The sequence below is a fragment of the Tauraco erythrolophus genome, chromosome 2 (assembly GCF_009769465.1).
Source record: "Tauraco erythrolophus isolate bTauEry1 chromosome 2, bTauEry1.pri, whole genome shotgun sequence".
NCBI classification, from domain to species: Eukaryota; Metazoa; Chordata; class Aves; order Musophagiformes; family Musophagidae; genus Tauraco; species Tauraco erythrolophus.
In genome coordinates this window covers 103,880,466-104,168,823 of record NC_141466.1, presented here as the reverse complement: position 1 = coordinate 104,168,823, position 288,358 = coordinate 103,880,466, and the positions used below count along the sequence as shown (strand labels likewise).

At 40.9% G+C, this 288,358-nt stretch overlaps 2 protein-coding genes across 3 annotated transcripts; both read right to left on the bottom strand.

Moving 5' to 3' along the window:
- Positions 1-96,823: 96,823 nt before the first annotated feature.
- Positions 96,824-99,158, bottom strand: ZFP36L2 (ZFP36 like 2 zinc finger CCCH-type). Its single transcript, XM_086628908.1, is given in 3 exon segments — positions 96,824-97,576; positions 97,578-98,255; positions 98,945-99,158. Coding segments are annotated over 3 exon segments (1,482 nt in total). The 5' UTR covers positions 98,996-99,158.
- Positions 99,159-104,005: 4,847 nt separating this feature from the next.
- On the bottom strand, positions 104,006-284,184 carry THADA (THADA armadillo repeat containing). Of its 2 annotated transcripts, XM_086628885.1 has the most exons (37): positions 284,109-284,184; positions 282,600-282,694; positions 282,045-282,175; positions 281,168-281,316; positions 280,977-281,009; positions 280,098-280,146; positions 278,971-279,161; positions 278,217-278,311; positions 277,696-277,916; positions 275,237-275,928; positions 274,436-274,587; positions 274,129-274,284; positions 272,840-272,962; positions 271,797-271,920; positions 270,229-270,377; positions 267,774-267,984; positions 266,263-266,398; positions 265,759-265,895; positions 265,204-265,362; positions 263,857-264,014; positions 258,543-258,652; positions 249,122-249,254; positions 244,319-244,432; positions 243,061-243,183; positions 242,276-242,367; positions 221,336-221,425; positions 219,819-219,950; positions 203,086-203,254; positions 171,829-171,944; positions 156,939-157,024; positions 141,794-142,206; positions 141,357-141,478; positions 139,893-139,965; positions 136,350-136,494; positions 133,048-133,179; positions 105,534-105,700; positions 104,006-104,344 (listed from the first exon to the last, which is right to left on the bottom strand). In XM_086628885.1, the coding sequence occupies exons 1-37, from the start codon at positions 284,182-284,184 to the stop codon at positions 104,006-104,008; spliced, it is 5,793 nt and encodes a 1,930-aa protein (XP_086485011.1). The 2 variants fall into 2 exon arrangements, with proteins under 2 accessions (XP_086485011.1, XP_086485021.1); XM_086628895.1 differs by lacking the exons at positions 104,006-104,344; positions 105,534-105,700; positions 133,048-133,179; ... (15 more) ...; positions 265,204-265,362; positions 265,759-265,895 and adding an exon at positions 271,644-271,651 and having other exon boundaries at positions 266,259-266,398; positions 270,229-270,372; positions 274,436-274,606; positions 275,229-275,928.
- Positions 284,185-288,358: the final 4,174 nt, after the last annotated feature.

Genomic DNA, 288,358 nt, shown 5'->3' with positions numbered 1-288,358 from the left:
AAAAGCGCGTGTTAAGCACCAAGTATTTTATTCGGTGTGATCGGCCTAGTTACATAACAGAGGTCCAGCCTGGGAGAGGAGCGAACTTTGGATCCCGATTCGCTTCGTTGTCAGCAGGTGCTGCGCTGTGTTGTGACCTGTTCCAGCCACACCTATAATCACACAGCGAGCTACAGGTGACTCCCGAGATTGCCTTTTATCTTTAATCGCTTCCTGTTCGCACTTCATTCTGCCAACACCTCCCGTCAGGATTATTGCTGTTTATTTCCCATGAATATCTAAGAATATCATTCGTCCCGGCAATAAAGGTTTCCATGCAGTGAGGCATGCTTCAGAAGTGACCTGCAGTATTTCCTAAAAGGCTGCTTGACTGACTTGTTGGTTGGGAAAGTAAACAGGAAGACCTACATTGTCTGCCATAAAAAGCAACAGCGTTAGGCAGGCAGAGAGCACTGAAGCAGTTATTCCAGCATAGTTCTCTCGAAACGTGAAGTCTCATATGCAGATTAAATCATCTACTAGTAGTACTAGTACTATGGGTCTGATCTTGAAAGTTCTAGTCACGTTGAATCGTTTCCTCTGACAAATACTTGGATGAGACACAGTTGCAGATTTTAGATAAACGGCATTGGTCACTAACCACTCAGATCCAAGATTTCTAAGAGATGCTGGTTTTATGATCCTGACCGCACAGTACAACTACTGAGTCATACCACAGTCTCTTAGAAGTCCACATCTCCCTCTCCCAGCTACACATAACGATACCTAAGCGGTCAGCCTAACCACTTTAAATGTAGACCTAAAAAGTGTAGTAACTCACTTTTCTCTCATGAGGACCTGCAGGTGTCAGCAGCAATAAGTCCCGCCATCCTTTCTACATCCCATCATGCAACCAACACAATAGATGGCCATCAGTAACCTTCTAGAAGGTCTGACAAACACTTTAAAATACCAGAATCTGTTTGGGAAGCCACTTGGCAAACTCACGTCAGGGTATTTACACATCTGAAAACAAACAGTTTTTTACTGCAGAGAGAAATAATACAGAAGTGAGGGCACATCAAATTAAACTATTGGAAGGTTACTCTGAAACAAAGAGAAACAGGAATGTTTCTCACACTAGTTGTATTTCAGCTGTGGAGCACATTGCCACAGGATACTGCAGACGACAGGGTTAAAAGGAGTCCAAAAGCAACTGCGCAAAGGCATGTAAGAGAGATCCATCAAGGGCTACTAACCTTGAGGATACCACTTCTGCCTCCAGAATGCAACACTACTGAAAAACGGGAGGTTACACTACAAAAGCATCACTAAGTCTGTCCTGCTCTTTTAGCTCATTACTGACCACCTTCAGAGGCAGGACAACAGGAGCTGTTCTTATACTGTTATTATGTTCCCTATTAGGCAAAGATTTCCAAGTAGAGCTCAGCTTTCCACCATTCTTCGTATGCCTCCCATCTCTGCTGGAGCCGATACAACCGTGATAACCTCAGTTTGGATATGTTGCCCCTGCGAAGGACTGTCAACAAATAGCAGTGAAACGATGGACACTGAACACACTAGAGCTTGCAAGTCTCAGTGTTCAGCCCCTGCTCAAGATCTCCATTGGCCCCACAGAGTCTGGCCAGTAAGAATTATTCTGCATCTTTCATTTCACACACTCTTGCTCTCATTCTCTCTCAAGTCACAGTCTTGCTTCTGACCAGACTCATCGCCTCCCCAGCCTGACAAAAGTAACACTTCAGTCTTACAGCGATCGTGGGCACTTCTCAGTACTGCTCTTTTCTCCTTCTGTTTAAAAATGTCCTGCTTTATGTTCACTGTAAGCTGGAGTGTTATTTCCTGCTGCGTGGAGCATCCCCCTACTAACGTAACACACTTTCATAATTTAGACTTCTCTGCCTGAGTCAACTGAAAACTACTGAGAACGTCAAGTATCTCAAAACTAACTATTGCCAGAAATAGTCACACTGCTTTCAGGCAATCTTACTTCTCACAGGCACCCCTTGAACGCAGAATCTAAAGCAAGTTTTAAGTCTTTATCAGATACTAAGTATGGAGAACAGATAACACTGGTTTCTGCATAACTCAATAATGAGTTGCAATTATACCTTTAAGAGGCTTTCGAAGGGCCAGTCCTCTCCCTATGACATTTGTGTATAAACTGGCTACATTCTGCCTTATCCCTTGCAAAAACATACTTGGCATTTACTTCCTCAATAACTCCATCTTCCTAAGGTCCTTCCACTTTGAGATGAGGATCAGCATTTCACATGTGCAAGAAATAAGGAGAGCTACATGAAGGATCAAAAGCGAGTCCCGTCCCATTGAGTTGGTTGATTCACCACAGTCCTCAGGGACCTTCAGGCTCCACACTACCCAATTTAATATCTTTTTTGTGCTTGGCATTATCGATCCTCCTACGTCTTCACTTATAAATTATGGTAACTTCCCCTGTGGGTGAAAAACCAAGCATCCTCAGCTCTTCCTTCTCAAGCGAAATCTTAGACAGCAGTTAGGAGGCAACTTCACAGTTTTAAGTAAAACAATACTGATTTTTATAATGAGTCTAACCACAGCCTAAAGACAGCAGATCACCTATTTACCCTTGCTTCATGAGTGACATGTTGGCATTCTCTTTATCACTACACCATGAACAAAAGACACAAAAAAGTTTGCCATATCCTGTAAATCACAAAATGTTGTTCTCCAGTCAAACCATTTGTCTAGTTGAGGAGCTGCTGCCTACAGCTACTTTGTGCACAAGAAAGAGGTATCAGGCTTTTCTAGTACTTGGAGAAGGAGAAAAATGACAGCCGGCTACTTTAGGAAAGCATCACTCGTTAATCACTGAGTGGTGGTTGTTCTCGATTGCTATTGAAGCAAACAGCTATCTACAAACCAAGTACAGAGAACCACGATGAATCAGAGTATGCCAAACACTTATTCTTTAACGTAAGTCAGCCAGCCAGCAGGACTCTAAACGAGCCATTTTTCGTAAACTTCCGTCTAGGAATGATTTTACAAAACAGTGGGAACCCACTAAAGCTTGGACCTTTGCCTAACAACTCACAGTGTAAGATACCCACAGAGATTTTTAAAGATTACAGGTATTTTGATCTGTAAGAAAATATACTTCCAGCAACAATATTGTCAACTTTTGCCTGGCCGGCTGGTCCAATGTTTTCGTAGACACATTTGACTTCCTCAGTGTACTCCCTACCTCATCTCGTGCAACAAGAGCTTGAAAACCCAAAATGTTTGACAGTTTATTGTACCTTACGTCACCAAGATATACAAACACCTCTTTTAAATAGTGCCCTGGGAACAGAACAAAATCAATCTTTTCCATACAGACATGTGCTTCTTTAGATCTTCCTCTCAAGCAGCGTAGCTCTTGTGTCTTCTTCCTACAATACGCAGAAGGAAACAACTCAAGCTAGAGGCAACACTGCCAAGCATATGTCTTTTTGTTTTGAGTGAATCCTTCCAGCAGGCTTTTATATGCTCTGGAAAATGGATGCTGCTATAACTTTAAAGCTGCTGTTGACCGCAGCGGTACTTTCTGAACCTAGTCCAGTGTAGGTCACTAAGAGTCAGTGCTAGAACAAGCACTTCTTAGCCATTAGCAATTGCATCATCACATCACTTCCCAGCATAGTGTCTTATCACCGATCATCTAGGGAAAGAGATTTTTGTTAATTTGCCAGATGGAGCTTAGGAGAGCAAGTTCCTTCTGGAATACCTGAAGAAGAGAAAAGCTAGTGTGGCCTTCTTTCTAATTTTTATTTCTACTGAAAAGTAAAGCGATCGGTGGTAGATTTACAAGATCCTCAGGGTTATCCACAAAACCAGAGAACCCCAAATAAGCAAATGCCTAAAATAAAACAAAACCCAGTAACAAACGTATTGTTTTCTCTTGCTTCTAACACAATACATCCCACTAAGCCCCTAAAACCAATACTGAATGTATTGAATTGTGATCATGCTGAACACAAGATTACCAGAGCCAGAAAATGTCTTGGACTTGAATCAACAATTGTTTTCCATTTTGAAAACTTCACAATGAACATGGCTGGAGACTTGGCTTCCACTCACTGAATGAAACCCAACATCAGTCCTGGGTTCCCCAAGTCCCAAAACTGAGGTGCCCCAGATGCTGCAAAAGTCAGTGCAACCAAGAACCACCACTGAATTTACTTTTTTTTGCTGTCATAATGCCCAAAGCCTTTAGTCCTGAGCCAGGGCCTCCACTGCATCAAGCAATGTGCAAACAATCTTGAAGTAGTCCCTACACCAAAGAAAGACCTGACAATACAAGTTTTAGCAGGCTCCATCGGCTACATAAAGCAAGGAAGGGGGGCAGGAGGGGGACCTGGTAACTCAAACGCAAGCACGCATTGGCACAATGAGCATTAGTCATGGCTTACCATCAACTAATCTCAAAACAAAATATTTTCCAGTAACAGTTCTCACTTTTACCAACAAAGACATAACAGAGCTTTTTTGTGTGTGTTCTCTGGTCTCTAAGTACTGAACCATCTACAGATAGATAACCCTTCTCTTTTTCGCTAGCACCACACCAGCTTGCTGCATCTTGTGCACTTGGGGGGGAGGGAGGCAGGAAAGCAGCATCAGCAAAAAAAGTAAGCCATGGCAAGCCACTCAGTTAGATGCAGGCTTTTCACAATGAAAGGGTTTCCTCTTTTTCGCCCCTAAGAGTGAGAAAACTCCAAACCTTGGTCTTATAAGGAGGTGTCAATGTGGTCCTTTACGTAAAAGCTGCATTTAAGAGGGAAAACTCACAGTTCTCAAAAGCACATGGCTTTTTCCTCCTGTGTGCTTTGTTCTGAGCCTGCTGCTGTATGTGTATTCACTGAACCAGTTTCTATTAATAAGATTTGGTGTTCTGCATGATAGCTCAGAGAGAGTGGGTGATCTTCTATGCGCTCTTTATTTTTACTAAATTTGAAGGGTCCTAAGCATATATGCTTATGCTCTCAAGTGTCCTGCTGGGTTGGAAAGGCAAGTCAAGCCACCGATGATGGTACAAGATGCAGTCTGGCTCCAGACGGGGGGGCTGTAAACACGCCATGAGGGCTCTTCTCCTGGTGGGACATGAGCTTGGGAGCTCCGCTTTGCTCAGCTGAGGACCATCCCATGTTGTCAAGCGGCCCTATTGCTATGGGATTCCATCCATCGCTTTTTGTTTTCACCTTGGGCTTGGAACTGCAGAAAGGGGTTGCCCTTTAGCCACCGTAGTATAGGAGTAGTTTGGTTTACACCTCTGGAATTCCCAGATCCTGAAGGAGACTTCAAAAACACAGGAGAGGCTGGACTCACCTTGCAAAGCAGCACTGCCACAAACACACACAAGCCTATATTCTGTATTAAATTAGAAAGTGCTTTCTCCATTTCTCCCTAAGCAGAGCAATGCTAGGTGAGCCAAGCAAAGTAAGTGGATTCCTGTGCCCTAAAAGCACACAAACAGACATGAATCCTTTTTCTGTTCAGAGCAAGGCATTGTTTATGAGCTAATTATATATTCACACATGGTCACAGTGAGAAAAACACTCATTCTCCCCTTGACACGATACTATAGTTCTCTAAGCTTCCTCAATGTAGTGCGCTCAGGGTAAATTCCCCATTTGGTCTGCCAAATTGTAATTCCCAACAAATGAGCCCTAGAGAGACAGAACACCAGTTTATTGAGCTAACTAGCTGCTTTTGGCTTTCTTCTCATTTCTCCCCTATAACACAGACACTTTTATCTTGGGGCAGTCTCCTCCTGGGCATGCCTCCAGCTAGCCTTAACGCCTGCTGCACATGAGCACTGTCTACGCAATAGCATCATTGCTTTAGAAACGTACCAAAGGCAGGAAAACAGTTTCTCTCTCCCCGACCCCCTTTTTTTTTTTAATAAGATTTTTTCCATGTGGTTAGAGAAATAACATCTGGAATTACTGAAGGCTGCCAAAAGGAGAGAATGAAAACAATGAGTTGAGTCACACTCGACCCTGCCAACTTCTTATAATTTAGACTTTCTTGAGGCAGTTTGAAAAGAAAAAAATATGGAAAATGTTTTAGTTTGCTTTTTATAATGCAACTTTTCTTTCTTTTTTTATCTGCTGATGTAAGCTGCAGAGTCAGCCAAGACATAACACCATGGCATGGGCATTCATCCTCGCAGTGCTCTGATATCACAATCTTTCTATAATTCAGCTATACATATGCAACAGCAGATTGAGGTTTCTCTTTCTGAGCAGAGTCCCACTGAGCTAGTGAAATTTTCCCCAGGAGCAGATATGAAGCTGCACTGGACCTTTCTATTCCGTCCCATGAGGCAGAGAATTTGAAAGTTTCCTAAATGCCCCTTCATTTTTCCTACCCATCAACAGTACTGATATGCTTTGGTAAATTTTAAAATGGTTACATACTGTTGCAATGCAGTCTCTCTAAAAGATCCGCTCCCAGATGATTGCCCTAACCCTAATCAAGGACATCACATTTCTCTGTCTAGTCTAGGAGAGGCCTTCAAGCATTTCCATGATCTGAATTTTTCACCTCTTCACCCTGAACCGGTCTGCCATGCAAGTGCACGGTTGGTATGCCCACTGGAGCTGGCGATGGCAATGCCCGTACACATAAGGAGAGCAGTTAAACCATCTAACGAAATAAGAAACTCAGATGATAGGAGCCACAATCAAAATATTCCATGAAAAAGTCACAAATAGGAACTAAGCCAGGCACAGCCTGAGGAGTTTTCCATGGGATTTAAATGCAAACGTATGCACATCAGGTGGAAAAAAGTAAAGTTGGAGGCTGCGTGCTGTTTGCTGGAGCCTTGCATGTATGAGAGAGAAGACCAGCAAAGCGCGGTAATCAATAGACAGCAAAGAAGGATTTGTAGCAAGGCTTTGGGAAAAAACTAAGAGGGACCTCTGGAGAACAGGTTTAGCTAGAAAGCCAAGAAATTTCCTCCTGCTGATTGATACAGAACATACTCAGGGATTTATAGGTATTGTTTGTAAACTGTCTGAATTCAAGACATGCTCAACTTCATCATCCATTTTTTCCTCCTTAAAGAAATCACTCAAAAGACTTAACTGTAGCTAACTGCTAGGATGAGCAGGATTGCACAGTTCCTATCTAAGCAAAGTATGTGAAATTATTATCAATCCCACACAGCATCATCTGGCAACGGAGAAAAGTTGATGTACAGTCATGCTGTATGACCACCTGAGATGCTACACTCTACTCATGAGGGCAACTATGGTATAAACTCTTTTACAAGAGTGGTTTCACTGCTATTTCAAAAAGCCCTTAGAAACAGCCGTATTAGTGTTTATACTATCACCCTTGTCTAACATTATCTTACTCCCATCGTTACCATTACTCTGGCAGGAGGAGCAGGCGACGCTCACAGCAGCTTTTGCAGCAGTGTCCCAGCGTGATAATTCCACTCTGGCTTCAGCAGCCCATTACCAGCTTGGGCGGAAGGCATCTACTCCCCTCCTCCTTGCGTTTCAGAAAAGTTGCCATTTCATCAGGCTATGACAAACCGCTTTCTGCACAGCTATCGTAGCTCCTTTCCCTCAGTGCAAAGCTACTGGAAATTCTTATCGAGCTTGCCCACTCCATTGTTCCACGCTATCACGTGTTATCGGAGGAGTCACTGCACAGTTAGCACGTTGGCTTTTTTCTTTCCGCTAAGTCACTTGGCAACAGCTCCAGGAGCTCTCCTTGCCTCAAAGGCTTTAAACAATCCTACCAAGATGGCTGAGCAGCTAGAGATGCGTTAACACAACTCCCTCACGTGGATAGACCTTTGTTCCAGGATAAGGGAGGATAAGACCTACTGTTTAGTTTAAAAGCCTTCATAAATAGTAAGCTAAAATAAACCCATCTAGTTTAATACCAAAACAGGAGTGTCTACAAAACGTGGCTACACTGATTTAATTTTACTGGTTTAAATTTGCTCCTTATCTTATACCAAGAGCTTTCCCATTTAGACAAAGCGTAAGCCTGCTAAACAGTAGTTAACCACCCACTATTTTGTACTTATTAACTTACTGTCATTTAACATAAAATGTTTAGGCAAACCATGAGAGAGATCAGAATTTTGATCCTCGTATTAAAAAGAAAAGGGCTCCAGGCGTTAGATTGTGAAATACGATTTCCCAGGATATATTAAATTCTGGTTTAATGTTCTTTTTGATATCACAGAAAGTCAAACCTCATTTCATAAGAGGGCACTCAAGATGCTTTGCATACAGCATGCTTTCCCTTGATAAAGTCTCTGTGCTGCCGCAAACTTGGAATTTGATCAGAACCTCTGGAGCACCCGGCAGTGGGAGTGGAGGAGAGCAAAGCCCACACCGTGAGCCTCATCTCACAGAAGTTCCTCAGATAGTTTGACAGCAAACACAAACAAGAGGAATGAGCCAAGAAGCTCGGCAGAAAGCTTGAATTAGACTTGAATTATGCTGCAGGACAGACTGCAGATGCAGAACGCCTAGCTGGTACAGCAACGCCAAGGACAGCACACATCACGTGTATCCGCACATTGACTAGATTTCTGCAAGAGTCACAGCAGAATGAAAAACAGAAGTGTGCGTTTAGGACCATCGGTAACCGAAAGGGAACCGAGGCCTGAACTTTTTCACATGGCAACTGCCAGTCTAACTATAGAAGAACTGTTGAGAAAAACTTACATGACCTAACCCTGCTTGCAGCATACGTGCTGTGCCTCAGAGATTCTCACAGAGTTTGAGGGAAGTTCCCCTCCGTCCCCACCATCTTGCATAATTCTTTCGTATGTTCCTTCAGCTTTTGCATACTTCAACATGAAACAGTGAGTTGAAACACAAAAGCACAATTGTTTACAAGAAAACCTACCATGACTGATATCATTAGAGGAAATCAGCAGGAGGCTGCATAGGGAAGGGAAGTTTGGAATGAAATAGAAAGAGCACTCTGATAATCTGGGGATGGACAATTTACTGCAAGACACCACCAACCACTCTCAAATCCTTCTCCTCTGCTTGGGCACATAATTCTCCAGAAGCAGAAGATTCCTGCAATTAATGGGTAATATCCTGAGGTCAACAGAGCAGGTTTTTACCCAACAACTTTAAAGCGAAGGCCTGCTACTGGCAATCTTTCTTTTAAATTTATTACTTTGATTATGCCACATTCTGGACCTACTCCCTGTATAGGCAGCTTCTGAACATGCAGGCTGACACAGCCACGTGTAGCATATTAAGCTCCCTCACAGGGCCATCCATCCTCCTCTGATTCCAATCGCTGAATAACATCATTTCGAAGCTGTGGGGGCAGCCAAGCAAAGGATGAGATGATCAAGAGCCTTTAACCATTCTCCCATTCTCCTCAAGTCCCGAGCATCCTCTCTGGCCTCTGGCACACACTGCCACGCTACCTGTGCATTAGCAAGACGTTGCTGGCACAAAGCAGTAAGCTGCTCTCCTGTGAATATCTGTTATTCTTTGGCAGGGAACCTCACCGTTATGCAACTAGGTCTTGATCTAACGTGGTGACTGCGGTTGAGTATTTTCTGTGCTGCTCCCAAACAGTATGCTTGCAGCAGACTAAAGTGAATTTTCAGGACATTAACAGCAGATCATGACTAATGTCATAAAAGAAGGTTTCCATAGCAAACTGTATGAAGAAAATAAGTGATAATGCCAGGGCAAGGCTTGCCTGGAGGCTAACAATAGTAATGGTTTACTGCACAGCACTCTAGAAGTGGTCCACGCGTTGTTTGGAGTCACAAGTAGTGGCTTTGAGCAACTAATTAGCAAAATATCCCTGTATCTTGTAGATCAGTTTATATACTTATAGAAAACTCACAGGTAACAGATAAAAAGCAATAATAAGTGATTATTTATATTTTATTAACATCAATTGTTATTTAATGAACTTCATTATGTTTCATAACTGATTAAGACTCTTCCATATTTATCCTTGCAAAATAAATTGCAAGTCTCATCTCCAAAGAAATTTTATCCCCTTCCTTCACCCTCCTACACAGTAGATGCTTTGTAAATTGTGATTACCTTTTATCATACAGTTCTTTTGTTTGTTATATCTCATTTTGATGAATATCTTGCTGATGTGAAATTTGATACTGTTTTTAAAAAAGACAAAACACATGCAGTGTCAGAAATTTACTTATATTTAAGAATTGTTCAGTTGCTTCTTCCCATTTCATGCTTCCCATTGCTCTTCCCCAAGACTCTCTCTAATTTAGGAGGGAAAGGGAAAGGAAAATGGAATATTTATGAATATCATCAGATTCACTATTCTCTGCAAGCATATATTTAGTCTGAAAGACTGCACGAGACAGTCTGAATGTCTCCGTGTCTTGGTTTTAGCCATCCCCACCATAGAAAAAATAAGTGGGTTTTCCAGAGAAAAACCATCATTGCCAATTAGAGTAGGACCATAGTTTTGTCAACAAGATAAACTACTCCGACCTAAGTTGTGCTGATCTATGAAATCACAGCCTACCTGAAGGTCTTTGTCAGTGGAACTACAAAAGCGGCCCAAGTTTCCATGTACAGAAAAAGGCTACATTAGCTGCAGCAGTCATTTCTAGGTTTTAAAAATCTTGGTTTAGTCAATATATCTGCAAAGTCTTTCAATTCAGAAACCACTTAGACAACAGAAAAAAACAAATATTTCAGTAGTGGGCAGCAATACTTACTATTTTATTGATAACTCTTCAAACTTAAAAAAAAAAGAGCATGCTTTTTTTTCTGTGTGCGCAGGTATGACTTAGCTTTGACATAATTCTATTATCTTCCCTTCTTAAATAATAATGCAAATAAATAGACATCTAAATAAACAGTAAACTTCTGTAATTTACGTTAGCACAAAGTATTGATGATATTAATCTGTAATGCAACTCCTTTCTTGGCAAATTAATACATTTAGTTATGGAATAACACGCTCATATATGTTAGGAGCTAAAATAATGGCTTATTTTTTGAAGTATTTAAGGCCACATTGCAATGCGTTCCAAAGAAATTAGTGTTGAAGGAAATGAAATTGAGCTTTAAAACAGAAAAAACTTTAGGGAATGCAGAGCTCAAATCCACTGTCATTTAAGTTATTCATTTGAATAAGTGATTTAACTATACACATTCCTCAAACACAGAAACTATTAAGAGAAATTAAAGCATATATGTCTTTGGGTTTGTGACTAAAGCAAAAGAGTTAAAGAGGAATGATGTCCAAATTCTGTCATTTTACTTGTTCCTGAGAATATATTCTTTTATTTACAATTACTCAGTTTAGCACAGTAATTCTTACTTAAGAGTTAAACATCAGGAAAAAATTAGACCTCTTTAGAAATAAACAATTAATAGGCTTATAATGCACTTGCTCTGTTGATGCATGTCCTCCTGAGTGCATTAGCAAAGGATATCAAATTATGAGAGAAACTAAATAACAAATAATTATTTAACAGAGTTAAGTGAAAACATTTGAACAAATCATAAAGCATTTAGTTCAAGTTTTGTTTCAGAGAGAGTAATAACGCAATGCAAGATAAAAAAAAAATATTTGAAACATATTCTACCTGACTTCATGTAAGAAACATCTCGCAGGCTTTACAAGCCATTGGAGTTACTGTTTGTCAGGGCCTTCACACTGAAGAACAAGTGTTTTGTCATGAACTTGAGTACAAATCTCATTTTGGTTACCCAGTTCTAGTAATTCTCATGTTATTCCAGGAGTTTCTTAAAACCTTCCATCCAGATGATGAGGTGAGCTACTCAGCTTTCATTTGGGGGGTGGTGGATGGATTGTTTCTCAACAAAAACATCTCTAGCCTATGTGATTGTGGCAAATAATTGAAAAACATCAGCAAGAGTGTACCCACACAGCTTCAAATATAAGAAAATATATAAAAAATAACTGTTGTGGGTTTTTTTTTGGGGGGGTTGCTATTTAATTATGTGGGTGTGTTTGATGATACAAGGACGTAGGGAAAAGAAACATGAGAAATATAAGTAATGTTAGAGAATTTTCTGTGGGTAGAATAAAGCTATAAACTGGAATCCCTCAAGTCTCATGAAGTGAAGCAAACTGCAGCTTACCTCACCCTCAGCCTGATGCTGCAGCCTGGAGATATAATAGGCAGCAGCATCCTATATCAGCCTGGCCCTGCTCCATGACTAGGCCATCCAGCCTTTTTCATTCTTTTGCCTAAATTCTTTTCACTCTCTCCAGCAGACGGCTCAGCTACAAGACATTAAAACAAAAGAGCAGGGATTATTATATTAATCCTCATCAAACAGACTTTTTTTGCTTCTAAAGCTACACATGTGCCCACGTTGAACATATAATACTATGCAATAGTTTCATCTCCATCAACCAGTACGTTGCCTTCATCTATTTGGAGTACAGAAGAGGCTGTATTTAAAAAAAAAAAAAAAAGAAAAAAAACCCAACAACACCACCACACCACAAACAACCAAACCCAAACCCAAACCACCAACAAGGAGGGGCAGAACCTCCTGAGATTGTATTGTATAGATCTCTATTGTATGAGATATATTTTTTTAGACAAAATTGCATACCTCTGTTGCATCTAGAACGATTATGGAGCTTTTCCCAAGATATTAAAAATAATTCAGCAATTATCTCTGAATCAGAGTTAGCGTTCTGTAATTCTTACTGAAAGGTAACTCTGCATCACCAAGGTGACAACATGCAACGATATCAGTTTGTGCACTGTCAAGTGTCCAATGTGCAGTGTCAGTAGCTGCTTTCACAATAATGGAAATAAGAATAGCTGTCATTAATCACTGAAATCAAAGCTCACAAACACCTTAAATGCATGTCAGTTTAAGATTCAAGTCAGATTTTGCTGGACTACAGCTTCCTCCTATATCCAGTGGTCAACACGGTTGTCCTGGCTGACAAGAAGTTTGAAATGTTTTGTAAGACTGATGAAAAAAGTGTCCGTGAGAGTTAAAACAGATTAGTGAGGAACTGCGAGGTGATGAATGGAGCCTGTCCCTGCAAGCCTTCCAGGTTATCTTCATCTTCCTGCCACTGGGAACTGACTCACAGGTGTTTTAGGAAGAAGCAGCTGCCTACTTTGTGATATTTCAGCTTTTGCCTCCAGGTTGAGAAGGGTTTACCGGATAAGATACACAACAGAGAGGAGACAGTCTGCTGGAGATATCAAACTGCATTTGCTACATCCAAGGTAGAGCTGGTCTAGCAAGTGAGCAGAAAGGTTTCCACATTTCAAGCTCAAAAGAAGGCCAGTCCCATCCCATTGACAAAGGGCAGAGACTCTGAAAGGGGAAAAGCATTTAAAGTAAATTAACGCCATTAGTGAATTTAGAGCTGCTGAAAGCTGCATTACATGGGCGGACATTTCTAGAGACCACATCCTCCAGCTGCAGGGCAGGACAAACAGGAGGAGGCATCACTCAGCTTCCCTCTCCGCAGGTCCCTGGGCAGAGGCGGAGGGTGGGAATGTGCACGTAGAGAAATCCTGACCAGCACTGAGCAGGGCCTTCATGTTAAGTAGTCATGCCTCATATCACCCCTGCCTTGCTCCACATCAAGCCCTTCAGCCCTTCCTCCTGTGAGTAAGAGATGCACAAGGAAATTGCACACCAATTGAGAATACTTGCTTAGTGCAATTTGAATCAATGAATTTGAATTTAAATGTAATTGAAAGCAATGATCAAGAAATCAATGCAACAAACTCAACTCTGGGAGTTGTATGGACTTCTAATAAATAACAGCGTCATCAGTAGAGTCATGGCAGCATTTATGTAAGCAATGTCACAATTTTTGATGGAGTTTTCCTCCTCACAAGCATTAAAACAGACTCATAGCATATCTGTTAGTTAGAAGATAAGCTCAGCAGATAGGAATCTCTGAGACTTTATCTCACCTTGCCCCACATTAATTAATATGGTATCATCCTGTCTTCTAAGAATCACCAATGATTTATAAAGTAAGTAAAAATTCTAACTATTCATATCTGACGTATGGTGAACCTGAGGTATGTGGCAGTTAACTGGGAAGAAAGAAAACCAAAAGTCAAGTTTTCTGAGACAGTACTGAACTCTTGATATCCGCACCCATAGTCCCTCCACTGAATCTATAAAGTTTGCTAGTTATATGGTTTTGCAGTTTTACTGTAACCTTTGCCCTAGGAAGATTACTTATCTGCAAGTCAATAGCAACACAAATTTTTATGAAGCAGGAGACAAAAACGTGAGTAAACTTCCCCCCTGCCCCCACAACACGCAACTTCAAACTCCAAAGTCACATTAAGTCCAGAACCACACTAAACCCCCCCTCCCAGAAGCGTGCAAGCAAAGAAGAAAGAGCTGAATGAGCGGAAAAGGGGCGTTGCTCGGTTCAAAGAGTCACCGAATCTATTTACAAAGGAGGCCGAGAGGTCGGAGCGGGGCCGGCGCAGCCGTCCAGAATTACCCCGGCCAGAAACAGACGCTGCATCGCTTTGCACTGCGCAAACCTTGTTCTATCAGTGAAACTATAGTAACTACATGACCACTGGGGATTAGCCTGACCCTGGGTCATAAAACTTGATCGCGGTAGATTAGCAAAAGATCAGGCCAGTGCTGGAGAGCGGCCTTTTTTTTTTTTTTTTTCCTTTCTTTCTTTCAAAGAAAGAGCATCACAAGCAAGACGCTAATTCTGCTTCGGATCAGAAGTAAAACACACACATGACAAAACAAATGGGTGCTTACAAATATTTTGTCATATTAGATTAAGTTATAGCGCACAGACTAAACAGAGAAATCCAAAATACAGGGTCTTGTGTTTGGGATATCCTTGGAGCTTTTATACAAAGAAAGAGAGAAGTTTATACTTTGGCATTGCACGGCGCACAGTCATCTCATACCTGCTGCCTAACACAAACACAGCTCGCTGTGCGACAGCAATGTATCTGTCAGTGCAAGAACCCATTGGTTTAACTGTCAAAAATCCTTCTTGCCCACCGATTTGATTGTGCCATCCTCCTGCTTGTGGTGCTTCTTGTCCTTTCCCGACAAACGACAGCCTGCCCACCCTTCCTGGAGGCTCAGTTTTGGGCCCATCTGCCCTTATTTCCACTCTGATTCCCTATTTTTCTCCCATTTTTCCTCTCATTTTAGCTCCGCACATCTTGCAGAGACCCTGTCTAATAGGTAAAGCAGCCTCCCACCTGCCGCCTACCAAGATCTCCTGCCAATACCACTCCTTTTGGTGACGCTTTCTTACGCCGATCTCCTCATCAAAACCATTCCCACACCTCCCTACCTATTGTTAACACTATGCACCAGGTTGGTCTGAGTCAAGGGGAAGCCGGATGGGGCAGAGAGCTGGAGGAGGCAGTGATAGTGACGCTCTAATGGGGTCTGGCAGGGAGCCAGCCCAGCCGGGCAGCAGGCACAGGGAACAAGAGGTGCCCGGGCACCGGGTTCAGCTGGGTGTGCGACAAAACGGCTCCTGGAAGCTGAAAGGTAGCAGGGTTACATCTGTCAGGCAGAAGAAACTGGAGGACATTGCTGACATTTGATGTCAGCTGGATGGTTTTGGTGTTTGTTTGTTTTGGGTTTTTTTTTTAGGCTACAAATTATAAGAAAGGTACTAGCTAGTCTGATGGCTTCCCTGTAGGGTTCTGGCTCAAAAAAAACACCCCGTACTTGGCTTTTAGAAGAAACCTCATGAATTTAGGAAAGGGATCGCACAAGTGCAACATGCTTGCTGAGGCAGGAGTGCCTAGACTTGTTAACCCAAGAGGTCCTTTCCAGTTCTGTGTGTCTTTGTTTTCCAGGAAGTAAAGGGTGAGGAGTAAAGGAGCTTGTTGGACTGGTATAATTTTCACAAGGTAGAAGAAGGAGGAGAGAGCAAAGCAGTGCCTGAGCTTCAGGGCTTTTCTGGAGAAGGAAGTTTCAACCTTTTCTTCTCCTCTTTTGAAATACATAATGGCCTAGCTTTCTGTTCCTGCTTATCCTGCCAAACAGTATGCACCAAACTCCTGAAAAAACCCTTTGCTCTAAGATCTCTTCTATTCTTAGGACCAGTGAAAGATGAAGAAGAGGATGGGGGAGTTCAGTGGAGCCAGCACATCCAAGGAGATAAACTGGGCAGTCACCCAGGCTGGCAGAACTGGAGGGGCAGCATTTCTGGGATGCTTTCTGCAGAGCTGCTGACTGGTCAGCATGGCTTACTATGCAAATGTAGGGGGGGAACAGCAACAAAAATTGATTTTGCCAGAACCGCAAAATAATTAGGACAATTCCTGCCCTGCAGAAAAGGTATCTAGGAGAAGTTAATTGCGTCAGCAGAGGGCTGAAAGCCTGCACTAACTGTACTCAGAACAGCATCAGCAAGAAGAGCAGAGCTACAGAAAGAGCTCCTCTTATTTCCAAAACCTAACACCCAGAATACCCCTTCCTACCTCACCTCCATCCCCTCAGTGCCTCCTCCAGGAGAGGAGGTCCGATCCTCTCCTCTCTCAGATCCTCATCAGCCCAAGTTGTGGTCCCACTCTTCCTCACAGAAAAACACTCTCCGTGCCGATGGCACAGGAAGGGACATTCATGGGCAGCCAAGAGGCCTCTGGGACTGCAGCCCTGATGAGGCTCTCGAGCATCCCCTAGAGAAGAAATAACCCAGAATACATGGGTTTAATAGCTTCCCATGGGAGGCCTGGTGAAGTCTCAACATCTCTTGTCAGCATCCAGCAAGGACATGTGACTGCAGCGTACAACCCTTCCTTGATAAAAAATTCCCACAGAGCAGCTGCACCAAAACTTTTGTCACACCACCATACATCTTTCTCCTTGCCTACTCTGGCAGCACCTACTTCAGTCCTCAGCATCCTCTCTGGTCCCATGCTGCTGCCACCCTTGCTCAGCCAGGTGTGTCAGTGGCAGCAGCACGCATGGGAGACGATGCCCTGCAAGTCAGGGTGGTGACAGCACTGAGCACTGGTTCCAGCACTTCTCATAGCTCTGACATCGTGGCCCAATGCACTGGTGCCTGGGATGGCACAGGCAGTTATGTTAGCAGAGGTGATTTCAAACCTCTACCTGCCAGCAGCACCCAACGCAGCCACCACGACTGAGTTGGGTCCTAAGGGCACTGCTTGAAACCTCTTCACCTCTGTTCATAGCAACATAAGCCAAAAATATCATTCAATCTGCTACTGTCCCCCTTGCCCTAAAGCTCCCTGGATGGCTTTGACTTTCACAGGGCAGACACCAAGCCTGGCCCCCCTCGCTGCACTCACCCCCCTGACACTGACTGCCTCCCCAGCGCAGCCAGCATAAAATACAACCAGAGAGAAACCCAGGCAGGAAAGGTATTTGTTTCAGAGTCAATCCCTGAAGTAGTCCAAAACGCTGCTTTACAGAGGAGCCTCACTTCTGTATAAAGAGAAAAAAGGGAGAATAATTGACATTATTGCATGTTTTAGATAAGGAGGAGAGCTAAACTCTGAGTGAGACACAAGTGGGAAAGGCTATTCCAGCTGGAGGGCAATGCCCCACGCTGGGGTCTGTGCTGCTGACTGCCTCCCATTACTCCACCGCCGTTCCCACACCCCAATGGAGGCACTCGGCACAGTCCAGCCCAAATCTCCTCTAGCAAACTGCTCCCACCTTGCAGAGCTACGCCTGCCCTGAGCGTCTGGAAACAGGTCTTCCTTTTCCTCTAGCCTCTGCTGCCCACAGTTCCAGGCCCTGAAGGCTCATCACCCGTGGTGGGGATTAGTTGAGCTGGGCTCTCACCTCAAGGGTACCGTACCCATGTGTGCACCTCTGCAGAAATGGCTAATATTCACTTGACCGTGCAGTCTTTGGTACCTGATAACTTAAAATAAAAAAATTTCTCTTCCTGATGTCTGTGGTTGAGAAACGTTTGTGCCAAGTGCCATTCATCTGGTAGTTATAGCTACATGTATGTTTATATTTGACTTGCACTTGACTTAATACCACATGAACTGGTGAGAGTAAAAGGACATTGATCTCCGCCTGCCTTACTGCTTTACTTCACAACAAAGGTGTAGGCACAAGAGGTGGGTTCACCACAGAATATTCATGGATTGCAGTTTGAGCAGGAAGAGTTTGTAAACATCAGAAGAAACAGCAAAAAAAAAAAAAATTGTTATATTGAGAAACAGTAACATGTCATTAAAAGACAGTTTACTTTTCAGACATGTACAGTGCTCCACATTGTTCCCATGCTTTTCAAAGGAAATGATTAGTGTTATTAGCACAGCAGTCCTCTTTTACAAAAGCAACTCTAGCCAAGGTTAATGTTTAAGAAGGAATTAAATATTAACTCAAGGAAAGCATAGAAGTTGTAATGGTTTCAGACCATACATCAGACACGCAAAAAATACTGCTGTGAAAGCAAAAAATAAAAGGCAAGTTTGGTTCCCAAAGCTTAAAAAAAACCCAAAAAAACCCAAAACAACAAAAAACAGTTCTCCTGCCTCATTGCCTTCATGTTCCCTGAGATAGAAGGACAACATTGCCTCTCTGCTTTTCACCTCAGGACAGGTAATTTTCCTCCTGCATTTGGTTTAGCAATGACTCCTTAACAATAGAAGGTGGATCACAGTGACTTAACCTGCTGAGGAGGGCTGCAATTTGATTCCCAGTCTGAGATTTGCAGGTAAGATAAAGTGCAAAGGTGACTAAACACCACAACAAGCAAGGTCTAGCCCCATGGCTTTGCCTAGAAGGGAAAACGGATTATTATTATTATAGCAGCAAATCTACCAAGATCTGTTCCTTTTCTCCTGTTCCAGCTCTACTACATGAAAATCCTTGCAGCTGTCTGAAGAAGGTTTTAGAGTGGCAAAATAACTTGTTATATTAGTCCACAACATGCATTCTGCCCTGTTCTACAACAATCCCTTGTTCTCTTTCCCATCTTTGCATTCTCACTGCAAACTTATGAGCTGAGAACAAAGCCATAAATATTAACTGACTGCACCACTGTAAATGCACTTTTTTATATTGCATGTTGTGCTGAACTTCCAGAATCATACTCTCATTAATATGAATGTTTGGTCCTAGACTTTTAATAGGGCTATATCTGCACTATACTTTTCATCTTCAAAGCATTTTAAAGATATTAACTAATTAATTCACTCACACCCCTTTGGGGGAAGCAAATTATCTTCTTGTTGTTCTTACGTTTTTACAGATAGAGAAACTGAGGCAGGGAAGTAACTTATTCAATGCCTCAGAGGGAAGGAGTGAGAGAAAGCTGTCAGGACTTGCTGCCTCCTTGTCCTAAAACCAAGCTACTACTGTAGCTCATCTGCACCTCATCACTTGCCACTGTAGCGAGTGTGCCTGTCTTCCACACTCACGTAATTTTACAGCAACTCTTCAGCACGTGATCTTTAATAAATTGCAAACACCAGAGAAGTAGCTCTCTATTCACAAAAGGAAAAAAAAAAAAAAAACCCAAACAAAACAAACAAAAACACCCAAACCACAACTCAAAGAAAAGGACAAAATAGCTTCATGTAGAAAGTGACAAATCACTGGGGCCAAATCAGCCTCACGGGCTGCTTATTTCAGTCTGGAAAGAGACTTGCAAGTACCGGCAATTACACGAGCAGTGTGTGCCCTTAATGAGCAAGTGGATGAAAACTCCCCTTCTCCAGGGGAGCAAAGCAGTATGAAATGAAATCTCAATTCTGAAAGTATTTATGCACAGGAATGGCTATACATGTGGGCTGTCTGTGGAACTCAAAAGGACTACTAACGTCTACAAACAGAAATCCTTCACGTTCCAGGTTGAAGGATGGAGGGAAAAGCTTCCATGGTTTTTGGTTGCTCACTAAACGTGTGCCTCTGTGAAGCTCAAAGTTCTTGAAAGTCTCCTCTGAAAGGCCTGTCCCTCTTCCACCACTAAATCCACATCACACTTTTCAAGTTTCTTCTATCCCTTGTCTTATAAGGGAAATTAGCAAAATGGTATGGAATAGTTTCTGTTCTACACTTCGTTATCTGGAAGCCAGTACGCGTTGCATCTCGAGAGATGAAGAACTAACTTGGCCCTTAAAAGCTAGTCTTCTAAGAGTCAGAGGCTAAATAAATAATGATATTTATAGGGAACCACCCATACAGAACCTGGAAAGCTAAGTCTAAACAGACGCTACAGAGCACCAAAACACCATTATTTCTCAGGCAGTTGTTGTAGGCTGCAGCAGTAGGCACCAAAGTCCAAGCACAACTTGACACCAAATTTCAGAGGGGGATGTTCGTATGTTTTCTCTGAGTGTTTTCTTCAGACAAGAACACCTTTCCATCTATTTTCTTTCCTTGCTGCAGCTTTTCTAAGAGAACCTTAGCAACCTAAAACGCTTATGTAGTCTCACCACTCGAATGGTTGTGGAACGTCAAGAATGCATTATGACTGATTGATTCCTCTTTGCGAAGTAAATTGCCCAAACTCAGCACAACCACAGTGGAGTCTACCAATGAAAACTGCAGAGTCTGGTGCACCGCGTTACCTGGAAGCATCATTGCTCTGTCCATGACGGTCATGAAAACAATTCAACTGATTTCTCAAAACCCAAAACGTAATTTACAACAATGAGGCAATTTGTATGGCTTCAGGTGAAAAGGTCTCCAAGGCCTTTCAGAAATGCTGTGTATTTCTTTATCTTTTTCCCTTGGCTTCATTGCATCATGTTTTACAACTCCTCATCAGGTATTGGCTAATCGGGGTTATTACGACGAGAATATGATATCACTAGCGTTTTAATCCATTGCTTCACTATATCTTTCTTAAATATTTTCTGCCCTCAACAAACTGATCCAGCTGCTTTCAGATGATGCTATCTTGGACTTGTTGCTCATTTTGATAACTCTGGGAGATAAGTGCGACTCCTCCCCTGCGTCCATCCCTTCTTTCACCTCTGTCTGCGTCGAGCAGCTTGTTCCACAGTTCCTTCCAGCTGCTGCCCACACACTGGCCCATATCTGGGTTGGCTTGCTCTATCAGGTCAAGGATCTCATGATCTTGCTCAATTGCACAATTTCTTGCTACAAACTCTTTTTACACAACGCTGTTAATCATATACTCATCAGTCTCTTTTATAGTAGTGTACGCTTTATTTGAAACACTGTGCTAAAAGACTTGTAAGGTTACTATCAGAAGTTTTTGTGACACGTTTTCTTGCAGTTGATGGTAATTTCTCACTCAAAAACTTTCACTCCTTTTCTGCAGCTCGGCAGATCAGAAGACGTGCAGCTAGGCTCACCAAGATAGGAGCATGCGGGTATTCGGAGCAGTTTGACAGCAGCATCTGCAAGACCATATTGACCACTGCAGCTGAGGTTTGGGACAGGCACATTGGGCTGTTTCTCAAGGCCATTCCCACCTACAGGGGAAGTGCCAGGCTGAGGCAGGAAACGGACTTCCTGGTAGAGGCTTTTTCAGCATCTCTTTATAGAAAGCACAAAGTTGCCCAGTTCAGAGTAGGCATTTCTGTCATTAAAGTTCACAAGGCTTAATTCCAAAATTTCCTCAAGTGCTTACATTTCCAATAGTCATTCTGTTTATGTCACAATAGACCATCTCCATATAGATCAATGTAGCATTATAGTGGGCAAAGGCAGCTGTCAAAATAGAAACATATGAAGATTTAAAAGCCTCAGGATGCAAATGGTTTGACATCCCTGTACCCAAAATTCACATCTCATACAAAAAACCCCCACACTTATTTCAGCATGATTGACTTTTAGCTCTGTTAATTAGAGTGGTGTGACATAAAAGGGCTTTTGCCCTTTTAAAAGAACCTCTCAAGAAGTTTCTCACTGGCATCACATTTGACATAATTTCCAGAGAGAACAGATGGGTCACATTTACACAAGCGATGGCTGTGCCACTGTCTATGGGTGGCATAGGCAAGTATATCAAGTGCAGCATGTCTGGAAAATATCCCTATGTCACATGTTTGTATCCAGATTTCCAAGTGGCTGCGAAGAGGTAGGGAATAAATACTCTCAGGGAGAATTTAAGAACTGGTAAGAGCTTAAAACAATCCAGGAGGTAACTACCAATTCACTGTGGACATCTACTGTAGAACTTGCACTACTGGGGTCAGGACATCGCAACTCGGAAATGGCATCCTAAATACAGCATTGCAGACAACCACTGTTGTCTTACTTCCATTCTGCTATGGAGTTACTTCCCTGACTGCTCCCAACAGGTTGATAAGTTTGAGGTTTTAATTTGACACAGCTTCCACTCTTCTGTCCCTGTATCAGTCCACAAATGTTTCATCAGTAACAGACCTTGTATGTTAATGTATCTTATTGGCAGCACTAATAATCTTCATTTTAGCTTCGATCTTAAATGCCATCCTCAACCATCTCTGTTTACTTGCTGATGCCCAGACTGTGGTAAGGTAGGTGTTTTCTGCATCCACTTACCAGTACCCTCAATACTCAGTGCCAAAGATGGCTGCTTCTCATTTTTGCCACTCAGATAGTGGTTCCTCAATTGCATATGCTTTGCAGCACACTCCAAGGTGCTCAGCTTTGCAAATCACAACTTGGCTGGATTTTCCCTGATGACTGTATGCCAATTCCCAGCATAGTCTTTGTGAGGAGGGGGGAAGGTAATGTTGCCAGTCGCAGTTTCTCTATAGCTTACATTTTTTCCTCCTCGTACAGCAATTACTCTGTGGGGCAAGAACTATAGTGGCTGAATTCTTTAATCTCTTTCCAGGTGCAGAGTGCCTGGAAGAAATCTCAGACCTTCAAAAACATGTTGATAATCTTTCAGCAGCTTTGTTGTAGGGATACCACAATATGTGTCTGCTCAAAGTAGATTTCTATAGTTCCTTGTGTCTCTATTATATGAATCACTTGTTTGTCCCATTCTGCATGTCACTAGGGTTATGAATTTACTAGTATTGGTGACTAGCAGTAACTTTGGCATTGTCAGTACTAACTGCATCTTCATCTTGTGAAGCTCCTCTCGGTGCCTTCCCAAAGTTTTACATTGGCATAGTGGAATGAGGACGATCCATAACGGAAGATTTTAATATTTGCAGTGCTTGATTGCATTTGCACATTCTTCCCTTTAGTAGGGCAATGCCTTCACTGATAACACACCCGCTACATGGCATACAGTTTCCTGTCTGCATGCAGCTGCCTGTACTGGTGTTAGATTGAGGTTTACAACTGTTTCACCTTATTATTCTAGAGTTGGAGCACTGTTATGTATAGGCATTATTATATTTTTATTTTTTGGAGTCTACATATGCTTACAAACTTTGACATAACGATATCATCTGCTACAATCAATGCAGGTGGCACTGTACTGAAATATTTTTCAATACAGCAGGATTTTCTTCTCCCCAGAACGTCCTTCTCATTTGTTCATCTTTTCCTGCTTTCTTCTATGCATTTGTTCCTGCACAAAACTTAGTTTATTTTTACGCTTTTTCTTCTCTCTGTTTACACTCTGTGTTTGATGTGAGCTCCCTTGCTATCTTGGAACATAGCTGTCATATTTGACAAGCTTATTTCTAGCTTTCTGAGCAGGCCTGTTCAAAACAACATAATTTCTATCACAGGTAAGGTATAGTTTAACTTTTGAGATTTGATGTTCACACAAGTCATCCATTTTGTACCACTGGTATTAACCAAGCACTTCTCAGCAACAGCTGATGAAAACTTTTTGCATGTGATACTTCCTGCATATTCTACAGTTTGAAGAAATTTCTGGAGTGTTGCTAGAATTTTACAGGGGCTCCAAGCTGCTGCTCCTCATGCATTTTGGAACCTATGGCAGCTATAACTCATCAACAGTTCAACAGGATCTGTCCCTTTCTGTCTTTTTTGGTATCCTTAGAGCAATATCACAGTCGTCTTGTTTTGTATTGCTGGCATTTGGGTTCTTTGCTTGTATGCATTATAAATATTCTTAGGTTTCTGATTTCATGTACTCACAGGAGGCCACTTATTTCTGACACCAAGTTCAACATTGAAGTGTTAAGAGATAGGCAAAAAGTCAAAGCTGTCCAACGTTCCTTGCTTTCTCTGCATGAACTGTCTTTTGTCATCAGATGTTTCCTGAAAGCCACATTGTCTAAATTTCTAGACATTACCCTACATTCAATGGTCCAAGTGGTCACATGGACAACAGAAATCTACCCTAGCAGTTCTCCGAACATCAAACAAACATCAAACTATCTACCCTAGCACGCTTCAGAGGTGGTCAGTTGGAGAAATAATTTTAATGCTAGGAGTGCTAAATATTCATGACAGAATTTCAAAATTTCTGCTGACAAAGTCTCTCGGTACAGACTCTTACTGTAACAACCCATATAGGAGTATCAAAAATGTGGAAGACTAAAAGATACAACCCACAGTAGACAAATTTTACATAGCTCCTTTCAGTGATAATACAGGATGTGTTTTCTCTGCCTTGGGTTATTTGACAGTTTTATACGTAAAGGCTATAGTCTTACTGTGAAATGCAATTTGAGTTCCTGAGTGCATAGGACCATGTGTGAGGGGCAGCTATATATTTATATTCTGAGCCTGGTCTGGAAAGACCAATAGCATCATCAAGGAGCCATCCTCACAACCACAGTATGTATTTCTGTATTCGTGTTTCACTTAATCTAACAGCAGATCTGTTTATCTGCCTGGAGTAGATAAGGAAGCAAAACCATTTGAGTAGAAAATGACTATAAACCACAAGAGAACATACTGTAAGAGTTATTGATAGCAACCCCAAACTTTTAGAGTGTATTCCAAGAGTTGCATACATACCAGGCCATACATAGGTTCAATGTTACTTCTACCTGTGCCAGCAGAAGTAACAGACAAAAAGGAAGAGACATGCAAAGTTCAAAGTCTACGCTATCTGATAAGGCCTGTCAGAACGAAAACCAGGGGGTACTGCCAGAATTAAATTATTTCCTCAGGACAAATCATGCATTCAGAATCAAGCAACGTAGGCTGAACAGATAAAGCCCATTTGTATAACATAATAATGGATAGGCATATATTTCACCAAAATAGTAAATATATATGCTCTCTACAAACACAGGGCAAAACCACAGACACGGCAGACAACACATCCTCCTCTCTGCTGAGACTTGAACAGCAAGACACAAAGTTTAAAAAAAAAAGCTAAAAAGCAACTGACTGATAGATATGCATATACTCTCTGAAAACTCTACACCTCTGAAAAAAAAAATAGTCAAAGCTGTCTCCCCTCTTGTAAAAAGGGATTACGCTTGCTCCAACATGAAACTACCTTCAAAGACTACCCAAGAATTTTTAAAATACCGAGGCATGAAAAAAAAAACAACATATAGCCCTCCCCAAACTAGAAAAAGAATTTTTTTCAGGTAAACGAGAGTTAGTCAAAACAAATAATTCAAGCAGAGACAGAGCGTGTCATATATGAGATGAGACAAATTTTAAGGGACTACCATATTTAATATGCAAACGGGCTTCACTAATTACACCGAATTTTCCTATCTTGATGGAGACAAAAGAGGTGCTGTAACAGACATCCCTACAGGAGGGCTTTATGAGCAAACAGGGCTGCATGTAGGAACTTGGAGTGCTCATTTCAGAAAATGTCCAATAAGGATGGGAGTCTTCCCAGGTGAACTATCTCTGCTCAGGAGCGTGGAGTAGTTATTGAGACAGTGCTACCAGCCCTTGAGCCCGACCGACCAGCGCTCGGCCATTAACCGAACCAGGCAGGAGCCTTTGCTGCCAGACCAGCACCGACACCCGCTCTGCTTTGGGACAACCGCATACGCTCCAGACTCTGCTCCTGCTTTACTGGTACAGAGAGGTTTTATTTCCAGTAAGCAACGGTGTGGGACAGGCAGATTTCACCTGTTTTTTACCCTTCATCTCTCCGCAAGCAGCTGAGCTTAATGGTCCGTGCTTCCCTCTACTCTGCAGTAAGAGTTTAAAGAATTATTTCATATTCAACTCACAAAAACATCTTTCCAGTGACAGGTGATGAAGCTCTCCTATTTTAAAACATATAGGTACTGCTCTTCCCAGCTACATGCCTACTGGAGAAAATAATACAGCAGGGGAAAGGAGAAGTATTTACAGGTATTTGTTCAAGAAAACTCTGGAAATTCACAGTGTTCAAGGTTTCTTTTTCATGAGCTTACTGCAAACATCCACAGCAATTTAGTTCCATCTTCAAGAAGGTTCACAAACATGGATAACACTGCAGGTTCTTGTGCAAACATATATCTGTTAATGAAGATATGCTAAAAGACTGGCACAACTACTTGCATTGAGAGAATTTGCAGAGCTAATGTAAAAGCTTCTTGTGGTTTGGGAATTCCCAAGGCAGGTATCAAAAAACGAAAAAAAAAAATAAAATAGTACTGCATACTGCAAGATACCAATTGAGCTAAAGCAAATAAAAAATATTAAAATTATGTAAAAGTACCCTCCAGACTCAGCTATGCTCCCTCTAACCATTCACTGAGCAAGATGAAAAGTTGGTTAAAAAAATTAAAATGAAATATCAAAGAATGTTTGCATAATATTTGTAAACAGAAAGGATATATCTGCCAAACACATTTTTTACTGCAGCTAGTTCGCTGTTCTTAGCCAAATTTTTCATACTTCTGTCTACAAGAGCCTCTGCTTATTGTTTTTTTCGGCTCAGCTTCGCACTGGATTAGGATTTGTTCCAGGTAAATGGAGACGAGGGCTGGGCTAATGGCACGGGGTCAGCCGATGCAGGATGGCACCACAGATACGGCCTTCTGCACTTCACTCCAGCGTCTGTGTATTCTGCTTTTATTGACTTTTCACAAAATGTCACTGTAACACTACACAACCAAGAGCAAAAAGGACAAAGGACAGACGGCAGAGATCGCTGCTGCCTACCCAGACCTTGGCAGATGTTCTAGGAGACCAGGAACCCTTCGTCCTCCGTGCTGGGGAGAAGGGGCAGCCACATGTGCCACTGGCAAAGCTTTGCAAACGCTCACCCCCACATCCGTCGTGGTGGGCTGGCTCCCCTTCTATACCGCAGCTCCTCACCTCACTCTTCCTCTTCTCGCAGATCCAGGTGACGAGGATGATCTAATTGCAGGCATTTTTGTGTGGTTCACGCACTGCCACCACCACCACCACGCAGACTGCCGAGCAGCACAGCCCAGGGAGCAGTGAAGTCTGGAAGGAGAGCAGGAGGAGAGGAGAGGACGGCTGGGAAGTGCTTTCACCCAGGTCTACTGCTGAGGCCAACACGTTGTGCAACCTCATCCTGCAAGGTTAAGGCAGCTCAGGGTTCCTGGAGAAATTATCTTTTGTTGCCAAGACGCGCTTCTAGTAGGGACAGGGACTTTCTATTTCCTGGGGACAAAAAAAACACGCTAAAACTATTGCTTGCTTATGACCTGCTGTCCATTGTAGTTACTTTAATAGAAGCACCAAATTTCTACCAACCATTCAAAAGTAAAGTCAGGGCCAAAAGCAAGCATTGTATCACTTGAAATCAGGGGTCTTTTTCTTTAATATAAAAAAAAAACCCAACAACACAACAACAAACAACACATCAACTAACAACTTGGTGGTTTTTATTTGCCTTTAGATTAAACCAAAAGCTGGCCATGTTTGTTTAACCTTGGGCTTTGGTGGACTGACGTGCCTGAACAGACCTGAACACTGCCAGGGCTGCACATGCTGAAGCAACAGGAAAAGAAGAGCAGAAAGACGTAGCCAAGATCAGGCAGCTTCCAAGTTCTAACCATGACCACAACAGACATCCCGTTTGAAGGAGAAGCACGTACAAAGCAAAGAGCAGCCGAGTTGATGCCGGATTCCTTGCCAGCAACACGAGGAAAAAGGATGGTGGGGGAAGGATGGAGACAAAGGGGTTACAGGGAAAGCTCCAAGGATAATTCATGTTGTTCTTCAGCTGGCAAAGAAACACAAACGTGTACACCTACAGTGATTTCTGCTGTTAATCGCACATCCAGACAAAGCGGGTTCCAAATACCAAGGATTTGAAACAATGGTCAACAAAACCAATTTTCTTATAATCTTTAGAGACAGTTAGACAGTTATGCCTGCTTTCCCTAAGAGTCTAGTAGTGAAAATATTTGCAAAAGCCAAGAACAATCCTAAACACAGAACCGTAAAAATAGGAATCCAGGCTTGGGATGGAGCTATGTATGCTGCAGGAGTTACCATTGCCGGCCCCTGCTCTGGGAGCAAGACAGGTACACAGGGAAAATGCCTGTTCTCCAAATCTTCTGGCTTGTGCCTACACAGTTGATAAGGTTGGTCTGGAGGTAGTCAGACCCGATGACAAGGTTAATGACACTGATAGCTGCTGTTGAAACAGCACCAGCAGGAACTATTTTAGCAGAAAACGCAGGTGGGAGAGAAAAGGAGTTCAGCTGAAGGAGCCCTTCACCCCGTCAAAATGAGCCCCTTTGAGCTTGGCTGAGCTGAACTCAAAATATTGTTTCTCCTACTCAACTAGAAGTGTGTAAACATTTAAGCCAGATGGGACACCATTTTTCTTTCTTTTAACTCCCAGCCATGTGCATACATGCACCTCCGACCCTGGGTTATACAGATAACAGGTAAGACTCTCCTAGTTAGTTACCTGCCAAAAAAAGAAACCAGCACTGTTTACTGTGACCTGAGCTTGGGATTTCTCATAGCTAAACAGACAACTGTCTTTCCTGCTTCCCTTCAGCTTTTAACCATACTGGATTTTACCAGGTAGAAAAATGTTTATATTTAAAGGCGGGAAATAAAACTCATTAGACAAATCCAAGCAGCAACATCTGTCCCCAGCAAGCGCAGCCCATCTGGTTGGAAAGCATAGAGACGGGACAGGACCCCGGCTGTACCGGAGCGGAGAGTTTGCCAAACCATGCGCGGCGAGTTGCGCATGAGATACAAACGCCTCCATCGTGCTGGGTCCCCGGGGCTGCGGCTGCTGCCCCCAGCTCACGCATGCCCCACGCCCTGCCAGGACCTCCCCCATGCACGACAGGCATCGCCAGCGCCCATGGATACACACTGAGGATGATTCACTCCTAAAGCCGAAAGCATCGCACAATTAAACAAGCAAGCCCATTTAACTCGTCAGTACAATGCCAGCTTGTGAAACAGGACTCGGGCAGAACGAGCACTAACCTGAACACTCAGCCAGCCATGCTGCGCTGGCCCAATTACTTTTGTGTGCCACCTTCTCGCCCTTAATTTTGCCTCTCTGGAAGGTGCCCGTGCTGCATCTATCACTAGGTTGAGCCAGGCACATCCTGTCTGCATCGCAAAACCAAACCAGATCTGAAAAGGGTTAAGGAGACAAGTAAATTCTTCTACCACTGTTAAAATATCAACACTCTTTATACGGCTTTAGGCTGGAGCTACAATGTGAAAATAGCTTTATTTTTACTAGTCTGCATTTATAAGCAGCAAAATTCTTAATATATATTATACCTTTTATCAAAAGGGGGTAATTGTATTCAATAAGTTTTAAAAAATGCATATGTATAAGCTCATTCTTTTAAATACTATTTTAGATAGATAGACTGGACTTTATTAACTAGCATTAATTAAGCATACCAGCTGACGTATTAAAAAAAAAATTGTGTTTTCATAGTCTAAACATGACCTGCAGGAGAACATGTTTTTAATATGCTTTCTGATGATGGTTAAGCCCTGGCTGAGGTCAAATCTGCTTAAGACAAAAGATTGCTCCAGGAACTCGGGGAAGTTCTGCTCTACCACCAAAGCTGTTCGTCACTGCAGAGGAGGTGGGTCGCTGCATTTGGGTTTTGATCTCTCTCTTGTAACAATGCTGTAGTTACAAAGGCGGCTCAGCAGGTTCTTCTAATATCACAACCCATTCCTACTACCTGCCCACTTTTTTAGCAAGCTTTTCATATGCTAAGTGACAACACATCAGATATAATCATCCTACCAGTGTATCCCTGCATCTTCCTTTACAACAGGCATCGTCATAAAACATTGTCCTTGTGAGGAGCAGGAATGCTGGGCTCAGCGGACTGTGCTATCGGACTTTCTTTTTCGCTTTTATTTCTAAAACATGTGCTTTGCTTCTCGTCAAAACCGAGATCTCAATGCCCAATGAGCCTAGGTGCGTTTTTGATGCTTATTTCTCATGCTAATTTGCGGACAGGTCAGCAGCAGCCACTCATACAGACACAGGTCGTTTCCCTGCCCGTGGCCGGCAGTCTCCACGCTATTCCTCATTGCAGCAATAAAAGCATGTGTTAATGTCTCCAGGTAGCTGCTAAACCTGCATCTCTTAGCAAGGGCTCTGATTCACGCAGGGAAAGGGCTTACCCTGCAACTTCTGCAGTAGTTCCCCAGGTCTCCCTCCCACACCTGTACTGCAGATTTTCAACCTTCCTGCCAGGACAGCTCTGCGGCTCATGAAACAACAGCTGATCTGCCACAGTTCGCAGCCCAGCATATGACAGCAAACCATTACTGACAAAGGTGCAGCGCTACAGTCCTGGCCCCAAGCTAAGCTGTCCCCATTTCTCCATGACCCCTCCAGTATGTGCCGCTTCTTCCCGGAGACTGGTTACAAAGGGTTACTGCAGCTAAAACCTCCTAACTTGGAAGATACAAACATCACAACTGCAAAACATCATATTTATGTTCTTTTAACTAAGGAAACAAGACACAAACGTCTCTTGAATCAGATCACCTGGACACCTAAATCTCTGAGGGCAGAACACTGTGTGCTGTGGAAGTGATACAGTGGTGTATGAATTCTCAGTCTTTGCTGACCGCAAGCAGTTAACCAAAATTGTTTCCATTAAGTGGAAAAATTGATGACAGAATTTGTTCTATCATTGATGCAATAATGTTTCTGTACCAAAAAAAAAAAAGTTAAAGTCTGACCTTTTTTTAAACAAAGACTTGAGAGATAGTTGCTTTGCCAAGCTTCGAGCCTCGTGCATTGAGTACTTAACCCAAAAACTTTTCTCATTTTTTCTTCCTCTAGGGCCATTTAAGCAGGCTTCAATAGCTATGCCTGGCTGGCATTTATTGTTTCTCTTTGGCTCAGCTTCCCCAAGCAAAAACCCCACACAGCTCTACCCCTACCCCCTATCCAAGCCCTCCTTGGTTGTTCCTACATGTATTTTAAATGAAAGGTGGATGTTACTTATCTGACTAGAACCCAGTCTAGAAGAACATGATGCTTTTCATCCTGCTTTCCTTTTCTGGCTCCCAAAGTCAGTCTCCCCACCTGCTTTGCCCTGGCTGTATGGAAGCGCAGCATATTCTAGCAACTCTTTGGGACAATCAGAGTGAGCCCCACAGGACCATGGGGTTAAAACATCTAAATGCCAGTAACACAGGTGGATGGTCCCTGCTAGCTCCTTTCAAGCTTTGAAGAGTCCAGACATTGAGCAGAAAAGCAAGTTTGCCGTCCTATATCATGGGAAAGATCTGCAACCAGTTGGGATGATTCTCTTCTCTTGGTTTTCAAAAGGCAAACCGAGATCAAGAAAGTCACAAGGAAAGAGGAGCTCAGGTTTTTCCTGCAGAAACCCAGTGACAGACTTTGCTGGTCGCCACGCTGGTCTCACCAAAATACTCCGACAGTCTGGTTACGTATGTCCACTACTGGGTGCCCTGGGGATCCTGCCACCCAAATGCCTGGTTCAGCATCAGGTACTGCTGTAGGTATCATTACACAAGATTTTCTCGACTTTCTTCGTAGACTTTTCCTTTCAGGTTACTCTTGCTCAGCTACCCTCTCCTTATAATTGACTTGAGTAACCTAACTACTTTTTCCCCTTTTGTGGGAAAACTCAGCATTTCTATAAAAAAAAAAAATGAACACCAATAATTAACAAATCCATTCTGAAAACAAGCAAAAGCTAAACAGAAATTGAAATTCCCAGAGAATCAAAATTAATCAAAATTTCAAAACCAAATAACGTCAACGACAAAACTGAAGTAATTTCAACCTTCAAAGGTAGACTGTAATGTTATGGAAATGGTTTTCAATCACTCCTTCTAAACAAGGTTTATTTGAAATTAACACCTTTTTGCAAAGGACTGAATGAATCAGCATTTTCCATTGGAAAAACCTTTCACCTGAAGATTTCCAGCTCGTTCTACGGCTTTCACTGAGCCTGACTTTCTCGCCTTTCCTGTACCATGTTTATTTTAGCATTGTTACATCATATTGCATCTCATTCTCGCAGTTCTCATTTCTGTTTCTTCCCAGCTTGACAAGACCAATATTTAAATAAGACTTAGCCATATGAAAGTGAAGGACTACCAAAAGCAGTAGACAGTGAGGCACAGGGCTCGACACATTCCCCAGTTACATGGGCGTAAATCCCATAAGAAGAGAGGAATGTTACAACTGTCATACTTAAATCATTCACATTCTGCTGCTGACCGAACAAGCAGTTTGATTATTTTACTAAAAACTCCTTCCCATTGAATTAAATGGAATTAAATACTCTCCAATTTGTCACAGGAATTGAAGAGTACTTTTTATTTATATTACAATAAGAAGCAGCTAGAACATCATTTGATACCATATAGCTGTTGTACAAATTAAAATGTAGGTAGACTAAAGCACTACGGTACGCTAGAGGAAGGAGAAGGGGAAAAGTAAAGCAGGAAGGGATGAAAGAGGAGTGATGGTGATCTAGAAAAAGAAGCAGGTCTTGTGTATGATGGGCCAGTACCTTCTCCACATAATTATGGATGTTCTTAATCATCTGCTTTCATGCAGATCAGCTTCTGTTTCTTCCTAGGATCCTGCTAAGACCTTGAGGTGTGTTGATTCCTTGTGGCAATAAGATCTCCAGCTTTGTTATGTGTTGTAATTTGGAATCAACAGTAGTCAGTACCGAGCAAGCTAAGGTCAAATTCAGCTCTGCCAAATGTCATTAAGTCAGAAGTATCAGGCAGGAGCAAGAGAGAAGGACGATCCTGGAGACCATTTTCTTCAAACGTACTGCCGCTTAGGTAAGAAAGGGAATTTCTGTGGCAGGCAGAATATAGTAATGGTCCCTATAATAATTACACAGCAAGATTTTTGGCCCAATACGTAAAATAAGAAAGCAGCAACGTGACCTCTGTCTTACAGAAATTCTGATCTAGATCCATGATTTCACAAGGTGCTTTTTAACAGCAGCTCCCTGTTTTATAAAGTCTACTAAAACCCGTAGTTCTTCATAACCCACCTAAGGCTCACATAGGGCAGCACAGACCAGCAGCACGGTGGCTTTCGGCTGGAGGATACCTTTCTAGCAAAATCCTGCAGCCGTCCATATTGTGCTCAATACACTCCAATACCCAATTAACAACCCAAATGAATAAGTACGTATAAAATTACTGCACGTAACATTTGAAAGCAACAAAAACATGGTAAGTAGTAGCAAAGACTGATCAGTCTTCTAACCTGTTCTCTAACAGCGTCCATAGTAAATTCATCTGTAGACCGTGATGCTAAAGCAGTCTTATGTTTAGGAACATTGTAAAAAAAAATGGAGGTCCCTTGTGTTCCCAAATCTAACGAGACTATTACTGGCCAAGTGCAAGTCTGGAGAGGCTTGACATCGATAGCTGTAAGAGGATCAACATCACACATCAAAAAAATTAAAATGTTTTATAATTTCCATTTACCAACAAGGAACATGAATAGTCATAGAGGTCATATAGATCTGTAATTTGGTAGAAAAAGACAGTGTCTGTAAGCTGAAACAAAAATAATATTCAGACCAAAAGAGGGTAACAAGTTCTGAACTGAAAAAAAAAGTACCAGTAAAATAGCTTAGCTTGGAATTGGATAGCACTCCATCACATGAGTTCCCTTATGAAGGCTGATGTCTTTATAATTGTTGAAGGTGTAATTCTCCTCTTATAGAAACAGCCAAGGCCCTTTGGTCTGTGTAACAAAGCAGTTCACAGCAAGATGTGGGTATGGCCCGTGATACCCCTATTTATTCATCATGGTATCAGGGCTAGCACTCCTAGAGGTCTCCTCCTTGCCAGAGGCTCTTTAACAATTACAAGTTTTCCCTATTTAAATGTGATATTTCAGTCAAAATAACAAAACCAACAAAAAAAAACCCACCCCAACAACCAGCATTTTCCAGAAGCAAGAAAGGGAAAAAAACCCAGCTGATGAGTATTAAACAGAATAGTTTTCAAAAAGTCTGTTTTGATAAAACCACAATTTCTTCTTAAAATTCAATTAACGTTAAGGAAAGCTCCACAGGAAAAAGTATTTAAAATTTAATTGAGGAAACTTCAGAAACGTCATTTAAAATCCCATGATATGACCTTTCATGTTTCTTATTCCTATACTATTGCCTACAATGAGCACAGAATAGCTGAATTACTCGGGGAGGTGTTTTTTGTTAATTTGTCAGAAATCCTGTTATGACTTCAATTCATCTGTTGATTGAAATATCATTTCTATTCTAAGTCAAAACATCACACGTGTTTGGCACTAAAACACCCTGACACTATTTTGAGTATCTAACAGTCAAAAATTCAGAAATTAAAACTTTGGGAAAATGATGATGAGTGAGGAACTCTTGAAAATGGTAATTTTCATTTCAACTGCAGGGCAGGAGTGGCAATTGCAAATTTCAAAGTGACATGATTCTTCACAAAGCTGATGCTATAGGCTTGACTGGCTCTGCATGACAGGTTTCGGTTGTTGATTTGGGGGTTTATTAAAATTTTTAGGAAAAGCTGCCTATTAGAGAGAAAAATAACATAATTTTCTACTTGATTGGGCTTGAAGACAGATTTGCTTCAGTAATGGCCAGTCCATCCCCACTTAGACTCAGGAAGATTGTTCAGATTCTGCCTTCTACAGAAAAATCAACTGCATCTGTGCCAACTCTTTCAGGTCCTATAGCTGCGAATCAGCAAGAGAAACAGTGCCCGGCCAAAGGACTCCCTTCTTATTTTGCACTCTGTGAACCAATCAAAGACCTTTTGTTGAAATCATGTCGAGTGAACGGGCAGACTCAGAAAATTCAGACGCATCTCTTGTGTATGCCCAGGAATGCAAAGCTGGTTACTGCCCGACCATAACCACAACCACATAAACACAACTTTCCATTTGAGGGTATGCATGTGCTCCGCTCTCCCGTTTTACCTTACTGTGCATGTTGGCAAGATGCTGGGGAGACATAATTGCAGATAAAAGCACCAGCCTCCCTATTAAACAGGGCCTTGCTACAATGAAGTATTGCTGATTACATAGAGGTGGGAAGTGCACAAAGGCTGCTGAGAGGTGAGATGAAAAAATCCGAGTATGTGTGAGTATGGAGAGAACACAAAGGTGGGTCATCCTCATCAGCATTTATTTTAGTTTTCTGCACCCCAAACTTACTGAAGGGCATGAAATAAGTACAGTTTCTTTAATCTATACTATCGCAGAGGATGGTCCTCCCAGTACGTGGATTGCCACAGAAGCAGTGAGAACCTCAGACTTCTGTACTACGTATATTACGTCTAATTACACACAAAAATGGGGTGAGCAACAAAAAAACACATAGGGGTTTTTGTAACCTTCTGGAATATTAAAACATAGACACTTTGTTAATTATGGCTATGTAAGGGGACTTTTTCTCTGTGTGTCTGCACGCACACCTTCCCTTAAATCTCCTACAGACATGTTTATAGAAGGAAGGATAAATATTTTTCCATAGCTTCATGGAAAATTACTATGAGAAACCTTGGAGGAACACAGCTGTGGGGTCCTTCATTACCTCAGCACAACCAGAGCCTTCCTCACACTGAAATTTCATCGTGCTTTGCTGGGTGTGGGCTCTCAGTAGTAAACTCAACCCTTCTGAAACACCACACCAAAAGGATTGATATTTTTCAATCCAGTTAGTATTTTAGGAGGAGCATTACTTTCTGACCCAACAGACTGTGTATTCTTTCCCAAATGTATACCCAATGAGAAAAAGGGTCGGAGAGATGCCATCTCTCAGATAAGACCCAAGCTAGTACCTAAACACAGAGTCCTTCTACATCCTCTTTTAACTCCAGAAACCTAACAACATCCTAGAAATTCACTTCCCTGTGCTCCATGCTCTGAGTTCAAGCAGATATTTTTGTCTTACACCTTATCCCAAACTGCAAAAACACCACCTTCCTCCTCAAAGGTGGCTGCAAATCCACTAAAGGTGCTGGGGATTGTCTGCAATGGAGGGCTCTTTAAAGAAATTTTAAAAAATAATCCTGTAAACAAAGCTATGCAGTAAGAAAAAACACACACACCCAGACTGGACATTTTTCACTGCCTCTGATCCCTCAGATGAGGCTGACTAAGATTGGCATGAAGCAAGCTGTAGAAATAAGGAAACAGGAAAAAATAAAACAAAATCAGGATAAGAAAATATTTATTATTAAGGGCTTGCTGCCTACTGAACAGTTGCTAACACAGATAAAAAACACCCTTCACACTAAATAACACTCGAGCCACTGTTTCTTCATACTGTCTGTCAGTGCACAGGTCCAAACAGCTGACTGAATAATTAAGAGGATAGCGGGGTTTATATATTAAAAATTTTATAGTGTGAATATTTTCATTCTGTATAAATATTGGTTTAAACAGAAAACCGGAAGCTTAAATATACAAGACAGGCCAGTGTTTTTAGGAGTGAATAAGACCTTGATATCTACCTGTAGCCTTCTTTAACATCTTTGTATGTGTTCACTGATACATCAGCCCTCCCTCAGTGAAATATTGCATTTTAACTCTGAATCGTATTTCCAGTTCAGTAATCTTCCCGTTCTGAGCTGTCCTATTGACAGTGACCTGCTGAATTTAAGAGATGGATGCTAAACAAACAAATAATTTTTTTTTTCCCCCCCCACAGCTGGAGAACTGGACAACCTGAAACTCTCTTTCGTGGTGCATTTGACACACCTAAGGGATGCCATCCAGAGGGTCCTGGACGAGCTCGAGAAGTGAACCTCATGATGTCAACAAGGTCAAGTGCAAGGTCCTGCACATGGATTGGGGCAACCTTCAGTATCAATGCAGACTGGTGGATGAAGGGACTGAGAGCAGCCCTGAGGAGAAGAACTTGGGGATACTGGTGGATGAAAAACTGGACATGAGCCAACAATGTTTGCTTGCAGCCCAGAAAGCCAACCGTATCCTGGGCTGCATCAAAAGAAGTGTGGCCAGCAGGTCGAGGGAGGTGATTTTGCCCTTCTACTCTGCTCTGGTGAGACCCCATCTGGAATACTGCATTCAGCTCTGGAGTCCCCAACACAAGAAAGACATGGAGCTGCTGGAGCGGGTCCAGAGGAGGGCCACAAAGATGATCCAAGGGCTGGAGCATCTCTCCTATGAAGACAGGCTGAGTTGGGCCCGTTCAGCCTGGAGAAAGCTCCAGGGAGACCTTATTACAGCCTTCCAGCACTTTATAACAGGGCTTATAAGAAAGATGGGGACAGACTTGTTAACAGGGCCTGTAGTGATAGGACAAGGGTTAATGGTTTTAAAGTAAAAGAGGGTAGATTCGGACTAGATACCAGAAAGAAGTTTTTTTACAATGAGGGTGGTGAAAAACTGAAACAGATTTGCCCAGAGATGTTGTAGATGCCCTATCCCTGGAAACATTCAAAATCAGGTTGGATGGGGCTCTGAGCAACCTGATCTAGTTGACAATGTTCCTGCTTGTTGCAGGAGGACTGGACTAGATGACTTTTAAAGGTCCTTTCCAACTCACACCATTCTATGATTCTTTCTCCTCCTGGGTGACTGCCTAAATTTCCTATGAACTCTAAGTTAAATATGTGCAAGGTCAGAGGAAAGAAGTTGATGATACTCTGTATAAACTGATTTTTTTTTTTCCTTTGGGAGTTTCAAGATGCTCAGTTTCAAAAGCCTCTTCTTGAAAATGAAGTTTATAATTACTCCTTTCATTCCTTCGCTTTTTATCTTCTTAAAAGAGAGATATGAAAAAATAATAAATCAGAAATGTAAAACCACAAAAAATTATCTGTATTGTTTTTTCAATTCAATCATTAAAAGCTTTCTAAAAAAGTAAGCATACTTTTGTAAAAACAAATGTTCTGATTTTTTTTTTAAAAAATCATTTATGAAAAGAAAAAACTTCCACTGACTAAAATTAATTGCAATGAAAGGAAGCAGGGCTGGCCAATTGCCCTCCCATCCACCACCCGAATTCCAAGATATCTGTGGAAAAAACATCTTGGCCCTAAAAGGCACAATCCATTAAGTCAATAAGGTTCGGCTGACTTTGCCGGAGCTTGGACAGATCCTACACGAGAAAAGGACAGTAATTAAGCACACAGCTGGTCAGATACGTCTCCCCAAACACAGCCAAGTTCAGTGATTTGGTTTATCCATTCAAAGCGATGCACTTGATACGTCAGCCCAAGAGTAGCTGTACAGCAAGCTGCTGCCTTTCTGGCCTTGCCATCCCGTAACTTCTCGACATCCCCTCGTTGCTCCAGACCTTCCCCGGGGATGTGTGAAGGGACCAACAGCCATCTCCTCACAACACCCATCCCGGTACCCAATGCCACCCGTGCCACACAGACCCTACACTCTCTCCCCTACTCCCAGCAGCAGCTGTGCAAACCTTCCTCCTCCTCCTCTTCTTCCCACCCCCATGGTAAGCAACTCTCAGTGTGCTCGACTCTCACAGCCTGACTTAGCGGAAAGCAGCAGAGATGCTCGCGGCAGTGGCAGGTGCAGGGACCCCCCCCAGTCCCTGGTTTTCCCCTCCCAGGCAGTTCTTCTGGCTCTGCCCCAGGTCAGCAGCGCATCAGACATGATGGAAGTTCTGGTGCCGGCCAGACGAGGCCATCGGATCTAACCGCCAAGCATGCGGATGCTGGCACATCACTGGCAAAGGAGGCCCTCGGTTGCACTGAGCCAGCAGACACAGCTGTGAGCTGCTGCCTCCTCCTCTTCCTCCTCACCCACTGAATTTCCTCGGCTTTGGGTGCTCTAAGCCTGGGTCGCGGTGCTTCGTGCTACCGTTCCCTCTTTTCCCTTCCTTCGTGCATAAATAGCAGGCAGCATTAAAATAAGATTGTCTGAGAGGAGGGGAAAAAAGTTTTCTCTAGAGGCTCCCATTTCAGGCCTGTAATTGAGAAAGGCAAATACATATTACATTACTGTGATTAGTATTGAGTGAAACAAGCTCCCATCCTCTGTTTCATCTAAGTCTTTTCATGGAAGACTGAGTTAAGCTGTTTTCTGCCTGCAGAATAGGCTCGGGCAGGTTTTTTTTTTTTTTCTTCTATACGCAACTGGTCAGTCCACACCTTAACAGGAGGTCAAATTAATACATTAAAAGGAAAAAAAAAAAAGAAAATAACGGTGTCACTACTTATCTTTGCAGCAGAGCTGTGCTGAGCGCTGCTGAGCACTGTAAGGCAGAAAGATAGAAATCCTGCCCATTTTCCCGGCAGAGCCTGGGTTAGAGGAGCTCTCCCGGCACAGGCGCTGGGTTGCCTCGAGCACTTTGATGATCGGGAGCTATAGCTACGGTAACTAAGCAAGTGTTTAAGGCCTGGACTCTGCTAACAAGCTCATTGCCGTAATTTATTACCAGCAGAGTCCTATTATAGGCATCAATGGCAGAAGCTGTTGCTTGTTTGAGGCCCCCGTTCTTCTCTGTTAAATGATGGGGGTGCAAAAAAAACACCCCACAAAACACAAACAACCCAGAACAATCCAAACACCACGTCTTCCATTTTCTATAAGTATTGACATATATTCACACACCAAGCACTCACAAACCAGTGGTTTAAAACATCACCCATGTTCTGGTTCCCCTTCCTTCCCCCTGTTTGTTACTGCCCTCACAGCAGAGCTGGGAAACCAAGTACGCCTTCGTGCCTGCCGTGCTTCCAGATCTGGCAGCCCAGCTTAAACCCATCTTCTTCTACAGACAGTCAAGGCCCACTACGTAAACTGAGCATTAAATTTGGATATGTTTATGGGGACCTCTCTGACCATTTGGCTGCCTGTTTTATTGCCCTTTACGTATGCAAAGGCGAGTCCAGCCCCCATATCTCCTTCAGTAAAACATCCAGGAAGGTCTGTGAGCAGATCCTCTAATTCTCCTTGTCCTACAAGCAGGATTTTTTTCCACAAATGCCTTAAAATTCAAGGAACAGCTTTCTACCCTCTCTGGTCTGCGGGATGTGAAGTAGCTCAAAATTATCTACAGGAATTTATTTATTTACTGGCAAAAATAGCCATCTGAACTGGCAATCTTTGCCAACTTTTTTTTTTTTTTAAGATTTTGAAAGTCTTGTTTTCCTAACTGAAGAAAAAAAAATACTCAATATCTGCATTAGTCACTGAGCATAAGATTTTTGTCTGCCAGGATTTTTTTTTTTTTTTCCTTCTTCTCAGTGGCTAAGGAAAAAATATACAGAAAAAACCTATAAGAAGTATTCCATAAGAATAAGAGATAATTAGCAAGTTTTAATTTGTGGATAGAAGTAGACTTCTTCCTGGCATCGCAGATGTGCAGCTCAGTCGATGCTCTGTGGCATTCAGAGAAGGGGAAAACGTTGAGCATGCCACAGACTTTGCTGTTTAATTAGGCTGTGGTTACCACCACACTGGAGCTTGGTCTAACAGCTCCTGTTGACTAAAAAGGGGCAATCCTCCCTTCTCGCCACTCCTGCCACCTCTTTGCACGGGTTCCCCTGCTTACCCATCTCCCAGATCCAGCTCAGCTTGCTAAAACCAGAGAGGAAAAAACAAAAATAAAAAAAATCAATAAAGCACACTACCAAGCCAACCCAAACTTAGCCCCTCAAAAGCTAACATTTTTTTCTGCTCAGCAAGTGAGCTGAACCAACACATCAGACAAGTGCAAGAAAAGGGCAGGACCACAACAGTGGGGTGGGAGGTAGAGGGGGAACATCCCTTTCAGTGGTGAGAAGCTGCTGGTTGACAGCTGCATTACCGCTGAGGAACCCTCTGCACAACCTGCAACTCATCCAGAAGCAGTCAAGATGCACGCGTTCATCCTATTCCACCTTCAGCTTCACCAGCCTGCAATCTTCAGCAGAAAAGCAGCAAGAGCGAGCTGGAACGGCAACTTCTTCCACTCCTCCATGACGTTTCTCAGCGTACTCTTTGACCCGGCTGTACCCAGGGACGTGTGTCAGGCTTGCTCAATCCAGCACATCGACAGAGCGATCCCAGGCTGCAGACACGTACTGCGAGTTATCATTTCTGTGCAACTTACAGGTATTTAGAGAAAGTCTTCGCGGGTTGGGGGTGGAGAGGGGAAGACCACACGCAGTTGGCTCCTTGCAATGTTTTTACCACTGTTTGGCAGAGGAAGAGGTTATGGTTGTGTGGTATACCCGTCGCACGGGGCCAAACGGCAGCAACAGGAACAGCAAGCGACACTCACAATTCAAGGCGGGCTCACCAAGGGAAGCCCTTGCATAGGAGGACCGGGACAAACATCTGCAAGAAGCCCCAAGTCAGAAACACTACTGCCAGCACCTTCTCAGGGTGGAGCTTCTCCTGCTTTCGGGGGGAAGGGGGGGGGGGGGGGGGGGGGAGGGGGGGGGGGCAGGAAGTCAGCCTCAGTGCTGGGTGAAACTAAAAAGCTACCAGGAACAGACCCACCAGTGAGGGAAAAGGATGCCTAACTTATTTTTTTTTAAATCTTAAAAGACAGGTACTTGGCCCCAAAGCAGACTTCAGGACCATTGTTAAGCACCACATCCCTGGGATCACAGCACAAACAGCATCCAGCACCCTAGTCTGTAGCTGCCACGCAGCTCTGGCTGGTTGTGGCACTCTCTATAGCAAGTAAGTGCAGGTGGGCATTTTCCAGGTGCCATTTCTCTCAGTATCAATGAAGCATGCCCTGAAGTCACCCAACTACCCCTTTTCCTTCAAAAGTTGCCCTGGACTTCATCTTTTTTGTTAACACATAGCCAATGAAACCTTCTCTGATCCATAAAATAAAGGGGTGGTCGAAGCACCACACCGAAATAGGAAATGCAAGGTCAGAGACTTCAGTCCTCCATCTCCTCCTCCCAGGGACATACCGCAGTGTCCAGGCTGGAGCATGTTTGAAGGGAGAGAAGAAATTTCTGTATCTTTCCTTCCTAGTTAAGCCATTGTGCCTTGCATAAGACAACATTCACTGAGGCAGGGAAAGGGAGCAAGACTGAGCCATGCTGTCTGCCCTCATGGCCAAGGTACACAGGGAGAAGGGGTTTGGTCCCCTTTCCAAGTTATCCTGCAGAAGCATCCTCAGGATCAGAAGCAGGACCCAAAGTCTTTGCCCCTAGAAATCAGATTAGATGAGAAATTAGGGCAAACACTATGGACATTGAACAGTTTCATAAAGAGGGCATTGCCCCTTATCTTTCCAGCTATGTTCTAGAAGCAGCAGTCACCAAAGCTCTGTGTGCAGAGCTGTGGCACGTTGTGGGCAGGGCCACCCACCACAGGGGCCAGGCACTGAGCTGTTTCACCCCACCGAGACCAAGGAATGTCTGGGCAGAAACACACGTGCAGAGGAGAGCTCTTAGCGCCTGGGGAGCCAAGAAGTTTAGGCATGAGGTAAGCAGAAGTTTTCGTAATTACAATTTTAGCTCCCATCCAGAGCTTCTTCTAGCTCTGGCTCAGTCTCCCTAGAGCTGCCTCACCAGTGATGTTTTCCCCAGGTATCTTTTGCACATCCAGGAAACTGACTGTGTTACCGCTCAGCAAAACACAACATATTCCAATACCCTAGCAGCTGGCTCAAGGACATAATCTATGGGACTGGTTGCTTATGGCCCAGTTTGCAGTCAGCTTCCCAGAAACATTTGCATGCTCGGGTGAAGTTGAGTACAACAATTAACTTTCAGTTCCAAACAATCAGAAACATTTAGTCAGAGGTAAGCATAATGAAAGACAAAAGAAGTTCCAGGACAGTCAGCAAAACCAGTATGAATTTCTGAAATATCATGTATTTAATATTCTCCATAATGATTTAATCAAATACATGAAACAAGAGAGAGCATATTCATCATTAGGAGAAAAAACCAACCCTAACTCTCGTTTAACTATAGCCAATACTTCATAGCTCAGAAGCACTTTCTGGATTGTCATTATCTGGTTAGAAAATATTTTCCTAACTATAGCTTATTTCCCATTTCACTGAAGTCCTTTACCTTCTAAATAACCCTTCTGGATTTCAGAAGGGAAAATAAGGGATAACTGACCAAGATTAAAGGTCTGAAGCCTTTTGCTCATTGAAATCTGCCTTCCATTTTCCCAGGAATAAGCAAACTCAGAGTTAAATTTCCAAGCACTGGTCCTTCCTGACAGCAAAAAGAAGCCATTTGCCAGGCTGCCCTTGGAACACCAGCAACACCACCATGACCAAACATTTGGGAAGGAAATTGGCCCATCTATAAAAGATTTGGCCAGGACACAGAGAGCTCAGCTTTGCAAAGGGCCCCTTCTCCTCCTCTTTACGATAGCAGCAAGGTGCGAAGCAGATACATGGGAATTCACAGCTCCGTGATGTTGAGAACAGCGATGGTTCTCACACCTACCAGATCTGATGTTAACATTACATGCATCTATTACCAGATTTTAGACTGTATTTAGACTGCATGGTAGTAACATGGAAGTCATAATAGTAAAACAGAGAGGAAACTGCTCTTAAATTTTCTGAAGCTGTTTGGAACATAAGCCCCATCGTGCTGTTACAGAAAAATACCATACTGAACAACTTCACCACACTGTGGTGAAAATTGCATTCTCTAGTGCAATATAAGAGCCAAATGTCTTGTATCAGAGTAGCAATTAGGAAACTTTTCTATTGGTTTGACAGTAGTATTAAGTCTGGGGCTCCCACGATACAAAAAATGTGACTTTTTGAAATACAGTTGTTGAAATTTTTCCCTAAAAGACACAAAAGGAACAGATTTTCATCTGCCATAAGTGTAGCTCCTGTATAAAGCTACACCAACTTATACAAATTAAGAATACATCCCAGTGTCTCCAGATCTGTCCAGATTAGCAAAGTACACCATTTTCAGAGGGGAATTAAATGATATTACCACAGAAGTGAGGAAATTCTCTTGCAACGCAACCAACAACTTTTCTAACAATTAAAACGTTGCAAATTTTCTGCTTTGTTCCTTTTCAAACTAAAAACATCACTTGACGTTTTTGCTGTCACAAACATCCTGCTTTAGATGTGTTTTACTGCACTGCCATTCTGTCTCTTTATTGCCTCTTTCTTTGAAGGGATGAGCCCTGTGCTTAATGAAGCCCCGTTAGATTGCCATTGACTGCAGTGGAATTTAGACCAGATCTTTTTCAGCCTAGATTACTCACTAGCCTCTTGAGAGTCCTCAGATCTTGTACCAAATTCACATAAATTGGATGAAATTGCAGATATCTTAGTTAAGTACAAAGGCAGGTTATGTGGAGACTGTCTACGTACATGTGAGAACTTAAGTAATAGCGATACTCAAATCTAGCATTCATGAAAACTTTTAAAGAAGACTATGATGATAACATATGTCCAACACACCATGAATTCCATTGCTTAATTTCACCATGATCTGGCCCTCTCTTTCTGTTGGACTTTGCCAGAGCCTCTTTGGTGAAGCAGTCGCTGGCTAGCATCATTAAGCCAATGGGTGCAACAACAATCTCCAATTCAGGGTCAGTGTGAAAAAAACCAAACCTGTTTAAACTACTTTATGAGATAGATAACCAAAACTATAGAAGCCACTGCCCAAAACACAGGCCACATGCAGGGCTGGCGCAGGAGCAGAGCTATGCTGTCTCAGGGGGTTTCTAAGGGTTTAAGAGTTATTGCTTGGGGCTGCATGCATGTAAGAGATAAGCAGCAAAAAAGAAAAAAATACCACAGGAGTACAGAAAGAAGGCAGTAAAAATGTATCAGATACAGCTGGAGAGGCACTTGCCCAGGAATACAGAGATGGAAATGATGCTTCTGCTAGGAAGCAGGCAGGAACCATGAGAAAAGTAATTTTCCCTGACCATAGTGGGGCTCACACAGCAGGAGAAACTGGACTTTATGTACATCCTCTAGGAAAACAATCAGACCTCAAAGATACTTGACTAAGTCATCAACAGACACAACCCACAGAAGCGCCAATATTAGCTAAACAGAAAGCACAACAACTTTTTTTCCTTCTCTCTTTTTTTTAAAATCAGCTTTGTTACTCTACTAACCATGAACTTTGGTTGAGAAAGATCAGAGTCCAAGCCGGCACAGACAGTTGGGTTAGATCTTTGTTGGCAGCCTCACAGCTATCTTTATTCTCCAGACTCTTGAAAAGCACTTCCAAAAGTCCACATGGTTGTGTTTGTCCATCACCACAGACCAGCCTGACACACATGGGTCTGGGCACCAGTGCCTAATTCTTCTGTAGATTGAATTAGAAAAAGCCTTCCTCATGGAAAGATACTTTTAATGAGATTCCTTTGTATAAGCCAGCACCTACAGGGAAACAATAGACAAGGTACCACAAACAGGACCATCAGCCAGAAAGAGACTTCACTAAGAATCTTAGTGATGATACGCCAGAAATAGTCTCCAGAATTAGGGCAAAGTGGTTCTTGCCAGGAGCAGAGGTTCCTGTGAGAAGTACTGTTTCGGCAACATCCAGAATAACAATTTGCAAGTTCAGGGCAGGTTCATTTTCACAAGGATCCAGAGAAAGTGAGAAGCCACGGACAGGAGTCAGGCTTACCCAGAGCCATACATGGTCTCTGGTGTGCCCTTTGCTCACCTGCACCCATATGTGCTGCCTTTCAACTCCTTCTCATTCTCCTCTTGACATCTTGTTGCTTCAGTTCCCATTTTATAAAACAGAAAGCCTAGCTTTACTATTTGGGCTCCCCACCTCAGACCATAACCATAGCCTGCCTTCATTCTAAGCCATGTTCTCCCCTTTGCTATCAAAGGGGACACTACCTGAAGCAGTGAGACAAGTTACTTCTGAGAACAAAAAGCAATTGTCTCTTACCAATAATGAACTCCAGTAACTCCAGTCAGCCAGTGCTAGTGTTGAAGTTGGTAACAAAGCAAAGCTTAGACCAGCACTCTCTAAGCATGCATATTAAGCATGTGTTTAAGCATTCAGCTAAAACAGAGACAGAGGTGCCATGGTATCATCTAAGGAAGCTTTTTTTTTTTTTTTTCTCCCTCTTTTTAGCCTTTGGAAAAAGCATAGTCATAGCTAGATCTCGTATGTTGCACAACAACTAAAGTTTTCATAGAGAATTCCAGAGTAAATTGTTAGCAGACTGTACTGCCACAAAGCTTGTCAGCATTTCTTTCCCCCCTTTTTTTTTTTTAATTTGTTTTAAATTTGTGTTCCATCATCATCTTGTTTTGTAATTTTTGTCATAGACTCTGATCATCTTGTGACCCTCTGATTTGAGAAAAAGCAAAAAAAAAGTTATTTATAAAGTAAACAGGATTTTCCCCCTTTACTATTCCAGGAAACAGAAATTCTTCCCAAACCCATAATTAAAGAAAAGTCAGAAAGAGTTCAGATTTTATGAGTAAAGCAAATAAGCTGTTACAATATTAAAAACATTGTAGAATTCAGCTTATGAAGTTCTAGATCTTTTGTAGAATAGAAGCCACTGACTGATAGTGTTTCCTTCTCATGAAAAAGTATTTTACTCAAAGCATTTCAAATAGCTTTTAAGTACATTTACAATTAAAGGTATAGAATACAAGTCTTTCGTGCTTGACTTTACTCTTCCCCCTGCTATCTCTAGTCATCTTATCTGAAGGTAGATGCCTTTTTCTTGATGACTTTGGTTCTTGTCCATTTGAAGCAGAGACGTAGTCACCCCTCTTTGGGCTGTACCGACTCCTCACATGACAACATCTCGTTTTCTGATTTTCCTGTTTGCGGATCAATGCCCAAGCGAGGTCTTCTAAGGAAAATTGGGAGGCAGACTGAGAGCCAGCAGAGGGAGCATCACAATAGCTCCCATGTGGGATCATTTCTCCAAGAAGAATCTAGAGACTTCAGCTAGTCTCAAGACCCTATTGTGTTAAGAAATATACATGCCTACAGTAAGCACGCTTACATTGTTTTACTACATTTTCCATGCTAGCAATGGATTTTTTTGCAAAGGTCATTGGATCCAAGCCAGTCACCACTGGTAATATAAATCATGTATTCTTCATGTTGAATCATAAGGGGTGGGGTAAGGGGGAAGAGAGAGATTTACAGCTTTCTTCTTTTTCTTGTTTCCAATGAATATGGCTATTTCTCTTTATAACATCAATATTCTTGGTTCTTCTACAATGCTTGACATTCAGCAATCTCAAAATACATTAGAAAGGAAACACTACTGTCCTAGAAGCAATCAAAGCCCAGAAAAGCAAATAGATGCGCATGTAGCCATTTGTATACACCAGGAGGAAGACAAGTAATTTCAAAAAACAAATGCTTGACATGTCCCCAGACACCTGAAAACAGCTCTTGCCCTGCAGTACAACTCAGGATGCTCTAGGGAGAAATCCAGTCCCCCACCAACTAGGAATTTGATTTCAGTAGAGTTGCTGTTTCATAACAAAGGGAACTCCTCTTCCTGTACATCTCTCAGCTGCCTCGGTAACAAGCTTTTTTTCCCTGTGGTTCCATCTATTATCTATTTTTTTGAGCTTCATCTATCCATGGAGGTTTACAGGTACTAACTCCCAATCAATTTCCCTCCCTTTGGGGGAAATCGACGGCTCTAACTCCAAGACCGAGTTTGCCACTGAGAGAAAATTGTCCCCAAGAAGTATTGCCATGAAGGAGCCCAGCCCGCAATGGGACGCAGAATGGTGATTCCACCACCCATTCAACAAGCTGAAAGGCCAGCTCTTATACATCCATCAAAGTCCATTTTAATTGGGAGCCTAAAGCTATTTTACTCATCAGTAATAAAGGAGCAATTAAGTTTGCAGCCAAAAATGAATTAATGAGATACTGCAAACAAGCTAATTAACTCCTTCATGGGTATTCAGATAGAAACCACACAAAAAACCCACAGGGTACACTAATTACTTCAGGGGTCTGACTAAAATGAAACAAAAAAAATAGAAAACCACAACATTTAGTGCAAAGGCTAAAAGTCTGTCATTAAGCCGTCTCCTCTCATGTACAGCAAACATAGGAAGCCGTACATGACACTGTGCACATGGAAACGCCTGCCATCCTCTGTACAAGGGATCAAGAACAGCATTAAATTTGGTAATGCTAAAATTGGACCTATTTACTCCGTTTCCTTTGGCAGAAGCTCTGGGTGGCACTTGCCTCACCGTTAAGCAGAAGAGTTTGGCAAAAGAGTTGGTCTGTTTAAACACGATCTAAGGGAAAGTAGAGCTTCTGCACGGACAGCCAGCAAAAGGCACAGAGAGGTATGTGACGTTGTGCAGTGCCTGGCCAAGGTTGACTTACGTGGCACAGTTTGAGGAAAAACAAGAGGGTCTCTGTGTATACGTTAAGGAGGTTAAACTGTAATCCTTGCCAATTTACATTAACTGCACAATATTTCATTGCCACTTGCTCAGGATTCCTTAAAATCATTGGGCTCGATTCGCTCATCCCGGTGCTTTGTCTTTGGTCATTTATGGCTATGGGAAGGACAGGGAAAATTCTCCTATTCAGGTGGAGAAGAGTCTTACTGAGGCTTTTTTTACTCTAGTACAAACATTATGCTTGAAATTTAGAGAAGCAGAGAAATAGACCCTTTCCACAAAGTCTACATGGTGGTAAAATACAGCTGCTTTTCAAATCTCAAAACCTGGGCTATTTTTAAGGAAAAAGCCAAAAGTTCCCAGTGCTCACAGTGGAATCTCAGTCTGCAGAATTGAACAACCAATCCAGGAAAGCCATTTCAACATCGAGTTTCAGAGAGGTTATTGTAAACAAAGAGTGAGCCCACGGAACAATGTGATTCTTGATCCCCATTTAAGTAGTAGGAACACAGAGAAGCCTCAGAAGTGGAGACATCTGTATTTATGTAGAGTGTTTTCCCTGCCTCTTTGTACTCCAATAAATTGAAAACGGTGAAATGGAATCTCTTTTTTGTGTAGATTAGCCCTTGCATCTTAAAGCTCCCCAGCTACAACAATGCTACCACTAAAACATGAGAAGGACGCTTTCTGAAAGCTGTAGAAGCATTACAATATTTGTTTATAATTAATATCTTGGTAATTAAGCCTGACCTCATGGCAGTTCACAGCAGCCACTACCAGCTTTATTAGAGTTTGTCTGAAGTTAGAGGAATGAGATCAGAATCAGGCCCTGAGGACAGCATTTATATATGACAGCTCATTCAGAACTTGACCTCACAAGTCTTTTTCTTTACTTGAATCCGGTCTGCAGAGAGGCTTTTGCTTCTCATTCATATACACACACAATTTTTACTTTTTCCTGTTAAGGCAAGCTAGGGCTAGAGGCCATCACACAAAGCCAGGCGTAACAAGCAACCGGACAATGAGTTCTTATTGACAGGATTACAAAAAAATGATTGGTTTGTGTGGGGTGTTTTTTTTCCTCTCTGTACATGCTTAGCTGAACAAAAGTTACCAAGCCTATGAAAGATTATTTTACAATAAATAGTTTGGGCTTCATCTTGTCAAGATGATGGCTAAGTCTTTTATCTGCCTGTCTGCACAAGTGTTATCCATAGGCTGAGAGAAAGCATTTGTCAACTAACTTGTTCTAGCATCACAAAAATATTTATTGCATGCAACGTGCTTTTCTACAGGAAATACGTTAATGCTTATTGTGGTCACCAAACCAATGTATATAACACTAAGTAGGTTGCACTTAGGAACAAAGATACACAATTTTTAATGCTGCAGCAAAAAGACTTCATTCCTAGCTCAAAATTATTCTGCTTGTATGTATTTATTTTTCTTTCTAGTTTCTTTTAGCTGATTTAAGAGGGACGTTTGTGAAGTGACCAGCACACCCGAAGCTTATATATATTTTGAATACTGGACTCTCATCCTAGTTTGCACATGTGTGTTACAGCTATAACTCTTCACTGTCCCAGTGAGTAGGTTTGCTGCAGTTTGCCCTGAGGAAGATAAGGCAGAGCACAATCTATGCATCCTGGAGGTCTTGAAGCTGTTGAAATGTATATGCTATCTCTTGAAAAAAACAAGGCTCCAAACTGATCTTCAGCTATATCAAAACACAAAGTAAGCAAGGCAAAGTAACTATTGAGAAAAATAAAAACAGAAGTCAAAGTTTCTTGTTCAATGTTACAAAAAAAGTGACTCTCTGGCTTACATAAAGAGAATGTATGATTATCATTCATTTATCAAGTCGCAAGTCCATCTAATGGTAGTGTCAAACTTATTACTACTTTCCTTGGAAGGGGGACAGAAGATTAAGAAGTTTTTCCTTCTGCTGAGAGAAATATCCATGTGGCTTCCATCTCTGCCACTCCAGGAGGTGCAGTTATAAAAATATAACATCACAGTTGCACTAAACACAGCTTAGTGGAAAAACTGGAAGTGGAAGAACTAGATTCAAGGGCACCTGGATTTTATTCCGGTTTGGTCACTGACTTCAGCAGAATGAAGTGACTGCCTCTTTGTCTGCTCCCCTCCTCCTCCCTCCAGTAAATAAATTATAGTCATAACTTATTATAAATAGCGTTTACACCGCAGGGATATTACACCAACCTGCAAGCCTACTGTCAGGTCTAACTAACATTTAAAGCACACAGTGAGCAGGGCAAAGAACTGTTAACAGTCGTAAAGTGCTGGGTTTTGAGCTGTACGGATATGGCAGTGCTTTGGTCTCAGTTTTATATTATACAGCCACACTCTTCTGCTCTTATCAAAATGTGGTATATAACTGTCAGCTCTGAGGAGTTCCTGTGCACAAGCTCTTGCCAAGTTTATGCCACATTCCCCGCAAAGCATTTTCTCCTAGGCTTTTGCTCTGCAAACGTTGGATGGTGTTGACTTGGACAAAGAAAGCGTTGAGGATTATTAAAATTCTGCAAAAACACTTGCTTTCCTGGCAGCTCCTTTGGGCTGAACGTTAGTTGCTTTCCCTGAAATCAGCAAAGATGTTCTTCTGAAATTAGTCCCTTCTACTTATCTGATTAATAAATATACAAATTTTCAGATGAGTCTGTGTTTCACTTAAAACAAAAATAAAATCTAAAAACTACACAGGAGGTACAGAGTGTGCTTATCAGCAATTAGGGAGAATAGGCCTGCTTTTCTTTCAAAGACGTAGTATTTCAGTAATAACACAACATAGCTACTGGAAAAGATCTAATCTTAGCCTATTATCTACAGCAGACCTTCCCAGCATAAAAAAAAACACAACAAAACCAAAACAAAAACAAACCCCAAAACAAAAACCCACCAAATTTAAACTAGTAACAGAGACCAAAGCCTAGGAAGTTTAAGATTTTTTTTCTTTTCTAAAGATAGGGTTTTTTTTTTAAAAAAAAAGGCCACATAACTGTTTTTTTTTCCCCCCTATGGAAAAATAGAAAAGTTTTCAACAAAACGATTCTTCCAACAGATTAAACATCCTCTTAATTTTTGTTGCTATACATTAGGCTGTAAGAATAAGGACCTGTGCCTGTTATTTCAGCTGTTTCTAGGGATAAGCTTCTGGAGAGGGAGAATAACACATTTGCACCAAAGTTATCACGTCAAAACTTTGTTAGCCTGGCTTATTCAGCATTTTCTTTTCCTACATTCTCTCACTTTATCTGCCATCATAAAAAAAAACACATTTCAGCACCATCCAAGAGAGATCTGTTATTTTTCATGGCGCAGGACCTTCGGTTCTGACAGCTCCTCAGAGTATTTTTCACGTGTTGCAGCAGAGACCTGCTCGTCAACGATCCTGCCCTGCACTCCCTCAGCAGTCTCTTGCTTATAGCAGCTTAATCTCTCTCCCTCTCTCCTACAGTAAAGGTTTATTTACATTGACTGCCTGACACGATTTAGACTGGATTAAACCACTGTGCAACCGCATCTCAAATTGACTTACACCCCTACACGCTCCCACTCCTTCCACGGCTGGCACGCTCCTGACCATACATAGCGTTGCGTCAAGCAGCCTCGCTAGCAGAAAGGTAATTCTCAAAATAATAAAAAAAGCAGACAGCTTTCAGCTGGCCTAGTGAGCTAAATCAGCTCTACACACGGTCCTGGGGCAAAAGCAGGGTGGGAAGGAGTGACAGGGGGGAAGAGCCATGTCAGCCCTGAGTTAGATCAGCTCAAAATGAGATGGCTCCCTATCCCCAGGTTATTTTGAAAATGGGACTATGAATTTAAGTGCCATTGTCAGGAGTGGCCAGGGGCACTGACACAAACCAGGTGCTTCCAGCTAATGAATTACATTGCCAGATCATCCATGGAGGCAGTCTGCCTTCATGCTCTTCACCCACAGAAAGTACAAGGTAACCTGAGCTATCCTAACCTTCAGGGTTCAGGCTTAACCTTGAGATCTAAATGGCACAGGTTTAACCCTTCAAACCCTGTAAGGTAACTGGAGATACCTCCCGTTTGCTAATAGCATGCAAAGAGATCAGCTAATTTGGTGGCCTGTCACATAAATGCATAATGCATCTCAGATTTAAGGAATAGTGATTAAGTCTTCTCAATAGGTGACTGAGACCCATCCTTTGGAGTCCCCCTGGGGGGCTGCAGAGCAGAGACACTATACTGATATAACAGGAGTAGGACTGAGTGAGAGAGGTAACCCAGAGACAAAACAATCTAACTGAACTTACTTCTGTTTTTTTTTTTAAAGCAGAATTCAATCCTTAATAAGTACATAAATTTACTTAGAATTATCCCTTAAAGAAAAAAAAAAAAGATTGAGCCATTCCAAGCAATTCCCTGTGAAAATATATAAAACTCTCTATCTACATGTTCCCAAGCAAGCCATTATAAGAAGCAGCTGAACTATTTTAATCAACAAAAGCAGCAGTAGAAAAAGCAGCAGAGGAATAACAGGTTTCACTTGTCATTCTAAACAAGCCTCTCCAGAGTTTGTTACACTAAACCTGAAATACATTTTTTTTCAAAACCATTTTGTGATGTCACTGAAGAAACAGTTGCAGTTCAACATGACACTAGAAAGTCAGGCAGACACATATTGCTCATGTGCTCTATCAGAGTACCACATTCATTTCACTTATATGCTCCAGAGAAGAAAGGAAAAAGCCCTATTAAGATTATGCAAGCCAGTACATTGCACCATCCTTTAGTTTTAGTGACTTTAAAGAAATCCATCCATACTTGAGCTCAAGGTGTCAGAGCTGCCCTTTTCAACAGTTCCATCACTGCAGTTTGCAGCAAGGGAAAAAAACACATCTGAAAAAAAAAAACAACAAAAAAATCCATATAGCAGCCAATAGATGTGGGGGAAGAAAAAGAGGGAGAGATGTGAAAAAGAAAAAAAGGAAAACATATCCCAGAGAACATTACATCAGTTCTCCTCCCAGCTTTAAATAAAAAACACACGTGCCATCACTCACAGCTCTGTGGTTAGTGGAAAATATGACTACAACTTCCATGGTGTGTGGGTTGTATAAAAAAAAAAGACCTTTCTTTGGCACAGCTGAATTTGGCTACTGATGGAAGGAAAAAGGGTGGCATATTTGTACAAAATCCTTGTGTTTTGGCAGGGAGGGTAGTCCTGGGTGAGCCAGCTAGCTATGTTTTGTTCTTCAGCAGAAGCATACACACCGTTTCACTTCAGTACAGAGGATGACAGAAAGAGCACAGCATAAAGCATGAAATGGTGTGTTTCCACCCCTACGTAAACAACAATTTAACTAGATTATCAATGAAAAAGCAAACCTTATAAAATAAATTATTTATGTCAAAAAAATACTCCAGCTTTGACTGCCAGAGCAAGGATAGGTTTCTTCTATCTGGGTTTATGCTCCAAAGATGAGTCAGTAAACATCCCTCAGACTGTTAAGATGCAGGCAAGTTGTTCAAAACCAGAGTCAAAAGACAAAGCAGCATTCAAAACTTCAGCAAAGCCCAAGTATTACCAGTTCATCAAGGACTAGATTTTGTGTGTGCAAGAAGAGCAAACATACAGGATGAAAGACATCTAGATGATTTTTCTGGGCTTCTGAAGAGCTCTACACCATCTGATGCTGTGCAATTAGTCACCATCTCAGCTTAAGTTAGACGTCCATAAAAAGAGTATTTTCAGAAAGGTCCAGGGTTACCATTCAAAAGTCATTACCTAGCTACTTTGAGAAAGACTTAAAAAAATAAAAATCTCAAGATTCAAAAAGTAAGATATAGTGATTTTTCTTACTTGTCTTCATAGAATCAGGGAGTAGTTTGAGTTGGAAGGGACCTTAAAGATCATATAGTTCCAACCCCCCTGCCATGGGCAGGGCTACCCTCCACTACACCAGGTTGCTCAAAGCCTCATCCAACCTGGCCTTGAACACTTCCAAGGATGGGGCAGCCACAACGCCTTTGGGCAACCTGTTCCTCCCTCGCCAGCCTCATTGTAAAAAATTTCTTCCTTAGATTTCAATTAAATCTACCCTTTTTCAGTTTAAAGCCATTACCTCTTGTGCTATCACTACACACCCTTGTAAAAAGTCCCTCTCCAGCTTTTCTGTAGTCTCCCTTTAGGTACTGGAAAGCTGCTAGAAGGTCTCCCCAGAGCCTTCTCTTTTCCAGGCTGAACAGCCCGAACTCTCTCAGCCTGTCTTCATAGGAGAGGTACTCCAGCCCTTGGATCATCTTCGTGGCCCTCCTCTGGACTCATTCTGACAGGTCCATGTCCTTCTTGTGTTGGGGGACCCAGAGTTGAATGCAGTACTCTAGGTGGGGTCTCCCAGGCTACCTGTCCTTGCTTCCAACCTCAGGAGGCCTCCTTTTTGTGTTTGAATTGGTCCAGGAGCTCCTTGTTCATCCATGCATGCCTCCTGGCATTTTTACCCGACTTCCACTTTGTTGAGATGCACTGCTCCTGAGCTTGGAGGAAGTGAGCTTTGAATATTAACCAGCTTTATTGGGCCCCTCTTCCCTCTAGGGCTTTATCTCATGGTACTCTACCAAGCAGATCTCTGAAGTGGCCCAAGTCTTCTCCTGAAGTCCAGGGCAGTGAGCTTGCTAAGCATCTTCCTCACTGTCATAAGGACCTTGAACTCCACCATTTCATGGTCACTGCAGCCAAGGCTGCTCTTGAGCTTCACATTCTCCACCAGCCTCTCTTTGTTGGCGAGAACAAGGTCCAGCAGAGCACCTGTCCTCATTGGTTTCTCTATCACTTGGAAAAGGAGGTTACCATCAATGCATTCTAGGAACCTCCTGGATTGCTTATGCCCTGCTGTATTGTCCCTCCAACAGATACCAGAGTGGTTGAAGAAGTCCCCCATAAGGACCAGGGCTCATGAACATGAGACTGCTCCTATTTGTCTATAGAGGGCCTCATCCACTTGGTCTTCCTGGGCAGGTGGCCTGTAGCAGACCCCCACTATAATGCCGCCTGTCCCTGCTCTCCCTTTAATCCTAACCCATAAGCTCTCAGTTGGCTCCTCATCCATCCCCAGGCAGAGCTACATGCACTCCAGCTGGTCTTTGACATGGTGAGTGACACCACCTCCTCCTCCTCATCTCCCCCACGTTTCCTTCCTAAAGGACCTATATCCTTCCATTTCAACACTGCAGTCATAGGATTCATCCCATCACGTCTCCATGATGCCAATAAGATCATAGCCCTGCAGGCGCACACAGATCTCCAACTCCTCTTGTTTATTCCCCATGCTACATGCATTCGCATAGAGGCATTTAAGTTGGGCCCCAATGGAGTTGACTTCCTGGCTGGAATTCCTTTCTGCTGCTCTTCAAGTGCTCTCAGCTTGTCTCAACCAAGCTTGATATTATCTCCCTCCCCTTCAAAACTAGTTTGAAGTCCTGTCAACAAGCCCCACTAGCTGATGTGCACAGATCCTTGTCCCCCTTTGAGAAAGGTGAATCCCATCTGGTGCCAGCAAGCCTGGTGCTGCGTAGACCATGCTGTTATTGAAAAACCCCAAACTGGGGCAGTGACACCACCCATGGAGCCACGTATTAACATTAATAGACTAGCCACATCTGTTTCTTCCAATGTCACTGACCTCAACTAGACAGAGAGAAGAAAAAACCCACCAAAGATACACCTGTGCTCCAGATTCCCTTACCAACTGTCCCAGGGCCCTGAAGTCTCTCTTGATAGCCCTTGGACTACACATTGCAGCTTCATCACCACCCACACAGAAGAGCAGTAATGAGTAATAGTCCGAGGGCTGTACCAGGCTAGGAAGTTTCCTAGCAGTGTCCTTAAGGCCCCAGGGAGGCAGCAGACTTTCCCTAAGAGGAGGGTCTGTCTGGCTTATTGGATCCTATGTTCCCCTCGGAAGGGAGTCACCTACAACTATAACCCATCTTTTCTTCCTCGAGGAGGTGATGCTGATACAGGCCTTTCTGACCCTGGCAACACCTCTGGTGTAGATGGACCATCACCAACATCATCCATTGATTGGCTTTCTACATCCAGAGCCTCATATTCTTGTACAGGTTTAGGGCTCACATTTCTGCCTTTTCCAAAGTCAACAAAAGGTGAATTTTTCCAAGTTTCCAGGACATCTTTTCAAGAAAAGCACCAGATAGCAAGAAAAGGCAGTAAATTTGGCAGCCCTGGGACTCCCTGACTCCAGTTTGCAAGTACTGTACACTATCACTGTTCTTGTAGGTTCCTAGGGGTCCTCTACGTCAGGAGTTCAAGCCCAGCTCTGACACATGAATGATGTAATACCCACTAGCAGCAGCAGCTTTTCTGGCCTCAGCTCACCACAGGCTGAGTCATGGTGGCCCACAGAGCATCCCACACTTGTGTTCCCAACATGGGAACTGCATGACACAGAGGAGAAGGACAGGAAGCAGCTGGCTGCTGTGGAAGGGTACTAGGGTGGACTTTTCCCAGGAGATGCTCTCTCCTGGTGTGCCATGGCCAACCTGCCAGGCTACCTATATGCATGACTGGGGAGGATGGGGGACCAGGTCTCAACTGGCCTTCTTCCAGTAGTGACCCTCCATCTCTGCAGCTGCACTTTGTTTTTTTTCATTTTTTTTTTTTTTCAGGGCACAAATTAGGTGATGTAAGCACGCAGCAAGAGCTGCGGCCTATGATTATCATTTTTCCTTGGTGAATGGGTAGCAATGAAGTCTAATTTAAAAGAACAGCAAAGGCAATGAAGAGTGAGGCACAATGAATCCACCGCTCAATCTCCAACCTCACAACACGCTGTGCGCTCAAAAACCAGTGGAGAGATCACACCAAAGTGACCTCTGCAAAAGGTGCCTCAAGACAAGTCAGCAGCTGCAATGGTCAAAGCTAGATGCAGGTATTATCTTCAGTCCAAGGCAATTCCTAAATTAATCACTTCACCTAAATACTGATTGTCAGATGAGAGAATGAACACTGTGTTAAACACCAGCAAAGCATCAGTAATAAAATGCTGCAGCTGCTTGCCTACTGTCCATCTACACAAGTGGCGGTGAAAATGTTTAACTACGTTAGATCTATGAGTGAATTTGTCCTGGTGACAAATTCTGGATTTGAGAAAATGGTGGTGCAGGAAAGCCTCATTTAGCTTTTATTTGTGTAAACCTAAGACGTCAATCTATTTCACACAATTCTATCGCTGCTTCTTAGTATCCAAGGACATCATACAACAGCAGACAAGAAATATATGCATGTTTAAAACAAGTTTTTAAAAATGTTGTTGTAATAATCCCCAAAAACTTAGCAAAACTGTAAAACCACACGAAATGCCAGATCACACACTCCTTTTGAGTTGTGTATTTTTTAGTATCTGCAAATATGATCAGATTTAAAGTCAAGAAGACCCATTAATTACAACTGAACACATAATCTGAATCTGCTTTTAAAAAAAACTAGTGAAACATACAAAGTTCCAAAAGACAAGGAGATTTTTCTATTTTTTTCTTTCCAAAAAAAACTTGCCAAAAGAAAAAAAAAAAGAACCCTTCACTTGAGGCATTCACCATTGGACACTAAACCTTTGATGAGCGTCAAGAGGGCAATTATCTCTAAAATAAAGACTTTTGTATATCATGGGTCCCACATTCTAAATCCAGTCTGAGAAGCAGGAGGAAAAAACGATTCAGACGTCAACAGTGAATTGGCCAAAGGTCTCTGCGTTACAGATATACCACTGTTACATTTTACATGGCATTAGGAAGCGTGGCAGTCATTTGACCTACCAAACAGCAAGCACTTTTGATGCAAAGCCTAATTGTCACTTATACTTCGTCACGCCATTTAGTTTCAATGATTTCCTGAACTCTTCAAGGAACTATGCTAATGTTCCAATTTTACTTTTGTCAGTATCAATGTGATCCTCGTTAAAACGAAGCTGTCAAAATTGTTTTGATGCCACTTGCCTTGACAACATCTGCCTGCTTTCCCCTGTTGTCACCTTGACTGTGGGAAACAAGATTAAAAAAATCCTCAAAGACCTCATGGCTACGTGTTATCTGTAAGAGATATTATGCAGTGATGGGAATGGAGATTTAAAGCCTATCCTTCAACAGTACAGTTCTTTAATGAGGATGAATAATATGTTATTCCATAAAAAGTCCTACAAGCTCTAATCCAGATTTCCTCCATCTCTGTGCTGACTGTAAGAATCAGAAGTAATTATTGGGGTAAAAGTTTACGAATCATTCTTATTCACCTTGTTTTAGGGACCCAGAGTATTTCAGTTTTCATTCTGCTTCTCGTTTTCCCCAATTAGTTTTGGGAAATAAAAAATTGACCTCACAAACTACCACCAACTGCAGTAGAGGTTAACCCGCACAGATGCAAATTGTTGAGTGCTGGACGCAGTCAGTCAGTGTACTATGAGCGCAGCAATCTCAGTGACAGACACAGCCCATGGAGAGGGATAACAGCTTCAGCTGCTCCAGCTAAATCCATTAGCAAACACAAGTTGGGGTCCTAAGAATGGGCAACTGGGAATAAGGTTTTAGGTGTAGTTTGCTTTTTCAGTAATGACATTCACTACTATTTATAAGCTTCTACAATCTCTTAAATTTACACAGCTCAAAGCAATTTAAAGAACAACATGAAATTTCTCTAGATCTCTTAAGTGAAATCAGAATTCATTACTTTTACAATACTTAATTAATATAACTAAGTAATTAAGTCCATGCAACAGGAAAGCTTGCACAGAATCACTGCAAGCTTTCCTCATTGTAACACCCATGAACTCCAACTTGGACATAGGGAGATTAAGAAATTGGGTGAGCTATATGCTCAGTCCCCTAGTTTCTGTGTTAAGTGTCAAACATGGAAGACTGTGCTAAAGTGCAAAAAAAAAAGAAAGAAAGAAAAAAGCATTTACTGCTCAGCTAACAAAGTTTTAAGCATGTTTCAGTCACTCATGGTTTCAATTTGAAGTCACTTTGTCTTACTGCGAAACAATACTGGCTTTGAAACAACCCCCTGCTCTGCAAGTATTCAACAGATGTTAAATTTACAACGAAGGAGAGTCTAAACAGTGCTGCTCTAATAAATTGGGCAGAAAGTTTGGGTTAAATGGTTAAGTCATCTAAAAAAAGAGTTTCAAGTCAGTATATAAACTTCCATTTTCAAAGGAAATTAACTGCAACTGCCTTTTGTTAAAATGTATTTGCATAAGTGTTACCTGACAGATTTTTCTGAGTTTCAATGGCCTTCTCCAAAGCTGGGTATACCAGTATCCAGCCTGATACACTTGGCCAGCTTTTTTTTTTTTAATGGGTCTGAAGGTGGTACTTCTTTCCTATTCAAGTCCCAGCTTCTGTATTTTTGTTATTGTTTGAAAATCTTGGCTTTCATTTAAGACGTAGGCAACATTAATATATTCATTTATTTAAGACTTCCAAATAAGACCAGAAAATTCCAAAAGGTATGAACAGGCCAGACAAAGACACCACCCATGCCGAACTACCAAGTTTTATAATACAGCTTCATGATTTCTGAATGGATGAAATGAGCGACACCAACCACTACAATCAGAAGTCAACCCTAATCCTCAACTCGGTAACAGCGCAATACCAAACATTTGTGAATCACAAGCCAGGACCCAGCAGAAATCTTTTCTCCGTGTTTCACATGTCCCCAAAATCTTCATTTATATCATACATGATCACAATATGCATATGGTTCTGATTTTATCACCTCCTACAATACTTTTTTCCCAACAAAATTAAATCTCTATGCAAGTTGAACAAATCATTCTTGAACAAAACTAAAGAGGATTCTCATAATGACAATGTACAGTTATATTATTTTATATATAGGCATACATCTTGAGCGATCTCACTAGTGGCCCGGCCCTACAGTGGCTGAGATCTCACATGGGAACAGTCCAGGGAGAGGGTTACCCAGTTTGTGGGAGATGCCAGAGGTTAGATTTAAAATTCGGTGGCTTCTGCCTCGGGCTCACTCAGCAATGCAGAAGAGCCTCAAGACTCTCAGCAGTACGTGTTAACTCTGATATCAGTTTGGACAAGTCTTACAGGGAGCAGCACAGGGTTCTAGTGACATGCTTACATTGTGGAAATCCACCTGATCGTAGGGTTTTTATGGTCCTAGTATTCTGTTGCATTGGTATGTGGATTATCCCAGAGAAAGTTTGCTCGCATTCAGTAGGAGGAAACCTCTTGTTACTGTTAAAACCTTAGTGTTTTGCCCCCTACCTATACAGAGTTCCAAGTGAAATCCTTCTGCCTTCAGGTGGCCTTAAGGGTGAACACTTCTGGAAGAACAGGCTACTATTAAAATATAAAGGGAGATGAACATGTGTCTACATGTCACCCAGTCATACAAACACTTCACAGACTTTACAGACAATATGGCCTATAAGTTAAGGTCTCTCAAGGCTTGGCATCATAAAACTCTACCAATTAACAGCTTTGCTAAATTTTTGTTTAGGCAGAAATGCTCCATACCAGGTATCTGTCTTTGGTTGATATTTCTGTTTTTAAGAGAAAACTTCAATATAACAGCTTAGCTCTTGCTGAAAATGCGATTAACGAAAAAGTCATAATCTCTTTCCTCAGCCTATCATAATTCCTATAGCCTTTTTCTTCATATAGTCCTAGACATCTACCAGCTCTGAAGTAAAGAAATGAAACCTGCCTTTGCCTCTTCTTTGGTAGTTCAATCAACTAAAGAAAACAGAACAAATTAAATTCACAGAAGCCAGCCTGAACTATCCTGCACAGTCATTAATAGCATATCCTGATTTCCTGCGTGAACAATTTGTCACTACAGCGTGCTTTACAAAGCTGCTGAACATTCGCAGTAACAACTAATGTCAACAGGTAGCGGGCCCTGACAATATCCTGGGATTACAAAACGCTGACGCAGCACAACTTTGGCAATACATCGGATCTACCCAACCAGTACAATTCATCCTTTTCTTTGCTTTCCCCGTGTTAATCTCTTTTCCAAGCAGGTGACCATGGGCCCCTTGCCACAGGCACATCTAATCCAGTGACAGACATGAGGCTGAGATGTAGCAATAGCCTTACTGGGGTTAAGTTCTGTTACCAGTTATGCATCAGCACGGCCAGTTCTTGCAAATAGGTAGCACAGATCTAAGGCAGCAAAACCCTTGCTGCAGAGGTTGTTATCTCAGGTGAGAGAGAGAGAGAGCAGGTAGGTCAATCACCCAACTTAGAGGTGCTACAATGGGTACGTAGCCCATACTTTACCCTCTGCTTGAGATTATCACCCCTGTAGCGGAAGCAAAGCAAAGAACAAGACCTGGCTTCCACCACTCCAATTCATAGTCAACGTTACCTACCCCAGTAGGATTCACTGCCTCCAGCTGCCTATACCATCCTGCCACCCAACGTAGCTGCTTGGTAGCAGGCACAGCAGAAAGGGGAGCGTATTCACCTTCCACCGTCACAGGTCACAGATTAGCATCTTTATTCAAACTGCTGGGAGCAGCTAAAATTTGGCCACATGCCTCCTTCTTGCCACCTCTACTAGAGGGCAGCAAGCCACAGTAGAGGAGCAGTTCAGACTGCCAACAGCAATACTGGTGGTGCCCTTTCTTATCTAGACAGCAATTTTGTACCTGCCTGGGGCAGTGGAAAAACCTTGCCCTGGCCCTGCAGATATGCCCTGTAACAAGGTGATATACTGTAGTGGTGACACTAATTATTTTAGCTGCTCTGAGCAAAAGTGTAAACTTTTGCAATGGCCTGTAGTGACAAGGAGATTATTTTGCTACCAAAGCAATAGCAGCCAGAAGTAACCATGAAACGTAGCCATCCTACTCCCTAGGAAGGGAAACATGCCACAAAAAGCGCACATATATTGGGTATATATAGGGGTTATAGACACTGGTCCATCAGTATTGCTCCCTGGCATTTCTTAACTCTTTCTTCTCAGTGTCATCCTGCCGATTAGAACACATTTGTCACAAGAAGCTAACAAACAGAAAAATAAGCCCTTTGAAAATGCTCTCAGAATTAATTTATCTGCGCCTTTTTTCAAAAAGGAGTAAAGCTGAGATTTTGCTCAAGTTAGATTTGCTTGTATCAAGGCCAGGTCAGACATTAAGTCAGTACTTGCTCCTTCTGCGGTGCCTTGGCTGAGCCCAAAGCTCACCTTCGATATCAGGGCCGCTCACTATGGAGCGGCTAGGCAGAAGGCAGCGGGCAAGCAGGAGCCTGCAAGTTTTCAGCAGAGTTCCTGGGAAGGCAGGGGACCTCGTTAATTTTGAGCGAGTTATCCACCTTTAGGACCAGGGTGCAGTTTTTTAATTTAAATTATATTTTTATACTGTATATTTAATATTTTTTATAGTAACATATTTATGTGTGCATATATATATATATATCTGCTTGGGAGAAATTTTCTTGCTTAAGTTATCCAGAATAATTTTTACATCATTAACTCAAGATCCAGTTTCTTCTCTTTGAGGATCCTAGTAGCAAAACCCTTTTTTTAAAAAAAAACAAAACAAAACCAAACCACAAACTCACACATACAAACATACTCACTCATACCCCCTCCCGAAGCATTGGGCAGGCTGGCCAGCAGCTGTAACCTCTCCAGCTAACACAAATGTACCTAGAAAAGTATTTGCATCTGCTCCTTTACACCTGATCTAGGCTACACCAACTCTGCACAAGCATGACATGCTAACATAAAGGGCAGTGGAAGATGCATATTTTAGACTCTTGACTCTGGGGATATCCTCCCATCCCGTCGCAATGCCGCGTGCAAAACTTTCCTCTCATACTGCTAAAATACCATCTCCTCAGATCTCACTCAATTGCCTGCCTTTACTAAGAACCATACATTTTTGTTCAAGCACAAAGCTCCACCTTTTAACTTAATAGACAAAATAGGGGAGTACTAACCCTAACTTCTCACCACTTCTTGATGGACTGTCACACCCCTTCCCCTACTCGCCATCTGTATTTGGTCTATTTTGACCATTTCTGGTGCACAGAAGTAAACGACCCCTAAATCCATAAAGCAACATATTTATCACCAATTCTGTACACATACGTTGTCCTTTCATCGAGCCCACAAAATCCTTTTCCTTGAGAGAAAGCAGTAACCACCCTCAGCCAACGCTACTCTGCTCGCACATCAGCCAACAGCACAAGTGAGGCATCCAGCAGGAACACGGCCCAGGAGCTTCTGCCTTGAAGTCACGCTTATGGCAAGGCTTCCCAAACACTGACGAGCCTACGAATTTTAAATGCACTTGAACTCTCCAGTGAAGCAGTTACAGTTCACTGTGGCCTTATAGAAGCATGTTGTTGATCAGGTATATATTGGTACAAAGATGCAACTTGGTAAAACTGCTGCTGTACTCTGGAGAAAAAAATCCAACAAATAACCGAACCCCTGGTTGAAGGTAACGCTCTCACAGGAAGGAAAGCACCTTTTACGAAGAGGACTATGCAGAGTATAACCAATATCATTCACAGTCAAGACAGGCATGGGGGATGACCAAGAGAGCACACATGGACAGTAAGCAACACACCACCTACATACTCATACCCAAGACTTTGCTGCAGACTGGCACAGGTACAAAGCAAACAGACTTGCTGTTATGTACACAACACATGCGACAACATCAAGGTGCCCCTGCCCAGGTGAGTTTAAAAAACAAAACCAAAAACAACCAACCTCACTTTCTTATTTGTCTGAAAACACTAGCCTGACCATGGAGCGGAAGAAGGCAGGGGCGTGTGCTCAGAGTTCTCCAGCTGCACCGGGCTGGCATGGGAGCTCTCCCTGCGAGGGGAACACGAAAGCAGGACTTGCCACTGTCACCCTGCATGGTGCCTGTGCCCACAGCTCAGCAGGCAGCCCTGCAGCAGTAGAGCTGGGCTGGGGGCAAGGGTCAGCTACAGTATGTAACTGTGTACAGGCACGTACCCGGAACACATGAGGCAAAGGAACTGCACAAGAGTACCTTTGCTTTGTAGCTTTCACTGATGATGAGACACTTGTGATAGGAGGGACATACAAGACTTCTTCATAGTCTTCAGGAGGAGACAGAAATAGCCCTTGGGGGAAAAAATTAATTAAAAAAAACAGCATCCAAATAAAAATCTATTCTACCCGACACATTCAATGTCTTTAATACAAATTGCTTTCTGATGGATGAGACTGATAGATAAGGAAACAAAGGGAGAAGTTTTAGATGTATAAAATGCAAATGTCTTGGCTATGAAATAGGCACAGAAAGCCTTGTCTTCCATTTTTCTGTGTACTTTCAGATTTACAGTGGGGGCCACTACATAAACGTAGTATTTTTGCATACTTTGGCTGATTTAGTTCCAATCTTCACTCCTGTATGAAATGCACTTGTAAGCGAACCATGTTTGATTTCTAGGGAACGTAGACTTCTCTACTAGTTCAATTTTCTAAACATTTCTCATTGGTTAATGCAGGTTTAAAGGGATCCCAGGAAGGTTCCTTGTCCAACATCCCTGCTCAAAGCAATCTTAGCTTCAAGGTCAGACCAAGTTGCTCAATTTTTTTCTAGTCTAGTCTTTACAGCCTTCAAGGACAGAGACTGGACAGCCACCCTGGGCACCTGCTTCACTGTCTGTTTCTCCTCATGTCCAGTCTGAACCTCTTGTTTCAATTTATGCCCATTGTTGCTCACCCTGTCACCACACAGTGCTGTGCACAGCCTGGCTCCATCCCCTCAATGACCTCCCCCTGAGGCACTGCACCGCTGGTGTTCATCCACCCACAAAGCTACCTCTTCTCCAGACTAAGCAAGCCTAAATCCCCCAGCCTGTCCTCACAGGGCAAGCAGTGGTGGCCTCTGCTGAAATCACCCTGGTTTCCTGTACCAGGGAGCCCAAACTGGGATGCAGTTCTGGGATGTGATCTAGCAAGTGATGGATAGCAGACGACTACTTCCCTTGATCTACTGATTACGTGCCTGGTGACAAAGCACAGGATGCTGTTGGCCTCCTCTGCTGCCAGGGTGCACTCCTGGCTCACATGCCCCCTCACACCCCCAGGGTCCTTCCCACAGAGCTGTTCCCCCCAGCCCCTCCATCCCATGCCCTATATACCTGCCAAGGGCTCTTCCTTCCCATGAACAGGACTTTGGGTTTGTCCTTGCTGAAATTAAGGTTCCTGTAGGCACATTGCTCCATCCCGCTCAGGTCCTTCTGAATGGCAGGCCCGCCCTCAAGTGCACTGTCTGGTCCTACCAGTGTGGCATCATCCTCAAATACAATGACAGTGTACTTTGTCACCTGCTTCAGGTCATTAATAAAGATGTTAAAGAGGACAGGCCTCAAGGCAGACCCTTGCTGTGTTGCAGTTGTCACTGGCATCCTGGCAGAGTATGACCCATTTAACCACCATCCTCTGAGCCTCATGATCCAACCAGACAGTTACCCATCTAGATGTCCACTCCTGCTTGGATACAAGAACACTGCAAGACAGGGTTGTAAGCCTTGCTAATGTTGGCATTAATGACTATTTTCCCCTCATCCACAAATCCAGTCATTTCAAAGAAATGAATCAGGTTGATCAGTCATGATTTACCACTGGTACATCCAGACCAACAGGTCCCAGCTGCCTTCTCAGTGTGCCCAGAAGTTTGCTTTAAAAACTGGAGGACCACTGCAGCCCCATCTGAGTAGAAGTCCCCGCAGTGTCAAGGCAGCTACTCTGGCCAGTGCTGGATAGGATGCCCAGAGGAGCTGCTGATGAGCCCCACAGAGTGTCTGGCAGCATTCTGCACCCTTTCCCTGTGTCCTTCTATGTAAACATCTACGTAAACTACTATTACTGAGAGCTACACCCATACTCTGGCCTGAGCACTAGTGAAGCAGGTACATGACCCTCCCTAATCAGGAGTCAGCCTTTCCCAGCAGTACCTCCAGCCAGAGATACTAGACCAACTCAAAGCAGAGCTGGGCACTGCAACACCAACAGGGAACAACAGCACCCCAGCCCCACGCGCAGCCCCTGCCTTGCTTGCTGCCCAAACGCACTGTAACCTTAAGGAGCACTCAGTACCAAAAGTTTACTCAGTTCTGAAAACCTGTCATCTGTTGCAGACAGAGCTGCCACCTGCACCGGGACCCACTCCCCCTAGAACAGAGGGCATAGATCTGCAGGGAACGGCTCTGTACCACCCCACTGTCTGAGCAAAGGGCAGCCATCAGCTGCTGCGGGAACAGCCTATTCCAAGTGGCCTTTTGATCCTTTTCTGGGCTATTTTGTGATCCCAGGCACATCCCAGGGGGCACTGCAAACACCAATCTGCCTAAATCAAGCCTAAATCTTCCCTTTGAAGTCTACAGTCCCGTACTGTGTTACGGGAGACTCATTCCCAACACGACTATTACCATTCCAAAACAATATTTTCCATTTCCAAAGAGAGGTCTTGGGGACCACCAAGACCTCACTAAAACCAAGACCTGTAGTGGAGAGACTGCCATCTTTCTCTATGTACAATGCTTCTCAGAACACTGGTCCAGGATGGGGTGGCCAACATCCACAGTAAGGCAAACACTCAGGACTTAGCAAGGAGAAGTCTATCAGACATGGTCCATTCATGCTGCTAGGCAGGAAGACAGGGTGAAAAGGGAGAGGGGGAAAAGGGTTCATCACCTGGCTGTGACAAGCTGAATAAAAATAATACAAAGAGGAAAAAAAGTTGTAATTGCCCTGGGACTTAGTGAACAAGCAGTTGATTTGGAGTCTGGGAGTTGATGCCAACACAACAGCTGGCCTTCAGAAGGGATTTACTAGCATAGCAACTTGTAATTAACACAAGGTCATCACTAAAAATTACCAGGCCAATTTGCTGTTAAATAGCTTCCTCCAGGGGATTCGTCCCTGTTGGAGTACGAGCTACTGCATTGTGTCTGTGAAGACAAACAGTGCAGGCAAGAGCCACGTTTCCCTGGGGAGGCAAGGTCACCATATAGGGCTCCCCGTACCCCCCTCAACATCTATTCCTGCCCAGGCCCTTCTCTCCCCTCACTGCCCTGCAGATCAAAGTGGCCTGCTCCCTCGCAGGCTGATGTGCTACAATACCCCCAGCATCCGAGTCTGTCGGAGGTCTGTGTCAAGGCTGACAGCAATGAAGCAACACTTGTAGAATAAAATCATGCAACAGCCTTTGGGCTGGCTCCACCTGCATCCACTTGCCCATGCATCACAGTCATATAGAGAGATGGAGACCATAACAGCTGTATCCCTTACACAGTGCCTTCTGCAAGGCACTTCCCCACAGCAGATCAAGGTCTTCCCAAACAAACTGGTCCATAAGTCACTTTATCCTAGAAACCTTCCTCTGGGGTAAAGTCCATCTAAATTGAAGTCTCAAGCAGTGGGTGGAGGCAAGTGTTTATTTCTCAGGCAGCAGTTTCTCCACTTCCTTCAGACACAAATTTCTGTGCCTAATTTTACACAGAGGGCTGGGATGGCATGTCTAAGTGAGTGCTACCACTTTTCACACTTGTCCCTGCTCTTCCTTTGGGAGAACATGCCTTGCTCTCCTCATCCTGGAGGTTTGCCTAAGCCTTCCCAAGCTCACCACTGGTTTCAATGCACAGACTAAAACATCTGATTTGTTGCTTATTCTCTAAAATTCAGAGGAACTTCTTCATGAAGTGAGCCAGCAAAAACACTCCTTTATCTGCTCCAAGAACAGACGCAGCTCGTGCTGATAAGTCCCCTTTGCCTTTCACTGTCATTCTTCCATGCTTCACTCAATGAGATTTCCAGCTCTCACTGTGGCAATAAGCAGCTTTCATAACATGGTAACTGTAGAGGCCATTCCTAGTACCAGGAAGTACATGGATGCCGAGCTACTTGATCGCTATTCCCTTGTGCTACATCAATACAGAGACAGGATAAAAGCTTCCATAGGCGGTTGCTAGATGACTTCTGCTCCTGCTGGAAGACGTGGCAGGACCAGTACCTGCTGCTCAGCCTGACCAAGCTGTCTACCTGATGGCAGAAGGGCAACAGAGAGAAGACAGCAGGGCACTGTGGAGACAACTGGAGGGGTCTCATCCCACCATCTAGGGGTAACTCCTATCTCCAGGCTCCTACCAGGACTTTTGCAATAGGAAGGAGCACATTAAGACAGCTGTAAAGTTATAAAGCTAAGGAAAACCAAGAGGGGAAATACCAGATGAGAGGAAATCCAGAGCCCACCCAATAATGCCATATGCTAGTAGTAATTGGCCTAGTAATCTTCTTCTCAGCCTTCCCTCAGCATCTACCAGTACAACCACATATCAAGATACAGGCTTCTTACCTCTGTACACCCTTATGCACAACAGAACAAACAACAGATAATTTTATATCACTTAAATACCAGCTTCACTCGTGTTTTATCTGACTTCTTCCCCTGTGCTTCACTTCAAGGTATTCAAAAAAGAAACAGGATTAGCAGTTCAAAAGATAAACAAGTCTTTTATGGTAAAATAATTAATGTATAAATTGGGGTAGACATGAGGAACTGGACTACTCAAGACCAAATCCTGCCTTGTACCTTTTCCTAAGCAAGTCAGTGGACTTGCCAAGGCCTTTGACTCTAGGGCAGCAGAGTTATCTATTTTCCAGTTTTGCAACATACTTCACTTTAGGGGTAAATAAGCTCCTTTTCAGTCTTCATTCAACATGAAAAACACCTCACAGTGATCTTGCTAAACAGTTTTTCACAGGGCAAGCAAATAAGTGATTCTTTTTATCCTTTCTGCAAGTTTCATATTCTTGAATCTCTTACAAGTCTGGGAAGGTGGAACTCATTCGTAAATAAGGTCCTGGGAAACACACATGGCCACGGCTTGGCAGGACCACAGTCCTGAATGAGCTCTTTCATTTTCAGTGTTTGGTGACTTGGGTTAAAAAGCAAATGGTAGGTTTGATAGAATATTTCAAACATGGAGCAACTAGAGTACTACAGTTACCTTTACCTAAAAGAGACTCGTATAATAACACTAACAACAACAACTGATTTGGCAAAGTATTCCTCTCCATACCTCCTAAAGTAAGTGTTCTTGAAGCACTTGTGCTAAGAGCAGTGGTATAATTTAGCCTGGCTAAGTGCAAAGATGAAAACAAGTGGGGGAAGAAAAAAAAAAAATGTTTGTAGCAGATTAAGCAGAACAGAATTCACACATGAAGCTGCAAGTGGAATGGTTCATTTCTGATTTCATTTTCAGATTTCTCTGTAAATTACTGTACAGCATCGCTGCTGTGCCAAAACTGATTCACCTACTCATGATCTGCACCAAACCTACACAAGTTCTTAGATGTATGACCTTTTTATAACGAGCCGCCTGTACTTTCAGAGATATCAGGCTACTTTTGGGTGTTTGGCTGCAAGTATTCAGCTGTAGCATTGGAGTCTGTATTTGGGAAAATTAATAAGCAAGAAAAATATAAGGTGATAAAAATACTTCAGACTGCAAATAAAGCTGTCTGAGCTTATCTTGTGAACATGCTGACAGTAAGCTCACAGAAGGAAGTGGCCAATTCAGGAGGGTTTGGGGCACAACACATCCCAAAAACCACTCATCCCCCCCCAACCCCCAGTGCCAAACGCCTGATAAAAGACTTGCAAATGCAAACTGGTGATTCCCATCCTTCAAGGAACATCTTGGAGCATCATTTGGAGATCAGAGACTCACTAATTTAATGATGGATAAAATAAAATCTGACCTTAAAGAACCTGGAAGTGATGCTCACACACTAAAAGCTGTAAGTCAACCCATCTGCCCTGTAATCTGAAAAGAAAGAAACACTATTTCCTGAAAATTATTAGCACAAGCTGCAGCATGAAGTTGTTAAAAATATCAGCATCAAGTTACTGATTGGTTTGGAGATTCCATTCCTTCTAGTATCATGTTATATACTCAGAGAATAATTTTATCCTAGCCTCAACTGTATTTCTACATTTTTTAAATTATTATTGCATGGTATATTCCAGGTCAGCTGTTTAAACCGTCATATATCTAACCGAAGCTTAAACAGGAAATAAAAGAAAAAAAAAGCGAGGTGAATTTAACTTTTTCTGTCTATCTCAGGTAATTTTTCCCAGAATGTCAAAGCTAGAGAAGACTATTAATAAATTTAGCACCAATATCCTGTCATAACTTAACTGTTTATTCTGGCCAGATAAAACCACATTTGGTGGAAAAACATTGATTTTCTTTCAGCATCGTAGCCTGGAACAGCAAAAGCTTTGTTTATAAAAATCTAAATAGTTTTTTTCTCTCCAACCTGCCCAGTTGGCTTACATACAACAACTCTTGCTGTAGGGGACAGAATGACCATTTACACTCTGAATTGTAGACCATCCAATTTCTGCAACTAAGCTACACCCCAAAAAGCTTGAGTTATGCTGGATAAAGATTATCAAGGCTTCAGCATCCTTCTTTCTACCATGAACTCAGCAGATTGACTTCAAAAAAAAAATATTTACTGTATTTATGGAAAGATGCTTTCATGAGATAGCTCAGAGAAACATTATTTTTGTCGTTGTTCAAAAGGCAATCTATGTACAAGAGAGCCACTAGAGTTGGGGCAAGACCAGCTGCCAGGCATCTGGCAGGTTTGTCAGCGTTGGCACACATGCTGGATATCTGGCAGTTAGCTTTTGCATCTGTTAGCTTCACCAACAGCCATAGCTACATCAAAAGCCGCAAAGGCATGCCCTGGTTATTTTTCATGGTGTCTGCATTGATCTAACACATTCTAGGTTCACTGCCCAGTTTTCTGTTGTTGTTGTTTTTCTCCCCCCCATAAAAGACAGTGAAATAAGACGGCACTGTTGGGTGACAACTGGAAGAGATCCACCATTAACACACCAGGGCTTTGTATACAGATGCATATATATATATATTTGTCAAGGTCCTCTAGACACTAATGACTGTCTCACAGAGGCAGTGCTCCACACCACCTTCTCGTACCACACTGCCCACCAACAATAAATAATCCACATTAAAAAAATAAGAGGAACAATTTCTTTTAATGTAATTCTATGTGGTTTAGCTTGTTGACTTTTTAATTGATTTTGGGCAACGTTCTCTTCTGTTGGTGTTTAATAAACCTGTAGGCTTGGTGCTGTGATGAACGTTGCTAGCTAGCCTAAGGCCACTAGTGCTCTTCCCTGAATAGCAAAGAAAGTGAACACTTCACTAAAAAACAGGAAACCACATTTTAGCAAATCTAAAGTCTAGTTCAGTGAGCATCTCAAGGGCAGTATAAGGCCATATTGATCTGAACGCACAGTCTGACCCTGCCCGACTGCTCACCCCATAGAGACCAGCACAAACAACCAGGAGGCCACACAGCAAACCAGAACTGGGAAGCTAATTGCAGCAAAAGCAGAATATTTGGGCTGTATTTGCCGGTTTCATTTGGATCCATTTCCCAAGCTGGCTTCCAAGTATACCTGTGCCAGCACACACTGGGGATGTGTTTGGGGCAAGGAGAGGCTAGGACTGCTTTTGGCAGTGGCTGTAGCTCAGGTGCCGAAGCAGCCACAGAGAAGAACAATTCTATGCTGCAAGAGAGACATTTAGCCCTACGAGGCTTTGCAGAAGTGCCAGGGACCCTGGCCCTATCCACACCTCCCCACCAGCTAACACTTGCTGTTAGCTTTAAACCGCGTGATGCACCTACCTGTATCTCACTGCAACAGGAAAGCGGTGTCACGACTCAAGTCACACCAGCTGCACCTCTCAGCTGTCCAGTTTCATTAGCTGAAATCCAAAGTTCACCACTTGTCTGTTTGTGCTTAAGCACTCTCAGACTGAACAGTCCTCGCACCACAGACAATGCCACAGCTTGAGCAGACCAAGCCAAACCAGGTAGGTTTTGAATTAGCTGAGGCTGAGATTTACCTTCTTGCCAAGGCAAAGTTTTGCACTGCTTCTCTCTTGCATGAGCCTTGCGTGCAGAAGAGACCCCACACCAGGAGATCTGGTCCTTTTACCCACACTAGGTGTTTAAAATACATGCAAATTTTACCTTTCCAGTTAGAGGCTGCTTTTAGAAACACAGACCTTGTTAATGACACTGCCTCAGCACTTATCACTTGTAAAAGTGGGATATTTGGGATTTTCACGTCTTTACCAAGACATCCCTGCCACTCATCTTAAGAGTTCTGCAATGTTTTACATCTACCCACTACAGGCAACTATCTCTGGTATCTAAGGTGATTTTATTATCATGCTATACTGCTTGCCATCACTATACTCCAAGGAAGTATTTATGGTCAAATCCATGCTAAGAGAAGTGAAGTTAATTTTCTTTGCTGTTGGACCAGTAGGAAAAAACAACAGGTTTAATATTTACAAAGAACTTGGAAAACATGCAAGAGAGAAAAGCAGAAATGTACCATTGCTGGTAATATTACAGGATGAATACAAGTAGGGAAAAAACCCACCACTTTGTAGCTCTTTTTTGAAAAAAAAAAAATAAAAAATCAAACAACTCACTGCAAAGTAAGCCAAAAGATCCAGAGGTAAAGCAGATATTCTATACGTTTCTCACCTGCCCCATCTTTTTTTTTAGCATGCTTCACACAGTTGCCTACTCAGTGATCACTGTGCCACTTCACTCTCAACACCCTTGGCAGGACACCAAGAAACCTATTTCTCCTGGGGAATCTGAGGCTCTTCAAACTGTGAATCTCTCACTCATTTCTCCCTCTTTACAACCACCTTCCCAAGAGTTTGTATCGTGGGGATGCTCCCTCCAACAGCCTCAATCCACTAAAGTGCCTGAGCAAGAAGGGATGTTTTTGCCTCATCCTGGTGGTTCTGCCATACACCTTCACCATCCTCCAACCTTTGTCAGGCTGAGAACTGGAGAAAAGCAGCTCAAACCTTAAGTCAGACAACAGACAGCATTCAGTGATAGCTGTTGATACTAGCTAAAGCCTTACAGCTGCAAGGGAATAAGTCTCAGGCAAGAAAAACAAGGCTTTTAACACTAAACCACAGTAAGATCACACTCAACAGTTCAGGTTTCAAAACCTGCTCCTGCAAAACTGTTTTTCACAGGCACCCACCGCAGGTGTCCCACACCATTTAACACCTAAAGCGGTGCCACTAGTGTCTCCTCAAATCCAGTAATCACATTCATTGTATGCTCAAGCCTGCAGGGGATTTCTCCATTCCTAGAGATGCATGTCCAAAATCCTAGGTGTGCCCTCAGGAGTCCACCGATGAAAGCTTACACAAGACCAGATTTCAGGAAACTGTTTTCAGTGTCTTGGGCCATTATACACAAGCGATAGCAAACAACAAAAGTAGCTGGGACAGAGTTCATTTACATTTTGCCACTTTTCATTTGTCTGTTCAGTGGTTAATCAAACCAACACCCCTTCCTTCTCTGTCACAAGCGCAAGAAAGAAGTAGGCACTGTACATCCTTCCCGCTATTCTCTTGCAAATGGAGCCACAGCAGAATTCAAAAGTAGTGAACAGAGGCCGAGTGAATTATGCATTTGGCTCTTCTCAAAAGCCAAGGAAAAGCTCAAATGCCAGATTTTCTTAAAAGCAAAGCATCCTGTCAGCAAAATGACACTGACTGACTGTCTGTATTGGGGGCAGTGGGCTTTTTCTTTTCAGAAATAGCATCCATTCATCTGTTGTTGTTGTTTTAATTAGAAAAACTGATAAATACAAAAACCAATGGGGGAAAACAAATACAAAAATAACAAAGACACATTTATCTGCTAAAGGGAAGTGGCAAAGAGCAGCTGTCCTTTAATGATCACCAGGCATGTGAAATTAATCCACATCTTTATTACAAATTTAAACCCAACAAAATAAATTAAAACTCAAGTCAGACCAGGAACCCAGGTGGGGGAAGGAATAAGCAAAGCTCAGTTTACCCCCAGTCTGGCCAGTCATCTCTGCAAAAATTAGTACCTTTGTTTGCTACCACCACAATTAATCTCTCATCACCATCGCTGAAGACGAGATAGGAAAGCCACTGCCCTATTCTGAACAACAGGCACTTTACACCACTGCAGTAAATGAATAGCTCCAACCTTTCTTAGGGGCTACGGACACACGCGGTGTACAAGTTAAATTTTTTAATTTCCATGAAATACATTAATTTAAACACAGTGTAGGGAACAACAGAACATTGATCTAGTCCTTCCCCAGTAAGTCTTTCCCATTAGTGGGATCCAACCTCGCACAGGCAAAATTTCCATTGAGTCCAGGGAGCTTTGCACAAGGGAATATTGCCTTGTTCAGCTACTTGACCTTCTCTGACAGATTCTGTGTGCCAAGGAGACAGAGCATGAAGTGGACAAAGTGTTAAACGAGGTTCAAGGCAAAGAAGACACAGCTGGGATTGGCTGAATGAAGGGAATAGCCTCCTCCCTGCTTCCAGTAGCCCTGTCCTGCAGGTAGAGATCCCCCCAGAAGTGCTGCAAGGAGCACAGGGGAGATGAGATGTAGGGCTAGAACTGCTTCCATGTCTCATGCTTTAGGCTGCATCTACAGTCCAGCTTCCCCTTCTGCAAGCACTCACATATCTAGCATTTTTCCCCACTGACTGAAGACACATTGAATTCATGCTTAGCAAGAGAGTATGGGCTATTTGAATACCATCCTGCTAAGGCTACCACCTGATTTTATTACTTATGAGTTCCTTAGTTCTCAAATATTGGCAAAAGCAGCTTACCAAAGTTTTTACTACAGATTCCACTTGTGCATAGAAGTCAGTTGAATCTTCAAAAACGCACTGTATATCTCAGTTCAGAATTAACTGCAGTGGGGAAAGGAATAGGATTAGCTTTATTTTGTGAAAAATTCCAGAGATTCATGCATTCAGTTGTTTTTGTTCTTTGCAAAAAAAAAACAGTAGGGTCACTTGTTTCTGTAAAAAGGCCTTTATTGAGACATAGAACATACCAGGCACAAGGGTCAGGTCTACAGATCAGTGCTTTTAATATACTTTAAAAAATAAACAACAGTAGAAAACTCCTTAAGTCATCTTTTTTTTTTTTCAGTTCTCCTAAGACTTAAGAATCAAGCTCAGAATTTCATATTTCATTGCAAAAGCCTTGGATTTTATTATAGTACAAATGGCATTTGTAACTTCCATCTCATGTTTTTTGCATAAGCACAGTTCAAGGCAGCGGGACATGTTCACAGAGGTAGAGTGAAGGAGGCAATGGAAGGCAGTAATTAGCATCACATGGATCATATGCCATTCTGTGTCTTAATTTTCTTTGAGCTGAAAATATCCACTTCTCCCAACACACTTTTTTTGTGCAGTGGTACTCCCAGATCCTAATAGAAATCAGGGGGTCTTATGCTCAGCACAGTAAGAGCGCAAAAGAACAAAAAAAAACAACAATTAGAAGCTAATTCCTGTTCTGCTGGGGTAGCAATGTAAACCGAAGTTAGAAGATAGCACCATTACTCCTTTTTACAGAGGCAGATCCAAAACCAGAGAGATTAAGGGTTTGTATATGCTAAGGCATTTCACAGTTTTGCTTTCTTCCACGCTTTGTGTAGATTGTTTATTTAGATTGCAACTCATCAAAACAGGATTATCTCTCATTTGTGTTTACACACTAACACAAAGCAGCCATGAATAACTACAGAAGAATTGCTTTTCAGACAGCAGTAGCTACAGGTGATTAACAGTGACACAACTCCAAGCATGTAGCTGGCAATACTGTATTTTCTTTTCTGGGTTACAGAGAGTAATACTTCGAGTCACGATCCACTGATACTTATTTACATAACCTGCACAGAGGGGGAATAGAAAATGGTACATCTCTGCTCCTGGGAGCAGTGGGAGGACTGAACTACCCGACACACCTATTTTTGAGAAAATAAAGTAGTAGCTAGGATGAAATGCCTTTCTGGAAGAAGGACATGTCCACCAACCCTTGCTTCTAGACTTATTCATCAGAAATATTAAAAAAGGAAAGGGAAAGGAGGTACAGAAAGGAAGCTAATACTAAGTTAATTGGCGCAGATTTGCCAAGAAGCAGAGAAGACTCTTGATATCCTCTTTTTACAATACACACTTATATTGTCATCGTCAGGGGCTCTTAGCCCCTGTCTTCTACCAGCCTGCTACAGCTATCACACATTACCTACACAAAACACCCAAATGTAGGCATTTAACGTCATTTGAGCTGCCCTGATGCTTTTGGGACATTTGCACACCATGAAAGCTGCAGGAGACTTGGCCTTTCTGCAGCAGCAGCTGTAAGCCAGCTCTACTAGGTTTAGCTGTCCTTACCCTAAGACAGATAAACAACATTAAACGTCTGCATGTAGGAAGCTGCGTTACTTCCCCATGCGACATCTATGTTTTGGCTGCGCAGCACATGGCAAGAGCTGTGGTCTCAGGCAATGAGTTCATGGAAAAGAAAAGCCAACTGCCAGGATGGTCCACCTAGCCTCATCCCTGCCCACCTGGGAGGATCCTAAGGACAGGGATCTGCAGCAAGCCAGCAGCACATCAGGGCAACACTTCTGCCAGCCTGGACCCAGTCCACGGGCCATACAGCCCACACCACGACCTCTGTCACAAGCCCAGCAACAATCCAAAAGCCTTTGGCCCATTTCAAACACAAAATGAACCCTCAGAACAAGAAGCATCCCTTCTGTGGAGCTCCCAGAGTGCAAGGAAAGTGGAGTTTAACAGGGAAAGTTGTATGAAAGACAGATTATTAGCCAGATTTAAATGGGCAACTATTTAGGGCACAAAATCACGTATCACACTCCATTATGTAATAGGACTTGAAAACACCGTAGCATCATCTTTGCTAAGAGTCACAGCTCAAACTCCTGGTCTTTCCCCACAGAAAGCTTCAAAAGGAGTGATTTATATAAGAACTGAGATTATAGACAAAGAGAACATATTAAAGAAAGCTATTTCTTATTTATGACCCAGAGATCATTTACTTTGAAATCAGGACTCAGGGCAGACACTTCACCATGAGCACAGCCCTGAGGAATGCTGAAATCAGCCATCAATAACTCTTTTCACAAGACAAGCTCCCCGAGGGCAGAAGGATAATACCAAGCTGGGTGGTAGTTTTCAAGCAGCTGGACACAAATTGGGACTTGTCGGTTGTTGTTCCCAGGCACTGCATGTCAAATTGGAATAACCTGTTGTGTGCTCTCTTATTTTTTTTCCATGACCGGCTGCAGAATGCAGTAGAGGCACCTGTTGACTCCTGGATTAGTTTCCCTATGATGAACAGCTCTTATCAATCATCACTCAATGAGAGATTTCAAAATAATAGTTTCTTCTCATTTTCCCCACAGCAAGAGACATTCAGCACAAATGGCAACTAAGCGGCAACCTGCTTTTCCGACATCTGAGCTCTGCTGAGAAAGTTTCTTTGCCAACTGCTTTTGGAGTCTTCTTGCTGTTTCCAGAGCGATTTACAAAAGCCATTCCTGGGACCGAGCTCAAGAAGCTGCCTAGAAGGAGCACAGCAGCCCCAGGCACACTGACATTGGAAACACCCATGGCACATCCAGTCTCCCAGTAGCATCAGGCCCGAATGGGGAGCCCAGTATTTGAGCTGGCTCTATGGTAGCTCATGACCTGCAGCAGAGAAGATGCGGCTGCCTGGAAAGGTAGTGGGAAACTCAGAGGCCCATGAAAACTGTCTATGGAGAGCACTGTGCTCTGTGTTGTGTGACAGGGCACGGGATGACTTAGCCAACAGCTCACCTCATCACCACTGACTCCATGATGCCTTTGGTTTAGCCTTTTTCTAGCTAAAGGCTCCCTAGGACAGGTGGGGACTAGATGCTTTGAGCTCCAGTGCTGCCAATGTGAGCTAACCTCAAGCTGCCACCCAACACATGCTCCAGCAGTCACATTTCTAATCCATCGGCACACACAGCAACGTAACCACCAAAACACAGTGGAAACCAAGCCCAGCATCCTCCCCTGTGCAACCCTCAAGGGTCTTTTATCTAGCAACCAAGAATGGACTTACCCTTCCTCTCTTTGTAACCCAGATCCATTTTCAACTTGATCCTTGTCTCTTGTTCAGCACCTCCAAAACTCCTTCAGTGAAAACAGGGTCAGTGTCTTCTTCATCTGCTTGGATCTCCCAGCTGCCTCTGTGGAGATCCAAGATGGTTCAATAGGCAACTGCTAAGATGATTTTCTCATGTCCACTGTTAGAAATTTCTTACTGATGTGTCATATATTTGGTGAGATAAGCATCTTAAGAAATCCTACAGAGGATGAGTTTCCACAATAACTTGTGAAGCTGCTTTTAACAACAGCCTTACAAGTGAGGTGGGCTGTTGTAGCAGACAGCCCTTTTCAGGCCTTGAGGCCCAAGTCATTAGAGGATGCTTTGGCAGTACAATTTCCTCCTTTTAAAACATTATTTTTGTTGTTTTGGTTGTTGGCTGCAAAGCAATATTGACTGTAGATTGGCTTCATGAGAGGCAAGTCAAATTATTGCTTGTCTTCTGAGTTTAGTCAACAACTAAACTATTGTCAAGAAAGCAAATGGCAGAAAACATGAAGCAAGCTTTAGCATTCTATCCATCTTGAAGTATAATACAGGATACATCTCCAAAAGGCCAGAACTCTCCATTGAGAGTGAAATTAAGAAAATCCACATAGCTGTACTCTGACAGCAAAATATCCCTAAAAATGGGAACCTCTCACATTTACACATCTACTAAACAGATATTTCTCCCAAGCTGAAATTCCGCTCTAGTGACAAATTAGGAAGCTTGCACAATTACGTAACTCTAGCTAAGAGACAGCAAAATTGCTATACGAGGAGCCAACATGTAGTTTGACAGATAGTTTTTTCAGTGTTAAAGTAGCCTTCTGCCACACACGCACTCTCCACCACGTCCCCTCAGGTGCAGGGCTGTGCACCACATCACGTAACTCTCTGCAAGCTGTTCCACTTCCTTTGTTTTGCCCCCCCTTTTTTTTTTTTTAAATTTTCCAGGGGATGGGGAACATGCTACCACTGTGCTGGGTAGCTGTTGCCAAAATGGCGTGAGAAACCATGGTATTTCTCCTAGTTTATCTTCCCCAAGCACCCCAAGAGCTCTGGCCAACTCCAGGTAGAAGAGCTGTGCCAGGAACACATGGCTGCTGAGAGGGGGTCTCCAGCATGGCGGGTTCCCACTCCAGGTTTGGCTTTGTCCAACTGCCATTTCACTGCCTACTGCACCTCACCTCTACTGCCTTAAGGTGCAGGCACAGCAACTTATTACACTATTACATCCTTTAAAAACAAATTTACACTCTTTCGAAACAGAAGCTAGAGAGACTCAGAGAATTCAAAGGAAGGGCAGAGCTTTGCTGCAGAAACAACCCACAGATGGAAACTGCCCGGCTAGGCAGAGAACAATCACTGCCAGCCACTGATGGATGCGCAATAGTCAATTCCTTCACATAAGCTAATACATCTATTATTTGCATAGGTGCAATCTATACCTCTTCGACATCAGAGTAAGCTCTGTCAGACAAACATGAGCTCTAATGAGATCAGATAAATACCCCCTGTGGGTTTAGCAAGTAGGAGAAGAACAGCCACTCCCTTTCTTAATCCTCTAAAATCTCACATGAAGTATAAACTTTAATTTAAAAATGTCAAGGAAAACAAAATATTGTTTGAAACTTTAAAAAGGCGCAATCACTAAATGTGGCTTGCAGTTTAAGCACAATTGTTCTGGGTGGTCTGTGAAGCACTAAGCTTGCTGTGCAGAAAGGAGTATTTTAAGAACAAATCAATGGGGTACCGGAGCGTTAGAAAAGATGAATTCATGTTAGAAAAACACTTTGTGAAGTCATACACAGAATGCAAATGTTGAAAAAATAAATAGTAGCTCCCCTTACCTACTTATTTTCATTTCTTATGCCAAGGTCATAATTCCTTTTTATGTATTTTGAGGATAAATATTAAGATTAATACATCGTCAACATTACGAAGGCTTAGTCTCTGGGACACAAGGTCATTGGGAAGCAAAGATCTACAGTCACTAAACACAGAGGTAGCAAAAGCCAAGAACTCAACAACTCACTTCCGTTTCAGATGTAATCAAAATGGTTTTACATCCCAAATGTGCAAGACAGCTTGATCCCTGCCCTAGAGCCCCCAGATGTTTGAAAGACTCTTACCAAGGCTTTGCAGACTGGGCTCACTTTCTGTGCTGGTGGATGTATATGCAGACCAGTTTAATGAGGCTGGTTGACCAAAAACCCCCCTGTTTAGAGGGATTTTTCTACCTCCTTGTCATTGGATTGCAGTCACTGCAGCTCTAGATAAGGCGTCCTCTCCCAAAGCTATGCTACATGTCTTTTCTCTCTCTCAGGGTTGTGGCACAGTCGCCATTAACAGCAGTTGGCTACTCCTACCTGGAAATGCAGTTCACAAGACTTAGTCAGGTAAGACACTGCTGCTGGAGGTGCACACCTTTAAGAGCCATACAAGCGAATATGCCAAACATGCCAAGAGTGATTTGCCATACCAGTGGTGTTCCTTTTGTCTATAGTTTTCAAAATGCTTTGCAAAGCAGGTATGCATTGGGCCATCTATACTGAAAGGAAATAAACACAAGGGCAGGCAAGCCTGTGCAAGACAACACACACAAAAAAATAAAAAAAATAATCTATGAGAGCCCAAAGCACCCTGCTTATGCCCAATTGACCCTGGAAACAGTAAGAGTTTCCAGTGAGACACAAGTTTTAGCAATTAAAATCATAATAAAAAAAGAAGGACTTTTCCTTCAGGTTGCCAGAACAAAGTCCTGCACCCAACACAAGTCATCCACAGCCCAAACCAAGACACTGGCACACAGGCTGCAGATGTGATTGAATCTGAAAATTAGGCTCCCTCTTACAACAAGTTCCCAATAGCTGCAAGGAAGAAGTAGGCATAATGGTCTCTTGTTTTCTGACATATGTCTATCCTCGTAAGGGACTACTCTCCCAAAAGATATGCCAAGTGAATAACCCCTTATTGGAACTGACATCAATAACATCTCTAAGTCCCTCCATAACCAAGTAAATAATTACTGACAAACCACACACCAATTACAACCACAAGTGTTATGTATATAAGAGACACTAACCACCCTCGGGTGCCAGGGATGAGTCATTTTGGGTGGATGGAAGGGGAGGGAAAGAGGGGAAACTGTGTAATGTCTTCTTAAACTAACCTTGTTTTCGGTATACCACTTCAGACCAATGGGCGAATACTGTATTCCCGCCAGTGCATACTGGATCCATCACATTCACCTCGGAACTGCCATACAGGAGGCACTGCAAGGTCACCTCATCTCGATAATGACACAAGAGCGATTGAACATTAACCACATCAATCACCACAGCTTGTCTAAATGCAAACACACCTAAATCTAAACCTACATCCAATCGTTTCATTTCTTTCAATAGAGGTCAGTGGAAAATAGGGATATAGACTATCTGGTGGCCAATAGGAAAAAAACCCTGGTGCTAAAACTCTGTCTTGACACAAACAGACATATGAAGCAGCCTTCTTCTCAAGGAAGCCATCATATTTGTACAAAGTAGTTCTCAGCTTCCCACACTGACAGAGGAAAGAAGAAAGTCAGGACTGAACCCCTCACAGCGTGCTGACCCGAGCCAGAACAGCAAGACAGAAACCCGATCCCTTGCGAGCTGTGTAATGCCAAGCCAAACCCAACACCCCAGGTTAAGTAATTAGGAGATCAGGAAATTAATCATTTTGGGGCACAGTGTAAATTGAACTAGTCTTGGAATAAATCTCTCAAAAATGGCAAAGCTCTAAATGACACCTGGACAAATGGATATAGTGCTGTGGAGCAGAGTCAGATACCTGACAATTCCCAAATTATTAATGTATGTTCACTTATATATGAAAATCCAGGCTATACAAAGCAAGTACACACTGTAATACCTCTCAGTTGTGGAAGGTTTGCCTTGGAACTGCAGAACCTCTTTCCTACTTCCTCAGAAACCACACAAGTTCACCTTAAACAGTACCTCGGTATCCACTGGAAATTCTGCTAATAAAATATAAGTGATATATTATAATGTATGTCAGGTGCTTAACATTACTTGCTATATTGATGACTACTTTAAAGATGATGCAGTCACGACTGTCACATTCATTGGCCTGTCATAAACATCACACGTTCCTCATCAGCAACTTACACAGTATGATAAAAAAAATCATCACAGCACACAAGTGAAATGCTCTATTAGAAAAAACAATGATTTCACACCAAAATTTTCAGGAAACAGAGCTGATGGCTCAGGTAATGAAATAGCCTACCACGAGTCACTGACTTGTGCAAGTCTTAATAAACAGCGTCATGAGTGAGCAATTAACCTACCCTCACACAAGACATTTTACCTCTATGAGTATCTTGCACATCATGATCAACCAAGGCATTTTCCCAGATCGAAGTCAGACAGCAGGATTCTCATGTTGCTATTATTAAATACATATCTATTATAAATACACACTAAATATACACCTACGTTTATTTAAACATATAAACTATAAATAAATAAAACACCTATGCATGTGTAAATGTATACAGCCACATATACCACACACCAGCCCAGCTAAAAACACAGGCAGCTCTTTCATTCCTACAATCACGAGATCAATAAACAGCTTTGCACAACGTGGAACAGGGTGCAGCTTGCCTGCTACCGAAATCTGCTGTTCCTGTGACTAACGCTGGGCTGTATGTTTTCCATGAGGGAATATGCAGAGAGACAAAACGTAAGGTTAACGCTAAGAATAACATGTTGAGGAAGTTGATAAGTTTTAAATGGGAGACCAGACCAATAACCCTACAAGCTGCAGCAACCGCGCTCTGGTTTTTAAGCAACCAAATCTGTCTGGCGTGGGAAAGTTCAGTCAGTACATGCAAAGAAATACAGCAACTAAGCATCAGGGCACTTGGCCGTATCTTGAGTCAAATAAAGTGAAAAGAAACACGCTCCTGTCTTGGTCCTCCAGACATCAGAGGATAATTTTTAACTAAAGGAGAATGTACACAACAGAGACACAAGGCATCTACTCCATGGCTATACCATAGCCATCCGCCAGCTAAAACGTTGTAACACAGAGCGATTTACAAGGCCCTTTGGAGACCACGTATTTGGTAACATGAAGGTCACAGTTCACTGTATTCAACGATGGACTGGAAACGAGCACTGAAATTGCTGAACATCCACTTGAAGATGCAATTAATGCCTGCATCAGAGTTGGCAATACGACAATAATACGCAGGAACAGAGCATAGTGGCACATGTGAATGAAGGAAATTGGCCATCACGGGACACCTTTAGGGTGTGGGACCCGAGGAGACCGGCAGGCCATGCACTTGGTTGGAGGAAAACCACATAGGAGTGGTGGCAAGCCTTGAGAAACAGTGGCTGGAGACTGTACTACCTGCTGGGAGGTGGACTCTGTGTGACAGAGGGGATGACACACATTTCTCCAAATTGCCTTCTGCTTTGGTGCTACCCTGCTCAACACAACCCCTGCAGAACAGGGTTATTTCCTTCCAGGTCCTCCAGAAGAAGTCACAGCTTCCCAAGCAAGTGTCAGGATAGGGAACAGGGGCTGGCCAAGGCTGGCGTTTTTCCAGGAGTGACAATCTCCGAACACAGGCAGTGTCACAGGGAAGCTATTGAAAACTGAGGTGGGTGAGGAGATAAAACACAGCAAAGGAAAATGCTCAAGGGAATGTATTACTTATAATTCTGAGTCAACCTCCCCCTTCACTTGTATTCCAAAAGAGAGATTCTCCAACTAGTCCAGCAACACTAGAAACAAACAGGAGCTCCAACATACAAGGAGAAGGTGCTTCCACCAACAGAGCAGGATCTAGTGTGACCCCAAACATAGAGGCAGTAAGTATCGTGAACAAGGACGGACTGTGCAGACAGCGCTCACAGCCATAAGCTAGCAGAGAGAGACAAGCTGTATAGAATCAGAGGGTCACCTTAGACAAACACCCGAAAGTCTAGTCTTTATCCAGCCTTTTCGAGTTGCTTCAGTTTGGTTGAAGAAAAGCCTCAACAGGATGAAGTTTCTCCAGTATCTCCAGAACTTTCTAAGTCAAAAACCAGCACAACTCACTCAGGCCCCCCCTATCCAGGCACATAGCAAACTAGAAATTAACTTCATTTTAGAAAAATTCACCAGATCTGGGGAAGAGAGATAAAGAAAAAAAAAAAAGGGCTAAACTTCTCTAAAGCTTTGGGCTCTCTCAGGGCTGGGTCTGAGTCTCTGCCAGCGCTCACAGGGAAGTGCTGGCAGCACACTTGGGTCTCCAACACAAATCCTGAAGAGCTCATTCTTCAAAAGCGGTTCTTCCTCTCATTTCACTGAAGCAATTATATTTATCAGGTGTCATGATAGTTACCAAATAAATTAGGATTTCTCTTTCTTACCTCTCTCCAAATACCTACTGCATGCTTCTCATGCTGAGCAAATGCAAAGAGCCCTTTATAAGAGGGCTTCAGGCTGAAGGAGAAAACTTTTCTGTAAACTCAAATCCACCACTGCAGCACAGCTTTGGTCACCCTCTGTATTCCACACCAGAATTGAAATATGAATTCAAGAAGCCAGATGTACAGCTAGCATAACGAAATGCTGACAGCAGGTAAGAGAGCTCCATCATCACAAGCACCAGCATTCCCCTCAATTGCCCACCCATCCCAATTACTACAAAGAATTGTTCAAAAGTCAAAACTTCCATTCCTCAGGAAACACAAAATTCCTTAGAAAAGAACAAGTAGGAAATCACATACTTACAATATTCTACTGAAAGTCACAGCATGGCAATGCCTGGGGCTCATAGACACAGAGCTCTGCACAAACCTGGGGGTTACAGAGCAGGTTTCAAGAAGAATCTGACCTTCCTTTCACCCAAAGCTCACCAGGACTACCACCTCTCTGCAAGTCATTTTAAAGCACAAGCATTTCCACCTGGACTTAATTGGGCTCATTGAGAGAACTGAAAACAAACGAACTCAATAAGATTGGGTTCTGTTAGAACATTTTAGTCCCTGGGAATTGTTTGACTTATAAAACGATGGGTCACTTGCATCATAAAAGCTAACTGTACTAGGAGGTTGTAGGATATTGAATGCGTTAGTGGTTTTTTTTTTTTAATGTCAGATGCAGTACAAGGGGAAGGAGAAGTTGCATAAACAGTATTTACAATTTCTTTTCGTTTTCTCCATGCAGCCAAGGCAACAAAGCTACTTACGTGCTGCAGTTTCTAACTTACAAGATGTTCTCCTTTGCTTGGGTAATGCTGGGACAATCATGAAATATTAAGTCCTGCCCTTTTCTAGGTTATTGTAATACTAACTGGCTGATTTTCATCCTCTCTTTTTCTCCTTTTCTACTACTAGTCCTGGAGTTACAGAAAGTACATTTCCTGTAACTTCAAGGAAACTTTTCCAAAATGCAGCAGTTGCTTTACCATCTGGATAACACGATCCGCTTAATCTCTATGTATTCCACACTGCTTGAACAACTGCTCTTTCCAATCAGTTTTTAGAGCTGTAAGGTGAAAACACTACATGTTACAAAGTGCTGTTTAACAGAAAAGCAAAGAAACTCAGACAGGTCCTTCTCCCTTCATGTCTCCTGCGTTAGCAGAGGACTAAGAGCTTCACATCATTGATGTTTTTGCTTGTTTTCTCAACAGGCATGCCCCTGCTTCGATACCAAATTGCAGCCCAGGAAACAGCTTGACACAAGGGGAGCATCACACCTGGAACCAATAGTCCCTTGTTTTAGGGCAGTGGGGTAGGCATGACAGCCACCTGCACCTGGTGGGTCACCAGCTGGTCCACGCTTTAAGACGCTCACTGGGGACTCTTGCTACACGTCATGGTAAAAACTATGGTCAGGTGAGCTCCCAGAGCCCCTGCTAAACATCTTAGGCAATTTATAATAAAATATTAAGTATTGCATCAAGATTACCCATGTCAATGACTGCAGGAGCAGTCTCCGCAATGCTAGATAGTGTTTCTGAATAAAACAAATAAAATCAGTGAAACCAGGGGCAAATATGTCTCTGATATGCTCAAGTAACACTCACACATCTCTTGCAACGGACTGAGCAGGATCCAGCCCCTCTTGGCTTTACTATCTCAAAAGGATCTGTCTCCTCCGGATTAAATCCTAGCCATACTCTGAGTCAAACTCTTCTCAGTTTCAGGTGGTGAAAGCAGGCTGGGAGCACAGGGCCGTTCTGCTGCCTGCCACAGCTCTTTGGCAAGGGCTGACAACAGGCTGTGCCTCTGTGAGAGCAAGAGCTTCTTGAGGATATGATGACACACACCTAAAGATTGTTTTTCAGGATGTAAAACATGCGGCTGTTTCAGTAACATGCATTTAAAGAAGTATATCTGTAAATCTCATTTAAACTGACTGTCTTTACAGTTATTAACACTGAATCCATTTTTTTTTAATTAATTATCACATTCTATTTGTTCCTACGAATGTAAGAGCACCGATTCTATATTAAACTACAAGTGACGGCTTCCTGGAGCAGGAGTTCAGTATCACCTCAGTGTATTTTGATGTCTGGTCTATGATATTCATGTTACTTGAGACCTGGTATCCACGGGTGGTTTGAAAGAATCCCTTTCTAAATATCTCACCATCAGTCTTGCAACAGTAGATTGTACTCACCAGTGAAGTTGCATTTCTGCGATTGCTTTACAAATAAGGATTATTTCCAGTAACTTCTCAGATGCCGAAATTTTGGGACATATTTCTTTCAGTCATACCAACCCAACCCACAGTTGTCCCTGATCATGTGCCCATATCTAGTATCGGATGGGAAAATGGAGAGAAATATTTTAATGAGATCATAGAATCATAGAATGGTTAGGGTTGGAAGGGACCTCAAAGATCATCTAGTTCCAACATCCCTGCCATGGGCAGGGAAACCCTCCACTACACCAGGTTGCCCAAAGCCTCATCCAACCTGGCCTTGTACACTTCCAGGGATGGGGCATCTACAACTTCTCTGGGCAACCTGTTCCAGTACCTCACCATACTCAATGTAAAAATTTCTTCCTTATATCCAATCTAAATGTCCCCTCTTTCAGTTTAAATCCATTGCCCCTTGTCCTGTCACTACAAGCCCTTGTCAAAAGTCCCTCTCCAGCTTTCCTGTAGGCCCCCTTTAAGTACTGGAAGACTGCAATAAGATCACCCCGGAGCCTTCTCTTCTCCAGGCTGAACAGCCCCAACTCTCAGCCTGTCTTCATAGCAGAGGTGCTCCAGCCCTCTGATCATCTTCGTGGTCCTCCTCTGGACCCGCTCCAGTAGCTCCATGTCCTTCTTGTGTTGGGGACTCCAGAGCTGAACACACTATTCCAGGTGGGGTCTCATGAGAGCAGAGTAGAGGGGCAGAATCACCTCCCTCGACCTTCTGGCTTCTTTGGATGCAGCCCAGGATACGGTTGGCTTTCTGGGCTGCCAGCGCACATTGCCGGCTCATGTAGAGCTTCTCATCCACCAGCACTCCCAAGCCTTTTTCCTCAGGGCTGCTCTCAATCCGTTCTCCGCCCAGCCTCTACTTGTGCTCTCATCTTCTTTGGCAGAGTGGGAGATTTCAGCTGTATCATCCCTTCAGCTTCTTACGATTGTTCATTTGTGAAAGTTGGAGAGTTGTATTATCAGAAATATTCATTGGCCCCACGCTTTGTTCACAGTCATCAAAAAGCATCTGCTGCAGGCGTGACAGCCATTAGCTGATGGCCTTACATTTTGCCTTGCCTTCTATTTTCGGATGGAAATACACCCCATAAAATGTTGTGCTTATTACTTGCTTTATAATGCTCTCGGAGCAAACAGTTCTAGTATTAACTCGTGCTATGAATTCTAAATTCTGTATTGAATTTCATTTTAAGATGCAGGTTTCCATAGGAAATATTTTCAGCAGACAGGAGGGGTCATGACTTGGTGTTTTCATTGACACTAGCCCAGAGCTGTGCATTACTTCCAGGGGAGACAGCTTTTCCAGGCTTCCCCTTCCTGGGCATCACCTCCCCCATCTCCCCAGCTGCACTTTCCTGAACGCAAAACAGCCAAACTGAAGCAAAATGTTCAGGTTCAGCTCTAGAAAGTTCAATCCAGCCTGCTGCAGGAGGCTTTGCCTCTCCCTGTCCCCTCAACATCATTTGACACATCCTGGGATTTCAACCATGAATGCAGAAAAACCCCACAGCCCACGGCTGTGGCTGCGGTCCCCCAGGCAGTTCAAGGCGACATGAAGTTGCACCGATGCTGAAAGCAGAGGTCCCAGCCTCACCTTACTCACGTGCTCCTGCCCTCGCTCCTGCTTTTGTTCTAAAGCCACGAGGCCACAGGATGAATCCACATTGGAGCACTAATGTAGTGGAAAACAAATTCCTGTCGTTTTAGCATTAGCGTTCATTTGGATTGGCAAATCGCTGCATTCCTCATCTAGGCTGACCTTTAAATAAAAAAGTATTTGTTAACACTGAATTCATCTCCCAAGATTTACAGCGTGCTGTTCAGCCCTCTTAACACAACATCACGCACTCGCTATCGACCCCTCCCTGCCTATGCTGCCGTGCCACATCTGCAGCACAGCCGAATGGCATCCGGCACGGAGAGACGATTTGTCCTCATCCAGATGCAGGTGCACGGCAGGCACAAAGTGACCCAAGGCTCTGCTGCCCCAGAAGGAGATACCCTGGCCTTCTCTTCGACGCACGTTCACCTTCCCACCGCGCTGCTGGGCAGCAGCGAGGTGTCCGAGCGGCTCACCGACCTCTCAGGGCAGGCAGCTGGAAGGGCCAGATTCCTCTTCACCTTCCTCCATGCTCACTCATCCATGGGAAGAGTGAACCACCACCCGATGGCGTTAAGCTGGATCACGGCCTCTACTAAGGAGAACAAGTCCAATTTAAAATTTGATGGTATTTAGAAGATTTGGAGCTGCATGTGCACACCCCCCCATAGCCAGCAAGAGTCCTGAGACCATCGCAGGAGCCGGAGATACCTACTATCCACTTTATCTAAAGTAATTAAAAAATTATGGTGAAAAATGGTCATCCTTGGAAGTGTCAGAAGGTTCACATATATATGCGTATACAAGAAAGCCTTATTAAACACAAGAGCCTGTTGTTAGTGCTTCTCTGTAACGAGGGAATGGTTTTCATACCGTTATTCAGCTCCCTTTGCATACAGTACAGGGAATCCTTTTCCAACGTTTAGGTGCAGCTGAAGGCTAATCGAGATCTCGTAAGTCACCAGGCCTCTTACTGTTATTGAATTTCCCTCCATTTCTTATCTTGAGTAGCTATTACGATTCCAGGTATTCAAGTGAACATCACGCAGAAAAGATAAGGTAATAATCCACTGATATAGGACCCTCGTATTTAGATTTCACCATACCCAGCTCCCTGTTTATGTTATTAAGCGTGGTAGAGAAAAGGTGGTTTAAATTACCCTCTATTTCCTTCTCAGATAGTGTACAGAATAGAAATTACTCAGCATATGTCATCTATCCTTCTTCAGCAACAGAGAGGAGATTTGTCAGGGTAATTTTGCCTGCTTTCCTCAAGAATGCCGATTTGGGGGGGGGGGGTCACCCCAAAATGCCTCCATTAACACATCTATTATAACTCTTTGAAAGGAGAGATGAAATGAGTCATATCTGTTTGACTAAGTTTTGAGAAAAAAATAATTTTTAGAGACAAGGTCCTCTAGACCTCAAGGGAGGAATCTCATTCCTCCACCCTCCTCTCTCAATATTAAATTATTAATAAGGGATTAGCCATATAAATCAATGTTCTTCAGTACACATGCTGCAAAATTACACAATTTGCTAAATCTATGCCACCTGATAACAAGCATCTCCTTTCACATTGAGAACTTCTCAGAGGATGCAGAGCTTTGCCACACAACCATTATTTAAGTTCCAGTAAACCAAACAAAACAACTACTCAGGGATACATTCACATTAATTCAGTTCTATTTTGATTTAAGCCTTCCATTAAATGTCAGTATCTTTTCAAACGGCACAAGAAATACTCCGGGTCCACGTGAGGCATTTATAATCACCAATGTAGAAAAGAGTAAAAAGTTTAAAATGGGTATATCCAGAATTTCCCCAAAGAACTGCGGAGGAAACGACAGTTTTGCTTCAAACTGAGCAAAACTCACCCAGGAGGGATAAGACAATTTAGCAGCTGGGTGGGGAGATCCCTTGTGCTCCATCCCATCACTCTTGCCTCCTCTCCGAGATGCAGGGCTCTACCTCCTCCTCCCTCACACCAGCTCTGAAACTCATCAGAGTCCTTACTGATCTGCTCCACCCCTACCCCAGCAGAAAACACCATTTTTGCCTCTTTGCCTAGTTAATAAAATGCATCAACTTCCAGACAGACGTGGCGAGTGCCAGAGCTGGCTGGGGGCGAGTGGACCTTTTGGTGGCAGTGGACCACGCGCCCACCCGGGGCCACATGGTGTGAGCCGTGAGCAGGGTGCCGGGGTGCTCTACCACATCAGTGACCCGAACCGGCTCAGGGAGTGGGTCAGAAAGGGCCGGGGAGGAGCAGAGAGGAGAAACTACTGTTAGTGCAGGCAACCTGCTACGTCACCTCGAGTATATCATTTTCATCCCAACCCTCCACTTACTCCTTTAGCAGATGAGCACTTGCAGGTCTGGCTGTGGTCGTTCAGGATATTCCTGCCCCTCTCTGGGCAGGTACCAACCAGCTGCAAGGTTGGCAGAAGGGATGACATAACTATATTTCAGATGCAACCAAGTAGGAAGTCCAATGCCTTCGCCTTAAACCACTGAGGAACGTGAGTTTGACTCGAAGGGTTGGAAAGTAAAGTTTCAATTTCCAGAGTTAATGTGCTGCCAAGGTCTGTAGGCTCAGCAGGCAAAACCTGAAATGTCCTATCTTATCAATGACAGATCACCGCCGCCTGAAGCTCCGTCAAGGAAGATTCACACTCAAGGTCAGCAAGAAAAGACAGGACACACAATTAAAAACATATAGTACAAGTCCTTTAGCTTTCATACTATACTAGCAAAATGAAAAACTAAAACTCAATCTTGAACAAAAATGAAATCTTGGGCCTTCTTTGAAAATGGGGCTGTCTGATGCACTTTGAAAAAAAAAAATCCAAGCTGCACATCTAATGATAGGATGGGATGGGATGGGATGGGATGGGATGGGATGAGATGGCATGGCATGGCATGGCATGGCATGGCATGGCATGGCATGGCATGGCATGGCATGGCATGGCATGGCATGGGGGAAGAAAACGGAAGGAAGGCAATAATTTCTTTTTCAATGTAATGTAAGAGTTCCATTGGACATTTAAATTATATTTTGGAAAAAAGCTCATGACCTGCCTATGTATTTAACCACCGAGGTACTGATTTGCTGTGTTCTGCATTGGGCAGTACAGCAGAGAGAGAAGCTGGCATCCTACCAGCTCCTCCAGTAGCAATGTGCCCTCTTCCACAAGTGACACACACTGTGCTGTAAATTCCAGCTTTTACACTTGAACTGCAGGTAAATCGTACAGGGAAATCAGCTCATGCTTCAACCATGACACACCAAGAAAGAGCAGCATTCCTGTGCTTTGTGGCACGCTGTTGCGAGTGTTTTCGGTGGTGTGCAATCCTCTCAGCTGTGTGTGCTGAGTCCGGTTTAATTTTTCCATCAACTTGGGTCAGGCAGCAAAACCCAAAGCCCAGGGAAAGAAAAAGCATCGGAGTCCCAGCACACCCACTCTACCTCAACACGGCAAACTGAGAAAATCCAAACAAATAAAAAGCCCCCAAGAAACTGAGAGGACTAGGGACTAAAAATCAAAACTGCTGACTCAATACATTTGAAAACCCCACAATGATCATACCAAGATCTATACAATTACACCTATTCCTATAAATTCAAGACCTGCTGCAATTTCTTTCAGATTATCAACCCAAGCAAGCATTCAAGACGCAGTCCTAACCAATACTTAGTAGAATCTCATTTTCCAGGTCCTCAAAACTCATCTTAAGTGCCTCGACTATTTAAGAGAAATATCGCATCTTCAGTGGGCAATAGCAGAGACCTTGGAGTTTCTTCTCAACCCAAAGCTCTTGAAGAAAACCAGTTCATTTTTATGTGGAGTGTATCAATTTATCGCAAGGTATCAGGACGTTTCTGAACGGTCTGACCAGCTTCACACGCCTCGCTGAATTTTGAAATGAAAGCAAGAGAACATTTGCTTAAATCAACAACAGAAGTCACCGTTTAAAGGTTAACACTTGATTACGCAGCGCAAGAAGCAGACACTTATCTTCCCAGTTCAAGGACTCCTGGGTTTCTGAACAGCGGCACACAACGCTGCAGGAGAATGTTCTGCAGTGCACTTCTGCAGACGCACAAACAAAACGGGGCGCGGGGTGGTTGGCCGCAGAGCATCGTCCACTCGGGGCAGGGCAGAGGGCAGCTTGGGCCCCACTCTCCCCATGCACTGGCACGCCACTGGCCTGCTGGGGGACACCGGTGGGCGGCCACCCACCCCGTCCCCGCGGACTTTTCAACGCACAAAACGCTGGCGTCGACACCAGCGCAGTTGCGTTTCATGTGGGGCGGCTGCTGCAGAGCTTCCAGGGCTCTTCTTCCAGCCAGGAGGCACCAAAGCCAACCCCAGCACCCTCACCCAGATCCTGTTCAACCAACAGAAAACCGCAGGGAAGATGAAAGTACTGCGCTGATGGAGTACAGCTGTCCTAGATAAGGGAAAATAGCAATAAATAAGGTCCTTATCTCCTGTGGCAAGAAAAAGGCGGGCTCAGGGGAAGAGGTGGGCAAAGGAGGGAAGTGAGAAACATACCTCAGGCAAGGAAGAAAATCTGAAACTAAACGACACACGCACTCCTAATTAACACGGTTTTAGTTTGATGATTAGTTTCAAAATCCCGAACGGGAGTTGAGACATCAGCTTAGACACCAGTCAAACCAACAGCTACTCTCTGTCCCTGCAAAACACCGGAGAACTCCTCCTTGCAGCCATGGTATCCGTACCAGGGATGCCTGGGGAAGGACCTGGTGGTGCTTGGTGGTACCCTGCAGGCAGCACTCAAAAGAAACTGCCTTAGAAATTAGTTTGGGAATCGAAGGGAGCAATTCTGAGCCAAAACATCAGACAGATCCATAAAAACCAGGATGATTGCTGTAGCTGGACTGTGTTGTCATACATTGCTTACGTTTGTTTTAAATTTAAACCCAGAGTCAGTCCAAGGTTTGTTACACAAACATATGGCACCGGTATTACATTCTACCTTGTATTTATAGAACGTACTGTGGCAGTCCAGGCAGTGCAGAGATGCCGTAACGTTAACAACATTTATTATTAGTATGACAAAAGAAGAAAAATAAGCTGGTAGAAATCATGACTTAAAAGTTGAAGGGATTGACTGGCATATGGAACTGAACTGTGGAGTTATTAGCGAAGAAAATTCCTCCAGCACTAATGAACACACAGTCCCTAGGCTGCCACATATTTTGTTATATAAATATACCCTCAGAAAGGTAATTTGTTTAAAACCCAAGCCCTGACAACACGTTTAATGCTAGCCTGATTAACACCGATATGCCCTCAGCCGGGTGATGGAAGCGTTGAGGCAGAAGTCCGCATTCCTCCAAGTGAAGAGGAACAAAGCTTTTGGGACAAAGGGTAAACCTTAATTATGCTGTTTTATTACCCAAACTGCCATTTCCTCCTTACCCCAAACCAGCCAGGGAGGCTAATGGCACGCTCACATATCCCCATAAGCAACACGATTGATAAATGCCATTACTCGATTTTTCCACTCCAGCTGTTAAGTTACCAACAAGCAAAGGCTTGATCCTTTACCCTCTTTTTTTAAAAAAGAAATAACCAAAAAAAAAAAAAAAAAGGCAGGATACAGTACACAGCTAATACTCCCGAACCTTCTGGAAGTGTTTATTAGCTTTGGCCAGCGACCAGTGATTGCTGGAGGAGTGGACTGGAGCTGCAGTGCAAACTGGTTAATCTGTAGCTACGCATATTTGTGATTGGGGGGGGGGGGGGGGGGGGGGGGGGGGGGGGCGGGGGAATAGGGGGGTACTGAGGGGGTGTGTTTATGTTTAGCAAGAAGTACTGGCTGCCTGGCAGACAGGGCTTCAACAGTTTGAATGGCTACTTCTCTTGTGTTTTTTTTTTTTTCCAAAAAAATTTTATTGGGAGAACTACAAAACATTTACAGTACAAAGTTTACAGTCTCACACAATCTGTAGTGAACTGACTCCCGAAAAATATATTACAACTCAAGTTGACTTATCCTTTAGTTACATTCAAAACATACTTCTGTTAAAGTAGTCCAAAAGAGTACATAGTGCTCAATCTGTACCTATGTACAAACAAAACTAAGCTACTGCTCATTCATCCACCGTCCAGGAAAGTTTTGGAAAACTCCCGACTTTCTACATAAGGACAAAAAAAAAATTACAAGTTTTGGAATTCAATTCAACAAGATATGTTCATGTACTGTATAAAGTTTCAGATCCAAAGATGGCCTCCATTCTTATAAAATAAACAATGGCGAAAATTTGCTGCAGTTAAAACCCATCCCTACATTCAAATTATCTCAAGCATTAAGAAAAATACTTATTTGGTTGAGAGATATTTAAGGCAAGCGTGGACCCTCGAGAAGGCACTGTGAGACGTTAATACTGGGACCCTCAATTATTGCTACATACTTTGAGACTATATCACAGTGTGATTGGTGGAGTTAGGCAACAAAAAGACTTTTTGGTTACTTTAAACAACTCTGAATTCGATTTGCCACTTTGAAGTCTGATTGCTAAGTCAGTCCTTTTTTTTTGTTGGTTTTTGCTTTTTTTTTTTTCTCGTGGACGGGCTACAACCATTTACATTCTAAAAAAACCCATAGAAATTCCTCAAACTACTTCCACAGCATCGAGACCGATTTCTATAAAGAAACCATGCAATCTTTCAGATTTACGTAAACAAGGAAAGAAATTAATGAAATAAATATTACATACAATCTCTTAAATTAAGAATTTTACTCATTTACAATAAAATAACCAAGTGAAGTTACAAAAAGGCATATATTACTGTGAAAAGAACACACTCCACATTTCGCCGATTAATAATGGCAATCATAATTTAAACATAATAAAAGAATATATATCTATTGCTTTTCATCATACCCGATAAATACAGTATGAACAAATTACCAATGTATACTTTTCACAAGATAATAAATAAGTTAAATAGTTTCATATTGAGTTGTGTGCAGTGACTCATTCATGCAATCAACTCAAACAGCTAAAAAAAAAATTAAAAAAAATCAGCAGTTATTCTCCAACAATTACAAACTAAACTCAGTTGAGTGCTTCCAAATAAAGCAACAACAACAAAAAAATTGTTCTAAGCCAAACATCCACTAAGTGGTGGCAATGGAACCAATATTAAACTTTGGAATGAAGGTTTTAGCATTTGTTATAATAATAATATATAGGTATATAAAAAAGAAGGTTGTTATCAAGGCATATTCTTGGCAGGCTGTTGGATTTTCCTTTTTTTTTCTTTAAAAAGCTTATAGGTTTAGTATGTTCTGTGTTTGCATTTGAACTGGATTGAAAGACAAACTAGTTTGTAACTTTTTTTTGTGTGTATCTGAAGGTTTGGAGGAGCTGGACAGACAGGACTCGCGCTCCCCGGATTGTTTGTTGCTTTCTGGTGGTGTCTTTTCTAATGCTCTTTTTCTTTTTTTTTTTTTTTGAACACAGATGGAATGGCTGCTGCTGGTGCGTATCATAACTTGTCTCCAAAGAACAACAACGACATAAAAACCCCGAAACAAAAATCCCCTTCTTCCAAGGTCTCTCTATAAAAATAGGTTTGTTCAGTTCGTGTCATTTGCCCTTTCGCAAGATGCTTTTTTTGTTTTTTGTTTTGTTCAGCTCTCGGTGTGTATATATAGATAGATAGATATATATAAAAAACAAAAACAACCAAAAACAAAGAAGAAGGAGGAAAGGATTCACTTTCTTCGCTCGTTAACTTACTTGCTCGGCAGCCGCGGGGCCGGGCGGCGGCGGCCCGGTCCCCCGGCCGCCCTAGTCGTCGGAGATGGAGAGGCGGCTGAAGATGGGCAGGCGGCGGCCCGAGTCCAGGCTGGGCGACTCGGAGCCGCTGAGGGAGCCGGAGCTGAGGGAGCCGCTCAGGTAGCTCTCCCGGTCGGAGAGCGAGTCCGGGGGGCTGGGCGGCGCGTCGAAGACGGGCGACTCGGAGAGGCGGCGGAGGGGCTGGAAGCTGAAGGGCGGCGAGGCGGGGGGCGGCGGGCAGCCCCCGCCGGGCGGCGGCGGCGGCGGCTGCTGCTGGCAGCGGTAGTAGGCGGCGGCGGCGGCAGCCGCGGCGGCGGCAGCGGCGAAGTTCTGGGTGTGGAGGGCGAGCGGGGCGATGAGGCTGCCCAGCTCCTGGCCCGAGAAGGCGAAGGCGTTGTTGGCGCAGGGCGGCGAGAGCAGCTCCTCGCAGTAGGAGGCGCAGGCGGGCGGCGGCGGCGTGCGCGACCCGCCGGGGCTCTCCAGCAGGGCGGCGTCCAGGCGGCTGCCGGGCGGCGGCGGCGGCGGGGCGGCGCTGTGGGGGTGCGGGTGGTGATGGTGGTGGTGGTGGGCGGAGAAGCCGGAGAAGCTCAGGCTGTGGTGCAGCTTGGGCCGCTCGCCGCCGCGCGGGTGCCCGAAGCCGCCGCCGCCGCCGCCCAGCGGGTGGTCGCGGGGGGCGAAGGCGCGGAGGTCGCCGGTGCTGCCGGCGGGATGCGGGGGAGGGTGGTGGGGGTGGTGGTGCGGCCCCGCCGCGGCGGCGGCGGCGGCGGGGGGGGGCGGCCGTGCCCCCGCCGGGCGCCGGGCGGCGCTCGTCGGCGTTGTGGATGAAGTGGCAGCGCGGGCCGTAGGGGCAGAAGCCGATGGTGTGGAAGGTGCGGCACAGCTCGGTCTTGTACTTGGGGTGGCGGGTGAGGCTGCGCAGCTCGTGGAAGCCGTGGGCGAACTGGCACTTCTCGCCGTACTTGCAGGCGCCGCTCTCCTCGAAGGGGCGGCACAGCTCCGTCTTGTAGCGCGTCGAGTTGATGGGGGCCCCGCCGCCGCCGCCGCCGGAGCCGCCCCCCTTGCCGGCCGCCGCCGCCGCCTGCTGCTGCTGCTGGAGCTGCTGCATGAGGTGCTGGCTGCGCTCGCCGTTCTCGCTGAAGGAGCGGTCCCGGAACTTGTTCTCCTTGTTGAGCAGGGCCGTGGGGCTGCTGCTGCCGCCGCCGCCTCCGCCGGAGCTCGTCTCCTTCAGGCTGCCGAACGAGGAGGAGGAGGAGGAGGAGGAGGTGGAGGAAGAGCTGGAGCCGGTGGGGCTGGGGAACTTGGAGCCGCCGGCCAGCGCCGGCAGGTTGCTGGTCGAGTGCCGCCGCAGGAAGCCCGGCGCGAAGCTGGAGCTCGGGGGGGTCACCGGGGTCCCCACGGCCTTCTTGTCCAGCATGCTGCTGAGGTTGGTCAGGGACTTCTCCGTCTGCCGGGGCGGGGGGATGGAAGGGAGGGAGGGGGGGAGGGGGCGGGGGAGACAGGGAGCGGGAGAGAGAGAGGGTGTTGCAGGGTGACCGCCAGCCCGCCGCCACGGCTCCCGCGGGTGCCCAGCGCCCTCCTCCGCGGCACCGCCGGGCGCTGCGGGCGCACCGCGGGGGTCGGGGCGGGGGTGGCGCGGCACGCCGCCCAGCCGGCCCCGAAAGCGGGTCTGCTGCAAGCGCTGGCGTGCCAAGGCGAGCGGGGCAGAGTCGGGGAGAAGCGCCCTTACGGGCCGTGGTACACGCCTAACTTTTTAAAAAGTTCCTCCCAGCAGCGCAGCGCTTGCGAGCGAGCGCCTGCAGAGCACCTCGGCGCCTCCACCAACTCCAGGAAAAAAATAAACAAACCCACCCAGAAACCCCCCGTAGCGAGGACGCAGCACGCCTCTGCGGCTCGCAGCCTTGCATCAGCCCCCCCGCAGCGTGACCCGCGCTGCTTTAAGCCGGCCGGCTGTCAGGCGGCGGGAGACGCGCCCGCAGAACCAGCCGCACGCCCCGTCCCGAACGGGCGCGGGCCTCCCGCCTCCTCGGGATCCGTCCGCCGGCCCGAGCAGCCCAGAGCGCCGTCCCGCAAACCGCGGCCCTGGCCTGGCGCTTGCAGCCTGGGTCGCGCCTTGGGAACTACGCTCCTCCCTACCTTGCACAAGAAGTCAATGTCGTAGAAGGCAGATAAAAGTGTCGTCGACATTTCTAGATCCTGTAATGGTCGGATATACAGGAAGGACCGAAAGATCCCGCTCTCCTCGGAGGGTTTGGAAAAGCCACGACTAGATAGGAAGGGGCCGTTTGCTTGAGATCCGAAATGGTCCCGTCTCCTTCCCGGCGGGGCGGGCGGGACGGCGGGTGCCGGGCCGAGGCGCCGACGGCGGCTGCACAGCAGCGAGCGAACTGCGGGAACTCCGCGGTACCCAGCGCCGCCCCCATATAAATGCCGCCGCCGCCGAGGTCCGCGGGGGCGGTGCCCCGCTCCGCCCGCCCCGCGCCGCCCGACGGGCCCGCCCCGACCGGGCCGCCCCGACCGGGCCGCGCCAAGTTTTGCAGAGGGCCGGGAGCGTGCGACGGGCGGGTGCGTCCGCGCCGCTGTGCTGCTCCGCTGCGCCCGCAGTGGAGGCGGGACGGGGCACGGCACAGGCCGCTCCCGGCGCGGCACCGGCCGAGGCAGAGCAGCACGGCGCCTTACGGGCTCGGTCCGTGCGTAACACCCGCTTTCGCACCCCTCTCCAAACTCCCAGTGCTCCCGCGCTTGCTGAGGCCGCAGCCCCCGTCACCGGGCCGGGAATGGCCCGCGCAGCCGCCGGGCAGCCTCGCCGGGCGGGTGGCGGCTGCCCTCGAGCGGAGGCGGGAGCGCAGTGCCGTGGGGGAGGCGCGGCCGCGCCGGGGACACCTCTTCCTCCCGCCCCACCGAAAATAAACTTTTGCCACGTAATTGGTTTGAAACAAAGGTCGGGTCCGCGCTGCCCCGGTGCGACCGGCGGGACGGCGGCTGGCCACGGGCTGCGCGCCCCGTTTTTTTTTATTTCTTTGGGGTTTTTTTAATTGTTTTGTTTCTCTTTCCGTTTGGAATTTGGGAGAGGTTGGCGGGCAGGCGCGGAGGCGAGGCGGGGTTAAACCTCCACCGGCCAGGCTGATACGCGACCGCCTCCCCCCGCCCACGCTCGCCCCCTACACACCTCGCCCCCCGCCGCGGCTCGGCAGCCGCCCAGGTCTTGTGACCCGCGGGGCTGCGCCAGCCTCTAGCCCGGCCCCGGCGCGGCCGCTGAGTTCCGCGTCCCGCCCGCCGCCCCGGGAGCCCTCCGCCCCTGGGACGAAGGCGAAGGCAGCGGCAGGTCCGTGCCGGCGGGGCTCTTTCCGCGGGCCGAGAGCGGGCTGCCGTCCAAGGCGGGCCGGGAGCCGCCGTGCAAAACACTCCCTTCCCCCCCTCTCCGCCCCCCCCCGCCGCGCTGATAAGGCTGCGCAAACACGACGTGGGAACGGCGGCGGCGGCGGCAGCGGCCCTGCACACCCCCGCCCCCCCCTCCGTCCTCTCCCGCGTTTGCTCAGCCCCGGGACAAATGGGAAGGGGAAAATGGACGGACGTGTGAAGTTTTATTGCTGCTAAAGCTAGCAGAGGCGTTTGATCCTCTTTAGCTTCCGAGCCGGGATGTCAGGCCCTGGAAATCCAAGGGTGCAAATCTGACCACGTCAGCAGGAAACCTGCACTTTGAAAACACATTTGCAAAGGAAAGCAACTCCGGGGGGGGGGGCGGGTATTGGAGCACTTTGCGTTGGGTTTTCACACTCGGCCGCTCGGCCGCCGTGCACCTCACGCTCCCATTTGGTTGCTCCCTTCCTCCTCCTTCCCGCCTCGCTTCCCCCGAGGCTACGGAGTTGCGGGGGGAGGAAGAGCAGGCGGGACCCGCCGGGCGGACCCACGGCAGCCCGGGCCCAGCTGCTGCGTGGGGGCAGGGGGAGGGCCACTGTGAGCGCTCACCGGCGGAGGAGAAAGCCCGGTCTACCAGGTTAAGGCTGAGTTTAACAACAGAAATCGAAAAAAAAACGCCCGGGAAAGACGAGGGCTGCAGGAGCTGGGGGATAAAAAGCCCAAACCTCGTTTCTTCCCGTGTCCTGGCACTTCAGTTGGGCAAGTCCCCTGCTCGCCGAGCGCTTTTGGGAGCGGCGCAGCTTCCAGCCCGCCCCAACTCCCGGCTGCAAACCCCCACGGCGGGGCGGGAGGGGCCGGGCCGGGCCGGGCCGGCAGCCAGCGGCGAGGCGGCTGCGCGGGGATCTGCCACCCCCTAGTGCCCGCTCCCGCCCGGAGCCGGTTCTGCTTGAACAGGGGTTTCCGAAACAACCTTCGAGTTCCTCCTACCTTTCCCTCCTCCAGCCCTGCGGAAGGGTTGCAGCTCCTGACCGAGCAACAAGGCGCTGCCCCTCGACCGAGAAGCCACCTGAAAGCGGGACTAACGCGGATGCACGCCATAACGTGCATCATTTCCCACCAACGTCCCATCTTTTCCCATCACCTCCTCCCTGGCCCCCTCAGATTCCATTGCGTACTGACCCAAGATCAAACTCTTCCTCCTCCCAAACATCTCGGTGATGAACACATCACCTTCAGAGCAGATCCTGCCCGCTAGCGAACTGAGTAACGCTTGACGATGATAATCGCGCAAAGAGCAATGTGTCATCGTCATTTCAAGGAATACCACGATAAATTTGACTTTGATCAAACACATGGCAGATAAGTAGTCCGGTGTAAGATTTTGCTAACCACCTTCTGCTATTGCTGCTTAGGGTTTAAAGGTTCTTGACTGAGTAGTTATAGAGTAACTCGGGTCACCAGCAGTGTGTGGCAAAACGTATGTGTGCTGATAGAATTTTTTTATTTGCTCTCTGTAAACTACAGCGGGATGACAGAGGTTTCAGTTGTATTCTAAAACCACGATAAGGAAGACTGAATTTTCGAGCTATTCGGGTCACTGATTAACCAGGTCCTCAAGGCTTCACAAAGTTAACTGACGTTTTATGGTCACTGTGGATCTACTACTATGCTGTCACCTGTCTGCATTTATCCATTTGCTGATACTGAATATACATGCATATGCATTTAAAATTCTGCCCAATTAAAATTGAAAAAGCCAATGTTACTAGGTAGCCTTATGCTAACCACTGACATGAGCAAGGTCACACAACCGTACTGGCATTTTCATACTACACAAAGTTCTGGTTGTTTTCTACCATAAAAGTTGTTGCTACACTAGTTCAAAAATGCTGGCAAGGTGTGGCAAAACTGGCAGCTGTTAATTAATTGTACAGGTCTTGACTATTTTTAAGAGTGGCTTCCAGACATCATCTGGGCTGTTCTTTCCCCAGGAGCTCAAAACAGTTGCAAACAAATTAATTTTTAGTCTAACTCACAGTGTGGCTAGTTAAGTTGGGCAACACATACTCTGTGAAACATCTTTTCATCTCCCACTCTAATATTTCCCTTTTCCCTATTAAAGTTTCACGTTTCGTTGTAAATTACATAAGTAATTCTGAATCCCGGAAAGCTACAGAACGTATTTAAACTCTAAATTAGCTTTTTTTTTTTTTTTTTCAGCAGCAGCGACTTCATCGTGTGCAGTTTTCAGATACTCACTAAGCCTAATTCAGAAGCTTATCCTCATTTACAGCAGAGTTTTACTTAAACTCCAGGAGTGGGAAGGAATCGGCTCTTGGGCACCACAGCGCTCAGCTAGTGTGAGCACTGCTGAAACAGACCCCGGCGAGGATAAACCGGACCCCGGCGAGGTGAAGCCGGTCGGCGGCACCGCCGAACCGGACCCCGGCGAGGTGAATCCCGGCCGCGGCACCGCCGAACCGGACCCGGGGCGCGCGGCGGTGCTGCAGCGCCACCTGCTGGGCGCCCGCCGCAACAGGCGCAGCGCCCGCGTCGGCAGCGGCCGCGTGAGAACGGCTCGTTTTACCTGTCCCAGCGCCGAGATTTACGACCGAGCCGTGCTGATGTACAATTACGTGTAGAGACTGAAAGCAAACAGTCGTTTAGCGGACACGTCACTCTTCCAAGAAGGCCGAAATAACAACGTATACCGACGTACAGCTTCCGTTTGGCTGTGCCTGGCGTAGCCAAACGCCAATAAGTCGCAGCCCTCGGCTAAAGGGACGCAGCACAGCCTTTTAAAAGAAATATTTATTTTCGTTGTCTCATTTTCACACTGGAAAGCGATTTAAGTTCCCAGAAAAATACATCTGCAAAGCACAACAAACATTTTTGCCCTTCGGACGGTGAAATTGTTGACACTCGGAATATTCCCCGCGGCTTCTCCACCTGAGCGCCGGTGACAGCAGCTCCTGAGAGCGATGGCTGCAGCACAGGATCACATCTTGTACGTTTCTGGGGGCTGGACTCTACTGAGTAGGACCTCAATTTCCAGGGCTGCTTGCAGAGCAAGGTGTTTTGAAGTAAAGACTAAACTGTTTTGTTCAAAATGGAACAGCTGCTTTGTTTTGAACGCAGTGGTCTTCGTTTTACAGCAATTTTATAAAAGTAGTTATTTGATTGACAGGAAAAAAAAAAGATACATGCAGAAGTGTAACTAATGCTGTTTCCACCTGCAAAACAAGTTTACAACCAAAGTGAGGATCCTTGCCTTCCTGCAGAGGAAAATGCAGTAAAATTTAAAATGTAGTCTAAAAATTGTCATGGACAAAGAAGCCAAGGTTTGTTTATTTTCTTTTAGAAACACTTAAAAATAAAATTAAAAAATATCACATGAATTTAATAATTGACATTCTACATCTTGAAAAGAGATAAAAAAAAAACACCCTAAGTTTTTCTTGGTATTAAAATACAGGGGGTAAAAATCTGGGATAAAACACAACACCACTACAGGTGGCCTGCACCTGGATGAATGGAAAATATTTGGTTTAGCTGCTTTACTTCCTACAGTAGCTAAAATAAACCATACTCAGCTGAATGAAATTAGCAAATGCATTTAAAAGGAACAGTCTCCCACAGCACATCTGACAAAAAAAAAAAAATCTATAATAGACCTATATATAAAAAATGTGGTTTTAGCCTGAATACTGAATAGTTTGTTGCAGGTTTACCGGAGTCGCTATAGCAATCCCTTATTCCTTGAACATCATTAGAATTCAGTGCCCCTGCCCATCTAGTAAAACATGTGCAACTCCCTGAAGATGAACTTTCAGTAATTTACTTTTCCAGATTTTCATTTTTGCAAGTATCATCAGACTTCAGCAGATTTAATATTTTAAGGCAGACTGATATTCTCTCGTTTTGAATAGCCAGTCTCGTGAATTCTGCAGTTTTGGAAAATTCTGGAGTTGGAGGTAGCGCCCTAAGAAGGTGTCCAACAAGCTGGGCTTGGTCCAGTGCTATTCTTGACAGCTGATTAAGTTCTCCGTGATCCGCTAAAGTTAGATGAGTCACTGATATAAGCAGTAAAAGGTGCTTACTAAGTTGTCTGACATAAGTCAACTTCTCTGCCCAAAAATTCACTTCCCCTTTATCAAACAGGTAATCATCTTCTTCCTTAACAAAAAGAAAAACAACAGTGATTAGTAAAGGACTTGTGGTCTTGATAATAATGAGAAAATTATTAAATATATGAAAGAAGATACATAGAGAAATAATGAGAATAGAGGCTGTTACAGAACAGCTTCTTTATAGCACAAAAAAGGTGAAAATTCATATGCGTAATTTTTAAAAGGTTTGGGAAAACACAATAAAAAAGTTTCCTACTTTACCAAAGAAATTTTACCTTCAAAAATCAGGCAGTTATGGTACAACCTTGGGAAACAGTGGAAGTAAATAGTAGTCCTAATCCTTAACATGTGCTTGCCTTCCCCTGTGAAACTGTCTTACATTTCACAGAGGCCTCTCTGTAACCCGTATGGTGATTTGCTATATCATGGAGCTTTTTGTGTGCGTTAAATGGAAATGGAAAATTGTATCAGTCGGTGAAACATCTGAAAGGCATACCTAAACCACAGGCTTAAGAAAAGATTCATAATGTATTTCATGGGCCATATTAATTGTCAACAAACTTCTCAAAGATGTAGCTGCTCCTGCTCCTTCTGATTTACCTTCCAGCATGAATTTCACTCGTACAGTCTTTTCAAGACAAAGAGAGCACAGTGTATTACACAGTATTAGGTTTTACAGAACCAGCGTGGCAAAGTTTTTCTCTATGTAAATAATCCTTCTAAAGACAATGACTGATGTGAGTGAGGCTGTTTCGTATGCTATACAGAACCAGTCATATGGAAGGTGGCACAAAGTTACCAAATATTTAAATGACATCTCTGGAAAAGCCAGCAGCTGGGAGAACACTGTTCTTGAATGCCAGATGTGCCTGGCACTCACAGCAGCAGTTTAAATTCAAGGCAAGCCATCATCTGCAATGATACTGAACACAATTAATTACAGCCTTAAAATGTTTCAGTCACCATTGATTTGTTAAGTAACTCTTGATTTACTTCAATGTTTGCGTGTTGGTCTTTTTAATTTTATGATGATATTGCCAGGAAACAGCCATCAAACTCTATTTATTTATTCTAAATACTGTCCATGTGAATATGTTTTTAAATTGTGAATCAATTAACACTGGAGTAGTGATCATCAGGCTTCATCAGATGAGATTATTTCATTCTATTCCTACCATGAGACTGCAGAAAAGTAGCGATGCCAACACGAGATAGCAACTGGTTGTTAAAATTACCAGGGCTGAAGTCTCCGAGTCTCTTTTCAAATCGCTGTCTCCCAGCAGCCACTCCAGCAGGATCAGTACACCAGCACGGACCTCCCCCCACTGCTGGAGCAGCTCACACAGCATGCCAAATGCTAAATCCAAGGCCATCGGAGCATTCACTACCCTAAGTGAAAACTCTGTTGAGAGAAAATAACGCGTAACAATTTATAGCAAGACTACAAACTTTTTCAAATAAAATCAGCACAAAAACGATTTAGACATTTAGAATGATGAATTATACTGCAAATAAGTTAGATGAATGTTTACTTCTGTGCCACTTGGGGCCTTTTCTCAATTCCAAAATAATACATGAAGCAATTGAAAATGCTGATGCTTAATTTTTTTTTTTTTCCTGTCCATGTGGTGACATTCATTGATTTGGGTTTAAATATACAAAGATAACTGTTAGAAACATCTCCAGAGACAGCCCTGACACTATTACACGGTGACTATTTTTGCCATATCGCAGTTATGCCTTAGATCTGATTTGATGTTTCACTGGAACTCAAAACCTACAGCACATTACATGTTTTTAAAGGGCTGGGATATAAAATGAATCATTATTTAGTGTGCAATCTCTTTATATATAATAAGATATGCATATATACACACACGCACATACATGTAAGAGAGATCAAGTATGCAAGACAGGCTTACAGAAGATGCTGAAGAAGGGAAAGGCAGACTCTGTTTACAATACCATCACAGGGCTATATTTATACAGGTTTTGCTATCATGCCAGAACCGTACACAAAGCCATCATCCAGACGGTATTTCTTCCCTAAACTTCTCCACTGCTCTCATTCGGGCACATGCTGTTTTAACTGTATGGTTCCTAGGGCTGCCCTCAGTAACAGAGTACATAAAAATGCCAGAAGCGCTGTTTGCATGAGAACAACTGCGTTCACAGATACCAGTTTCACCACTGGTAACATCAATGCAATTTTTCTTTTTTTAATGGCAATGCGGAAAGAGGATCGGAGGAGGAGAGCTAATGAACGAGCCTCTGTAAAATCCCTATTACTGTAAAATGGATTTTAGCAAAATTCATCCTGGTCCACAGTCACCAGCAAATGAACAACTGCTCACTGAATGAATGGTCTGTCTGATCATAAGGACACGTCATTCTTGAAGGCTCTCTTTTGCGAGTAGACAACACAGCAGGGTCAGAATTATTTGGTAAAAATCCATAGACATGGAAGGCAGACCTTACTTCTTGTGTCTGAGTGTATTTCAGCGTTTCTCTCGAAGGAAAACGCTTATTGACATGAGAGAGGCATAGCAGTGCAGCCAAGACCTGACCTTCGCAACCCATGTTTGGAGCTGCAGCATGGACCTCTATTCTGTAACACCTCCCGAGGCCTCAGGCCAGCTGCAGGTTTTCTAGAGTATGTTGGCGCAGCAAAGAAATGTACAATAAAACACCAGGACCAGGCAAATACGCGTGCCAACGGATAAGGACATGCAGGAAACAACTAAGGGCAAAACAGACCAACAGAAAGCTGGGTACATGGTATTTGGCAGACCCGGCAATGTACCCAGGATGTCGGGGAGGATGAATTAGTATTTGAGACCACAAGAACAAAGGACTGAATTAAGGAAGGGAGTGAAGGAGAAAGAACAGATGGTCCCTTCTTTATCTTGGAGTTAGATGAGGGTAAATGGAAATCTCCTTGACCAAGCAACAGGAAGGCAGGCAGTCAGTCTCCTGGTGACACTAATAATGGCTACATATGCAGTTTGGCTCTGTTAAGACAGTAAAATCAAATGTTCAAATCTGTTTTCTTCACGTCAAGACTTATCACTGTATCAGGACATCCCTCAGCTTTGTCCATGAGAGACCTTGCAGGGGTGCAATGCAACATTCCTGCATTGTTTTTGCTGACATTTATTTTCCAGGCCCCCCTTTTTTTTTTTCTTTAAAAAAACACCCACACTTGCCTTCTCTGTTGCAGTGCCCTACTTTGTACCAGTCTGATACTCTAAAGAACAGGTACAATGTTTATCCTCTCCTTTTTGATTTGCTTAGGCTCAGGTAGAAAACATAGTTTCATTCAAGTGCCATTTCAATTCACTGGGACCTCCACTCCTCAGAAATACTGGCAATCCTCAGAGCTGGAAGAACAGAAATGAAGATGGAGTGTGGGATTCTGAACCTGAAACAAGCATCCGAGTTACAAACGCTTACAAAACTCATTTGAAATCTAGTTCTTCTGAATTCTGATGATCCTTCAGAGTTTTAAGGATGACTACTGAATGGCTAGGATTGTCAATATACATATATAATGTCTCTCATTTGTGTCATTTTATCTGTATGTGAATATTTAGCAAATTAAGTGATGCAGGGAGCTAAAAATCAAACATGTTATTTCCCACTGCTGTCTTCCTGAAGTTAGCTGTTGCTTCAGAGGACTGATTACAGATACAACTGCACACATTTAAAATACTTGCCTTTTCCTAGGGCCTTGTTTTCCTTTTAAGATTTAGACTCCCTAAGTATAAATACAGTCATGTTGTCCTTGTGGATGAAGAACGCTGGACTGCTGAGAAATGCACCGAATCATATATTGGGGCCTCTAAATTCTACTACTATGTGAACATGCTGAAAACTACCAAGAGTTAGCAAAACAAGTAACGCTGAGGTGCTACTTAGATTGAACTTGCTCACTAGCAGTTTTTCAACACTGTGACACAGAAGAAAAGGCTCTTTTGTGGTCACACAGCACAGCAATCTTGTAGGGATTCCTTGTGTTGTAACAAAGGAAACAGTGAGATTCTCCCCCTCAAAGAAGACAAGCGAAAAAAAAATACAAGAAAAACATATAAGGGAGGTCTAACACACAGGAAAAACATGGAGACTCTGAACACAGTACCAACCCTTCTGTGGTACTGACCACCCCTTCTGTGAACTGCAGACATCGTGTAACCGATCAACCAAACTCATGCATCAGTTCTGACGTTGAGACCAGAGAAAAACAAAGCAACATCACTTTGATAATGCTGAAACTTTGGCTGCAAAAATTTCAGTAAGATCCTGCCTACCTTGGGTTTTATGCTAGAGAAGCTAGCACAGCGGCCTCCTGGTACTTGAGGTGTTGACAGATTCAAAAACAGATCAAACTCTGGCAGATGAAGAATTTTCGCTTCCACCTGCCCATCCCATCCCATCCCATCCCATCCCATCCCATCCCATCCCATCCCATCCCATCCCATCCCATCCCATCCCATCCCATCCCATCCCATCCCATCCCATCCCTCTACTGCAGCGCATCAGGAATGGCTCCATGGTTTCTGAATTGCTTCCTCGGCTGCCATTACTTACAGAGTGCACTGACATTAACTGACTTTGATAACAGTTTACACAAATTTGATGGTAGAATAGTTCAAGATCAGATCTGGGGACTACCATTGCCACAAGGACAACAAAGAGGTGGAGCAAGGATCCAAAAAAAGGTGTATGGGCTCTCTAAGCGTGGAGTGCTGAAGTAATACAAATAAGTAATATCAAGCAAAGTTACACACATACATACCCATGATTTAATAGGTAAAAAACACTTTCAGAGAGGAAAATGTTCCATTGCTTTGATGACTCCCAGCTCTAAAAGTACAGGCTGTAAGACTGTACAGAATCTTTTAAGATACCCACAAAAGGTGTACGTCTTCTAAAAATAAATGTACATGTCTTCACTGGCATGTTAACTATTTACAAGATTTTCCTCCTCACATCATCATTTGCCTGCAAAACAGGGCTGATTTTCAGGAAGTCACGTATTACACATGATGCTGTGTTCATGACTCACTCTATGACTTCAGAAAGTGGTCTGCGCAAGCTGGAAGTTCACCAGGAGCAAAAAGGGCAGGTGGCTCTCCTCTGCCTGCAGCCCCTCGGGCCGTGGGCTCCTGATGCTTACCTCCAGCCAGCTCAGGGACTCTGCTGATCACTCGGCAAATTAATGCTCAGAATAGCAGAATATGAATTTGGCACGCAACTCAGTATGTGGGTTCTTCTGCTGGGCTGGCAGGCTGGACTGGTTACCCTGCAGCCAGAATTGGTACAGTTGGGAGCCGGGGAAGGGAAGATCACAGGGCAGCAGGGGGAAGGAAAGAGGCCAAAGGGAGAGCAAGACCTCCCCGTTCAGCAAGGTGTTAGCTCAGGTCAGCTATAATTCGAAACGTCCCCATCAGAGTCATGTAAACAAAATACTAACAGAGCTGGTTCAAATGACTGAGTATTAATAGATTTTTATAATGTAAGTAACTATAAGTAAGTAACTGCCCATGACAGGGAGGTTGGATTAGATGATCCCTAAGGTCCCTTCCAGCCTATGCCATTCTATGATTCTATTTAAAGTAACTGAATAAAAAATTTCAAATGACAGATTTCTAGAAGCTGCTCACAGCTGATTAATACCACAGGATCTAAACCAGCAGAAATTGAACCTGAAGACATAGCTGTTACCAAACAATGAAAATACAGTAGTGCTCCTGCCACAACAGTTCTACAAACTATCAAAACTGTATTAAAATTATAATTTTTTAAAATTTTATGTATATGCTCTAACATGCAAAAACATCATAAGCAAGATAGGCATCTTGCTAAATAAGCCACTACAGGGGCTGAAATAAAAAAACCTCTCTATGCCTTGAACAAGTAGTTACAAGTAGAAGAATTAATACTGCTCCTTGAAATGAAAAACAAAAGATAAGAATCAGGTACTACATGCTTTTTTTCATTTTGAGGAAGTGCATTTTCATAAAGGGAAAGGGGTTAAGTACTGCAGTGTTTGAGACTTTGTGAATCCACCCACATAAAAATTAGACCTCCCACATATGCATTCATATACTCCAAAAGCTTTGATCATGCCAGATGTAAATATTTCTTCTAGTAGCTTATTACATGTCCTCCAACTATACAATTGTTCTCTGTTAAAGCCTCAGTGATATTATGGGCAACTGAAAGGATGTATTAAGAGCATATACACAGATTTAAGGACAACCATGATAAAATACAGGCAAAATAGAAAAGTAGAACATATTCCTTGACTAAAAAAAAAGCATTTTGTAATTGGTTTTATACTGGAAATTGTTAACTAAAGTTAATTTTAGATCAAAGAGTCGTGCAATTTTTATAAACGCATACTGTCTTCAGAACAAACATAAAGAAGGAAGCATGGAAGCTTAGTGTAACAGTCCTGAGAGAAAGCCTCACAAAGAACAGTGTACCAACAGCTAGGACGTTTTCAAGGAAAACATACAGGATAAGTTCTCCAACTGAAATTACAGAAAGTATTTTAGGTAAACTAGGTATACTCTAAATTGGTAACATATTTTTTACTTTTTTGCACAAAGTGCTACCTACCCAGGTATAAACATGACTGCATCACTACCAATACAGTACCTTGTAACACCCTGGTAACATGAGGTAGTAGTCTTGCTTCAGAGACAAGCATGGACGTTTAAATCAACAAAGCTCAATGAATGAGTTACATAGGCTGGTAAGTAAAGGGAGGTTAGAACCCAAAATTTCTTATGTTGAAATAACCTGTTTATATGTTCTAATTTGAGCTAGAGAGGAATCGTGCAACTCACAGGTGTCTTGCCACCAGAAAAACAACAGGACAGAAGAAAGGGAGTCACAGTAGATAGAAAGTAAATGGGTGTTCGTACCCACTCAGTCTCCACAAAGAATGTTACACTGCCATCATCCTTCTGGGCACTAAGATTAAAAGAGGACAACTGAGAAGTAAAACAGAAAAAAAAGAAAATGCAGAAATGGTATTGGTTGTGACTGGATAGTTGGCAGATGGCTCTGGAAGGGGTGCTTGTTCATTGCACTGTGTCAATTTAGGTTACAAACATCAAACTTTCCAGTTTTTAAAATGACCGTTTATGTAAAATCTAATATATAAGCAGATTCCTTTTTATAGTGTTTCATAAAATCAAAGGCGATTAGATCATTTCTATCCTCTTGAGAAATATCATTCCCTAGATGACGTGCAACTACTTCATCTGTTTTCCATTTTCCTGCCTAAGTCTGTTTTATAGCTGTGCTTTTTCAGGATGACTTTAAAAAGAGGCCCTTCCTGACATCATGCAACACGATGTCAAAACACAACACTAGTATAAAACAAACTAATCAAAACTAATTTCTTAGTAGTTGCGGTCTCTGAGTAGAGAGTGGCAGTAACTCTGCTCACAGCTTTGACTTTGAAAATAGATCTGAGTTAATAACATGTCTGATTATGACGGAAACGTACAGCTCAGGACTGAGCAGAAAATTAAAGGTCCTTCTTGAACAAAAAAGCACACACATATTCATCATCTTTTCAAGCCCTTTTTCGGAATGTGAACAGAACAGTATTTTTCAACTAAGTCACTAGATGTTTTTTTTTTTTTCTTTTTCAATATATATCTATGCAAACATAAGCTTTTCTCATGCAAGCCTTGCCTCCTGTACTCAAAGGGGTTTAATACAAAACAACCACAGCTCACAGATCTGTCAGAGGAAATGAGCATTTGGACTTTACCACTTGCATTACTGCTTTTGCAGAACTTCCCCCCCAAAGCCATGTTCTAATTAAACAGCAGAAAAACAACACCCCTGCATAAACCCACAGAACTCATGCTTTTCCTTTCGAAAAGGTAAAAAATAATAGTATGTGGCTAATTGCTAAAAACATCGCCAACAAGAACGTATGATTTTTAACTCAAATTACATATTTATTGGAAAAATGAGGACATATACTCAGAGTTTCAAAATTAGTATCACTAGAACTAAATATATGACTGAAGACTCTTATATTGGCATGTTCCAATTAAAGAACTTTTTGCTTAGCACTGATCAAGTTTACCGAATGCGAATGAGATGCGTGTTACGGCTCTGCTGTAGGAACACAGGAGACCAATTTATCTCAGTATCATAGCTGGGATTTTAGAATAGTATCTGCAGAACAGTGGTGAAAGGTTTGTTATTTAAAGAATAACAGAATAAGGAAAGGGTGAGTAATCTATAGAGAAGACCGCACACAAAATTATTCTCCCCACAATACTTGAAAACCAATGTAATTTTGGCAGAACACTCAAATATGTAAAAGCTATTTTTAAAGCAGTAATAGAGAGGCAGGATTTCCTTCACTACTATGGAGTCATAGCCATGACCATCACAGTTTGCATAAAGAGCCTATCAAGATCTGTAAGCTGCTGTTCTGTTTACTCACTTGCAATTAAAACGCTGATAAGAGAACACATGTAATAGATTATTCACATGAACACTCCATTTAACATTTACCACTTTCAGACTCTAGTGCTCAGCACATACAATTATTTTTCATGTTTTCTTTCTTAATTTTCAAGAGTATAACAACTCATAACCGTTTACATAATGGTGCCACTGTGTAATTAATAGAGCCAAACGAAGATCTGTCAGTAAAAAATCAGTAGCCAGCCTTTGATGGATGAGCTGATTCTAATTCAGTCCATTCACTTGCAACTTTAATTAGTGGCATTGTATTCTACAAAGCAAACGGTTCCTTCATCCATGTGATGATCTAAGGTTGTATATGTGGGCTCAGAACAACTTACTTGTAAGGTGTTGAAATAAATTTGGGAATACAAAGTAAAAAGTCACAGTGATTACACATTCTTATATAATGCCATTCTTTAAAAAGAAGTAATGTAAAGTTCCCACAGCAAAAGCCACTGCTTTTAACAAGTACCATACACACCAGTAAATCTCGCTAAGACAATTATGAGTTTCAATGCAGTAGTTCTCTTTTTTCTTTATTTAAAACAATTGATCTTCATTACTAAGTGTACGTTGGTGGAATTTTTTTGGAAGATACAAAGTAGGCATAAAAACGCTATGTATTTCTACACGAGTACTGATGCAACACTATACTTAATTCTTTTGGTACAACAACCCTTGTTCTAGATGCGTGTTTGTTGCAGTTGGTGACAACTGCTAAGCAAACTCTTCACTTTAGAATTACTGGAATTTAGAGTAACTTTATATTACCGGAAAATTTTCTAATAAACATATAACAATTTGAACTATTCAAGACCACTCAGGTTACAATATGCTTTGATCTTGTTATACATTTTCTCCTAAACGTTACTTTACATTAGTATGTCTTATCCTTCTTTCAGCAGTTCTGCTCTAAAGGGTGGGACAATGTAGAGCTGCAGGTTCCTGTAAGCTGGGTATTGAGCACGACTGAGTAGAGAAGACACTTGCTAACTTACTACAGACCATCTGATTCAGGTGTATGTGGGACTCACTAAATGCAGGTATCTGAGCAGAATAGCGAAAAGCAACTTGGGAACCTCAGCGACTCAGTCTTCATGCCTGTTTTGACACCTTATAATGAAATCACATGGGGAAGGACTATTTTTAAGATTATTTAGATTTAATTTTTATCTTTGCTTCATATTACTTATTAAAAAAGGGTGACATTTGAAACGAAGTGACTATAAAATTGTTCTTACAGCAAGTGCCTTAGATCTGTTGTATAGTAACTTATGTCAGAAAGGTTCATGATGTATTCTGAGCTTCTTTACTGGTCAATTTTCTAAATGCATTTTCTCAGCATGTAAAAGTATATATTTAAAGAGCAAAACCCCACAGCAACTGTTCACTATACGAACACTTGATGAAAAAATACCCTTGCATCAAAAGCTTCCAATATAGTCCAGATAGACAACAGATGAATAAGACAGACAAAGGCATGAAACTTGTGTGTAAAGAATGGCTAATGTTATTTTTATCCTTTTGTTGACATATATGTACAGATACACAATGCCATAAAAATATCATTGGGTTTGCAAGCACACTGTAATGTGAGAAAATACCAGGAGCACAAAACATTCACACATTAGCAACAAATGACCGAGAGTATGTTCTTTCTCTCTTTCCCTGTCAAGATCCGAATGCCTTCCAATGCCTGTTGCTTTCAATGCAGCGTAGTATGATCTGTTGTTACACGGTTTTCTGACATTTGGATGAAGAATGTCAGCCTGACTCTCCAGCTGTGGTCTACAGACAGGCAGGTGCTGCCAGGGACCTCCTACTCAACAATTCAATGATTATAGAGCACTTCGGGGCAGTTCTCCTTAACAGATAAATTAAGCGCAGCCGCATGTATCAATCCTGAACAGGAAATACCTATCTCAGGAAATTTTTTCTAGAGCATTTTCAGTCCATGAGAGAACCATTTACTCTTAACAACAGGAAGAAGATGCATCAACAATTTCACTTGAGAGTGAGTTGTCTTCTAGACTTTCAGAAATACTCTGAAATGAGGTGAAGCATACATAGTCCTTGTTCCTCTCGTACCAAAAATTTTGTCAACATAAAGGCTTGCTGATCCTAATCACCCTAGTGTGGCTGAGGCATTTCTAGTATCAGGACTCAACTTTTCTTCCCAAGATGATGTTTGCATTTCACTCTAAAGGAAGAAAACTCATCTCCTTTTTCTTTCACACAGCTCTTGCCTCCTAGGTGATTTCTGGATTTTTAACATCCTTTAGTGACTCTGTGAATTTCCCCTTACATGGGCAGGTCCGCACATCTTTGGAAATCCGCTGGCTTATTTCTCTTGCTGAAATCCTTGAGGCTCTGGCATTTCCATACAACTGTCATCTAAAAGAGTAAGAGCTGGGTCAAGACTTGCTAGGAAACTTCTAGCTGTAATCAGGCTGTACTCTATCAGGGTTCAAGTGACTTTGATGGTATGTCTCTATCCCAGACATCTGTGGGGTGGTTACTTGCAACTTCATCTGCATCAGACACAACACCATTTTGGAGGCCTTGACACACTCAGGTGGATCAGTAAATCATAATAAGGTCTGTATGAATTACTTTAAGGCCTCCTTCCAAGTAAATTTACAGGTGGAGAAGGAGCTGCTTAGACTTGCATATAAAGTGAATATATACACAGACTCTTTGACTGATATATATTATTCAATCAGTAATCAGAGTTCTTCAGTGGAAAGTCTAACATCTTGTCTAATACAGATTTTACGTTTGTCATTTCAATCCAAGTCCTTTGAGGAACTGGTTTCTCCCTCCAACTAAGAAGGAACTGAGATAGTGCTGTAAGCGCTCTCCCCAATACACTGATGTGCTGAACATAAGCCCTCTTTGCACAAGATACACCAAAAGTGAAAACATTAGTGTCTTCCATATTAACGCAGACATGAACTACCAGGGACTTCCCAGTCACTGGGAAAAAACCTCTCTTTCTATTTGCTCCATGCCCAAGTGGAGACCAGTGACAAGTGCTCCTCAGGGGTCAGTATTGGGACCGGTGCTATTTAACATCTTTGTTGGCAACATGGACAGTGGGATCGAGTGCACCCTCAGCAAGTTTGCAGATGACACCAAGCTGTGTGGTGCTGTTGACACACTGGAGGGAAGGGATGCCATCCAGAGGGACCTTGACAGGCTGGAGAGGTGGGCCTGTGAGAATCTAATGAAGTTCAACAACGCCAAGCACAAGGTCCTGCACGTGGGTTGAGGCAATCCCAAGCATAAGTACAGGTTGGGCAGAGAATGGATTGAGAGCAGCCCTGACAAGAAGGACTTGGGAGTGCTGGTGGATGAGAAGCTCAACATGAGCCAGCAATGTGTGCTGGCAGCCCAGAAAGCCAACCGTATCCTGGGCTGCATCCAAAGAAGTGTGGCCAGTAGGTTGAGGGAGGTGATTCTGCCTCTCTACTCTGCTCTCGTGAGACCCCACCTGGAGTACTGTGTTCAGGTCTGGGTCCATCAACATAAGAAGGACATGGACCTGTTGGAATGAGTCCAGAGGAGGGCCACAAAGATGATCCAAGGGCTGGAGCACCTCTCCTATGAAGAGGAGCTGAGGGCGTTGAAACTGTTCAGCCTGGAGAAGAGAAGGCTCCAGGGAGATCTTATAGTAGTCTTCCCCCTTCTTAAAGGGGGCCCACCAGAAAGCTGGAGAGGGACTTTCTACAAGGGTGTGTAGTGACAGGACAAGGGGTAATGGGTTTAAATTGAAAGAGAGGAGATTTTGATTAGATACAAGGAAGAAATTCTTCCCTCTGAGGGTGGTGAGGCACTGGAACAGGTTGCCCAGAGAATCTGTGGCTGCCCCATCCCTGGAAGTGTTCAAGGCAGGCTGGATGAGGCTTTGAGCAACCTGATCTACTGGAAGGTGTCTCTGCCCATGGCAGGGGGGTTGGAACTAGATGATCTTTAAGTTTCCTTCCAACCCAAACCGTTCTATGATTCTATGATTCTCTCTGCACTTAATAGAATCATAGAATCACAATTCCTGGCTTTGAACCTTTCTTATTCCAAATATGCCAAAATATTCTAAACAGGGAAGACAGAATGGCTAAGTAACCTGTGGCTATCAGTCATTCATCATGATATGGAGTGCTTTACAAATCACCTGTATTTATATGATGTCCATAGAAAGAAGAAATGGCACTATCTATTCTGTAGGCAGAGTAAACAGCCAGGAGAATAAAAAAATATCTTGACTGATTTTAAATGTCTGATCTGAGACATTATGACCTGTTTCACTAAGTAGTCAGCATCTCATAATGCTTTAATATTCAAAATGCATTTCCCTCTGGCTTCAGCTGTATGTGCTCTGAACTCCTGCAAATCATGCCTCTAAGGCTTCTAGCTCAGCACTGAGCAAACCAGTGACCTCCTGTTCCAAGCTCCTGTTGGAGTGACTTGCTTGCCTGCACAAAGCAGCTCTGTGGGAGAGGCAGGAATAGAATGCAAATCACGAGAGCAATACTAAATGGCTTTGGCATGTCCCTTCTTGTGATCCTGGTCTTAGTATCATTTTCAGTTTTGCAACTGAGGGAGTACTGTTGGAGATGACATTTCTTATACTGTACGTTCCTGATTAATCATCAGAGAAAATCTGTCTTGTCAATTGAATTATACAAGAACAACTGTAGAAAAATCCAAACAGTGATAGTGTTGCTAATCCTTGCTTCTTCGACCAGCACAACAAGGCTGAATTGAAGTTTTGTTTCTGCATTTTTGGATACCTGGCCTTGCAATCTTACAAATACGCTTAATGTGGGGAAAGGGGGGAGGGAGAAGATTACAATGAATATGTGTAATTTTCCAAGTTTAAAAAAAGAAAAAAGAAATCGATACCTTACACAAATCATGTGACATTATATTGAAGCTTGTGAGTCAGAGAAACAGTGGAGCCAAAAGGCTGACCACTCAGACATGTGCTGCTTGAAACTAATGGAGTAGTAGGAAACGTTAGCATCACTGGAGACAGGAGGTATACCCTATAGCACTGTTCCAGTGTCTTCTACCTAGTCCCAGTCACCAGACCCCACAGTATCTCAACACACGCCAAATTACCTTTGATGAGTTAAGCTCTGGGTTTGACGCTCAGCCTCGTAACTACCTTCACTCATACTGTCTCCCACAATGCAGAGAAGTTCCCCTTTTACCTCCTTTGTTAATTCTGCTTCTTCCCCACGTTCTTCGTCTTTTGGACTCAGTTCAGTCTCCCTCTTGCCACAACTTTCATCAAAGATCTTTCCCCTCCTTTACGCCCTCCTCTCACATTGGCAAGAGCAAGTCTGCTCTCCGAACCAGACTGAGCATCACCTCCTGTTCCCTAATTCCCAGCGGTTCAGCTTGACTCTTTCAGCAGTCCACTGAATTTCTCTGATTTAGCTTTTCCCCCTTCCCTAACCAGAACTGATGGCTCATTCCTCCCCATTTTGCTGACGACTTCTAGGTATTATTGAAAGCACAGGAGTTTTCATTTCAAGTGCCTAAAGGCAGCCTGGCCCAGAGCTACCCACAGCCACAGCTGCAGAGTCCTGCTGAGGCACGGTGTTCCTGGCACAGAGCATCCTCACTGGGAACACAGGGAAGCGTTTCAGGAGCACAGAAATTTAAGCTGCTTAGTAAACACAAAAATCCTCAGCGGTTCTAGGTTTTAGGCTCCCTTCAGTCTCTACTGAATATATATAAAAAGCATAGCATTTATAGTTCTATTTCTCAGCCAAATTTGTACATATTTAACCAAAAATATCTTGCTCCAAAGCATACACGTATAACAGCATTCAACGAAAAGGTCTTCAGTTTTTTTCATAGCCTGCGTAAAGATAGCATTTTCCTCTAATTTCCTATGTAAAATCATGTTTATTGTAATAAAACAAATAATTGAAGTAAAACAAAGTAAAATACTCACAGTATGGAAAAATCTCAGTACCAACTAGTGAGGATTAACACAAGTAGCTGAAAACCAGGATTTGATAATGAGAAGCATTACGCAACCCTAACAACAGACCATCAGCCCTCCTTATAAAAAATACATAGTTCACACAATTAATTTAATACAGAAAACAAATTATAAAGAGAAGATGGAGACAGAAAAGCAGAAGACAGTAAGTTGACAGAAGTCAATTCAAGGTCTATTGAACAGGGAGGATGAAGTGGGAGGGCAGGTAGGGATGAAGGGAGCAGTCTGCACAGAAAAGAATAACAGCTCTGGTATATTTTACTCAATCAGACTGGCAATCTACAAGAAAAAACAACATCAAAGGGATTTTTGTCCCTTTTTTTAACAAAATAAGGAAATCAGCAGGCATGCTTCTGTGTACGTGTTTCCCACCACAACTTCTGAACCAGCTGCACCATTTCAACTCAGTCTGACAAAAAGCATAAGGGAATCCAAAATATTAAGTCTTGTTTCTATGAAACTAGCCAGCTGGGTAAAGAAAAGAGACCCTATTGCTGTCCTGCCTAGTGAAAGACTGAAAATTCAGTCATCAGACATGAGAAAATCCACTTATCTGCAAAACAAGTCCATGAAAAAAACCACAACCCAAGCTCCCTTCACGTCACTGTTAAAGGATTTTTTTTTTGTTTTTCTTTTCTTTTAAACAAATAATGCCATTTCCAGTTACTCTTCACACTGGCATATGTCTTTAACATAGACATACCTGTCTTTAACATAAAGACTTTTTCTGTGTTTAACATCTTATTTTTCCATCTGCATGTTTCAAATGAGTTTGCTTCAGGAAAGGCCAAATTCCACTTCAACTTGCCATGGATGGCACTAGTTGAGCCTTCACCACTAACCATGAGATTAAAATCCTCTAATACGGAGAATTTACCTTTACTCTGCAACAGCCTTCCACAGTGTCGCACAGATGATCATGCCAAAAATTAAAACACATTGCAAAAGAAGGCAGCTAACAAGCAAGAGCTGCCTATATTGCCTCTACTACTTCTATGAATTTGAAACTAAACCACTGATGCGTTCTACAGACCAGCACAGAAAATAATTCAGTTCATATACAGAAGTACTGTTTCACCCTGAGATCCCTTTATCCGTGGGCTCTCCTTACACCTCACTGTACTTGCACCCCAAATGCTGTGCTGACCTTGAATTAGGGGAGCATGAAGTCACTGGCTCCAAAGAATCAAGTCATCTGGACTTTGGTATACAACCTGAGAGACTATTTCCCATCTCAGTATGATCTTGCCTAATTAATTAATCTATGGAACACACGTTGCTTTAGGAGAAGGAAATCAATATTGGGAACATCTTTTCTGAAAGACTCTTGACTTGTTCATTGCCATAGTTTATTTGATCTTAATGCTACTAGCCTTTAGAAAACATGGGACATACCTGTTTTCCTGACGTTTCTGAGAGGCGTGGTGATGGAATATGGCATCCTAGTATACTATATTGCAATATGGTGATTTACTTGAGTAATTTGCATTTGGGGAATTTGAATTAAAGAGGAAAGATACTGTGGAAATTTAGTTCTTAGTTGTGCTTCTTAATGCCTGTACATTAGAGAGCTGTCAGTAAGTATGAGGAAATTTAAAAAAATAAACAAACCTATCTTCTGCTGTTTATAGGAAAAGTAGGTTAAATTGAGCACCTCTGTGTAACGATGTACAGTCTTGAAGTCCTAGTATAACAATATACAGATTCTGGAATTAGGGAAGGTTGGTTTTGTTTGGGTATGAACTTACAAGTAGAGCAAGGAGAAGTCTACAAAGTGTAACTGTGGTCTTCAACAAAACATGAAATAAGCTTGTGTGTGTCTGCCCATGAGGGAAAGTAAAAGGGTAATTAACGTAGTACATGAAAAAATGAACGGGTTTTATTAATCCTGGTAACAAGATATTCTATGGCTAACCTCCACTGTGATCAAGCCAAGTGTATAAGTTAATCAAGACCTTCAATAAAGTATTTCTGTTAACACTTTCATCTTACCAGTGGGAATTATTTATAAAACCGTTTTCCACTGCTGGTATGACAAGGTGATCATTAACACAGCACAGACCATGACAAGGAGCAAAATTAAAAACATGCAAAAGTGGCATTACACTGGTATTGTAAGCAACTGTCATAAATAATTCTGCTTCTCAAAGTGATTTCAACAGTCTTGCTCTACATCTAACAAATCAAAAGCCCTTTATAAAAAGGTCTAATTCTCAAAATTTAAATTTCTAGGCTTCCCAAGGATGTTTAACTTGACTTTCTCATGCATGAGAAATCAATTTGTTCAACCAAGTCAGTTCTGAGTTCCCCTTGTAAGAGCTCATTTGGAACTGATTACAGAAAAAAAAAAAAGACATTGAGTTTTACACATCTTAGGTTTTGAAGTAAGAGCCCATTGTGTCCCATAACTGCTTCCCCCCCATCAGCATAACACGAATTAAAGTAACCAGATCAGTGGGCAGGCTATGGATCAGGGAGTCAGTAATACCATAAAAACACCTTTTGTTCTACCGCTTTGACTCTGGCAAAGGTAGCTACTATCTTGGTCATTAAAAATGCTGAGTGATGATTTATGTGAAAACAAGCTGGTGGTTTAGGTTAAGTGGCAAAGGTATTTATATTCCCTACCTCACTCCCACCCACGCACACACAAATAAAATTCTGTGTGCAAAAATCTGCTTGCAGAAACATATCATCTCCTGGTTCTTGGTGAAATACCTCTCAGTGCAGAATGAAATTCCAAATAAATATCAATATCCTACATGCACGCCTGGAAACGGGGCATGGGCCTTGCATGGGACAAACACTTTGCATAGTGCACTGTGCAGGTTTTCAGTATCATTCTTGCATAGGTGGTATCTTATGATGTAAAGGGCAGAACAAGAGGAAATTTGCACCATTGACATCTGTTCTATCTCTGCTACTGAAAAGGCAGAGACTTTCATTCTCTATAGCTGTTGATTAAAGTTTTCCATTAGCAAAACATTTACAAAAATTATTTCCCATAGCATTATACACGCACTTCTTAGAATACATTTTTGTATAATGTAGATATTTAAGTTAAGGTTTCATATATTTAGCTTAAATGTGAACAGTTTACAAACTAGATGTCTACAGTACTGAGATAAGACTTTTAAAGTTCTGCTTGTTTAGGGCTATAAGGTAAGAAGGGTTTGGAAATAATTAGTTGAAAACTTGTAAAATTTAGCAAGCTCTCCAGCCCATCACATGATGTCAGCAGGTATCCCATCTCAGGCTTTATAAAGAATGCCATGTGTGTATGGGCGTGCCTACCCAGAGCTCTTCCAAGTCTTTCAGAACAGAACTTTTAGATGTGCAGGATACCAAAAACATCAGAGATGCTGGGCCATACTCATTTGGACTTCTGCACCTTAAGCAATCTGAGGATGAAGGGGGTGGTTGCAGGTTCCGGGTAACTAAAATCCTTCTGTGCACAGTCCCAGTTAGAATAGCACCCTGTTTGTTCCAGCTTTCACCTGTGCTGGGTAACGAATGATCAAAAAGTTACCACCAACTTCCATATCCCAATTTTCAACCATGTCTAACCTCTGGTCAGATGCTCTGAGAAAGTGAGCTTCCTATAAAAGGAAATTATTTTCTTTTAAATTGTATGCAACTCTCTTTCATTCCTTCAGTGTTGTTTTTTCCCCTATTCCTTTTTCCCAATTCCTAATCATTAAACAATTCCTCTTAAAGTAACATGATTTCTTTTCTATTGTTTGGCTGACTGTTTTGCAACACAATGTAGCTTAAAAAAATATTTTTTTTTTAATAACTGTCCCCTATATCAAACTGCTCAGGTCTGTAGTCATTGGTCTTTCAAAAAGAAATCTCTTGGGACAGCTTTACCTTTCCATAGCAGCAGTGAAACAGAAGGTGCAGTATTAATAAAATCAGAGAACTGCAGCAACTGGTCCGCAAAACAATGTAATTTGTGCCCAGACTTCATTTTTACAGATGAAAGACAAGCTACAATATTATTACTGCAGGTTTCATTTCAGTTTTTTTGAACCAATAAAACTGGAGTCCATTTATTCAAATAATACATCTAAACCTTGGTATAACAAGAGCTTAATACAGCAGCATAATGTCATACAGATTGCAGGCCAACTCCTGCAATCTTCATATATCATGGAACCTCTATTATGTCTCTGTTAAAATCATATTTCTGCAGTCTAGGTATTGCTAAAAAGCTGAACATTTTTGTTGATTCTTAGCATGCCCTCAATCAGCAATGCAGCATGCCAGCTACAAAAGGCAAACAAGAAACCAAACCAACAAAAATCCACAACAACTCTTCATCACCTAGCTGTAAAAACTAGTCAACGTAGGATGGATAACGTAATTTATTTTCACCTGGCGTTCCTTGACATTCTTTTACACTCTTGTGAACAAAGTACTTTTGTTCCAAAGGACTAGCCCTTCTGCACGTCCAGCTTATTCACAGAAAGCAGGAAACAGCTCTGTTCAGAAGAATGTGATCAGTCCTTCAGTCTTTGTTTACTCCTGGAGAGGCTGATTTTGCATGGTTTGTTGGCCTGGCTTGCAAACCATTTTTTCAATGAAGACAATTAACACTGCTACTTACTTTTTCTATAATTAATCCAGGAGTAAAAAGCAAACCAATAAAAGAAACACACTTTTTTTTTTTTTTTTTTAAACACTAAAATACCATAGATATCTCTCAGAAATAAAATGCAACGTTTTAAAACCAGATGATCAATAGCAGTGCTATTTTGCGTATATCAAAAGGGCACACACTTGTTAAGCTAACAGGACAATGCTTTTACAGCATATGTCACAAAACCTGCTTTCATAAGTTTAGGAAGTTTCATAAAAAACTGCAGGAGGGTGTGAAATCGCTTTGGATTCAAGTAAACAGCTCTTCATTAATATTTTACTAAGACACGGAGACTCCAAGTTTAGTAGGTAAGCTGTGGATAGCAAACAGCCTTCCTCTACTCTGGCTCTGTGACTAAACAGAAAAGAACTGGCATCAGGAAAAAAAAAAAAAAAAAATACAAAGAAAGACAATATATGCAGTGCTGGGTTCCTGAGCCCAAAGGTATTTACCGAAGAGTTTTCTGAACAAAAATATTTAAGCCCGTTTTCCATCTTTGTCAGCCAAGTCTTCCTCTGTAGCTAGGGACAATAACTAAACATTATTCAAAAGCCACCATTAAACCAGGAAACAAGCATATTCCAAACGTAATCTAAAAGACCTCAAATACTTCTTCCCAATCAGATCTTCCAAAAGTTTTCATAACAATAGGAGATATTTTTAGAGTATAAAACTAGAATATCAGATATAAAAGAAATACTATTACAAAGACCCAAAATATACCTATTAGCATAAAAATATGATATGACTAGGCTACAGGTCAAATCTGCTCCTGAAACAGCCCTAAATTTATTCTAGCAGAGAAACCAGATGAATTAATTTACACTCCTAAACCACAATTCTTTCATCTTTGCAACTGACCTGTAATTGTTACCTTTTCAGAACTATTACAGCAGATGTAAAAAACCCCAAATTACAGCTTCTAGCCGCAGTATTTCATAATCTCTACCACGTGTCATTTTGCTTTCTGGAACAAACTTCTTAAACGTAAGGTCACCATAGTCATCAGGTAGTCACCAACTAGCACAGGTATTTACCATCTATTTAGTTTGCCAAGATTTAAATGGCTATCATTTGTCTCCCTGCATAAACACTACTCCATGCATGTGCATAAGGGACTATTCACCATTAAAAGCATGGAAGGGAAAAAAAAGATGCAGGCAGAGGTATGATCCCTTAAGCAGCAGGCCGAACAGTCAATATTTTAAGGAGAATGTTGTCCTTTTTCTCTGGGAACCCTATTCTACCTATGATCCTACAATGACAGATAGCGTTAAGTACGTTATTGGTGATGTTATCTGCCATGGTTTACAGGACTTTTCAGTAACATCTAGTGCACTTCACCGTGCAGAGTGTTCTAGTAATTTTCAGCAGCACACCCACTGCCTCCTTTGCTAGGACCTGCTTCAGAGGGCTCCCAGAATACACATGCAGCTGTTTGACCTTTCCTCCTGTCCTCAACATGCCTTATCTAATAAAAATGAAGAGATGTCATCACCTTACAGTGTCTCTGAATACAAAGTTCTACACCATGTTTGAATATAATATTGCAAACTGCTGCCACTACTTTACTCCTCCCCACTGAGGCTGCAAGAAGTCTTGCTTTTAACACAGGCTATTACACAGACTCCATGCACAATTTTTCAAAAAAAATTTCATTTGTAGAAAATAATCTTGTTCTGCAACAGGAGCAGCTCTGCTTTGCTGTGATTTTTTTTTTCTGCTTTTGATTGTACCAAGTCTTTATCATACTGTGTTCTGCTTCTGCCTGGACAGGTCTTGTCTATGTGCCTTTTCTGCTTTCCACTGCTTAAACGCCATTTGGATAAATGCCATCTCCCATTTAAATCCTAGCATTCAGCTCAAAAGACTCCTCTTTCTAAGCAGGCTTAGAAATCCAGTTCTGTTTAGTGAGCTGTGCAGCTAGTTACCAGAACGCAGTTATCAAGATGACTGTCAAAGCAGAAGAAATCCTGGAGCTGATGCCAGAAAAAAATTTCATTAACCTTCCTTCCACTTGTCCCCAGTACAAGGAACATAAACATACTTTGGCTAACATGATTAGCAGTTTTCCATTAGTAAGCCAGATGATGCTGTGAGAACTTCTGGACCATTCCCAAGCACCCGTGGCATATCACAAGATCTGACTCAGAGATTCTTCTGACCAACAGATTCCAAAATTATACGAGACTCTCAAGGTAGATTGAAAATAATGGATGGCAAGAAGTACTTTTAAAATGCTCTTTCCAATTTGCTGTTTTTTCCTGTCCAGGACAGTAGGAAGGACCTGACATTAGATCCAATTGTGGGAAGCTCATAACTTCCCACACCATAGCAGTTCATGTCATGTATCTAGAATGAAGACGTCAATCTTCCGTATGTAGTTGTAACCATCCACAACACTACCAACCAATCTCCATTTTCAGGCTGGCCAGTGGAAGAGCTTCAGACAGCAGTTTCAGCACAGCTCTGTCTACAGACAAGTTATGACTTCATGCTTTTTGCAACCTCTCCTTCAAATCTCTAAATAGAGAAGAAAATCAAATCTCAAAATAGAGAAGAAAATGCACGTGTCTGACTTAAATCAAGAAAAGGAAATCTGTCACCTATGATCCTGCCACAGACTCCAGTTAATGCATCCTCAAACCAGTTTGCATGCATGCAGTTCCCTAGTTTATGTTCAGGTAATTCCTCAAAGCCACGCAGCTGCCAGAACGGGTTTTAAGAGCCACAACTGAAGGAGCTGTCTGGGGCCTCAGAGGTCTATTAGCCTAACCTGAACATCAGGGTAAGTCATCCAGTGCATGAGAAAAGATGAACCCTACACATTACTCTTTGTCCAGCATCAGAGTAACCTGGTAGTTGTTTTATTCCCCCCAGTCCTCCCATTTGCCTCACTGGAAGGCTATGCCAGTGCCGAAGTAGAGCAAAAAATGGTGAACCTGTCCCCAAGTTTGGCAAGAGGATGAACACATTAGTCATATGGAAAGGACAGTTCTGAACATCTTGTTAGTATTTCTCCTTTATACACTTCATTAAGAGAGAGAGAGAGAGAGACATGGCAACTTACAACTTGCGCACTGCACACAGCAGTGGTGCACAGGTTCTAACCCCCAGTTATCTTCCATCTTCAATCCCACAGCACGGACTTAGCACTTTGTAAGTAAACAGGTCTGGGGAGAGGAGGGTTAACTCGACATGCTGATGAACCAAAGCTTTAAGAAATCTATTTAACACAGTTACGAAATGGTAAACACGAGGGGAAAAAGCTCCTTTTGCTATGGCCAAAGTTTGCACATACTTTAAGGAATAGTTTGAAAACACAGTTTCAAATGCCAGCAAGCAGCTGAGGCAACAATTAAAGTAAAATATCTCTCTCTACTGTTTCCCCGTGCAATATGTGGGATGCTCTTATCATGCAGCTGAACACTACCAACGACAACGGTATTTTTAGCATTTTAGGTTTGCCCAGCATTTACTCTTAGCTGTTTCGCTAGCAACTGGAGCAGATTAAATCTGAGTCACTTGTCCTGAAATACTTCATGGATCAGTTGGAAAGGACATTTGGGGTACATGTTTTGGGATCATGCCAGTCACCCATGATTTGCTGATATCACCTGCGGTGTTGATGATGAATGCCAGACCATTGTGCAGCATTAACATCACACAGACCACGTTATCTCTTATCTCTTGCTCTAGTGATTTAGTGGATCTTCTTAGGGCACATATGTATGAAAGCTCCTGCACAGCTTTAGGTTCACCGAGGAAGATTTTTAAAGAGGACAGGAACAAGAAACATAAATCTGAGTAGGATTTCTTCTCTCCTCGTCTCTTTCAAATTGTAGTATAGTTACTCTGATCTTCTCTTAACTTCTCCTTTCTTACCTCTGCTAAGACTTAAGTTACACACACATCCCCCCCACTGAAAAAAAAGCATGCAGATAAGCCTTCTTGCATGCTCCTTCATGACAGAGACACCTACTCTAGATTCATGAAGAAGTTTATTTTGAATGTACCTTCTATATTCATCATGATATGTGGAAAAAAAATAGAGGTGCAAGAAATAAGCAGCTTTGCTTTTCTTCATGCCAAGGAGACAGCACAGTTCACAAAGATAAAGGTTCTATTCAGTCAAATGCTAAAATCTAGAAAGGAGTTAAAAGTCACCTTGAAAATCATAGAATTATAGAATGGCATAGAAAATGTTTTAGTTCTTTAATGTAATTAAATGACATTTTTTCTTTTTTTCCCCCAAGCAGCACATTTTAACTTCTCCCTTTACTCACATTTATACTCTCTAGTCAATAAGCAAAATAAAAGTTGCTGAAAGGCTCCTACATGCATTTCGTCTGATACAGTAAGAGCTGAGATACTGAGGGCCACTAAAACACAGGTCGATATGCAGCAATGAAGACTTCCACAAGAATCTCAACCCAATCTGCTCTGTAGAACAGTGCCACCCCCTTTCCAAGAGGGGTGCAGAAGGGAGAGGCAGCTTCTTTAAACCAGTAAGCTAATAGTGGGTTTTTTTACAGGTGAATCAAAAAATAGGACATTTGTCATTTTCACTGATTATTTTTTCTGAAGGTAAAAAGTAGAATCTATGAGGAAGGGAACAACCATCAAGAGAAGAAAAGGGAGCTTTGCATTGCCTTTTGTTCAGAAACACCTGGCACAGGAGTATCGTCTATTGCTTAGTTCTTAAGCATGTGAAATGGGAATAGAAGGAACATGATAAATATACTTGAATTTTTGACCAGTGGATTAAATCAGCAATATGTTCAAAACTGACAACATCATTTATAGCCCAAATCCTATTCTCAAAATTATCATAGAATCATAGAAAAGTTTGGGTTGGAAGGGACCTTAAAGATCATCTAGTTCTAATCCCCCTGCCATGGGCAGGGACACCTTCCACTAGATCAGGTTGCTCAAAGCCTCATCCAACCTGACCTTGATCACTGCCAGAGATGGGGCATCCACAGCTTCTCTGGGCACCCTGTTCCAGTGCCTCCCCACCTTCAGAGGGAAGAATTTCTTTCATTTTAGAGCCATTACCCCTTGTCCTGTCACTACATGCCCTTGTAAAAAGTCCCTCTCCAGCTTTCTTGTAGTTCCCCTTTAGGTACTGGAAGGCTGCTAGAAGGTCTCCCCAGAGCCTTCTCTTCTCCAGGCTGAACAGCCCCAACTCTCTCAGCCTGTCTTCATAGGAGAGGTGCTCCAGCCCTCAGATTATCTGAACAGAATTACTCAAGAACTAAGAGCAATAACAACATTGGACTGATTTGTGAAGATGCTTAGAACACATACAGTGATGGTGGTGCTCAGACTTGGCCATTTATCTAGCTTACGCTGCAGCCACAAAGCTTCCAGTCCATGAGCTAACCCTCTCATCTCTGTACTATGCTGCTATTTCACAATAAATGTAACAGAAGGTTTCCAAAGGCCTAAATTTTACTTGAGACGAATATTTAGGCTGCTAAATCATTCAGGCACTTTCTGATTACTCAAGTCTGTGAATCTAATTGCTTTAAGCTTGATTCAGCTCAGTTTTAAAAATCAGCTAAATTGGTGCTAATGCTGACAACACTAAAAATGCTCTTAAACCAATTTAAGTTTAATTTGGTAATTTACCAACATAAAGGTTAAGCTGACTAAAGGTAATTTTTTATGTAGAATTTTATTATAAAATTGCCCTGGCTTAGGTATAATAGTAAAAAATAGTTTATTCAAACTTCTCTAATACTGACAAGCTCGTAATTTTACTTAAGGTAACGCTTCTTTAGATAAAAAAAAAAAGCCATAGAGGAAAATGACACCAGTTAATACAATGTTTGTTCTAGCACCGAGTTACTTGAATTTTTCAGGATATTCAGTAAAATGATCACCAGTAGAGAAAGACAACTCCTATTTCCCTGACTTAAATGATTTCTTTCTTGTAAGGAGTAACCCTCTTGGATAAGAAATGCTGCTGTGAATAGGTCTAGACTTTACACAGCCATGGGTCACTAATTTAATTAGATTTCAAAGCAGCTATTCTACACTTACACTGAATACAATACTTCCTGTACCCTCCCTCATACTAAAAGGAATAAAACAATCCCCCAGAAGTTTACACCTCAATGCATGAGGAAACAACAACAAAGTGTACATACAATACCTTGAGTTACAGATGGGGTTTATATTGTTTAAGTTATTAGGAAAACCTTAACTACCTGCTAAGTTGGAATTCTGAACAAGGAAAACAAAAGGTTTCTCCTTTCTAGTGAGATAGGATTCTGTCTGACCTGCTCTGCTCAGAAAATGACTGTCGACAGCCATCCTCAGTAACTTCCCCGTCCTGATTATGAGTTTCTACGCACATTACAAAATTACATCGAGCTTCTGTGTATGAATAAAAGAAAATTTTAAAAAATGAACTCGACTGGTAACAGTGGAAGTCCTTGTCTTCTATAAAAAATTGAAGGTTTTGTAGGGGTTTTCTTGGGGAGTGAAAGGTAGGTGCCCTGCTGTGTATCAGTGTTTGGTCTTCTAAGCTTTTCTCCTTTCGAACGAAAATGGGGGCTGCAATTTTCACAGAGTTCTTGTATCACATTTGTTATCCTGCATTTCAGACTCTGCATGGTTACCGCTCTCATAATTTGAGTGATCCAAAGCCGCACGGATTAGTTACTTGAGGAAATCGGGCGTTTTGCCCTCACTAAAAGCCATGAGGAAATAAAGAGAAACCAAGTTAATATTCTCTTCCAGGAGCTCACATAACATTTCGAAGAATTACACAAGATAGGAGCTGTTACTGGAAGCGAAACCACACTAATAAACGGGATCATTTGCCTCCTTGAAACACATATGTAAAGGAAAAACGTCCTACAACAACTATATGAATAATCTGTGCAAATAATTTTGTTATTATTAACAACAGTCCAACTTTCACACATCTTACTCTGCTCAAGCAGAATACAAATTCAGTCTCGGTCCAGCTGTTAGGCACAAGTATACACCCTCTCATGCTGTATTCTTTCACAGGAAAACCATATGCCAGCTTGTATCATGCATGAAGGGCAGAGGCAGTTGTCACGCCATAATCAGGGATTCCTTTGGATCTCACATATAAATGAAACACGTAAGGTGCTGATTCCGTAATCCAACAATACAGTTCTTCTGCAGGCAGCTACAGCCTACTGCCTTACACGCTGTGTACACAACCAGAGAGAGAATTTTGTGAAGAGCGGATATAATGACGCTAGTGCCAAAATTTCTGGCAAGTCCAGTGCTTGGATTTTGTGGGCAGCATTCCCATCCTCTGTACGGTGAATTAACAGCAGTAAAAGGTGAAACACAGCATAACCTATTTCTACAGTGCAGCATTTCTGGACATATAATGGCTACTAGGACATAAAAATTTTTGATGCACAAATGAAGCTGAAATTACAATAGTCTCTTTACTCTCTCATGTTAGCTAGTGGTAATGGCCATGAAAACAGAAACAATTACAGAACATGTGAAAATGAGTTTCTAAACAGCCATTCCTTTTTCTGATCTCTTTAGTCATCTTTCTTTCTGATGTCATGATAAAATTGCTGGGCCACAATACTTATTTGTCATCGTGTAGTGGAAACAAAAATACAGTCAATGTAAGATATCCAGCAATTTGTGGCTTCTAATGAATTTCAGCGTATCAGCTTAGATATTTTAAAATCAGTGCTGTGATTAAAGAGCAGACTTTCATGGTATGAAAACTGAGAAAAAGTAAGGAGATATTTGAATGTAACTTAAAAATTGCCAGGACAGAGAGTACTGGTGATCTATGAAATGTCTAAACCCCAGACTCAAACATACTGCACACACTCATGTGCACACAAAAAGAAAGGGGGTAAATGGAAGTAACAAACAACATTCAAAGGTAAGCTTATTTTAATCTGGTTGTAAACAAAAGCCCCAAGGGCAAAACTCCTTGCCCTGCTACCCCAAAAGCAAGAAAGCAAAGCACAAAGAGTGAAAGGAGTTTAGTGAGGAAAAAAAGAGACCACTGGAAGGAACAACAATAATGTAAAATGGAGATGGAAAGAAACTGGATTATATCTTTTCAAAAGCAGCACTTTTTGCTAGTCACTGATTTTGTTAAAAGCAGTTTAAGTGAAAGAACAGGAAGGCACAACTAAGTATAACTAAGGGGTTAACATAAGTTGGGAGAGGGGGTCCCTACTGTAATTAGGAACATAGCAAATAAAAAACAATTATGATGTTATTTCCTTGAGTTTGGTCACTTCTGCTTTACAAAGTGATTAACAGCAAGTGCTGATGTGTCCTTAGTATTAATTAGTAGGATAGAGCCCTCATCCAGTTACAGGGCAGTATCCCTTGGCACAGGGATACAACAAGGAAGAAGAAAGAAGATACAAGGAGGCAGGGAGAAAATCCAGCATTGTATTATTTCCAGAGAAAGTACCATCTTGAGACTTTTGAGGATGCCCCCCAAAAGGCCAGTGTTGGGGACGTGAGGCATACACATGCAGAGCCTCTTGATACTCAATCTAGCAGTAGCTGGGACTAAGAAAATTGCCAGAGCTGTGATGAGAGTGCTGGAATCAGAGCTGTAAGATGTAGCAGGAGGATGAAAGCCATCCATAACACATCCCTTCTTTTACCTTCTCCTACTCCATAGCACTGTGCCTGAACAGTGCCAGCTCAAAACCACATCTATCATGTAAGCACATTCCTGGCTACTTCTATCTACAGTAGTGGCAAACATACATTTTTACTGTCTTTTCGCAGTTTTTTTTAAAGCCACAGAGCTGCTTTATCTGCAGTCTAACAGAAGTTCACATGGAGATGGCCGACTAATTTCAATTGACTGCAGACAAGTTGGTACAGGCGTTACTGAGTAGCATAGACTGGTAGGGACCACCAGAGAGAGATGACCTTGGTAGCAAATTCTAATTTATTCACAACACATGGCAGAATACGTCAGCAAAGACTCTCAAAGTGAGGCACATTAATTAGTTAAGCCTACTCAAGTTTTGTGGCTATTTTAAAATTAATAGGGTTGAGTAAACTAGGGCATGCAGGCAAAAAGGCCCACATCCTCAAAAGCACATTGTGGGTATGCTGAGAATTGTCTTTGCTGATCTGGATCTAAATGGATTTCAAGGTCTAATAATGAATCAATGAGTTGAATACTGTTTCCCAGATTCCTACCTCTCTGTGATCAGGCTATTATAACGACCTGGGATTCAAAGAGTGCCTTCCACTGCATTATATTAGATCAAAGCTGGTATTAAAGAAGTTTCAAAATGTGAAATTATGTGACAGTTGACTCATCACAGCAAGAACCATAAAGCTGAATACTGCTGTTGTCTTTTTTACATACCCATGTAACCATATGCAAATTGTAGCAAGACTATAAAAGCAAAATAATAAAGCATGGTGCATGTCAAACATCATAACTTGCTGTATTCTTCCATGCATGGTATGTGTTCATAAATAGAGATGCATGGATCACTTTACAGTTAGCAAGAAGTTTGTGATGAGAAGAGAAACACTTTTAAGTATCCAACACTATTTAAAAGTAAAGTTAACATACCTGCTCCTTTACTGCTCTTTTTTTCAGACTGTGCCACTTGTATAACCTCAGCAGCAGCATCCCTTACTACCAAATCTTCATTTTGCAGCAGTAGAACCACACATTTCCACATAGCAAGGGTATCAGACAGTCCTAAATGTATTTATGGAGAAAAATTAGAATTCTATTTCTTACATGCATTCCAAGAAGTTAGAGAGCTCTGTTTCCAGACCTGAACACAACAAATGCAGTGAAACACTGAAACACGGGCAGGAGAAATGCATTTGCAAACCACTGCAAAGACAACTGGCAATATGATCAAAATGTTTTCAGCATGTGTGAACTTTACCTAGGTGGTTGACTCAGCTTGTTTTAAACAGTGGACAACGGATAAGAGAATGGACCTCTCTCAATCGGGGTTCAGCTTTAAGTCGTGGGTGCTCTGAATTTTCTACAGTTTCTAGGAGTGCAGAATTTCTGTTTGGCAACAGTAAAAGTTTTGCCATTGGAGTCTGACCAACACACTGTGATCATGGATTCGCTGTTGCAATCTGCCTGGAGCAGGAGCTGTCAAACCAAATGTTGTTCAGATACTGCCAGTAGTGCTGGCCACAAATGCTGTTCCCTGCAGGAAATAGCAAATGATCCCACCTCCCAGGGACCTACCTGTCACCTACTTCTCCCATATCCACCTCACCCCACCACTCACCAACATGCCCTGCCACCCTTATAGCCACTATCTGTTGGAAGCAAGCCAGCTTTAATCCATGGGGTAATACCTGCACACAGTTTAGACTAACCAGAGATAACTGCCATGAGAGAAGTGTTCTTCTGGTAAATCCCAAATAGGCAGACTCCACATAGCACCCCAGTGGCAATTCACATCTCACAAGCCACTTGTAAACCCTTGTGCCATTTGGTGTCACACTAAGGATGACTAGCTGAAGTCAAAAGGCTTTACTCATAGGCTTGCTGGGGTACTTTTCAGGTGTCTTTTCACCTCTCCTTGAAGATCCTTATTAAAGGAACCCACTGGAAGGTCTCTTTTAGAGGCAGCCAGCTGTTAGATATGACTGGTGATCACACAGAACAACGGAGTTGGTGCTTCATTGCTGCACTGGTCTTCAAGCATCTTATCAACAGGTCTATCAGAGATTTGTATTACAAGGCTTGCCAGACAAGTAATTGTACTTCACTGCTTGGCCAAAATTAATCACTTGAGGCTTTACTACACAGGCAGAAGAAGCACTCCTTATTTCATGTAACTTCCCTATGTGGGAATAGCATGGAGTATAATTATTTCAGAAAGAAGTTGCTTTTTTCTAGCATGACACATCCAATAATGTTATAGTGGAACAGCTAGGGCAGAACAATTATTCCCTTCTAGATAAAATGGCCAGCTTTTCCACCTAGACAAGTTTCTACCTTATCTCCAGGAGAGGTGGAAGTTTGCAAATGGATTTTCTAGAAAGACTTTTTCTGAACCCTCAAGTAACATGATAGAGAGATGATGGGGTCATCCAGAACATACTGACTGGCATTCACTCTCTTCCTCTTACGAATGTACTTAATGGAAGCTTATGGGAATGACCACAACTCCATTTCATACAACCACAATTTTCTTTAACTTCTACTTTGTAGTACATGTGGTCAAGCAAGCTGATGCACAACGAGGCATAAAAGTCAAAGCTGTTTATATGTGCATAACTCCTTTAAGGGAATGATTTTGGGTTTGTATCACTGCAACTAAACACCAGATCACACCCTTGATTTGCTAAACTTCACACTGCAGTACTCGACGATTTCACAGCTGTGAAGAACCCCAGACTGACAATTCTAGGTAGTATGGGCGTCAATACTGCATCTTTCTTCCCCAGGCCCAATTTTCAGAGCAAAGAATAGGTTCAGGTAGTTTGCCCACTGAGGCTCTGGGGACTTTTCTGTTGTGATTTAGTTTGGTTTGTTATTTTGCTTTGTTTTGTTAAAGTTTTAAGCAGGATACAAACTGCTACTATTTTTGGTTTCAGACCTTCACATCTGCCTGATTGGAAAGCATGGAAACCAGCAACTGTTCTGACAAGATCAAATTGGAAACTTTGTTCTCCATCAGCTACGGACTGGATCCAAATGGCGACAGATGAGAAGCAAAGCATTTGGGAGTTTTTCACTCCAATACCTCCCCTGTCTTCATTTGATATAAAATGATAATGTCTGTCCTACTAAGGGCTTTAAGTAGATGACAGTGGTGAAGATTTCCAGAGTTGATACTACGAACGTTTAATAGCACAATGTCTACCTCATATAACAGATTTAGCTCTGTTAAATGTTGTCGATACCTCTTAAAAGACACATCTCAAAATAAATAGCTGACTTTTTAAGAACACCACTATCTACAGTTTAAGAAATACTACCATTCTTCCTTTCTAATAAAAATTTTTATCCAGTCCATATAAGTGGACTTAAGCTACTCAAACTAAAAACATTTGCATAACTACACTGGAATAAAATATCACAGAAACTAAGTATTTAAAGCTGACTGACTTGTTCAGGATGCAAACTAATTTCTTTGTCACCTATCACTACCTATTTTTGCATATCTCCTGGCTCTTTAGTCACAAAATCTCTTCACTTGCTCTTCATCAAAGGCGGGGGGAAAAAAAAAGTGGCTGGAAGGAAAAAAACCCAATGTCTTCTGCACAACAGACCAGAAAATTTCACATAGCTTTGCCTCTCAGTCAGTAATGTATTGTTGAATAAGGCTGTGTAGGGTTTTTTTGTTTGATTTTTTTTTGTTTTTTCTAAAGAGACAGTCTAATGTTAACTTTAAAAAAACTATTACATCTAGGTGGTATAATGTGATCCAATTATTAATCACTCTCATAGTAGAATGTGTCCCTCATTTCTAAACTGAATCCTTTACTTTCAACATTAAGCCAGCACAGCTTTTTCACTCACTCACACACCCACATAAACTAAAAGCATGTCCACATCACCAATAGAATATTTCAGAAAGATCCAAGTCAGAGAGCAATTGTAAGCCAGTAAATCTGTACAGCAATGTATAGTGGCCTGGAGACATAACATCATCTCATGTCCCTCTTCTATGGAGTTATTGAAAGAGGCTTTGCATATGTGCTTTTTGTATCCAAATTTAAGTAAGTCAGTTTACTACATTAAATCCAATTAATCCAATTTTCAGAATATCCTGTTTGATGTAATTATGTGTTTTGACTGTGTGTAAATATGTGTACAATACATTCTAAGCCATGTATTAATGAGTTTCATCTAAAAAGACCCAGAAAATTAACATTCAAACTACTTACCAAGAATGAGCTTCTCATTGATCAGAAGAAACGTCGTTATACTTTTAAGAACTTGAGCAGCTGCTAACAGCATCTCTGTCTGTTGCTCATCTCCACAAAAATAAACTACCAGTTGAACCCAATTTTTCAGGACTTCTTCTGAAATCTGAAGGCACAGAACACGTGAGAAGTATGCTATACAATCCAATGTTACCACTCACCATCATATTAAACTACGGACTGCCAAAGGGCAACTACTCATCAATAAATGCACATTTTTTTCAAGGTGGTGAATCCCAGATGTCCATTCAAAAGTTGGCTTACTAGGTCACAGATAGCTTAGATGGGAGATTTTCTTTTAGTCAGAACAGTATTCATAGGCAATTCTCTTGCTCTGTCCCTTCACACCAGACTCACCAATGACCACACAAGTCAAAGCATATCTTTGTGTCCTCAGTGCTCCTAAGGATGCAAGCCAAAGACAAATATACTGGACTGTAACACAGAGAAGCAATTCTCAGAAGCATCCTACATGTAGACACATACACATATCTGGAAAAACAACTAAGCATATGTACCATAGCATCAATCTTAGGCTTTGACATGATACAAGGCTTGGTAAAGGGGTGAATGCAGCTCCACCTGTCTCCTCTGAAGATACTGGGGATGGAATTTTTCTTTTAATAAGGCTGCTGAGGTACCTTGGGTTCTGATAGCATGTGCATTCAAAACGCTGAAGGAATCTCCACATTGGCTGATACACAGAAAAGCTTGCTGTCCTAAACCATGAAGAATTAGAAAAAAGAACAGGAAAGAGAAATTTCCTGTTTCAAATAAAATCCAGTTGTCATCTTTTGGAAAATATTTAGTCCTCAGACATAAGCTAAGAAAACTACTACTCAATAGTAATGGGACAAAGCTTTGACTCGTTCCGATGTGTAGTGATGGCTACTACATTTTTTTGTGGAAAGAAATAATGTGCGTTTTACTTGTAAGTCAAACAGCACTTCCAAGACTTGTCTGCTCTGACCTCCATTGGGACAGCTGGGCCATAACTGGGAAGAGAAAGCACTAACTTCCCTAAGTGACCGAGAAAGAGCTGGGATCCCCTGCAACTGCCACGCTCAGGAGGCTGGCAGGTCAGTCAAGCTGCAAGAACCTCAAAAGTACAGGTTAGATAACAGAATATGCAAACTGCAGGAGGTGGCATCCAGGCACAGCCACAAGCAAGTGTGCACTATGGCAATTAGAAGCAAGCTCCAGCGGAAAAAAACCAAACCAAAACAAAGAGATTGGGACCTCATACACAGGAGAAAAGGAAAAGCGGCACCAGCTTTACCTAGAGACACCTGAGGTAAGTGCAACTGATTTTTTTTTTTTTTTAATCCTTTCTGTCCTTTTTTACTTAGTTTTTACTAAAGGAAGTAAAAAAAAATAGAACAACCAAATAAGGTAAAGAAGAGAACCACTGGAAAGGTGAGTCAAGTTAAAGGGCAGAGAAGTGCAGCAGGACTCACTGAGGGATGTACTCACTGAGTACATGGCCATGTACCTGCACTGCACAAAGGGACAGAGCCAGAGCATGTCCTACAGATTCTATAACAGGCCAAAAAAATAATCTCCCAAGATCATAGAATGGCTTGGTTTGGAAGGGACCTCAAAGATCATCTAGTTCCAACCCCCTGGCCATGGGCAGGGACACCCTCCACTACACCAGGTTGCTCAAAGCCTCATCCAACCTGGCCTTGAACACTTCCAGGGATGGGGCATCCACAACTTCTCTGGGCAACCTGTGCCAGTGCCTCACCACCCTTAGAGGGAAGAATTTCTTCCTTAGGTCTACTAGAAATCTACTCTCTTTAATTTTAAAGCCATTACCCCTTGTCCTATCACTACATGCCCTTGTAAAAAGTCCCTCTCCAGCTTTCTTGTAGTTCCCCTTTAGGTACTGGAAGGCTGCTAGAAAGTCTCCCCAGAGCCTTCTCTTCTCCAGGCTGAACAGCCCCAACTCTCTCAGCCTGTCTTCATAGGAGAGGTGCTCCAGCCCTCTGATCATCTTTATGGCCCTCCTCTGCACCCGCTCCAACAGACCCATGTCCTTCTTATGCTGGTGGCCCCAAAGCTGAATGCAGTACTTGAGGTAAAGATGTTACAGTTACTCAAATTTTGAACAGACGCATGGGCTATCTAGAAAGACAGAACTTGACTTTTACCCTATGGAAGAGAAACAATCGCTTCTACAGATGCAAATACTGAATGCGAGCCCAAAGAAAGAATTTAGATGGAAAACTGATGTACTTGGTCTGTTACAAAGCAGAAGGCACTCTCTGTACAGATGTCTTAGATCTCCCATGATTTACATGCTTATTAGAGAAAGCTGTTTTAGCATTACTACAGTTAAGATTGTTACAGCATTTTTCATTAATTCCTCTTTGTAAATTAATACAAAACTTCAGAGCAGTAACATGTTCCATATCTATTTGTGAAACCAGGTTTATATGGTTATTTTAATGTTTATAACTTGAAGTCCTTGCATTTTGCCTTTTTTAAACAAAAAGATTTAACACCATAATCCATGTTCCCAATTCTTATGTGCAAATCTGGCTTCCTTATTTTTTTTTTTTTTTTTTACAATGAGATAAGATTATTAACATATAATACAAATCAATTCTGCTGCACATTCTCTAAAAAATAACAGCTACATAAGAAAAAAAAATCTTTATTTTAAAACAGATGATGATAATTTTGTCTATTTTTAAATATCCATTAAGTGTTTTTTCTGTCTTTGAAAACAAACAAAAAAATGTCTAGCACTAAAAGCTGCCTTAGCACTGTTTTATACATACATATGTGACATCACAGACTGACAGTCTGAAATCAAAAGAAATCTAAGCCAGTAATTTGTGCTGGTATAAACCTAAATTAAATAGTCTATAAACAGGAACAGAGAACGTAGAGCCTTGAATTTTACAAGGGTCATTATATTTACTCTGATGTTTTAAAAACAAATTTTAAGAGGAAATTCAATGAGAAACTCCACGCAGACAACAAGCTGGTGTGCTCAGACAGTGCTTTCAGGCTGAGACTTGGCAAGGTCACACTGCGCACAGTGAGGAAGGGAATGGCACCCAACCACTGCTTCAGCTTCTTGCCTTCCCCTCGGATCTGCCCTCCTCCTGGCTCCTCAGCAATTACAAACCACAACAAAGCTGCACTTTAGTAAACGGACTGGGTTCAGTACATGTGTTAATCACCATAGGCATTTTTCTTTCCACATTAAAGTGACTATTTTGGATGTTCTCAGAAGTTGAAATTAATCCATCAGAAAAATTTACTTACGTATTTAACTTGAAATGACTTTGGGAGGGATATACTGAGATGATATTCACGGCTGTTTCATTTCAGAATGTGGCGGTGTATTCAGAGAAGAAGACATAAAGCCAGAAAAGGTGCAATGACATAAAAAACCACACACTTGGGGCTTCTATCTAAAAGAAGTCACATTACTTCTATCACCAAGAACTCCAGAATTACAACACTGTTAAGCAGCTTCGTTTCCCTTACCTGCTGATGGTTCTGCAAAAGATGGATAACCAACTTGGAGGCAAGTTTGAGAGCTATGCTTTGAACTTCAGTGCTGAGAAAATAAGGTAAAGAATATATCAAAAAAAGCAGCTATTTCTGCCATCATTTCATCTCTAGAAAAAAAAAAAACACCAGTTCTTTATCATTCCTGATTATCACCAATGAGTATTTTGCAAGCTGAGCACTCGGAATTTTTACATTGCAGATCTTGACGTTAGTAAAATTCTTAGTTGATATGCAAATGAAATATTCTCTTACTTTCACCTCTCTCGTGCTTATTTTCTATCTGCATACTTCCCATAGAAAAACACATTTGAAAATGGAAGCCAAGTCAAACAAACCAGACATTATTTGAAATTATAAACACAAGCATTCCTTCAAGCTGGTGTTAAACTCCAGGAATATCTCTTCTGTAGCTGCTAGAAATGTTACTAGTGCAGAATATGCCAACTGCCAGCTTCTCAGCCTCCGTACTGCTCAGCAGGGTCTCAGGACATTGCACTTGGCACCATGGCTCCTGAAGGGTTGGTCTCACCGTGGGGAATGGCAACACCTGAGCAGTAAGATCTGCTATTTCTGCTATTTCCCTCTAACAGCACCAGTCAGTGCTTTTTTACCACAAGAATCTTATTTCATTCCAGAAATAAACACTTCACATCATGATTTAAACTTGAAAAATTTAATGCAAATCAGCAGCAAATGTGCACAGCTATAAAATGCTGTTCTACACTCTATACCATAAATATCTTACATTGGTTAACACTGGGGTGCAATCTTTATATGGCTTAAAAAAAGGAGACTATTAGAAACAGGATGGTCTTGCCCTCAGAGCCTGGATGCTTTAACTCTGTTTGTCCATTCTGTTATGAATAGATGTACACAGTTTCTATTCAGCATGAACTACAAACTGGCTCCACATTTCACTGCTTTCTGCTGACTCTACAGTCTGATTAAGGAGTGCTAACCCTAAGGATCAGGGTTAACCATTTCTGCCAATCCAACAAGTGAAATCAGATCTGTCACTCTTTCTACAGAAGACCATCGTCAGATAAAGCAGGATAGGACAGATGGCAGATTCACAGTGAATGGGTGTATGTTTGGATCGTCAGTTCCACACATTATGGTGTTTCCCTATTACCATTCAGGAAGAGTTACGCTCACTGGCTATCATCTGACAGCCAGAGTAACTTCTTATTTCAAGAACCGTGTTACTGGGCATTTACAGGGTGGTTGCCATTACTTGAGGGTCTTTTAATAATTCAGATCTATGTCTAACTTCTCTGAAAAATTCTCATCAAGACCTCTCTCTATTCAAATAAGCCACACTAACTTTTCTGAAACATGGATTTTTAAATCAGCTGATAGTCCAAAACCAATAAATCAAGGTTTCAACATTTAAAGTTTTTAAAATACAAGTATTTTAACGTGCATGACAGATCGTACCTGTTGGAGATATCTACAATGTTTAAACTCCAGTTTAAGAGTTCATTTGGATTCATTTTTATAGAGCCTTCAGTCTTTGGAAGCACATTTCTGAGATCCATATTATAAAGAACTTCCAGCACCTGCACACAAAGAATTTACAATCAATCTCAACATGAATGTGTACATTTGAGATCAATAAAACACAGACTTAAACCCCACTCCGAGAACACAAAGGTTCCCTCCTGAAAGTTCTAAGACAGTAAAGAGGAAGTTCTTGTTTTTACACAACAGTATCTGTTATAGAATTATAGCACAGCTCCTATTCAATGTAAAAAACCCCGACCCTTTCACATAGTATTTAAAAAACATCATACATGTTTGAAATATATTTTTAAAAGCCAAGAATATAATTTACTGAAAACATATCAAATATCAATAAAATAGTACCCTCCTACCTTGCAAAAACACTGGAGATTCTTTTCGTTCAGAGCCATTGGGAGAAGAGTGTCTTCCAAATCAACGAGTAAACACAATACACCTCCTCCTTCTTCTGCAATCTGCTTGGAATTAATTTGTTTAAACCAGAGCAGTACTGCTTCCAACGCAAGGAGACGTACTTCATGAAACTCACAGTGAAGGAGATGAATTATCGACAATGATGGCTTGGCTATTTTCTTTGCAACAGGTGAATTGCTGCTCTGGATGTCAGGACCTGCACTCATTGACAGCACTGATATTACAAGTTTGGTGATGCTCTGAAGATACTGTATCAGTCCTGGTACTGCAGATGAGTAGGGAATACCAGACATCAATTCAGAATCTGAAATAACTCTGTTCATCTCTTCCCAAAATCCAAACAATTGCATTCCTGAAATGAGAATAAAACTAAGTGAAGTGACAAATAGATGATGTTACCATCTTCTCCAGACCTTAAAGAGATTCTGAGTTGAAAAACATCAGGTATCCAAAAGGCATCTCAAGGTAAACTCAGGCATGAAATGAAACTAAGGTTCTCCTTCATTTTAAACTGATTCTGAATTATAAAACAGCTTTCCTAGATATCATGTGAATTCATATTTAAATAGAAAGAAATAAAGGACAAACTTTTGTGAAAACTATAAATTGTTCAACGCATGGGATGAAAGCTTCAAACAACTTTAAAAAATGCTGCAATACTTTGCAGATTGCCTGTCATCTTTGCCAATTATAGTTGCTAGGTATTTCCTTAAATCAATTTATTAATACAGTCTTGCAAATTGTACACGCTTTGCACTACCATTGTAGAAAGTGATTAACATAAATAAAGTATATTAAATATATTTAAAAAAAAAGTAGGCTGGCTGAAAACCTCAGAAAGCACAAAATACAAATGTGCAATCATATTATACTTGATAGCTCTAAAAATCAGAGATCAGACTGGAGAAAGTGCTGTCTATCAGCCTAGTCAGCTGCAACTGAAATCAGGAGAAACAAGGACAGGGCCATTTTGATAGTACTGAAAATCCCACGGTTTGCAAAGCTGTAGTCAGAAAAGGTTACTATTAAGAATGTCCTCTTCTACATAAAAAGATCTGTTCTGTATGTATCAATCTGAAGAATTTACTGATTAAAAAATCCAGTATGCTTTTCCTATGCCTATTAACACTGAACAGGTAACATGGCAAAGAAAAAAGGAGCCGCAGTGTAATTCCTCTCTTGCATCAGCACAGGAACTGTGGCATTTCAGCCATTTACAGTGGTGCAACTAGTCCAAACGGCACAAACTGGCCCGAGAACCTTCTGTAGTGAATGGCCAACTCCTGGAGTGAACTAAGAGGTCTCTACCAGCTGCGATGCCCAGAGGGTTTCAGGCTCTGGCAAAGCTGGCAATGTTGACAGAAAATGAAAGAAAACCTAACAATAGTTCTCTCTCTCACAAACAGACTGAAATCCTCATGTGCTTCGAGTTCAGCCTTCTTGTCCATCATCATCAGGAGTAAACAATTTTATAATAACAAAACCAAAATATTTGCCCAGTTCAGATGTTTCTATAGCTTGTATTGCAAGGAAATTAATATGCTATATCCCAGAGAATTCAAATACAAGCATGAAATAACGGAAAATCATGAAGAAAAACTCAAGCACAGAAAATAATAATGCTGCAACTGGTGTTGGGGGATGTTAGAAGTTCGGGGGTTTTTAAATATCAAAATACATTAAAGGTAAAAACAAAGATTAAAGCAAACTTACTTAGATTTTTTCAGTGTCTCCAAGAAGATAATTCTTTGCCATATAAATTTTCTATTTATAATTAAGTAAGCATTGAGTACTACTAAAAGCCTGTCCAAGTATTACCACTGAATTGCTGAACTTGACATGAAGCTGCAACACAAATATGTATTTATTTTGTTGCCTGCGAAGACATTTCCCTAATCCTTCTATTTACAGTCAAATATCCTGCCCTTTCATATTCAAATTCTTTCAAAGCCATCTTAATTTGTTTGACATTTACACAGAAACTTGACGTGGTTCTACACTGTCTAGCATACAAGGCAGAAACATTTTCTGAGGAATTCTGGACAAGCTTCAAAGAAATCTAGTATTTGAAAAAGATTTTCAGACATATTACCGACCCATTAGTTCTGTCATTCATGTTTTCACTATGGTTTCTTTTATGAATGAGCTTGATGGAGTCAAAGACACTGTCGTATCACTGCAAACCTATGTCACATCCTAATCCTCTAAGGGACACAGGTGCCTCCCATCTCATAACCTGCAAACTTGTGTCTTGTCTTTGCTACATTTTCTAAAACCACTCCAGACTGGCATTACCTACTGGCATCCTAGCAAAAACTAGCATTAATGCCTATGTCACACAACAAGTATCCGACTGCTAGAATTCCTTAATTTCTGAACTGTCTAGTTGCCTTGGAGAGCGATTAGGCCTTCGTCCCAGTTATGACGCAGCCTGGCTCCACAGACATCAGTTTAACAACAGAAACAATCCCACCAGGCAGTTGAAAGAAAAGGGTTCAAGTTCAAGCACCTCAGTTGGAGAAGAGAAACAGCTTCAGCTTCGGAGCCCGGCACGCTGTCGGCGTCCCGCCTGCTCCTCTCCCCAGCTGCATTTCAGCAACCCATGACTCCACTAGCTCCATTGTTCAAACCACGCCTATAGTTTTAAGCATATTGCAAGAGAAGTGCTTTCATGTCCTATCAACGTTGCTTTACATGGAGGTATAGCTACCATACATGCAAGCAGCAACATGGAAACCAACAGGATGGAAGGGTCAAAGCTCTAGGCCAGGGCAAGGGAGAGCAGTATTAGATGGATAAAAAGAGACAGAGATAAACACTGGGTGAAGAGGGGAAGGGTGTCTTTAATTTTGTTGGTTCAACACTGCCAACTTTGCTAGAGCCTGCAACCTAATATCAGAGAAAGTGGTGACCCTTCCATTGACTCCAGGAGCCAGCCAAGCACTGAGCTTCAGACCCGGTTCAGTAAATCTTCATTTGAATTTCGCAAGGCCAGCAAAACTTCACTCTGTGTCTTCATCTTTGAAGGGGAAAATTATTTTCATACAAAAACATGGCAGAGCTCCTCACTCCTAGGACTACGAGTTTGCAGAGATCATGATATAAGAGCCATCTGCCACAGATCCTCTTGTTTCTGTACATACCAGATACTTTTTCTGGTTTGGAAGCCTTCTGGATGACTTCTGTTTTTCCCATGTAATTGTGAAAGACCGGACACCATGGCTCATCTATTTTACAGAAAGTCTCTTTAAAACTGGATGTCTCAGCAGCAAGGCAAAATAAGACCGTCTGCATATTTGCTTAGCCTCAGCACACCATAGAGCAAATCCTTCTGCATTCATCTTGTGCTCCACATGCTCTCCAACACTTTTTTCACACAAATATGTACAGAAGGAAAGAACGCCCCTATCTTATTACAATGCGGTGTAAATATTCCTGCTTTCAGCTTCATCACTAAGAAATCTTTCCTGGCTTTCATGTCAATGTTTTCTCTTCTGCTTAACTTTAAGTAAACTCTTTTCTTTGCCTTACATCAAAATAGCCAACTGAACCAAAAAACCACACTGGTTCCCAAAGGACATGTCTCTGTTGTTAAGATTACAGTAAAGACATACTTTTATTTACAAACAAAAGTCATTGTACAGTTTGAACAAGCAGCTGCTGTGAGAAGGAAGAAGAAATTCTGGCTGACCAAATAAGGATTCTGGCAAGCAGCAGTCTTGTCCAGGATGTTGACAGCTGCAAAAGAGCCCCGAAGAATTAACTGGATTAATTCCTGCTCCCTCTCCCACCCTCCCCCCCAGGACTGCATCATTTATGGGACAGGAAGAACTACAGCTGTCTTCTAGGAAGGGACGTATCTTACACAACTACTGGGTTCTCCTCAACACGGTGCACGAACATCCCAGTCTTTCTCCATCCCTTTATGTCCACTACATTGAGATACCCATACAACATCTATGTCACATCATCTAGGTTCGAGGGGTTGGTTTTTTTAAACCTACTTGTGATTAACTGATGTTCACAGTCAGTTATATGAAATTGAATGATCTTTCGTCATCTGAAAATAAAGAGGAAGGAAAAGGAGCAGAAAGGAATTATCAGACGTGGTGAACCTCCAGCTACAAACGTCCTCAAAGTTTAGCCAGCTCCAAAACCTGTGGCCTGCCTGACTGGCTGTGAACCTTCGAGGATTACTCATACGCTTGCTTCTGCTCTTCCCAGCAGTAGCAGGCAGGCACTATTCTACAGTCTGTTCCCAGAATAAGCAGATACATACAGTAAGGACAGAAAAACTTCCCTGCACAGGGATTAACAAACTGTCAGCTAATGGACACTTCAGCTGATCTTTCATCTCAAAGGTTATACCATACGTGCAAAAGTCATTTGAATTCCTTGTGTATTTAAAACCTAAACTTCTTTCGCTGCCTTGCTAGCTGATGAAAAGGACTGATTATTGGGTTAGGTAATTTTACAGTGGCTGTCTAGGCTACTGTCAATTGGACACCTCTCTGTACGAGTGATCATTGCATGAGGGTTTTTTTTCCTGTATCTGTGACTATGATACACCTAAGTATTTGCACACTTTGAGATTAAATATAGAGATCAACTCCTGTATGGAATACCTCAAGCATCCATGCCATCTTCCGTCTTTCAACTAGAGGCTCCAGAAAATAAGAACAGAGCAGGCAAAAGGGGAGAAATTATTACAGACATCAGAAAACTTAATGACACTCTGCAAAGTCAGACAAAAATTACAAGAAGCAGCAATGAAATGCTGCTGTGCCTGCAGTACAATGTTTACAATGTTGTGGGAAGGAGGTCCAAGCATCAAATATCTGGATATTCATCATCATTCACAAACATGTGCAAGAAGTTGCAATTAATTATGGACTGAGAAGAGGTTAAAATCCTTTGTACTCATAAACCACCATCTATCCAAGGGCATTGTGAGACCCCGCCTAGAATACTGCGTTCGGCTCTGGAGTCCCCAACACAAGAAGGACATGGAGCTACTGAAGCGGGTCCAGAGGAGGGCCACGAAGATGATCAGAGGGCTGGAGCACCTCTGCTATGAAGACAGGCTGAGAGAGTTGGGGCTGTTCAGCCTGGAGAAGAGAAGGCTCCAGGGTGATCTTATAGCAGCCTTCCAGTACTTAAAGGGGGCCTACAGGAAAGCTGGAGAGGGACTTTTTACAAGGGCATGTAGTGTTAAGATAAGGGGCAATGGCTTTAAATTGAAAGAGGGCAGATTTAGATTAGATATAAGGAAGAAATTTTTTACATTGAGGGTGGTGAGGCACTGGAACAGGTTGCCCAGAGAAGTTATAGATGCCCCATCCCTGGAAGTGTTCAAGGCCAGGTTGGATGAGGCTCTGGGCAACCTGGTGTAGTGGAGTATTTCCCTGCCCATGGCAGGGGGGTTGGAACTAGATGATCTTTGAGGTCCCTTCCAACCCTAACCATTCTATGATTCTATGATGATCTGAAGAGATCATATGAATAGAGAGAAGGCTGAAAGGTAATCAGTGCCAAGAAGAGATTTTCCTAGACAAATACTAAGGAAAAGTATTTTCTTTCATATTTTCCCTTTTTATTAAAAGTAGATTAGGTAAGTCATTGGTAAATGGAAAAACCCAAAGACAACAGAAAAACATATTTTGTTACAATGCAGAACTAAGATCATTAGGAAAAGCATATTTTAAGTACAATGTTTTCTTTTACAGACATCTGCAACACCTTCAACATCAGAGACTAAGCATCAGTATTCACAATACAATTCAAAATTACAAACATGAGGGATTAACAGAATCCACTGATAATTACTGAGGGCAGAAGCATCTCATTGCATTTTGTACAGTATAAGGGAAGATTTTCAAAGGAAAAGAAAGGGGAAGAAAAAAGCATTTGATCTGGACACTAAGACTGCTATTTTTCTTGCAGCTTCTCTCTGGCACAGCACCAAGTTTTCCACTTCCTTTGCATCCATAGAAAACCATAAAACCCCATGGAGACAGTATTACTAAGTCAGTCAGTGGTACATGCTGGAATCTACGGAGAAACTGAAACATGATTTCAGAAGCAGGAGCAGTCTCTGTCTTCACATGGGGACGGAATCTTAACTGCTCATGTTAACAAACACTATCGACTCCACTCTCCCCTCGAGTCACTTCTTTCCTCTAACACCCTTCCATATTCCCTATTGAATGCAGCATTCCAGCAACCTCATCCTCTACCCTCCACAACCGTCCTTCTTTCACTGTGCCCCATGATCCTTCTGAAAACACTTCTACTTTCCTCCTGCCACATCTGTGCCACAAGTTCTGCCTCTGACATTTCCTTGACTACCTGCTGGCATTGCACACCTCCACCTCCTTTCTCCCAGCATTTATTCCTGTCCATTTGCTTTGTCTTTCTGACCTGCACTCACTCTTGCAATGTCTTTGGGCCACCTTAACATAGTATGTCCTTCACTGGATCTGCCTCTGGCATTTTACTGTCTGTGCAACTCCCAGTCACTCCCTGCCTCTTAGACCTCCAGCAACTCCATCCTCAATTTTTTCATCCTCCTGTCTGCATTGAATTAGAATATTGAGTATCCAACTGCACTTCCTTTTGACTTGTCTAATTTAAATGTCAGTGGGGGTAGGTCATTTACATGATTCTATAAATATGTTTTAAATCTTTACTTTCTTTAGTCAAAATAACAACATTGACCAACTGCCAGAGTCATGTACTCGCACACAAAGTTTACATAATTTCTGACATAACAAGAAAAATTGCTTTCAATTTGTTCAGCTGGAATTTCTTAAGTTTAAGCTAATTAGACCAAATAACCAAAACATGCATTAACAAGCTGCCAGTGTTTTTGTTCAAAAAACTGTTTGGCCACACTTCTTGGGGATCTAGGTAAAGAAAGTTAAAGTAAGGTTATTCCTGTCAAATTTTTACCACTTAAACATTATCAGTTTTTAAGTTAGCCTGTAGAAAAACTTCTTTTAGTTACCATTTAGCTTCTTTTCAAAATAAGAACAAGAAGTAAAATAGAGGAAAAAAGTGGGCACAGCCTTCAGATGTTATGTAAAAGTTCTACAAATCATATAATTCAGGCAAAATATTTAAGAGATTACTACTTAAGAAACGATTTGTGCTTTCATTGCAAAGCATCTCTAAGTTTGATAATGTATACTATTTCTACCAACACATTTTAAAACTTCTAATTAGAAAGGACAAATATAACTAAAAGAATGCTATTTGCAATAAATGTTATTTAAAACATTTTAAAACATTAGTATTTTGTTGTATTTGAGAGCACAAAAAAAGGACAAAACCAGGAGACAGTTGTGCATAATTGCCCATGTTTATGACCTGAAGCAATACTTTTTGCAATTGTTTCTGTTGTTGATGGCAGAATTTAAGAATTTCAACTAAGCTACATCTATAAAAGTTTTAGCTGTTTGGAAGACAGTAAGAAAATGGAAGTCAGTTTTTGCAAAACGCAAGGAAAGAATACATTAGTGAGAGCAGAATACTGGTTGCTCCATTTTGATATCAAACCAATGTATTCACGAACAATTAATTATGTAAATACTGAGTAACTATTTCCACTGATGACAGCAACAGTGGAGTTTGGTTAATCTCAAGAACTTGCACAAATTCTTCCACCTCAAATGTAGAAAGTAAAAATGCATGGTTAGACTTCAAGTGGCAGCTTCTCCTAAATCACAGATTCCTTATTTGATATCCTGTTTAAATATTTTCTCTTTCTCATCAAACTTGAATTTTAAAGACACTATACTCGGTTATAGGCCAAACCAGCCAGGAGATTGACAGCATATATACAGGATAAAAGAACAACTAGAAAGGATTATCTTTAGCAAAATGTTCTTTCATCTTTTCCCTGACTTCTGTTCTACATCCCATTTCACTTATGTTGATGGGCTTTATGGACTCCACATGACGCTTTATCAACAAGTGTCATTTTTTTGAACACAACTCTGGGTAAAATACATTTTTATTAGTCAAATATATTTTAGCAAGTTGCACCCATTTTTCCCTTCAGGAACTCACAAAATACTACCAGAAAACTGTTCCAAGATGTGAGCAAGAAAGAAAATGGGACCACTTTGTCTTGTGGCATTATTCATCTGTTACAGAGAGACAGAGCATCCCAAATCTGAGCTTTCACTGCAATACACTTCTCTGGCTCCTGTCACCAGCGCTGCAGGATCACAGCTATACTATCATCTTATTGTTCAGCTTCACACACTGTCGTGGTTTTAGGCTGATCCAGCAACTAAAACTCACACAGTCTCTCCTTCTCCAATAAAGTAGAGAGGAGAGAAAAAAAAAACAAAAGGACTGAGGGTTGAGGCAAGAACAGAGGGAGCACCCACCAACCATGGTCCTGGGCAAAACAGGCAGCGCTTTTCTCAAAGCAAAACAGTTTATTAATGATTACTTAGAAGGACAAAGGGAAATAAAAACCGATTACTTGAGAGGACAGAAAGAAACAAAACCAGATCTTAAAACCGACACCTTCCCCCCCCCCACCTTCCTTTTCCTCCCGGCTCTACCTCCTCCCCCCAGCAGCACAGGGGGCAGGGACTGGGGGAGTGCAGGTCAGTTCATTCCGTGCTGTTACTGCTGCTTCTTTCTTAAAGGAGAAGGAGTCCTTACACCCTTTTCCCCTGCTCCAATGGATCCCCTACCCACGAGGAAAAATCCACAAATTTCTCCAACGTGAGTCCAGCCCACTGGAAACAATCCTTCCCCACAGATTGCTCCGGTGTGGGCTATACCACAGTCTCGGGTACTTAGGGAGCTGCAGCCACTCGCTCCGGCGTGGGTCGTCACGAAGACTCCAGATGCCTTTCTGCCTTGCCGTGCCCCCAACACGACCATCCTCGGGCTCAGGCATCTTCTCCCCACGGGCTGCGAGTGGGTTGCTGCTCCACCGAGGCCGTCCTGGTTGCAGGGGGGCAGCCTGCTATCTCACCATCAGCCGCAGGGGAAACTCGGCTCCGGCACACCTCCTCCCGCTCCATCCTCACTGACCTGCTGTCGATGCAGCTGTTTCTCTCAGATCTCAGTCCTCTCCAGGTGAACTCAGCCCAGTGGGCACCCTGGGAGTGGGGTGCCCCCGAGTTCCCCAGCTGGCTCCGCCGCCGCCATTCTCCGTGGGCGGCGCCGGCCCGACGCAGGCAGCCGCCCGGCCGGGAGCCAGGGAGCGGGGGCAGTGCTCTCCTCCCTTCTCTGGTCGATCCTGGGCGAAGCACCTTTTCCGGTTCCCTTGTCCTGACTTAAATAGGGCAATTCGCAGAGGCGCCCTATTGGCTCAACCCCGAGGGGGATGGCAGTCTGATCCGGTGGCCAGAACTAAGCCTAACCCGGATCCAAAACCAGGGAGGTCGCAGGGAGCAAAATCCCTCTCCTGCCACCAGAACCACCCCCCCCTCCACATCAAACCATGACATTCCACCCCTCGCCTCTGCGAATTCCATATTTAGGCACAACTTTAGTTACAGAAAAAGAACACAGAGTTACAGAAAAAGAACACAGTATCAACAACAACATCGAAGAAGAAGAAGAACACACATTTTACAAACAATCCACCCCTTGTCCCTTCACCAGTCACAACAATCAAAGTTTCCCAAGGTCCTTCTGTTTTTCAGCACTGTGAAGTCCATGTTTTGCCCGTTACCTCTCCCAGTCACTATTCTTATCTCAAATTCCTCGAGCCCCACGTTGGGCGCCAAAAAGGACTGTCGTGGTTTTAGGCTGATCCAGCAACTAAAACTCACACAGTCTCTCCTTCTCCAATAAAGTAGAGAGGAGAGAAAAAAAAAACAAAAGGACTGAGGGTTGAGGCAAGAACAGAGGGAGCACCCACCAACCATGGTCCTGGGCAAAACAGGCAGCGCTTTTCTCAAAGCAAAACAGTTTATTAATGATTACTTAGAAGGACAAAGGGAAATAAAAACCGATTACTTGAGAGGACAGAAAGAAACAAAACCAGATCTTAAAACCGACACCTTCCCCCCCCCCACCTTCCTTTTCCTCCCGGCTCTACCTCCTCCCCCCAGCAGCACAGGGGGCAGGGACTGGGGGAGTGCAGGTCAGTTCATTCCGTGCTGTTACTGCTGCTTCTTTCTTAAAGGAGAAGGAGTCCTTACACCCTTTTCCCCTGCTCCAATGGATCCCCTACCCACGAGGAAAAATCCACAAATTTCTCCAACGTGAGTCCAGCCCACTGGAAACAATCCTTCCCCACAGATTGCTCCGGTGTGGGCTATACCACAGTCTCGGGTACTTAGGGAGCTGCAGCCACTCGCTCCGGCGTGGGTCGTCACGAAGACTCCAGATGCCTTTCTGCCTTGCCGTGCCCCCAACACGACCATCCTCGGGCTCAGGCATCTTCTCCCCACGGGCTGCGAGTGGGTTGCTGCTCCACCGAGGCCGTCCTGGTTGCAGGGGGGCAGCCTGCTATCTCACCATCAGCCGCAGGGGAAACTCGGCTCCGGCACACCTCCTCCCGCTCCATCCTCACTGACCTGCTGTCGATGCAGCTGTTTCTCTCAGATCTCAGTCCTCTCCAGGTGAACTCAGCCCAGTGGGCACCCTGGGAGTGGGGTGCCCCCGAGTTCCCCAGCTGGCTCCGCCGCCGCCATTCTCCGTGGGCGGCGCCGGCCCGACGCAGGCAGCCGCCCGGCCGGGAGCCAGGGAGCGGGGGCAGTGCTCTCCTCCCTTCTCTGGTCGATCCTGGGCGAAGCACCTTTTCCGGTTCCCTTGTCCTGACTTAAATAGGGCAATTCGCAGAGGCGCCCTATTGGCTCAACCCCGAGGGGGATGGCAGTCTGATCCGGTGGCCAGAACTAAGCCTAACCCGGATCCAAAACCGGGGAGGTCACAGGGAGCAAAATCCCTCTCCTGCCACCAGAACCACCCCCCCCTCCACATCAAACCATGACACACACCAATTTTCAGGGGAAGATCTGAAAGCAGGAATGTCTATGACAGGCCCTGTCAAAAGTCCACATATTGAACAGAGGAGTCTTATCCACTGAAACGCTAGGTCACAGCATAGCCTGTCTCTAGTCTGGTATTCTGTCTCTTGCAAAGCCCATCTCTGAACGCAGAGAAAAGTGCCTAAGCTCACACATACACATGGAGCTGTCGTGCTACAGCTTGATAGACCTCTCCTTCTAACTCCAGCTCATCAAGACTTGAGAATTTGCAAATAATTATAAACACAGCTAAGGCTGGACACATTCTCACCTGGACTTGGAGGCATTTTTCCCCCCTCCAAAGATGCTCACAAGTGTTATTTGCTTCCTTCAGTATTGCTTGAAGTGTGAAGTTAAGGAACTTCCCCCTATTCCTACACCACCCACTCTGGTGCTGGTTTACTTTTGGAGGAGTAACTTAACTGCTTTTTAGCAGGGTACAAGTGCCAAAAAACTCTCTGGAAGAGGCCTGCATTGTTCTGCCCATTAGACTGAAAATGTTCTGGACATCCATGACTCCAAGTCTGTAAAAATCAGTTACTGTGGAGATAATACATCAAAGAGGTCTGCAAGAATAAATTAATTGGATATTATTAATAATCATTAATACTGACAATAGACATTAGCTCATCAAATAATCCTAGATCTGGTAAGAACTTTTGTTTAGTTTCAATAAAGTAAAAAGATAGTTGTTTATTTTTTTTTAAAAAAAAAGGCTTGCTTCAGGTTTTTTTTCAGTTCCACCTGAAACTGATAATCAAAACCTCTTATGTTGCAAGTTTACATAGTCGTGGCATTATGTATTGTCTCCGCATATCAGAAGACCCTAAGGCACATCAGGAGCTGGAAAAAATGCTCTAGATCTTGCCTGTCAACCCAAGGAAAGAAAATTCTATTTTCCCAGTGACATGAATCAGGCAACACTTCCATCTAAACTAGCAAATCAGAATAACTACGGGTTGGGGTTTTTTTTTTGTTTGTTTGAAGATAAATAATCATCATTTGGCCAGCAATACATTTTTTTAGCTGGACAAGATGCTTTTGGTTTCCATTACTCCCTGTCTTTCTTATACAACGTTTTAAATTGTTTTGAATTTGTGAAGTGAATTCCCTAAAGGCTCTCCTGCACTTTAAGACATAGATTTTATTAATTGAAGACAACAAACCACTTACAAAAAATAATCATAATGTAGGAAAGGCCTAGGCAGGGCTGTACTCTGAAAATCTCTTTGTAATTGTAGCCCCTTTAGACAGGCATAATCAATTAGAAGTGGTCTGATTTTAACCAGTTGCAGGCTCATTACATTGCATTCCTGTTTCTGTTGATGAAAATCAGTTTCAGCCCATGGCCTGGAACTCATATACAGCACTTCCTGGGGCCTCTTAGATAAACACATCAAGAAACAGTTTTATTTGGATTTGTCCTTCACCCTTTATTCATTGAAACAACTTTACAAATCAAGATTAAAACAGAGAAAAATTGGCTCATAACCAGAGATACACATATATGACTAAGATATTTCATCTCAGAAAAGTATACAGCTTCAGTTAATAATTATTCCTTACAGAACATTTAAATGTGAGACTCAAAACATTAATTTTTAACTGCTGAGTTTAGTCTTTCTCTTACTGTGTCATGGGACACTCAGGTTCTATTTAATATAAACATATTACTCCTTCATTTCAGAACGGCTTCTGCCTGTGATATATAAAATTGTCCCTAATGTATCTTCAAGTTTTCAAAACCATATTTCCAGTCTAAGTTTCTACTCTTTGTAGATATTGCCTGCAATATATAATTGTAAACCTATACAGGAACGAAACTTTTAAGCAAGACAATACTATTGAACTATTCCTGAGCAGAGAGAGTCTGCAAAAACAATTGCTTTCCTTCTAAAGAAATTTTACCTTACAGAACCCAGGTTCAGAACAGTCCACATGAGCTTTGAAAAATAAATTAATCCACTACAGTCAGTAATCCAGCCACAGCATGGTGCGGTCCCTCAGGCTCAAAGGGCTATTCAGAAATCAAGGGCATAAAAAAAAAAAAGAAAAAAAAAAAGGGAGGGAGTTCCTGGTCAATAAAAGCCTTTGCAAGCGTGCAGCGATTGTTTAAATACCAAAACAGATAAAAAACCCTGAAGATAACTGAAATAGGAAAGAAACTGATTAAGGACATGTAAAGCCCGCTAAGTAAGCAAATGAGGAGCCCTCACTTGGAATACTGGCTGTTCCTTCATAAAGGAAAACACAATAATAGAGTTGAAGGGTGAGTGACAAGAATAATCAGAAGCAAAGGAAAAAACTTCATACGAAGAGAATACAGAAAGACTAGGATGATTCAAGACGAACAGAGGTAGAGGATCACAATTTTTAAAAGTGCAAAAATTAATATTCCAAAGAGGATCAATCTTTAAATAAGGAGTACTCAAAATAAAAAGAAGAGTGATGAGACCAAATATGGTTGAACGGGGCTTTGGGAGTTGTTTTCATTTATTTTGTAGATGTGATATACAGCTAGACTTTTTAATGTATTGCAAAGGATAATTACTAAGGCCAATGGCATATCAGGATTTAAGAAACTTTATTTTGTATAAATAGTGAAAATAAGAAAATATATTTTGTAACATAAGAATTATTGATGGTGGATATAGCTTACCCAAAACATCCATTAAAGAGCCAGGAAAAAAACTTTTCCCTATAGATATGCTATATTGAAAGAGCTTTATATAGGGTGGTGCACTCCTCCCTGGAAAGCATGGAGCCCTTATCTAGTCACAGTGGTCAGTACCTGACAGAATGAGACCTACAGTGTAACATCACCTGGAAATTTCCTTTACTGAACAGTACATTTTGACATCTGGGACCCATGAGAGAACAACGACTCTTCAGAGGATGTGCAAGATCAGGTTCATCTCCTAGAGCCCTCGATAACCCTAACCGTCTTCCTCCAGTATAGTGGAACCCACCTGTCACATACGTTCTATGCGTCTATTCTTCTGTTACAAGGCCTAGATTCTGCATCAACCTATCTGAAGAAGTTCATTTCAGACATGTTCATCACCAACTCCTCCTCCTGACAACTATCACCATTTGAACTGCGCATTCACAAGAAATCACAAAAACAGCAATTATAGAATTAAAATGAAACTACTTGTACCAAAGGCCTAAGCAAAAAAGCAAAAGGAATTGGTTTTAAAATTAAGAACGGCCCCCAAAACAAGACTATCTGAAATAAAGAATGATTCCAATGACTTAAGTGCAGTGTTAAAATTAGTCATTAAGAATTTTAATGAAATGAAGGAACTACCGTTCAATTGCCTTCCTGGACTGACAAGGTAATTTATTCCTCACTTGTTGATAAGAAATGAACAAAACAGGCCCACAAGGAAGCTCGTTACAGCTGACCAAAAGTTTCCTACACACAGTCACACTTGAAAGCGTATCCCTGCCTCCATACCTTTGTCTTCCTTATTGTTTACACTATGGTTTGTACTGTTGCAAACAACACTCTGCATCATTAAAACCACTCATAGTTCTGACTGGTCCTTCAAAAACTTCACAGCTATAAAGAATCAATATAAAACAAAGAAATTTAAAGTAGCTTTCAGAGTTGTTCCTTTTAAAACTTCTAAACATGAGAAAACATTGTTTCTCTGAAACACTTTCAGGTGTCTCATGAGGGAACATCTCTGTGACTTTCAGGAAAGGTTAAAGTAGCAACATTCCAGGGTTTGGATTTTGCTTGTATTTACAACCTTGGATCAGAAAGACATTTTGGAACACTGGAGAGGATCTTTTCTGTGGTTACATGGTTCTAGGATTAGGAATACTGCAAGATCATCACTTCAAGCTTTGACATGAAGCCGTACCTCATTCTTCTCATTAACAATCCTCAGGACTATCTCTACAGAAGGCAGAATAAAGGGCCTTTTTATACAAAGCAGTTAAAGGACTCCAGCATTCAGTAGATACTGTGAGTACAAGTAGTATATTATCATTTCTCCAGATTCAACAGAGCTGAGAAATTTCCCCACAGATATTCCATCTGATTTATAGAACAGTACATTTGACTTACCTTGCTTCTGAAACTTCCGCAGGTGAGTACTCAGCAACACAAGGACATCGAGATAGGCAGCTCTGGTCACCAAACAAGGATTTGGCCTAGAAAAATCAAATTACTAAAGATTAAATCCTTATAACATTCATGCTCAAAACCGGCAGTGAAACACACCAGCTTGGTGTGTCTATTTTACTTAATGAAGATCAACTACTGACCAAATTAGACTGTATATACAAAATAATTGGGCCAAATTATCTAAGCTTCACATCCTGGTCCATTCTGAATGACAGTCTCCCTAGCAGAATGGCAACATCCTTCCTTCATCCATTCCACCAAACTGCAGTTTATATATTTCATTACTACTGGATGAATCAGCTTGCCTTAGCAACCAGTATGGCTTTGTTTTCTTTATAGATAACGTGTGTAACTAAACACATTAACAAAAATAAGTCTTCAGGTCTTGTTGTTAGAGTTCATAAAGAGAAAATTCCCCATGAAAGGCACCTACTACATCTTTTTAACAGCCATAGGTCTCTTACTGTTCTGATGAAGACCAGAGAGGCATGCACAGTTTTAAAATTAGATTATTTTTTTTTCCGAACAAGAATATTGAGGATTTTGTGGGTATAATGCAAATTGGTAATAAGCTACTTTCTGCTCTGTCTCTTTAAGTCGCAAGTGATAGACATTTTCTCTCCAATTAGAAAAGTAAAATCAGGTTAACGTTTTCGTTTTTCTTTATATTGATATCACTGTATGTTTCAGCCAGGAAAACTTTTCTTAAAATATAACAATATGTGGACAAACAGGAAATCCAGTTCAAAACACAGAAATTATTTTGATGAGTCCAATGGGACTTGCACTGAAACAAAAACTTTTAGAATCAAGCAGCACAAGCTCAAAGTATGACTAATTCTGTTCAGTATTTCATTTTTATTTTATCTGGCACTTTCTTTGTACGCTTATCTTGATGTTTGAAACTCTTTCAATAAATTGTTAATTAAAAACGTTCCAACAAAGATTCTCAACCCTGTTACATCTTTAAAATTCAAGAAAAAAACTTTTTCAAATAAGATATGTGATTGTGACATAAAAATGAAAGGTCTGAGGTTCTTGTGCAGAGGTCTGGCAGCTGTATTTGCCTATGGAGAGTTAACTATGATCATATTAAAAAAGACAACTTTTACCAGAAACACTAGTCTCACCTTGAGCAAAAAAACTCTGTAATAAGCCTAAATTACTTATGCTTTCTTTTATGGCCTACAATATTAGGCATCCATACAACACATAGCAGACTGCATGCTACTAAGATCTCTCTTTTGAAAAGGTTTTCTCCTTTTGCATAAACAGAGATTTTTTTTTTTAGACGCTTTCTTACTAGTGAAGCAGTCATGAACCTCCCAAAACTTCTCCGTGCTTGCCTCTTACCACTTGCCTTAAAGCACAAGAGCTAAAATCCTGCCTGCAGAGAAGATGCACATCAATAAGAACTGACACCGTAAGAAGCCAAAGCAATTTCAATATGGCCTATTTTTGAAAAGCTGTATTAGGAAGACTTAATTTCTATCCATCCTGACTAAGTGAACCTCTCATCTGTATATTGGACATCCAGTTGCACAAGTTGTTCTTCACAAATCTGTGTGAAAACACCACCAAGAAATCCTCACAGAGTTAGGAGTTCAACCCACAAGAAAACAGAGTGACGGATCAGTCAAAGGCTTAGAAGAAAAAGAACTGAGAGGTCTCTCACAAGTACTTATAAAAATTGATGAAAGCAGCCATGACAGATTTCAATTAAGATGAGGAACATTACGGGCCTACTGCACTTCAGCTCCCTTGAAAAATCCAACTCACTTATTATTCAGACATTTCACTGGAAAGAAAATTTCCAACATGCAAACTGTGTGGGAAAAACATGGCTGACACAACCTTTTCTGAAGAAGTGACAGCAGCAATACTGACATGTTTTTTTACTCTGGTCCAGCTTTTAAGCATTTACCACTTCATTCTGAGTATGTGCATATGCATGTTTTGATTCCGAAACGAGACTTTTCTAGCATAAAACACGCCTAGCATTTGTTCTTGGCTGGCTCCATCGCTCTGGTGATGCTAGCGAATTCTCAGCCGTATGTGCCAGACGGACACAACAGGAAATTCAGTTTTCCAAACCCAAGAAATTTCAGTGTTGTTCAGACTGTAGCAGAAAGCTCAGCCTTGAAGACAATCAAACTGGGATTTGCATAACAGACCTGACGGCCAAAAATCACATGCTGAACATTTCAAATGATGCACTGTGCAGTACTTAAGATGACCTGTTCGTGCAGGACTTCAACAATGAGAATGGGAAGAGTACAAGATGTTTCTTTTTTAATACAGATACCCAAATAAAGTGGTGTTCTCATAAACAAGCTTTGAGGAAATCTGTCTCCAAATAAGAGAGTCACAGCAGTAGCAAGGGTGAGAGCTCCAGGCATCTGGAACAACGTTCCTTTTTCTGTCCCAAACCCAAAAATTAGTTCATTTCCCTTCCAATCTAGATATTAATGGAAACAAATACATCATATGCTCACCCCAGATGACAATCTGTATGTGGCTCTGAACAGGATATAGCTAGAGATGGCCAGGACTCTCATATCTAAGGGTCTGTCCACATGGAAATTTAAAATAGATATCAAAACAATATTCATACTACTACACATAACAGCAGACTAGGGATGGCAGCGCAGAGGTCCATATCCCATTAAAGTAATGCTTTGTCTACATTAGCAAGTATGTTGGTGTAACAACAGCAGGTCCGTGAAGTCAAACAGCTGGTACCAAAGACCCAATGGCCACACATACCACACCCAGATGCATCAAAACATAATTTTCAGAAGTTCATCTTGTTGCTTTTTGTTTCTCTTTGGGTACAGAGTGTACAACCAGCCTGCTCCAGCAATCTCACTGCACTTAGAAGCTTATCCGACAGTTTCTAGCGCTCCTTCATGATGCTCATGATGCTGTACTTAGAGGTTGACTGTCCAAGTGGAAGGAAAATCAGCTCACAGACAACCACTGAGTTAAATTTCACCAACAACCAATATTGCAGAATATTTCAACATATCTGACTGAAGAGAGGTCAAAGGCTGTCTGCCCTGAGTAACATGTAGAAGGCAACCATCGTCACAGACGTGACCTGCCAGGCAGAGGGGAAGAAGACACCTGTAACCTTTAGAAGCACAGGTAGGGACGGAAAGGATTACTGCTTAAAAAGAACATAGCTCAGAAGAACCGTGTTTCTAATTTAATCAAGGACAACAAAACAATGACAGGAGAAGCTGCTGTGTCCCTACTAGATCATCATGAAACTCCAAAGAAGATACAAGGTGACTGAAAGAACACAACCCAAAAAGTTACAGGGACTGAAAGTTTTAAAGGGTTTACAGATATATATTTTTTTAACTGCTTAAAGCTCCAACCTAACAGTATCTTCAGCATGGGAAAAAAAGCATCTTTTTTAAATTATTATTTTAGGTAGGCATGGGTGAGCAGTACACAAATCTGAAAACAGAGGTGCCAATTTTCATACTACTCTTTTTGACACATTATAGCAGATCTCTGGATTAGATCCTGAAAATACATCTTTCAAACCTACTCAATTTCTTATCATTCATGCTGAACAAGTAATTGGGACTAGAGTAGCCAGACTTCTTTGTAATCTCATTTTCAATTCTGGTATGGGAATATAAAATTAGAAAACAGTTGAAGTCAATGGCAGGAGGAAGCCTTTTGTTAGCCATTAAGAGTCCAGGGATTTTTTTAAGATAAAAAAGCTAACAGAACTAAGTAGTCCTTTTAAATTCATAGGCTCCTGTTCAAATGCTTTTGAAGAGGTCCAGATTAAGCACTTACAGAGTATTATATGACCAGAGTAACAGTAAGCTATCTGTTTTCAACGAGGAACTGCCTGGTAGGTTAATCAGGAAGCGTAGCCTTCAGGAGACATTCCCTCTCTGTAGATGTAAATCAGACTGAGCAGGTTCAGAAGCTCCACGTGCAATACTGTGTTTTGCTCCAGCTGGCTTTGGCTACCTGCAGTAGCGCTGGGAATGCTTTGATTTCTGCTCTGCCTTTACCGCCTTTAAGTAGCACTGATTGCAGCTTTGGTCTACGTAACACGAAATCAATCCTAGACTCTCACAGCCTGGAGCTCTGCAAATATTATTTTTTAAAAGTTTGATTCACCTTTTATAGTTAACTCATGCTGGATTTAAGGTAGTCGTTGGTTTGCTTATTTTGGATGGCAGATCTGATGCAAACCAAACTGGCATTTATTGATGACATCAGCAATATGTGGTCACAGACCTCCTGTGTACCCTGCTTACACACACAGTTTCAACTCTATGTGGAACACATGGCTTAACTTCTAAAATTCAGTTTCTCGTGCATTACTGTTTATTTTAAAGAAGATCAACATTAATGAATTATGGAGCAAATTACCTTCTCTTCCAAGGGAAACAACAAGGAGCAAAGAACATGGAAAGCTCACACGTTTGGCCTCAATTCTGTCAGAATACTGGGAAAAAGATTTAAACCAACTAAACGTACAACCTCTTGCTCCTCTAACTACTAAGGTCTGCAGAAGCCCTTAAACATCATTTCTACTCATTACAGGACACCACTTATAACCATTCAGATTTCTATATATAAACGAGGATGTCAACACACCTTTATATATAAGCGTGGCCAGCAGGTTGAGGGAGGTGATTCTGCCCCTCTACTCTGCTCTCGTGAGACCCCACCTGGAAGACTGTGTTCTGCTCTGGAGTCCCCAACACAAGAAGGACATGGAGCTGCTGGAGTGAGTCCAGAGGAGGACCACGAAGATGATCCAAGGGCTCTCCTATGCAGACAGGCTGAGAGAGTTGGGGCTGTTCAGCCTGGAGAAGAGAAGGCTCCAGGGTGATCTTATTGCAGCCTTCCAGTGCTTAAAGGGGGCCTACAGGAAAGCTGGAGAGGGGCTTTTTACAAGGGTATATAGTGGGTATATATACCCACTATATATATACAAGGGGTATATATATATATATACAAGGGGTAATGGCTTTAAACTGAAAGAGGGGAGATTTAGATTAGATCTAAGGAAGAAATTTTTCACGTTGAGGGTGGTGAGGTACTGGAACAGGTTGCCCAGAGAAGTTGTGGATACCCCATCCCTGGAAGTGTTCAAGGCCAGGTTGGATGAGGCTTTGAGCAACCTGGTGTAGTGGAGGGTTTCCCTGCCCATGGCAGGAGTGTTGGAACTAGATGATCTATGATCTTTGAAGTCCCTTCCAAACCAAACCATTCTATGAATCTATGATTATATAGAGCAAGTACCGAAGAATTTTGATGCATAACTTTTGCAGATTCTCATTCTCTTCTCAGATCCCCAATTTTCAATGATACTAAATGAGATGACTTAACAAGATGACAAGTATTTTCTCCTGACATTCCTCTTTTTCCAAAAGAGCATCACTTCACTCAGAGATTAACAACAATAGTAATATTAATATATTGTATTTGTTACATAAATAAGACAGATACAGTCATGAAATCAAAGCTGTTTGTGTTAATGTTTATAACATTAGTTTTTGGTTACTCTAGTGAACAGAAATGAAATCTTTTCCATAGAGGTAGTTTATTTTGCTCATATTTTTCCTCATTAGGAAACAGACATTGCAAAACTATTAGCAGAACAAGCACTATAAACATACAGCAATTTACAGTATTTAAAAACATAAAAATCAATGCATATTTGCTCAAACTCTGAATGAGCACTTAACGAATTTCAAATGCAACCTGCCAATCAATGTCTATTAAATACAAACCTGTAACATCTCTCTCATGAATTGGTTTAGCTATAGGTATCTTAGTATAGTTAGCCATCTTAGGCATATCTAAAACAAAACTTTTGTAAACAGTCTCAGACAAGCTCTGTGTTTTGCAGTCTGAAAGATTTCAAATCGTTCAGTCAGTGCTGCTTTATGAATACAAACTAATCTCATTTGTCAAACTGGAATATAACCTTACTAAATAACTAACAAAATAGAATTTCCTCCTCATAATATGTAACATGTATATCACAGTTTTAGTCAGAGTAAAATAATACATAATCACACAGGGTGTCAGCCAACATTTTTTCAAAGTACTTCTCAATCGACACACTCAAATTGGTTACTCTCAGCCCCAATTTTTAAAAATTGATGACAAGATTTGGCTCATGAATCAAGCTAAAGTAGAAGTCCCATCAAAATTACTCAACTTACAAAGCTGCTTACACATCTCTGTATTTTGTCCAAAAACTTCACGACACAGTCTTATGTGTCAGGGTAAAGAAACCAGTACTGGCATGATTACAAGGGCAACTCTTTTAAAGGCCACTTAATAGTTGCCTTGTGAACAAGAAGAGAATCATCCTTACGACTTGTGCGACTGTTTTCATTTCAATTTCTGAAGGGATCAACTAATTAAATGAACTGCCAACTCCTTTTCTGGTCTTTAATGAAAAAATCACTCTTACTGTAATGCTGTATGTTTCTGGAGCCTTTGGAAAAGCTGAAAAAGCTTAAAATTTCTGGAAAGAAGACCTTTTCACAGAATTAGACTCGCCAATAGTATTTTAGGAAGAGTTCATATTAAAAGAAAAAGAAAACCTGTAATAGCTAAACATGTGTCTATCCTCTTTAAGTGACATGTTTTGTCAAAAAAACCTCTCAGCAACACCTACTAAATTTATATTTTAGCTGGCAGAAAATAAATCAGTCTGCTGGTGTTTCAACTCCAAATTCTCATACTTTCTAGCCACCAATATTATGTACAGCTTTTCCTTCCAACAGAGAAATCAAATTGGTTTCCTAAACATCATATTATAGCTAATACACAGGATGCTATTGCAAAAGCCTTTGCACAAATTCTCGGATTTCTGAACTTCAGAAACATTTCTTATGAGTGAACATTTTACATACAATTGAGGCTGGAATTTCACCTTCAGCTCTGGCATAAACGCAGGGAAGAATCTGGATTAAGTCCAACACATCCTAATGCCAGCTGGTACGTGAGGACAGGGTCTATGCAACTTCCTATTCTGAGTTTCCCAACCTGCCTTCGTCTTCCATAATCTCAACTCTTCAGGCTGGCACACTGGCAACTAAATTTCAGATTTACAGTATATCTTTCCCTCCCTATCAACTTCCAGGTTACTCCTTCCTGAAGAATGGCAAATCTCTGCAAAGTACTCTTTCTTCTGGTGGCCAGATTCTTCTGATACCTCCTGCATGTGTATGTCCTAATTGCACCAAGAAGTGCATCTTCTGTGATGTTTTGAGTCTTGCTACAGTCAGCTCTACATAATCCTTAGGGGGCTTTTCCATAGGCAGTTTTATCCTTGGAGGGCTGCTAATCCATGCCAAGCTGGCCTTCTACTGACCACATTCTACCTGCAGAGAGATCTGGGAAACGATCATTTGTCACTCATGGAGGCAACAAAGCTGATGGAAATGACACTTACACATAGAATGAGCAGCTGAATAAAAGATTAAATCTCCCATTGTTTTCATCGTCAGCTTTCAGATTCTGCAGTATTCTAAAGACTGAGGTTTGGGGTGGTAGAGTGTTTAGAAGGCAGTCTTCATATTTTAATCTAATTTCTCTCAGAGCTCACATCTGTAGCACTGAATCAACATGCATGGCCTTCGTCTTGTCTTCTTGAGGAGACATTAATAATTGATTTAATTATTTAACTTTGTCCATAGCATTTTTAACCATGTAATACAAAACCAGCACATCAGTCAACATCACGGCCAACTGACCTACATTTAATGGAAAGCATTTAAAAAAAAAAAAAAAAAGAAGCCTACACTACCAAGTAATCCTTGCTGAGTTCCTGGAAGCGCAGGAACATTGGCATAGAAATACAAACATCTAGTAACAGCGCATCTGCTTGCCTACTTGGTAATGTTGAGGTCTTCTTGGAGTAACTACCATGTGCACAGTTCCCTTGACTTGCCCATCCTATAAGACCTAATAAGCATTTTCTCCAAAGGGAAAGCTGCTGGTCCGGCTATTTAAGTTTTTCTACCACCAGCAAAGCCAGACTATTATGCTGCTGTCAGTTTCCTTGGTAAAGGCAGAGAATTTATTCCTTCAAAAAGAAGCTACGCAAATTATTTTTTCATTGTGATACCACCAAGAACATCCTGAGTTTCAGCTATTAAGAAAAATTAATTTGTGCTCTGGTTGTCCTTGGTGAATGATACTGAAAGGTTGTGTTTTGTTGTTGTTTTTAGCATACCAGATTGATAAAGTAATCCTGGTTGTTCTCTTTTTTGTTCTCTTAATGAGAACCGTCTGTTATCCCTTAGCAGTACCCTAAAAAACTTAGAGGTCAAACTAACCCCATGTGCAGATTTAATGAATTTTACACAATGAATATCAAGGATGGATTTGGCCTATAAAAAGGCAAGCTTATTAAAACCCTTTTATTTATTGGAAAGCATTTTCAAGTATGACTGAGGATTTATGTCCAAAACCTGTAATTGTACATGTTTTGTACCTTTTCTGAATGTTGCACTGGTGGAGGGAACACACCTTTGACAACCTTATTCAATTCTTAATATTCCCTGAATGTTCATAGTTAACTCAGGAGAATATCTGTGAACCTGAATGTTTTGTCTTATGCAAAGTACATCTTAAACTTCAGTCTGAGGTTTAAACATCTCTACTGATACCCAGTGAAGTGTTCCAAACCAAGCAATCACTAACTGCCTAAACAAACAATTTGTAGCTGTGTAAAGGATACTGTTATCAAAACTGGACAGAGTGGACTTGGAGCAGCATAGAAACCTGAATTAGCCTGCTAAAAGCACGTTAAGATTTAAATGAATGCCTCCAAGAATACATTTATGAACAATGACATAACTGTTATGACTCTGCTCTCAAAAGCAAAGATGAACCTCGCTTAATTAGGCTCCTAGTTCAGAAAATGCAGATTAATAAATTACCACTGTGCACCTGATGTGCAGTGACTGTTCATACCAGTATGCTTCGCTTTCAGCTGGAATAAGACAACAAGAATTTTCCCTCGATGTTTTGTTTTAGAGCACACATACGAACTATTGCTCCAGCTCAGCGGACAGAAAGTAGCTTTTCAATTTGAAACCAAGTAAACAGACTTCCATAGAGCCAGGCTCAGCCATTAGAATGATTTCCAATTTTTGAACATAGCTGTATAACGTGTACAGACCACTAATGAACAAAGGTAATTAACTGCACTTCTCAAAGCGTAAGCTTGAAAGACAGAAATGGAAAAGTGGAAAAGTTAGAAATAGGAAGATGCCAAGAGCTGACATGGCCTTGGAATGACAAGAAGGTTCATCTTGATGCAGTGAAAGTGGAAGAGACAAGGGAACTATCTGAACAGAAGGACCACTCTGCCAAGGAGGATGACCTCACATTCTCTTTAATTGTTGCCTTCTTGCTGTTTTGAACGTACAAAAATCCCCTTCCAACTTCCAAATCATGTTCTTCCAAAAATCACACAGAGGCTGCTTGCAAAGCTGCAGAGAGTCATGGGCATACTGCACCTGTACCTATATAGGTCTGCATGTGCCTCTGGAACTTCCATACAGTTGCTGTAAAAGGCGTAAAACACTGTCTTGTCTTTAATAGCCTGCTCCCTAGAAATTACCACTGTCTCTCGTAAGGGGCAATGAGAAGGATAAGGGCATGTTTAGGTTACACTTTTAGATCCACAAAGTCCTGAAACCACAGAGAGGCCACATTCCAGCTTTCAAGACAGATGGCCTAAATGCACTTTGCCATGAAATTCCTTCTAGGAAGGACTTGAGACTGGTTGTCTGCCTGATGTCACTCACATAGTGCTGCCAAAAGCGGAGGGGGGAGAGGGGACACTACAGGCTTGATGGAGGGCCATGGCCACCAACTTGGCAAATTAACATACTCCATGGTGTTATAAACCATCTGTGAGATTTCCCCTCATTCAAAGCAGTTATAGCTGGTTCATCCTAGAGTCAACCTGGATAAAACTGAGCAGCAAGTATCTCTGGTTGGTTTTGACCTCAAGCCTGGAATAACTTTTGCACGTATTTGTTGTGTGAGCTTGAATCTTGTGCCCCTACATCCAGACCTTTTTTGTATTTTCACCAGTCCTATCCATAAAGCAGAGAGCCAGGGCACGGGTATTTGGGTTATAAAGCTAAGTGCACACACCGCAGGTGGTCCACTCCAGACGAACTAGTGATTCTTTGCAAAATGCAGAGCCAGTTGGTTTTACACAAGGCTATTCCACACAAGTTAGTTTCAAGAAAGCAGCATTCTTAGAAGTAAACTTTACCAGTGCAGACAAGCTCTCAGCTAAGAAATGGCACATAGCTAGAGGTTAGCAGAACGTATTATTTGACTTCTGGCAGAACCTCAAAGTCTCTTCCCCCTCCTGTGGTCTCCAGTAAGAAGGCAGGCGGAAAAAAAAAAATCAAACGAAAAGCACTGGAAGACAGCATCCTACAGCAAAGCTGTGCAATGACATGATTTCACAAATTTTCCAATACCAATACTTTGCCATGCCAAAGGCTACAAATGAAACAAGACAGATATTTCCGGGACTTCTGTACAACAAATTACCAGCTCCAAAGGCTGCCCTTTAGCTTTCTGTATTTATGAAGCAGAAGGCACCTAGAGTTAGTCTTGTAACTCCTTGGTATGTAGTTGAGCTAACACTACTTTCCTTTTTTTTTAATTCATATGAAAAAGCTTTGAACTCTTTCAAAGGCTTAGCTTGATATACTGATTATTTTTTTAAAGCTTTCACCAGACTAATTTCCATCACTTCATGCCATCACCTCAGTTCTCCGACAAGGCAGATTTTATGTATTTTTTAATTCTGTTCTTCTCAAACAACCTACATCTCCCATACTTGCAAAAAATACAATAAACTAAACACTGGCATGGGGGCACAGGGAAGCAATAACATTACTAAACCACTTTAGACTAACAAACAAGTATATTCTAATACTAAATAAAAAACTGCAAACGAAGTATAAACCTGCAAGTAAAGTGAAAAGGTTCAAACATCACTTTGAGAAGTAGAGGCAGGGCAGTTCTCACTCACCAAAACATCAAAAATGGAAACATTCCTTTTGAATACTCAAAAAAGTTAGTATTTTGAAGTTGTTTGTTGGGTTTTTGTTTGTTTGGTTTTAACAAGGAAGGTGGAGAAAATATTTTCTTCTTCTGATATTCTAATATATGCTACAAAGGGGAAAAAGCAACCATGTCCCATTAACATGAGAAGCCTGCCTTCACAACAGACAGAAAATACCCATCTGCAAAAAATAAATGTTTTCTGAAATTCAGTTTGGAGAATGTGAGCCATTATTTTATTCTGTAAAGCTAAATCGGGGGAGTGGAGCAGGGAGAAGAGATTAGTATATTACAGGGAATGTACAATAGTTTCTTGAGCTATTCTACACTGATATATTCTGATGAAAGGAAGTTACATTCTGGCCCTGAAAAAGTAAAAAAAAAAAAAAAAACCAACACAAAAACAACCACCCTCTCCCCAAAGTTTGCGAAATAGCTGAAGAAAGACAATCTTTCCTCCAAATATATACATGACAATTGAATCTTATTTTTCAGAGCTACTTACACACTCCAAAATTCGGTAATGAAGTAAGAGTTTTCTCAGAGAAGTTTGTTCCATAGAACAAAGGATGAGAGAACATCAGCAAGAACTTTACAGAACTAGCACAGAAATGTGAGCAAAGACTGATGTTTGGAAATAATTCCCCAATTCCCAAATTCACAAACTACTTCCCTGTTAAAACTTTAACTTTTTTTTTTACCCATTTAAGATTAATAGCAAGTGCCTGTAACACTCTCTTTTCAAACAATCATTGCACTACAGTACCGGTGACACACTAGGTTATCTCCTTATGAGAAAGGCAGAAGAAACAGATGGAGATTAATTAATTTTTCTCTGTGGCCCTCACTCTCTTTGCCTGAACAGAAGGAAGGTAAGAATGACTGCACGCGGACCAGGGGTCCAGCCAGCCAGCCTCTCCTCTGACAGTGACCAGCAGCAGACACATACCAAGAAGTCTAACAACAGGGCGCAAACGAAGTGCTGGTTTCCTGATGACGCTCTCCCAACATCTAGAAAAGTGCACAGACTTACTGAGTTTCACAACTCAGCTGCCAAGCAACCTCCCAAAACTCCTTCAAAACAAGAAAAAGAGAAAACAAGAACAACAAAAACCTCAAAACCTACTGCTCATCACAGAACAGTTCAGCTCCACACAGCCAAATACGAACTGTAAAGCTGCATGCTGAATGTGAGAGACTAAAAGTACCAGAAAATACCATCTATTTCAATCTCTTTGTTTGGGCTGTTTGTCGGGGTTTTGTTTGTTTTGTTTTTAAACAAAAACCACACTAAACAGATTTATCTCAAGCAGCAAGTTAAGAGACAAGGAAACTTTTTCAGCTTTATCATCTATCGTAGTCTTAAGTTTAAAATAAATTTGGAAGTAAGTTTAGTTACCAAACATTTAGTGGATATTTTACTTGTTTTTTTTAGACTTAAAAAAAGAAAAGAAAGAAAAAAGAAAACACACAGTAGCTCAAAGTGTGCCTAAGGATGTATGGCTGTACAGACTCGGACAGAATGATCAAGTACATTAGAAATCTGCAAAAAGAGTTTCTGCCTGTCAGAAACCAGTGCCTTAACTTAGTGTTGCAAACCTGTATGCTTTTAATATAGAATTTTACTATTTAGGGAGAAAGTTACTCAAAAAACCTTTATGTATAGCATTAACAGGGTAATTGAGAATGAACGTATATGAAAAGGAGCTACAACAAATTGACAAAACAAAAACATGGCACTGACAGAGGGTTAGTATTAGCACATACATCTGTGGCTTTTTTCAGGTAGATGAAAGAGAAAATACATCTCTTCTTCTAATACCTGTACCATGTACCAGGATTTCTCGAAGAGAGACTGAAAATATTTCCTTTTGGAGAGAATACAAAACAACAAAAAAGTCAGCACTAATATGACTAGAGACCAGTTCTGAAAAAATACTTTGAAAATACAGAATTTATTTAAAATCTGTAATGAAAAGAGCCTGGCCCTTCTGCATTTGCTGCAGGAGAAAGGGGTTTGAATTATTTAGCACTAGTATCTTTCTATTGAATTCAGTCTCCGGTGTTTGTTTGTTTGTTTTTCTTTTTAACAGTATCAATGGATTAAATTTCATTAAGTAAATTACCATTCTCATTTAAGGACTTCAGAACGCTTACGCTGAGTCACGTGAAAAGGTCCACCAAATCCACCATGATGTCTCTACCTGGGGCAGAGAGCAGATGCACAGGAAAGGGAAGCATAAGAACATTGTCACTTGCCAAAACTTCACTCAGCCTTCAAGGTTGCTGAAGAATTTCTTGAGCCAATTGTGATAACTACATACTTAGTAACCTCACTGGGCTTTTCTTCCCTGACTCTGTTCAATCGTTTGTTAAAAATTCAGACAAGTGTAAAGCCAACAGTATCTTGTATCATGGAGTTCCATAGCTAAACTGCAATTACACAAAAAACTTCATTATTTTGTTTCTTTTAAATCTGCCACCTTGCATTGGAAGTGAATACCTGTCTCCTTTCCATGTGATTCACAGCATTAAGTTTTTTTATCATGTTGCCCCTTTTCCAGGTTAAAAAAATCTCAGCCTATTTAGTCATTCTCCATCTAGAAACTTTTCTATAGTTAGTATCAGTCTTTTTACTTGTCCTTACTTCTACTGTATATTCTTTGGGATTTAAACAGTATTAAAACACACGACATAGATTAATACAGAAACATACATGTATTTTTGGTTTTGTTCTGCATTCTTTTATGATACTTGCCTCCTCCTCTCTTGAGCTTTACCAAGAATCAGGGTGATTTTTTTTCAAATCTTCTCGGTTCGTGACTCCTTCCCCAAGTAAAGTCCAGATTGTTTTATTTTTGTGCATCACTTCACAATTATTTACACCAAGTTTTACGTGCTATATCATCACTCTCACTCTCTCAGGAGACATTTCTGTAGTTCTCAAATATCAACTGACCTCCTTGCACATACTGAACTCTGGAATATTCTACCCAGTTATTTATCTCTCCAAGGGCTTGTGCTTTCTGCCCATTCTGTCCACAACTATTCCTTTAAAGCTTTTGGTGAGAATTTTCAAAAGCAATTGATGAGATCAAGTAGATTTAAAAAAAAAAAAAAAAAAGAAAAAAAAAAAGAGTATTTTGATTGCAGTATGTAAGTCATCTGAAGATCCTTCTACAGAAACCTAAGGAAATGTTTCCAAAACTATCTTGGATTGTTTGTGGGCAGCTAAATACTTGTGATAGTTTCAACAATTGTTATGACATTTTTCTAGTACATTTTTGTAAAGGTCAAAGTCAGAGAAAATAGTAACACAAAAACCTCATATATGTGGCATATTTTTCTTAGCCCAGAAGCAACATTCATGCCTTCCCTCAAAAAGGCTGCTTCTTTAGGCATTTTCATTCACACTTTTTTTTTTTCTAATGACTGAACTATAAAATTTAGCTGAGAATGAACTAAGAGAAGACTGAAAACCAGTAACGCGCACAGATAAAGTATACTTATGTTTTTTCATCCTTTGCTTTTTGGAAAAAAAAAAATCATATTGATTAAAAAAAACAGAGTCAGTAAGGCATCTAAATTTTACATGTTTCTAGAGAAATATATCTGTTCACTTTGCCAAAATAAGAAATAATTAAAAAAACCCCACAACCCATCAGCCAAGGCTTCCATATGTTAGTAACCTATGTGTATAATATACATGTCTCGTATTTTATCTTACCTTTTAGCCAACCACAGTTTGGTTCCTATACAGGTAATGATGTCACCCAGTCCCTGCTGAAAGTCCGAACTAACGAGCTGTTTTGATTCTAAGTATGACTGCAGCAAGTGAAAAACCTAAAAAAAAAAAGTAAAAATTGAAACTAGAGTTTGTAGCCACTGCTTTTCCTCCAAATAACTGTAAGATGAAAACAACCACCTGCAAATTGAAAAACTATTACTCAAAGAAAAATGTGTATTCATTTAGCGTAACAACAGATGGAATCTTTAAATTGCCTATTCTTTAAAATTCACTTTTCACAGTAATTGAACAACAAAACACAGAAAGTGCTACAAGATGTTGACCTCCATAAAGTCAGCAGAGGACAGCCTGATGAACACTACTCCTGCTGGCCCTTGCCAACTTAGGCATCCCTCAACTTCCAACCTTTTTGCCGTGCCGTCTGCTCACCAGTGCCAGCACAACTGCCTGCGGAGCACGCTGGCAGCTTGGCCCACTGGATGGAGCAGGGCTGGTTGTACCATACAAGTACTACCAAGGAGACAGGGAAGGGTCTTTAAAATCCACATGCTGAGTAAAAAACTTTTTAAAGGCAGTAGAATCATCATCTGTAACCACCCTGAAGTGCTGACTGAAGAATATCTTTATTCCTGCTCCCGAGATCCTTTGTTCAGGGCTCCAGCCAAACACAGTGGGCAGTTGGATTTCACAGAGAAGGGAGATGCTCGCACCCTTCCTTTCCAAGGACAGAGAAGACCTATCTCCTGCACACTCCTGGGGGTGTGCACTGACCGCACCATCTCCTCCAGAGCTTCACATAAAAGTCTAGTAGACACATCCTAGCTACCATGAAAGAAAGAATTCAAGATACCGAAACAGAAAGCATGACCTGTAGCTTTTGGGTCAGACAGTGAACAAAGCAAGTAATTTCTGTTCTTAGAGACCTTCCTTTGCTATTTAAAAACAGGTTTTCCAAATAGTATTGAACATACAGAAAAGTGTTAAGAAAAAATGGGAATTAAAAACATGTACAGTCAACTAGATCGTAGGCAGGAAAAGGAAAGTTTGGAGAATATACGAAAGCTGATATCAACTGTATAGTGCAGAGGGAGTGTCCAAGCCCAGCCCCTGCAGTACTCATGCCCTCTGCATGTGGGAGAGAGTGTAAGACATACACTTCCGACACAAGTGACGATGCCCATGTCACCAGTTTTTACCTTTCCCATCCATACACAAGTGAACAGGCAACACCTAGCTGATTTAATTTCTAAATGGAAAAACACGTGCAGTACTGAAGCCTAACAGGAAAAATCTTGCTCAAGCAGAGAAGTTTTGCATGCACATGCAATTTGGAAGCTGGAAGAGGAGAAACACAGTGCTACCTCTCCCTCTTTCATTAACTTGCCTTACAGCCTCCAGATTTGAAAGTCTATTTGCCTACACAGGTAAGTTACATTAATAGACAAGACAGAGTTTCTATGCAAATTGAAAAAGTACACCCCCTCATTGATTATCTATTGAAACTGGAGACATGCAGAATTTAAGAAGCTTTGGAGGTGTTACCCAACTATTTCTGAAAATACAAACATAGCATTTTATATGGAAACACTCTCAATGTTTGAGAGTATTAGCACTTCATACTTGCAAAGTGAAAATTTTATGACTAATGGATCAAGCTGGGGCCTTCATTTCACTTTGAGAAAAGAAAAACCTTTCTATCCAGACTTTTACATCTCAGATCTTGGTTTCCCGCGTTCCAGCTGCCACTTGCTCCCAGGGTTATATTTTTTTTTGTTTGTTTGCTTGTTTTGGAAACACAAGGACTGCCGCATAGCATTAGCTTGACACAATTTCATCTGGGTTATTTTTTGTGAAATTATTCAAGTGGAAAAACAGCTGCAGTGTTTTCAAATAAGCACGGAAACAGAACAGAAGAGATGTCAAGAGACTATCTAATCCATACAAACACTGAGGCAGGGTCTAAACATTCTCCAGTGAAACAAATGGTTGACAGTCCTAATCCTGAAAACAGTCAAGAAAGTAGATTCCAAAATATTTGTATGCAACCTCTTCTAGCATTTCACCCTCAAAATCCAAGATTTTGACGTAAGGTGTTCCTCTCCCCTCCCACCCTTGCCCTCACAGTAAACAACTGTTCTCTGGACACCATTCAGTTGGTCCAGATTTTTTCCTAGTGAGGTACTTATTAAACACAGAGATCCCACTGGGGCCCCTTTGACAGGAACAATGAAATAAACTCTCATCTCCCTGTGTTCGCAGGTGCTCTTGCTAGGCAAGAGACATCCCAGAAAGATAGCTGTCATCTTGTCTTTCCTTTTTTTTTAAAGTCTTCTGAAGTCCTCCGTACTGAACATCATTTTGTTGACAGCAGGTCATCTTTCTAAGATGCATTTTCCAAGATCATTTTGAATTTTCATCTTTTTCTACAAAGGGCTTAGAAAAATCGCAAGCTTGCAAACATTTGAGAGTGTCACCAGAAATCTCCACCTTGAGTCCTCTTTACCCTCCTCTTGCCTGTGAAACTGTCTGCTTATTAAAACAGTTTATGTAAGTATCAGCTAAATATCAAGCTTTTTCATGAAAACCAATGCAACAGAGTTCCACTACTGTTTCTCTGTATTTTTTATGGTTTGCCCTTAGTCTCTGTTAAGTAACAGACACTATAGAAAAAAAAGGAGATGAAAAAAGAAAATAATATATATGCAGAAGCTCTTCTTACTGCCTTTTATATCCTCTGCTAATTGAAAATCATTTGGTGCTTTAACCTTTCTAATTTTAGTCTTCTGTGCCTGTGTTCATTTCCAGGAACAAGAAGGGATTTATCTCTAAGCAATAATACAAAATCTGTTTCACATTATGAAAAGGCTATCATATTTTTTTCCTAGAAGCTTAAATTAGGTTAATCTCTTCAGCTTTGAAAACAACTCCTGAAGTGCCTCCCTCCTAAATACAAAGGAAACCTAAGTAGTCGGATAGTTCAAGCAAAATGTATTGAGAGCAAGAGAACTGTGCATACTAAGTAGGTCAAATTAGTGGATTTAAATTAGTCCAGGTAGGAAATTTGGTACTGAAAATGCAATCAAAACTCCTCTGTGATTCAGTCTCTGTACGAACCATATCCTTTCAATACCGTTCAGAAGGTAAAATCAGGAGGCATGAGCCATATTTAAGCAGCAGAATTAAAAAGTGCAACTCACGTAAGAGTTTGATTCACTCTTGAAAAATGTTGGCATTCATCAAGGACAAAGTTCAGCTACTACAGTTTACCCTGGTCTGACTTTTGACATATGCGAAATAGTGATTTTTTTCGTTATTTCAGTGCAAGACCTCTCATTTATTCAGTTCCCTTCACCAAATTCTAGAGATCTGGAAAGCTTTCCTCACAAAGGAATTGTTTTTTCAGCATAAGATTTTAGAATGCCTAAACTGAATCTGAAATTGTAATTAATGTCCACATGTTTTATTCAAAGCCTTATTTTATGTAAGCTAAAACTGGAGGCAACCAAACAAGCAATCTGTTAAAGTTAACCTCAGTAGTTCTTCACTTCCATCATGCGTGACACGTCATTGTTTGGCTTATAGTAATACTGCTGAAGGTTCTGTGATCTAAAACTACAAGCCAGGCAACGATTGCATGGAGTGGTTGCAAGTTTTATGAGACTGTTTGATATTGATAATAAAATCAACAGGCTTTCCAACACATGGCTCTCCTCAAGGTCAAAATACTACTCGATTTAAAATCCTTTGCTAAGTTCCTCACTTACACAGAAACGCAATGATGTCATGGTGTTCCATTTGTATGTGGGATTATTTTTTTGTTACACTAAGGCTACATAGTAATGATTTTTTTCTTTTTTAAAGGTAGTTTTAAAAGAGATTTGCACTGTCTGTAGAGGAAGGTTTATGAAGACTTACAGAAGGGCAGCAATTATCTGTAAATTTGACATGAACAAAACATCAAGAAAGCAGCCTGAAAGCATCTTTGAGATGTTGGAAGTCTTTGTAATAGGACTGAAGACACAACACCCAAGGTGTTGCCTGTAGTTCTGTGGAACCCTGCATTAAAGATTTGCTGGATGCTCACAAACCTCTTCTTTCCCTGAGCAGGCAGTTCAGGAGTCAGGCTAATACACCAGCAGGACTGAAGAGACTGCCTGTCAACCTGGGCAAGAGTTGTTAAAACAGTGCAAGCCATGGGAAGTCCAGATACTTGGATACATAATGGGGAACAGTGTCCAGTGATTGAACATTTTGAGACCCTTTGGTCCATGAGGTTCTACTAACTCCAAGCCATCGTGTCTTAACCTGCTGCAGGTAAAACCACTAACATGAGAGGACGACTTAGTGCAGTATAACAAAGGAAAAAAAACAAAACAAAAAAAAAAAAACAACTACCAAGCCAGCACAAGTGTGACACTATATCCTAATTTGCGAAATACAAGGATTCAGCATGCCAATGAATGGAAGTCATGTTCTGCTCTCCAGGCATTCATACTTCCAGTACTCTCTCTCCTTGATATTGTCGATGCTTCATCCTTGCTTTTCAGCTATAGAAGCCTCAAGAAAAAGGGAGTAAGTGGAGAAGAGTGGGGAAGGGAAGAGGCAAGAAAAGAAACAGCTGGCTTGGTTCCCCGCTGGTCAATCAGCACACACATCCTTTGGTCCTGTTCACATCCATCCCCCACCAAACAGCATGCTTTTAGATGCAACACTGAGAGCCATGACATGAGAAAGCTGAGTGTTTTCTTTGTACCCAAGTAGACTTTAAGACATAACATCTGCTATTTCCAAGTGTTCATTTTGGATGATCAAGTAAAAAAAAAAAGCGCATTAGTTTTTTTAAGAAATAAATACTTAAATGATTAGACATCAGCTAAGTCAAAAATATAAATCATGAGAAGCAGGAAGAGACATTTTTTTCCCCCACATCAACTTTGATATGATATGAAGCCGATCATTATCTTTAGAGGCTCTCATATCAGCTCAAATTGCGGTATTCAAGTTGTAAAATACACTATTAAAATAATGAAGCAATGCAACAGTGGATGAAAACTTGTATAAAACACAAAATGTAGCAAGTGCCTTTAAATTTTTTTTGATGCCAAGAGCTCTCCTGCATATGTACGGAGACACTGCGAGTATAACACAACCTTCTAATAGCCACAAAGTTGATCTATTGTGACTCGCTTTCTGTCTAACAAATTAAAATTAACATTTTGTAACATTAGCACTAGTTTTATAGGAGGAACTGAGGCTTCTGAAATTGACAACAAACTTTTAACTTCAGACATGAAATAATAATTAGGTGGATCCTTGGTGTGCATGCACACATGTTCGTATTTAAAAGAAAACACAGCCTTCGACATGTTGCTGCACAAAGTGCCTTTTTTTAAACAATCAGATTTTCCAAAAACATGTTGATGGTTATATAATTGTACACTTTTCAGCGAAGTGGCAAAGTTAAACTTTTCTCCCTTTAAGCTGACCTGAAGCAATAAAACCTGCTGCATGCATACCCTCAGCTATACTTGGATGAAATTAAGTATACAGCACAAATATTCACATTCCTAAGAGCAAGACTGAAACAATGCTCACAGCGTTCATTTCAGTGTTTCTTGGGGAGAAAAAAAAAAAATAAAGCTAACTGACATCACCCTAAACTGTACACTCTCAGGACAGATCATTTAATTCCCTAAAAAAAACACAAAACAAGGAATACAGATGTTTCATCAGCTGAAAGAAAACCCTGTGTAAATACTAAGCCTGGAAAAATATGCCACTCACCAAGCTATGAAGGTCGAGGCAACAAAGAAAGCCAAAAAAGGGTGTTTGCAAAATGGCAGCAGTAAGGAGATTACTGCACTAAGCCATATGTGGTTTTTCAGAATTGTTCCATCAAAAGCTTTCGCCTGAGTATTAACAGACTAGTTAGAAAACCTCAAACACAATTTTTCTTTTCTTTTCTCATTTAAAAGCAGATAAAATTTTATTCTTCTTGTGTGATAAATACAACTGCCAAGATATCTCTGTGTTCTGAAAGTTAAGGCCCGATTTTTCATTTTTTTACTGAGACCATGTAGATAAAAACTGGCAAGCTGCTGTGACAGGTGAAGGCATTTTTATTAGCATGATAAAAGTTCAAAGTTATAATAATTATCTCTAGGGAAAAACAAGCCCTAAAAATCCCTTTTTTCTTAAAGATGAAAAGTGCCAGTGTGATAATTAGAATGGGACTGAAAACCTCAACTACCTCCCCCCAGTCTTCCAAGAAGATATCTGTACAAAAATAGATGGGAGAGTTTATAACTATCTGGTTACCTTCTGATATCGTCTTGGTCTGTAAAAATTTATATTTGTGGAAAAAAAAATGCCATATTTTATCATCAGCAAGTACAGTACGAACAGCGTCCCTGCAGTTCATGCTACTCTCGCAAACAAAAGCAGCTACAAAAGTTGCAGAGTAATGGTTTAAAATTAGTACAGAACCCCAGTGCACAAACGTGTTGCATCAGACAGCGCTGGTGGCACTCCTGTGCCCTACCTTCTCACGGCATATGATTCATCCTCTGCCTCGCTCAGGTACAGCAACCGTGTGGACAGATCAACTCTATTACAAACATTAAGGCTTTCCTTCATCTAAGGTATTTGATTGTGAGAAAAAGAGAAAGGCGGCGGCGTTTGGGGGAGCCGAGTAAATATCCTGAATTTATTTTCACATTTAAATGACAATACATTGAAAAGCAATTTCAAATATTTATCAACTCTTTTGCCACCCCCAAACAAATGCGTTGGAAAAGCCATAATTATTACATTGTTCTCACAGTCCTGGATCATTTATACATACCAGATTATTATGGGCATCATCCTTTGTTCCTACCACCTCCTTTAGTTGAAGTCTTTAATTTCATGATGGTAATTTCACAGCTAACAGATCAGATTATTATTTCTGCCAAATATAAATTATATGATTGTCGCATATGGTTACTATATATGAATATTGCTTCCTCAAATTTGTTTTTGCATGAATTCATGAATTCAGTCTAAAGTTGAAATACTTCCCTTTGCAAGTATTTTTCTGGAAAGTGTATATTTTTTTTTCTTCCTTTAAAGTAACACAATTGTTCACAATTCAATTTTTCCATCACTTCAGCTTTGTTTTGTCAGCACATTTCATCATCTAATTACACAATTTTGGTTTATTATTCATGAGAAAGTAGAGCTTTTAAATCCTTCTTCCAAATATATCCATCAAAATTCATAAAGCCAGGTTTATAAATAATCAAGCTGTTTTAATTAAAATGCAGGCAAGTATGTTTTGATTGAATTAAGAAGTTGTAAAATAAGGTTTGAAAGTGTCTAAAGTTAACTCCATATAACTGAGCAAGAATAACACAGCTGTTTAATAATCTGAAAATTACAAATGTGCCATAACTAATGAAAGGTACAAAATGCTGAAAAATAGCAAAGTAGCTTTCTTCTCAGTGATGGATATGTATCACAAAACAACCATTAATAAAAACATGTCCTTAAAATTGAAGGCAAACTCCTGCTTTTGTCTAAAATAAGCCAACAAATGTGAAATTTCACAGATCAAAGTTCTTGCAACACCATTTGCTATACCATTTTTATTATTTTTTTCCTTCCTGTTTTAGGGTGAAATTAAATTCCAGCTGAAAATTTGCATATACAACTCAAATTCTGTATTAGGAGAAAACAAAACAATGAGAAGTTTGCTGCCAGCTGAGATCATATTCATTAGTATTGTTTACTTGGAAGTCCTAGCTGAATTTTATCTTAAAAGTACACAGTTTGCCTATTTGCACAGAAACCTGATACCAGGTCTGATTTTGCAATTATTAGGACTTTTTTTTCACATGAGGATTTAAGATATTTTTAAAGCTATCATTCATCTTGTAACTGCCGGTATATGTGCTGGGCAGAGAAGCCCTATCAGAAGACCTAGGGACAGATGGCTGATGAGAAAACAGAAAACCCCACTAAGTGCTACGAATCGGGAAAGCTGATTGATCACTAAGGGTCTCACACACATCCCCCTAACCAGCCAGACTGACCAGAAATGAAAGAGACTACTGTGGAGCTGGTGGCATTTCCACTCTCTGCCAAACATACTTGTTGTCTTCCCAGCAGCATGTAAACAAAACCTGAAAGTCTAGAGAAATGAACAGACCAGACTGTATGTTGGAAGGAGTTAAAAATTGTGCTCGGCTTGTATTTCTGATCAGAACCAACAGGAGGAAAGATACAATGAAGTCTCCTCTTTCAAGTCTATACTCTGCCATCATAAAAACCCACCCATCAGTGTCTTAATCCTCAAACGGATATAAAGCTTTCCTCCCCCTTTAAATAGCTTTCTTTCTTTTCTCTTTTTTTTTTTTTTTTTTTTCATGCAGGGTGGTAGTGAAACAATTTGAAACGATTCTTTCCCAGGCTACATCCTCGTAACACAGTTATCCTGCACACATCTACATGAAGGAGACAAAACCCAAATGAAAGACCAAGGTACACACCCTTGTTTACTGAGGGATATTTACAGCTAGGAAGAATACTAAAGGATACAGCTACCCCACTGACACTAAGAAGCTGACATGTAAGAGAGACAGTCAGTATGAACATGTTTAAAAAAAGTGCTCAGAAGCGCACTGCTACTTGACCCCGTAGCTTTGCTGGTTTCAGCAGAGCTGATCTTCTGTCTCAAGAATGTCTGCATTAAGACACAAGCTGTGAAAATAATTAGAAGCTGTATCGATTTGATGCTTTTATTTCTTAAATTCACATTATAGCATAAAGTGAAGCAAAACTTGCAGCTTCAGTAAACAATTTTCTTCTCTCAGCTTATTATTTTAAACTTACATAAAACACATATACAAGTCTCTCTCAAACAAAAGAAAAACATTCCTTTCCTGTGAAGATGAGCTGAGGGAGTTGGAGTTGATCAGCCTGGAGAAGAGAAGGCTCCGGGGAGACCTTATAGTAGCCTTCCAGTACCTAAAGGGGGCCTACAAGAAAGCTGGAGAGGGACTTTTTACAAGGGCATGTAGTGATAGGACAAGGGGCAATGGATTTAAACTGAAAGAGTAGATTTCAATTAGATCTAAGGAAGAAATTCTTCCCTCTGAGCATGGTGAGGCACTGGAGCAGGTTGCCCAGAGAATTTGTGGCTGCCCCAATCCCTGGAAGTGTTCAAGGCCAGGTTGGATGAGGCTCTGAGCAATCTGCTCTAGTAGAAGGTGTCCCTGCCCATAGCAGCAGTGTTGGAACTAGATGATCTTTAAGGTCCCTTCCAACCCAAACCATTCCATGACTAGGGATGAAGACAAGGCTGAGGTCCTTAATGCCTTCTTTGCCTCAGTCTTTAATAATAAGGTCAGCAGTTCCCAGGTGAGCTGGCCTTCGGTGTCTGAGTGCAGGGAGGGAGAGCAGATTGAAGCTCCTGTGATCCAAGAGGAACGGGTCAAGGATCTGCTCCTTCGGCTGGATGCCCACAAGTCTATGGGGCCTGATGGTATCCACCCGAGAGTCCTGAGAGAGCTGGCGGATGTCATTGCCAAACCCCTGTCCATTATCTTTGGGCAGTCTTGGCTCACTGGGGAAGTTCCGCTGGACTGGAGGCTGGCGGATGTTACCCCCATTTACAAAAAAGGGCGGAAGGAGGATCCGGGGAACTACAGGCCTGTCAGTCTGACCTCGGTGACGGGCAAAGTCATGGAACAGGTTATCTTGAGTGCTATTAATGAGCACATACAGGTTAACCGGGTGATCAGGCCCAGTCAACATGGGTTTATGAAAGGCAGGTCTTGCCAATCAAACCTGATCACCTTCTATGACAGGGTGACCCGCCTGGTTGACGAGGGAAGGGCTGTGGATGTAGTTTTCCTGGACCTCAGTAAAGCCTTTGATACAGTTTCTCATAGTGTTCTGGTGGAGAAACTGGTAAGTGCTGGCCTGGATAGGCACACCCTCCTTTGGGTTAAAAACTGGCTGGATGGCCGGGCCCAAAGAGTGGTGGTAAATGGGGCTAAATCTGACTGGAGGCCGGTCACCAGTGGGGTTCCCCAGGGCTCAGTGCTGGGTCCGGTTCTGTTTAACATCTTTATCAATGACCTGGATGAGGGGATTGAATGTACCCTCAGTAAATTTGCGGACGACACCAAGCTGGGAGGCTGTGTCGATCTGCTCGAGGGTAGGGAGGCCCTTCAGAGGGATTTGAACAGACTGGATCGTTGGGCTGAGGCCAATGGCATGAGCTTTAATAAGGCCAAGTGCAGAGTCCTTCACTTGGGGTATAAAAACCCCAAGCATCGCTATAGGCTCGGGGAGGAGTGGCTGGAGAGCTGCCTGGCGGAAAAGGACCTGGGGGTGTTGGTTGACTACCGGCTTGATATGAGCCAGCAGTGTGCCCAGGTGGCCAAAAAGGCCAATGGGATACTGGCATGTATCAAGAATAGTGTGACCAGCAGGAGCAGGGAAGTGATCCTGCCCCTGTACTCGGCACTGGTGAGGCCGCACCTGGAATATTGTGTCCAGTTTTGGGCCCCTCGCTTTAAGAGAGATATTGAGCTCCTGGAGCGAGTCCAAAGAAGGGCAACTAAACTGGTCAAGGGGCTGGAAAATAAAACTTATGAGGAGCGGCTGAGGGAGTTGGGGCTGTTTAGCCTGGAGAAGAGGAGGCTGAGGGGAGACCTGATTACGGCCTATAAATACTTGAGAAAAGATGGTGGGGAGGTAGGGGAAGGGCTCTTTACATTAGTGATGGGAGATAGAACAAGAGGAAATGGGCATAAGCTTAGTCAGGGGAGATTCAGGTTGGATGTTAGGAAGTATTTCTTCTCTGAAAGGGTTGTCAGCCACTGGAATAAGCTGCCCAGGGAAGTGGTTGAGTCCCCATCCCTGGATGTGTTTAAGAATAGGGTGGATGAGCTACTTGAGGATATGGTTTAATGGGGATTAAGGATGGTTGGACTCGATGATCTCTAAGGTCTTTTCCAACCTAGAAATCTATGAATCTATGAATGATTCTGTGATTCCAAAAGCTTTTGCCCATTCATAAATCCAGACAGTGATAACCTGTTGCCGTACACGTCTCTGTGTATGAGGATCAATTTCCCCTTCCATTGCTGTTTATTTACAAGTATATTGTCACTTTTAATGCCTTCGTTTATATCTGAGGAACTCAGTAGTGCCAAATGCACTCTTTTGTCTGAACTCTAAGCCAACATTACAAAGCATGCCAAATTTAGTGTAGGATTGCTTGTTCTTCCATGGCAGGGATTGCTGCACCTTTCTGAGTGCAAATAATAGCAAAAATGTCCCTCCTCTAAAGAAAATTCTCACACAATTAGTTGCTGGTAACAACAGGGACATTAGGGGCTACAGCTACACAGCGACATCAAATATGTCAAAATGTTGGTGCCTGAACTCAAATGTCATACTGCTCTGTCTAGAGTAAGACAACTGAATGCATGTAGAACTCAAGAATTTTCCTTAGTCAAAATTATACCTACAAAAAAGAACATGCAGTTGAAACATGAAATAAAAGAAACTTTATGTCTAGACAATATAGCTGATGCGTGGTCTGAACTTGTAGATAAATCAAACTGAATTCCAAGTGCAAACGTTAATAATGAGTAGTTCAGCTTTACAAAGGTAGTATATAGGGCAACAGCACAAAGGGAGGTGCATGTAATGCAAACTCTTTTAATTGCAGTAACATCTAGAAAGTAATTCATGTAAAGAGGATCCTACTGAGCTGTACCATGAGAGGGAAAAGACAATCCTCAGCCAAACAGCCCTCCTATATTTTTAGTCTCACTGTACTACAAGACAGTAGTATTCAGCACAGGAAGATGTGGATACAGCCACCTTCCAACATGGAGGATCACCTGAGAGAAGAGAGGACTGGCTTCCTGAAATACACATCATCCTTTTACTTCTTTTCCATGAATGATGAAGAAACAAAGCTTTTACTTATGTAACGGCATATCGCTTCTCAATTTTTGTAATCTCCCCCTATCCTCCCCCACCATATTCCAAAAGGATCATGACAGAAGAAAGTCTTGCAGTCAAGGAAACAGAGAGATAAGTGATTTAATTAAAATCTACAAGGAATGCATCCCAGAGACAGACTTAACTCAGATCCTTTAAGTTCCAGTTCACAGGTAGTAAGCACGTGCATGAGAATTCATGTGGGGAGAAAAAAAAAAGACTTTAAGTATACTTTTTTGGAAAGCACTTGGCTCTCCAGAGAAAACGGTGGGAAGAACACATATGGACCAGTAAGATGTAGACTGTACGACCAAACCAAACAGAAAATATAGACAGTATTTTCTCAGAGTTCGTCAGTTTTGGACCTCTGATCTTCCTGAAGTTTTCTACTGGTATCATATACTTTTTGAAACCACGAACTTCATAGAAACATAGATAACTTATGATGAAACTTAAACTACAGCAAATACATGAATCATGCTACTGCTGAAACTCAGCAGATTTTTGCCTTACGCATATGGACAAGCTATTTATAAATTTTTACTTCCCATCAGGCTCAGCATGATGTCAACTTACAATAACAAGTTAATGTTAATGTTTTCCAGTAATTTTCACAGTGCCATTTAACTGCAAGTGCCCTAGCCAAGGTAAGCTTAAGGGCAAGGAAAGGGCTAACTGCATAATCAGAGAACGACTTTAATGAATTTTGCATCTCTGCTTGAACACTTGGAATTCCACCTCCAATATATTTCTCTTTTGTTCTCAAAGTTTAATCTCGCTAGCCAGCTGATTACATCTCCCCAAAACAGCTCAAATGCTCCTTCTGATTTTAATTAGCCACAAAGCTTCATTGCTTTGTGATTTTTTTTTTCCCCCCAGACAAACAAGCATCCTACGCTATCACAGAAAGTGCCAAACTCAAAGCTATCAAACATTTCCTGAACTCCTAGCAGGCTCACGCGCTTCGTTTTACAATCAGCAGCATCACGGCAGACAAACGCAGTCTCTGCAAAGAGACCAGTAACAGATAAATTCCAAAGAAAAACAATGAAATTTGCTGAGGCTCTTCTCTTCAGAGGCATTAGAAGCTGTTCAGGAAGACCTGCTCTTTATTATTATTTTTCTCCTTCCCTCTTCCACTTGCATGCAATTGGTAAGACATGTTTTTGACAAAAGGGAACGTCAACAGCAACAGTTTTCATGGCAGAAAGGTTTTTCTGAAAAGTAAGTTCTTCCAAAGCATTTCCTTACTGAAGACCACCTTCTCCAACATTGGCACACGCGTGCCTTTGATTTTACCATCCCAAAGGAGTACAGCTGTCTCATTGTCTCTAAAAACAGTTCTAAGAACAGTTTTTTAAAGCTGCTGTAGCTTGACCCTCCACTCCCTTTGAGTGTTGAACTGCATAGAGGTTGCCTTCTGAACCCAGCAGTGCCAATGGTAGATGTTACCACACCTACCACTTGTTCAACACTGCATCCCGCTGAAGACTGGCAAAGTCAAACCTCCTAGCCAGGCTTTCAGTGAAAGCAAACTCTCCACTCCCTTCAGTCAGGTTAGCAGAGGCCTGCCATTTAAATGGAGCGAATCTTACTCCTTTTTACTGAAATGGCTCAGGGAGGACCACCAGGCGATCTGTGGCAGCTGCAACACCCAGCAAAGGGCCAGTGATCATCAGCTGGATGTGGACTGCTGTGCAGAAGCTGTTTGCAGAGTATAAGCCTACAGAAACCCTCTGGCATTAAAGCCTCAAAACTGACAATGCGAGCAACGACCAGGCAATACACGCATTTCACTTCAGGCCAGATTTGCTCAAGGCAGTTGAAAACCATTCTGCACCAGTGATGCGAGGAACTATAAGGATACTTCATACCTTTTTTTATTGCAAATAAACACCAAACAGAAGGTGGTCAGAGTATCTCAGTGGGTTCCTTCAGTGTCTTTCCCCTTCACAATCAGTACCAATTTGGTCTTGCCTGTCTTTACCCACTACTCCACAGCCGGTGTCCTGTCACTTCTGTATTTTACCAGTGGCTGCAATTGCAATAGCACCAACCAAAATCAGGAGTTTCTGTAGTTAACAGATTAAACACTTTGTTTACTACTTTTAGATAAACTAAACCAGAATCCAGGAAGAGCCTACAGTTTTAAGTCACTTCACCATCTGAATTTGGCAGAATAGAAATGAATAGAAGCCACTACTATCCTCTCTCGTATGTTCCTGTTACTTTGTTCATAACCTCTGATAAACCATAAATAAAGCTGCAAAAAGGTGTCACACAGAATGGCTCTTCGTCATAGATCTTATGTGTGTTCCCATTATCACAGTGTCACAATCTTTTAGAGCCCTAGAAATGTCTGTGTCATACTCTGTCCTAAATCCTGATCACAAAGTAGCCATGATCTTGGTCCTCAACAAATTTCTGTTAGGGATTGATAGTTTATGTTGAAGGATCATCGTATAACACAGCATATTTTTTTTTTTTTTAGAAACAGTAAAATTTATTATAGAAATAAAACTTCAGTAAAGCACATAATAGTATGAAGTATGATTGCTCCAAATAAACCCAAACCCTACAAATATGTCAATTTAGTGAAAAGAACAACAAAATGAATTAGCAATATGATCTTGTCAGAAGTTGCTCAATCAATGGAGGTAGCTTAGGAGTTTACTTAAATTTCACACAAGTCCAAGAGTTAACTGCACTTGGAAAAGCAAGGGAACTTTATTTGAAAACAAGTTCCCTTTTTCCCCCTCCAAGTACTGTTGAGCCTTTCTGTGCACTTTATTACTCTTGTTGGCCTTATAATACATTAAATATTATCAACCAGCTGCAAAAGGGGAGTCCATCTATTTATGTATTTATCTAACGTTAAGGAGGATAAGTGCTCTCTTGTAAGCTACAGATAACAATAGAGTAAAAACTTTTTGTTGAACAGGTTAAAAGGTCAAAGTAAAATAGCTATGGATGACATTATGGTTTTCACTACAAAAATCTGAAAAGATCCCCTACAGATAGCATTTGGTACAACACAGTAGTAATATTGAGTATGAATGTTTTTTATTTCAAACCATGAAATAAAAGAAAAATTTCCTCAAATTTATCACCTAGTTCTCTGGTTTAGTCACTATATAAAATGGACAAATATCACCTGCCACCCAAACTAACCCATTTTTTACTTCTTTCCCAGGAAAATCAAGCTAACTAAAGAAAAAGACCCCAACAAAGCTTCTCTAGGAATTCAGTTGTGAGTATGTAACAATAAGAGAGTAAGGAAGAGCACGAAACAACTCTCTATGGGTTACACAGTATTAAAGAAGGAAATAGAACTACAAAGTAATGTATCTACCACTGTTAGAAACAGTTCATATTTTTTCAGCAAAAACTGTATTATACTTTTATTACTAAAGGCAATATGAGGTTACAAAGACAGTTTTTTACCTCCTCAGCTATCAGTGAGTGCCAAGATTAATTAAACATAAACCGCTCATTTTTGGCTTTTATAACCTTTCTTTCACTTCTGACGACAGAAGATGCCTGATGCTGTAATACCATTTTTAAATGCCTCACAGAGTACAATAATCCAAGAGAAATAACTACAGTTGTAAGAGTATTATTTCATCCCAGTATCTATAGAATCTACTTTAGTTTGATTAATTTTGAAATAATTTCTTATAACATGATAATTCAGATTGACTCAAACCAGAAAAAAAAGAAAGGTATTTCTATAGCTGGAATCACTTGATGCACTTCTTTCTTTTTAAGGCCACTTTTAATACAACACTAACTAGTATCACCACAGAGGTTTGAAATCATGCCCACTAAACAAATCGCCTATGAAATCTATCCAAAGGTGATTACACCAAGCCTCGTTCTTTTGAAATGCTTCAAGAATATCTACAGGCTGCAGTTTTATGCTACAGCACAGGATACGCACATACAGCATAGGTGTTTTATTAGACGTTACATCAGGAAATAACAACTATTAACAACAACCATTTGGCAACAAGATGTAAATGTGAAGTGTTTTAGAGTGTTACTATGTCCGTCTCTACACCTTCCTTGAGGCTTTTTTGGAAGTGGGTAGCGTTCACTAGATGGGACAAGAGCATCATCACCACAGCTCACACGCATGTTTCCATGATGGTATTAATTACTTTTGTATTAACATCATAACTGAAAAAGCATAAAGTAATGTAGGAGCAGCCCTGAGGAGAAGTACTTGGAGGTGGTGGTTGATGAGAAGTTCAACACGAGCTGGCAATGTGTGCTTGCAGAAAACCAACCATATCCTGGGCTGCATCAAAAGCAGCAGGTCCAGCGAGGCAATTCTGCCCCTCTGCTCTCGTGAAACTCCACCTGGAGTACTGCGTTCAGCTCTGGGGCCTCCAACATAACAAGGACATGGAGCTGTTGGAACAAATCCAGAGGAGGGCCACGAAGATGATCCAAGGGCCGGAGTATCTCTCCTATGAAGACAGGCTGAGAGAGTTGGGGTTCTTCAGTCTGGAGACAGACTCCAGACAGATCTTCTAGCAGCCTTCCAGTACCTGAAGGGGGCCTACAAGACAGCTGGAGAGGGACTTTTTACAAGGGCGTGTAGTGGTAAGACAAGGAGTAATGGCTTTAAACTGAAAGAAGGTAGATTTTTATTAGATCTAAGGAAGAAATTCTTCTCTCTGAGGGTGGTGAGGTGCTGGAACAGGTTGCCCAGAGAAGTTGTGGATGCCCCATTCCTGGAAGTGTTCAAGGCCAGGTTGGATGAGGCTTTGAGCAACCTGGTCTAATGGAAGGTGTCCCTGCCCATAGCAAGGAGGTTGAAACTAAGGGATGTTTAAGGTCCCTTCCAACTTGAACCATGCTATTATTCTATGTTTCATGTAAGAATGCTGACAATATGATTTAAAATTTCTTATTTGTCTTGAGTCTGTCAGGGTTTAAAAATTACTCCATATGAAAGAGCAAAGGCTCTAGCTGGTATTTCTTATGGCACCAAATGTCTCAATAATTCAAAAAATTAGAATTAAAAGAAACAAGCTAAATATGCACTCCAGAATAGCTCCATTTATATTTTCTTTAAAAAAAAATATTAGTTTCTACAGTTTCCTGCTCTAATTGCCAGTAGTGTCTGTTTCACCAATGAAACAAAACAGTCAAAAAAACAGACAATACATAAAAGACCTCCTGTAATTTTATGAGAGAGGTATATAATAGGCATTTTGTTTGTTATAAAAGTGTTTTGTCGGGAACAAGAGAACTTCTAAGTTGGCTCTTCCTACCTTAAACTATTTTTTTCTCTTGAAGAATAGCACCTTAATACTAAAAAGCTCAACAAACGCAGGCATTTGGACTACAAAAAGGAAGAAAAGGCATTAAGAAACTTCAACTATACTGAAGTCAAACTCAGTATGAACTATAAATGCTCAATATCTTTCATCTATGTCATAAATATTTAAGTGTTGAATTCTTAAGTGATTTCTAGTAGTAAAATGGAAGTTCTAATCTTATTAGATTAGATTATTATTAATTTTATTAAGTTGTCCAAAAAGGGATAAATCTGATTTCCAAGGTTTAAAGCTTTCTCCACACCTAATTCAGACACAAAGACCTTTCTGCATGTATGGAAATACCTGTGTAGAATTGAGAATAAAATTACTAACCATTGTTTATTTTCCACAATAAAAAACAGGCCAGAATGAACTACTACAATCTGGAGAGGTCTCCTGCCAAAATCTAAGACATTCATTGTAGATGTGAAGATGTACTGAAGCGTACACTTTTGAATAAAAGCGCATATACAGACACATTTGACATGCACTTCTGACAGCATGGTAATAACCCTACTGTAGTAAGCAACAATATACCAGGACAGCAGCTACTCTTTCAGAGCGGATGCAGTCCAGAACAGAGATACGGAGGAGTAAACACCTGAAACGAGCTGACGGGACGGAGTTGATAGTGCCAGGGGAAACAGGGAGAGATAACAGAGGTGCAAGCCTGAGAAGGAATGAGGGAGGACAGAATAGAAGCACCTGCTGCTTAATGTGCCTTCAGAAGCCTCGTTCATTTTTTGCTTGCTTGATGCTGTGTGGGAGGTTTCCACACTCCCAAACATCAAGGCAACTCTGATGACCCACAGACAACTGGCATCTTTTATGAAGGAAGGAGCACAGAAAAGGAGGGACCTTGACAGGTGATAAATTTAGAAGCATTCCTATCACCCTATCGGCATTCCCCTTGCCCTCCCTCTTCTGCAGTTAGACCACACCTAGGCTGTTTCCAGGACCTGATGAAGATTCTGCAGGGTACCACCTCCAGTCTAAGAGCTGCCTGCAGCTTCACTGGAAGCCACATTTCTGATGATCCAACTCAGAATCCACATTATTCGTTGAGGGTTTTAGCAGCAATGACCCAGAACTGGAAGTATGTTGTACTAGACAGTGGAAAAGAAGTTTTCTTTCAATAGAGCATTGCTCCCCACATAACTCCTGACCTAAAAGCAAAACATACAGATAGACCCTTATAGTAAGGCTCCACCCCTATCCCCCCAAATAAACACCCCTCCACCACTAGACAGAAGTACAACACAGGTGATTCTTGTTAGCCCTGCCCCTATATAAATTTCTGTTCCACATAGCTTCTTTATGTCAGTCAAACTTCAGTACAATCCTTCCTCAGCCTGGATATCCATTTCCCACTCTCTTTTGGCCCATGAATAAAGAGCATCAGAAGAACACGTTTCCATACTACACCATCAGTTCAGACTCAGAGTCATTTAGAGCCTGAGTAAAAAAACCACTTTAAGTCAACAGCCATGTGAAAATTTTTCCTAGAAAATTTTAGCACCACAACAATAACTACTTTAGAAATTCAGATATTCTAAAATAATTAAATTAATAAACCCAATCAAAAACAGTGGTAAAAACCACTACTGCAAGAAATGTCTGTGACAGAAATAGAAAAGTAAAGCAAGTAATATGCTTTAAACTTGGCTGAAGAAGCAAAAACATTACATTTATTTAAAAAAATTCTAATTTAACTAATGAACATTCTGAAATTGATTTTCACACCTTGGAATAGTGTCTTATTCTTGTTAGGTGTTTCCATTGTTTCATTTTCTTAGATTTCCATATTTTTCCTCCGCTCCTCCTTTCAATTTTTTGTTTCACTATTTGAGATTCTTGCATCTGGGCCTTCAGTATAGGCAAGTTGTTACTGAGCAACCATCCACTTAAAACCACTCCTTCCCCTTCATTTGTTTCTCCCAGCCAGTATTCTTTTAAATGCTAATTTTTTCAGCTTTCCCTTCCCCTCCTTTCTTGGAGGGTACTCTTCTGATTCATAAACAGGCTGAGAAAGTTTCCAAAGACCAAAGAAGGCACCTTCCCACATTTCTCACTTTAGCCTGAACTTCTGACAACACAGAGCATAGTAAATGCTCATAAATGTTCATAAATACATTTTATACATCCTCAAGCAGTCAGAAATTACCATGGGTGGGTATTTTCAAAAGTATATCAAAGAAGTGTATCCAGGATTATCATCCTTTTTTTTTTTCTCTGAAAGTTTTAAAGACATGGTTTCTAGATTAAAAGCAAAAGAAAAAAAATCCTATGCAGATGGGACTGAAAACATATTTTTGGAGATGAAAAATGAATTCTGTGGAGTACTAAATTAATCCACTGCACCACCTAGGAGAATATTCTATCTTCAGTACACTTTACAAGCTTCAACTTCTCCCTTCCCAACTGTAAAAACATCCTCTGCCTGAGACAGAGTGATAGGATTGCTTTCCTGACTAATCATGAGGGATACTTAAAGAATCATAATACGAAACAGGTGCAAGAAATATGCATAGAATTGAACACTTCAAAAATTTAGAATTCACAAGAGTTCAATTGCTGTTCTGGGAGGTCTAAATCAAGTTAACCAGCCAGTGCCCAAAATAAATCTTCCCGCAGAGAGCTGAACTAAGTAGTTAAAAGCAGAACATAGTGTAAACAGTATTTGTTTCTAACATCTCAATTATCCAAAAAGAAAATTCACCTATCCATTGTGAAAACTATAACCTATAGGAGGATTTCTCTTTCCTTCCTTTAATCCTAACACTTAATAAAGGTTGTTCTATATAACTACATTAGTATAGAGTGTTTTCAGTCACTGCACATTTATACAAGACACAACTAAAGAAGCTAGCTCAACACTAGTGATCACAGAATCATAGAATGGTTTGGGTGGGAAGGGACCTTAAAGACCATCTAGCTCCAACTCCCCTGCCATGGGCAAGGACACCTTCCACTAGACCAGGTTGCTCAAAGCCTCATCCAACCTGGCCTTGAACACTTCCAGGAATGGGGCATCCACAACTTCTCTGGGCAACCTGTTCCAGCACCTCACCACACTCAGAGGGAAGAATGTCTTCCTTAGATCTAATAAAAATCTACCTTCTTTCAGTTTAAAGCCATTGCCCCTTGTCCTATCACTACACGCCCTTGTAAAAAGCCCCTTTAGGTACTGGAAGGCTGCAATAATGATACAATGCTATAACGATGTAACAATGCTTTATGGCTATAACTGAACACCAGGCATGGTACCTCAAATGGCTGCACACAAAACCACCATGCAATCTCTGCTAGCAACACGGGTTGCAGGAGCTTTTATTCATTAAGGAGTAGTACTAGGTGCACGGGATCAGGGACGCCAAAACATTTGCATAGCAACTGCTTGCCACATCCATAGTAATAAGCATCAAAATCTAGGGCGTGGGAGAGAGGAAGGCAGTGCATCCATCGAGTCATCCATTAGCCTTTACAGAGGGGGGCAACTGTCACACTATCCCCGGCACAACCCAGAGCAGCCCTTATTATAGTTACCTATCAATTAAAAACAGCAGCAGCCTCGTTTTCACTAATTGATGAATATTGCTTATTCTGTACTTAAACCACACTTTTCTTTTTAACTTCAAAGATGTGAACACAAGGCTTACAACAATAGCATTTCTGCATATCCTTAATTGCTGCAGGAAGGAACTCAATAGCGATGCAGAAACTGAATGAAAAGAGCTAACAGAGGTGTAAGAGCTGTCTGAATCTACGCCCTTTTGAAAACTAGTGACATGTCTTAGGAACTCAGAGACACAATATTTGGGAGCATTACTAATTACAATTAAAGCAACTTCAAAGCAATGTTCAACTAGCAGATCTGTCCAGTCAATTAGCAGTACACCACATGAGTTTTGTTTTTTTTTTTTAAAAAAAAAAGCAGCTGGAAGAGGACCTCTGACAAAACTTCATCAATGATTTTCTTTCAGAGACTGCCTCCTCCCATTCTTGGAACTTAGTTGTTCATAAATATAAATCTTGTTCTCAAATGCTTTCTGCCTCCTTATATCAGCATACCCGTAGGTAACAGCTAATACGGATTTACAACATGAAGAAATGAGACAACTGTTATCACCAGCTACATATAAATGAATATGTTTTCAACTTGACATCAGTATTTCTTTTCTCTTTGTACTAATCTTAAAAGTAAGGCTTATCTTGAGCACTAAAAACTGAGCTTAGAAAAGAAACAGCTGGAAGAAAGTTTAATTGGAAAACATTTAATTACAGCAGGTTTATTTCTTTGATCTGTAGATAATGTAACATTTGTTTACTATATTGAGTTTTTATAAGCCAACGTTGAACTGCTACACTTCAAACTTTACTGCGAAGCCAAATAAAATGTAATTCACCATAGTCGATGTTTCTGTGCTACTGAATAAAGCCAAATAAACAATACGCTACTTCCCCATTCATTCCCTCAGACCTCAGAGATCCTTTGTCTTCAAAACAAAACAGGAAAAAAATATGGTCACCGACACTCCTGCTGGTAATTCACATCAAGGATTTTTAGGTCACACTAACAAGTAGTATAACTCTCTCTCTCACTCAACCACAAGGACCAACATCCAAGAGTGACCTTCAAAATATATTTGCCTGCTTTGTATCCTGTTGTCATATTCTCACACCCTAGCCACTGGAGTCTGTGGGTTTTTATTCCCTATTCAGTCCTGTAATAAAGAACATCCTGTGATTCCTTGCTAGCTCTTCTTCATGCATCATTCTTCTCTGCTTTATTTTCAAATGCTCATATTTATTTAAATTGCCTTTATTCCTCTGAGTAAGTGTCCAAATATTAAACTCATAAAACACAAGAGTGATCATAATCTCAAATACCTGAAGCTTGACCTTCCTTTGTAGCAACTTAAGCTACAATCCTCCTCCTCTCAAAGGAAGGAAAAAGGCATCCACATTCATGAGGCAGGCTCTCTTTTCATCAACAATAATCTGTCTTAATACAACTCTTCCAGATAACTAAACTACCTAACATATTGATGTTTTCATCACAAACTGCTTCTTTTCATCAGTACAGCTATGTACTTAATTTTTATCTTCAACAAACTCGCATCAATGCATCTCTGGCTCGAGAGTACTCTAAGCTAAGACGGCACATGCAGATGTTTCTCCAGCTGCTTGGTCTGTATTACTCTTTTTCCCAGGCTTGTGCTGTCGGTACATGCTGGAAGCAACACACTGACTCAGACAAATCTTTGCATGACTCAGTATGGCTATTCCCAGGTTATGTTCTTGTCCTGGTTTTCTTGTTGCTTTAATGAAGTCTCTACCCATCCTTCAAGTCAATTCTTCCATCTTTAAATCACTTCTTCCAGCTCCCCCTTAATTTTAAGACATTGGCACGTCCAAAGAGTTGATACAGTTAATCTGAAGTTCTACCATTGCACAAATCCTGCTATATTCAATAAACTCCACAAAGAAAAAACAGAAACAGTAAGTCACTTCGATAAAAGCCCTGTACAGGTGGCAGAATAATCTGCCATACAGCCATGCAGTGTTTTAAATCATATTATTATTTTTTAATGCAAGTATTCCAGATTCTTTCATTGTGAAGTATTTTCAGAGAGATTAGTCTTATACTATAGGATGCTGCTATTCCCTGAAAAATAGTAACTGCCAATTTCTTGTCTCACTGAAATCAGTGGGAAATTTAATCTTTAAAATTAATATTAATGTAAAGAGTTATGAAGCCCTCTATCTCCTATTAAGTCTCATTTTTGTCACATGCAGCTGACTAAGTTGATGTGACTCAGTCTGTTCTTTAGATCGGAGACAGATGCAACAGTTCTGCTGGTTTCAAAAGTAAAACAAAAAAAAGGTTCAAAAACTCAAACCAACATTCCTTGCACAGGACTTCACATTCATATGCCAAACAGAACTGTTTGAATAAGTGAACATAAAAAAAACCAAACCAAAACAAAAAACTCTCCCTCAAACCCAAAACTGCTTCTTTGAACCAGTCTGCTGCTATAATACCAATTTAGCTAATTGAAACTACATAATTTTGTGGGAAAATTCAAAGTATAGAGAAAATCTGAATATTAAGAGTAACAATTTGTGAAGAGTAACTGACTGCTGATTGATGATACTCAAAACATTAAATAAGTGAATTCCACTTTTATCTTCATGAAGTTTCCACCTTGTATCAAAACATAACAAATTCTCTCTGTTTCATCTGTCTGTTGTCAGTTATATTTTGTATTTCTTTAAGAACAAGTCATGTGCACCCCCCCTGGATAGATGGAGATACTGTTCTTCTCTTGCAATGCAAAACACTAGCATATGCTGAGGGAATACATTTCAGGATAAATCAGTAGGAGTGACAAAGTAATAGCAGTAAGTGGGAAGACTGGAGTGAGGAGAAGAGAAGCTACCAGCCAGACCTTGGATGAGAAGATGGGGGAATGGAGAGAAACCTTTCTCGAGATCACAGCGGACCAAGCAGAATTTCCGTGACTTTGAGTTACAGCAGTGACCAAAACCAGTCATGACAGGAAGGATCCACCTGCAAGGATATGATAGGCCAGCAGAGGTTTTTTTTATTTTATTCTATGCAGTTGTTTGATTGCTTGTATAGAATACCACCAGAAACGTAAATAATCTTCATGAACAAAGCACCTTCCAGCCAGAAATTGTTCCTCAATAATACGTGCAGCTGCACAATCCACCGGGAACTTCTATGGAAAGCTTTATCTTGAACAGTACAATCCATCTTCTGATAGAGGCAGCAAATGGAGGCAGCAAGCGCACTGAAATAAAGTCATGTTGTTCCCATACAAGCAGCAAGCAATGAGGAAGAGGTCACTGAATCCTCTTTTCTTCTAATCTGTGCCCAAAAGATGCCAAAGGGAATGCAAAATGTGCTCCAAAAAGAAGGGACTGCATAACGAATGGGACAGATAGGGGAAGCAAAATTTTTTCTACTATTCTGTACACCATTTCAAACTAGACACTGTCAGCATTTAGTTATAAATCCACGCAAGGCCTTTAGGAAGTAGGTTAGTGCTTTCAACGTTTCAGAAGTCTCCAAACCAAGGCACAGAGAAGTCAAATGAAAACACAGTGCCTCTTTTAATAACCTTCATTTATCTGATCCCATATGTTCTAAAAATGCATAACTGTAAACTTGCCAAAGTGAATGTGAGGAAGATCAAACTGATAACATACAAGATAATGACCCAGTTGATGTGCAGATTCTTTCATTTGAAAAAGAAATAAACCTTAATAACAATTACATCTGCTCCATGATTAACTGCAGCTGTCCAATGAATTGTTCCTGATATGAACAGTATGTAAGGGTATGTACACTCTCATTAGAGCACAGATTTTTCCAGAGCACAAATGTGCAAGAGGTTTCTGGAAACTAATGAGTGCAGAACTGTGACTGAAAGCTCCAGTCGTACTGCTGCTATTCCACTGCACTAATAACAACTCGATTCTAGGTCTACGCACATCGCACAGCCTTTGAAATCCAACATCAATCATGCTAACTGATTCTCACAAGATTAAAAACAAAAGCTGAAGTCTAACATCTGCTTTACTTGGCAAACCAATCTGAAAGTTCACGCACTTGGGAGGGTTTTTTAATCATTATAAATAATCTACAACCGGAAGAATTAAAGGTGCTGCCTTGCTTTCTGGGCAAATCATGGCTAGGGTCCCTGTAACTTCTATTTACTTTAAAGCACATAAAGGAGGAGGTTAAAGAATCAGAGGAATCAAGAATTCTGTATGGAGATGCAGGGCTGTGATCTTCTTGGGATCACAGAGACCAGGTAAGACAGCTGACATGTTTGGAGTGCTGCAATGGAGAGATACAGGCTCTTTAGGAAGGACAGGTGGGGAAGATGAGAAGACAGAGTTGCCCTCTATGTGAGGGTGGAGTTGGAACACACGGAGCTCCGCCTGGGGGGATGATAAGCCAGCTGGGAGCTTATGAGTAAGGACTAAAGAGCAGACCAGTATGGGTGACACTGTAGTGGGTGTCTGCTATAGCCCATCAGACCAGGAAGAACAAGTGGATGAGGTCTTCTACCGACAGCTAGAAGTAGCCTTGCACTTGCAGGCTCTGGTCCTTGTGGGGGAATTCAACCACCCTGGTATCTGCTGGAGGACCAACACAGCCCAGCATAAGCAATCCAAGGGGTTTTTGCAGACCATTGATGACAACTTCCTGACAACAGCAACAGAGAAGACAACAAGGAGCGGTGCTCTGCTGGATCTCATACTCACAAAGAATGATTCACTGAGTATGTGAAGGTCAAAGGCAGCCTTGGCTGCAGTGACCATGAGATGGTGGGGCTGAGGATTGAGAGGAGGAAGAAGGGCAAAAAAGCAACATAGAATCATAGAATGGTTTGGGTGGGAAGGGACCTTAAAGACCATCTAGTTCCAACTCCCCTGCCATAGGCAGGGACACCCTCCATTACACCAGGTTCCTCAAAGCCTCATCCAACCTGGCCTTGAACACTTCCAGGGATGGGGCATCCACAACTTCTCTGGGCAACCACCCTCAATGTAAAAAAATTTCTTCTTTATATCTAATCTAAATCTACCCTCTTTCAGTTTAAATCCATTGCCCCTTGTCCTGTCACTACATGCCCTTGTAAAAAGTCCCTCTCCAGCTTTCCTGTTGGCCCCCTTTAAGTACTGGAAGGCTGCAATAAGATCACCCCGGAGCCTTCTTTTCTCCAGGCTGAACAGCCCCAACTCCCTCAGCCTGCCCTCATAGAAGAGGTGCTCCAGCCCTCAGATCATCTTTGTGGCCCTCTTCTGGACTTGCTCCAACAGGTCCATGTCCTTCTTATGTTGAGGGCCCCAGAGCTGAACGCAGTACTCTGGGTGGGGTCTCATGAGAGCAAAATCACCCACCTTGACCACAACCCTGCACTTCATGAGAACAGATTTTGGCCAGTTCCTCGATCCGCTTGGCACAGTCCCACGGGATAAGGCCCTGGCGAGAGCAGCGTCCAAGAAAGCTGGTTGACAGTCAAGGACCACTTCCTCCAAGCTCAAGAGCAGTCCATGCCAACAAGCTAGATGTCAGCCAAGTGGCCTGTATGGATGAACAAGGAGCTCATGGCAAAACTCATGCATAGAAAGGGAGTATACAGAAGGTGGAAGCAGGGACAGGTAATCTGGGAGGAAAACAGAGACACTGTCCAAGCATGCAGAGACACAATCAGGGAAGTCAAAGCCCACCTGGAGATGAATCTGGCTGACATACGGCTGAGGTACTGAATGTCATCTTCATCCTAGTTTTCACTAGGTAAGGTCCATAGTTAGAAACAACAGAGGCCCAAGCTTTCTTTCCCTAGTATGCCCAGAAGCTTACCTTCTTGGACTCTGTACAGTATAAAAGTGTTAAGTGTACAGAACGTGTTACTTAAATTGTATATAAAAACTGTTCAAAGTTTCAATCAGTTATTTCCAATCCAAGTAAAATTAATGTTTACAATATTTAACTCTTTATCTGCAATAATAATCTTAAACACTAATTTGAGTCATTTACATCAAAATCTTAATGGTTTACAGAAGACCATCTACAACAATAAAAAATATGTATGTTATACACACAAATCTATTCAAACAAGAACTAACCAGGTGCACGCTGATGGAAATAAAAATGCTGCATAGCATCATGAAGACTCCCAAACCACTGGCAGAATCAAAGAATCATTAAAAAAGAAAGGGGAGACTGGCAGGAATATCAGGTGATCATCTGTCCATCTCCCAGGCCCAGGCAAAATCTTTTATGCATGATGGCAGATGCATCTAACCTATTTGTAAGTGCTGAACATTAACTCATTCTTAATGTTAAAAAGTAGTTGCCAATATTTAAGCTCATATTTGACTATTTTAATGAACTAATGGAGAAAAGTGTACCTTTCAGACATCAGCTAACAATAGCTTCCGTTTTCCAAGACTAAGTATTTCTGTAGAAATCTCTCGAAGGCTACAGCCAACTTTTGCCCTGGCCTTTCCAATTCCCTCTCTGCATGCTCTACTTCAGTGTGTTTCTTCTTGCTTTGTATTCAGTAATGAACTCCTAATTTGTCCAAGCTGGTGTGTTACCACACTTCCTATCCAATTTGTGTTAGGTTGATTCCTACTTCTGGAGTTATTTCTTTGAAGAACTACCAGGCCTCCATAATTACTTTTTCTATCTACTTAGGGCTCATTTCCCTGTGATGTCTCTCTATGAATCTGTATTTAAGTGAACCTCGAGCTTTACTAATGTTTGGAGGTCTTTCATTAACTCTTGACTGTAACAACTGTTTTGCTCAAGACATTCAGGCTTATTACGACTGCACAGAATTAGACAAACCGAAGACTGGAAGCTTTCATAAACATCAAGACTCGAACTACACACATTTACATAGGTGTCTTCTTTACTGTAGTTTTAAGAGTCCCAGTTAAGACTGTTGCCTATGAGACTAGATATTTCTACAAAAACACAGACACGAAAAGAGAAAGCAGACCATGTCCCTACCTGCATGGCTTACAAATGCCACTACAAGTCAAACCAGTACATTGACACTACTAATCGCAAGTACAGGTTATTGAATAAAACATTTCTGAATTAATTACAGCTTAATTCTGAATTTCAGATGGAATATCCACTGCAGGAGTTCCAACTCTTTTAAAGAGGTAGAAGATCAAAAAAACATTTTATCCTCTGATAAGGATACCTCACAATCTTCCCAAACTGCAAGTTTGGGCAACTGCCAAGTTCCTTGGCAACTGTCAAAAGTCAAAAAGTTTCATAAACATCAATTTTAACTACAAATTTTGATAAGTTTCCAGAGGTCTCTACATAAAGCTCTGGACAAGCTCTTCCTTTCTGCTAATCAGTTAAAAAACCTAGATATTAAACCAAAAGAAGCCTGAAATATTTCATCATTCAAGAAAGCCAGTAGAAGATTTCTGCATTTTTTTGTGTATTACAAACTTGACTCCCTCCCCCTCCCCCTGCCCCCCATTCAGTTTCAATTATGAAACAAAGCAGAAAATGCACTCATAAAAGAAACACTAAACATACAACAGATTTTTCTTTGTCTTATTCAAGTCAACGCATTTACTTATGCTAAAGAATTATGCCTTGAAGCACATCACCAGTTCCATAAGAGTTACAGAACAGCAGCATTCCTCCTAGATCATTATTGAAAATAATTCTTCTGCAAAATATGTAAACCATAGGATTATTTTCTCCTCATGTACATTCATATTCATATGTACATGGAGCCACAGTTATCACACTGCACAGGAAAAGCCATGTTTTCACATAATGCAAAGGTCTGAAGTTAAATACAACACATTTGCATCCACTGTCAAAAAACATTCCTTGTCAATCTCAGCATTTTGAAAATCAGGCCATGTTTGGACAAGCACTCCATGCTCAACTCCTTTTGAATGATCTTTCTATAAATTAACATTTGGCTCACAACAGATGAAGCAGTTACATAACTCTGAAACATAACTGAAATATACCTTCAAGATTCATTACATTTGGCACTGCCACATAAGCTTTCAGTCTGAATAATTTCAACTTTCCTGTTCAAGACTTGAGAGCATATGAACACTGAAACAAAAATCAGGCGACGAACTTAGTCAGCTTCTGACTAATGTGACTGAAAAAAATGCAATGAAATTACTGAATTCCATTTTCATAAGATATTGGCTTTGTATTGCTAGAAAAATCTAAATTTTATTGAGTTTTGTACAGACTCACTCTTTTTAGTAGGGATTTTTGTTTTGGTTTCATATCAAAGAGGAAGATAAATTCTCTACTGTGTCATGGAAACGCAGTGCAAACAACTTTGGAAACCGCCAGGTCACTGTCTCTTCAAGTAAGCCTTCAGAGAAACAGTGCTTTAACGAATAGTCCCGTAAATAATTTTCTACAGTTCAATGAGCTTTAGCAGCAGCTTCACAAGTTTTATTTTATATTGATAAAATGAAACTGAAACCATGCATCGACAACGCCTAAAAGACACAATACTTTGCACTCTGTGCTACTTACACGAGGGGCATGCTAACTATGTGTTGAACTAGTGTTTTAGAGGCAGAACATCAAACACCACCACCTCCCTTTTTGCACATCTGTATCGCCCTACGATGTTTCTTGTGAATGTTTTATTATTTTTAACTAGCAACAGGTAGTTCAGTATTTCAGTCATACACTACATTTGATTAAATAAAGACTTTGCACAACCTTAATTCACAAGTCATAAAAGCAAAGCCCAAGACAAATGCAAGAGATTAAACATCGCTGAACCATTATGGTACAACTGACATTTTTTCAAATAATGTCGTACTCTGACAGCACCAGTTTCACCCCAGTGCAGTACTAATTGCAGCTGCAGTTCCTAGTAGCCGCTCAAAACTGACCAAAAATCACATTAATGCCTGGAGAATGAGAATACCTCCTGCCTCACAGGTATGGAAAAGAAAACCCCCAAGACTTATGCATAAGATGATGTTAGCAACACTGGATTAAAAACAGATCATCATTTGAGCTCTTTCAGAACTAACCTACCATTATGTTGTTTTTTTTTTTTTCCAGGTCACTAAAAAGGCAGCAGTGGCTTTATACACTACAGCCAGTCCATACTGTCATGAACAGGGTTATAATCACTTTGGACTAAGCAAGCATTTAATTCTCTCTGTAGTAATAACCCTCTATTCCTAATGCTTCAGGAGGCTGAGGAGTTTCATGACCCACTGGGGCTGCCCAGGTAACTTGAGGACGGCTATCTCCTCCTTTCTGCATAGATGCAGCAGCTCACAGGACTAAGCACTTGCACACCTACAGGTGCACGGACTGCTTTTCAGAGTAGAAAAGACTGGACACGATCATCCCTCGCCCTGCAACAGCCTTCACTGTAACTGATCATCATTCACATCCAGATTCAATTGGCTGAAACCTTTCACAGGTGAAGGTTTACAGTAACAGCTTTGGAAGGACTTCACTCATTTCCCTGTCCTAAGTTTCCTGTAAGGTCATGATTTTAAAGGGAAATAATATGCTGGAAAAGATACACTAAAAAACAAAACAAACCAAAACACCCCACCACACAGTTTACGATGGGAATATGTACTTAGATAGCTTGCCAGCTAAGGCAGACTAACAGAGCTGATCACGTACAATATGGCTTTGTTGGAGGGTTGCTTGTGAAAAACAGGCAATAAAATGAGTAACTTATTACCGTGATAGCTTAAAAATCAAACACAGTGAACTGACTGCCATAAACCAAAGGAATGATATATGAGGAATGAAGAATTCTGATTCCAAACTGATAGCGAGCTGTTCTCCAGAACACTTTCTGAAGAATACAGTATAAAGCTCATCACAACTTATACAGCAAACTGACAAGAAGCTGCTGATTAGCAGGAAAAGCAAATGAAGTAATATGTAAATATGTAGGTAAGTAGCAAGTCTCAATATCTACAATACTATTGGTACCTGGAGTTCAGCTTTGCCTCAGCTTTGCTCTGTGTTCTTGGGCAAGTCACACAGATCTCTCTGTAGATATGTTTAGATAAAGATATTTGCTCTCAAAGTACTTTAATCTCCAGAGATGAAACATGACATGAAATGTAAACGTCGATATTTACAGCTTACAGACTTCTAATGACGGCTGAAATGTGCATTCCACATTTATCATCTGATAGAATCGATTCAAAAGCAGTCTTCACGCATGTTTTGACAATGTGTGAACGTTCAGCACAACTCACTGCGTGTTATATGGCTGTGACGCATGACCAAAAAAAATCCAACAAAAACCCCACAGTAAAAACAAACAAACAACCCAAACCACCCCCAAAAACTTACTTGCAGAAGCGTTCCATGAATATTATTCTGTCGTATGCAAGGACTGGTAGAGTCTGGAAGCCCCTCCAGCAAGGACAGCACTGTATGTGGTACTTCATTTACCATAACAAATGGAACAAGGGCCCGACCTGACATCTCACGGGAACGGTACACAGGAGAGTGTCCACACCTAGAAAAAGGAGAAATACCTATTTTTTGTCATCCAGCTGCAATCCACTGCTGTGGCTAAAACAAAACAAAGGAAAATGCAATGAAAACTAAAACATATTTCTCACAAATCAAATGTACAATCTTTTTTTCAGAAGTGACAGAGTATTTGTGCAGAAACATAAGTTATACTAGAGCCATGCTGAAGGCTTTTTTCTCCTTTGGAAGTGCCTGTGTTTACAAAAAGTAAAAAAAAAACCACCAACAAAAGAACCACCCAAAAACCCCAAGAAAAATAAAAGATGCAATTATACCATGAAGTAGGTAAGGATATGGTCCTGGTCCATCTTTCTTGACATCTATGTACTTACTATAGAGCAATCATACTCAAATGTATTATGAGTTTGACTTAAAACTATATTAAACTCCACGTTCTTGATCCGACATTTCCATAAGACCACAACATGGTGTCTGCTGGAATATTAGGCCATACCTCCCACTGGTTTTGAAAACATATTTAAATGTAGGAAGTAAAAGACACATTTGAAAATAATTTTCTATTCTTTATAATTAGTATCTCAAAAATAAATATTTTTTATTTATTAAAAATTAACTGATAAGACTCAAGACTGCATACAAAACACAGGCCAAAGAGAACTTTTTATATGTTAATGTTATTAAGGTTTTAACTGGCTGCACATTTATGAATACACATAGAATTAACTATTCAGCTATACGAACACATTAACCAGCTGTATACTACTTCAGTAGCATGGGAACTGAGTTGAAGCAAATAAAAACCTTTTATCAACTAAAAGTAGGTTAAGTCTTCCAAAGCCAGTAATTCTTGCATTATGCCCATTTTTGTAAAGCAGGCACAATTCAGCCACCTGTAGCCTCAGACAACTGAGACAGTTACCACGGCATTTAGAAATGAATGGACCGAATGACTCAGGTGATGTAAAATGCAGTATGGCAGAAGCTGCTACGCTCTAATACCTCCCAGTTGATTGTGATCACTAACAGAGACGGCTTTCCCTCCTCCTACCCTCCCAGCCTTTTCCTGAATTGCTTCTTACATATTTTCAGCTTACAAAATCACACATAGTAGAGATTAGCCCCTGCCAAAATGGGCAAACCACTTTCCAGCTCTCTCAAACAAGCCCTGCAGGGTCACACCTACGATTTTAAAAAATGAAATGAAATTCAAAGGTATTCAAAGCTTTTAAATATCTCTAGCAAATTTAAATCAATACTCAAAGCAGTTGTTTAATTTAGTTCACATCAAAGAAATACAGAAAACAGCTTCCATCCTGAACCAGAAGCTGAATAACAGGGTTTTGAACACAAGACAGTAAACAGACGTAACTGAAATAGTGTTAACAGTTCTGACATTTTAGTCACATCAGGCCACGGTATGCCTGAAAAACACAGACCGCGTTTAGAGGAAGTAGAGAGCTATGCAAACGCTGCATGACAGGCTTTTGTGGGAATTTTCATCCTCGTAGTATGGCAGCATGTTCTATCTTCCACCTCCTCCCATGTCTTCCCTCATAGGAAATGATTTTTAGAAAGACCATCTTTGGATTTCCTTTCCAAAGACTGGCTGTCTTTCACAACAGGATGCAAAAGCGGACCACTCACAAGTAGAGGCTCTTTAATTCTGTATTGACAAGTTGCAAGATCAGCATAGCTCTTAATAAAAAAACTTCCTTTTTTAAAAAACAAAAACAAAACCAAAAAAAACCCCATTTTAATTCTACTGCACAGCATACTTAATAGAAATGGTTTGGGTTGGAAGGGACCTTCAAGATCATCTAGTTCCAACTTTCTTGCCATGGGCAGGGACACCTTCCTCTAGATCAGGTTCCTCAAAGCCTCATCCAACCTGGCCTTGAGCACTTCCAGGGATGGGGCATCCACAACTTCTCTGGGAAACCTGTTCCAGTGCCTCACCACCCTTAGAGGGAAGAATTTCTTCCTTAGATCTAGTCTAAATCTACTCTCTTTCAGTTTAAAGCCATTGCCCCTTGTCCTATCACTACATGCCCTTGTATAAAGTCCCTCTCCAGCTTTCTTGTAGGCCCCCTTTAAGTACTGGAAGGCTGCTAGAAGCTGTCCCCAGAGCCTTCTCTTCTCCAGCCTGAACAACCCCAACTCTCTCAGCCTGTCTTCATAGAAGAAGGGCTCCAGCCCTCGGATCATCTCCGTGGCCCTCCTCTGGACCTGCTCCAACAGGTCCACATCCTTCTTGTGTTGGGGACTCCAGAGCTGAATGCAGTATTCCACGTGGGGTCTCACGAGAGCAGAGCAGAGGGGCAGAATCACCTCCCTTGACCTGCTGGCCACACTTCTTTGGATGCAGCCCAGGATACAGTTGGCTTTCTGGGCTGCCAGCGCACATTGCCGGCTCATGTTGAGCTTCTCATCAACCAACACCCCCAAGTGCTTTTCCTCAGGGCTGCTCTCAATCCATTCTCCACCCAGCCTGTACTTGTGCTTGGGATTGCCCCGACATATGTGCAGGACCTTGCACTTGGCCTTGTTAAAGTTCATGAGGTTGGTTTGGTTAAGCTTCTCATCAACCAACATGAGAAGCGATTTGTCTGCAACCATTCCTTTATTTCTGTTAAACTGTATCTTCTTAAACAAGAGATTTGCACAGGTAGATGTTCTTTCCAAATACAAGCAACACTGATACTGTAATGAATGTCTAAGTTTTAATTAGCTATTACTGTATACTTAAGAATGTTCTTTATTTTGTTCATGACCTTTTACAAATCCCAAGGAATCTGACATGTCTTCAGAAGGAAGACTGGAAAATGAATAAAATGCCAAGGTTTCCTCTAACTCGTGCAAGGGTACTTTCCAAAACTACATGTTTCAGAAGAGGATTTCTCCTCAAACAAAATGCAATGAATTATAATGGAATACTGTGGCTTTATTCCTAGCAATAAAAAAACAGAGCTGAGAACAATTTTTAGATAACCTGACTTTAACTTTGTCATCCTGTAAAAGTTCACATTAAAGACTTAAAACACGTGCACATACATACAGAGAGATACAGTATTTTACATATAAAACTTTATTCTATGCTGTTATTTTATCAAATTTATTACGGAAATAGAATCACAGAACGTTAGGGATTGGAAGGGACCTCAAAGGATCATCTAGTTCAATCCCCCTGCTGGAGCAGGACCACCTAGATCAGATCACACAAGAACACGTCCAGGCGGGTTTTGAACATCTCCAGAGAAGGAGACTCCACAACCTCTCTGGGCAGCCTGTTCCAGTGTTCTGTTACCCTTACTGGGAAGAAGTTCTTCCTCATGTTTAAGCGGAACCTCCTATGTTCCAGCTTATATTAATTTCCCCTTGTCCTATCATTGGATGCCACTGAGAAGAGCAGAGAAGAAGTGACTGCTCTATAGTTAGAAAAAAAAAATAAATTTCATATTACAGGCAAAATTGTCTCAGCTGCCTAAAGTCTGGGTCCACAACACAAAACACCACATCAGCATTTATACCAAACGTATGTACGGCAGAAGTGCAGTTCTCAAAACTACAGACAAGTCTAATCTTCACCTCTCCTCATGTCCCAAATTGTTGATCTCTATAAGAACCTCAGCAGTTGAGTTTTACCACTCTGCTTCTTCCTAATCCAGACCCTCCAATTAGGTTCTGTTTTGCACTATGAGGATCCTAATTTAGGAGGCAATAACCTCCTCCTCCTCCCCCTGAGCAAACACACAGGTGCCCAGGGGGTGGAGAACTCGCCCAGGATGCAGGGGACCCAGTTCTGCAGCTTTCTGTGCCTGAGGGAAATGCAAACCCACAGCTACTACTTGGCCAAAGGGCTACTCAGCCACTGACCTGCCACTGTACTACACACCTGCTGTACATTAATGCAAACCTCTCACACTACACACGGTGCCGCGTAGTCGCAGGAACTGACATCTTCCTTGAAATTCTCATAAGAGCACTCCTACAAAGTCATTATTAATGAATAAAATTTAATCACAAAATTTAAGAAACATGAAGTATCCAGAACACATATGGGAGCACAAAGAAGGCATTTCACACTGGCAAATAGCTTCCCAAATCTGAGAGGGGTTAACGTTCCTACTGTTTCTTATTTCTAAAATATATTTTTTTTTTTTTAAATCCCCTAATAATTAAAGAAAATTGCCCCCCCCCCTCAAAAAACAGCACTGATAACATTTCAGAAACACTCCTCCTTTCACATACACATGCAAAATACCATGCCAAGTCAGCACTAGTGACCTATCCCTGAACTTCTGCATACCCTGAAGGCACCTACGTGTACATCTCTCATGTTTTGCAGGCATTTGGCTTCATTCCTGAATCATGCAAGAAGTTTGCCAGAAGAATGTCAAAATACACACTATGTTTTCCATAACGTGTAACAGCACCCTAGATGAAGAACAGGCAGTTTTGATTTTTACTGGATCCCACTTAGATACAATGCCTTACCTCTAAATAAAACTAAAACAGGATCAATTCTCAAAAAGTGATACGAAGAGTGAATGCAAATAAAACTGAGTAAGACAAAACAACAGTCTAATCCAACATAACAATTTGTTGGTTTTTTTGTTATGCCAGCCTCCGAGATCAACTACACAGCTTAACATTCAGTTCACCACCTGCATTCTTAAAGATTTATTTTATCTAGGATTCAGCAACAGCTATAGGAAGCCATCTCATGAGCTGTATCAAGAAAAATCATTACACAATTATGGCAATCACTCAGTTTTTACCTGCAGCAAAGCCTAGCAGCTTAAAGAAATAAACATTTTAAGGCTATTAAACTATTCTGGTTACTCCTTCTGCAGCAGTTTAACACTATTCTGGTTACTCCTTCTGTAGCAGTTTAACACACTGCCATCTCTGAGATTAATTTCACTGATGTGGTGGCAGTTGCCTTGCCAGGACAGTGGCAGAAAGGAAGAGGATCTCCAGCCTTGGCCACTTCACCTGCCAACAACGTAACTGAAGTCTGTCGCAGGCTGACTCTTCTCATCTTCTCTGCAGGCAGGTATGAGCAACGGAGTCTTGCACCCATTAGGGCAGCATGTATGTGTGTGCAAAACTGTATTTAAAACTGTTTCATTTTCTTTGATTTGAAAAATACTTGGTAGGGGAGGAAGTGGTTTCAGTATGCGACACTTTCTCTACATGCAGATCATGTACAAATAGACTTTAAAATCTTAAGAATATCCAAAATGTTGTCATATGTAAAAACATACAGCATGCCAACCTAATTTTATTATATCTCACTCAAGGTAGCAACAAGCAATGAAACTTGCAAAATCCTCATGTGATACACTTCTATTAAATCCTGAGGGCTATTAACAACTGTTGAAGTAGTATTCCATGTTGAACTCGGTACTGTTTATCTAGGTGCACGAGGTATTGGATGTAAACATGTTTACTTCAAACAGTCCATGATCAAGAACAAAAAGTCAATAAATCTGAGGAGGTTTCACTTTGTGTAACTGTAGACTCAATGCATTTCCACTGCTCTGTTCCAGCTTTAACACTCAGATCCTGAACAAATCTCCTAACTGACATAATTTATGACCAACTCTCACAAGGCACAAAGATTCCATACTCCTCTGCACACATCAAAGTATCTAATTTATTACTCTGGCTACAAACAACAGAACACTAGCTGTAAATAAAAATATCTTAAACATTAAAAAACCCACAACAACCTGCAGGTGTTTCCTATGTGCTTATTTTTCTCTCCTTCTTATTACTCCCCCTCAACAGACCTTGCATTACCCAAATTAACAAACCAAATAAGGATTACTTTTTATATGAAGGTCACAGAAACAAATGAGTAGAATTAATTTCAAAAATCACACCTGCAGCTGAAAAATATGTCCACTATATTAAGTAATACCTACAGTTGTTAGAAGAAGGATTAGCAGGAAGAAAAATATCTACTTCTAGGTTTACTGGATGTTGTCACAGCGACCTGTGAATTACTAATTATGTCACTGCTTATTAACAATACAGTTCCCGCAGTCCTACTGACAGCATTGCAGCATCACAACTTTGTTTTCAGCTCAAGTACATTCACGTCCACTGCCTTCACAACATGTTGGAAGAGGGAACTGGAAACAGCAGCCATGAACATGGAACTGAAACAAACGGACAACAGGCTGAACACTGAAGAAGGGAACATTCTGCAGAAGGAGCCTCTGATCTTCTAAGTCAAACCAAGTATCCTATCACTATCACAAAAACAGCCTGGGAGAAGAGGGCAGCATGAGGCAGGAAAGGCACACTTGCCATTCAAACAAACGAACTCTAGTTTGTTTGAAAATGCTAGTCAAAGCATTTTCACAGCCTCTGGGTTTCTAAAAGATAAAACTGATAAAAATAAATGAATAAATAAAAATAAAATAGATGGTATCCTTTAAACCCTGGAGCTAGTTATGCCACAAGGTCCTAATAAATGCACTGGAAAGGAAAAATTCTTATAAGGTTTCTGTCTGATTCTATACAGGCATGGTGGGTTGCCGGGTAACAGTATGAGAAAGGTTTTCTCTTTCCTCCATCATGTAGCTGTATAGTTCAAGTCATGTTATCAGTTCTAAAGCAAGAATTAAAACCATGAGATTAGTTTAGGGGAAAACATGGCTAGGGATCACAGAGAAAAGTATTTAGCAACAGATTCAGCTCCTATTAGAAAGAGTTTGGTTATTAAGATTCAAGAGCATTATACTGCCTGTGTTAAGTGAAATAACTAAAAAAAAAAAAACCACAACCAAAACTAAAAAAAGGAGACTTTCTTAGAAAAAAATTCATCATGATTATATACTAGTTCATTTTTTTTTTCAAGTTCCCTCCTGAAAGGTTAAATTTAGCAACTTTCAAATGCAGTATCACATGTTTCTAAGCAAAGAGAGGTCCAAAAACAGCATTAAAAAAAACACACTCATGTTTCCACACAATTAACATAACTTGGACTACTTCCATACTGGGGACAAATCAGCAGGACAGTACCTATTCAGTAACATGACAGTAAGGTTTCCTGGAATATGAACAATAATTTTCCAAAATGTACCTAAAGTTTCTTTTGGTTATTTATTGATTTGCTTGTTTTGTGTTTTTCTTTTAAGGAAACACAACTATTTTCCATTTCATTAGATTTCTGTGTTCCTTTGCAATTGAAGTATCCAGAGCACTTAATTTTTAAAACTTATTTCACTGTAGGATCTTGTATTGTAATAGGCCTGAAGATGTTTTTTTGTTCTTTAATCCGAAATTAAGAACCAAAAAAACCCAGACTAATTTGAGGTTTGATACAGCATCTCAATATTTACCTGACAAGTAGAAAAACATTACAGAAGTATCAACAGTTTGCCAGAGGTTTTAGATCTACAATCAATACATGAATGTTGTCCAGAAAATGTTTGAACACAACCATGGAGAGAAACAGATCAAGTTTAATTTCAGATTATTTATGCAGTACTAAACCTCTAAATTCTTATCTATTTCCTTTAAAGTGAAGTTAATGGTTGCCCAAACTTCTAGTCTGTTTATAGATTAAGTATTTTATTCTTCCAAATTGGGCAATTAAGATAAAACCTTATGTTTTTGTAAAGGCAGTGTTTTCCACACAAGCACTTCATGAATCAGAGCAGCTGTAAATACTGCAGGAACTATGTAGGCAAAGCACAGAGACTTTTATTTGTGAAAGATGCCCAGAAGCTATGCCAGGAGTTGCTTCTCCATATGTTTCCAAGGGCTTTCTAGGAAGAAATTATAGACATAGTTCTTTCTCATCACCAAGACGTCGGTTATTGTGAAAAGGGGCTGCTAACCGATACCGAGCTGAATCAACAACAGAAACTTGAATTGATGTGGTTCAGCCGGCCAACAAAGATCTCTAACATGTAAGCCTATGAAAACTGTTACTAATACTGCGTGTAAAATTTAGACCCACAGAAATACTTTCTCTTCAAATGGAGATTTGCTATAGAATACGCTGACACAATTTACATGGCATCTCTTTTCTTGCATTCCCATCAAGAAATCTCAAATCGTTATCTCCAGGTAGCTAACCTGTAGGTTTGTTTAACTATTTGTTAAAGTCACATTGAGGTTAGAGCACTCTTCATTAGTGTTTGGTTCACAGCATTCTAGAGAAAAACACAACTCTTCTTAACTCAAGGTCACGTAGAAGAAAAATTTTCCTTCACAACCATATTTCAACTTTGTTAATTTGTGAAAAGTTACTGTGATGTTTCACAACTGCAGAAAAACGGAAAGAACCACACGCCACTTGCTACCAAAGCTGTTAGGAAAAAAACACAACAAAGAATGTAGACAAACTACTTTCTGTCTTAGCAACTGTATCATTATTTTGAACACTATGAAAGGGAAACCGAATGCACAAATCTCAGCACCTTGTGATGATTTTGAAAGCTTCAGCTGACTGCAAACAAGAACGCAACAAGAGCAATTTTCAAAACTTATTATCAGACCCAGAAAACAACCAAAGATCCGGGTTCTCAGAGACACTTTCCTTTCAGCCAAACCACTGTAAGTAGCTAGCTCGTTGCCAAAAAGCCATGACAATATTGACTCCTCTCAAACTTGGACTGTTCTTTTTAAGTCGTATCGGCTTTTTAAAATATCGCCATGCTTGCGTTTTCCTTGACATACCTGCCGTCCTCTACATAGTTAATGCATTCTTTCTCTGCATTTTCATGTTCCTTCCTGCAAATACTTTTGCAGAACAAACTAAATGTTACTATTTGGCTACTTATCTTGACCAGCAAAGTACTTACTGACTGCCTAATTTTAAGTATGTAAACGAATAATACAATTAACTTCACCAATCATGTCTTGACAGTTGAGCACCCCATCATATTTTTTAAGAGATTACATTTCAAATAAGAAGTAGTACACCTCAAACTCTAACCTAGGATCCCAGTCATTGGTCCTCTTCAGGAGTCTGCAGTACTGGAGACAGATATTGTTACTCTTAGTGCTCCTTAATGCCTCTCTGCTAGACATCACCTTTTATTTCCCATTAATCTGACAGCTACAGTTTGTGAATATTTTTTAAATTGCTTCAGATTATAACCTGCCAATGAGAAGCAAACAGACTGATGAACACAGTAAAAACTGGAATAAGGAATCCACTAGGGGTTGCAGTACTTCCCATCAGCACCACTTGAACATGAAAAGAACATTTGCCCACAGTTTAAGAGAAAAGGCTGCGGAATATAGCAAAGAATGTATAAGACGTACAATGATTTTTAGGTGAGCAGAAGGTCTTGAACAGCTTACTACCAATCAAGCACTTTGCAGTCTTCTCTAGAACTACAATTTGAACTTAATCGAAGCAGAAAAAATGACAACTTGTTTACCATTTCTTATTTAAAAATGCTGAAAAAAAGTCTGAAAACCTTCTTATTAATAAATGCTTACGGTGAATCATAAATATTTTTAGAAATAGGTACTAATCACTATGCAATCAGGATTGCAAAGAGAATAGAGTGTAAGTAGAAACAGAAGAATTCCAAACCAGTCAACTCACAAGAGAGGAGTTACGCTCGGAGGAGAAATTAATTCCTTTCCCTCCTTCCTTCTCTCCTACTCATGCAAAACTTCCATTTTAGATGTAAAGCAAGAGATTTAATACTACAAAATACAAAAAGAATCTAGAATATAATGTATGGTTTAAAGGTGTATGTTCCTCCTTTTTCCAAATGCCTATGTCAGCTCATGTATTTTGTAAACCTTGAGTATAATCAAAAGGATATCTGTCTTTGTATTCCAATGACAGGTAAGCCCCATAAGCCTCTCCAGGAAGGACAGAGCATTCCAATGGGTCAGAGCCTGCTCCTAGTATCACAGAGATTCCAAATAATAAACTATTGCAGTCAGTTGTAATACTAAGCAGTTATACTGATCAGACATTAGATTAAGAAGAACAAAAAAAAAACACTAAACAACAAGATAAAGGAAAAAAACAGAGACCAAAGACTGAGAAGATGTGCATGTGATATGGAAACCCAGGGAGATGCTTTTATAAACAATTGTAATCAAGAGCAGCTACTTTAACACAACAATGATGCAACAAACACATGTAGTTCTTTTCATCTGGTATGAAAAGCCATTCCCACAAAAGCTCTTTGCTTATCAGAACCCTGATAAGATTCCCAGTCTTAGAGAAGTGACAGTTGAAAACGGCAAGTTTTAACATCAATTCTCCTACTGGTGCTATGCCATACTAAAATAAAGGAAAAAGAGGAGAAGGCAAAGGAAGCACACTTAGCACAATCATTCAGCTATCTTGTTTGCCCACTTACCAAAGGATACCAATTTCTAGCCTACAGAAAGTCAGATGGTTACTTTCAAGTCAGACACAGGATGATGTACTAAATCCACATAATGCAATTGTACATGTGTGAAACGAAACAAAAATAAGGGAAACTGCATTTAAACAACTTCTTTAAACAGCAATTTTAATAAAGTATACATGAATGACTTCCACAAGCTCTTCCCAAACAAACTCAAGATATATTGTTATCAGAACTCCCTCACTACCCTGTCTCTTGTGATCTGAGTAACAGTGTAATGTTTTAAACTTATTTTGAAGTCTCACAGACACTTACTTTTGATTTTACATTTGATTTTTTTTTATTATTCCATCTTACCCCAGACCCAGTTTCCATGAAGCCTATTTAAGCTTCGTCACAGGGCTACAGCAGAACAGGACCAGGCACCTAACAGACTGGACATAATTTAACATAATTAAACATGACACAGAGCAATAGAACTATCAGGCATAGGTCAACAAAGATAAACTTTTTCAAAAGAGCAACCCACATGCAAGCAACATTACTGATTAGTGAATATTTAAATTCATAACACCTTCTAGAATATTAATACTACTATAATTGGGTCTTTTTCCTTAAGATGGCTCCTTAAGAAGCAAGCTCTCACAGATTTATAAAACAGTAAGACATAACTGTGACTCCTAGAGAGTCCCAGAATTCATGGTCAGCAGCTCTGCTTCCTAAAAAGCTAAAATAAACCTGGATCAATCTCACTTATTTATAATAAACACTTTTCAAACTGCCTAAAACATAGAACTCAATGATTTACAACATTAGTACACACAGGTTATGACAGTAAGATCATAATTTTACATATGCATCTTTACATAATTGGATTTGTTGTTCAAAAGCAAAACATGTGAAACAAGTCAATAATATTTCCCCCTTATCTCTACTGAAGCAAACTGAGCAAGGAAGACAGAGGAACATACAAGGAACTTGTGAATGTAAGTGGGGAAAAAAAAGGGGGGGAGTGAAAAAAAACAGGCAAAGCTGCATCAGAATGACATTTTGCATCTTAGTAGGAAAGCATCGAAGAACCAGAGATAAATCAGTCAATGGCAAAAGACAGCACAATAACATAAATATATTACGTGTATCTGGCAACTGAAAACCGTATCTGGGGGATACAGCATTATGCAACATCATGAGGTTGCTTCGTTACATGGGAAAGATCTTAAATATTTTACTAATCAGAAGACTATTGAAAACAATTAGTTCTTTGTACTAGGTTCAAACAGAGTGCAACTGAAGGTCTATTTTTAAATTTCCAGCAAATATTTTTAAAGATAGTCAGTGATTTACTTTGGCCAATAAAAACTGCAAAATAAAATTAATTATAAAATATTAAAATTCAAGTCTGTATTTCTATTATAGATTTTTATTTTGAGTAACAGCATTTTTAAAACAGCTTTCTAAGCTTGTTGGTATCTGACAAAACTAAATGTCTGAAAAGCATTTTGTACAGAAAAATTTATGGAATCTATATGTTATACACTTAACCTCTTGGACTTCACTGAAAGAGTCTGATCTTTTGTAAAAGAAACCCATATTTTACTTTTAAATTTTAAGAAAAATTTTCTGCAACCTGCACATTAGTCTGGATTGCCATCTGTTAAGATTTTTAAAAGATTTAACTGTATGTTTACCCACTGAAAAAAACCAAGAGTACTGCATTACATGTGCAGACTAAAGACTCATGAGGAATCATGGCCCCTAAAAATTTTTTTACTTTTTCCTCCAAGTTTGAAAGAAATGTGGGCAACAGTCTGCATCACTTCTTGCAGAGGGACAGACTCACAAATGTAATTCTCTCCTAAGAAACATAAGAAGGTGAGAGTCACATAAAGCATCCAAATAGAGTCCACCAAATCCCTTGGGTATCAGATCCTTAAAGAGTCTGGTCTAAACCCTTCAAAAAGGCCAAGAAAATAAAGTTTAGCGAAGGAACATCATTCTGGCCCCACAAGCAACCAGCATGGCAGGACAGCAGGCCCCACAGCGCTGCGCACGGATGCAATCCAGAGGAACCCGCTGGGATGCCACTCCGGTGCTCGCGGACGGCTCCCGCGCGGCAGCTTGGCATCGCCAGCGCTGCTGCAGGAAAGGGATTGCGGGGGGCACTCCTGACGTCTCACACGAGTGATTTTTAAGAAAGGTACTGAGTTGACTTTGCCAGTAGTCCACTAGGAGGTTTCACAGAGCCCATTCTGACAAGTAAGCTGTGAAAGTAGTAACTTCCACAGCGTACCAATAAAAAACGTCATATCATCTTCAGTTGTTTCCTCCGCTTTTCCATGACAGGGGATAAGTAGATCAATGTAATTCTACATACGCTCCAGCAGATGCATCCAGTCCACTTAAATAACAAATTTACACAAGGCTGTGAGCAACCTACTCTAGTGGAGGGTGTCCCTGCTCATGGCAGGGGCATTGGATCTAGATGATCTTTAAGGTCCCTTCCAATCCAAACCATTCTATGATTCTATGATTTTACATGAGCTTTCCTATCACTCAGCTACGATGACAGCACTTGAGCTGCCAGTTTGTCACAGCTGATGCAGGCTTCCCCTCTTTCTCTGAGCATTCTTTTAGGAATGACTTACGGTGGTAACAGGGCAGCTGAGAACACTCCAACCTCACCACACACAATTTTGTTTTCCTTGCAACTTGGTGCCTGTTGTTAACTAACAGTTACAGTAATCATCCTTGTATATTAATGAAAAGGTCACTCAAGTGCAAAAACAAAACAGCTCCGTATCAGTTTGGGGTGGCGGATGGAGGGGGGCAGGAGGGGGAAGAGAACAGCTGTAAAGGACTAGCGATTCCCACTGTCACCTGCCTTGGTCCTCGAATAAAAAGAGCAGCAGGAGATTTTGGAATTTCACTCCTCCATTTTACAGAAAGATGCAAGTTACACAATTCTGCACAAGGAAATAGTGTCTGTTTCATAACTGTGTTAATTTCATGGAAAGATGTTAACATTTCTATTTAAATTGTTCTCAGACAGTGAGTTTCTTCAATGACTTGCAACATAATATACTTAGAAGCAACACTGCTTTGAAATCTGTCTACTTGACAAAGTTTTAAAGGGGAAATTTCACTAAGAATTAAAAACAGTTTTGTCAAGTGGAAAACAAGGCACATACGTACAAGGAGTTTTAAAAAGCCTTATACTGTTTCACATTTGAAAGCTAATTTTTTTAAAACTTCTTAAAAGATTAAAAAGTTATACTCCTAAATCGGGCTAGACTTCAATTAGTGGAAAGCATCCAAGTCAATATAGCAATGCCCATTTTACTCCTTCAGAGCATTCAGCCCAGAACATTTAACACTAAACAAACACTCTGTCAATGCCATGGTACAAGAGGACATGAGGTAACTCAAATTTAGATCCTTCAGAAGAGATCACAGGTCTCTGAAAGGGGGAGGGGGAGGCGAAAGGGAGGTTATGTTTTTGTTTCATACTTAAAACATTACCTCCCGATTACCTCCCTTGTTAATCAAAAACATTCTGTACATTCCTTCATCTTAGAAAGTAACCATTAAAGCAGACGTATCTAGCTCTTAAAAAAAGAAAAGTGAGGTAATAAGTTGTGAATCAAAGTGTTCCCTTCCAAATAAAACATCTGCAAGGAGAAAGGGGAAAAAATAACTTTTAATATAACTGCAGATAGGTAATCAAATGCCCTAGTTCAACAGAGAGGAACAAGTATGCGCACAGAGATTGAGATTTGTCCTTGCAGCATTTAATCCTACTCATATTGTGCAACTCATCTCAGCACGGTCAGAGCAACCACCACTCTACTCCCACTAGATGGAAAATTCCACTCAGGCTTAAGTGAAACTCTTCAAAAGCCTGATTTGAATTCTTCCTGCTAAACTCAGTTTTGTTCAGAAAACTGCTCATTCGCTTGCAAACACAGTACTTCTTACTATTGTATGAGGATGAGGTTATTTTCATCCTCTCAGAGCAACAAATAAATGCTACTTTATTGTGGGTTGAGCCCTGGAAAGAGTCTGAAGATCAGTTATGGGTTACATTCACCCTTCCTCTCTCCCTACCGCATAAGTGGTATCTTTCCTCGACAGTGGTACAGCAATAGAAACGTAAAAATCTCACAGTAAAAACATGGCAATTAAATGTTATAATTGCATTGGGCTACCATGTAATTATATGTTTATGTAGATGTTATATAATACAATACTACATTGTGCAATTCAAAGGAACAGTTAATATATACAATTTAATGTCTTGATGCACAGGGCCCTTGGCACCAGACCTTCTCTTTGATCTTCTCTAAGTGGTTACTTAACAACAATATTCATTACCACCTTCTAAAGAACAACCAAATGAACAGGAAATAATTTTATTTTAGTTCATCTGCTCCTGTAGAATGGAAAATAGGAAGGGAAAGAGAAGGGAAAATAGCAACATATTTCTCTTATCCAGGTAAATCACCTCTATATATTCCAACTAACGCAGTGAACTGAAAACAATCACGCTACTCACAAATTCATTCAGCAACTGCATACTGAGCTATATCATAAATACACACACCTGCCCCTGCAGAATCCTTGGTATTGTCCCCTGGCAACCACAAAAAATGCCAATGCTTTGCTAAGTAACTCATCAGAAAATGCATATCTCTACACCCACATACAATTTTCTGACTGAAACATATAAGAATTTTATTCTAGTCTTATACCCGTATCCACAGCACTTGCTGCCAAATTCAATGGAACAGAAACAGAAAACATGGATCTATATTTGCCACACCACTCCTCTCTAGGAGCACAGCTAAAGGAAGGCAGGTCCAATTATATAGGTCTCTTAAATGTTTCAGGTTCTTCTTTTAAAGATTTTATTGGGGTTTTTCTCCCCACATCTTCTGAGTGAATTTAAAATACCCTCAAGAGAATGAGCTAATTAAGTATGAAGAGTTATTTTGCTGGTGTATGTACCTTGCCAAAAGTAGTGCTCATAATATATAAAGACAAATCTCAAAAGCTGTCACCAAAAGCTTATCAAAAGTTAATCTATTAACTATATAAGAAACTATACTGAAACATTATATTAAAAAATAAAAATAATAAATAAGCATTCTCTGGTGCATTAACAAAGGCATAAAACCAGAGCTAATCAATGATGTAACCAACAAATACAGTTCTAAACATTCTCCCATAAAGCACTTAAGATTCCAATATGGCAGAAAACCAAACATTTTCAATTGTTAAATATAGTGTACTTAAAAACTCTTATTACAGACTTTTTTTCTTTAAGAAAAAAATGGTAGGTTATTATTTATTCTTGAGGACTCCAAAAAATGTCATAAGAAGCAAGAGGTACATCACATCTTCTGTGAAGAATAAGCAGATAGAGCTATTACTATTTTCAAACAGAAACAGTAGTTTAAAACGAAAATTGGAAGATGTTTGGATAACAACAACTTTATCTTGTTTCACTAACAAAGACACAAGATTAAGTACAGAACATTCTCATCCTACTGCTCTGAAGCTTTCACGCAGATAACTAGACTTCCTCTCGAATACTGATTATGCTCATTTCTCCTCACCCACCACAGCCCTGTTCCCTTATCAGGCTCTCCATCACATACCAGTGGCATACAAAATAACAAAAATATCTGCTGAATATCTTGATGTAACCACCATATAAATGAAAGTTATACTGTATGAAAACTTGCAAAGTCATCTTAGAAATATATAAGATAAAGGACATATCCATATCTTTATCTATCTATATATGTATGTATTTTTATATATGGATGGATATGGAGATATATATACACACATCTACAAATCTATGTATTAGTCATTACATTTACATGTTACGAACAATCATTCTGCAGGACTGAAAAACCCATCAGAAGTTTGTACAGCAAATCTTGTATTGCTAAAGTCAGTCAAGCTCATCAGTTTTCATTTATCTTCTCTGTGGCAGCAACCATGCTGTACAGCATTTGCAGATAAAGATTTACAAACAAGTCATGCAATCGCTTGCAGAAGCTGAAATTCCTTCTAATCTCCCAAAAGAAGCATTAACAATATAGAGAAGTCCAACCAGTGAATGTCAGTTTTTCCTTTAAGAATTAAAGCTGAAGATATTTTATTAAAAAAATTCAAAGATTCAAGGAAGAACTCCACACCCACACCACAAAAACAACCACAAAATCACCTTACCTTATAATAAATGGGACAAACGGTGCCATGCTGAGTGCTGAGTAAGTGCCATCCATTGGAGATGGATACAGCCTTCCCAGGATTAAAAGCAAAAGGAACAGGCTTGGATGAATTTTCAACTCTTCAGCTTCACTAAACAAAAATGTGACAAGAAGCATTTGGTGAAAAAATCATCCTCTTTCATGCTAGTCTTAAGACTCTTCCACACACAATATCCTTCTGCACTTCTGTTTCAAAGAGGTATGCTAGGCTGATCATTGCAAGAAAGTGCAAATCCTGCTGGGATCAAACATGGCATCCAGCTCTCCTACAGCACCACTGGGGACTCCTCTGTGAAACCACTTACAGCTGTGCTGCCTTCACTTTCCTACATTATACCAAACCTCTTTTATTCCTAATAATGATAACCTGCTTTCACTTTTAAATAATATCGAAACCCAGCACAGATAATGTTTCTCTAGGAAGTGAGTAACTGAGAAAGCTGAGTTACAAAAAGATGGTTAAAAAAAAGGGTTTTTTTCAGTGTGGAAGGAAATGTGTATTTAGTAAATGGCAGGCTTTATTAAAAAATAGTTCTTGTCATTGACATGAAGTGGCTACTATTCATACTGTAAAAACAATCAGAAATCCAAGTCAAAATCAACTCTTCTTGATTAATAATAAGATAGAAGCCTTAATCTGCATTGAAGAAAGCATTCAAGGCCAACAATTCAGGCAGCAGCTTTCAATCTTTTTCAGTTTAAAGACTCCCAAAATTTTCCAATGATGACACTGTCATCTTTCGAAACATCACATAAAACAGACTGCTGCACGGAATAAATACATCCTCTTTTCTTAGAGCAGAGACTGCAAAACACGCAATGTCTGGTGAAACTCCTGCTCCTAAGTATCCACCTTGGGTCCATTAAACAAATAGACGAACCTCACGCGTAAATCAGCTGAACTTCCGCAGTTTATACCACAGCATTTTAAGAAAAATCAAAGCCAGCACTGGCCTACTTCAAAAGTTCATGAACCTGGTGGTAACAGCATCAGTGTCATCCCAAACAATATCATCTGCATCGATCAAATCGGAGCGCTCAGCCACCATTTGCAGAGTCCTTAAAAAGACATTAAGGACCTTCCCCAGAGTCCGTGTGTCACAGGCTGGAAAGTGTTCATTAAGGGTTACATGAGACCTACTAGTCTGTATCACTTGAACACGTTAGGAAGTCTCATTGTTAAACATGAGACAGTCAAAGACCCACTTTCTGTCTTTCCCTGAAAAACATACATGCTTTAATATCTGATCCTAGGAACGTGGCAACTACTAATTACTCAACAGCAGTTCATGCTCCAGAGACTTACTGAAATGTGAAAAAGTTAGAGGAAAAAAGCCTTAGCAAAAGTCCGTAGTAGAACTATATTGTTTCAAGAAGCACTGGCGAAAAGAACAGCATTAGAGTGTATGTGATGCCACTCCGTTTAACTTTTTCACTGCACTTCATATTTCAAAGCTTTCTCAGGCATCGTCTTACCTCTTCAAATTATTGGTTACAACCTCCAACTGCTTGAGGAGGAACGGATAAAGACTTGGAAACCGAGAGAAAAACTCTCTTCCTGTCATTCTGCAGAAGGGAATGAAGAAGAGTTACAATTAGTATCCTGCAGTAATTAGTTGCACTCAAAATACCAGTTTACTTGTTGGGATTTCTGATGCTACAGTGGAGTCAGAGAGCCAGAACGACCATGCACACATGGTGAACTCCTTTCAAACAAGACACAAAGTTTTCATTAAAAATTATGATACTGCATAGCTTACATAAGTTAAGCAACTCTGTCTGTATGTGTGCTTATTAACACTTTGTCAGCTGAACTGGTTGGGCTTTCTTGGGAAAAAGGGATCTTAGTCCCTTCATCACACTAAAAAGAAAAGATACAGCAGCTTAAATTCTGGCACCATTTTAACAACATTCTGGCTGAACAAGAGACGACTACATTTGCTTTAGTATGGCTCATGTAATAAATAAGTAATAAAATACATTTAATCAACATTAACTAACTGATGCTCATATTTTACTGACTCTGAAATGCACCTCAGAATAGCAACTCACAGAAGATCTGTAAAACAGTGGCAGAAGCCTCTGACCTTCCATTACCCTTCTACACAGCGATGCCTCCAGCATAAGGCAGTGGTGGTATTTCCAGGCCACATTTTCACTTGTGTAGATGGAGCAATTCAAATTCAAAACAGAGCAAGGTACCAGTACCTACTGAACTCATCCCTAGGCAGAATTAATAAGGCAATATAGTTCAAGCCACAACAGCAAATCAATCCAAGATAAAGAGATAAGTGGAACTCTTCTGTATTTGTTTGTTTTGTAATCCTTTGATCAGATAAAGGACGGCTTAATGGTTTATAGGAAACCATTTAGCATCATCTAAGCAAGAACCACTTAAATGTTACCATGGGGAAGTTCTAATTAGACATATACACTACGCAGATAAAACAGACTTCCTTTAAAAATAAATAAATAAAAGCCCATCCATTCAGAAGAAGAAAGCCAACTGCAGAGTTTGCTTGCCACATGATCAACCAAGATAAGTACATGTTAGCATGACTCCAATGCAAAGCTTCCAACAAGCAGACAGATCCAGGTCTAGAAAAATAACATGATGAGGTGGCAAGATTGAATGTGCCTAAAAACAAGCACAGAAAAAAAAAAAAAATCACGCAAGAGTAAATCAGCACATGGCAAGCATCAGCACAGCTTCTTCCAGCACTCAGCTAACATAACATGCCTTAGCCACAGGCCACAGAATAAACACAGCAAAACCAGATCACTAGATGGAAACAAATGTTCAAAGAGGTACAGGAAGCCTTCTCAAGGCACGTAAGAACAGTACAGTGTATTGTTGTAACTAAGAGCACGACCAAAGATTCGGCAGTAGCTGTTATATCTACAAAAAAAAGTTGTCAGTTTAAAAATTTAGATGGAAGAATTCGAACTGTGAATGAATATAAATTGAAGCATTGAGGAGGATGGTTTAAAAATATCAATACTGATAATCACTGCTTATTTAAGTAGAAAACACCCATGCTATTTCTTCTAGCAGTTCCTTCAAAACAACTTTAACTTTTTGCACATACATTATGTACCAAACTGAAGACGCAAAGCCAGAGACAGCACAAAACATAAGACCTAAGTAAGTGCACCAAGTCAAACAGCCCATCTTACTGAGTTTTCATATGTAAAACATTAAGAACTCGCTATTTAAAAAAAAAAAAAAAAAGAAAAGAAAATCAAACCATAACCTGCATCAAACAAAATCAGAATTGGGATTAAGTTTCCTACAGAATGGATGGCCACTGGTTAACAGCTGAAAGCAGGACTATACACAAGTAGCATCTCACATCAGTATTTTAACAAGTCCATTTTTAATGAATTAAAAATTCAGTAGTCAAGTTGCACTGATATTAAATAATGGAACTGCATATCCTTAAAAGCCTTGAAATTCTTTGTAATTAGTGTGGTTTCATGAATCTTTTTGACAGGGAAAGAAAACGATAACTACTGAAGTGGGTAACTTACATAACCTCCCACTTGGTTTACTGCTCCACAGGTTACACGAGGGGAGAAGGCAGTCTAATCAAAACCATTAATCAGCAGTATCTGCAGAAAAGATGCCCAAAGGCACTTTCAGAGAAAGAGACAGACAATTGTCTGAGCAGACTGGTTGTCGAGGGATGATTTTAAAGGGTCTCCAGCTCAGAGAGGAAACAAGAAAGACGACACATTAGCAGAAGTGCTGCAAAATGAGAAGGCATTCTCAAAGCCACAGAGCACCAATTTAAGTGTGAATCCGCTGCCTGGGGATGTCAAGGCAGTGAGATGTGCAATTGGAGAATAAGCAGAAAGTAAAACAGCTATATAGAGTAAAACACAGAGGTATTTAGTTCATTTTTGATTATTGACCATGCTTGTTGCTCCTGGAAATGTGTACGCATTTTTAGGCACGCAGGAGTATTTGTGTACAGTAACTGAGACTGGAACAACGAAAAAATGCAATGGTTTTGCTTTTCAAAAGCGCTCATGACACTAAGCCACATATTTTCTATTAATTTCATCAAAAGCTATACTGCTTTGAAAAACAAATACCAACGCTTCAAGATTTGGCTCATGCATGTTAGTGACATAACCAGGTTCATGCATGTGCGTTTACACATAAACATAAGTTAGGCTTCGTCATTAATGAGCTATCCAGATCTTTAAAAGAAGGTAAGTCCTTGACATACTTATAAAAGAATATAGCAACTAAACGGGGACTGAAACAACCCAAAAATCACTGCTAACGGTTTTCATGGAACAAACTTTTTCCTCCTTTTTTAAAATATATCCCACAAGGAATGACAGGTTTAAATTAAAAATATAGATAACTATCTTTCCATCAGTCACTGACACAGTTCAAAACCAGATTTTTGGCAATGTAGCTACCACAATTAAATCCTTAAAACCAACATTTTGCAGATCACAGGATTTTAGATCTACTCACCCTAAAACATTTTTATAAGAGAAGTAGCTGGGAAGAGCCAGAAAACACTAGTATTATTTCCCATGTCCAGCTAAAACTATTTTTATATCGCTTCAGAGCTCTTTTTTGACAGTATGTTCAACCACAGGCTCTGTAACAGTATTTCCTTTTTCTCTGTTAGTAACGCAAAGTAGCACAATTTCACAATTCAGAATTTCAAATGGCATTACTGAGACCTAAACAATGGACTAGTGGAAGGTTATTTACTGAACTAGGAAGTGTGGTAATGAAACAGAAGAGTTATCAGTAGGCAGATGATGTTTGCAATAAAATCCTTCTCCTCAATGTAAAATGTTATTTATCATTAAAATGATGCTTAATGTCAAAAGTTTTAAAGATAAACTAATGGAAGCACTTGTATCCTCCTGAATTCACTTGTAAAAATAATCTGTACAACTATATACATGCAGAATAGCTTGGCACATAAACAGGAAGATGCGATATTTACACCTCAGGTGTTTTGCAGTTTAACAATGTTAATGCGTTGTCATATGCGAGCAATTCTGCAGAAAAGTCAGATGACTAATTTAGAGTACAACCCATTCACAAAAGGTTCCATTTTGATGGCTAGAGACAGCAGTCATGTTTGGCACTTTTCAGAAGAAAGACTGACCAAGGGTGTTTATGTAGGAAGGGAGACATACATGAGTTTCTTTCCCGTATTCACTCAGGTTTCCCACCTGAAGAGATGTTCCATTAACAAAAAACCAGTCATACAGAGGTATCCTCTGTATCATGCCATACAGAATCAAGCTAAACCACTGCTCCTAACTATTCTCTGCACGCCCTTGAGTCAAACAAACTCTTTCCCACTTTTGTCTGCTCCAGAGTCTATTTAAGGTTGTGATGATAGCAAGAAAGGTATTTAACAGAATACTGAGTTCATATAAATTGGCAAGAAGTTACTCTGAAGGCATGTGAAGGACAGAATTTAATTCCTAGCAGCAAGCATTTGGAAGACAATAGTGAATCACAGCTAAGTTACCAAAAGTCAACAACTAGTTGAAGTATTAATAAAAATAACTGAAAGCAGACTGTAGATCTATAAAACTTCAAGGAAAATTCTATTTTAAGCATAAACAAGAATATAGTTTACAGTGTTGATAATGCTTTAGGAAAATGGCAAAAAAATAGTTTTACTTTTCTCAGAAATAACCTAAAACAAGAAGCCCTTACTATACTCTGGATTGCCAGCAGTTCTTCCATTTATTTAGCACGGGTTCTTTGGCTTTATCACTTTTCAGAGGAGAACCTGTGATGGCTTAAAGTAAGCTAAAGATCACGTACTCATAAGTTTTCATTTCATCTGCTTTGCCCGTGAAGACATTCAGTATCATCAAACTTCTAGAACCAAATTCACAAGTGCTGCTGAAAACCGTGCCACCTCCGGTCACTATACATTATGTTTGTCCAATTATGAAGTTGATGTTGCATAATGCAAGGGTTAGTATCTATGTTCATATAACTAGCGCCTTTCTAAATAAATATTCCATCTTTCTGCACAACGGGTGTGTGAACTATTTAACTGCAATTTAAAAAATACATTTAAGAATAAAACCATGCATGTTGCAGTGTTCTTTTTTAAGCTGTGTTGTACACTTAAGAGAATACTCTAGGAGATTAAAATTCTGCTGTGACACTGGGGCATACGTATCATTTTACTGTGACATGTGTCAAAGATTACCTGCTTCTGTTCTTTCATTTATTTTTCAGAAGAACTGAAGGCTGTATAACCTTGTATGCTGCTTTTAGTAACTAACATGTTAAAGAACATTTGCAGTAAATATGTTCATATTTGAGTATGGCATAGGTGAGATTTAGAGACAACAAATCTTCTGAGGGCAGCAAGGGTCTCTGATGTTCTTTTTGAACATAAATATTGCTAACATCACAGGTCAGCTGACAAACACATAGTCTGACCTGTGATAGGGAAAAAAATATTATTTTTTATAAGGAAAAACAGAACTTGAATGTGAAAAAAAAAGAAAAACACAGACACATTCGGAGAGATCAAGACCAAGAATTGATATAAGTCGTCTTTTAATTGTCTCCTGTAAAATCCTTACATTAGATTCATTAACCATAATATGACAGATGATCCTTTACGTTAAAAAGCAATAATGCAGAAACAGAATCCAAAATGGTCCTTGCACTACAAGGACAATGGCTGCTAAAATAATTTAAAAACCAGGACTGAATATAAAGACAATCCACGTTTTACATATTTGCTTCTTGTGTCTTCATTAAACTACGAAAAAAAACCCACAGAGCAGCTTAACTAGACTATTTTAAGTAGACTAATTTTTAATTGCCCATTTTGACATACATGTTCTTTCCCTCACCCTTATCAATTAAGTATTTAGATCCTGTATCAAATATATATTTATTTCCTTATTAACAAAGATATACTTCAGAAGCATAAACTTAAAATAAAATAAACATTTTCTTCAGCTATACAAAAGGACCAAGAAAAAAAAAAGTATGACATGCTGTTTTATACTGAGGTTATAGTAAAGACTAAAGCTAATTCAGATATGCTTTAAGAATTACATGAATATTTTGCTCCTTAAATAGCACTAAAGAATATGACAGTCAGCTGCAATTCACCACAGATGAACTAACAGTAATAAAGGTACAGAAAAACAGAAATTATCCTAACTGAAAGGGAAGCACAACTCAAAGAATTTGCCACATTTAACTCAACGGATAATTTCTTATCCTGGACTATAGAACATAGGGAAGCAAATATGTAACATTTTAAATTATTCAAAAGTGCTGGTAGGAAGAACAATTCAGAAAACCACAGTTCTTTTTTCTGGCCTCAAGCATATATAAAAATTTAGGAAAAAAAAAAACTTGAAAAAGATAACAGTTACAGATAAGGGAATAAGATAAAATGCAATTAAGTGCAATGTGCAAAACTGTTAGAAACTAGATTGTGTCAACCTAACCCATACCTTACCCAAGAACAGTAAAAATATTTACAGACAAAGGAATTAAAACAGTTCTAGTCACACAAGTCTCCTGAATGTTATCTCAACAGATGAAATGTTTGAAATCTGCACATTTTTTTATTCAAAATTTGCTTCAAAGTAAAAAGCAGGGCAGCTCCAGCTCAGAGCAAAGGTCCAGTCCTCATATGCTTCCTTGACAGCTAAAAAACCCCATGTGCTTCCTGTAAGACACAGAAAACAGCAGAAAGCAGACAACATCCTGCAAAGCAGTATGAGGAAACAGCTACACAAGGTCCATGGTGAAACTACAGTCTTGGCTTAACAGATAATGTAATCTCGGAGTGACAGTAAAATATTTGACATGTTGCAATTAGAGTATGCTATTAGATAAAACCGGTAAGTTAGAGAAGGAACAGGACTTTAAAAAGACCCCAAAAGAACATGTTTCAAGTCAGTTATTGGTGGACCTAACATATTGTTGGGACCATTATTATTATTAGTTTAATCAAAGACCACAGAAAAAGAGTTAGGAGTGTGCCAATGAAAATCTACTGATGAAACATGAGTTATGAGGCATTGTCTGTAGAGACAGAAGATTAAAACACTATGAAACAAAACTGGGTATCTTGAGGACCCAAATACTAGAAGGACATGAAATTAATGGCAGATAAAAAGACTGCATATATGAGGACTAATTAAAAAACGTGTTACAACTTAGGAGCTCATCAGCTGGAAACACCAAAAGGATCCAAGTGTATTAGTTGGCGCCATGGATCTCTCATCAAGAGGACAAAGACAAAGGGCAAATGTGATTCTGTAAAGCATCAACCTCGATACAATCAGCATGGACAAGGAGAAGTACTAATGCCGCTCTCCAACAACTGGGTAGGATGTAAGCTGGAATAAATCACAGCTTTCAGATAAGTCAGATGCTTAAAAAGAGCTGCTCACATGAAAAGGGAATAAAAAGTAAATTTGCTGAGAGGAGATTTAAAGACCTCAGCTTGTTTTGTCTGGCAAAATTAACACAGACGGGATATATGACTGGCATCCACAAACACCTCAAGGGAAGCATCAGGAGGGAAAATAATTATTTCAAATAAAGGACAATGCTGGCATAAGAACAAATAAGTATTAAACGGCTATGAATAAATATACACTGGAAGTTAAGTTTCTAATGATCAAAGCAGCAAGAATCTTGAGAAGTTTTACTTGGGAAGGTGGCATTGAGGGAGTCTTCCTGCAGAAATAGTGGGAAAAAGCAAATTGTTTTTAAGATGTGACTTGATTAGTTTATAAAAGGAAAAGCATAGCAAGGTTGTTTATGAAAAGAACCAAGTCAATGTACCAGCAGGACCCTTACTACCGTGTGCTCCTATGAGTACTTCCTTACTTTCTTAAACACATGCAGCTCAACTGGTGCTGAACTGTTGCTGATCAGAATTATATAAAGATTAGCAACCAGTAATTTTCAAATCTCACTCTTGGTGTCAATCAGACTAAGACTATATGCAAGCAGATTCCAAAATGCATAGTGGATAAGTACGTAAAAATTTCTAGAACTTCCTTTCAGAAGTTCCAGGCACACAGTGATCGCTATTAAAAATATGATTGTATTTCACTCCTTTTTAAACAAAACTGAAGTCTGCTGTGTGTTTCTGAAAGTGTGAACAGGTGGCTCACATCTTACAAAACAAAAGCAAAAACCTCCAAAAGAATTGCAGGTTTCACTTGACTTGAGAAAAGAGGAGCAGAATCTTAAATCTATCCTAAAATGACCCTCATTATAGCCAGCCCAAGGAGGTAATCTCCAAATTCCTGGGCAAGTACCATAACTAGAGTTTGGGAAGTGAGCATACACCTTACTGAAAGGCTCCCAATTTGTCAGGCTGCAGATTTTCATGTCCATCAAGAAGTACCTGACAGAGAAACCAACCTAAAGAAACTTGTTCATAAATGCACAGAGTTCAACAGTTTGGTGAGCATTCAAATCAATGAAACTCAAACAGATTTGTGACAATTGATAAAATAATTTTCGTAATTTTAAAATCATTCATGAAATCTGTTCTTTCTTTTCTTAAGGAAAGCAGTTAAGCTATGTTTTTATTAAGGCAGAAAGCTTTAAAATAGACCAGAAAACGCTGTACTTGTTACACAGGTTCAGCTTCACTCAGCTTTCTCATTTGGAAGCTGAAAGAGCACAGCCTGGACAGACAAAGCATTTTGGGCTGAACCACCAGGCCCAAAGGGTTCAGTGTTTGGTTGCTGGCTGGTAATCAGTGGAATACTCCACAGGTCAGTTCTGGGGCCCCTACATCCCTTAACGTTTTTATCAACTTGGTTGATGAGATAGATAGCACCCTCTGCAGACCGGTGGACAACACTGAATTAGGGGAGTGGACGTAACACCAAACAGTAGGAGTTTGGTCTAGACAGACCTTGAGAAACTCGAGGCTTGGGCCAACAGAAACGTCACGCAGTTCAACAAGGAGACATACAAAATTCTGCAGCTGGGCTCATAACCCTGAGCATCAGCACAGCATGAAAACCAACTGGCTCAGAAACAGCCCCACGGGAAAGAACCTGGGGGTTACAGTGGATGCCAAGCTTAGTATGAGCCAACCACACATCCTCACTGCAAACAGGGCAAACCACATACTGGACTTTGTTCATCAGGATGACTGCGGTAGCAGATCAACAGAAGTTACTTGTCACAGTGAGGCTGTAACATGGAATCCTCCATCCAGTTTTGGGTTGCCAAGTTCAGAAGAGATTAAAAGAAACAGGAGAGGGTCCAGCAAAGAGCTGCTCAGATGGAGAGGGTCTAGAATACATGCCCTATGAGAAGATGCTGAAGGAGCCAGGTTTGTTCTGTTTGACAAAGAGTTGGTCAAGGGAAGATGCAACAGCAGCCAACAGCCACTTGAAGGAATCAAAGACTATAGAGGTAAACTTCTTGCAGTAGTTGCAGACGGTATAGAAAGGATCCATGGTCACAAACCATACCTCAAGAGTTTTAAACTGGGTAATAGGAAAAAAATTCTGCACTTGGAAGAGGAATGAAGCATTGGAACATGTTACTCAGAGTGGCTGTGAAATCTCCATCCTTGGAAATCTCCATCCTTGGAGGTTTTTAACTCATCCAAAGCCAATGCTGACCTGATCTAGTGCTGCTAAGTCACACTTCGAATGAGAATGAAAGAAACGGGATCAAGAGATCCCATTACAGTTTCTATGATTCCACTTAGCTACTTCCCACTCCAGCACCACGGTTTTAACCTTATCTTCTTAACAGATCAGCGCTTTTCTTGTCTTCCTGTATTTGTTGGCCATCACCAGCTACTGCAATTACAGTAAACAACAGCTCCTGCTAAGAAAAAAATTCTTGAGATTTATCCAGTTTTTAATAAGTTAGTAACTTGATCTTCAGCATAAAGTATTATTTTTGCCACGATGTACACTAGTATTTAAAATACTAGCTTGACACGAAATAAAAATAACCACTTAAAATTTTGTTTAATTCAGAAATAGTATATATTTATGAAAGCTCTTGATTAGCAGTCCCTTTGGATGACAACTAGAGAATCACCATCAAAGAGACAGAGACAATAGCAACAGGCAAGTTCCTTTAGAAATAAAGATTATATGTAAATTTTAAGAGTTCACTTCAGACAATTTTGTTTTGAAGAACATACCTAAGAGTTAAATTCCTGAAATTACATCCTGTCTCAGGACTCAGGACAAGCTGCTTTCAAACACACATTTCACACACATTAGGAGAATTTTAGAGCTCTCATAGAAGACAAAATGGCTGTGTAATTTTAGGGGGAGGCTTGAAAAGCCACAATGAAGCCTAGAAAAACAACTGTAAAAAACTGGTGCGATATATCAGCTAATAAGCCCAAAAGCAGGGATATAAAAGATTATTGCATACTTGTTTTTCTAGACCTAATATGATACAGGACATCTCTTCAGTGACAAAAAGGGACAATTTGTCTATAACCACATCAAGTTAGTTACAAAAAACAATTCAGATTTCCTTTTTACCCCATATGAAACGAAAAACACTACGAATGCAAGGGAAGAATCATTATTAAGATGTGGGGTTTGCACCTTCAATAAAGATGTGGTGACCTTGCACCTTCAATAAATCTAACATTTGTTTTGTTAGGATTTAGAAAATACTTAAATCCCAGAACAGTAAGCAAAATAGTTTAAGTTCACTGACTTGAAAAAACATTCTTTCATGCTGCTCAGTCCTAAAATAAATACTTAAAAGGAACTAAGAATATGCCACTATATCTTGGTTTTCATTTTCCTTCAGATAGAAGTGCTAGAATAAACATTCTTACTAGTTTACGTTGCTGTGTTTTTATGAGGTTAATAATTGAAATGTCAATCAAGGCCTGTATAAATACAGTAGTTAAATACCTTTTGCCTTAGAAGCACTTTTATTTACAAGAGAGCTAGCCAAGATTTCCAAAGGACTGCATGGTCTGGTTTCCTTTGATCTCTTTTAAGTACAAGTTTCTTTATACCTCTTGTTTTGCTATTTGTTATACCCTTTGTGTAATCAGTTACAGAAAGAGCACCTGTGTAGAACAAACACTTCAGGAAAGTATGACTGAGAGGAATAATTATGCAATACACAGTTCACTAAAATAACTTGTGAAGTGCTTTTCCAAGAGCACTTTTGTTGCTATACTAGCAAAAGAAGTAAGTGTACAATGGGCTCAGAATAAAAATAGGGTAACGTCACTTAAACCCAACCTCACAGATACAACCTCATACCTGTATCAACACATTAATCAACACTCAACTTTGATAAACATACACAAACATGTCTGTATATATGCATGTCTACAAAACAAGATACAAAATATAGTTTAAAATATGTATTTTGCATCTAATATATAAAATAATTATTTTTAATGCACTCTTTTTTGAAAGTTGAACTGTGTATATGCAAGAATGTGCACATTTGTGTATGTACATACTTATGTATGTATGCACACATATATAAATAAAACTAAGAGATAGGTTTGTATCTTTAGGAAGTCTCCAAGAACTCTATTCAACTGCTGCCTATATAAGTATTATCTTTAATTTCTTGCGACAAATTTAGTATTGTGAATTTTACCTCCAAACAACCCACACACTTTCTCTCTGTCTGGTATTCTGTGAAGAGTAACTGCTTTTTAGTTAGTATGGTGAAGTTAATATATAAGGGATGTGTACACTATGCATGGAACAAAAAACAGTAATTATAACAATTCATATCAATGAAAAATTTATCACTGCAGCAGAAACTAAATTATCTACTCATGTGGGTAGGTTTACAGTAATTTTCATTACATTGAATGCATTTTACTCACTCAGTAAAAAACAAACAGTAACATTATGCCCCTAATTTATTTAAAACAAATGAATGGACTGAAGTTACCTCAGGCCAGCATATATATTTTTAGGATATTTCACTTTGGGTAAACTTTCATTCAAGTCACTTTACCGTGTTTGTCTTCCTCCCTTCTGGCTCTGACTTAGGAGAGTATGTTATTAAGATCCTCTCTGTTCAGGAGAGCACAGATACACATTTGCACACCAGTGCTTTAAGTGTGTGTTTAGGCCCCAAAAATTTGACTTGGATTTATGTGTGCTAATGTTTTTCTAACTCTGTATATTCAAAATAAAACCTGGAAGTAAAAGTGGTTCTGTAGATTTTAGGCATTTCAGATAGATACACACACTACATTCCTAAAATCAGCAAAAATCATATAGATACGGAGCATCCTCAACCTCAAGAAGAACAGTCTGTATTTTCTGCCACAGGGGATTTTAGATAGTTTTAGTTAGACTCGTAAAACAAACAAACTAATTGAAGTAATAACAGAGAGGGAAACATTTCTTTAGGAGCTTGTTTTTAATTTGCGTCTGTTTCTGCACAAAACTTTCATAACTTTTACTTTCAATTTAGAAGTTAATAGCACCTTATCATCATTATTCCTATTATAAAGGCACTTAGAAATAGGAAGTCTGTTCAAAATTATGTTTAAACAAGCATATTGTTATTGAACCATTAATCAGTAAAAGCCGTAACGGTTATCTGAGTCAGCCTGAACTTTTGCATGTTTTCTTGAGACAGTTTTGAGATTAAGTCTTCCAAATCTGTCAAATTCAATAAAAAAAAAAAAAGAGCCAGAGCATTAAAAACAAAAAACTTGAGCAAAATAAATGTGGCCTATTTTTGGCAGACAGAAGGGAGAGGGATTTCTTCTTAACAAAAACAACCCCCTCACAAGAGAACGTACTGCACCAAATCCTTACTAACTACTTTGCAAGCATTCACTGGAACAACTAAGGTGACACAGAGGGAACAGGCTGCAAAACGTGGCACAGAAGGAGCTAGAGGAAAAGGACCAGGGGTATTTAAATGGCTCAGTCATCTCATGAAACCTCACTGTCACTGACTCAGTATTTCAACTGAAAAGCTGCAACAGACCAAAGTTGCCAGAGAAAATTCACTAGGGAATCACTAACAAGTTCCAAGATAAAGCCATCCCAACCCTTCCCTCCGCAGCACGCGGTCCAAGAGGTACAGAGCTCAGAGGCCAGTTTTGTGAATCAAGCCATACTTGCATGTCCCAGCTGGAGCGGGTGCAAAAGGCTCAGCACTCTGCTGCCTCACCCCTGCCCTTCCTGCAGACTCGTCGCTGCGGTCAGCATCCTCCCACACGTAGCTGTACCTCAACTGGCACACAGGACTTCTGCCAGCGGTGTGTCTCTAAGTCAGCACTGAGCATTTACGGGCTAGAGTGAACCTGAATATCACCTCTAGTGAAACTCTCCTAAGGGATATCCGATTTTATGACACTGATGTGCCATTACAGCTTGATCACAGTAGAGCCAAAGTTTCTTTCTTTCATAGCATTTCATAGAATTTCTAGGTTGGAAAAGACCTTAGAGATCATCCAGTCCATCCAGTCCAACCATCCCTAATCTCCCATTAAACCATATCCCTAAGCAGTTCATCCACCCTTTTCTTAAACACATCCAGGAATGGGGACTCAACCACCTCCCTGGGCAGCCTATTCCAGTGGCTGACAACCCTTTCAGAGAAGAAATACTTTCTAACATCCAACCTGAACCTCCCCTGACTAAGCCTATACCCATTTCCTCTTGTCCTATCACCCATCACTAATGTAAAGAGCCCTTCCCCCACCTCCCCACCATCCCTTCTCAAGTATTTGTAGGCTGTAATCAGGTCTCCCCTCAGCCTCCTCTTCTCCAGGCTAAACAGCCCCAACTCCCTCAGCCGCTCCTCATAAGTTTTATTTTCCAGCCCCTTGACCAGTTTAGTCGCCCTTCTTTGGACTCGCTCCAGGAGCTCAATATCTCTCTTAAAGCGAGGGGCCCAAAACTGGACACAATATTCCAGGTGCGGCCTCACCAGTGCCGAGTACAGGGGCAGGATCACTTCCCTGTTCCTGCTGGTCACACTATTCTTGATACACGCCAGTATCCCATCGGCCTTTTTGGCCACCTGGGCACACTGCTGGCTCATATCAAGCCGGTAGTCAACCAACATCCTCAGGTCCTTCTCCGCCAGGCAGCTCTCCAGCCACTCTTCTCCGAGCCTATAGCGATGCTTGGGGTTTTTATACCCCAAGTGAAGGACTCTGCACTTGGCCTTATTAAAGCTCATGCCATTGGCCTCAGCCCAACGATCCAGTCTGTTCAAATCCCTCTGAAGGGCCTCCCTACCCTCGAGCAGATCGACACAGCCTCCCAGCTTGGTGTCGTCCGCAAACTTAATGAGTGTAAATTCAATCCCCTCATCCAGGTCATTGATAGAGATGTTAAACAGAACCGGACCCAGCACTGAGCCCTGGGGAACCCCACTGGTGACCGGCCTCCAGTCAGATTTAGCCCCATTTACCACCACTCTTTGGGCCTGGCCATCCAGCCAGTTTTTAACCCAAAGGAGGGTGTGCCTATCCAGGCCAGCAGTTATCAGTTTCTCAACCAGAACACTATGAGAAACTGTATCAAAGGCTTTACTGAGGTCAAGGAAAACTACATCTACAGCCCTTCCCTCGTCAACCAGGCGGGTCACCCTGTCATAGAAGGTGATCAGGTTTGATTGGCAAGACCTGCCTTTCATAAACCCATGTTGACTGGGCCTGATCACCCGGTTAACCTGTATGTGCTCATTAATAGCACTCAAGATAACCTGTTCCATGACTTTGCCCGTCACCGAGGTCAGACTGACAGGCCTGTAGTTCCCCAGATCCTCCTTCCGCCCTTTTTCAGCTTATCCCAAAATAGTACCAGCCATTCCTCTGAGGGGAAGAAAGATCCATCTCAGAAGTCCTATCGGAGCCCAGCACGATGCACTGCAAATGTCTAATAAAGTTGCTGTTAAGACTGACAAAACATCATTGATGTAAGACAGATTTTTCAGCTGTTAAGTTAGAAATATTGGTAGTATAAGTCTGCCAGATGTGGAACATTCAACAGGAATCACATACTTACAATGTATTTTATGTACTTTAAGCTACAACTCTAAAGTGGCTTAATGAAAAGGAAGATAATACCAGATTCATTTAATTTAGGGATAATATTATGGAAAGAGCGGTTTCCATTAGAACATTCGCAGTATTTTCCTCTAACTCTTAGCAATGGAAAATGCAATTATTTATGGTCTTAAAAGCCTCAGTATTCACACAAAACTTTAATGTTAAAGAAAAAGTACATGTCAATTTAGGAGGAAAAAAAATGAACTTAGCATTTTTAAAAGTTAATTTGGTTTTACTCAGTGACTTTCAAGTGTGCAAGCAACCACTTACCAACAAGGGCTGAACACTCAACTTGCAATAAAAACAAAGCAAGCAGAGAGCAGTTACGCATGCTGACTGCCTCACAGTCAATAGTGCATCTTCAAAACCTATTCACATTTACATAGTTTTCCATCTTATTATAATTAGAAAGATAAGTTTCTCCTCTCCAAGTGCTTGAAGTTACTGATAGTCATCAACATTTACTGACAGCTATCAATGACAATACTGACTTAAGGAAGTACTATGTAAATGGCAATTAAAGTTATTCCTTTCTTTTCAAATATATCTAAACCAACATTGAGAACACAGCAGCATTCATACTCAATTTCCTAAAAGCATGAATATTTACTCCACAGAAAATGTGTGTTGACAGCTAAGTATTTTTCTGCATATGCATTTTCTCTTCACCAGTCTAAATACATAGGAGATTCCCCACTCCCAAAATGCAAATATATACATGTATTCACCAGTTACTTTGTGCAAAAATCACCAAGTTGCACTGTACCATCTCAGTTTTGCTTAAAAAGACTGCTTTTTAATCAACAAGCTGAAGCTTTCCATCCTGGAACCTCCTCCACCAAGGTGAGAAGCTAAGGGGAATTCTCCCCACTCCTCATCCTTTCTTTTAACCCCTGCCTCTACCAGAGGCCACTGGTTATTCTTTCTGAGGACTTTGCAACATTTATATTCCAACTCAAAAAATTCTCTTTTCAGATAAGCCAGGACAATCCATTTTTCATTACTCTAAAGACTAAAGCTTGTCCTAAGTCAATTGGCAAATTCCCTCAAAGGCAATTTCTGATCATGCTCATCCTTTCAAAAAAAGTGAAAAGCCAGAAAAACAGGTATTTGATGAGAAGAGTCTTGTCAAATAACAAGCAACAGTGGCTTTAATTAGCATTGGACTACAGACCAAACAGGTCTCTGATATATGTATCTCTGTGTGTATAGCACCGGACTATAGACCATTATCTATATGCACATAGATAGTGCATATATAAACAATAGATAGACACATATATGTATGTTACGTGTGTGTGTAAGATTTTAGGTGAAAGTATCACTATTACTACTGTAACTCATTTGGGCAGAAAAGAATTCCTCTATGACGAGAAATTTAATAGCATTTCTAAATTAATTTCAGTTAACTTTATACGTAAGTTATTTTGACTTCCATGTTCAGATCTGCACTATCACAACATATATTTAATTTTGGTTTTAGAATCTCTTAACCTCAAGATCTCCTAATTTTTCATGTGATGAATACTGGAGCCTACAACCAACTGGAGCAAACATGATTTGCAATCTGTAACAACACTAACAGGAAAAAAAAAAATCCTTGTGAAAAAAACAGAACTGTCAAGCACACATTACTAGGGGGCAACGGATTTAAACTGAAAGAGGGCAGATTTAGGTTAGATATAAGAAAGAAATTCTTTACATTGAGGGTGGTGAGGTACTGGAACAGGTTGCCCAGAGAAGTTGTGGATGCCCCATCCCTGGCAGTGTTCAAGGCCAGGTTGGATGAGGCTTTGGGCAACCTGGTGTAGTGGAGGATTTCCCTGCCCATGGCAGGGGGGTTGGAACTAGATGATCTTTGAGGTCCCTTCCAACCCTATCCATTCTATGATTCTATGATTACACCCCAGCTTCTTGAAAAGTACATGGAATCGGCAAATCTACATTGTAAACTGACTGTGTAAGGAAACTGAAAATGGCTATTTAATCAAAACACGAGAGGCGAAACATACCAGCCTACAGAAGTGACTACTGTTCAAAGTCCTACTTCAACCAGTTCGCAGGAAACCCAAGTGTAGCACTCGGGTCTTCAACACGTCCCTCAGAGCAGTGCTCCGCCGGCAGGCAGCGGTGGCCGTGCCGGGGGCAGTGGGGATGGGGAACGGGTCACAGCTGACAGTATGGTAGCAAGGCAAGTTAGGATACAGACCTGGCACCCTCCAAGTATGACGTGACTGGCTAAACTAACATAAATACCTGTGAAAGGCTTGGAGAAGGGGTGGTTACCTTCTCTGAAGCACATCTATGCAGAGCACGCTTTCTGTAACCAAATATAAATGGGCTAATTGCAAAGACTCTTTTCCAACTCTTCCTCACTACTTCGTGTTTATATGGCTAGAATGTAATTCCAAATCTTGTACATTTGAAATTATTGTAATATTTAAGAAAATTAAGTATACAAAACCAAAACTAACCCCCTCTACAGGTAACTGTTAACAGGACCATCAAAAAAATGTCAGTTATCTGGAATTCAGAGTATCATTAAGCCAAACACACACATATATATACACAAACACTTACAGCAGCATCAGAAGTTTTGATACAGTCTCAGGAAGAGAGAACCCAGAGAAAATTTGTTTCTAACTAACTTTTTACTAGAAAGATCAACCTGTATAGTTGCACAGACCACTGTAAACAGTCTTCACACAACTTTTATGCTTTCTACTCACAAGAACTGTATTTTTCAAGTATTAATTTTTCAATTCATTACTTCCTTGTCCATGCTAAAATTAAAAAGACGCATCCATGTTTAATGAAAACAACGTATGGCTGCATCTCCTGAAGAGCGTGATGTAGAGTAGTCCTTTCAAGCTTCCGGTGAATCCTTAAGAGTAAAGTTTGGAATCAGCCCAGAGCTTCGCTCAAGTTGAAGCTCTCCTTCACTGCCCCAGTTGTCCACACCTCAGCTGTACTAATTGAGCTGATGATGCAAATTCTTTGCAGATGACCTACAGCAGAACCCTACCAACAACTGAGCCTGCGCAGCTGAGCAGCGGGAGCCATGATGTGTAGTTGGTAATTTCTTCAACCTGTGTTTCCTCAAACTGCAGACCAAGTTTTCAGAGAACGGACCTTCTCTATCATAATCTAGCATTGCCTTGTCCTCAGATGGAGACAGACAGCTCTGGCTGACCTTCCCAATGCCCTTTCAATGACCACAAAACCCAGCTCAACATCCTTTCTTGCTTTTGCTCTCCAGTAGGGATGGCCACTGCAGATGTAACTTAAAATGTCTGTCAGCAGAGTTAGGCATTCCCTCTGTCACGGAGTGAGGTGTCCCTTTCACGCAGCTGTTGTACTGCAAACACCAAAAACGACACAGGAATGTTTGGAGGTAAAAAAAAAAAACAAAAACAAAAAACCCAACAGAAAACAAAACAAAAGCCCAAACCCATCACTCTCTTACATATGCCTGGGGGCAGGAAACAAACAAACCCACAAATTAAATCAGGTTACCGATCAGACTTTAGTCATTCGGCCCCTCAATCCAATGCTTCACAACTGATCAAGACCATCAAATAATGCACCACCACCATGTTGTCACTACATAAGCACCCTAGCTGCATGGCAATTATAGTGCACAAAATTAACAGAAATAGGGAATGGAATGGAACATAAGATCAGCAAACAACAAAAAGACAAAAAACCAAAAGCAACAAAAGACATGACAGGCCTATAATTTTTGTATAAAGGATGCTACATATGAATTTTTAGTGCAGGTAAGAGGAAAAAAAAAAAACACAACAGAAATTTAACACAAAGCACATTAAAAAATAGGACAGTGAGTGAAGTTGCTAGTATTCTTCCAACAAAGCTTTCTTCTGGAAGTCTACACAAACTTTCCACCACTCCAATTGTATCAGTTTCATAGGAACTTTTCTTGAGAAAACCACCAGAAAGTCCATCCCTTTTTAGACAGATGCCCAGAATAGCCCAGCAATACAGATTTAAACCCCTAATGTAAAATCAGGCAAACTGGAAACCTATGCAAGGTCCTAACGGTGTCATCAGAGAGTTGGTCTCTCTCTGTCCACAGACAGACTGTCCCTTAATGCAAACAGAATATCCTGCAGGCAACAGAACAAGCAGCTCAAGCCCAGATGACTTTCACACAAGCTCCTATAGACACAAGTTGCTAAAATGCTAGTGCTTTTGAAGTAAACTTCCAGATGAAAAGTGGGGGGAAAATATTACTTTGTTTTAATGTATGAATTCTGTTCCGGCAAAACACTAAACAAAACAAGTTTCGGGCTCCCGCAGAGAAGTGCCCAAGAGCAGCTGCACCCCAGGGATGAGGCCGCAGGGAGCTATGCAGCAACGGTGACACCTCGTGGTGCCAAACCACTGAAACACAGTTCCCAAACACAACCTACCCTAAACCCGCCGTCAGCATCCAGAAGAGGAAGGTTTACAAACAAAACAGCCAAACAACCTCTACATCATTCTCCTTCTACACCAGTATCTCCTGCAGAGACAGGAGTCAGAAACTTGAAATTAAATCTCTGCCTCTGTTTTCATACCTCCTGTCTCTCACTGACCTTCTTTAGAAGTGTTCTCCTTTTCCATTTCGTGGTATTGACAACTACATGTGGGAAACAGTAGAACTGACCATGTACACCGTTTAACACGAAATTGCAAAATTAATTGAGGAAGAAAAAGAAGCCATCCAGCTTCAACATCTTTTGGTCCAAATGATGTTCAAATGCATTACTTTCTGAACTTCACAAACAGAAATCTCAGATTACGTATCTCATCACACTGCGTATATTTGAGAAGTTAGTTTGCCTTCCCACTGCAGAAGTTAGCGTGAAGTTTTTCCCTAGGATATAAGCTTAAAAAGTCAAGGTACGTATCTCAATAAGTGTTCAATATCAAAATTACGAAAAAAAAACCCAACTTTAAATGCTACTACAAAAACAAAGTGAGAAGAAAAATGAATGAGAAACATTTTTTATTGCTGTACTTGGGTTTCAGTGGTTATGGGAGTGAATTCCAGGTTTGGACAAGAAGCGATTTGGGTTTATGACAAAGCAGTGATAATTTCATGCAGTGGAGGAGATGACATTTCAAATTGGTTTCGGGGGAAGAGTTATTTTCTAAGGGAAATCTCTGTCCAGTCTCCCACCTGTATTTCTTCCTCACATTCATACATGCACAGTAACGAATTTTTCAAGTGACACCCGAAATTAATTATTTCAAATAGCTAAAATGGCACCTAGCTATCATCTAAAAAATGAAAGACTAGTATCATCCCAGGACATTTAGTTTCTCATAATGTGCATGAAAATTATATTACCTACATAGATCAACACTAAGGAACCGCTGTATAATGAGTAAAAAACCAAAACAGAGTGGCATTTTTGAAGGTAAATTGTAGCAATTGCCTTCTTTCCGAAATTGCATACTTATCTGTGATTTGAAAATCCACTAGGAATTTCTGAAATGGTTACCATAATATCCATAGTGTGACCACTCTATGGACCCCCAGGCTCACCCAGGAGTATTTTTTAATGAGTTTATTCTGCATCTGGGGTTATTTTCACATCCCTACTAGAGCAGGAACCTCAGCCACAGAGCACAGGGCATGGGGATGCTTCATTTGCTGCAGAAGCTAAAGGAAGGGGCTGAAGGCCAAAGAAAACACGAGGGTGCTTAGGCACTAACTAGAGGGCACAGAAAAACAGGAATGCTCAGGACTGGGGAGTTTTAAGAGTCAGGGGAGAAGTGGTTTTACATAGGAAAGTGAAATAGTAGAGGATCTGGAGCAGGACTACAGTGTTCAAGGGCAGAATCCTTTGGAAGAGAAGCAGCTTTGCAATCTGCAATTTTTGGAGCTTGAAGGAAAGAGACATGAAAGGAGGGACAGGGTGTTCTCAAGTAAGAAGGCTAAAGAGAAAAAACTCCAATTAGTAGGGGTGAGATTACCTCCAGGCCTGCTCTAGAGGTAAGGGAACACACACGTGACCATTGCTCTTCTTCTCTTAGCTGCCAAGAGCAACAGGGCTAGTTTGTGACCACAGGAGAGACTGGGCATTTGGAAGAGCCACTGGTAACAAAACCTGTCAGCAACATTCCTCTTCTGTGAAATTGCACGTGAGTACAAATTAACTCTCAGTGCTTAACAGCACATATTTTTGGCCCTACCACTTATTTCTTGGCAGTCCAGTTTAAGCAAAGCTAGATGTTTTTGTAACATCATGATTCAAATACATCCATAAAGCAAGCAACGTTTTCAAATTGTTGTTGGCTAAGGTCATGTTTTGCAAACTTACAATTGATACCAAGTGAAGCTTACCTATTTTTTTTGGAATTTTCATCTTTCCCTCTTTTAACCCCGAAAATTCTTGTAATCAGAGCACTAAAAAGTAGCGTAGATGAATTTCTTACCTAAAGAAAAAAGAAAAGAACATGAACTATGCTTTAAAAATCCCTTTGAAATGTACCAATATTTTTTTAAACACAGCTACTAATGTACAGTTGAAAAGAAGAACAGCTGAGTGAAGGTCAGAGCATGCCCACTGTCCAGAGGCTGGCACATGGAAACAATTCAGAGCATCTTTCCTCTTTATCAAGATGGAACTAATAGAAAGTTCGGATATTTTGGAGATGTCTATCTTTAGTATAAGGGATACATCCAGATTTCTAGTGGTTCGAAGCATTCACCCTTATCCATGGCAGATCCTTAATTGTTCTACCTTAATATGCCATATGGAATACTATTTTTTATTGAAAAGCAAAGTAACAGTAAGAATGATTGTTCATGCACTCCTTACTAGTTAGGTGCACTGACTCAAAATTTAACAGCCAGACATATTTTTATCTATAAGGTAATCTTTGTCCCTACCTTTTGTAAATATCAGTGTTTCACATTACAGAAAAATGAAACAAAACTAAAAAATGTCACCAAAACAATGACTTTTTTGCAGGTCTACGTTATTTTTTATTGTACCTTAAAGCATTATAACATGCAACATTCCAGAAATTGTAGTACTGCCTTTTATAAACATGATCAAAGCTTCATTGAACAGCACCGCTCTATATCCTGTTAAATTAGAGAGGCAAAATTAAGAATTAACTTACTGCCCAGACAGGTGACATAAAACCTAGAATTGCTGCTTGTATTCCATCTGCAACATAAGGCATGATGTTTTCACCTAAACGTGTATCCCTAAAGAGTGCCCGAAGGATATTTAAAGCGTGAACCTGTGAGGGTAGAAAAAATATAAGAAAAATATATATTCATTGGAAAATATCTTAAACTCAATGAATGTTAATTACAGCAGTGAACATGCAAAAGAAAAATAATCCATATGCATATTTACACCACTTTATTTCCATATTAAATACAAGAATGCTGCTATTTAAAAAATATACTGAAACAATACAGCAATAAACACTCAAAACCAGTTACAATTTAAAAATAAATTCTCTAATAAGTTAAGTACAGTCCAGGCATTGCAAGTGAAGGCCAGCATTCTTTTTTTCCTTAGCTTATCATGGCTGTAAAAATAACTACCAAAGTTCAGAATCATCTTTTCCAACATTCTTGACATGCTGTAGATACTGTGAGAAAAAATAAACTACAACTCACAGGAGGACAATATTAAGCTAAAACTGACAGCCAGGCTTGCTACACCATATGGAGCATTTTCTGATATTTCTCTGCTTTCTGTAGGGGAAAGTGGTAATCTGTGTAGCTTCAAAGACTTTGACAAGGCTACATAAATTCATACCAGCAGGAGATCTGGCAGAGCCATTACAACATACTTCTACGTATTGTCAACAAATTATGGCTTGGACTTACAAACAGAAAGAATACCTATTTGATAATAACATTTTGAAGATAAAGATCTTGACTTTAAAATAAAATTTTTATGCATTCCAAATGTATATATTTAAGTTTTAGAAGTTCTAAGTATGCATAAAACCACCTTTCATATAGTATTTTACTGCATACGATTTATGCAACTCATTTACTCTAAATGTAAACAAATGCTTGCTTGTTAATTTCCTTGTAAAAAAGAAATTACTAATCTATTTGTTCAGAAATATACTACAGGCAGTAAACTCATTAAATAAATTCAAAATTAATATGACTGTATTTGCTGTACTAGAGAAAAACCTGCGAAATTATGTCCAATCCATTTTTTAGATTCTTATGTACCTGCAAATTCCAGTGACTTCATAATCTCTGCAAACACAAACACATTTTAAAATCTAGCTATAGACAATAAAACCAAAATATCCTAATTAAAAACACACACATATTTCCTTAACCATTTGAAGTAACGCAAACACTTTTTTGATATTTGTCTCCTGACGAGAGGCTGTTTTTTACCTGTGGAATTACACTTGATGATTCATTCAAAGGCGCAGCCAAAGATATCAATTCTTTCATTGTCATTTTCAGCAAATCTGTTTTGCTCTTCTTTGGTTCTGAAGCTAACAAAGCCTACAGAAAGTTAAAAAAAAAAATAATAATCTGGTATTTCTAGCCATTTTTCTTTATGACCAGTTCTGCTCCACATTCCTAAATACACCATATTACAGACTACCTTCTGACCATACATGAGGGCTAAAGAAAAAACTGAAAAAAGTTTCAGTTTTAACTCTTAATTCTTTTTCAAAGCCTCTTAGCATTCAGTGTGTTAGTAAGAAAACTATGCTCATGCACTATCCATCTGCCTAAGAAAATATGCTTGTATATAACACACAATAATTTACCACACAGACAAAAAAAAAAATCATAGTATTTATTACAGTGAAAGTATCTGCCATATTATACATACTTACATTTCCTAGTATGGACATTTTTTTAGTTTAATAACATATATTTAAGATGACATGTGCTGGCCAGAGAATAAACCCTGGTTTGCAAAGCAGGATAAAACAAGCAGCACATTTTTAAAAGAAGTGAAGAGAGGTATCCATTTCCAAATAGTAGTTCAATGGGTAGGACATGCAGCTGAGATGAAAATACTCTAATTTAGTCCTCTAAAATTCAGGACTGGAGTCTTTCTCTGTCTAGTAGCTCTTGTTGAATCTCTCCAGCTTAATACAAATGGATAATCATAAATCACTTATTTCTAACAAAAAAATTATTATCCATTTGTGTTTTGGGGCCCAGAGTCTGTTCAGCATCAGTTCAAACAAGATATTTAATAGTACTTTACATCACATAAGAACAACCAAAGGGATCAACTGCAAGCCAAATGATGTATAGAGGTTAGGCAGAAACCCAGAAGCAGTCACTGTCAGTTTATCAGTACATTTAACGACGGAAGAAACAGAGAGAAGGGGAAAAAAGTATTCATGAAGTATAAAATAGCAGAGAATGAACTGAAGACTAAAGTTTCATACCCTAAAAATGTTAAAGCTGTAATTAGTATTTTCCCACTATTTCCTCACCCACTAATTGGAGCTGCAACTTCGTGCTATTAGGTAATAATATTTCTCTTTTAAATAGGTAATTTAAAATGCTCATAACCCTAAAAAATACATATTATTATTAAAAGAGATGTGTTTTAGTAAAAAAAGAAGAAATGTCACAGGAAGCAGATGGCAAAGAGACCACACTGAGCCTCAATTTTATGCATTAATAAAATCACCTTATTATAGTTCTGTTAGGATATGCAGAAAAAACTTTTGTTTTTATTATCTACATGCAACATGCTGCTTAAGGCTCAATTCATTTTACTGAGTGCTACAGTCACCTTCAGAACTACTGTCAAAGAACACTATTGCCTGTCTTTACAATAAAGTTACAATTTGAAAACACGTTGTTTCAGACTAATTCCAATGTTCCTTTCAAATCTCCTTGTTAACTGACTAGACTAACTTTGTACTCTTCCAGCGCTGTCAAAATAGAAGCATCTATAGATGTTTCTATAGAAGAAAAGCTTCTGTAGGTACATCGGTGATAAAAGAGGACTAGGGAAAACATGGGTCGTCTCTGGAAGGAAATGGGAGATCTGTTTACCCGGGATATGAAGAAGGCTGAGGCATTCAATGACTTTTTGCCTCAGTCTTCACTGGCAAGTGCTCTAGCTGCACTGCCCAAGTCACAGAAGGCAAAGGCAGGGACTGGGAGAATGAAGAACCATTCATCATAGGAGAAGATCAAGTTCGAGACCATTTAAGGAACCTGAAGGTGCGCAAGTCCATGGGACCTGATGAAATGCATCAGGTGGGTCCTGAGGGAACTGGCAGATGAAGGTGCTAAGCCACCATCCATCATATTTCAGAAGTCATGGCAGTCCTGTGAAGTTCCTACTGACTGGAAAAGGAGACACATAGCCCCCATTTAAAAAAAAAGGAAAAAACTAAGACCCAAGGAACTACAGGCCAGTCAGTCTCACCTCTGTGCACAGCAAGATCATGGAGCAGATCCTCCTGGCAACTATGCTAAGGCACATAGAAAATAAGGAGGTGATTGGTGACAGCCAACATGGCTTCACTAAGGGCAAATCCTGCCTGACTAATTTGGTGGCCTTCTACAACAGGGTTACAGCCTTGGTGGATAAGGGAAGAGCAACTGACATCATCTGTCTTGACTTATGCAAAGCATTTGACACTGTCTTGCACTGTTCTTGTCTCTAAATTAGAGACATGGATTTGACAGATGGACCACTCGGTGGATAAGGAATTGGCTGAATGGTCACACTCAAATAGTTGCGGTCAACAACTCGATGTCCAAGTCGAGACCAGCGACAAGCGGTGCTCCTCAGGGGTCAGTACTGGGACTGGCAGCGTTTAACATCTTTGTTAGCGACATGCACAGTGGGACTGACTGCACCCTCAGCAAGTTTACAGATGACACCAAGCTCCATGGTGTGGTGAGAACCTCACAAAGTGCAACAAGGCTAAGTGCAGGGTCCTGCACATGGGTCAGGGCAATCCCAAGCATAAGTAAAGGCTGGGTGGAGAATGGATTGAGAGCAGCCCTGAGGAAAAGGACTTGGGGGTGCTGGTGGATGAGAAGCTCAACACAAGCTGATGATGTCTGCTTGCAGCTGCTTTCTGGGTATCCTGGGCTACATGAAAAGAAGCTTGGCCAGCAGGATGATGGAGGTGATCCTTCCCTTCTACTCTGCTCTCATGAGACCCCACCTGGAATACTGCTTTCAGCTCTGGGGTCCCCAACACAAGAAGGACATGGACCAGTTGGAGTGAGTCCAGAGGAGAGCCACAAAGATGATCCAAGGGCTGGAGCACCTCTCCTATGCAGATAGGCTGAGAGAGCTGGGGCTGTTCAGCCTGGAGAAGAGAATGATCCGGGGAGATCTTCTAGCAGTCTTCCAGTACTTAAAGGATGCCTATAAGAAAGCTGGAGAGGGACTTTTTACAAGGGCATGTAGTGATAGGACAAGGAACAATGGCTTTAAACTGAAAGAGGGCAGATTTAGATTAGATGTAAGGAAGACATTTTTTACACTGAGGGTGGTGAGGCACTGGAACAAGTTGCCCAGAGAAGCTGTGGAGGTGTTCAAGGCCAGGTTGGATGGGGCTTTGAGCAACCTGGTCTAGCAGAAGGTGCCCCTGCCCATGGCAGGGGGGTTGGAACTAGATGATCTTTAAGGTCCCTTCCAACCCAAACCGTTCTATGATTCTATGATCTGACGTGTTTATCCAAACAGCTTGTGCTTTGCCATACGGACTCAGTTGTGTAGGCCAACAGCAGACTACACACGTTTTCTGCATATGGACTTCCCAGTGTTTTCTACTGTTGGGTCCACCTAGTACTTACATTAGATAGTGTAACTAAATGAAATTTAGTTACATGAAAAATCGATTCAAAGATGTTTGGTTTTTCACATTCTCAGGATTAATGCCAGCTAATGCCCATTGGATTCAAACTCTGTGGTGTCAATGTGGAAACCAGAAGACATGAAATCATCAAATTCATTTTGCAGGTAACTTACAGATATAAAAGGGAAAGATCTTTAACTGTTGAAATTGAAAAGGAAAAATGTCTCTAAAACTAATGTCCTACTTCTGATCTCTGCTGCCTAGCACACACACATCTAGCAAATCCAGGAGCAGGCTGTGACTCACATAACAGAGGTCAGACAGAAGCAGGCTGCCTCAACTTTCTCAGGGCAAACTTGGAGTGGAAAACAAGCAAGATGAATTATTCTGGCAGGGAGAGCTGCTCCCAGCAGTCCCTCAGATTCTTGGAACGTACTCCAGACTATGCTTCAGCAAGCGGAGAAAGTTACAAATCGTGTAGTTAATCCTGGACTCCTGTCTTAGAAAACTGGTTGAAATTTAAGATTATGGAGGTTAATTTAGGGGAAAGCAGTCATGGCTGCTTTAAGGAGTGAAGGAATGGAAATAGGTTAGGTGTAATCCGCAGGACCAACTCTGCAGTGACTGACCCCACAAGGATGCAGATGAGCTGCTGCATACTACTGTAAGGCACGCAGTAGGAGGTGGTTCTTCGAGCAGAGACAAAACGCTGCCAGCCAGTCGATCAGACGTCAGTTCTGAACTTGGCAGAAGCCACAGGCTGGGATGTGTGGAGCTGATGCTAACAGGGAGAGCGGCAAGACTGCAGGAACATGGCCCCATGCTCACAGATATAAGTCTTCAGTAACCTACTCATTCATTGCACTTGAGACTGTCAGTCAACATCACTTAGTGTGACTCTATTACTTGATCCTGCTTTATTACTGTTGAGTGGACTTTCCAAGTTCTTTGTATTATTTTCTAGGCTACGTTTTACAATCCTATGATGGCCTGTTCATATTTTACCACCCTCTCACTTTGCAGGGAAGAAGCACAGAGTTACACAGTTAACAGAGCCCTACTTAATCTGTGAATTAATTTATGAACTTGCCAGGGTTATTACAGTGGCCACACAGAGCCTAAGCTCAGTCTTTTGAAATGCTATTTGAATTTAACTCAAGCCAAAAATCTCAAGAGCCAACAGAACTGCAGCGCTAAACAGCATCAAACATGGTTTAATTACATGTGGCTTCTTGATTTCACAAAGGCAATCAATGTCTGTATAAAAAAAAAAAAAAAGTAACTGACTAAAAGAGGTTGAAGTAGGAAAAATAAATAAATATCTAAGTGTATTCACCAGAAAGGACATTTAAAAAAAAAAAATTAAGTCAGAGGTAATAACATTAGTTGGTACCTGTATGTAGAATGGAATTCCCGCACTACGCCTGGTTGCACATAGCGTAGACGAAGGATCGCAAGATTTGATCTCTTCTAACACGCTGCTTAGCCACTGCTCTGGCATCTTGTGCAGAATCTCACTGTTACACCTACATGAAACAAATATATAAAAACTAAGAGTCAAAGAAAGCATTTAGTGACCTTGAGAAATATTTCTTACTATATGTGAGTACCTCCAAGCATATACACAAATTTTTTTAAGAAACAAGATGGAAATTAAAAAAAGAAATTGTACATTTTTCCAATGTTGATACAAACTATATTAACCCTACTTATTAAGCACCGCTAAGAAAAGATATTTCACTGAACAGAAAACAGGATTCTGTGCTTCAGCACTGCAACTGTTCTCTTCTGCCAAGAACTACTATCCTGTTCTGCAGGAGAAAACAAAGACATATACACATCAGTCACGGTGTAGGAAGTTACACTTCACAAATCCATACCTTTGCTGTCACACAGTAGCTGATGTGTGACCTTTACATTAACTAACAGATACAATTATGTTTACAACCATATGAAACAAAACTGAAGCCCATCACAGTAAGTACATATTACGTAGATATCCCTGCAAACCTCAGACCAGTAGAAGGATTGAAAAAACAAGACATACTGCTCCTTTTAAAATACTACGTCAGTCAAACTTTTGGTAAAGCACCTAAATTGCTCTCCTATCATCAAGTACTCCTCCTCCGCAGTTATAAAACTTAGCAATGCCTGAAAGCAAAGGACTTCGAAGGACAAGGAGAACTCGAGTCTACTTCAATTGCTGCTGCTCATCAGTTCAATGAAATGTACCATATTCAGTGTGCAAGACCAGCTCATTAATCATATGTCAACATTCCAAAGAGATCATTCATTGTTATGAAAATTTCTATTAATGGGACATTATTATTAAAACCTGTCACGCTGGTTTGACAAGTGATTCAGAGTAGAAAAAAGAATTAATCAATGTGGGCAATACATCTGCAATTATTTCAACCATGCAGGACTTGCCTTACCTAAAAATATAAACTATAATTAAATTAAGTAGTGAGGCCTTTTACAGTAAGATTACAATCAAGTTTTCTACCTCAGAGACTGAAATAAAGAATTTAAAAGAAAACCTAAAGGGCAGCAGCTACTGATGTGAAAACCAAAATCTAATGGAAGGTCTACATTTACTTTCTCCTTCTTTACCCTCCTCTTATTAAAGCAAGAATTTAGCTAGGGTAAAAACCTGATACTGAACAACACAGAATCACAGAATGTTAGGGATTGGAAGGGACCTCAAAGGATCATCTAGTCCAATCCCCCTGCTGGAGCAGGACCACCTAGATCAGATCACACAAGAACACGTCCAGGTGGGTTTTGAACATCTCCAGAGAAGGAGACTCCACAACCTCTCTGGGCAGCCTGTTCCAGTGTTCTGTTACCCTTACTGTGAAGAAGTTCTTCCTCATGTTTAAGCGGAACCTTATGTTCCAGCTTATATCCATTTCCCCTTGTCCTATCATTGGATGCCACTGAGAAGAGCCTGGCTCCATCCTCATGACAGTCACCCTTTACATATTTATGAACACTAATGAGGTCCCCCCGCAGTCTCCTCTTCTCCAAACTAAAAAGACCCAGCTCCCTCAGCCTTTCCTCATAAGGGATATGCTCCACTCCTTCCTCATAAGGGAGATGCTCCACTCCCTTAATCATCTTTGTGGCCCTACGCTGGACTCTCTCAAGCAGTTCCTTGTCCTTCTTGAACTGAGGGGGCCCAGAACGGGACACAATATTCCAGATGCAGCCTCACCAGGGCAGAGTAGAGGGGGAGGAGAACCTCTCTCGACCCACTAACCACACCCCTTCTAATACACCCCAGGATGCCATTGGCCAGAATTCTTGGCCATAAGGGCACATTGCTGGCTCATGGTCATCCTGCTGTCCACCAGGATCCCCAGGTCCTTTTCACCTGTGCTGTTCCCCAACAGTTCAGTCCCCAACTTGTACTGGTACATGGGGTTGTTCTTACCCAGATGCAAGACTCTACACTTGCCCTTGTTGTATTTCATTAAATTTCTCCCCGCCCAACTCTCCAGCCTGTCCAGGGGTCTCTGAATGGCAGCACAGCCTTCAGGTGTGTCAGCCACTCCTCCCAGTTTAGTGTCATCACCAAACTTGCTGACCATGCACTCTATTCCCTCATCCAAATTATCGATGAACATGTTGAACAATACAGTTCCCAGTACCGACCCTTGAGGGACTTCACTGGATACAGGCCTCCAACTGGACTCTGTCCCATTGACCACTACTCTCTGGCTTCTATCCTTCAGCCAGTTCACAATCCACCTCACTATCCGATCATTCAGACCACACTTCCTCAGTTTAGCTGTGAGGACGCCGTGGGAGACTGTTTCAAATGCTTTACTGAAGTCAAGGCTTTCGTCTGTAGTGAAACCCTCCTTTCCTTCTTTTACAAAATAAGCAGAAAACTAGTAACACAGAAAACAGTGGTTACAGAAATGCCAGACAGGTCAGCAGAAGACACAGCAAACTTCTTACTCTTCAGTAATTCCCTCAGGATTTCCATCACGTTTTCTACACTGCTGCCAGACCTTCTCCCCATTTTTTAAGGGCAACACCTCTTCAAAACCACAGCCAGCACATGAACCATCAGTCCAGAACGCAAGAGAAACATGGCTTCACAAGGGATATGTCACCTCATACCACAGCATAAAAGAAAGGCACTTCCTGCCCCAAGCCTGCGACAGAAGCAATCAAAATATCTGGAAACTAACAGCGAGTTCTCTTTTCATTGATTTTTCTATTTCTGTTGTTAATAATTAGCTTTCCCTGCGTACTTTCAGGACATGTTCCTTTGCTCACTTTGGGGTACACAAGGAGGATGCAATTCTAGGGTTAAGACCACGCAAAACTTCTCATGGATCAACTCCGTGAGTCTCTGCAGCTCGACTCTACTTTGCAGGTCTCTTCATCCACGTCAATACATACTGCAAAAGCCACTACTTCTGATCATGTCTGGAGCTGGTCTTACCTCCCTAGCTAAGCAGAATTCACGCGTCGTAGTTTAATCATGCAAAAAACAGCGCTCAGCTCTCTTCAGTACGTCACCTTAGTATTAAACCTAACATCCCACAAGACACGCTCACATCTGCTGTGCTGCAGAAGAACACAAAGCAAAGCATTAAGGAAATATTTAAAAATTGCCACACGTAGCATACTGAATATTTTATTCTTAAATAAACTGAGGGGGTTTTCCCCTTTCAGTAGTAGCAGAAAGAGAAGAAATAAACTGAAATTCAACAAACTTCAGATTCCCTTAAAACTGTACTGTTTTGATCTTGCCCTAAGTAATTCTACCTTGTTCACTCACGCACCAAGGCACTTTTTCTTTTTTTTTTTTTTTTAAAAAGGTGAAAGAGTTATTGCTTTAAAGTTAGAAACATTAGAGACTATTGACTTTGCAATGGAGATGACTACTCCCTTAAATTTGGCAGCTCCATCTCCTTATGGTCTGGCAAGAAGAATATTGTGTTAAGAAGCAGGTGGCCTTAAATTTTAAGAATATTGAAACTTTACAATGTAAAAATGATGGTCTCAAGCTCAAATGTCATTTTCCAGAACGACACAGTAATTATTTTTACCAGATCAAAGAAATACTGTTGATAATTAAAATATAACACAGCAACTTGATACACAAATTACTTAAGATGTAGTACAGTAACTGTTTTTCCACAAGTTTCTGTCTGTCTGCCCATTATAACCACTTCATGCATGCCCAAAACCCCTTCTGTGGTCAGTATCAATGAGAACAAAAAGCTTGCCAATCCAATGTTAAAGCTAAATCCCTGTCCCTAACTCATATGGCTGTATTTTCTCCTATCCAAAATTAATGGTGTGTTAAGAACAAAGGGTTGATCTTGGATTTGGCCTTCCTGGATGTCAGTGGTTTGTGGCATAGTGGCATAAACGTCACATGACCAGAAGCCTTTTCTACATGGATATATCCAGAATTCACTGTTTCCAATTGCTGTAATCACTCCCTATCTGGGGAAAAGGGAGTCTTCTTTCACCACTTTTCCTCTCTCAATAAACCTGTAGTATTATTCTTTTTCACGAGTAACGTGATTCCTACTCTTTATAAAGCTAGTCTCCGTACCGCTCCTGGCACTTCTCACACAAATAAGGAGACAAAAATCTCGTCTCAGAAAAACATTAGTATTCAAGGTGTAAGTCACCCTAGAAAATGTCTACTTTTAAGAACAACTCCTCTGAAACTACAAAGTCCTTCCACTTGCATTCTACTTTTCGTAGCATTTGCTCTAAACGAAGAAAATTTCTGCAAATTATATAGATGCATTGAGAAAGGTGCTGTTTTGAGGTTTCTCTAACAGTAAAGCAGAGCAGAGAGAACCTTGGATGGCTTCAAAATTTCAGAGACAGTATCGTTACTCCCCTCTCTCTTTTTCAACAAGCAGGAAAATAAATGGAGGCGGAGAATATGAAGAGTTAAAAATTTACGTCTTTGAACTGAGCAGTGCCTTGACACTGTATCTTGCACTTCATTATATAGTGTACTTCCCAACCCTACAAGCATCACTATATGTAAGAACAGTTTTTTCCCCTCAGTTAATTTCTTTACATATTAGACTCTTTCCTTCACATCTGTGAATACACTTTTGCTGAAAAGTTAGTGACAATTCTAGTAAATTTCACTAGGAAGTCCATCCATTACTTGCAAATTTTACAAGAAGTCTTCCTAGCAGACTGTAGGGATCTGGGAAGGCAGAGAGTTACAGTCACATCAGAGCAACCAAACGAGTCAGAAGGAAAGTTTACTGCAAAGGATTGAGGGTCTACTCCCAGTTCTCCAACAGAAATATTACAGAAGATCAGACGCTGACTAGATACAGATGAATAATTTCCACTGCTATTGGACTGAACATCTGTAAAATCAAAGCAGGGTTTTTCTTTAGTATTACAATTTTCCAGAAAACTATATGATATGGTCCTAACTTGGTGCATATACACAAAATTGTGTTCCCTGAGTTTAATTTAACATTTGAAAGTGTTCAAAATACCTTATTCTTAAACAAACACATAGCACTGCATGATTTAACTCTTCCCAAACCTTCCCCTTGCATTCTGACACTTTAGTGAAGCAAAGCATTACAGCCATAGCTATACAACACCCTGATTTTGAGATTTCCAGAAATCTTCATGTTCTACTTGATCTCTCAGAAAAGCTTCACTAAACAAAAGCAAAACAGGTAAACCACCATTTGGAACAGACAAATTGTTTGAGTGTTTATAAGGATTACAGGAGATTCGAGTTTAAAACAGATGCCCAGAGGCTTCCAGGTACTTTCCCTAGCCACCCTGTTATCAGACCAAACGAGTGTTTGCACTTTCTCAGAGTCTATGACAGAAAAGGAAAAAAAAAAAAAACAAAACACGCTTATTTCATTGATATGAACGTTGCTTGTTTTGCAACCACATGGTTTTCTGAAAGTGCAGCAGCAGACAGTATTAAGCAGGCACAAAAAAAGGCAGCATTACACCCTCAGAAGGAATATTAACAGGGACAAGGAAGAATGGTAACTTGCGTACTTTGAGCAGACTCAGCAATTTACATCCAAATGTCAAGACGGAGATCAAATTTCATCGGGTTCCTAAGAAATCTCTGTGGAGGAAGGATTTTTCTTTCACCACTAAGTCAAACAGGTCTGAATACCATTGCTCTGTCTAGAAAGAAGTCTACTCTTGGTTCTTATAAAGACTGGTATTTACGGGTTCTATAGCTAAAAGCAATCTCAGATGGTAAATATTCCAGTATACAGTTTTAAGAGAATATTTGGCTATAAAAATGAAGAACCATGTTCAACTGGAGTCTTTCATAAAAGCACGGGAAAGGGATCTGGCACAGTCTCAGCGACAGATTTTTCACTGGGTCTTAGAGGAAGAATGAATTAAAGCATCAAGGATGCTTCTGCAGGTCTTGAGTTCAATTCTGTTCAACAAGGTATCACGTTTAAGCTGTATGTTACTATAAGCTGCCTCAGACAACGGCTTTCTTCTCCGGTACTTGTGGGTGCCGCAGTAAATTAACACATACTCTGGTACACATGCTTCAAGACTGTCCGTAGGCCTGGCAGCTATGGAGAAAGGTAGGCCACTTTGGATTTACTTGCAGAGTGGAGCCCCTCAGCTGCAGCGGGGCAGATGGAGAGACTCTGGGACACTCGACAGATCTGCATGGCAACAGCATTCGCCGAGAGACTTAACTCGCCTGTTTTGGAGAAGAGTTCCAAGATACTCCTCATATCCCAGGAGTACTAAACCAAAGAGTCATTGGCTACTCCAGTATCAGCCTCCTTTCTCCTTTGTTTTAAATACAAATATTAGCCTTGAGACTCATATTTCCTGGCAAGTATCTTCTTTCATTGAAACAAATATATTTCCACAGAGCTGCTCTCTGGTTCTTGTAAACTGGCTTTTCCCAAAGGAATACTTGTTCTACTTGAAATACCTTAAATTCAAAAATATTAAGCAGTATGCATCACCACAAAACTGCTTTGGAGAACTGTCAATTCAGAAGAGGAAAATTACTTAAATATCAGCGATTTTTTTTTTAATGATACATACATACTGCTTAATGCTTTAATAACTTCCAGAGAAGCAGAGTTCTCTTGAGCTTGGCTCTTCATTTTACAACATAACATAAAGCCGCTCTTAAGTGGATTGTGTTCCATTAAATACAACAGCAGAAAAAGGGATAAGAAACAAATGTATCAGGAACGTCTCTGAAGTCTGGGCAGTTTTGCTCTACTCCATTTGTCTTAGCTTTTAAAAGAAATTTAAAAACTGAAAATCAAAGAAAAACAGCTAGTCTACCAAGCAGAGAGTCTGCTATAAACTGACAGCACGTTTTCTATGTTTTCCAATATTTCCTGCTTTTTAGATCACCTTTCCTACAAAGTTTGTTCTAGATAGTCCTGCATATTGACTGAGATCAGACTAGTGGGGCTGTACCTCTTTGGATCACCTCCTTTCTCTCCTCAAAAAGGCTTGTGGCAGTAAAGTGTTGGGTTTTTTTGGTCTTTTTTGGTTTGATTTTGGTTTGATTTTGGTTTGTTGGGTTTTTTTAAGAGTATTTTTTTTTACATGAACACATGTTTATCTTCACATCCAACATACCTAGGGATAACATCCTTCAATATCTGGCAATTGTTTCTATGCATTCTATACTGCTAACAGCTTATTTATTTGGGATATTATATTAACTTAATGAACATTCAAAGAAATGCTGCCTGACATCAAAATACTAGCTATTGGCACAACACATTTTAATTTGTCACTCTATGTCTCAAAAGATATCCACTGCCTTAACTTGATAATGTTTTGTTATCTGAACTTATTTCTGCCGTTGGAAAAAAGCAAGTTTCACATATGAAAGTAAGTCTAAACAATACAGAAAGTCTTAAGTTATGATGTCAGAGGTCTGCAAGAGAAGTGCTGAAAAGATCGAAGGATTTTCCTGTTGGAGTGGAGGTTACTTTTTTTTTTAAATTAAAAACACCCAGTATTGCAAGTGCAGCACCTGATTCAGGAGACTGAACAAAATAGTGCACAGTGTGCTAAAGTATCTATAAACAGCAGTCAGAAGTATGCAGTAGACGGCAGAACAATGTTTTGTTGACTCGGAGAAATCAAAAGTATAAAATGTTTGCTCTGTAGCCCATTCAAATTACATTCACTAATTGATATGACAATATAACCACCTCTCTAGAAAGTTGCCCCTCAACTGTTGCCCATGATAATATGTTCCTAGTCACTCATCTTGGCAAGCTTTTTCTCACTCTCTGTAGGAGCTGCTCTCTCAATACTCACAGGACTGAAAATAGAAAAGATCTAGCCCATCAGGGAAGTTAATAAGAAGTCAGCACAAAGGGTGGCACCGGGCGATCATCTGATATGTCACCTTAAAACTTCCTGAATCAAGTTTTTGTAGCATAGAAAAAGAACACAACATTGTTACAAACATACACAAGGTATACAGACAGGCAAAAAGATAAGCAAGAATACTACCACACATTGGTTTATTTTTTTCCTTTTTAAGTAAATAATCAAGTGTAAAGCAGGGTTGTGTGAGCTCTCAACAAACGACTCAGGCCAATTTAAAATGCCTCAGGTTGCTAGCACATAAAAGAAAATAACATACCTTCTACAAGATACATCATCGATAGAACTGCAGCTTATAGTTTAACATCTCACTGGCATACAGAATGAAGGCCACAATGTGGCAAATACCAATTTCTGTAACAGTGCTGGTACCTATACACAGCTACCCCACCGACATCCTGTACCAGAGACCAATTCCTCAGTTCTGTTGGGAAAACTGTCTGAGGGAACATACAGTAAACCTGGTCAGGCAGCTGGTCTGTATTAAAACCACCAAAACTGTTTTGATCGCCAGATGTATTTTTACTCTAAAAATAACAAAACAAACAAAACCACCCCCTCTTCCTTGCTCTACATCCCCCAAAATAAATGAGAAACAGATCAGAGCCTCAAACTGGCCTACTTGGGGCAAAAGGGGAACATCAGTTACTTAACCTGGCATTGGTGTGAAAATATATGTACTTCAAATCAAAAATTTGTCCGGTCTTTCCAAAAACCACATTTTAAAAAAATCCCACTAAAACCCACAAAGTCCGTAGAGATTTTGAATTGTCTTATTAAAAACTGGATATGATATAATCACTATATATCACAAAGAAACATTACTGACACTTGAAATAGGTAACTAAGCATGTAATGGAAATTCCAACACTCCTGCCCAGACCTCAGGACAATTCTGCTCATTTACTTCTTCTAGGAAAGTATAAAGTTACAAGGGGAACGAAAAAAATATTAAAAAGATTGCATATCACATCTTGTGATGCACTGCCAGGTAGTCTTCTAAATGTCAGAATACACAACTCAGTGACAAGTAATAAAAGTTTCCAGGAAAACATCCTGGCTGAAACAAAAAGTCTGGCATTCATTTTCATAAACGGCTGAGGAAGTGGGGGCAGGGGAGAAGAATTCTACACTCCTACTTTTCTCAAGAGCATTTGAGAGCTGTTCATGCTAACATGCCAGAAATGGAGAAAAATACAGCAAGCATTAAATGTCTGTATTGTCTTCAATGCCCAAGCACCATCTCTAGCCATAAGTATTGCAGTCCAAATCACAGACATCATTTAACGAATGTCAATCATGCCTACACCAAACTCAAAATCCACATGAAATCAAGGATCTGCTTGCACAGTCAGTTTCAGGATCGATGCCAGAGTTTGGTAAAACTATTATTATATTAAAAATACAGTAAGTTGTCCATCTTCTACCTGGAAAGCATTTCCATAAGTTGCACAAAGCCAGCATATGCCAATTCAAATGCACCTCTGTGCCTCGATTGCAGCAGATGATGTTTAAAGTAATCCCCAATATTTTTAACCTAAAAAAGAAAAAAAAAGACAAAAGCTATTTGAAATTATATAGCGAGAATTCACTTATACAAGATACTTCTGCAATTAAAAGCAGCAATCCTTCCCCTGGTTGGAAAGGCCACTGGCAAAAGCAAAAAGCAACTAGAAGTCCTATCATTAAAAACCACTTACTTTAAGGGTAACAAATATTATATTCAATGTTTCAGGTTAAAGGGATACTGCTGTCTGTAAAAAAGAGTCCAAAAAAAAAAAAGGGACATAAAATTGGCTATCTGTCCAAGAGGAACACAGTCAGATTTTAAGAAGAGAAAGTGAACACTCTGATTTTCACAAGAAACAAATTTAGTATTCTTCTTGTTTGCCTTTACCCTTTCCTAGAATCCCAAATACATCATATACTAAATCGTAACAGCAGAAACAAACATCTACAACAATATCTGAGAAAGATAGGAAATCGAAACTTCAAAAATTATGTCAAAGTGAAACAAATCTACCTTAGCTATTTTTAAAGTTCTACAATTCTGCAAAATTGCCTTTGACTACTAGAAACAATTTTAAAATAAAAAAGATGTTGTACGTATGTAGTAGGTGAAAGCTACGTTTTAAAGTCTCAAAAAGCTAAATGCTGTAACTAAATTTTCAGTGATAGTTACTTTCTAGAGCTCTGCCAGGATACCAGGTTTTTAAAGCTGTTTGGAAACTTACAATTCCACACAATCTCATTCTACAAAAGATAAGCCTTTTCATTTTTTCTCTAACTCTCATCAACTTTCAAGGTCTAAATCAAACTTCTAACATACTTTAAAACACGCAGCACATACTTAATCCTATTGTGTAAAATTTTCTTCAGGAATATTTCCTAAGAGTTCTTCAGCAAAAGATTCTTCAAAGCCTTTATATAAAACCAAGTATAAAATCATGTCAAGTTTCTTATAAAATTCTGCTTATTCTGTTATTTATAAAATAACATATTTTAACAGTCTGACAAGTAATTAAGATGTCAGAGAAGTTAATGTCATGTCTAGCTATACGGTTTTCCACCTTACTGTTAAGTAATTCATATTACCCAAGCAATGAGATTGCAATAATTGAAAAAAAAAAAAAAAAATAGGAGACTAAGTTTACTTTATTATTTCCTACAGCTAAAACCCACCTAATGTGAAACAAACAGTTATTGGAGATTTTTGAGCTAGAGCAGTTATTTCTATGAGTGGATTTCAAGCTAGATTATGTAACTACAGGGTTTCAGCTTTCTAGCCCAAAAGCAGGAGTAAGCGTCCTTTTTTCAGAAGGAACTGACCCACAGACAGGATCAACTCTCCAGGTGTGTAAACAAAACCAAACTAAGAAAACCACACACATGCAAATCAAATTACTGTCCGGTTCCACCACAACCCTTATGTTTTTAGAACAATTCATAAGGAATTTTTTTTTTTGAGTCACGTAACTTTCAAATTTACTATTTATACTTCTGAGCTTTTTGCAACAGCCACATTGACTAGAAGCTAACTTCAAATTGAACTCTGCTATATTCATTTCCACTTATAGGCTGGAGTTTGAAGAAAAAGCACTGCTGTAACTCAGCTCTCACAAATGACCTAGGACTGATTCTGAGGCAAGTGCACAAGCATGGATTCTTATCTACTAGCATCATGCCATACATGAGTGTCCAGCTTCCTTGTGTCATAAACCAGTACTTCATATGTTAGGATGATGAACAAGTCAAAGACTTCACATTTTCTACAACATCATGAAGATCCACAGCAAGTATTAAGAAAAGGTGATCCTACCAACTTTGCTTGCACAGGAAGTAATGCCTTGGTTCAAGCTAAAATATTAAAATATGGAGTAGAGAGCAAATATCTTAAATACATTTGATCATCTTGGTCAAAAACCTAGAGTACAACAGGTTAGCCTTAATAACACAACAATCAATAATTTACCAGGCCATGCTTGCCAATGAGACCAAGAGTCTCAGTATTCAGATATACATTCTGTGCAAGAGGTTCTGAAAGTGCTCTGATAAATAGTTGGCATATTTGTGTCTCCATGTCTTATTTTCCTGGCAATAAGATGCACTAAAGTAGGGTCCGACATTCTCGTGGGTATTTTTTTCGAAACCATTACGAGAGGATGGCTTTAAACTCATAAAGGACTGCAAAAGCATCTCACAGTTAAAAACACCAAACTATTGCCAACCATACTGAACTCCAGAGGAGGTAGACTGATTACATCAAGAACTGGCAAGAGATGTGGTTTTTTGTGGGTTTGGGGTTTTTGATTGTTTGTTTATTTTAAATTCCTTCTTGAATAGAACAAACTCCAAAGTGGCAAAGGGAGCCACAAACAGGTAACAAGTACTGAGGGCTGTCACTACTTTAAAGTCTTCTGTGTACTTCAGTGTTCCACCACAAGGGCTCAGATCAGCGTTCTTTGACTGTTGGGTTAACATAAGCAGAACTCCTGGCACTGGGATAGTACTAAGTCTTTACTTCTGCTGTCTGTTTGTTTCCACTTTGGTACCCAGTTCTGGCAATCTTATTTCCTAAAATTGTCTTAAAGCTTCACAGACAAGATAAACAGGAGTTTGAGGAAGAGCTAAAAGCTCCTCCAGGCTTGGAGCATTGTTTCATGATTTGCAGGTCTTCATTAGGTATCATTATGTTGATTGTGTAGCAGTTACTAGGACATGATACTGTTTTGTATTGATTGTCTTAATAGGCAAAGCTTTGAGCCTGCCATCTCTGGACTTTAAGGGTCAGATGGAGAATGGAAGGTAGAATATGTATCTGAGGAGAGAGATTCCTCCAGATATACTAGGCACTTCCTGTGTTTATTTTTAAAGATAAAGCAGCCATCGCAGAATGGCTCAGGCTTTGAAGACTGGCAGTGCAAACGCAGCATTTCGAGACTCCTCTGCACACACCCGTCCACACCAAGGAGCTGAGTATGTTATGGTCAGGGCGCACAGTGGCATTCAAATGCCATGCAAACCAAATCTCTGCCTCAAAAGACAAGGGAAGGGCAAATTTGGTATTGTCCCAACTTCCTAGTAACAAAAAAAGTATCAAAGACGACCTGCCTCTCTGCCAACTTCTCCTACATGGGTACATGCCACAAACAACAGCATCAACAGCTACAAAGAGGAATCAAGAATCAGTGCCACGAGCAGCTGGCTAACACCACTGCCTACCAAGAAGGACACTTCTCTTGTGCCATTTCTCAATGCGGACCAGCACCAAAAGACACTGTCTTTTCATTTGCACGCTCAGTTAGAAAAGGAGGCAAAAATAATCAAAAGACTATGTGCAAATTCAACACTCGCTGTGATCTTTTGTGTGGATAAATTGCGACAGTAACACTGATCCCAACACTGATCCCATACGGTACAATCTAACATAGTTACTGACCTAGACAAGAAGCAAGGTACAAGACAAGGAAGGCTTTGCGACAGGATGACCCAGGATGACCAAGCGGTGCCACCAGATTTCTCTCAGCAATTACTTAGCCCTGACTCAAGGCCATGTGATCAAGGTTTCTCTCGAGTTTTCTCCCTTTATATTCTTAAATCTCTTTTAATACTTATAGAACAAAGAACAAGAATGGGCAACTTTAAGGGAAAATTCTAAATGCGTAAGACACTAAAATCCAATTCTCTTATTTCTCAACACTGAAAAGTGTTTAATAAAAGTCTGAAGCCACAGCAGTTCTAGTATGGACGTTTTTAGCCATTTATGATGAAATGCCCTCTTTTTCTTCTTTTTGTGTCTTTTTTTATACCATAAGATAATGCCAGTTACAAAAAGCGCAGAGAATGCTTTTTCCTATAATATTTCTTATACACTTCATCAAATTTTATTTCCTTGCAAGCCTGAGGAATATCAGGATTTCAAACTGACTTCTCATCAATTAGCAGTCTTCAAATTAGAAAACAGACATTCTGTTTTACAGGAAGACATCAGAAGCATAAAGAATCTAATGAGGCATCTATAGGAAGGGAAGATATGTTGCTTAATAACAGCATTTCTGAAAGGGCAACTACTAATGTCTACTTTCTAAATACAGATAGAGATGCTGCAGTTAGAGCTGACTCATTCTAGAAATATCAATTCCTTTTTGACTTGCAGCAGGTTAAGGAACATAATGGTGGAAACACATATCTGTTCTCTCATCTACCCTCCAGACCTCTGCAACAATACAAGCACAGCTGTGAACCAGATGAAAGCATTAAGGGCAGAGACAATGCAAGAATAAAGATGGTAAAATTATTTCCATGGCACCACAACATTAGATAACATAAGAAATAAGATCTGCTGTACTATTATTTATTTTAAGATAGAAAGTTCTAACACCTAAAGGAAAAACTAAGTATTTTCTGTTGAAAAGAAAAAGAGGTAAAAAAGTAGTATGTCTTGCCTATTTCAGTCTTCCATGTAGAGACTGGTTTTGTTGAAACCATATGGAAATGAAAAGGTCATCAATTAAAAACAGAAATTTAATAAACACAAAATATTTCCCAAATAAATGCCTGTGGTAATCTAATTTCTTGTAAACATTGCACTCAACATTCTACAAGAGACCCAGATGGCATATTAATATTTCTGATCTCTTAAATTAAAAAATTGAAGGAAAAAGAGAGTCACATTACATACAAATTATTCATAATTCAGCCTTCTACAGAGGACAAGACTGCAACTAATCAGTATGTTTGACTTTCAGAATTATTGATTATGAAGTTCAATTAAAGAAGAGATTTAGGTAAAATCCCAACATCCAGCATTCAAAATGAAACAAAAGACACTTTGATTATGAAGTCAGTTTAGATTAACTCTATTAATGTCTAATATATACCGAGAGAGAGACAGAGGGAGAGGGAGGGAGGCAGGCATTGGTTATCCCTAAACACAGCATATGCCTTATAAATAACCCAACACAATTAGAATGAATATTCCTTGAGTTTGTTAGCTATGTATAATAATTTTTTCACTTATCTGTTACTACTATAGTCATGCCTTTTGAGTACTTTATCGAAAAGCAGACTGTTAACCAAGTATAACAAAATGAGAAAACCACAAGAACATGGCAATACAAAAACTACACAAAACTTTTCCCATACAGAATTTAAGAAAAAAATGTTTTCTCAAAACTGCCTTCCCCATCACCACCACCCCAAAAGAAAGTGAAAGTTTTATAATAAAAATTACTTCCCTACCTGTTCTACAGTAATCAAGCCATCTGAAGGTTCAGATGTAGCCTGTGAAGGCAAAAGTTTACACAGTGTCCCTAAGAGCAGAGATACCTCCTTCATGCTTCTCCAGCAACATACAAGAACCATTTGAGCTGTGACATCACACGTTTGCCTTTCTTTACCTTCAAAATAAAAATCAACAAACATCATAGTGTAACTCAAGGTTCTCAGATGCAGACTTGTAATTTAAACTTCATTTAGCCTGAGTTTACAAAACACAATTCACTATGAAAAAAATTTCTAAACTTGCTAACCCAAAAGATAATTCAGTTCTGCTGACCCTAATTGCTTCCACTCCTGAACACTCACTGTATTTTATTCCACTCGGAAAAGGCAACAGTGTACCATTTTATCAGGAAACTGCTATTTTGAAGAGCAGAGGTCTTTTGGTCACAATTGGTATTCGCCTGCACACTGAGCTATACAAACACCTACGACTTTGGAGCCAGGCCCCAACAAACTCCACGTCAATCATGAATCCACCACTTGCTGTGTGTTACTTGGTTTTTAACCCAGGTGCCCCCATAGGAAGAGGCCTGGCAAAGGCATCACGTTTCTAACGCAACATCCCCATCTGGTGGCCACTGTGCCACTTCAACATATTTACAGGCTTCTTTTCATGAACGAAAACATATGGCCCGACCAAAATTGCTTTAAACATAGGAAAAAAAACATGTGAGGAAAGAAAGGTAAACTATTTAAGACTCAAAAAGCTTGAATAAACTATTAAATTTAAGAATGTACAGACACTCTACATTTTTTTTTCTCGCATACACTAAACACACCGAAGTTTACAATATCTTTATCACTGTAAGGCTCAATTTCATAGTTGCTATTAATTAAAGCAGACAAATAATATCTAACAGTCTACCACTGGAATCTTTCAAACAGAGCTTCTGCTTATGTAATTTCATGCAAGAAGTCATGCAGGAACATATTCCCCACTAGCCTTGTGTACACTGGAGAGGGAAATCACACTAACACCTTTCAACAAGAAATGCATTAAAAGCGTTGCTTGACAGAAAAGGTGTTAAAGATTACCTGGCCAGCGCAGTTAAGGCAATAGAGTCCAGGCCAATATGAAAACGACTCATTATCACTTGTGCTCTAAGAGATATTAACCATAATCTTCCAGAAACACCGTGAATTAAGTCTTTAAAACCATGCCCATGAATAACTAGCTTCTGACAGATTTATTGAAGAACTGAAACATTATACGAAGCAAGTAACTTCCAATTTTGATCAACAATGTAAAACGCCTGCTCTGTAAAGAATATCTTGATTTAATTACTAATACAGCATTGGATTTACCTCTCATTTCTGTGCAAATATTTTCCATTGGCCTGTGGTCAGTCAGCTTTTCAGACTCTACTTTGCAGTGTTCTTTCAACATTTTTGCTTGCATAAAGTAATCATTCGTGTCCTGTGGCTGTATTTCATGCAGAATCATCTGCAGACGACCTGCACTTTCTACACATCAAAACAAGAGGAATATTTAAGATACTTTTGGTTTTCACTTCCAGTTCTTTATACAAAGGTAATTCATTTGGGGTATGTAAGTACAAAAGAAAGCTATTAGCACTAAAAAACAAATACAAAACTATGGTGATTACGAGAATTAAGGAAGAAAGAAAACCAGACTTTACAGTTCTCTGCTTTGAAACAGATGCAACACCACAATCTGCAAATGCTCAGAAGTCAAGACAACCTCTACCAGAAGCTGAAAGAGTCACTTAAGATTATGACATAAAATGAGCAATTGAAAGGGAGGAGTGCTAGCTCTAGTTCTGAATCATTGTAAGACAAAGAACTTCAGGAGCTTCAGATTTTAAAAGAATTCTTTTGGGGTTTTGTTTGTTCATTTACCTGAATCACTGTCCATTGGAATAAGACCCTCCGGTGATGAGCTCTGCACTACTGGTGATACTACAGCAGAGAGTTTGTATGACATCAGAATGAGTCTAGCCACCATTTCCTTCCATTCTGCTGTCAACGTCAAGTTACTTAAGTAAAAAACAAAAACAAAAAAACAACACAACAAAATCGCAAACATAAACCAGCACCAACATGGATTAAAAATAATTTCATATTTACAAGGAAGAACTGAAACTACAAACAATTCCGCAACAGTATTTACGAAAACTATATATAAGGTACACTTTGAAAACTCCTAAGACTGAGTTTAACACACACAAAGGAAATATCCAACAGCTAGCTAAACAGTGCAGCAGCCAGTAAGAGTTCTGAAAGCTATAGGTACCGGATTTTGTCACAGATAACAATGTATGGTTTTATGTTCTCCTGAGAAGCTCTGGCACAGTGCTTAAATATGGAGTTACAACTTCCTATTTAGCAGTATGTTTTACTTACTTAAAAGGTAATTGCTGCAAAGCCGCAGTTATACAGTGCACCCTTCCATACATCGGGAATGATGCTGCTGCTTGAAGCAGAGACTTCTTAGCTTGAAATATTTCTTCTTCAACATTCCCCAACAAAAGCTTGATAACTAAAATTTTAAAAGTATGGATTTGCATTATACATACATACATATACTGTATTTTCTAAGAAACAAGTCTGTTTTAAAGAAATAGGAATAAGGTGTGTCTGCACAACAATTTAATGGAAAACGCACAGCAATTTCCTTGTTTACACTTCTCACTCTTTGGTCATTTAAATAAAAGTTACTGTTGCTTTTTAGTTACCTAAACTCCAGCAATATTTGTTACAGTATATTTGTTATTTGGTACAGTCTGTCTATCCAAATCAAACAGCAGCTCTGAAAAGCACAGCCCAGATTCTATACTCAGGGACAACCTTCCTAGCTCGTAACGAAGTCAGAAGCAGCTACCTACCACACACTGAAAGTCAGACTTCAGGAGAACATTAAGGATCGGAAGTTTACGCTTAAATATTTGAATCTTACATTAGCCACTAAAGAACCTGCCCAATTTTCAAGGATACATGTGCCTACTTTATTTATATTCATACCATGCAGCATCTCAATGTTACAATCAGAATGAGTTACAGACCCAAGTAATGAACTACGGATAACTAACAACAGGAGATGCTCTATACCAATGAGACACGAGGTTATTCACGCATTTGCTTTATTTGTGGCAACCATGACCATGTCTCAGAATCATGATTTCACTGCATATGAAGAAAGTATTAACAGGCATTTGTGGAGAAGCCAATAATGGCACAAAAAAGTATACAATAGTGACTTTACAACAAATTACATCCAATGCTTTATTACAAATAACGATCTTCCTTTTACTGCAAATTGCAAAAGGTGGAGGAAGTCTGTTTAATGAATTGACCAAATCCACCACATCTAGAGCCTCTCAGCTTTCACTCAGAGGCACTAAACCAAAGAAAAATATTTCACATGTGAACAAAGTCTAATTATTGTAGAAATGTATGTGCAGGACTGCAAACCACTCAAAAATGGTTCCAAGTGAACAGAGCTCCAAGGGGCAGTGCTGCAAATACCAAGCACTGGAACATGACACTGAACAATTACGGCTGCCTTCGCTCCAGGTGAGCAAGCTCTCAGAGGATGCAGAGGTTCCTTTCCTGCATTCTACGTGCACAACTTCATGAGGCTTGCTACGAAGGCCTCAATGTCACTTTCCCTCTGATCAAAATAATAACAAAAGCCATCTCCTAAGAACATTCCATAGCCTCAACATAAGCAGGACTAGATTGAGATCCTACTAAGGCACTTGGCTTCTTAACAGTAAAACCAAATATACTTAAAATCCTATTAGAAATAAGCATCTCTTACTCATTATGCCTCCGATCAAAAGCCTCAAGGAAAAGCAGAAAGGTTTCAAATAAATATCAAAAAAACATGGGGGTTCATGTCCCCAAAAGCTTACCTGCTAAAGTGTTCTTCTCCACTGTGCTTACTGATGTGTTTTCATCCATCTGGAGATTATGCTCAACCCATTTTCCTAAACAAATATGCTGTAGTCCTTCATGATGTACTAAAAAGTTCAACAAATATGAAGCAGTGACACAATCGTATGGCTTGGTACTTGTGCTAAGATCCATTGCTGCTTGGAACAGGAGATCTAGATTCTCAGAATCCTGAAAAAAAACACAACAGTATTGTGCTTATTTTATTGAGCTTCCATATCAATTTAATTAAGCTACTTAGCACTTTGGAATCTAAGAACATACTTTCCAATAAGTTAGCTGGTACATATTGCTTAAGAAACACTTTCTTTGCACTGATCATCTTATACTCAAAACCTATCTGTGTATGTATTTAGCAAAGATACAATTACACACACACACTTTGGATAGGGCCAGTCATTTATAAAGCAGTATTCAAACATGCTGCACTTCACAGGGGGGCAGTTTTTGATACTTCTTTTTTTTTTTTTTCAAAATACTGGTTTTATCTGCTAATGGACATCACAGAGAAGGATAATTTAAGGAAGCAGTATTTGTTCACCAGTATTTATGAATTTAAAAGTAACATTTCTGAAGTAGTAAACAGAAAAATCAGTATCGAGTCAAAGGGAAAAAATTGGGAGAAATCAAAAAAGACAATCAGATAATGAAATCTGAGACCAATCAGAAAGGAAAAGAAACACAGAGCTGAATTTCTTAAAATACATGAGCAACCAAGTCAAAACACCTCAGTCATTTACAAAGGCAATCCACAGTTCAGGAAGGAGCTTGCACAAACAATTTCTCTAATAGTTCACAGTCATATATATTGGCTGGACGGTCGCACTCAAAGAGTTACAGTCAACAGCTCAACGTTCAAGTGGAGGTCAGTGACGAGTGGTGTTCCTCAGGGGTCGGTATCGGGGCCTGTACTGTTTAATATCTTTGTCGGCAACATGGACAGTGGGATCGAGTGCACCCTCAGCAAGTTTGCAGATGACACCAAGCTGTGTGGTGTTGTGGACACGCTGGAGGGAAGGGATGCCATCCAGAGGGACCTTGACAGGCTGGAAAAGTGGGCCTGTGAGAACCTCATGAAGTTCAACAAGGACAAGTGCAAGGTCCTGCACGTGGATCGGGGCAATCCCAAGCACAAGTACAGGCTGGGCGGAGAAGGGATTGAAAGCAGCCCTGAGGAAAAGGACTTGGGGGCGCTGGTGGATGAGAAGCTCGACATGAGCCGGCAATGTGCACTGGCAGCCCAGAAAGCAAATCGTGTCCTAGGCTGCATCAAAAGAATTGTGGCCAGCAGGTCGAGGGAAGTGATTCTGCCCCTCTACTCAGCTCTCGTGAGACCCCACCTGGAGTACTGCATTCAGCTCTGGAGTCCCCAACACAAGAAGGACATGGAGCTGTTGGAGTGAGTCCAGAGGACATCAGAAAGCTTAATGACACTCTGCAAAGTCAGACAAAAATTACAAGAAGCAGCAACGAAATGCTGCTGTGCCTGCAGTACAATGTTTACAATGTTGTGGGAAGGAGGTCCAAGCATCAAATATCTGGATATTCATCATCATTCACAAACATGTGCAAGAAGTTGCAATTAATTATGGACTGAGAAGAGGTTAAAATCCTTTGTACTCATAAACCACCATTTATCCAAGGGCATCGTGAGACCCCACCTAGAATACTGCGTTCAGCTCTGGAGTCCCCAACACAAGAAGGACATGGAGCTACTGGAGCAGGTCCAGAGGAGGGCCACGAAGATGATCAGAGGGCTGGAGCACCTCTGCTATGAAGACAGGCTGAAAGAGTTGGGGCTGTTCAGCCTGGAGAAGAGAAGGTTCTGGGGTGATCTTATTGCAGCCTTCCAGTACTTAAAGGGGGCCTACAAGAAAGCTGGAGAGGGACTTTTTACAAGGGCATATAGTGACAGGACAAGGGGCAATGGCTTTAAACTGAAAGAGGGTAGATTTAGATTAGATACAAGGAAGAAAATTTTTACATTTGAGGGTGGTGAGGCACTGGAACAGGTTGCCCAGAGATGTTGTAGACGCCTCATCCCTGGAAGTGTTCAAGGTCAGGTTGGATGAGGCTTTGAGCAACCTGATCTAGTGGAAGGTGCCTCTGCCCATGGCAGGGGGGTTGGAACGAGATGATCTTTAAGGTCCCCTTCCAACTCAAACCATTCTACGATTCTATACTCAATGACCTTCCAAACTACTTCATCCATTAGCGAAACAAGCCTTCATAGTTAAGGGCAGAAACTATGTAAAAATATATAGAAGATGCTAGCAACGAACGCTACTGCGGACAACTTGAATCAACTTCTAATTTTCAGGAACTATGCTCTGTACCTAACCCAAGTACCTGGTTTAATACAGAACATTCATCTTTTACAAAATGATTCCTTTTAAGCTATTTTTAATTACATACCTGTAAATTAAACACAACATCACGTAGTTTCATCAAAAGCCCAAATGCCAGAACTTTTACTTCCTCAAAAGTACTGGCAAAACATTGGATCAAAGTTCGGACACGAGTAGAATCAATCTCCTGATCTAACTGAAAAACTTGTGCCTGACCTGTTAAAAAAAAAAAAAAATCAATGCCTCACATAGTTTTGTTGTGATTCTTTCCAGAATAAGCACTGTATTCACATTTTGCTTAGCTATATTAAAAAAAAAGCATTAAAATAAAATTTTAGCCAAAGCATTATTTTAATATTACTTCTCTTAATAGGTATTAATATGCCATATTTACTGTTGAAAAAAAAAGGTTACCATATCCCAAAAACTACTCTCAGTAATACAGAAAGCAACTTACTGCTAAAAACACAATCTCATTTATTCACATTAAATTCAGCATGGAAAATAACCTTTATTTTAGCTTTGCTTAAAAATTCTTTTCCTGGAAGTATGTAATGTTAGAAAATAATTCCTCTCAAAAAAGGTTTAAAACTTCAGTGTGTTTTGGCCCTTGGTTTTTGAGGTTCTTTTTGTCAGAGGAATAATCCCCTAAAATGAAAGTCATTACAATATTTTGCTTTTAATTTAGGCTTAAAGGAGCCATGACTTCTGGCGACTGACCTAATGCTGTAAAAAAGCCAAACATTTTAAGATAGTAAACAAGTGCACCACATTCCAGCACAGAACACAACAGTAGTTAAATCTCCTTTGTAGAAGAAATGTCAGCCTTCAGAAATCCTAAAGCTGCTACTGTAAACAACTCTCAATACAAGTTTCTTTAAAAAAACAAAAAGGCAATAACAACATACCACAGACTCGTAACAGACACATTAATGTGTTCATGATTAATCAGGGGGTTTGAGAAAAGATGCACCAAGAAAGCATTTTTTCTTCCCTCTCAAAATCAAATTTTATCTTACATGTCTCATTTCTTAAAAAAGTTACAATTCAAGACAGAAAACATAAAAGTATGTTGGCTATATCACCCAGAGACAAGATTTACCAAGGCTATTAATATTCCAAAGCTTTAACTAATACTTCTTGAATTGGGCTGTGAAGAAAATTTAAAATAACAGCAGCACAACATCATAAACAAATTGTTTCTTATTTAGTATAATAAATAATGAGAGAAGAGTATGCAAACTTTTTCAATCTAGAGTTTTTAAGGTCTCAATGTTTAAATTATCTATTATTAAGATGATGGAACAGGAAAAGGGGTAAATATATTGAGTCTTGTTCAAGAGTTTTCTTCCTAACAACAAAAATTCATTTAAATCCTTGCTAAAAACAGGCTATGTAAGAAAATCCCAATTTATGGAAGATATTCCACAGGATACAAATATTTGTATTTACTTCAATATTCCATTTTCCAGTAAAACTTACTATCCTTCCTTCAGGTAAAATGAAAGCGACACAGGAAATGCCATAGAAATCAAGGACTAAGAATACCATTTTACTTTTACAGAAATCGACTAGCTGGCATAAAAATATCTCCAACACCTCCCATTCCTACAGCCTATAAATTAGGATTCTCACCTTTTGGAACAGAAAATATTTCTGCTATTGATCCTAAAATAGTTAGTGCAGAAAATCTGGTTGGGTGCGATGAACCAGGAAACAGTACCTCAAAAAGTCTGTCACATACAGATGACATGAAATCCTGAAAATCAAGAAAAAATTTAAAGATAGTTTATTTGCTGCCCTACAAACAAAAGTCTAAGCAACTCAATTCAAGGCATTCTGCCTTACATGTTACCCAAAAAATTATGACCTTACAGTTAATTTTGGAAGATGAGAGGCCTACTACTTTGTAGCAACAAGTTTCTTGTTTTCTAGAGTACAGTGAAGGCTGGACAATCATTTGGTTTTGTTTTTTTTAAAAAAAAAGTTTCCCTTTCCCATAAAAAGATGGCCGTTGTATCAAAACCTTGAAAATTAGTTGAACAAGAAAAGTAGAACTCAAGACAAGAAACAGTTTAACACAAAGAAAACTGATTATGTGAGCCTTCCAATAGAAAAAAAAAAAAGGACAAATACAAAAGACGTCTTCATACAGAAGTCTTCACACTGAAGCTCTGTCATTCATTCTCTCACTGATCATTCTGAAGAGCTAGAAAAAGGCTGAAGCTCAACAGATCTCTGTTTTAAGTCCAGGTAACTTAACATTTGCTACTAGACTGCCAGCAGCTAACAGGATGTTTACCTGAAAATTTTATTTTGTATTGAGGGTACATCTCCAGTCATTCCTCACTGCTGTTTCACTTCACATAATGGAGCAAGCCCTCAGAAAATAACCTTTACTGCTTTTGAAAAAAATTAACCTTAAAGACACCCTCCATATACTAATGGGCACTCAGTTCATGAGACAACAGTGCATTTAGTCAAAATTAACCTGGGCTATGTGCGTACAGAGTGGACAAGGTCCTCAGTACTCTTTTGCTTTAGAGGTTTCTTCCCTCTGCACTGCGCTATTTCCTAACACAGACACAGATTAACCTACTCAGAGGTGTAAGAACAACGAACTATCTTTCAAAAACGCTATCTGACCTCGTATCCGTATCTCTAGCAGTCTAACTTACTTTGTATTGCTGCAAAATCCCCAAAGGATGTCTTTTCGTTGAGTCTTCAAGTAACTCTTGCTTGGTTTTATTTTGCTCCAATTTAAAAAGCACCTGGGAACTTTCTTGTATCCTACAAAATAGCTTTTAAAACAAAAGCAAAACATAGGTAAGGCAAGACTCGTTGACAGTTAAACAAGGGAAAGGGGGATTTTCAGCGTGTTTTCCAGATCATATTGCTTTTAATTTCTAAAAGTTTTGCACGCAGTATAACACAGAACAGATCCTTCTCTCTCCACTCCAAAAATCATTTTTTGCTCCCCATCTCTCGTGACCAACTTTTTCCCCCCTCCCTCTGCACTTCCAACATCTTCTTCCATTTTCCTCCTTAAATTCATGCCAAGTCTTCCCCTCCCACGTCTTCAATTTCCATGGAACATGTGTTCCTCTATTAAAAAAGCTCAATTAATGCATATAATTTTTATAGCTTCAGTGTCTTTTACAGAGTTTGACTCGCCTCAGGAGTGCTTCCCCTAGCTCTTTTATTATTCACTGGTGTTATTTCATTTCTTATTACACTCCCGCTAACACAATTTTTCCATCTCATATTCCTCAGTCTGCACCAGACAAGAATGGAAAGAGATAGACTTCTCTTTCATTTCTGACCAACCTATTCCCTCATTTTTCCCCTGTCTCAAATTAACTATTTTCTCCTTCCACACTGCTTTCCTTTGTCATTAACATCTTCCAAAACGTTCTTCATACACACATGGTTTCCTCATTTTCTCTATATCCTTCTACCATGATCTTGGCAACTTCCACAACGTTGACACACTCAGTCCCTGCAGACTATAACAGCACAAGCCACATGTCGTGCTGTTCTCTTAATGTTCCTCTGCCTTTTCTTCCAACTCAGGTTGCTGAAGCTGATCAAGTGACTGTGAATTTGCGTGAGGTCTGGTAAGTCTACATAAGCACACTCTTAGTCCACAACAAAGGCAACACAACGTTCATTTCTTACTCTACGGCACACTGCTTTGCTGTTGGTAAAGTATGCAGGTTAATTAACACTCACTACCATTCATGACCAAGTTACTGCTTCTATCACTTAGTCTCTTGCTTAAGCCATCCTTGCCTGCGATGGCTTATCACCATTCAGTTGTGTAAAGCACAGAACATAGCCCTGGTCTTAGAGCTTCTACTCTTTCAGATAAGCAGCTTCATAACATGCTCAGTAGAATTATTTTTTTTTAAATGATATATAACTAAAGTAATAGGCACATTAGACATTGTTTACAGATTGAAATTACCTTTCTCAGTAAAGAACTTATCTGCTGTCTTACTGAAGGAGACTGGCTGTTCAAGTTGTACATCATAAAAAATTGAATTAGTTGCATTTCTTCCAAAGACACAATTTCCGTGCTACGATGGGTTTCACAAAGTAAACCTAAAGCATCAACGCAAACCTGAAAGACATTTCGATGTTAACCACAAAAGAGTTACAGGAATCTAGGATGACACCTTTGTTTTAAAACAATGCTGACACAGTATTTAGGATCGAAGCAATGATTCTAATTTAAAGACAAAAAAAAAAAGTTGAAAAAGTTGTCCCTTTACCTGATTGTGCTGATGAACTAGACCCTGTTTTACACATTCAGTGGATACAAGACCACTACTCATGATACTTGAAAGTTCTAGGTGTCCGTGAGCCCTAGCTGCTCTTAGGCATGCCATTAATGCTCCAAGAGCTCCTCTAGTACTGCGAGAGCCTGAAGAAAATGAAAACCAGTAATAATTATGGTTTGATTAAAACAAACAACATACTAATTGAAACGGTCGTCAAAAACTCCCGATACTTCCAACACATGACCCCTACCTCCCCCTTTTATTTTTTACCCCAAAAACCCCAAAAGAGTGTCACAGATAAAACTAGTTCTAAATCGCCTGGCTCCCAAAAAGCTTTGTCTTGAACATGTCCTACGAAAAAAAGGACCTTCTGAGGTCTCACAAGCCTTTATTTTAGAATTACACTAAATTACGTCAAAACCCACAAAAGAACCATAAATCTCGTATCCACATATTTGCAACAAAAAACAATCTGTAAAGCCCTGTTAGTGGACACGCCTGCGTATGAAATAACAGCAGAACAGAAAAATAGTAGAAAAAAATAGTGATATTTAAAAAAGCTTGGCATGTACAGAGAACAGTAAGGCACTCACAGTTAGAATACTAATTATTTTGCTCATGGCATGAAGACAATCTTATAATTAACATGAATTCCACCTTGAAATACTAACAGCAATAACCACCATCTGGAATTTTTCTCCCACATTAATTCTATAATAGACCAGAAATCACATTTCCAAGATTATTTTTTTAAAAAAGTCATAATTACAAATATGGTATTTATTTTCTTACCTAGATTAGCATCTGCAGAAGCCTGAAGAATTCTAATCATGTAGCTCAGACTGTCAGGGCTACATTTAAGCAATTTTGGTAAATAGTAATCTATTATATAAGTAGTTTGGTCATGGTTCCCTTCACATAGTATTGCTAGAAGAGGAGACACCCAGATGTCATGCCATTGGTCAATCCAAGTACTTTCCTGAAAACTCGAAGTAAAATGGGCTTTGTGATTTGTAAACATGGTTTCCAAAAGATCAGTAGCATAGGGTGCAAGAGATTGATCACTCATCACATCCAAGATTTGTAGGGGAATTGTTCTGTCCAACTGTAGTATATTCTCAGTGCCCACATACTCCACAAGACAGCCAAGAGAAGCGTATTTTCCTTTTACATGCCATTCCAAGCTTAGTAAACTCTTTATCAGTCTTGCAAAGAACGGGTCAGATTTTTCATTCGATCCAGTAATGGTGGCTCGGTGTATCTGAAGAAGATTCTTGAATATTAATTTTGTTTGGTGTCTAACAGCATCCAGAGGGTGTTCCCAGTGTGTATAAATGTATCCCAGCAGCTTCCCAAGTACATCTGAGTTCCCATTAAGTTTGATTTTTAGATTTGGAGAGCCTGAAACGAGGGCAGCCAGTGCTGAGTTAGTCCAAATAGCAAGGATTCTAGACAAAGACGCTGCCATACTGGATTCTTTTAACCTTTTAAAAAGAACAGACAAAAGATTTCATTATTGGCATTTGTCAATTTTTTTCAAAAAATAGGTTTTTAATTTAAAAATAATTATTCATCACACTAGATTACTTTGCACTAAAATAGGTAAGGAGACACTAACCATTCATCAAAGAAAAGGAACTAACACAAAAAGGAGGAGATGAACTGGATGCTGCAAAGTGTTGTATGCTTAGTTACTTGACATGCTGTCAACTGGTCACAGCTACATCCTGATTTCGGCCGAGACAGAGCTAGTTTTCCCTTTAGCAGCCGGAAGAGCTCTGTGTTCTGAATTTAGTCTGGGAGTTGTTATGAGAAGAATGTTGATAATGCACTGATGTTTATACTGAGACATCAGGGACCTTTCAGCTCCCCATGTTTTTGCCAGGGTGAAGGAGCACAACAGGCTGGAGGGGAGCAGAGCCAGGACAAAGGGCCCACAACTTCCCTTATCATTTGAACTTAGACTTAAGATTGAGGGCCAAATTAGCCAACAAAGTATTCCATATCACACAATATCATGCCCAGTATAGAGATAAGGGTTGACCAGGAAGAAGGGCTCTTGCTCTTCCAGGACTGCTGTTCCAAGGACTCTCTCGGACTCTCAGAATTCTCTCTCTCAGACTCTTGGAGTTCTCTCTCTCTCTTTTTCCTCCTAGGTGTCTCACTCATCTAGGATTCCAGTGTTGGGACTTAACTGTTTGGAATCGTTTGCCGGGACAGGACAGGTGTCCGTCACCAGGTGGTGAGCAATTACACTGTGCATCACTTGTTTGTGTATATTATCATCACACGCATATATATATAAACTTATTATTATTGGGTTTAATTATTACTCTTAATTTCATAGTATTGTTATTATTAAATTGTTCTTATCTCAACCCACAAGTCTCCTTCCCTTTTCCCCTTTAATTCTCTTCCTCATTACCTGGGAGTGAGGGAAGGTGAGCGAGCAGCTGTATGGCATTTAAGTTGCCAGCCAGGCTAAACCACAACAAGCTAAAAGCCCTAACTGTGGGGAAAAGAACCTGACAAGTCACTTCGCTATTTTAAAAACAAAAATAAAAATTAATATCCAAATGCTAATATTTGAGCAGCATTATCTTGTCGCATGCTTCTTGAAAATATAAGCAAAACTTTTCATTGCCATATAAAGCCATAAAAACTGAGTATCACATGTGCAAAAACAAAATCAAAAAAATGACCTCCACGGCAGGAACACAAGTTGAACTCAATACACATTTTAATCTCCTATCCAATAGTGCTAGTAGTCCACATCAGATGCAAGCAGGTCAATGCTTGCAACCAGGAAAAAAAAATTAAAACTCATCTTACTATAAATATTCCACTCATTGGCACACTTTGTTTTCTTCTGTACTTTCAAAAGCACAGGAGGTGATGTCCTGAAACTGAAGTTTATCCATCTTCAAAACAACTGATCTGCCACACTTTACCATCAGTGTAAACTAATCCCACTCATGTTGGAAAAACAAGATTTCATTTTAGCATGCAAGAGAAAACTGTAACTTAGAACTAGCCAGGCAATATCGAGACATTATATTTTTTTCAACTTATAGAGTTATTCTGAATATATTAAAAAGATTACACAACCTGTGGCAGAAACTAATATCATTACACTGGAAACATCAAAGAGATATTCCACCAGGAGCATATGAGCCACACAAAAATACAAATAAAATGATCGACTCCCTCCTCCCAAACATGAAACAACACAAATCAAAACACAGGCTTACTCTGAACTCAAAGACAACAAGACTGATGCAATATCTAATAATAGTTTCTCTCCATTGTCACCCATGCTGCCATTCTTCCATTCCAGCATAGCCAGTGCTCCATGGCAAAGAAAGAGAAGGACCGAGTCAGGGAGTTCTTCCATACACAGAGTCCCACAGTTACTCACGAACCACGCGGGCACATCTGCACGTTGCATTGACCCAAGAAGCAAGTCACTGACCTGTAACAGCAAAATAACACCCATTACAGTATCTCAGCACAGGAGAAAAGCTATTTTGTGCATAACTGAGACTCTCAGAAGATCTGAAAAGATTTCTTATACATTGTTTTCTCAAATTCAAAATCCTAGTCTTATTATTTCATACAGCAAAGAGAATAAAGGATTTACACCCCAGCAAAAGGCTGATACAGAGATTGGCAAGTCCTGCTAGACCTACCAGCAAAGTCTCTGAACAATACTGGTAGCGCTGATTAACGACACTATGACATTTCACAGTCTGTAGTGAAGAAATACACTTACCAAGGAAGGTAATTCTTCAACTGGCTCATACATAGCTTTAGTAAACAGAATAACAGCCAGTCCTGAGGTAGTCTGAACAGTCTGCAGGAGAGTTGCTACAGGGCACAGAAAGATATTTTACATTAGAGTACAGCAAACATTGTGTGCTAGAACTATATACTGAAATTGTAAAGAGATGGTATTAAATTTTCCAAGACTGCTTGTAGTTGTACAATCACAAATCTGTAGCATCCACCTGGATAGCAAGTATTAATGAATTTATACTCTAATGTAATAGTAAACTATTAATACCTTTTAACAGACAGAAAATATAGAACTGTCCAGTAAGACAAGGACGACTGTGGCAGAGCCTACTGACATTTATATTAAATTCTACCAGACAAAAATATCTAAGAAGTAAAATCAATTAGTTATAGTGCATCAATAAATAGTTCTGACAGTATAATTCATATAGATATATAAAATTTAGGCAGGCACAGACATTTGGTGAATCTCAAAAGTATTTCTGTTATTTCTAAATTACTAGTATTAGCATTTACTTTGGTTTTTTGTAGCAGGATAAGTTAAACTGTACACTCAAAAATTATGATCTACAAACCATAGCCCACCCGAAGACCTACTACTGCTGCCACTTCCGTTAATCTTCGCAGTTCAATTTCTGTTCAAGCTAAACTAAGTTTTTATACATACAGGTTGTGTTTACTACAAAGACAACAAAACTGACTTCATAAAAACACACGGTTACTAAACTTACCATCCATTAGGAAGTTTGTGGAGCTTTTCAGTAGACTACACATACTTCGCCAAACAAAAGACTCATGATGTTTCCAAAGACTTCCCTGGATATTTTCTTGTAATTTCTGTACAAGCATCATTGAAACTTTAATGGCTATCAATAAATCGTGCATCAACTGAGTCTGAACAATACGATTTCCCTGATTTTTTCTGTGGGAAGAAAAAGATAGACATGCACACAATAAGGAAATGAAAATTATTCTCCATCACCAGCAGAAAACTACATTCTGTCAACTTCAGATAAAATTAATGGTAAAAACTAATTTTTTTTTTTAGTTGACCAGATACGTAGCCATAGGAAAACAAGAAGTAGATTCAAGGGCAGTGTTTTAAAATGAAGTTAAACGTACTGACAAATTCTACTAGTTTCTGCAGGTTCCTGTGACAAACTTTCACTCATTTGATTCTGCCTGAGCAGAGGTGAACTTTTCCAGAAACTTTCCAGAAAGATCAAAAGAGCACAGTGCTGCTCCTTTCTCATTTTTCAAGCAGTTCTTCCACTTGCAAAGCGTATTTCTATGATTTGACTTACTTCTAATGTGAAGACAGAAAACACGTAAACTTTTAATGTACAAAACACTCAAAAGAACCCTTCTGCTCTGCATACATGATGAGAGATCACAGTGAAGAGGCTTCACTTTATGCAATGCTGGAAAACGTCAAGATATTAAATGATGACTACTGTGACAGACTAAACAGAATATCAATACTGAATTAAACACTCAAGGCAAGTTGAAGAGCATTACTCTACCTGAGTTTTAACAAGTGTAACTATTAATTACAGTCACAATTCAGAGAGCAAAACCACAACTCAAAGGCCTCCTTTAAAAGTAGTAGCTCTAAGAGTATCAGTGCCTTAAATATTACTGCTTTTAATTTTCCTCCTTCCTCTCTTATATCATCATATTGTCACAAAAGAAAATAAATTCATCAGCAGTTTTTATTTAAAATACATATCATTGTAAAATGATATTCCCATCTTTTATCAATGCATGGCTATCAAAGCGATATTCCAAACCCTATCAGATTACCTTGCAAGAGTGAAATAAAAACAGATAAAATACAGCTTATATTGAATTCACTTGCCTGTTTTCTTCCTGAATGTCAAGTAGTGACTTCTGCAGGAACTGAAGAACTAGTGAAAACAATTATGGTATGAATTTATTTAAAAGAGAAATAAAACAGAAAAATTCCAGCAAAGCAATCATACATAAACATCCTATCCAGACACCACAAACTTTATCCATATGGTGTGTTTCTTCCACTCCATAAACAAATTCAACTGAAATTACAGTGCAGATCCAAATGTAAGATGCTGAAGCAAAACCTCAAGCTGGTTTGTGACAACCTGCTACAAAACAAGAGCTTCCAAACCACTTTGCCTAACCCTGTGAGGTACTGAGAGTTCTCATTCCTCAACGAAAAGCTGAAACTACCAAGGGCTAAAGACAGAGCAGCAATAAAATGTCCACAGGAAGCTGTGAACATTATCTGCATAGTGAGGGCACAATATGTCAAGTTATCCCCTATTACCAGCAGATCAGACTTCTGCCAAATTATTGCCAAACAAAACTCTTGCCACAGCAGGCCTGGGCCTGCTATAGTCAGGACTGGCTGGTAGCAGCTCAGTGTTATCACATCCAATTTCATCATGAGGCACACGACAGAGAATACTTCACGTAAAGTAACATGGACTCCCTCAGCCCTTTTAAAAAACACTCACTGGTATCTCTTCAGATTTATATCTAGGACTGCTCAACAAAGCCAGATTGACCTTGACATTAAAGGTACAAATCAAGAGAAAGTCTTTGACAAAAAAGTATCATGTGAGGGTACTAGTTATTAAAAATTAATTGAGTGGAAATCAGATCTGATACAACTTTATGTCTACCTCATGTTACTTCTCACACAATCCTCCCCCCAATAACCTACAGTGAAATTTATTTTACCATAAATAAACTTTACCTTCTTCAAACAGGTTCTTAATACTTGCTCTACCTAGAGGAAAGAAAAGACATTTTAACTAGTGAATACTAGCCAATACCATGTATTCTACATAGATAAATATGTAAACATTACCATTAGGTGCTGCACCAAGATGCAAACCAATGCTGAGCAAGTTAAAACAGAAGACAATACATTCAATGTCATCATACCTAAGGTGAAGTCCTCCATACAGGAAGCAAGGTTGTCCAGTACTTTTCTGTACAAATATATATCTGTGGTTTTCAGTTCTTCCCTAAGGCAGCGTACAAAGCTTTGTACAGCTAACGTCATAAACTCTTCAGGAAGACAGTTTAGTGAACTGCAACAGTAAGAAACGGCATGACTGGTTAGCTCACACCGTGGTGGTTAAATATCCATCCGCTTGACTAAATTCCATGTCAGCTAAAACTCCAGGAACAGACAGATGTTGATTCCTGCATGAAAACATGCAGCTAGAAAATCTGTCAAAGGGGTGTAAAGCTCTGGCATCCAACCAAGTACAGGGTGGAAGCCCTGCTTCTCTCTGGGACAACAAATGTTTTTGGACATAGAAATGAAGACAGCTAAGCACTGGATCTTAAAAATGTTAAAGCTGTAATAAATTCTCTAAAGAACTACAACAGTAATTTTGCAACAGAAAAATGTAATTGCAATAAAAATAGGCACAAGAAATCACCGTTTAGTTATGATTCCTCTGAACAGTATTCTCTTTACACTGTCAAAGTTGAGATTTTTTTTTAACAGACGTATTTTAAATTTCTACTCTAATATTGGATTTTAAAATTCAAAGTGCTAATTATACATTATGTTGTCTTTTCAGTAATGAAACAGATCAAAATAACATTTCATTTGGAAGTTATTTATCCAGTGATATCTTTTATTATTTAAGATTTTTAACTAAGCAAGAAAAACAGTACATATTCACATATTAGTATCACAAATTTTCAGTAATTAAACAACAGCAATTTGTAGTGCATGACAAATTACTGACTTCTAGGTAAAAAGAGCGTTTAAAAAAAAAAAAAGGCTTACTATTCAATTTTTTACCTTGCTAAGACTTTTTTCAAGGGATTCTTCACACTCAGTGAAAAATACATCTCTCCCAAAATATCCAAACAAGCTTTAACCATGGGATCACAAGCAGAGTTTTGATCCATCTTCTTTATCAATGGCATAATCTATAATTGACAGAACACACGATCAACAAAAACTCTGGAGATACCCTCATCATTAGCAGAGGCAGAATTCCCTCTCATCCAAGTACATGGTGCAAAACTGTCCTCTCTTTACCACATCCTGTGGAGTTTCAGGTATTGAATAACATTCCAAGAACACCTCTAATACCAAAAATACATACACAAAAACAAGGAAACTTGGTATCACTTGCCTTCTATCACTTTCAGTAACCGTAGCTCCTGGTAATTTAAGGACTAGAACTACATTTCTGCCTAACACATGTGAAGTGGCAACAACTGCTTTTTACCTGTTTCCAAGAATGTTTGAAACTTCATAGATTTTATTTTAGAATTGTATTTCCCATTAACAGTGCACATGACACGCAGTCAGTTACCAAAAGCTACAGTAACAACAGCGAAGCCTTACTTGTTTAATGCACTGGATCTGCTGGATGCCATCACGCAGCTGTGCGCAGCGGAGAAGCAGAGATGCCAGGTTTTGCTCTTCAGCCTTTGAAAACTCTACATTTGGAAGAAGAGTCTCTTTTTAGAAAGGAATTACAATAAGCAGTACAAACATCATTCACAATAAGAAATCACTGCTTAATTCTTCGTTTTTTCCTATTCCAGTAAGCCTACTGGTGCCACAATCCCTTAAGTCACCTTACGACACCTTAACACCATGTTTTTTTTCTAATAAATGAAAAAAAATACAAATTTCACTGTAACGTAATAGTAGGCCTCATCTTCAGTATGAGGACCAGTTTCACAAAATCACAGCACTGCCGAAGTTGGAAGGGACCTCTTGAGGTCATTGGGCCCAACCCCACTGCTCAAGTTGGGTCACCTGCAGCAGGCTGCCCAGGACCATGGCCAGATGGCTTTTGAGTACTTCCAAGGATGGAGACTCCCCAGCTTCCCTAGGAAACCTGTGCCAGCGCTCAGTCACCCTCACGTGAAAAAAAATGTTTCCTGATGTTCAGAGGGAACCTCTTGTGTTTCAGTTTGTGCCCATCGTCTCCTGTCCCATCACTGTTCAACAGGGAGAAAAGCCTGCCTCTGTTTTCTTTACGCCTTTCTTTCAGGTATTTTTTTACACATTGAGAAAGTCCCCCATGAGCCTTCTCTAAACGAGGCTGAAGAGTCCCATCTCTCAGCCTTTCCTCATAGGAGGGATGCTGCAGGCCCTTCATCCTCTTAGTGACCCTTCACTGGACTCGATCTCCAGTATGTCCATATCTCTCTTGTACTGAGGAGCCCAGAACTGGATGCAGCACTCCACGTGTGGCCTCACTAGGGCCAACTAGAAGGCAAGGAGCACCTCAAAGTAACTTTAGTACATAAATCTTCTATTCCTTGTTTTTGGTTGGTTTGTGTTTTGGTTTTTTTTTAAAGTAAAATCACTGCACGTTTATCTCATCAAACACAAAAACCCAACCACAAAATAAATGAGCCTTTGAACAGTATCTTTAAATCAAGTTAACTACAGAAAATACAAAGACTGGGAAAACACAGTCAAGATGATCTCCAGAGATCCCTTCCAATCGCAACCATTCCGTGATTCTTTGAAATTCAGTGTTATCCCACATATTAAGGCTAGTACTTCAGGCAGCACTGAATTACAGGCTTGCAAGTGGGATCACAAGACATTCTACCACCTTCATGTCAATGATAAAACAAAGCAAAAAGCTTTCAAACCAAAGGCATGGTGCTCTAAAGGATTCTTCTAGCTCTGCGAAGGTAAGAAGTCATTGTCATTACAAAATAAAAACAACCCACAAATAAGCAAACACACCTAAAACTCGCAAAACAAAACCACCAGAAACAAAACATAACAAGAAAAAAAAAAAGCAACCAGATCAATTTCAGTAGCTACTCAGACGCCTTCTACTAACAAAAAAATAAACTACACGTTAGTTCAGAAAAAAACACTTACTCTGAAGTTTTTCAAGCTGGTGATGATCAAGAAAGAATGCATCTACCTGAATTTCCTTCTTCTTCTTTAAAACCATTTTAGCCAATTAAGAGATACCTGCTCAAAAAAAACCCCAACAAACACAACCCACTCCGGTCACATTGTTTTAAAAGCACAAATACAAACACTTTTTATGATAATGGTCTTTTGACTGTCCTCAAATGTTTACTGCATTATTTGCGCTTTTTTTTTTCTCAAAAGAACAGCGTGCTCTACTTTTCTCCTCTACAACCACTTCAAGCATTTTGCCCAAAATTCACCCAGACTTCATGGCACAAAATGGAACACACAGAAAACGGGATTTCAGCATTTGCTGGATGACTGACAAACTGTCTCACTGGAGATTTTACTGCACTTGTTATGTAGCCTGTGGCATGCCCCTGAATCAGGGTTCAAAAACGTCAAGCAGAAGCGTGGGAATTACATCACGAAACTTCTGTTGCTGTTTTACCGTTCAAAACTCATTTGACTTGTATTAATGTAAAGTTAGAACTGTGTAGCAAAGCGGTTTTGTTTCTTCACAACGTATCGAGCAGTTCTGTGCTCGATAATGGAGTATAATGGAGGTTACAAATACCAAATTATTTTTCTTCTTTATGGTAACGGCAATTTAACATACTCTGCAGTTTCACTGACTTAGGAGCTCGTTATCACAGAACAGCTGAGGTGGGAAGGGACCTCTGGAAGTCACCTGGTCCAACCCCCTGCTTCAGCAGGGCCACCTGGAGCCCGTTACCCAGGACCACGTCCACGTGGCTTCTGAATGTTTGTCTGGACAACCCGTGCCAGCGCTCCGGCACCCTCCCACCACATCTGCTGCTTCCTGATGGTCAGGGGGACCCTCCTGTGTTTCAGCCTGTGGCACCACCGAAGAGAACCTGGCTTCGTGTTCCTTGCACCCTCCCTCCACGCATTTACACACACGGATAAGACCACCTGGTCTGTTATCCAGTCCCAGTAGTGATCATGTAACTCCACGTATTTGCTTCTAAGAACAGGCGGCCTCAGCCTTTTCCCCCGGCAGCGGGCACGCACGACAGCATTCCCCAGCGCGACAGCGCCCGGCCGGGCAGCGAGGCCGGTGCCCGGGTGCGGTAACAAACACGGCCGCCCTGACGAGAGCCCGACTCGCCGCGCCTCAGCGGAAGCCGCAGCCGCGCCCGGGCTCCGCGCCGCCCTGACCCACCGAGACGGCGCGGTTCACGCCGCGCTGCCGGGTTCCCGGGCCGGGCCGCACTCGCCCCCGGCATCTCCCCCCGCCCCGGCGGCCTCGCGGCGGGCCCGGTGCGCAGCGGGGCCTGGGGAGCAGCAGCAGCCGCCAAGGGAAGCGGCGCGGCTGCAGCCGGCCGCGGGGCCGCCGCCGGGGAGGCCGTGGCGCGGCGGAGGGCAATAGCCGAGGGAAAGGGAAATGCCGCGAGAACCCTGCCCGCCCCTCACCCGAGCGGAGACTCACCCACCAGCGCCGCCGCCCTTCCCGGTCTCCGCTGCCCCGCCCGCACCACGTGCTGCCCCGGGAGGGGCTGGAGCCGCCCGCCGCCAACCGGGGCGCGGGGGCCGCACCGGGCACTCCCCGCACCCGCCCCGGCCCGGCCCTGCCGCCTGTAGCGGGATCCAGCGTCGCCTCACCCCGGCACCGGCCCCCAGCAGGTGTCTCCCGGCGCCTGACGAGACCCGCGGGGCGCAGCCGCCGCCAGCGCCGTTCGCCATTTGGGCCAGCCGCGGGACGGCCGAGCTGCTGCCGGCTCCAGCGCCGGCCTCGGAGCATCGTCCTCGGCGGCAACACAAGGAGGACATGGAGCTGCTGGAGCGAGTCCAGAGGAGGGCCACAAAGATGATCCGAGGGCTGGAGCACCTCTGCTATGAAGACAGGCTGAGAGAGTTGGGGCTGTTCAGCCTGGAGAAGAGAAGGCTCCGGGGTGATCTTATTGCAGCCTTCAGTGCTTAAAGGGGGCCTACAGGAAAGCTGGAGAGGGACTTTTGATAAGGGCTTGTAGTGATAGGACAAGGGGCAATGGATTTAAACTGAAAGAGGGCAGGTTTAGATTAGATATAAGGAAGAAATTCTTCCCTCTGAGGGTGGTGAGGCACTGGAACAGGTTGCCCAGAGAAGTTATGGCTGCCCCATCCCTGGAAGTGTTCAAGCTCAGGTTGGATGAGGCTTTGGGCAACCTGGTGTAGTGGAGGGTTTCCCTGCCCATGGCAGGGGGGTTGGAACTAGATGATCTTTGAGGGCCCTTCCATCCCAAACCATTCTATGATTCTAATTTAAAGCAGCTAGAGTCCAACAAACTTCTGATTCCCCCTTTAACACTGAAGTTGCACAGTCCCCTCTGACTTCCGACATGGTAATGGCCAAAGGAATTGAGAAAAGGTTTAACCATTTCCAAACACACAGAAAATAATTAGTTTTTCTTAGTCGGTTGGTTGATCTTCCCTCTCTTTTGTGTTCAGCCATTTCTAGGAAACTGACAGCATTATTTGGCACTATGCATTGCAGTGACCGACTTAGAATGCTGGACTGTCTTCAGCTCAAAAGAAACTGAACACTCGTGTGATTTAACCTTCCAGCTGAATCACACAACACCTCCTCATTTAGTGTGAACAAAGTCTCCAACAAGCTAAGCTAAGCTAAGCCCCCAGTTCCTCCTGTTCAATTCAATACCTGCACATTTTAACATTCAGTGTGATCCAATTCCTATAGGTTCCTCAATTTCAGGGAAACCCTTTTCAGGGTTCCAGTTCTGTGTATTCCAGCTCATTTTCTGGAACACTAGGGATAACTTACAGCAACTTTCTGCTTTCCAAAAGAGCTTTACTCTCCCCAAGTCTTTCCAGTTAGAGGAAGCATCAATGCCAGGGAGCTGTCAAGTAACACTTGAATCCACGCTTCATAGTGCAACGTAGAGCAAGGAGAAATTAAACTGTAGCATGCAAGACCCACACACACTTCAATTGCTCTGTTCTCCAAGAGCCTAAGTTTCCAGCATCTGAAATAATAACTTATTTAGAAATAGCTCACACACCAGGTCTAAGCAGCTCATCAGGCATGGGTTATTAGGCTTAACTACCTTGAAAAGCTGTCGCTCTGGTTCCGTCATTTCTGTTCTACTGGTAAGAAACAACAGGACCTTGAAGTACTGGTGTCCTGGCTCTGCTGTGTGCCTACAGCCAGAAATCTTGCAGAGACCAAAAAAGCTATCGCAGTGTTAGAAATTGTGAGGGAGAGAATAAAAAACAAACTAGAAAGCATCACTATGTTGCTGTATAAATACACCTGTGCCTCGAACACTAGATACAGTGCTCATCCCTACACAAAAAGAATACAGTAGGACTGCCAAAGTGTGAGGTACGTAGGGTAAGAAAGATGGCCAAAAGTAGAGAGGGACTTCTCTGTAAAGACATTAAAGAGAGTAGGTAACTTCACTCTCAAAGAGAAACTTCTGAAATTTAATACAACAAAAATGTCTAAAATATTTTTTTATCTGTCTCTATAAAAATTAAGGGGCATCAAATTAAAGGACAAAAATATCTAAAATAATTTTTATCTGTCTCTACAAAAATTAAGGGGCATCAAATGAAACAAGCAGATGGCACATCTAAAACAAAATTAATTATTTAAACCATAGAGCTCATCATCCTAGGACCTTTTGGATCCTGAAAACTGCATTTGCTGATAAGCAGCTGGACTAAATCATGGAAATAAATAAAAAAAAACCCAACAAACAACAAACAAACCAACAGCAAAAGTTTCAAAACATAAAACTTCTGGCTCACAAAGTCCCCGAACCACAAAGCAACTGGGACAATATTCTGTGGAAATGACATTTAACTTCCTCAGGTACTGACTGAGGACAACAATCAAGCAACGGGATCCCAGGCCAGAGGGATCCCTGCTCTGACCGGGTACAGCCATTTCTACTATGGTGTCTCAGCAGGTTCCTGCAATTCATCAGAAGTTGTTTAAGTACTGGTTTTATGTTCATGGACTTTACAATATCAAATCAACATCCACCAGTGAAAATCCCTCTCAAAGGAGATATTCTAACCCACGCTGTTGGAAATATTAATGTTTGAGCTGTAAATTTTAGCCTTGAGCTAAGGGTCTGCATGCCTATATGCAGTAAGTAGAATATTTTATATTTTATTTCAGAGGGAGATGATGAGTTTATCATCTGAAAGCTCTCAGGAATTGATAATTTAGAGCAATGTAG

Excerpts from the sequence above, each read along its gene's own strand:
- THADA (XM_086628885.1), bottom strand. The coding sequence starts at position 284,184 with ATGGTTTTAAAGAAGAAGAAGGAAATTCAGGTAGATGCATTCTTTCTT. Across the intron at positions 136,495-139,892 it reads TTTTGCAGAACCATCAGCAG|ATTTCAGAAGAAGTCCTGAA; the intron begins GTAAGGGAAACG and ends CTGTGCCTTCAG. Across the intron at positions 104,345-105,533 it reads ACTCGGAGACTTCAGCCCTG|GAAGAAGATGATTACCTGTT; the intron begins GTAATTTTAACA and ends CTTTTTGTTAAG.